We start from the raw sequence: 288358 nt of genomic DNA, 5'->3' as shown, positions 1-288358 counted from the left end.
ACGCTTCTTCTTATTGACTGCCATCATGATCTGACCTTCTTTCGTCTTCAGAACCACACTTCTTCTAATTGACTGCCGCTTTGATCTGCGCCATCTTTCTTCTTCAGAAATACGCTTCTTCGTATTGACTGCCATCATGATCGGCGCCATCTTTGGTCTTCAGAACCACGCTCTTATTATTGACTGCCACCATGATCTGTCCCATCTTTATTCTTCAGAACCACGCTACTTCTTATTGACTGCCACCATGATCTGCACCATCTTTCTTCTTCAGAACCACGGTTCTTCTTTTTGACTCCACCTTTAACTGCACCATCCTTCTTCAGAATCACAGTTCTTCTTATTTATTGCCACATGATCTGTGCCATCTTTCTTCTCCAGAACCACCCTTCTTCTAATTGACTGCCACTATGATCTGCGCCATCTTTATTCTTCAGAAACACCCTTCTTCTTATTGACTGCCACCATGATCTGCACCTTCTTTCTTCTTCAGAACCACACTTCTTCTAATTGACTGCCACTATGATTTGTTCCATCTTTCTTCTTCAGAACCACACTTCGTCTTTTTGACTGTCACATGATCTGCGCCATCTTTCTTCTTCAGAACCACCTTTCTTCTTATTGACTGCCACCATGCTCTGCGCCATCTTTCTTCTTCAGAACCACCCTTCTTCTTATTGACTGCCACCATAATCTGCACCTTCTTTCTTCTTCACAACCACACTTCTTCTAATTGACTGCCACTTTGATCTGCGCCATCTTTCTTCTTCAGAACCACGCTTCTTCATATTGACTGCCATCATGATCTGCGCCATCTTTGGTCTTCAGAACCACGCTCTTATTTTTGACTGCCACCATGACCTGCGCCATCTTTCTTCTTCAGAACCACGCTACTTCTTATTGACTGCCACCATGATCTGCACCGTCCTTCTTCTTCAGAACCATGGTTCTTATTTTTGACTGCCACCATGAACTGCACCATCCTTTTTCAGAATCGCGGTTCTTCTTATTGACTGCCACATGATCTGCGCCATCTTTCTTCTACAGAACCACACTTCTTCTAATTGACTGCCACCATGATCTGCACCATCTTTCTTCTTCAGAACCACCCATCTTCTTATTGACTGCCACCATGATCTGTGCCATCTTTCTTCTTCAGAACCACGCTTCTTCTTATTGACTGCCAACATGATCTGCACCATCTTTCTTCTTTAGAACCACGCTTCTTCTTATTGACTGCCATCATGATCTGGCCTTCTTTCGTCTTCCGAACCACACTTCTTCTAATTGACTGCCACTATGATCTGCACCATCTTTCTTTTTCAGAACCACACTTCTTCTTATTGACTGCCACTATGATCTTCACCATCTCTCTTCTTCAGAACCACGCTTCTTATTGACTGCCATCATGATCTGCGCCATCTTTCTTCTTCAGAACCACGCTTCTTCTTATTGACTGGCACCATGATCTGCGCCATCTCTATTCTTCAGAACCACACTTCGTCTTATTGACTGCCACCATGATCTACACCATCTTTCTTCTTCAGAACCACCCATCTTCTTATTGACTCCCACCATGATCTGTGCCATCTTTCTTCTTCAGAACCACGCTTCTTCTTATTGACTGCCAACATGATCTGCACCATCTTTCTTCTTTAGAACCACGCTTCTTCTTATTGACTGCCATCATGATCTGGCCTTCTTTCGTCTTCAGAACCACACTTCTTCTAATTGACTGCCGCTTTGATCTGCGCCATCTTTCTTCTTCAGAACTACGCTTCTTCGTATTGACTGCCATCATGATCGGCGCCATCTTTGGTCTTCAGAACCACGCTCTTATTATTGACTGCCACCAGGATCTGTCCCATCTTTATTCTTCAGAACCACGCTACTTCTTATTGACTGCCACCATGATCTGCACCATCTTTCTTCTTCAGAACCACGGTTCTTCTTTTTGACTGCCACCTTTAACTGCACCATCCTTCTTCAGAATCACGGCTCTTCTTATTTATTGCCACATGATCTGTGCCATCTTTCTTCTCCAGAACCACCCTTCTTCTAATTGACTGCCACTATGATCTGCGCCATCATTATTCTTCAGAAACACCCTTCTTCTTATTGACTGCCACCATGATCTGCACCTTCTTTCTTCTTCAGAACCACACTTCTTCTAATTGACTGCCACTCTGATTTGTTCCATCTTTCTTCTTCAGAACCACACTTCGTCTTATTGACTGTCACATGGTCTGCGCCATCTTTCTTCTTCAGAACCACCTTTCTTCTTATTGACTGCCACCATGCTCTGCGCCATCTTTCTTCTTCAGAACCACCCTTCTTCTTATTGACTGCCACCATAATCTGCACCTTCTTTCTTCTTCACAACCACACTTCTAATTGACTGCCACTTTGATCTGCGCCATCTTTCTTCTTCAGAACCACGCTTCTTCATATTGACTGCCATCATGATCTGCGCCATCTTTGGTCTTCAGAACCACGCTCTTATTATTGACTGCCACCATGACCTGCGCCATCTTTCTTCTTCAGAACCACGCTACTTCTTATTGACTGCCACCATGATCTGCACCGTCCTTCTTCTTCAGAACCATGGTTCTTATTTTTGACTGCCACCATGAACTGCACCATCCTTTTTCAGAATCGCGGTTCTTCTTATTGACTGCCACATGATCTGCGCCATCTTTCTTCTACAGAACCACACTTCTAATTGACTGCAACTATGATCTGCGCCATCTCTATTCTTCAGAACCACACTTCGTCTTATTGACTGCCACCATGATCTGCACCATCTTTCTTCTTCAGAACCACGCTCTTATTATTGACTGCCACCATGACCTGCGCCATCTTTCTTCTTCAGAACCACGCTACTTCTTATTGACTGCCACCATGATCTGCACCGTCCTTCTTCTTCAGAACCATGGTTCTTATTTTTGACTGCCACCATGAACTGCACCATCCTTTTTCAGAATCGCGGTTCTTCTTATTGACTGCCACATGATCTGCGCCATCTTTTTTCTACAGAACCACACTTCTTCTAATTGACTACCACTATGATATGCACCATCTTCTTCAGAACCACCCTTCTTCTTATTGACTGCCACCATCATCTGCGCCATCTTTCTTCTACAGAACCACAATTCTTCTAATTGACTGCCACTATGATCTGCGCCATCTCTATTCTTCAGAACCACACTTCGTCTTATTGACTGACACCATGATCTGCACCATCTTTCTTCTTCAGAACCACCCATCTTCTTATTGACTGCCACCATGATCTGTGCCATCTTTCTTCTTCAGAACCACGCTTCTTCTTATTGACTGCCAACATGATCTGCACCATCTTTCTTCTTTAGAACCACGCTTCTTCTTATTGACTGCCATCATGATCTGACCTTCTTTCGTCTTCAGAACCACACTTCTTCTAATTGACTGCCGCTTTGATCTGCGCCATCTTTCTTCTTCAGAAATACGCTTCTTCGTATTGACTGCCATCATGATCGGCGCCATCTTTGGTCTTCAGAAATACGCTCTTATTATTGACTGCCACCATGATCTGTCCCATCTTTATTCTTCAGAACCACGCTACTTCTTATTGACTGCCACCATGATCTGCACCATCTTTCTTCTTCAGAACCACGGTTCTTCTTTTTGACTGCCACCTTTAACTGCACCATCCTTCTTCAGAATCACAGTTCTTCTTATTTATTGCCACATGATCTGTGCCATCTTTCTTCTCCAGAACCACCCTTCTTCTAATTGACTGCCACTATGATCTGCGCCATCTTTATTCTTCAGAAACACCCTTCTTCTTATTGACTGCCACCATGATCTGCACCTTCTTTCTTCTTCAGAACCACACTTCTTCTAATTGACTGCCACTATGATTTGTTCCATCTTTCTTCTTCAGAACCACACTTCGTCTTTTTGACTGTCACATGATCTGCGCCATCTTTCTTCTTCAGAACCACCTTTCTTCTTATTGACTGCCACCATGCTCTGCGCCATCTTTCTTCTTCAGAACCACCCTTCTTCTTATTGACTGCCACCATAATCTGCACCTTCTTTCTTCTTCACAACCACACTTCTTCTAATTGACTGCCACTTTGATCTGCGCCATCTTTCTTCTTCAGAACCACGCTTCTTCATATTGACTGCCATCATGATCTGCGCCATCTTTGGTCTTCAGAACCACGCTCTTATTTTTGACTGCCACCATGACCTGCGCCATCTTTCTTCTTCAGAACCACGCTACTTCTTATTGACTGCCACCATGATCTGCACCGTCCTTCTTCTTCAGAACCATGGTTCTTATTTTTGACTGCCACCATGAACTGCACCATCCTTTTTCAGAATCGCGGTTCTTCTTATTGACTGCCACATGATCTGCGCCATCTTTCTTCTACAGAACCACACTTCTTCTAATTGACTGCCACCATGATCTGCACCATCTTTCTTCTTCAGAACCACCCATCTTCTTATTGACTGCCACCATGATCTGTGCCATCTTTCTTCTTCAGAACCACGCTTCTTCTTATTGACTGCCAACATGATCTGCACCATCTTTCTTCTTTAGAACCACGCTTCTTCTTATTGACTGCCATCATGATCTGGCCTTCTTTCGTCTTCCGAACCACACTTCTTCTAATTGACTGCCACTATGATCTGCACCATCTTTCTTTTTCAGAACCACACTTCTTCTTATTGACTGCCGCTATGATCTTCACCATCTCTCTTCTTCAGAACCACGCTTCTTATTGACTGCCATCATGATCTGCGCCATCTTTCTTCTTCAGAACCACGCTTCTTCTTATTGACTGGCACCATGATCTGCGCCATCTCTATTCTTCAGAACCGCACTTCGTCTTATTGACTGCCACCATGATCTACACCATCTTTCTTCTTCAGAACCACCCATCTTCTTATTGACTGCCATCATGATCTGGCCTTCTTTCGTCTTCAGAACCACACTTCTTCTAATTGACTGCCGCTTTGATCTGCGCCATCTTTCTTCTTCAGAACTACGCTTCTTCGTATTGACTGCCATCATGATCGGAGCCATCTTTGGTCTTCAGAACCACGCTCTTATTATTGACTGCCACCAGGATCTGTCCCATCTTTATTCTTCAGAACCACGCTACTTCTTATTGACTGCCACCATGATCTGCACCATCTTTCTTCTTCAGAACCACGGTTCTTCTTTTTGACTGCCACCTTTAACTGCACCATCCTTCTTCAGAATCACGGCTCTTCTTATTTATTGCCACATGATCTGTGCCATCTTTCTTCTCCAGAACCACCCTTCTTCTAATTGACTGCCACTATGATCTGCGCCATCATTATTCTTCAGAAACACCCTTCTTCTTATTGACTGCCACCATGATCTGCACCTTCTTTCTTCTTCAGAACCACACTTCTTCTAATTGACTGCCACTCTGATTTGTTCCATCTTTCTTCTTCAGAACCACACTTCGTCTTATTGACTGTCACATGATCTGCGCCATATTTCTTCTTCAGAACCACCTTTCTTCTTATTGACTGCCACCATGCTCTGCGCCATCTTTCTTCTTCAGAACCACCCTTCTTCTTATTGACTGCCACCATAATCTGCACCTTCTTTCTTCTTCACAACCACACTTCTTCTAATTGACTGCCACTTTGATCTGCGCCATCTTTCTTCTTCAGAACCACGCTTCTTCATATTGACTGCCATCATGATCTGCGCCATCTTTGGTCTTCAGAACCACGCTCTTATTATTGACTGCCACCATGACCTGCGCCATCTTTCTTCTTCAGAACCACGCTACTTCTTATTGACTGCCACCATGATCTGCACCGTCCTTCTTCTTCAGAACCATGGTTCTTATTTTTGACTGCCACCATGAACTGCACCATCCTTTTTCAGAATCGCGGTTCTTCTTATTGACTGCCACATGATCTGCGCCATCTTTCTTCTACAGAACCACACTTCTTCTAATTGACTGCAACTATGATCTGCGCCATCTCTATTCTTCAGAACCACACTTCGTCTTATTGACTGCCACCATGATCTGCACCATCTTTCTTCTTCAGAACCACGCTCTTATTATTGACTGCCACCATGACCTGCGCCATCTTTCTTCTTCAGAACCACGCTACTTCTTATTGACTGCCACCATGATCTGCACCGTCCTTCTTCTTCAGAACCATGGTTCTTATTTTTGACTGCCACCATGAACTGCACCATCCTTTTTCAGAATCGCGGTTCTTCTTATTGACTGCCACATGATCTGCGCCATCTTTTTTCTACAGAACCACACTTCTTCTAATTGACTACCACTATGATATGCACCATCTTCTTCAGAACCACCCTTCTTCTTATTGACTGCCACCATCATCTGCGCCATCTTTCTTCTACAGAACCACAATTCTTCTAATTGACTGCCACTATGATCTGCGCCATCTCTATTCTTCAGAACCACACTTCGTCTTATTGACTGCCACCAGGATCTGCACCATCTTTCTTCTTCAGAACCACCCATCTTCTTATTGACTGCCACCATGATCTGTGCCATCTTTCTTCTTCAGAACCACGCTTCTTCTTATTGACTGCCAACATGATCTGCACCATCTTTCTTCTTTAGAACCACGCTTCTTCTTATTGACTGCCATCATGATCTGACCTTCTTTCGTCTTCAGAACCACACTTCTTCTAATTGACTGCCGCTTTGATCTGCGCCATCTTTCTTCTTCAGAAATACGCTTCTTCGTATTGACTGCCATCATGATCGGCGCCATCTTTGGTCTTCAGAACCACGCTCTTATTATTGACTGCCACCATGATCTGTCCCATCTTTATTCTTCAGAACCACGCTACTTCTTATTGACTGCCACCATGATCTGCACCATCTTTCTTCTTCAGAACCACGGTTCTTCTTTTTGACTGCCACCTTTAACTGCACCATCCTTCTTCAGAATCACAGTTCTTCTTATTTATTGCCACATGATCTGTGCCATCTTTCTTCTCCAGAACCACCCTTCTTCTAATTGACTGCCACTATGATCTGCGCCATCTTTATTCTTCAGAAACACCCTTCTTCTTATTGACTGCCACCATGATCTGCACCTTCTTTCTTCTTCAGAACCACACTTCTTCTAATTGACTGCCACTATGATTTGTTCCATCTTTCTTCTTCAGAACCACACTTCGTCTTTTTGACTGTCACATGATCTGCGCCATCTTTCTTCTTCAGAACCACCTTTCTTCTTATTGACTGCCACCATGCTCTGCGCCATCTTTCTTCTTCAGAACCACCCTTCTTCTTATTGACTGCCACCATAATCTGCAACTTCTTTCTTCTTCACAACCACACTTCTTCTAATTGACTGCCACTTTGATCTGCGCCATCTTTCTTCTTCAGAACCACGCTTCTTCATATTGACTGCCATCATGATCTGCGCCATCTTTGGTCTTCAGAACCACGCTCTTATTTTTGACTGCCACCATGACCTGCGCCATCTTTCTTCTTCAGAACCACGCTACTTCTTATTGACTGCCACCATGATCTGCACCGTCCTTCTTCTTCAGAACCATGGTTCTTATTTTTGACTGCCACCATGAACTGCACCATCCTTTTTCAGAATCGCGGTTCTTCTTATTGACTGCCACATGATCTGCGCCATCTTTCTTCTACAGAACCACACTTCTTCTAATTGACTGCCACCATGATCTGCACCATCTTTCTTCTTCAGAACCACCCATCTTCTTATTGACTGCCACCATGATCTGTGCCATCTTTCTTCTTCAGAACCACGCTTCTTCTTATTGACTGCCAACATGATCTGCACCATCTTTCTTCTTTAGAACCACGCTTCTTCTTATTGACTGCCATCATGATCTGGCCTTCTTTCGTCTTCCGAGCCACACTTCTTCTAATTGACTGCCACTATGATCTGCACCATCTTTCTTTTTCAGAACCACACTTCTTCTTATTGACTGCCACTATGATCTTCACCATCTCTCTTCTTCAGAACCACGCTTCTTATTGACTGCCATCATGATCTGCGCCATCTTTCTTCTTCAGAACCACGCTTCTTCTTATTGACTGGCACCATGATCTGCGCCATCTCTATTCTTCAGAACCACACTTCGTCTTATTGACTGCCACCATGATCTACACCATCTTTCTTCTTCAGAACCACCCATCTTCTTATTGACTCCCACCATGATCTGTGCCATCTTTCTTCTTCAGAACCACGGTTCTTCTTATTGACTGCCAACATGATCTGCACCATCTTTCTTCTTTAGAACCACGCTTCTTCTTATTGACTGCCATCATGATCTGGCCTTCTTTCGTCTTCAGAACCACACTTCTTCTAATTGACTGCCGCTTTGATCTGCGCCATCTTTCTTCTTCAGAACTACGCTTCTTCGTATTGACTGCCATCATGATCGGCGCCATCTTTGGTCTTCAGAACCACGCTCTTATTATTGACTGCCACCAGGATCTGTCCCATCTTTATTCTTCAGAACCACGCTACTTCTTATTGACTGCCACCATGATCTGCACCATCTTTCTTCTTCAGAACCACGGTTCTTCTTTTTGACTGCCACCTTTAACTGCACCATCCTTCTTCAGAATCACGGCTCTTCTTATTTATTGCCACATGATCTGTGCCATCTTTCTTCTCCAGAACCACCCTTCTTCTAATTGACTGCCACTATGATCTGCGCCATCATTATTCTTCAGAAACACCCTTCTTCTTATTGACTGCCACCATGATCTGCACCTTCTTTCTTCTTCAGAACCACACTTCTTCTAATTGACTGCCACTCTGATTTGTTCCATCTTTCTTCTTCAGAACCACACTTCGTCTTATTGACTGTCACATGATCTGCGCCATCTTTCTTCTTCAGAACCACCTTTCTTCTTATTGACTGCCACCATGCTCTGCGCCATCTTTCTTCTTCAGAACCACCCTTCTTCTTATTGACTGCCACCATAATCTGCACCTTCTTTCTTCTTCACAACCACACTTCTTCTAATTGACTGCCACTTTGATCTGCGCCATCTTTCTTCTTCAGAACCACGCTTCTTCATATTGACTGCCATCATGATCTGCGCCATCTTTGGTCTTCAGAACCACGCTCTTATTATTGACTGCCACCATGACCTGCGCCATCTTTCTTCTTCAGAACCACGCTACTTCTTATTGACTGCCACCATGATCTGCACCGTCCTTCTTCTTCAGAACCATGGTTCTTATTTTTGACTGCCACCATGAACTGCACCATCCTTTTTCAGAATCGCGGTTCTTCTTATTGACTGCCACATGATCTGCGCCATCTTTCTTCTACAGAACCACACTTCTTCTAATTGACTGCAACTATGATCTGCGCCATCTCTATTCTTCAGAACCACACTTCGTCTTATTGACTGCCACCATGATCTGCACCATCTTTCTTCTTCAGAACCACGCTCTTATTATTGACTGCCACCATGACCTGCGCCATCTTTCTTCTTCAGAACCACGCTACTTCTTATTGACTGCCACCATGATCTGCACCGTCCTTCTTCTTCAGAACCATGGTTCTTATTTTTGACTGCCACCATGAACTGCACCATCCTTTTTCAGAATCGCGGTTCTTCTTATTGACTGCCACATGATCTGCGCCATCTTTCTTCTACAGAACCACACTTCTTCTAATTGACTGCCACCATGATCTGCACCATCTTTCTTCTTCAGAACCACCCATCTTCTTATTGACTGCCACCATGATCTGTGCCATCTTTCTTCTTCAGAACCACGCTTCTTCTTATTGACTGCCAACATGATCTGCACCATCTTTCTTCTTTAGAACCACGCTTCTTCTTATTGACTGCCATCATGATCTGGCCTTCTTTCGTCTTCCGAACCACACTTCTTCTAATTGACTGCCACTATGATCTGCACCATCTTTCTTTTTCAGAACCACACTTCTTCTTATTGACTGCCACTATGATCTTCACCATCTCTCTTCTTCAGAACCACGCTTCTTATTGACTGCCATCATGATCTGCGCCATCTTTCTTCTTCAGAACCACGCTTCTTCTTATTGACTGGCACCATGATCTGCGCCATCTCTATTCTTCAGAACCACACTTTGTCTTATTGACTGCCACCATGATCTGCACCATCTTTCTTCTTCAGAACCACCCATCTTCTTATTGACTCCCACCATGATCTGTGCCATCTATCTTCTTCAGAACCACGCTTCTTCTTATTGACTGCCAACATGATCTGCACCATCTTTCTTCTTTAGAACCACGCTTCTTCTTATTGACTGCCATCATGATCTGGCCTTCTTTCGTCTTCAGAACCACACTTCTTCTAATTGACTGCCACTTTGATCTGCGCCATCTTTCTTCTTCAGAACTACGCTTCTTCGTATTGACTGCCATCATGATCGGCGCCATCTTTGGTCTTCAGAACCACGCTCTTATTATTGACTGCCACCAGGATCTGTCCCATCTTTATTCTTCAGAACCACGCTACTTCTTATTGACTGCCACCATGATCTGCACCATCCTTCTTCAGAATCACGGCTCTTCTTATTTATTGCCACATGATCTGTGCCATCTTTCTTCTCCAGAACCACCCTTCTTCTAATTGCCTGCCACTATGATCTGCGCCATCTTTTTTCTTCAGAAACACCCTTCTTCTTATTGACTGCCACCATGATCTGCACCTTCTTTCTTCTTCAGAACCACACTTCTTCTAATTGACTGCCACTATGATTTGTTCCATCTTTCTTCTTCAGAACCACACTTCGTCTTATTGACTGTCACATGATCTGCGCCATCTTAATTCTTCAGAACCACCTTTCTTCTTATTGACTGCCACCATGCTCTGCGCCATCTTTCTTCTTCAGAACCACCCTTCTTCTTATTGACTGCCACCATAATCTGCACCTTCTTTCTTCTTCACAACCACACTTCTTCTAATTGAGTGCCACTTTGATCTGCGCCATCTTTCTTCTTCAGAACCACGCTTCTTCATATTGACTGCCATCATGATCTGCGCCATCTTTCTTCTTCAGAACCACGCTACTTCTTATTGACTGCCACCATGATCTGCACCGTCCTTCTTCTTCAGAACCATGGTTCTTATTTTTGACTGCCACCATGAACTGCACCATCTTTCTTCTTCAGAACCACACTTCTTCTAATTGACTGCAACTATGATCTGCGCCATCTTTCTTCTTCAGAACCACCCTTCTTCTTATTGACTGCCACTATGATCTGTGCTATCGTTCTTATTCAGAACCACCCTTCTTCTTATTGACTGCCACCATAATCTGCACCTTCTTTCTTCTTCACAACCACACTTCTTCTAATTGACTGCCACTTTGATCTGCACCATCTCTCTTCTTCATAACCACGCTTCTTATTGACTGCATCATGATCTGCGCCTTCTTTCTTCTTCAGAACCACGCTTCTTCTTATTGACTGCCACCATGATCTGTGCCATCTTCCTTCTTTATAACCACCCTTCTTCTTATTGACTGCCACCATGCTCTGTGCCATCTTTCTTCTTCAGAACCACCCTTCTTCTTATTGACTGCCACCATAATCTGCACCTTCTTTCTTCTTCACAACCACACTTCTTCTAATTGACTGCCACTATGATATGTGCCATCTTTCTTCTACAGAACCACCCTTCTTCTTATTGACTGCCACCATCATCTGTGCCATCTTTCTTCAACAGAATCACACTTCTAATTGACTGCAACTATGATATGCGCCATCGTTCTTCTTCAGAAACACACTTCTTCTTATTGACTGCCACTATGATCTGCGCCATCTTTCTTCTTCAGAACCACACTTCTTCATATTGACTGCCACCATGATCTGCACCAACTCTCTTCTTCAGAACCACGCTTCTTATTGAGTGCCATCATTATCTGCGCCATCTTTCTTCTTCAGAACCACGCTTCTTCTTATTGACCTCCACCATGATCTGTGCCATCTTTCTTCTTCAGAACGACCCTTCTTCTTATTGACTGCCACCATCATCTGCGCCATCTTTCTTCTACAGAACCACACTTCTTCTAATTGACTGCCACTATGATATGTGCCATCTTTCTTCTTCAGAACCACCCTTCTTCTTATTGACTGCCACCATTATCTGTGCCATCTTTCTTCAACAGAACCACACTTTTTCTAATTGACTGCCACTACGATATGCGCCATCGTTCTTCTTCAGAACCACACTTCTTATTGACTGCACCATGATCTGCGCCATCTTTCTTCTTCAGAACCACGCTTCTTCTTATTGACTGCCATCCTGATCTGCGCCATCTTTCTTCTTCAGAAAAACACTTCTTATTGACTGCCACCATGAACTGCGCTATCTCTCTTCTTCATAACCACTCTTCTTATTGACTGCATCATGATCTGCGCCTTCTTTCTTCTTCAGAACCACGCTTCTTCTTATTGACTGCCACCATGATCTGTGCCATCTTTCTGCTTTATAACCACCCTTCTTCTTATTGACTACTACCATGCTCTGTGCCATCTTTCTTCTTCAGAAACACCCTTCTTCTTATTGACAACCACCATAATCTGTACCTTCTTTCTTCTTCACAACCACACTTCTTCTAATTGACAGCCACTTTGATCTGCGCCATCTTTCTTCTTCAGAACCACGCTTCTTCGTATTGACTGCCATCATGATCTGCGCCATCTTTGGTCTTCAGAACCACGCTCTTATTATTGACTGCCACCATGACCTGCGCCATCTTTCTTCTTCAGAACCACGCTACTTCTTATTGACTGCCACCATGATCTGCACCGTCCTTCTTCTTCAGAACCAAGGTTCTTCTTTTTGACTGCCACCATGAACTGCACCATCCTTCTTCAGAATCACGGTTCTTCTTATTGACTGCCACATGATCTGTGCCATCTTTCTTCTCCAGAACCACCCTTCTTCTAATTGACTGCCACTATGATCTGCGCCATCTTTCTTCTTCAGAACCACCCTTCTTCTTATTGACTGCCACCATGATCTGCGCCTTCTTTCTTCTTCAGAACCACACTTCTTCTAATTGACTGCCACTATGATCTGCGGCATCTTTCTTCTTCAGAACCACTCTTCTTCTTATTGACTGTCACATGATCTGCGACATCTTTCTTCTTCAGAACCACATTTCTTCTTATTGATTGCCACCATGCTCTGCACCATCTTTCTTCTTCACAACCACCCTTCTTCTTATTGACTGCCACCATAATCTGCGCCTTCTTTCTTCTTCAGAACCACACTTCTAATTGACTGCCAATATGATCTGTGCTATTTTTCTTATTCAGAACCACACTTCTTCTAATTGACTGCCACTATGATCTGCACCATCTTTCTTCTTCAGAACCACACTTCTTCTTATTGACTGCCACTATGATCTGTGCCATCTTTCTTCTTCAGAACCACACTTCTTCTTATTGACTGCCACCATGATCTGCGCTATCTTTCTTCTTCAGAACCATACTTCTAATTGAGTGCCATCATGATCTGCGCCATCTTTCTTCTTCAGAACCATGCTTCTTCTTATTGACTGCCATCATGATCTGCGCCATCTTTCTTCTTCAGAACCACGCTTCTTCTTATTGACTGCCACTATGATCTGCGCCATCTTTCTTCTTCAGAACCACACTTCTTATTGACTGCCACCATGATCTGCGCCATCTCTCTTCTTCATAACCACGCTTCTCATTGACTGCATCATGATCTGCGCCATCTTTCTTCTTCAGAACCACGCTTCTTCTTATTCACTGCCACCATGATCTGTGCCATTTTTCTTCTTTATAACCACACTTCTTCTTATAGACTGCTACCATGCTCTGTGCCATCTTTCTTCTTCAGAACCACACTTCTTCTTATTGACTGCCACCATAATCTGCACCTTCTTTCTTCTTCACAACCACACTTCTTCTAATTGGCTGCCACTTTGATCTGCGCCATCTTTCTTCTTCAGAACCACGCTTCTTCGTATTGACTGCCATCATGATCTGCGCCATCTTTGGTCTTCAGAGCCACGCTCTTATTATTGACTGCCACCATGACCTACGCCATCTTTCTTCTTCAGAACCACGCTTCTTCTTATTGACTGCCACCATGATCTGTGCCATCTTTCTGCTTTATAACCACCCTTCTTCTTATTGACTACTACCATGCTCTGTGCCATCTTTCTTCTTCAGAAACACCCTTCTTCTTATTGACAACCACCATAATCTGTACCTTCTTTCTTCTTCACAACCACACTTCTTCTAATTGACAGCCACTTTGATCTGCGCCATCTTTCTTCTTCAGAACCACGCTTCTTCGTATTGACTGCCATCATGATCTGCGCCATCTTTGGTCTTCAGAACCACGCTCTTATTATTGACTGCCACCATGACCTGCGCCATCTTTCTTCTTCAGAACCACGCTACTTCTTATTGACTGCCACCATGATCTGCACCGTCCTTCTTCTTCAGAACCAAGGTTCTTCTTTTTGACTGCCACCATGAACTGCACCATCCTTCTTCAGAATCACGGTTCTTCTTATTGACTGCCACATGATCTGTGCCATCTTTCTTCTCCAGAACCACCCTTCTTCTAATTGACTGCCACTATGATCTGCGCCATCTTTCTTCTTCAGAACCACCCTTCTTCTTATTGACTGCCACCATGATCTGCGCCTTCTTTCTTCTTCAGAACCACACTTCTTCTAATTGACTGCCACTATGATCTGCGGCATCTTTCTTCTTCAGAACCACTCTTCTTCTTATTGACTGTCACATGATCTGCGACATCTTTCTTCTTCAGAACCACATTTCTTCTTATTGATTGCCACCATGCTCTGCACCATCTTTCTTCTTCACAACCACCCTTCTTCTTATTGACTGCCACCATAATCTGCGCCTTCTTTCTTCTTCAGAACCACACTTCTAATTGACTGCCAATATGATCTGTGCTATTTTTCTTATTCAGAACCACACTTCTTCTAATTGACTGCCACTATGATCTGCACCATCTTTCTTCTTCAGAACCACACTTCTTCTTATTGACTGCCACTATGATCTGTGCCATCTTTCTTCTTCAGAACCACACTTCTTCTTATTGACTGCCACCATGATCTGCGCTATCTTTCTTCTTCAGAACCATACTTCTAATTGAGTGCCATCATGATCTGCGCCATCTTTCTTCTTCAGAACCATGCTTCTTCTTATTGACTGCCATCATGATCTGCGCCATCTTTCTTCTTCAGAACCACGCTTCTTCTTATTGACTGCCACTATGATCTGCGCCATCTTTCTTCTTCAGAACCACACTTCTTATTGACTGCCACCATGATCTGCGCCATCTCTCTTCTTCATAACCACGCTTCTCATTGACTGCATCATGATCTGCGCCATCTTTCTTCTTCAGAACCACGCTTCTTCTTATTCACTGCCACCATGATCTGTGCCATTTTTCTTCTTTATAACCACACTTCTTCTTATAGACTGCTACCATGCTCTGTGCCATCTTTCTTCTTCAGAACCACACTTCTTCTTATTGACTGCCACCATAATCTGCACCTTCTTTCTTCTTCACAACCACACTTCTTCTAATTGGCTGCCACTTTGATCTGCGCCATCTTTCTTCTTCAGAACCACGCTTCTTCGTATTGACTGCCATCATGATCTGCGCCATCTTTGGTCTTCAGAGCCACGCTCTTATTATTGACTGCCACCATGACCTACGCCATCTTTCTTCTTCAGAACCACGCTACTTCTTATTGACTGCCACCATGATCTGCACCGTCCTTCTTCTTCAGAACCACGGTTCTTCTTTTTGACTGCCACTATGAACTGCACCATCCTTCTTCAGAATCACGGTTCTTCTGATTGACTGCCACCATGATCTGCGCCATCTTTCTTCTTCAGAACCACATTTCTTCTTATTGACTGCCACCATGCTCTGTGCCATCTTTCCTCTTCAGAACCACCCTTCTTCTTATTGACTGCCACCATAATCTGCACCTTCTTTCTTCTTCACAACCACACTTCTTCTAATTGACTGCCACTTTGATCTGCGCCATCTTTCTTCTTCAGAACCACGCTTCTTCGTATTGACTGCCATCATGATCTGCGCCATCTTTGGTCTTCAGGACCACGCTCTTATTATTGACTGCCACCATGACCTGCAGCATCTTTCATCTTCAGAACCACGCTACTTCTTATTAACTGCTACCATGATCTGCACCATCCTTCTTCTTCAGAACCACGGTTCTTCTTTTTGACTGCCACCATGAACTGCACCATCCTTCTTCAGAATCCTGGTTCTTCTTATTGACTGCCACATGATCTGTGCCATCTTTCCTCTCCAGAACCATCCTTCTAATTGACTGCCACTATGATCTGCGCCATCTTTCTTCTTCAGAACCACCCATCTTCTTATTGACTGCCACAATGATCTGCGCCATCTTTCTTCTTCACAACCACACTTCTTCTTATTGACTGTCACATCATCTGCGCCATCTTTCTTCTTCAGAACCACGTTTTTTCTTCTTGACTGCCACCATAATCTGTGCCTCCTTTCTTCTTCAGAACCACACTTCTTCTAATTGACTGCCACTATGATCTGTGCTATCTTTCTTATTCAGAACCACACTTCTTCTAATTGAATGCCACTATGATCTGCACCATCTTTCTTCTTCAGAACCACACTTCTTCTTATTGACTGCCACTATGATCTGCACCATCTTTCTTCTTCAGAACCACACTTCTTATTGACTGCCACCATGATCTGCACCAACTCTCTTCTTCAGAACCACGCTTCTTATTGAGTGCCATCACTATCTGCGCCATCTTTCTTCTTCAGAACCACGCTTCTTCTTATTGACTGCCACCATGATCTGTGCCATCTTTCTTCTTCAGAACCACCCTTCTTGTTATTGACTGCCACCATCATCTGCGCCATCTTTCTTCTACAGAACCACACTTCTTCTAATTGACTGCCACTATGATATGTGCATTTTTCTTCTTCAGAACCACCCTTCTTCTTATTGACTGCCACCATCATCTGTGCCATCTTTCTTCAACAGAACCACACTTCTTCTAATTGACTGCCACTATGATATGCGCCATCGTTCTTCTTCAGAACCACACTTCTTCTTATTGACTGCCACCATGATCTGCGCCATCTTTCTTCTTCAGAACCGCGTTTCTTATTGACTGCCATCATGATCTGCGCCATCTTTCTTCTTCAGAACCACGCTTCTTATTGACTGCCACTATGATCTGCGCCATCTTTCTTTTTCAGAACCACACTTCTTATTGACTGCTACCATGATCTGCACCATCCTTCTTCTTCAGAACCACGGTTCTTCTTTTTGACTGCCACCATGAACTGCACCATCCTTCTTCAGAATCACGGTTCTTCTTATTGACTGCCACCATCATCTGCGCCATCTTTCTTCTACAGAACCACACTTCTTCTAATTGACTGCCACTATATGTGCCATGTTTCTTCTTCAGAAACACACTTCTTCTTATTGACTGCCACTATGATCTGCACCATCTTTCTTCTTCAGAACCACACTTCTTCATATTGACTGCCACCATGATCTGCACCAACTCTCTTCTTCAGAACCACGCTTCTTATTGAGTGCCATCATTATCTGCGCCATCTTTCTTCTTCAGAACCACGCTTCTTCTTATTGACTGCCACCATGATCTGTGCCATCTTTCTTCTTCAGAACGACCCTTCTTCTTATTGACTGCCACCATCATCTGCGCCATCTTTCTTCTACAGAACCACACTTCTTCTAATTGACTGCCACTATGATATGTGCCATCTTTCTTCTTCAGAACCACCCTTCTTCTTATTGACTGCCACCATCATCTGTGCCATCTTTCTTCAACAGAACCACATTTCTTCTAATTGACTGCCACTACGATATGCGCCATCGTTCTTCTTCAGAACCACACTTCTTCTTATTGACTGCCACCATGATCTGCTCCATCTTTCTTCTTCAGAACCACGCTTCTTCTTATTGACTGCCATCCTGATCTGCGCCATCTTTCTTCTTCAGAAAAACACTTCTTATTGACTGCCACCATGAACTGCGCCATCTCTCTTCTTCATAACCACTCTTCTTATTGACTGCATCATGATCTGCGCCTTCTTTCTTCTTCAGAACCACGCTTCTTCTTATTGACTACTACCATGCTCTGTGCCATCTTTCTTCTTCAGAAACACCCTTCTTCTTATTGACAGCCACCATAATCTGTACCTTCTTTCTTCTTCACAACCACACTTCTTCTAATTGACAGCCACTTTGATCTGCGCCATCTTTCTTCTTCTGAACCACGCTTCTTCGTATTGACTGCCATCATGATCTGCGCCATCTTTGGTCTTCAGAACCACGCTCTTATTATTGACTGCCACCATGACCTGCGCCATCTTTCTTCTTCAGAACCACGCTACTTCTTATTGACTGCCACCATGATCTGCACCGTCCTTCTTCTTCAGAACCACGGTTCTTCTTTTTGACTGCCACCATGAACTGCACCATCCTTCTTCAGAATCACGGTTCTTGTTATTGACTGCCACATGATCTGTGCCATCTTTCTTCTCCAGAACCACCCTCTTCTAATTGACTGCCAATATGATCTGCGCCATCTTTCTTCTTCAGAACCACCCTTCTACTTATTGACTGCCACCATGATCTGTGCCTTCTTTCTTCTTCAGAACCACACTTCTTCTAATTGACTGCTACTATGATCTGCGGCATCTTTCTTCTTCAGAACCACTCTTCTTCTTATTGACTGTCACATGATCTGCGACATCTTTCTTCTTCAGAACCACGTTTCTTCTTATTGATTGCCACCATGCTCTGCACCATCTTTCTTCTTCAGAACCACCCTTCTTCTTATTGACTGCCACCATAATCTGCGCCTTCTTTCTTCTTCAGAACCACACTTCTAATTGACTGCCAATATGATCTGTGCTATTTTTCTTATTCAGAACCACACTTCTTCTAATTGACTGCCACTATGATCTGCACCATCTTTCTTCTTCAGAACCACACTTCTTCTTATTGACTGCCACTATGATATGTGCCATCTTTCTTCTTTAGAACCACACTTCTTCTTATTGACTGCCACCATGATCTGCGCTATCTTTCTTCTTCAGAACCATACTTCTTATTGAGTGCCATCATGATCTGCGCCATCTTTCTTCTTCAGAACCACGCTTCTTCTTATTGACTGCCATCATGATCTGCGCCATCTTTCTTCTTCAGAACCACGCTTCTTCTTATTGACTGCCACTATGATCTGCGCCATCTTTCTTCTTCAGAACCACACTTCTTATTGACTGCCACCATGATCTGCGCCATCTCTCTTCTTCATAACCATGCTTCTTATTGACTGCATCATGATCTGCGCCATCTTTCTTCTTCAGAACCACGCTTCTTCTTATTCACTGCCACCATAATCTGCACCTTCTTTCATCTTCACAACCACACTTCTTCTAATTGGCTGCCACTTTGATCTGCGCCATCTTTCTTCTTCAGAACCACGCTTCTTCGTATTGACTGCCATCATGATCTGCGCCATCTTTGGTCTTCAGAGCCACGCTCTTATTATTGACTGCCACCATGACCTACACCATCTTTCTTCTTCAGAACCACGCTACTTCTTATTGACTGCCACCATGATTTGCACCGTCCTTCTTCTTCAGAACCACGGTTCTTCTTTTTGACTGCCTCTATGAACTGCACCATCCTTCTTCAGAATCACGGTTCTTCTGATTGACTGCCACCATGATCTGCGCCATCTTTCTTCTTCAGAACCACATTTCTTCTTATTGACTGCCACCATGCTCTGTGCCATCTTTCCTCTTCAGAACCACCCGTCTTCTTATTGACTGCCACCATAATCTGCACCTTCTTTCTTCTTCACAACCACACTTCTTCTAATTGACTGCCACTTTGATCTGCGCCATCTTTCTTCTTCAGAACCACGCTTCTTCGTATTGACTGCCATCATGATCTGCGCCATCTTTGGTCTTCAGAACCACGCTCTTATTATTGACTGCCACCATGACCTGCGCCATCTTTCATCTTCAGAACCACGCTACTTCTTATTAACTGCTACCATGATCTGCACCATCCTTCTTCTTCAGAACCACGGTTCTTCTTTTTGACTGCCACCATGAACTGCACCATCCTTCTTCAAAATCACGGTTCTTCTTATTGACTGCCACATGATCTGTGCCATCTTTCCTCTCCAGAACCATCCTTCTAATTGACTGCCACTATGATCTGCGCCATCTTTCTTCTTCAGAACCACCCGTCTTCTTATTGACTGCCACCATGATCTGCGCCTTCTTTCTTCTTCAGAACCACACTTCTTCTAATTGACTGCCACAATGATCTGCGCCATCTTTCTTCTTCAAAACCACACTTCTTCTTATTGACTGTCACATCATCTGCGCCATCTTTCTTCTTCAGAACCACGTTTTTTCTTCTTGACTGCCACCATAATCTGTGCCATCTTTCTTCTCCAGAACGACCCTTCTTCTTATTGACTGCCACCATCATCTGCGCCATCTTTCTTCTACAGAACGACCCTTCTTCTTATTGACTGCCACCATCATCTGCGCCATCTTTCTTCTACAGAACCACACTTCTTCTAATTGACTGCCACTATGATATGTGCCATCTTTCTTCTTCAGAACCACCCTTCTTCTTATTGACTGCCACCATCATCTGTGCCATCTTTCTTCAACAGAACCACATTTCTTCTAATTGACTGCCACTACGATATGCGCCATCTTTCTTCTTCAGAAACACACTTCTTCTTATTGACTGCCACTATGATCTGCACCATCTTTCTTCTTCAGAACCACACTTCTTCATATTGACTGCCACCATGATCTGCACCAACTCTCTTCTTCAGAACCACGCTTCTTATTGAGTGCCACCATTATCTGCGCCATCTTTCTTCTTCAGAACCACGCTTCTTCTTATTGACTGCCACCATGATCTGTGCCATCTTTCTTCTTCAGAACGACCCTTCTTCTTATTGACTGCCACCATCATCTGCGCCATCTTTCTTCTACAGAACCACACTTCTTCTAATTGACTGCCACTATGATATGTGCCATCTTTCTTCTTCAGAACCACCCTTCTTCTTATTGACTGCCACCATCATCTGTGCCATCTTTCTTCAACAGAACCACATTTCTTCTAATTGACTGCCACTACGATATGCGCCATCGTTCTTCTTCAGAACCACACTTCTTCTTATTGACTGCCACCATGATCTGCTCCATCTTTCTTCTTCAGAACCACGCTTCTTCTTATTGACTGCCATCCTGATCTGCGCCATCTTTCTTCTTCAGAAAAACACTTCTTATTGACTGCCACCATGAACTGCGCCATCTCTCTTCTTCATAACCACTCTTCTTATTGACTGCATCATGATCTGCGCCTTCTTTCTTCTTCAGAACCACGCTTCTTCTTATTGACTACTACCATGCTCTGTGCCATCTTTCTTCTTCAGAAACACCCTTCTTCTTATTGACAGCCACCATAATCTGTACCTTCTTTCTTCTTCACAACCACACTTCTTCTAATTGACAGCCACTTTGATCTGCGCCATCTTTCTTCTTCTGAACCACGCTTCTTCGTATTGACTGCCATCATGATCTGCGCCATCTTTGGTCTTCAGAACCACGCTCTTATTATTGACTGCCACCATGACCTGCGCCATCTTTCTTCTTCAGAACCACGCTACTTCTTATTGACTGCCACCATGATCTGCACCGTCCTTCTTCTTCAGAACCACGGTTCTTCTTTTTGACTGCCACCATGAACTGCACCATCCTTCTTCAGAATCACGGTTCTTGTTATTGACTGCCACATGATCTGTGCCATCTTTCTTCTCCATAACCACCCTCTTCTAATTGACTGCCACTATGATCTGCGCCATCTTTCTTCTTCAGAACCACCCTTCTTCTTATTGACTGCCACCATGATCTGTGCCTTCTTTCTTCTTCAGAACCACACTTCTTCTAATTGACTGCTACTATGATCTGCGGCATCTTTCTTCTTCAGAACCACTCTTCTTCTTATTGACTGTCACATGATCTGCGACATCTTTCTTCTTCAGAACCACGTTTCTTCTTATTGATTGCCACCATGCTCTGCACCATCTTTCTTCTTCAGAACCACCCTTCTTCTTATTGACTGCCACCATAATCTGCGCCTTCTTTCTTCTTCAGAACCACACTTCTAATTGACTGCCAATATGATCTGTGCTATTTTTCTTATTCAGAACCACACTTCTTCTAATTGACTGCCACTATGATCTGCACCATCTTTCTTCTTCAGAACCACACTTCTTCTTATTGACTGCCACTATGATATGTGCCATCTTTCTTCTTTAGAACCACACTTCTTCTTATTGACTGCCACCATGATCTGCGCTATCTTTCTTCTTCAGAACCATACTTCTTATTGAGTGCCATCATGATCTGCGCCATCTTTCTTCTTCAGAACCACGCTTCTTCTTATTGACTGCCATCATGATCTGCGCCATCTTTCTTCTTCAAAACCACGCTTCTTCTTATTGACTGCCACTATGATCTGCGCCATCTTTCTTCTTCAGAACCACACTTCTTATTGACTGCCACCATGATCTGCGCCATCTCTCTTCTTCATAACCATGCTTCTTATTGACTGCATCATGATCTGCGCCATCTTTCTTCTTCAGAACCACGCTTCTTCTTATTCACTGCCACCATAATCTGCACCTTCTTTCATCTTCACAACCACACTTCTTCTAATTGGCTGCCACTTTGATCTGCGCCATCTTTCTTCTTCAGAACCACGCTTCTTCGTATTGACTGCCATCATGATCTGCGCCATCTTTGGTCTTCAGAGCCACGCTCTTATTATTGACTGCCACCATGACCTACACCATCTTTCTTCTTCAGAACCACGCTACTTCTTATTGACTGCCACCATGATTTGCACCGTCCTTCTTCTTCAGAACCACGGTTCTTCTTTTTGACTGCCTCTATGAACTGCACCATCCTTCTTCAGAATCACGGTTCTTCTGATTGACTGCCACCATGATCTGCGCCATCTTTCTTCTTCAGAACCACATTTCTTCTTATTGACTGCCACCATGCTCTGTGCCATCTTTCCTCTTCAGAACCACCCGTCTTCTTATTGACTGCCACCATAATCTGCACCTTCTTTCTTCTTCACAACCACACTTCTTCTAATTGACTGCCACTTTGATCTGTGCCATCTTTCTTCTTCAGAACCACGCTTCTTCGTATTGACTGCCATCATGATCTGCGCCATCTTTGGTCTTCAGAACCACGCTCTTATTATTGACTGCCACCATGACCTGCGCCATCTTTCATCTTCAGAACCACGCTACTTCTTATTAACTGCTACCATGATCTGCACCATCCTTCTTCTTCAGAACCACGGTTCTTCTTTTTGACTGCCACCATGAACTGCACCATCCTTCTTCAAAATCACGGTTCTTCTTATTGACTGCCACATGATCTGTGCCATCTTTCCTCTCCAGAACCATCCTTCTAATTGACTGCCACTATGATCTGCGCCATCTTTCTTCTTCAGAACCACCCGTCTTCTTATTGACTGCCACCATGATCTGCGCCTTCTTTCTTCTTCAGAACCACACTTCTTCTTATTGACTGCCACAATGATCTGCGCCATCTTTCTTCTTCAAAACCACACTTCTTCTTATTGACTGTCACATCATCTGCGCCATCTTTCTTCTTCAGAACCACGTTTTTTCTTCTTGACTGCCACCATAATCTGTGCCTCCTTTCTTCTTCAGGACCACATTTCTTCTAATTGACTGCCACTATGATCTGTGCTATCTTTCTTATTCAGAACCACACTTCTTCTAATTGAATGCCACTATGATCTGCACCATCTTCTTCAGAACCACACTTCTTCTTATTGACTGCCACTATGATCTGCACCATCTTTCTTCTTCAGAACCACACTTCTTATTGACTGCCACCATGATCTGCACCAACTCTCTTCTTCAGAACCACGCTTCTTATTGAGTGCCATCACTATCTGCGCCATCTTTCTTCTTCAGAACCACGCTTCTTCTTATTGACTGCCACCATGATCTGTGCCATCTTTCTTCTTCAGAACCACCCTTCTTGTTATTGACTGCCACCATCATCTGCGCCATCTTTCTTCTACAGAACCACACTTCTTCTAATTGACTGCCACTATGATATGTGCATTTTTCTTCTTCAGAACCACCCTTCTTCTTATTGACTGCCACCATCATCTGTGCCATCTTTCTTCAACAGAACCACACTTCTTCTAATTGACTGCCACTATGATATGCGCCATCGTTCTTCTTCAGAACCACACTTCTTCTTATTGACTGCCACCATGATCTGCGCCATCTTTCTTCTTCAGAACCACGCTTCTTATTGACTGCCATCATGATCTGCGCCATCTTTCTTCTTCAGAACCACGCTTCTTATTGACTGCCACTATGATCTGCGCCATCTTTCTTCTTCAGAACCACACTTCTTATTGACTGCTACCATGATCTGCACCATCCTTCTTCTTCAGAACCACGGTTCTTCTTTTTGACTGCCACCATGAACTGCACCATCCTTCTTCAGAATCACGGATCTTCTTATTGACTGCCACCATCATCTGCGCCATCTGTCTTCTACAGAACCACACTTCTTCTAATTGACTGCCACTATGATATGTGCCATCTTTCTTCTACAGAACCACCCTTTTTCTTATTGACTGCCACCATCATCTGTGCCATCTTTCTTCAACAGAATCAAACTTCTTCTAATTGACTGCAACTATGATATGCGCCATCGTTCTTCTTCAGAACCACACTTCTTCTTATTGACTGCCACCATGATCTGCGCCATCTTTCTTCTTCAAAACCACGCTTCTTCTTATTGACTGCCACTATGATCTGCGCCATCTTTCTTCTTCAGAACCACACTTCTTATTGACTGCCACCATGATCTGCGCCATCTCTCTTCTTCATAACCATGCTTCTTATTGACTGCATCATGATCTGCGCCATCTTTCTTCTTCAGAACCACGCTTCTTCTTATTCACTGCCACCATAATCTGCACCTTCTTTCATCTTCACAACCACACTTCTTCTAATTGGCTGCCACTTTGATCTGCGCCATCTTTCTTCTTCAGAACCACGCTTCTTCGTATTGACTGCCATCATGATCTGCGCCATCTTTGGTCTTCAGAGCCACGCTCTTATTATTGACTGCCACCATGACCTACACCATCTTTCTTCTTCAGAACCACGCTACTTCTTATTGACTGCCACCATGATTTGCACCGTCCTTCTTCTTCAGAACCACGGTTCTTCTTTTTGACTGCCTCTATGAACTGCACCATCCTTCTTCAGAATCACGGTTCTTCTGATTGACTGCCACCATGATCTGCGCCATCTTTCTTCTTCAGAACCACATTTCTTCTTATTGACTGCCACCATGCTCTGTGCCATCTTTCCTCTTCAGAACCACCCGTCTTCTTATTGACTGCCACCATAATCTGCACCTTCTTTCTTCTTCACAACCACACTTCTTCTAATTGACTGCCACTTTGATCTGTGCCATCTTTCTTCTTCAGAACCACGCTTCTTCGTATTGACTGCCATCATGATCTGCGCCATCTTTGGTCTTCAGAACCACGCTCTTATTATTGACTGCCACCATGACCTGCGCCATCTTTCATCTTCAGAACCACGCTACTTCTTATTAACTGCTACCATGATCTGCACCATCCTTCTTCTTCAGAACCACGGTTCTTCTTTTTGACTGCCACCATGAACTGCACCATCCTTCTTCAAAATCACGGTTCTTCTTATTGACTGCCACATGATCTGTGCCATCTTTCCTCTCCAGAACCATCCTTCTAATTGACTGCCACTATGATCTGCGCCATCTTTCTTCTTCAGAACCACCCGTCTTCTTATTGACTGCCACCATGATCTGCGCCTTCTTTCTTCTTCAGAACCACACTTCTTCTTATTGACTGCCACAATGATCTGCGCCATCTTTCTTCTTCAAAACCACACTTCTTCTTATTGACTGTCACATCATCTGCGCCATCTTTCTTCTTCAGAACCACGTTTTTTCTTCTTGACTGCCACCATAATCTGTGCCTCCTTTCTTCTTCAGGACCACATTTCTTCTAATTGACTGCCACTATGATCTGTGCTATCTTTCTTATTCAGAACCACACTTCTTCTAATTGAATGCCACTATGATCTGCACCATCTTCTTCAGAACCACACTTCTTCTTATTGACTGCCACTATGATCTGCACCATCTTTCTTCTTCAGAACCACACTTCTTATTGACTGCCACCATGATCTGCACCAACTCTCTTCTTCAGAACCACGCTTCTTATTGAGTGCCATCACTATCTGCGCCATCTTTCTTCTTCAGAACCACGCTTCTTCTTATTGACTGCCACCATGATCTGTGCCATCTTTCTTCTTCAGAACCACCCTTCTTGTTATTGACTGCCACCATCATCTGCGCCATTTTTCTTCTACAGAACCACACTTCTTCTAATTGACTGCCACTATGATATGTGCATTTTTCTTCTTCAGAACCACCCTTCTTCTTATTGACTGCCACCATCATCTGTGCCATCTTTCTTCAACAGAACCACACTTCTTCTAATTGACTGCCACTATGATATGCGCCATCGTTCTTCTTCAGAACCACACTTCTTCTTATTGACTGCCACCATGATCTGCGCCATCTTTCTTCTTCAGAACCACGCTTCTTATTGACTGCCATCATGATCTGCGCCATCTTTCTTCTTCAGAACCACGCTTCTTATTGACTGCCACTATGATCTGCGCCATCTTTCTTCTTCAGAACCACACTTCTTATTGACTGCTACCATGATCTGCACCATCCTTCTTCTTCAGAACCACGGTTCTTCTTTTTGACTGCCACCATGAACTGCACCATCCTTCTTCAGAATCACGGATCTTCTTATTGACTGCCACCATCATCTGCGCCATCTGTCTTCTACAGAACCACACTTCTTCTAATTGACTGCCACTATGATATGTGCCATCTTTCTTCTACAGAACCACCCTTTTTCTTATTGACTGCCACCATCATCTGTGCCATCTTTCTTCAACAGAATCAAACTTCTTCTAATTGACTGCAACTATGATATGCGCCATCGTTCTTCTTCAGAACCACACTTCTTCTTATTGACTGCCACCATGATCTGCGCCATCTTTCTTCTTCAGAACCACACTTCTTCTTATTGACTGCCACCATGATCTGCGCCATCTTTCTTCTTCAGAACCACGCTTCTTCTTATTGACTGCCATCATGATCTGCGCCATCTTTCTTCTTCAGAACCACGCTTCTTATTGACTGCCACTATGATATGCGCCATCTTTCTTCTTCAAAACCACACTTCTTATTGACTGCCACCATGATCTGCGCCATCTCTCTTCTTCATAACCACGCTTCTTATTGACTGCATCATGATCTGTGCCATCTTTCTTTTTCAGAACCACACTTCTTCTTATTGACTGCCACCATGATCTGTGCCATCTTTCTTCTTTATAAGCACCCTTCATCTTATTGACTACTACCATGCTCTGTGCCATCTTTCTTCTTCAGAACCACCCTTCTTCTTATTGACTGCCACCATAATCTGCACCTTCTTTCTTCTTCACAACCACACTTCTTCTAATTGACTGCCACTTTGATCTGCTCCATCTTTCTTCTTCAGAACCACGCTTCTTCTTATTGACTGCCACCATGATCTGCGCCTTCTTTCTTCTTCAGAACCACACTTCTTCTAATTGACTGCCACTATGATCTGCACCATCTTTCTTCTTCAGAACCACCCTTCTTCTTATTGACTGCCACCATGATCTGCGCCTTCTTTCTTCTTCAGAACCACACTTCTTCTAATTGACTACCACTATGATCTGCAGCATCTTTCTTCTTCAGAACCACACTTCTTCTTATTAACTGTCATATGATCTGCGACATTTTTCTTCTTCAGAACCACGTTTCTTCTTATTGACTGCCACCATGCTCTGAACCATCTTTCTTCTTCAGAACCACCCTTCTTCTTATTGACTGCCACCATAATCTGCACCTTCTTTCTTCTTCAGAACCACACTTCTAATTGACTGCCAATATGATCTGTGCTATTTTTCTTATTCAGAACCACACTTCTTCTAATTGACTGCCACTATGATCTGAACCATCTTTCTTCTTCAGAACCACACTTCTTCTTATTGACTGCCACCATGATCTGCGCCATCTCTCTTCTTCAGAACCATGCTTCTTATTGAGTGCCATCATGATCTGCGCCATCTTTCTTCTTCAGAACCACGCTTCTTCTTATTGACTGCCATCATGACCTGCGCCATCTTTCTTCTTCAGAACCACGCTTCTTCTTATTGACTTCCACTATGATCGGCGCCATCTTTCTTCTTCAGAACCACACTTCTTATTGACTGCCACCATGATCTGCGCCATCTCTCTTCTTCATAACCACGCTTCTTATTGACTGCATCATGATCTGCGCCATCTTTCTTCTTCAGAACCACGCTTCTTCTTATTGACTGCCACCATGATCTGTGCCATCTTTCTTCTTTATAACCACACTTCTTCTTATTGACTGCTACCATGCTCTGTGCCATCTTTCTTCTTCAGAACCACCCTTCTTCTTATTGACTGCCACCATAATCTGCACCTTCTTTCTTCTTCACAACCACACTTCTTCTAATTGACTGCCACTTTGATCTGCACCATCTCTCTTCTTCATAACCACGCTTCTTATTGACTGCATCATGATCTGCGCCTTCTTTCTTCTTCAGAACCACGCTTCTTCTTATTGACTGCCACCATGATCTGTGCCATCTTCCTTCTTTATAACCACCCTTCTTCTTATTGACTGCCACCATGCTCTGTGCCATCTTTCTTCTTCAGAACCACCCTTCTTCTTATTGACTGCCACCATAATCTGCACCTTCTTTCTTCTTCACAACCACACTTCTTCTAATTGACTGCCACTATGATATGTGCCATCTTTCTTCTACAGAACCACCCTTCTTCTTATTGACTGCCACCATCATCTGTGCCATCTTTCTTCAACAGAATCACACTTCTAATTGACTGCAACTATGATATGCGCCATCGTTCTTCTTCAGAAACACACTTCTTCTTATTGACTGCCACCATGATCTGCGCCATCTTTCTTCTTCAGAACCACACTTCTTATTGACTGCCACTATGATCTGCGCCATCTTTCTTCTTCAGAACCACACTTCTTCTTATTGACTGCCACCATGATCTGCACCAACTCTCTTCTTCAGAACCACGCTTCTTATTGAGTGCCATCATGATCTGCGCCATCTTTCTTCTTCAGAACCACACTTCTTCTAATTGACTGCCACTATGATATGTGCCATCTTTCTTCTTCAGAACCACCCTTCTTCTTATTGACTGCCACCATCATCTGTGCCATCTTTCTTCAACAGAACCACACTTCTTCTAATTGACTGCCACTATGATATGCGCCATCGTTCTTCTTCAGAACCACACTTCTTCTTATTGACTGCCACCATGATCTGCGCCATCTTTCTTCTTCAGAACCACGCTTCTTCTTATTAACTGCCATCATGATCTGCGCCATCTTTCGTCTTCAGAACCACGCTTCTTCTTATTGACTGCCACTATGATCTGCGCCATCTTTCTTCTTCAGAACCACACTTCTTATTGACTGCCACCATGATCTGCGCCATCTCTCTTCTTCATAACCACGCTTCTTATTGACTGCATCATGATCTGCGCCATCTTTCTTCTTCAGAACCACACTTCTAATTGACTGCCACTTTGATCTTCTTCAGAACTACGCTTCTTCGTATTGACTGCCATCATGATCGGCGCCATCTTTGGTCTTCAGAATCACGCTCTTATTGTTGACTGCCACCATGATCTGTGCCATCTTTCTTCTTCAGAACCCCGCTGCTTCTTATTGACTGCCATCATGATCTGCACCATCCTTCTTCTTCAGAACAACGGTTCTTCTTTTTGACTGCCACCATGAACTGCACCATCCTTCTTCAGAATCACGGTTCTTCTTATTGACTGCCACATGATCTGTGCCATCTTTCTTCTCCAGAACCAACCTTCTTCTAATTGACTGCCGCTATGATCTGTGCCATCTTTATTCTTCAGAACCACCCTTCTTCTTATTGACTGCCACCATGATCTGCGCCTTCTTTCTTCTTCAGAACCACACTTCTGCTAATTGACTGCTACTATGATTTGCGCCATCTTTCTTCTTCGGAACCACACTTCTTCTTATTGACTGTCACATGATCTGCACCATCTTTCTTTTTCAGAACCACGTTTCTTCTTATTGACTGGCACCATGCTCTGCGCCATCTTTCTTCTTCAGAACCACCCTTCTTCTGATTGACTGCCACCATAATCTGCACCTTCTTTCTTCTTCAGAACCACACTTCTGCTAATTGACTGCCACTATGATATGCGCCATCTTTCTTCTACAGAACCACACTTATTCTTATTGACTGTCACATGATCTGCACCATCTTTCTTTTTCAGAACCACGTTTCTTCTTATTGACTGGCACCATGCTCTGCGCCATCTTTCTTCTTCAGAACCACGCTACTTCTTATTGACTGCCACCTTGATCAGCACCGTCCTTCTTCTTCAGAACCATGGTTCTTCCTTTTGACTGCCACCATGAACTGCACCATCCTTCTTCAGAATCACAGTTCTTCTTGATTGCCACATGATCTGTGTCATCTTTCTTCTCCAGAACCACCCTTCTTCTTATTGACTGCCACCATGATCTGCACCTTCTTTCTTCTTCAGAACCACACTTCTTCTAATTCACTGCCACTATGATATGCGCCATCTTTCTTCTTCAGAACCACACTTCTTCTTATTGACTGTCACATGATCTGCGCCATCTTTCTTCTTCAAAACCACGTTTCTTCTTATTGACTGCCACCATTCTCTGCGCCATCTTTCTTCTTCAGAACCACCCTTCTTTTTATTGACTGCCACATTAATCTGCGCCTTCTTTCTTCTTCAGAACCACACTTCTTCTAATCGACTGCCACTATGATCTGTGCTATCTTTCTTATTCAGAACCACACTTCTTCTAATTGACTGCCACTATGATCTGCACCATCTTTCTTCTTCAGAACCGCACTTCTTCATATTGACTGCCACCATGATCTGCACCAACTCTCTTCTTCAGAACCATGCTTCTTATTGAGTGCCATCATGATCTGCGCCATCTTTCTTCTTCAGAACCACATTTCTTCTTATTGACTGCCACCATGCTCTGTGCCATCTTTCCTCTTCAGAACCACCCTTCTTCTTATTGACTGCCACCATAATCTGCACCTTCTTTTTTCTTCACAACCACACTTCTTCTAATTGACTGCCACTTTGATCTGCGCCATCTTTCTTCTTCAGAGCCACGCTTCTTCGTATTGACTGCCATCATGATCTGCGCCATCTTTGGTCTTCAGAACCACGCTCTTATTATTGACTGCCACCATGACCTGCGCCATCTTTCATCTTCAGAACCACGCTACTTCTTATTGACTGCTACCATGATCTGCACCATCCTTCTTCTTCAGAACCACGGTTCTTCTTTTTGACTGCCACCATGAACTGCACCATCCTTCTTCAGAATCACAGTTCTTCTTATTGACTGCCACATGATCTGTGCCATCTTTCCTCTCCAGAACCATCCTTCTAATTGACTGCCACTATGATCTGCGCCATCTTTCTTCTTCAGAACCACGCTTCTTCTTATTGACTGCCATCATGATCTGCGCCATCTTTCGTCTTCAGAACCACGCTTCTTCTTATTGACTGCCACTATGATCTGCGCCATCTTTCTTCTTCAGAACCACACTTCTTATTGACTGCCACCATGATCTGCGCCATCTCTCTTCTTCATAACCACGCTTCTTATTGACTGCATCATGATCTGCGCCATCTTTCTTCTTCAGAACCACACTTCAAATTGACTGCCACTTTGATCTTCTTCAGAACTACGCTTCTTCATATTGACTGCCATCATGATCGGCGCCATCTTTGGTCTTCAGAATCACGCTCTTATTGTTGACTGCCACCATGATCTGTGCCATCTTTCTTCTTCAGAACCCCGCTACTTCTTATTGACTGCCATCATGATCTGTACCATCCTTCTTCTTCAGAACAACGGTTCTTCTTTTTGACTGCCACCATGAACTGCACCATCCTTCTTCAGAATCACGGTTCTTCTTATTGACTGCCACATGATCTGTGCCATCTTTCTTCTCCAGAACCAACCTTCTTCTAATTGACTGCCGCTATGATCTGTGCCATCTTTATTCTTCAGAACCACCATTCTTCTTATTGACTGCCACCATGATCTGCGCCTTCTTTCTTCTTCAGAACCACACTTCTGCTAATTGACTGCTACTATGATTTGCGCCATCTTTCTTCTTCGGAACCACACTTCTTCTTATTGACTGTCACATGATCTGCACCATCTTTCTTTTTCAGAACCACGTTTCTTCTTATTGACTGGCACCATGCTCTGCGCCATCTTTCTTCTTCAGAACCACCCTTCTTCTGATTGACTGCCACCATAATCTGCACCTTCTTTCTTCTTCAGAACCACACTTCTGCTAATTGACTGCCACTATGATATGCGCCATCTTTCTTCTACAGAACCACACTTATTCTTATTGACTGTCACATGATCTGCACCATCTTTCTTTTTCAGAACCACGTTTCTTCGTATTGACTGGCACCATGCTCTGCACCATCTTTCTTCTTCAGAACCACGCTACTTCTTATTGACTGCCACCTTGATCAGCACCGTCCTTCTTCTTCAGAACCATGGTTCTTCCTTTTGACTGCCACCATGAACTGCACCATCCTTCTTCAGAATCACAGTTCTTCTTGATTGCCACATGATCTGTGTCATCTTTCTTCTCCAGAACCACCCTTCTTCTTATTGACTGCCACCATGATCTGCGCCTTCTTTCTTCTTCAGAACCACACTTCTTCTAATTCACTGCCACTATGATATGCGCCATCTTTCTTCTTCAGAACCACACTTCTTCTTATTGACTGTCACATGATCTGCGCCATCTTTCTTCTTCAAAACCACGTTTCTTCTTATTGACTGCCACCATTCTCTGCGCCATCTTTCTTCTTCATAACCACCCTTCTTTTTATTGACTGCCACATTAATCTGCGCCTTCTTTCTTCTTCAGAACCACACTTCTTCTAATCGACTGCCACTATGATCTGTGCTATCTTTCTTATTCAGAACCACACTTCTTCTAATTGACTGCCACTATGATCTGCACCATCTTTCTTCTTCAGAACTGCACTTCTTCATATTGACTGCCACCATGATCTGCACCAACTCTCTTCTTCAGAACCATGCTTCTTATTGAGTGCCATCATGATCTGCGCCATCTTTCTTCTTCAGAACCACATTTCTTCTTATTGACTGCCACCATGCTCTGTGCCATCTTTCCTCTTCAGAACCACCCTTCTTCTTATTGACTGCCACCATAATCTGCACCTTCTTTTTTCTTCACAACCACACTTCTTCTAATTGACTGCCACTTTGATCTGCGCCATCTTTCTTCTTCAGAGCCACGCTTCTTCGTATTGACTGCCATCATGATCTGCGCCATCTTTGGTCTTCAGAACCACGCTCTTATTATTGACTGCCACCATGACCTGCGCCATCTTTCATCTTCAGAACCACGCTACTTCTTATTGACTGCTACCATGATCTGCACCATCCTTCTTCTTCAGAACCACGGTTCTTCTTTTTGACTGCCACCATGAACTGCACCATCCTTCTTCAGAATCACAGTTCTTCTTATTGACTGCCACATGATCTGTGCCATCTTTCCTCTCCAGAACCATCCTTCTAATTGACTGCCACTATGATCTGCACCATCTTTCTTCTTCAGAACCACCCGTCTTCTTATTGACTGCCACCATGATCTGCGCCTTCTTTCTTCTTCAGAACCACACTTCTTCTAATTGACTGCCACTATGATCTGGGCCATCTTTCTTCTTCAGAACCACACTTCTTCTTATTGACTGTCACATCATCTGCGCCATCTTTCTTCTTCAGAACCACGTTTCTTCTTCTTGACTGCCACCATGCTCTGCGCCATCTTTCTGGTTCAGAACCACCCTTCTTCTTAGTGACTGCCACCATAATCTGCGCCTTCTTTCTTCTTCAGAACCACACTTCTTCTAATTGACTGCCACTATGATCTGTGCTATCTTTCTTATTCAGAACCACACTTCTAATTGAATGCCACTATGATCTGCACCATCTTTCTTCTTCAGAACCACACTTCTTATTGACTGCCACTATGATCTGCGCCATCTTTCTTCTTTAGAACCACACTTCTTCTTATTGACTGCCACCATGATCTGCACCAACTCTCTTCTTCAGAACCACGCTTCTTCTTATTGACTGCCACCATGATCTGTGCCATCTTTCTTCTTCAGAACCACCCTTCTTCTTATTGACTGCCACCATCATCTGCGCCATCTTTCTTCTACAGAACCACACTTCTTCTTATTGACTGCCACCATCATCTGTGCCATCTTTCTTCAACAGAACCACACTTCTTCTAATTGACTGCCACTATGATATGCGCCATCGTTCTTCTTCAGAACCACACTTCTTCTTATTGACTGCCACCATGATCTGCGACATCTTTCTTCTTCAGAACCACGCTTCTTCTTATTGACTGCCATCATGATCTGTGCCATCTTTCTTCTTCAGAACCACGCTTCTTCTTATTGACTGCCACTATGATCTGCGCCATCTTTCTTCTTCAGAACCACACTTCTTATTGACTGCCACCATGATCTGCGCCATCTCGCTTCTTCATAACCACGCTTCTTATTGACTGCATCATGATCTGCGCCATCTTTCTTCTTCAGAACTACGCTTCTTCTTATTGACTGCCACCATGATCTGTGCCATCTTTCTTCTTTATAACCACCCTTCTTCTTATTGACTACTACCATGCTCTTTGCCATCTTTCTTCTTCAGAACCACCCTTCTTCTTATTGACTGCCACCATAATCTGCACCTTCTTTCTTCTTCACAACCACACTTCTTCTAATTGACTGCCACTATGATATGCACCATCTTTCTTCTTCAGAACCACACTTCTTCTTATTGACTGCCACTATGATCTGCGCCATCTTTCTTCTTCAGAACCACACTTCTTCATATTGACTGCCACCATGATCTGCACCAACTCTCTTCTTCAGAACCACGCTTCTTCGTATTGACTGCCATCATGATCTGCGCCATCTTTGGTCTTCAGAACCACGCTCTTATTATTGACTGCCACCATGACCTGTGCCATCTTTCTTCTTCAGAACCACGCTACTCCTCATTGACTGCCACCATGATCTGCACCGTCCTTCTTCTTCAGAACCACGTTTCTTCTTATTGACTGCCACCATACTCTGCGCCATCTTTCTTCTTCAGAACCACCCTTCTTCTTATTGACTGCCACCATAATCTGTGCCTTCTTTCTTCTTCAGAACCACACTTCTAATTGACTGCCAATATGATCTGTGCTATTTTTCTTATTCAGAACCACACTTCTTCTAATTGACTGCCACTATGATATGCGACATCTTTCTTCTTCAGAACCACGCTTCTTCTTATTGACTGCCATCATGATCTGCGCCATCTTTCTTCTTCAGAACCACACTTCTTATTGACTGCCACCATGATCTGCGCCATATCTCTTCTTCAGAACCACGCTTCTTCTTATTGACTGCCATCATGATCTGCGCCATCTTTCTTCTTCAGAACCACGCTTCTTATTGACTGCCACTATGATATGCGCCATCTTTCTTCTTCAGAACCACACTTCTTATTGACTGCCACCATGATCTGCGCCATCTCTCTTCTTCATAACCACGCTTCTTATTGACTGCATCATGATCTGTGCCATCTTTCTTTTTCAGAACCACGCTTCTTCTTATTGACTGCCACCATGATCTGTGCCATCTTTCTTCTTTATAAGCACCCTTCATCTTATTGACTACTACCATGCTCTGTGCCATCTTTCTTCTTCAGAACCACCCTTCTTCTTATTGACTGCCACCATAATCTGCACCTTCTTTCTTCTTCACAACCACACTTCTTCTAATTGACTGCCACTTTGATCTGCTCCATCTTTCTTCTTCAGAACCACGCTTCTTCATATTGACTGCCATCATGATGTGCGCCATCTTTGGTCTTCATAACTACGCTCTTATTATTGACTGCCACCATGACCTGTGCCATCTTTCTTCTTCAAAACCACGCTACTTCTTATTGACTGCCACCATGATCTGCACCGTCCTTCTTCTTCAGAACCACGGTTCTTCTTTTTGACTGCCACCATGAACTGCACCATCCTTCTTCAGAATCACGGTTCTTCGTATTGTCTGCCACATGATCTGTGCCATCTTTCTTCTCCAGAACCACCCTTCTTCTAATTGACTGCCACTATGATCTGCACCATCTTTCTTCTTCAGAACCACCCTTCTTCTTATTGACTGTCACCATGACCTGCGCCATCTTTCTTCTTCAGAACCACGCTTCTTCTTATTGACTTCCACTATGATCGGCGCCATCTTTCTTCTTCAGAACCACACTTCTTATTGACTGCCACCATGATCTGCGCCATCTCTCTTCTTCATAACCACGCTTCTTATTGACTGCATCATGATCTGCGCCATCTTTCTTCTTCAGAACCACGCTTCTTCTTATTGACTGCCACCATGATCTGTGCCATCTTTCTTCTTTATAACCACACTTCTTCTTATTGACTGCTACCATGCTCTGTGCCATCTTTCTTCTTCAGAACCACCCTTTTTCTTATTGACTGCCACCATAATCTGCACCTTCTTTCTTCTTCACAACCACACTTCTTCTAATTGACTGCCACTTTGATCTGCACCATCTCTCTTCTTCATAACCACGCTTCTTATTGACTGCATCATGATCTGCGCCTTCTTTCTTCTTCAGAACCACGCTTCTTCTTATTGACTGCCACCATGATCTGTGCCATCTTCCTTCTTTATAACCACCCTTCTTCTTATTGACTGCCACCATGCTCTGTGCCATCTTTCTTCTTCAGAACCACCCTTCTTCTTATTGACTGCCACCATAATCTGCACCTTCTTTCTTCTTCACAACCACACTTCTTCTAATTGACTGCCACTATGATATGTGCCATCTTTCTTCTACAGAACCACCCTTCTTCTTATTGACTGCCACCATCATCTGTGCCATCTTTCTTCAACAGAATCACACTTCTAATTGACTGCAACTATGATATGCGCCATCGTTCTTCTTCAGAAACACACTTCTTCTTATTGACTGCCACCATGATCTGCGCCATCTTTCTTCTTCAGAACCACACTTCTTATTGACTGCCACTATGATCTGCGCCATCTTTCTTCTTCAGAACCACACTTCTTCTTATTGACTGCCACCATGATCTGCACCAACTCTCTTCTTCAGAACCACGCTTCTTATTGAGTGCCATCATGATCTGCGCCATCTTTCTTCTTCAGAACCACACTTCTTCTAATTGACTGCCACTATGCTATGTGCCATCTTTCTTCTTCAGAACCACCCTTCTTCTTATTGACTGCCACCATCATCTGTGCCATCTTTCTTCAACAGAACCACACTTCTTCTAATTGACTGCCACTATGATATGCGCCATCGTTCTTCTTCAGAACCACACTTCTTCTTATTGACTGCCACCATGATCTGCGCCATCTTTCTTCTTCAGAACCACGCTTCTTCTTATTAACTGCCATCATGATCTGCGCCATCTTTCGTCTTCAGAACCACGCTTCTTCTTATTGACTGCCACTATGATCTGCGCCATCTTTCTTCTTCAGAACCACACTTCTTATTGACTGCCACCATGATCTGCGCCATCTCTCTTCTTCATAACCACGCTTCTTATTGACTGCATCATGATCTGCGCCATCTTTCTTCTTCAGAACCACACTTCTAATTGACTGCCACTTTGATCTTCTTCAGAACTACGCTTCTTCGTATTGACTGCCATCATGATCGGCGCCATCTTTGGTCTTCAGAATCACGCTCTTATTGTTGACTGCCACCATGATCTGTGCCATCTTTCTTCTTCAGAACCCCGCTGCTTCTTATCGACTGCCATCATGATCTGCACCATCCTTCTTCTTCAGAACAACGGTTCTTCTTTTTGACTGCCACCATGAACTGCACCATCCTTCTTCAGAATCACGGTTCTTCTTATTGACTGCCACATGATCTGTGCCATCTTTCTTCTCCAGAACCAACCTTCTTCTAATTGACTGCCGCTATGATCTGTGCCATCTTTATTCTTCAGAACCACCCTTCTTCTTATTGACTGCCACCATGATCTGCGCCTTCTTTCTTCTTCAGAACCACACTTCTGCTAATTGACTGCTACTATGATTTGCGCCATCTTTCTTCTTCGGAACCACACTTCTTCTTATTGACTGTCACATGATCTGCACCATCTTTCTTTTTCAGAACCACGTTTCTTCTTATTGACTGGCACCATGCTCTGCGCCATCTTTCTTCTTCAGAACCACCCTTCTTCTGATTGACTGCCACCATAATCTGCACCTTCTTTCTTCTTCAGAACCACACTTCTGCTAATTGACTGCCACTATGATATGCGCCATCTTTCTTCTACAGAACCACACTTATTCTTATTGACTGTCACATGATCTGCACCATCTTTCTTTTTCAGAACCACGTTTCTTCTTATTGACTGGCACCATGCTCTGCGCCATCTTTCTTCTTCAGAACCACGCTACTTCTTATTGACTGCCACCTTGATCAGCACCGTCCTTCTTCTTCAGAACCATGGTTCTTCCTTTTGACTGCCACCATGAACTGCACCATCCTTCTTCAGAATCACAGTTCTTCTTGATTGCCACATGATCTGTGTCATCTTTCTTCTCCAGAACCACCCTTCTTCTTATTGACTGCCACCATGATCTGCACCTTCTTTCTTCTTCAGAACCACACTTCTTCTAATTCACTGCCACTATGATATGCGCCATCTTTCTTCTTCAGAACCACACTTCTTCTTATTGACTGTCACATGATCTGCGCCATCTTTCTTCTTCAAAACCACGTTTCTTCTTATTGACTGCCACCATTCTCTGCGCCATCTTTCTTCTTCAGAACCACCCTTCTTTTTATTGACTGCCACATTAATCTGCGCCTTCTTTCTTCTTCAGAACCACACTTCTTCTAATCGACTGCCACTATGATCTGTGCTATCTTTCTTATTCAGAACCACACTTCTTCTAATTGACTGCCACTATGATCTGCACCATCTTTCTTCTTCAGAACCGCACTTCTTCATATTGACTGCCACCATGATCTGCACCAACTCTCTTCTTCAGAACCATGCTTCTTATTGAGTGCCATCATGATCTGCGCCATCTTTCTTCTTCAGAACCACATTTCTTCTTATTGACTGCCACCATGCTCTGTGCCATCTTTCCTCTTCAGAACCACCCTTCTTCTTATTGACTGCCACCATAATCTGCACCTTCTTTTTTCTTCACAACTACACTTCTTCTAATTGACTGCCACTTTGATCTGCGCCATCTTTCTTCTTCAGAGCCACGCTTCTTCGTATTGACTGCCATCATGATCTGCGCCATCTTTGGTCTTCAGAACCACGCTCTTATTATTGACTGCCACCATGACCTGCGCCATCTTTCATCTTCAGAACCACGCTACTTCTTATTGACTGCTACCATGATCTGCACCATCCTTCTTCTTCAGAACCACGGTTCTTCTTTTTGACTGCCACCATGAACTGCACCATCCTTCTTCAGAATCACAGTTCTTCTTATTGACTGCCACATGATCTGCGCCATCTCTCTTCTTCAGAACCATGCTTCTTATTGAGTGCCATCATGATCTGCGCCATCTTTCTTCTTCAGAACCACGCTTCTTCTTATTGACTGCCATCATGACCTGCGCCATCTTTCTTCTTCAGAACCACGCTTCTTCTTATTGACTTCCACTATGATCGGCGCCATCTTTCTTCTTCAGAACCACACTTCTTATTGACTGCCACCATGATCTGCGCCATCTCTCTTCTTCATAACCACGCTTCTTATTGACTGCATCATGATCTGCGCCATCTTTCTTCTTCAGAACCACGCTTCTTCTTATTGACTGCCACCATGATCTGTGCCATCTTTCTTCTTTATAACCACACTTCTTCTTATTGACTGCTACCATGCTCTGTGCCATCTTTCTTCTTCAGAACCACCCTTCTTCTTATTGACTGCCACCATAATCTGCACCTTCTTTCTTCTTCACAACCACACTTCTTCTAATTGACTGCCACTTTGATCTGCACCATCTCTCTTCTTCATAACCACGCTTCTTATTGACTGCATCATGATCTGCGCCTTCTTTCTTCTTCAGAACCACGCTTCTTCTTATTGACTGCCACCATGATCTGTGCCATCTTCCTTCTTTATAACCACCCTTCTTCTTATTGACTGCCACCATGCTCTGTGCCATCTTTCTTCTTCAGAACCACCCTTCTTCTTATTGACTGCCACCATAATCTGCACCTTCTTTCTTCTTCACAACCACACTTCTTCTAATTGACTGCCACTATGATATGTGCCATCTTTCTTCTACAGAACCACCCTTCTTCTTATTGACTGCCACCATCATCTGTGCCATCTTTCTTCAACAGAATCACACTTCTAATTGACTGCAACTATGATATGCGCCATCGTTCTTCTTCAGAAACACACTTCTTCTTATTGACTGCCACCATGATCTGCGCCATCTTTCTTCTTCAGAACCACACTTCTTATTGACTGCCACTATGATCTGCACCATCTTTCTTCTTCAGAACCACACTTCTTCTTATTGACTGCCACCATGATCTGCACCAACTCTCTTCTTCAGAACCACGCTTCTTATTGAGTGCCATCATGATCTGCGCCATCTTTCTTCTTCAGAACCACACTTCTTCTAATTGACTGCCACTATGATATGTGCCATCTTTCTTCTTCAGAACCACCCTTCTTCTTATTGACTGCCACCATGCTCTGTGCCATCTTTCCTCTTCAGAACCACACTTCTTCTAATTGACTGCCACCATAATCTGCACCTTCTTTTTTCTTCACAACCACACTTCTTCTAATTGACTGCCACTTTGATCTGCGCCATCTTTCTTCTTCAGAACCACGCTTCTTCTTATTAACTGCCATCATGATCTGCGCCATCTTTCGTCTTCAGAACCACGCTTCTTCTTATTGACTGCCACTATGATCTGCGCCATCTTTCTTCTTCAGAACCACACTTCTTATTGACTGCCACCATGATCTGCGCCATCTCTCTTCTTCATAACCACGCTTCTTATTGACTGCATCATGATCTGCGCCATCTTTCTTCTTCAGAACCACACTTCTAATTGACTGCCACTTTGATCTTCTTCAGAACTACGCTTCTTCGTATTGACTGCCATCATGATCGGCGCCATCTTTGGTCTTCAGAATCACGCTCTTATTGTTGACTGCCACCATGATCTGTGCCATCTTTCTTCTTCAGAACCCCGCTACTTCTTATTGACTGCCATCATGATCTGTACCATCCTTCTTCTTCAGAACAACGGTTCTTCTTTTTGACTGCCACCATGAACTGCACCATCCTTCTTCAGAATCACAGTTCTTCTTGATTGCCACATGATCTGTGTCATCTTTCTTCTCCAGAACCACCCTTCTTCTTATTGACTGCCACCATGATCTGCGCCTTCTTTATTCTTCAGAACCACCATTCTTCTTATTGACTGCCACTATGATATGCGCCATCTTTCTTCTTCAGAACCACACTTCTTCTTATTGACTGTCACATGATCTGCGCCATCTTTCTTCTTCAAAACCACGTTTCTTCTTATTGACTGCCACCATTCTCTGCGCCATCTTTCTTCTTCAGAACCACCCTTCTTTTTATTGACTGCCACATTAATCTGCGCCTTCTTTCTTCTTCAGAACCACACTTCTTCTAATCGACTGCCACTATGATCTGTGCTATCTTTCTTATTCAGAACCACACTTCTTCTAATTGACTGCCACTATGATCTGCACCATCTTTCTTCTTCAGAACCGCACTTCTTCATATTGACTGCCACCATGATCTGCACCAACTCTCTTCTTCAGAACCATGCTTCTTATTGAGTGCCATCATGATCTGCGCCATCTTTCTTCTTCAGAACCACATTTCTTCTTATTGACTGCCACCATGCTCTGTGCCATCTTTCCTCTTCAGAACCACCCTTCTTCTTATTGACTGCCACCATAATCTGCACCTTCTTTTTTCTTCACAACCACACTTCTTCTAATTGACTGCCACTTTGATCTGCGCCATCTTTCTTCTTCAGAGCCACGCTTCTTCGTATTGACTGCCATCATGATCTGCGCCATCTTTCGTCTTCAGAACCACGCTCTTATTATTGACTGCCACTATGACCTGCGCCATCTTTCATCTTCAGAACCACGCTACTTCTTATTGACTGCTACCATGATCTGCACCATCCTTCTTCAGAATCACAGTTCTTCTTATTGACTGCCACATGATCTGTGCCATCTTTCCTCTCCAGAACCATCCTTCTAATTGACTGCCACTATGATCTGCACCATCTTTCTTCTTCAGAACCACCCGTCTTCTTATTGACTGCCACCATGATCTGCGCCTTCTTTCTTCTTCAGAACCACACTTCTTCTAATTGACTGCCACTATGATCTGGGCCATCTTTCTTCTTCAGAACCACACTTCTTCTTATTGACTGTCACATCATCTGCGCCATCTTTCTTCTTCAGAACCAAGTTTCTTCTTCTTGACTGCCACCATGCTCTGCGCCATCTTTCTGGTTCAGAACCACCCTTCTTCTTAGTGACTGCCACCATAATCTGCGCCTTCTTTCTTCTTCAGAACCACACTTCTTCTAATTGACTGCCACTATGATCTGTGCTATCTTTCTTATTCAGAACCACACTTCTAATTGAATGCCACTATGATCTGCACCATCTTTCTTCTTCAGAACCACACTTCTTATTGACTGCCACTATGATCTGCGCCATCTTTCTTCTTTAGAACCACACTTCTTCTTATTGACTGCCACCATGATCTGCACCAACTCTCTTCTTCAGAACCACGCTTCTTCTTATTGACTGCCACCATGATCTGTGCCATCTTTCTTCTTCAGAACCACCCTTCTTCTTATTGACTAACACCATCATCTGCGCCATCTTTCTTCTACAGAACCACACTTCTTCTTATTGACTGCCACCATCATCTGTGCCATCTTTCTTCAACAGAACCACACTTCTTCTAATTGACTGCCACTATGATATGCACCATCGTTCTTCTTCAGAACCACACTTCTTCTTATTGACTGCCACCATGATCTGCGACATCTTTCTTCTTCAGAACCACGCTTCTTCTTATTGACTGCCATCATGATCTGTGCCATCTTTCTTCTTCAGAACCACGCTTCTTCTTATTGACTGCCACTATGATCTGCGCCATCTTTCTTCTTCAGAACCACACTTCTTATTGACTGCCACCATGATCTGCGCCATCTCGCTTCTTCATAACCACGCTTCTTATTGACTGCATCATGATCTGCGCCATCTTTCTTCTTCAGAACTACGCTTCTTCTTATTGACTGCCACCATGATCTGTGCCATCTTTCTTCTTTATAACCACCCTTCTTCTTATTTACTACTACCATGCTCTTTGCCATCTTTCTTCTTCAGAACCACCCTTCTTCTTATTGACTGCCACCATAATCTGCACCTTCTTTCTTCTTCACAACCACACTTCTTCTAATTGACTGCCACTATGATATGCACCATCTTTCTTCTTCAGAACCACACTTCTTCTTATTGACTGCCACTATGATCTGCGCCATCTTTCTTCTTCAGAACCACACTTCTTCATATTGACTGCCACCATGATCTGCACCAACTCTCTTCTTCAGAACCACGCTTCTTCGTATTGACTGCCATCATGATCTGCGCCATCTTTGGTCTTCAGAACCACGCTCTTATTATTGACTGCCACCATGACCTGTGCCATCTTTCTTCTTCAGAACCACGCTACTCCTCATTGACTGCCACCATGATCTGCACCGTCCTTCTTCTTCAGAACCACGTTTCTTCTTATTGACTGCCACCATACTCTGCGCCATCTTTCTTCTTCAGAACCACCCTTCTTCTTATTGACTGCCACCATAATCTGTGCCTTCTTTCTTCTTCAGAACCACACTTCTAATTGACTGCCAATATGATCTGTGCTATTTTTCTTATTCAGAACCACACTTCTTCTAATTGACTGCCACTATGATATGCGCCATCGTTCTTCTTCAGAACCACACTTCTTCTTATTGACTGCCACCATGATCTGCGACATCTTTCTTCTTCAGAACCACGCTTCTTCTTATTGACTGCCATCATGATCTGCGCCATCTTTCTTCTTCAGAACCACACTTCTTATTGACTGCCACCATGATCTGCGCCATATCTCTTCTTCAGAACCACGCTTCTTCTTATTGACTGCCATCATGATCTGCGCCATCTTTCTTCTTCAGAACCACGCTTCTTATTGACTGCCACTATGATATGCGCCATCTTTCTTCTTCAGAACCACACTTCTTATTGACTGCCACCATGATCTGCGCCATCTCTCTTCTTCATAACCACGCTTCTTATTGACTGCATCATGATCTGTGCCATCTTTCTTTTTCAGAACCACGCTTCTTCTTATTGACTGCCACCATGATCTGTGCCATCTTTCTTCTTTATAAGCACCCTTCATCTTATTGACTACTACCATGCTCTGTGCCATCTTTCTTCTTCAGAACCACCCTTCTTCTTATTGACTGCCACCATAATCTGCACCTTCTTTCTTCTTCACAACCACACTTCTTCTAATTGACTGCCACTTTGATCTGCTCCATCTTTCTTCTTCAGAACCACGCTTCTTCATATTGACTGCCATCATGATGTGCGCCATCTTTGGTCTTCATAACTACGCTCTTATTATTGACTGCCACCATGACCTGTGCCATCTTTCTTCTTCAAAACCACGCTACTTCTTATTGACTGCCACCATGATCTGCACCGTCCTTCTTCTTCAGAACCACGGTTCTTCTTTTTGACTGCCACCATGAACTGCACCATCCTTCTTCAGAATCACGGTTCTTCGTATTGTCTGCCACATGATCTGTGCCATCTTTCTTCTCCAGAACCACCCTTCTTCTAATTGACTGCCACTATGATCTGCACCATCTTTCTTCTTCAGAACCACCCTTCTTCTTATTGACTGTCACCATGATCTGCGCCTTCTTTCTTCTTCAGAACCACACTTCTTCTAATTGACTACCACTATGATCTGCAGCATCTTTCTTCTTCAGAACCACACTTCTTCTTATTGACTGTCACATGATCTGCGACATCTTTCTTCTTCAGAACCACGTTTCTTCTTATTGACTGCCACCATGCTCTGCACCATCTTTCTTCTTCAGAACCACCCTTCTTCTTATTGACTGCCACCATAATCTGCACCTTCTTTCTTCTTCAGAACCACACTTCTAATTGACTGCCAATATGATCTGTGCTATTTTTCTTATTCAGAACCACACTTCTTCTAATTGACTGCCACTATGATCTGCACCATCTTTCTTCTTCAGAACCACACTTCTTCTTATTGACTGTCACTATGATCTGCGCCATCTTTCTTCTTCAGAACCACACTTCTTCTTATTGACTGCCACCATGATCTGCGCCATCTCTCTTCTTCAGAACCATGCTTCTTATTGAGTGCCATCATGATCTGCCCCATCTTTCTTCTTCAGAACCACGCTTCTTCTTATTGACTGCCATCATGACCTGCACCATCTTTCTTCTTCAGAACCACGCTTCTTCTTATTGACTGCCACTATGATCGGCGCCATCTTTCTTCTTCAGAACCACACTTCTTCTTATTGACTGCCATCATGATCTGCGCCATCTTTCTTCTTCAGAACCACACTTCTTATTGACTGCCACCATGATCTGCGCCATCTCTCTTCTTCATAACCACGCTTCTTATTGACTGCATCATGATCTGTGCCATCTTTCTTTTTCAGAACCACGCTTCTTCTTATTGACTGCCACCATGATCTGTGCCATCTTTCTTCTTTATAAGCACCCTTCATCTTATTGACTACTACCATGCTCTGTGCCATCTTTCTTCTTCATAACCACACTTCTTCTTATTGACTGCCACCATAATCTGCACCTTCTTTCTTCTTCACAACCACACTTCTTCTAATTGACTGCCACTTTGATCTGCTCCATCTTTCTTCTTCAGAACCACGCTTCTTCATATTGACTGCCATCATGATGTGCGCCATCTTTGGTCTTCATAACTACGCTCTTATTATTGACTGCCACCATGACCTGCGCCATCTTTCTTCTTCAGAACCACGCTACTTCTTATTGACTGCCACCATGATCTGCACCGTCCTTCTTCTTCAGAACCACGGTTCTTCTTTTTGACTGCCACCATGAACTGCACCATCCTTCTTCAGAATCACGGTTCTTCGTATTGACTGCCACATGATCTGTGCCATCTTTCTTCTCCAGAACCACCCTTCTTCTAATTGACTGCCACTATGATCTGCATCATCTTTCTTCTTCAGAACCACCCTTCTTCTTATTGACTGCCACCATGATCTGCGCCTTCTTTCTTCTTCAGAACCACACTTCTTCTAATTGACTACCACTATGATCTGCAGCATCTTTCTTCTTCAGAACCACACTTCTTCTTATTGACTGCCACATGATCTGTGCCATCTTTCTTCTCCAGAACCACCCTTCTTCTAATTGACTGCCACTATGATCTGCATCATCTTTCTTCTTCAGAACCACCCTTCTTCTTATTGACTGCCACCATGATCTGCGCCTTCTTTCTTCTTCAGAACCACACTTCTTCTAATTGACTACCACTATGATCTGCAGCATCTTTCTTCTTCAGAACCACACTTCTTCTTATTGACTGTCACATGATCTGCGACATCTTTCTTCTTCAGAACCACGTTTCTTCTTATTGACTGCCACCATGCTCTGCACCATCTTTCTTCTTCAGAACCACCCTTCTTCTTATTGACTGCCACCATAATCTGCACCTTCTTTCTTCTTCAGAACCACACTTCTAATTGACTGCCAATATGATCTGTGCTATTTTTCTTATTCAGAACCACACTTCTTCTAATTGACTGCCACTATGATCTGCACCATCTTTCTTCTTCAGAACCACACTTCTTCTTATTGACTGTCACTATGATCTGCGCCATCTTTCTTCTTCAGAACCACACTTCTTCTTATTGACTGCCACCATGATCTGCGCCATCTCTCTTCTTCAGAACCATGCTTCTTATTGAGTGCCATCATGATCTGCGCCATCTTTCTTCTTCAGAGCCACGCTTCTTCTTATTGACTGCCATCATGACCTGCGCCATCTTTCTTCTTCAGAACCAAGCTTCTTCTTATTGACTGTCACATGATCTGCGACATCTTTCTTCTTCAGAACCACGTTTCTTCTTATTGACTGCCACCATGCTCTGCACCATCTTTCTTCTTCAGAACCACCCTTCTTCTTATTGACTGCCACCATAATCTGCACCTTCTTTCTTCTTCAGAACCACACTTCTAATTGACTGCCAATATGATCTGTGCTATTTTTCTTATTCAGAACCACACTTCTTCTAATTGACTGCCACTATGATCTGCACCATCTTTCTTCTTCAGAACCACACTTCTTCTTATTGACTGTCACTATGATCTGCGCCATCTTTCTTCTTCAGAACCACACTTCTTCTTATTGACTGCCACCATGATCTGCGCCATCTCTCTTCTTCAGAACCATGCTTCTTATTGAGTGCCATCATGATCTGCCCCATCTTTCTTCTTCAGAACCACGCTTCTTCTTATTGACTGCCATCATGACCTGCGCCATCTTTCTTCTTCAGAACCACGCTTCTTCTTATTGACTGCCACTATGATCGGCACCATCTTTCTTCTTCAGAACCACACTTCTTCTTATTGACTGCCATCATGATCTGCGCCATCTTTCTTCTTCAGAACCACACTTCTTATTGACTGCCACCATGATCTGCGCCATCTCTCTTCTTCATAACCACGCTTCTTATTGACTGCATCATGATCTGTGCCATCTTTCTTTTTCAGAACCACGCTTCTTCTTATTGACTGCCACCATGATCTGTGCCATCTTTCTTCTTTATAAGCACCCTTCATCTTATTGACTACTACCATGCTCTGTGCCATCTTTCTTCTTCAGAACCACCCTTCTTCTTATTGACTGCCACCATAATCTGCACCTTCTTTCTTCTTCACAACCACACTTCTTCTAATTGACTGCCACTTTGATCTGCTCCATCTTTCTTCTTCAGAACCACGCTTCTTCATATTGACTGCCATCATGATGTGCGCCATCTTTGGTCTTCATAACTACGCTCTTATTATTAACTGCCACCATGACCTGCGCCATCTTTCTTCTTCAGAACCACGCTACTTCTTATTGACTGCCACTATGATCTGCACCGTCCTTCTTCTTCAGAACCACGGTTCTTCTTTTTGACTGCCACCATGAACTGCACCATCCTTCTTCAGAATCACGGTTCTTCGTATTGACTGCCACATGATCTGTGCCATCTTTCTTCTCCAGAACCACCCTTCTTCTAATTGACTGCCACTATGATCTGCACCATCTTTCTTCTTCAGAACCACCCTTCTTCTTATTGACTGCCACCATGATCTGCGCCTTCTTTCTTCTTCAGAACCACACTTCTTCTAATTGACTACCACTATGATCTGCAGCATCTTTCTTCTTCAGAACCACACTTCTTCTTATTGACTGTCACATGATCTGCGACATCTTTCTTCTTCAGAACCACGTTTCTTCTTATTGACTGCCACCATGCTCTGCACCATCTTTCTTCTTCAGAACCACCCTTCTTCTTATTGACTGCCACCATAATCTGCACCTTCTTTCTTCTTCAGAACCACACTTCTAATTGACTGCCAATATGATCTGTGCTATTTTTCTTATTCAGAACCACACTTCTTCTAATTGACTGCCACTATGATCTGCACCATCTTTCTTCTTCAGAACCACACTTCTTCTTATTGACTGTCACTATGATCTGCGCCATCTTTCTTCTTCAGAACCACACTTCTTCTTATTGACTGCCACCATGATCTGCGCCATCTCTCTTCTTCAGAACCATGCTTCTTATTGAGTGCCATCATGATCTGCGCCATCTTTCTTCTTCAGAACCACGCTTCTTCTTATTGAGTGCCACCATGATCTGTGCCATCTTTCTTCTTTATAACCACACTTCTTCTTATTGACTGCTACCATGCTCTGTGCCATCTTTCTTCTTCAGAACCACCCTTCTTCTTATTGACTGCCACCATAATCTGCACCTTCTTTCTTCTTCACAACCACACTTCTTTTAATTGACTGCCACTTTGATCTGCGCCATCTTTCTTCTTCAGAACCACGCTTCTTCGTATTGACTGCCATCATGATCTGCGCCATCTTTGGTCTTCAGAACCACAGTCTTATTATTGACTGCCACCATGACCTGCGCCATCTTTCTTCTTCAGAACCACGCTGCTTCTTATTGACTGCCACCATGATCTGCACCGTCCTTCTTCTTCAGAACCACGGTTCTTCTTTTTGACTGCCACCATGAACTGCACCATCCTTCTTCAGAATCACGGTTCTTCTTATTGACTGCCACATGATCTGTGCCATCTTTCTTATCCAGAACCACCCTTCTTCTAATTGACTGCCACTATGATCTGCGCCATCTTTCTTCTTCAGAACCACCCTTCTTCTTATTGACTGCCAGCATGATTTGCGCCTTCTTTCTTCTTCAGAACCACCCTTCTAATTGACTGCCACTATGATCTGCGGCATCTTTCTTCTTCAGAACCACACTTCTTCTTATTGACTGTCACATGATCTGTGCCATCTTTCTTCTTCAGAACCACGTTTCTTCTTATTGACTGCCACCATGATCTGTGCCATCTTTCTTCTTCAGAACCACGTTTCTTCTTATTGACTGCCACCATAATCTGCGCCTTCTTTCTTCTTCAGAACCACAATTCTAATTAACTGCCAATATGATCGGTGCTATTTTTCTTATTCAGAACCACACTTCTTCTTATTGACTGCCACTATGATCTGCACCATCTTTCTTCTTCAGAACCACACTTCTTAATATTGACTGTCACTATGATCTGCGCCATCTTTCTTCTTCAGAACCACACTTCTTCTTATTGACTGCCACCATGATCTGCGCCATCTCTCTTCTTCAGAACTATGCTTCTTATTGAGTGCCATCATGATCTGCGCCATCTTTCTTCTTCAGAACCACGCTTCTTCTTATTGACTGCCATCATGACCTGCGCCATCTTTCTTCTTCAGAACCACGCTTCTTCTTATTGACTGCCACTATGATCGGCGCCATCTTTCTTCTTCAGAACCACACTTCTTATTGACTGCCACCATGATCTGCGCCATCTCTCTTCTTCATAACCACGCTTCTTATTGACTGCATCATGATCTGCGCCATCTTTCTTCTTCAGAACCACGCTTCTTCTTATTGACTGCCACCATGATCTGTGCCATCTTTCTTCTTTATAACCACACTTCTTCTTATTGACTGCTACCATGCTCTGTGCCATCTTTCTTCTTCAGAACCACCCTTCTTCTTATTGACTGCCACCATAATCTGCACCTTCTTTCTTCTTCACAACCACACTTCTTTTAATTGACTGCCACCATGACCTGTGCCATCTTTCTTCTTCAAAACCACGCTACTTCTTATTGACTGCCACCATGATCTGCACCGTCCTTCTTCTTCAGAACCACGGTTCTTCTTTTTGACTGCCACCATGAACTGCACCATCCTTCTTCAGAATCACGGTTCTTCGTATTGTCTGCCACATGATCTGTGCCATCTTTCTTCTCCAGAACCACCCTTCTTCTAATTGACTGCCACTATGATCTGCACCATCTTTCTTCTTCAGAACCACCCTTCTTCTTATTGACTGTCACCATGATCTGCGCCTTCTTTCTTCTTCAGAACCACACTTCTTCTAATTGACTACCACTATGATCTGCAGCATCTTTCTTCTTCAGAACCACACTTCTTCTTATTGACTGTCACATGATCTGCGACATCTTTCTTCTTCAGAACCACGTTTCTTCTTATTGACTGCCACCATGCTCTGCACCATCTTTCTTCTTCAGAACCACCCTTCTTCTTATTGACTGCCACCATAATCTGCACCTTCTTTCTTCTTCAGAACCACACTTCTAATTGACTGCCAATATGATCTGTGCTATTTTTCTTATTCAGAACCACACTTCTTCTAATTGACTGCCACTATGATCTGCACCATCTTTCTTCTTCAGAACCACACTTCTTCTTATTGACTGTCACTATGATCTGCGCCATCTTTCTTCTTCAGAACCACACTTCTTCTTATTGACTGCCACCATGATCTGCGCCATCTCTCTTCTTCAGAACCATGCTTCTTATTGAGTGCCATCATGATCTGCCCCATCTTTCTTCTTCAGAACCACGCTTCTTCTTATTGACTGCCATCATGACCTGCACCATCTTTCTTCTTCAGAACCACGCTTCTTCTTATTGACTGCCACTATGATCGGCGCCATCTTTCTTCTTCAGAACCACACTTCTTCTTATTGACTGCCATCATGATCTGCGCCATCTTTCTTCTTCAGAACCACACTTCTTATTGACTGCCACCATGATCTGCGCCATCTCTCTTCTTCATAACCACGCTTCTTATTGACTGCATCATGATCTGTGCCATCTTTCTTTTTCAGAACCACGCTTCTTCTTATTGACTGCCACCATGATCTGTGCCATCTTTCTTCTTTATAAGCACCCTTCATCTTATTGACTACTACCATGCTCTGTGCCATCTTTCTTCTTCAGAACCACCCTTCTTCTTATTGACTGCCACCATAATCTGCACCTTCTTTCTTCTTCACAACCACACTTCTTCTAATTGACTGCCACTTTGATCTGCTCCATCTTTCTTCTTCAGAACCACGCTTCTTCATATTGACTGCCATCATGATGTGCGCCATCTTTGGTCTTCATAACTACGCTCTTATTATTGACTGCCACCATGACCTGCGCCATCTTTCTTCTTCAGAACCACGCTACTTCTTATTGACTGCCACCATGATCTGCACCGTCCTTCTTCTTCAGAACCACGGTTCTTCTTTTTGACTGCCACCATGAACTGCACCATCCTTCTTCAGAATCACGGTTCTTCGTATTGACTGCCACATGATCTGTGCCATCTTTCTTCTCCAGAACCACCCTTCTTTTAATTGACTGCCACTATGATCTGCATCATCTTTCTTCTTCAGAACCACCCTTCTTCTTATTGACTGCCACCATGATCTGCGCCTTCTTTCTTCTTCAGAACCACACTTCTTCTAATTGACTACCACTATGATCTGCAGCATCTTTCTTCTTCAGAACCACACTTCTTCTTATTGACTGCCACATGATCTGTGCCATCTTTCTTCTCCAGAACCACCCTTCTTCTAATTGACTGCCACTATGATCTGCATCATCTTTCTTCTTCAGAACCACCCTTCTTCTTATTGACTGCCACCATGATCTGCGCCTTCTTTCTTCTTCAGAACCACACTTCTTCTAATTGACTACCACTATGATCTGCAGCATCTTTCTTCTTCAGAACCACACTTCTTCTTATTGACTGTCACATGATCTGCGACATCTTTCTTCTTCAGAACCACGTTTCTTCTTATTGACTGCCACCATGCTCTGCACCATCTTTCTTCTTCAGAACCACCCTTCTTCTTATTGACTGCCACCATAATCTGCACCTTCTTTCTTCTTCAGAACCACACTTCTAATTGACTGCCAATATGATCTGTGCTATTTTTCTTATTCAGAACCACACTTCTTCTAATTGACTGCCACTATGATCTGCACCATCTTTCTTCTTCAGAACCACACTTCTTCTTATTGACTGTCACTATGATCTGCGCCATCTTTCTTCTTCAGAACCACACTTCTTCTTATTGACTGCCACCATGATCTGCGCCATCTCTCTTCTTCAGAACCATGCTTCTTATTGAGTGCCATCATGATCTGCGCCATCTTTCTTCTTCAGAACCACGCTTCTTCTTATTGACTGCCATCATGACCTGCGCCATCTTTCTTCTTCAGAACCACGCTTCTTCTTATTGACTGTCACATGATCTGCGACATCTTTCTTCTTCAGAACCACGTTTCTTCTTATTGACTGCCACCATGCTCTGCACCATCTTTCTTCTTCAGAACCACCCTTCTTCTTATTGACTGCCACCATAATCTGCACCTTCTTTCTTCTTCAGAACCACACTTCTAATTGACTGCCAATATGATCTGTGCTATTTTTCTTATTCAGAACCACACTTCTTCTAATTGACTGCCACTATGATCTGCACCATCTTTCTTCTTCAGAACCACACTTCTTCTTATTGACTGTCACTATGATCTGCGCCATCTTTCTTCTTCAGAACCACACTTCTTCTTATTGACTGCCACCATGATCTGCGCCATCTCTCTTCTTCAGAACCATGCTTCTTATTGAGTGCCATCATGATCTGCCCCATCTTTCTTCTTCAGAACCACGCTTCTTCTTATTGACTGCCACTATGATCGGCACCATCTTTCTTCTTCAGAACCACACTTCTTCTTATTGACTGCCATCATGATCTGCGCCATCTTTCTTCTTCAGAACCACACTTCTTATTGACTGCCACCATGATCTGCGCCATCTCTCTTCTTCATAACCACGCTTCTTATTGACTGCATCATGATCTGTGCCATCTTTCTTTTTCAGAACCACGCTTCTTCTTATTGACTGCCACCATGATCTGTGCCATCTTTCTTCTTTATAAGCACCCTTCATCTTATTGACTACTACCATGCTCTGTGCCATCTTTCTTCTTCAGAACCACCCTTCTTCTTATTGACTGCCACCATAATCTGCACCTTCTTTCTTCTTCACAACCACACTTCTTCTAATTGACTGCCACTTTGATCTGCTCCATCTTTCTTCTTCAGAACCACGCTTCTTCATATTGACTGCCATCATGATGTGCGCCATCTTTGGTCTTCATAACTACGCTCTTATTATTAACTGCCACCATGACCTGCGCCATCTTTCTTCTTCAGAACCACGCTACTTCTTATTGACTGCCACCATGATCTGCACCGTCCTTCTTCAGAATCACGGTTCTTCTTATTGACTGCCACCATGATCTGCACCATCTTCGTTCTTCAGAACCGCACTTCTTCTTTTCAATGAGACATGTGCAATCTGCTTTTCTACATTCAGCATTTAGTGACATCCTCACCCAGATGACCATCCCCCACTTGCCTTTTCTAGCTGATTTGCAGTCATTCTAAATCCTTTTACACAGACATCTTGTGGTGTCCCACTTTCTTGAAGGCAGATGATATCCATACAGTGCACACAGTCCTCCCAGTCAGTGTCCAATAGATGCTGATCCACACCAGCAATTTTTCCATGTTAGGACCTTCAATATTCCCCCTCTTCTTTCCACTAGCAGGTCTCATTCTGGGGGACGGGGCATGTCATTTACCTTGCATGCTATCTCATGCACTCTAGGAATCTTCAGTGCTCTCAGTTCATTCATTCATGATGTGTACTGTGGGAGCATTCCCGGGCATTTGCGGGTTCATTTGTTGCACTCTTTGTCCACCGCCTGGATTATGGAAGGTAACGTTTTCCATTGCATTGTGGAACCATTTAGGGGGAGTGAGCTCTGTTCAGTTCGTAGCTTCCCCAGGTTGAGGTCTGACTGGTCTCAATCGGAAGCATTCCCTGTATTCATCAGATGAAACGTTATGTGTAGCCTCAATGATGCTGTCCCTAATAGTGGTGCAACATCCTTTGATCTTTTCTGCTCTGTCAGTGCCATGAACTCTGCATAGTCTTCACTAGATGCAAATAAATGTGTCCTTGTATTTCTGCTTATATTTTAATTATGTATTAATTTCTATTCTTTTCTCTTTCCTTTTGGCCTCAACATGATTAAGGAGCCTGCGGCCCATCCATAACAATGCAGGATGGTAAGTTGCCTTTTCTGTTCTTTCCCCACATCTAGGCTTTCTGGTTTTCAGCTCAATCCGATAAATCCTGGAAAAAAATAACTGGGACAAAAAGTACCTACTCGGTTTAAACCAGAAAACACTTTTGTTTTCTCTCCCAGTGGTGCCTTACTTAGTGTGAGCAAGGATGGGAGGAAGTTTGAGGGTGAAAAGGTGGCTAAAAATGGGGCTTGGCATACAATATCCGAGTGGTCCTACTTCCCACCCTCCCAGTGTGCCTGTCTGCTTCCTCCCATGGCTTCCTCTCCTGTCCTCTGACCTCATTCTAAAGCTCTGCACATTCTAGGTTACATTGTTTTCTTCGTGAACAAATAATGACTCTGGTCAGGGACTACTTTGAGGAATTGAAGACAAACGTAAGGCTGCTGATTCATGTCTCAAAATTTAAAGAAATCACTCAAAATAGTCGTTGATCACTGACAAATATTTGTATTTACAATAAATTGTTTGACATGGTTTTTTCAGTGTCTCCATTGATGCCTCAGAGACCCTCTTTGTTCCCCCTCCCTTGAATGTAGTGTTTGAATGAGGCATGCAGAGACATCAAAACATTTATGTTACGTCATTTTGTTGTAAAATAATGCATGTGTCAATGGGAAGGGGCTACTTTGAGGAATTGTATCCAATTGTAAGTCCTTGTTATGTGACTATGAATTCACGGAACCCAAAAAATCAAATGATCTCAAAATTTGCCACAATTCCTCAAAATATCCCCAGACTAATTAACATATTTGTTTAACTAAACAAAGATGTAACGTAGGTTTTGCAGCATACATGCGCATTAGTGGACAAGGATTGTTTGGAGGAATTGTAGCCAAAGTTTAGCCACTTTTGTAACCATGCATTGACTTGGCTCCAAAAAGAAATGGCACCACAATTTGTTGCACTTCCTCTAAACTGCCCCCGACCACTGATAAATCCTTTAATCATTTACACATAAAAATAATGTAACATTGTGTTAGCAGTATCTACATTCAATCTCGCAGGCTCTTTGCTTCTGTTCCTGCACAAATGTTGAGATAAGGCAAGCAACAGTTAAGAGGGGGGTGTCTAAGGATCTGACAATAAGGTACATTGTTGCAAAGTATTGTTACACTTTTAAGACCTTTCTGACTTCAGAGCATTGAGACCCTGATGACCCTCCCTTGTCTATACTTGAATGCCTGTTTAAAACTATGACTAAACCAAGAGACATCATCAACCTATTTTATTGCTCCTGTAGGATATTTTGCCTTATTGGGGTAAATTTGGGGTTTGGTAGTATTTTCTTACCGGCAAAATATGAGCGGTAGTTTGGTGGTAAATTAGCCTTGCATTTCAATTGAGTTTGGCCTCATATTATTTTAGTGACCATACTTTGTTATCTTATATTGGGAATCTAGTAATATATTGTTTGCATTATTTAGTGGTGAGCATAGTTTTCTTCCCTATATTATAACCCCATCATAAAAAAAACCTTCCTTTCTATTAGAGTACCTCCCATTGGTCTATAGAGAGCCTTGGACCTATGCACGTGATAGAAACCCAACAATTTTATATAGAGCGCCACCTATAGGTTGTGGCCAATATCACTGGCTTATTTACATCCAGTGATCTGTATCATAAAGTATTACTGGCTCATGGACGTCCAGTAATCTATATATCATCTCAGATTACCTCCCATCATCATGCAATGAAGACACACACACACACGCACTAAACTGCTTTATCACTGAATATTATTAGCTTCTTTTCGACTCTTGTTTCATCTGCAGTGGTAAACTGACAAATGCACTACTGAACAAAATTAATCTCCCCTGTATATTTATACATAAATTCACAGATGCAAAAACGACACTAAACCATTTGTTTTTATATATTCTCATTATATAATATACAGGTACAACTCACAATCATTAGTTCTTACCATGAATACATTGCATCATCATCTGAAATACAAAAGAAGGAGAAACAGAACAAACAAGCCTTTTAAAACATGGGTTAATTTACCCACATTCTGAACATGACAAAATAAAGATGCAGGGATTTCCTATCCTGTCTACCCTGTACTACAGCTCAGTCATCCATGCGACATTACACAGTGACCTCACTTGTACATATCTCCTTACCAAAAGTGTTTGTTTGAAGTCCCCCACACAAACTTGTTTCACTCGCCTCACAAAGACAGGCCCAGTCAGCACGAACGGCTCCTGTAATCTTGTTTGGGGAGCACAGCGAGATAATTTTCTCAAGCCAGCGCTCAATGAACCCTCGGTAACTCCGTCTGTCTTCAAAGCCCAGTCTCAACTAACTTCCCTCCTCTGTTTTTGCCATTAGCAAAACTCGGATCATTTCCATTTTGACGTGGCCTATCTTCAGACACTTTCCTCCAATCAGGTTAAAATCATGTTTTCAGCACCACCCTTCAGATTTATAACAATGAGCTCCTTGCTCTCTAAGCAACTGTTTCAACTTATTTCCTGCCGCCTCTTCCCCTCTGCTTTCTGCAAACTACACAGAAAGAGAGAAAAAAATGCCAGTGTACATTTAAAAACAAATTATCGCAGTGCTACCAAAATATGTATTTTCACCTAATTTTGCACATAGACTACATTATAATGATAGGGAGTTAGAATTAGTGTTTAGTAAATGTTAATTAAATTAGTCAGTTATGTATATTCTAGTATAGTTTTCATGCATGAGGTATCCAACAAAAAGAAATTGTGCACTTCATTGTTTGACCTGTCAGCACTAAGTTTCTATGTGTATATTTCATCATCTGCAGTTTCAAGCTGGGCTTGGCTGTGTTATAAATTCTGTACCTTGCATTCTACCAACAACATATTCACATGTTATACTGGCAACACAAAAATATATATATATGTGTGTGTCATATTACTGCTGGCAACAACAACAAAAAATGCCACTGCATTTGCAATAAAACAAAATGCCACTGCATTTGCAATAAAACGCCATCATATTTAGTAAAATGCTGTGTATACTCTTACATATTCCCTCCTTTTCCAACAATTATGGCTACCCAAATCCATAATTGGAGGAAACCCAAATTGTGCTTCTCTTTTTTTTTAGAATTTATGTGTATTGGGATATCTTTCATTCCCTATTGTTGCCAATATCATAAGCAACATCTTCATCTTTACGGACAAAATGATTAACCATCCTCCCATCACTAACACCACTACGGCTAAACCCACCACAGTGCCTTCCACCGAGGTTCCCCAGTTAAAGACTTCCATTTCCATTACTCCCAGACTACAAACTGTAATGTTGTTCTTTCTCAGATTCATCTTAATAGTATGCTTTTCTTTATGATTCAACAAACATTCTACATCCGTGTCTATCGGAAATGTATCCCTTTGAAAGAATTCAATATTTTCCACTTGACTTTCCCAAATATCATTTGTAATATGGAATAACGTTAAACCCCCAATCGAAACAACTGTATCCTTTGGAACCTGCAAGTAAAATACATTATATTTCAATTGCTTGACAACAAATTTTCCATGATTTAGATGCGTAATTGTCATATTTTTTATAAAGGTGCTGACCAACCATTTATTTGTGACCATTTTGGCTCGTGCTAACTCCTCACCACCCAAATAGTTAATGACCACTTCACATCCTCCTGATACACCTGCATCAGGTTCCAAACCACAAACATCATCTGTAGCATCAGGAACAAATGCTTTACCTGGACACATGTCATTTTGTTCCTAAAACTTTATACATGATTCCAGTTTCGGGATCAAGTAAACCTCAGGCTCCCATGACTGAAATGCCACCACCTCTGAAGTTTTAATTTTTATATATTTTCCTTCTTGCCAAAATCCCACGTTATGTACCCACTTAGTTTGATAAATAAGTTCAGGAGCTATATATGGGATGCACAACAAAAATCCAATTTCCATTCTTTCCAAATTCACATATTGGGGCATTGCACTGCCCATTTCAAATGCAACCTTCATCTGTATCATATCAATTTCTCTCTTAGTTAACCATTCCATCATTTGATGAACAATATCTTGTGAAACAAAATATAACGGTATATGTCCTTGAATTAATTGGGAAATTGCAGTTTGGACCTCCCTCGTGTAATTTGTCAACAATCTATGAACAGGATTTATTACATTCATAATCTCATTCAATATTCAGTCATGCTTGATTGTTACCTTTGTGCTATGTTGTATAACTTCAGCCTGTTCATTTAGCACCACCACAGTCTTATAAATGAATTTCACTTGTTCATCCGATCCACCTCTAATTCCATCCAAGGTTTTTTGGATCATTTCTAGGTCATAGTTCAATTGTTGTGCGTTGGCACTCAATGTCCCTACTGAAATGGTATTTGCTGTTGACATCGTAGTACCTATTACAGCTCCAATAATAGACATTACAGAGGAGACCAAAAGATTACTCTCTTTCCCCTCCTTTTCTTCATATCCGCTGAATTCACAAATGTCTTTTATAATTGCATTAACCTATCTCTTATATTCTGCTTGGCGTCCTCTTTTCTTAATTCTAGCCACTCTTTAGTCTGATCGGTTAGGATCCCAGTTTTGGTAAAACGTTTTTCCATCAGACTATCAGGATTCATGGGTATATACATGTTCTGTAAGATCATGATTCTATTACTCATAATGAATCCCGGCGCTTCTTCCACCGCAATGTCAGATGCTGGTCTGGGTTCAATGATAACTTGTGCTTCCATAGCTTTAAGATTCCCTGCAATCATTAAAATTGTTATCCAAGTCGCTGGCACCATCATCAATGACATCTGTCTTATAGACTTGGTCTTTGCCCCCGCCGGGACTTTTTTGGAATTTCCTCCCGCAGACTCCAGGACTCTATCATCTCCCATGTCCTCTGGTCCTGCGACATCCGACCTCACAAAATTAATTAGTCATTCTAAACTAAATAAAAAAGAGATAGATTAAGTACATAGCATAATATCAATTTCACCCTTTCTACCATAAAAAAATAGTCCAAATATTCCGCTCGCTTTTGAAACTAAGCACATGTTAGAGAGAAAACAAATATATACAAAAGACACCATTACACATCAAAGTATTTTTCAACATTGTACCATAATAATTCAATCTGTTTCAGCCCCTTATGTCAATGTTTATTACCTAGGGTATTTTCATTTACATTCATCTCTATAATAAGGACCAGAACTATTTTTATTTCTATGATGTGGGATACTATGCAAACAATCACTGTGTCTTCCCTTCCATGTCTTCAGGGCACTTAGCTGTTTCTACTTGCTCAAGCCTCCTTACTTCATGTTTGGGATGACAGGGCTTAATTTGGTTAACATGAACAAATTGCTCTGTTACCATTTCACCCTCTGCCTTCAATATTTTGTAGACTACTGGAGACACCTTATCTACAATTTGAAAAGGCCCTTGCCAGGCCACCATAAATTTAGAATTTTTATGTTTACCTTTTCCAAAAATGAAATGTATATACCTGATCCCCTACATTATACTCTTTCACGGATGTCTTTCTATCATAATATGATTTTGCACTGTCAGCAGCCCTTTCCAGATTTTGCTGCACAAAAGCAAATGCATGTTGTAAATGCTTCCTCAGTTCTTCAACATATTTGTGAACTGTAGATGCGCTTACAAGTGTCTGCTCATGTGTCCTGTATAATAAATGTTGTGGTAGTACCATCTTCCTACCTGTCAACACCCCATGAGGGCTGATACCTGTTGCTTTGGCAGGAGTCGCCATCAAAACCAGGGTGTCACGACCCTCGCCCAAAACCCCCTCTGGCAAACCCATTGGCCAGGTGGAGTCAGGACTCGGGCCTCTAGAGCCTGGCATCCTCTTCAAAAGCCTTCATGGGGCCAGTGCTGGTGCCTATGGCGCCAGGCTCATACACCATGAAAAACAATGTGCTTGGGAACTACTTTATTGTATTGTCAGCCAACATGGAGGCATCCACATAGCTTGGTTCCTAAGTACCAAGCTATGTGGTCTAGTGTTTTGGGTGTGGTAGCCTAGGGACTACTTTACCTGGACTATTTTGTTGGGGCTATTTAAACCACACCCGAGCAAGACAACACACTTTGCGTTACTTTGCAGCTTGCAACGTGACGCTCACCGTGTCCAGCTATTCCCTCGAACCTCGGAGAAGCAGAACCTGCAAGGAGACAAAAGGAACATCATTAGCAGCAGTATTTTACCTGCAGTTTTCTTCTTTAAAAACTTGCAGCTACTGAGAACAGCTTCTTCGAATCTGCACGCCTCCCGGAGAGAACGACCTGAAACAGGAAGATAGAGGCAACATTAATGAAAGCAGTAGAGACATTTACAAATTACGAACTGCTCAAAAGGCTTACCTGGCTGGTCGCCTCTCGGCTGGCACCACTCCGGACATTCCACTCGCGCTTAAGAACACTGCGACCTACAAGGAAGGAAAACACAGGTTAGCAAAGGCAAGACTTTGCAGCGCTGTGCATAGCGCTTACTTACCGCATCATAGCGCTCTTAATGCGCCATCATTTACCAGCGGGGCTCAACCAAGCCAGTTCGCCGCGCTGAAGCTCTGCATACCTAAGGGAGAAAAAAGAGACATTTTAAACAAAGAAAGGCATGCAGGATAGCAACTAAACTAAAGAACAGCAATAAGACCTACCTGAACAATATCAAACGGGCCGGCGTCAGTGAAGTAAAAGGACCGCACTCACCCATGAAAGACAACCTGCCCTTGCAAAGAAGGCAGGACGGAGAGCACGCCTAATTCTACTACAAGATGAGGAGAGGGCGCCAGAGGGACTGAAATCATACGGGGGTGGAGGGAGGATACTTACCCCAGTCGGTCAGTCTTGAACACAGTCATCCTGTATTTTCAGGCAGAAACTTCCCCACAGACCACATCAGGGCAAAGCTGAGAAGCATACCAGCGAGTAACCCGGCTGGGTGGCGTCCCTGTGGAGCAGGTGAGTGTGACAGAACGCGAAGCCTACCATAACAAATCCACCTGGGCGCCATGGAGACATCAGAAATGGACCAATTGGCCCAATTACTAGGAGAGCTTCGTGCTGAGGTTCATTTTGCCCAACAAGAGACTAATGCCCTCTGGAGAGACCTAATAGTGACCAAAGAACGCACTGAAGAGATTAGCAGGCAATACTTGCAATCAGAGGCAGGACAGATGTCTCTACCTGGAAGCAATCCAACGATGCAAAACCCCGCCATACCACCCACTCCGGTACAGATCACCTTACCTGGAACAGTGCCCCTGGCACCACCAGAAAGGTTCTCAGGCGACCCACGGAAGTATGCGGCATTCATCAATCAGTGCCGCCTTCATTTTTTTTGTAGGCCTGGAGCATTTCCAAACGACCAAGCTCGGGTAGCTTTTGTCTTATCATACCTGAGTGGTAGTGCAGCAGATTGGCCGGTGCCATTGGTAACCCATGACGATCCTCTAATACATGACTTTGGGGTGTTCCAGAGAGAAATGGAAAAACTTTTTGCTCGCCATACCCAGGAACAAGCAGTAGACAATGAACTCTTGTCCCCCCGACAGAGGAATTAGAACTTGTTAACGCACATTGCTACCTTCAACAGACTGGTTGCCGAAGCTAGGTGACCAGAAAACAAAAGAACCACGTTATTCCATCGAGGCTTACGAGGCGAATTAAAGGACGTCTTAGCTCAGGTGGTTGATCCACGCAGAGACTTTGCAGAATTCATAAATCTGGTCCTGCAGCTAGACCACCGGTTGCAGGACCGAAAGGCAGACCGGTCTAAGACGGACCCTCGGACCTTGTATGTTCGACCAAGGGAAAACACACCCTGTGTACCTGAAAATGCTGTAGAACCCATGCAGATTCGAGGGATATGGCCTCCATTAACAAAACAAGAGCGGGACAAAAGAAGACAGCAACAGCTTTGTTTGCATTGTGGGAAACCAAGACATTTCCTGAAGGACTGTCCACTAAAACCCCCAAGAAGAACAGTCGGGGACACAGAGAAGGATGAAGCTAAGGAATCGGAAAACTACCAAGCTCGACAAATGTAGAGGTCAGTTTGTCGAGTGAGAAGAAAGAGTTGCTGACCTTGCACTTTGCAATACCAGTGATCTTAATTAACCACCAACAGTCGTCAAGAATGCATGCCGTTGAAGCATACATCGATAGCGGAGCAGTTGGAAATTATATTGATCAAGAACTGGCAGCAGAGATGGGGCTTCCTTTGTGTTCTAAGCCAACTATGGACAAGGTAACCACCGTGGATGGGACAGAAATCGCTTCCGGACCAGTAACCCAGTGCACAGCCAGGGTAACCTTGCTGTGCCAGGATGGACATCGGGAGTCTATTTAATTCGATCTCATCAAGGCACCTCAGTTCAGGCTAATACTAGGGATGCCATGGTTGGTTGCTCACAACCCTTTGATAGACTGGCGAGCACGAAAATTAACCTTCCCCGGTGACTGCTCCCCTGCCTGCTATTACCAAGAGGAGAAACCCGACGTCTGTATCCCCATGACTCCCGGAGCGACAGTATCAACCCTGGGAGCAACTAATACCTTGCCAAGTGAATACCATGATTTCCAGGATGTTTTTTTCCGAAAGGACCAAGCCAATACATGCCGCCGCACAGGCCTGGTGCACAAATCCCTTGCGGCAGGATCTACGCTCTCACAGAACCAGGAAACCTTCATTTGAAATCCTATTTAGCCCAGTACCTTGCAAACAGGTTTATCCATCCTTCGAAGTCCCCCGCTGCCAGTCCTTTGTTCTTCGTACCGAAAAAGGAAGGAGACTTGAGAACCTGTATAGACTACCGCACATTGAACCAGATCACCGTGAAGAACCGCTACCCCTTGCCACTTATCCCTGAGATGCTAGACCAAGTTAAAGATGCCCAGATTTATACCAAATTGGACCTTCGAGGAGCATACCACCTGGTCCGAGTCAGAAAAGGAGATGAATGGAAAACCGCCTTCCGCACTTAGTACGGCTTGTTTGAATATCAAGTCATGCCCTTCGGGTTATGCAACGCTCCTGCGGCATTCCAATATTTCATGAATGACTTCTTAAGGGAGTTAATTGATGTGTGTGCCTTAGTGTACATAGATGACATCTTAGTATACTCAGCCTTGGAACAAGATCATGTCAGGCACGTTTGTTCGTTCAGTCCTCACCAAGCTCCGTCAACATCGCTTATTTGCAAAGCTTGAAAAATGCTTTTTTCACTTCACCGAAGTAGGATTTCTTGGTTTTATCCTTACTCCAAGAGGCATCAGTAGGGACGTGTACAAGGTAGATGCAATTCTGAAATGGCCTTCACTGACGTCTCTGAAAGGGGTACAAAGCATGCTGGGCTTTGCGAACTTCTACCACTGGTTCATCCCAGACTTCTCTCAGGTTGTGCACCCAATCACAGTACTATTACGGAAAAACAATAAAAAGTTTGCTTGGACCGAAGAAGCAGAAGAAGCCTTTCAGGAACTTAAACAAAGGTTTACCTCCTCTCCAATCCTGTGACATCCTCGTCCAGACCTCCCTTATGTCATTGAAACTGATGCGTCCAGTCTCGCAATGGGGGCTGTCCTTTCACAGAGAGACCCGGAAACCGGCCAGCTACATCATGTGGCCTTCTGGTAGAAAAAGTTCTCACCTCCAGAGATTAATTATGCCATCACGGACAAGGAACTCCTGGCTATCAAATCCGCCTTTAAAGCCTGGAGGCACTACCTTCTGGGGCCAGACACACCATTACAGTCATCATAGACCACCGAAACCTGCAATATCTCAAAACAGCCAAGGCCCAGTCCTCGTGCCAATTACGGTGGGCCTGTTTCTTCGCCAAATATGATTATGTAATCACATTTCGACCAGGAGTCAGAAACGGAAAGGCGGATGCCTTATCTCGCATGGGCATAGATGAAATATTATATACAACTCCAGACCCAGTACCTATTATACCTGAAGACAAACTCTTGGGTATCACGACAGTCTTAACACAAGCAGAACTATGAAAAGAAATCCAATGGACAATGAATCCTGATGCCTACCTCGCATGGCAAACTCAAGGAGAACAATATACCATCAAGTACCATCTACCCTTTTTAGAGATCGCCTATATGTACCCAAGAAGGAATTACAACAGCATATTATTTCAAACTATCATGATTCACTGATCGAACGGCATCCTGGGATCACCAAAACCCTAGCTAAGGTGAAAGAGAACTTTTGGTGGCCTACCGGCGTAAGGACATCATTCAGTATATTCAGTCCTGCGGTGTCTGTGCACAAAATAAATCACAGAAACAAAAACCATCTGGTCTCCTACAACCATTGGACATTCCTCCAGTTCCATGGCACACTCTTTCCCTTGACTTCATCACTGATCTACCTCCAAGCCAAGGGTTTAACACCATCCTTGTGGTTGTGGACTTATTCTCGAAGATGGCCCATTTTATTCCTCTCAAAGGCCTCCCAGACGCAGCCACTTTAGCAAAAGTGTTCCTGGAGGGCGTGGTTAAGTTACATGGGTTCCCTTCGGATCTGGTCTCTGATCGAGGCAGCCAGTTTGTTCCAAACTTCTGGAAAAAATGTTGTGCAATGGTGCAGATGGACGTTCAGCTATCTACCAGTCACCATCCCCAAACGGACGGCCAAACCGAGAGAACCAATCAGACACTCGATATTTATGGTGCATGCTGCACCACGAACAAAGGAATTGGAAAGACCTACTATGGATAGCTGAATATGCATATAACAATTCTTTGCATTCAAGCACGGGACAAATGCCCTTCTATGCCCTTTATGGCAGACATCCACGTACCTCTGAACTAGACCTACCAGCCAGCTTGGAAATGCCAGTGGTAAAGATTCTACACACAACCATTACTCAGGCTTTCAAAAGGGCAAAGGAACACCTTATTCATGCCAAAGAAAAACAAAAGAGATTCGCCGACCAACACCAGAAAAAGGCCCCTGATTATGAAGTAGGAGAAAAAGTTTGGTTAGCCGCTAAATTCGTACCCATCAAGGGAACCCGGACCTTTCATCCCAGATTCTTAGGACCCTATACCATTAAGGCAATCATCAACCCAGCAGCCGTGAAACTGGATTTACCACCTAATCTACACATCCACCCGGCATTCCATGTGTCCCTCCTGAAACCAATGCAACCCGGCACACCACCTAAGCCCATACTTGTTGACGGAGAACCAGAATTCAAAGTCAAAGATATCTTGGACTCTGAGTACTCTAGGACCAAGCTCTATTATCTCATCGATTGGAAAGGATTTGGACCACAAGATAGATCCTGGGAGCCCAGTGAGAATATCCACGCACCACGTCTAATCAGGAAATTCCATCAGAACTTCCCAACCAAACCTGGGCCAGACAGAAGGAACACCATGGGAGGGGCCTTAGGGGGGAGTGCTGTCATGACCCTCGCCCAAAACCCCCTCTGGCAAACCCATTGGCCAGGTGGAGTCAGGACTCGGGCCTCTAGAGCCTGGCATCCTCTTCAAAAGCCCTCATGGGGCCAGTCCTGGTGCCTATGGCACCAGGCTCATACACCATGAAAAACAATGTGCTTGGGAACTACTTTATTGTATTGTCAGCCAACATGGAGGCATCCACATAGCTTGGTTCACAAGAACCAAGCTATGCGGTCTAGTGTTTTGGGTGTGGTAGCCTAGGGACTACTCTACCTGGACTATTTTGTTGGGGCTATTTAAACCACACCCGAGCAAGACACCACACTTCGTGTTACTTTGCAGCTTTCAAAGTGACGCTCACCGTGTCCAGCTATTCCCTCGAACCTCGGAGAAGCAGAACCTGCAAGGAGACAAAAGGAACATCATTAGCAGCAGCATCTTACCTGCAGTCTTCATCTTTAAACACTCGCAGCTACTGAGAACAGCTTCCTCGAATCTGCACGCCGCCCGGAGAGAACGACCTGAAAGAGGAAGATAGAGGCAACATTAAAGAAAGCAGTAGAGACATTTACAAATTATGAACTGCTCAAAAGGCTTACCTGGCTGGTCGCTTCTCGGCTGGCACCACTCCGGACATTCCACTCGCGCTGAAGAACACAGCGACCTACAAGGAAGGAAAACACAGGTTAGCAAAGGCAAGACTCTGCAGCGCTGCTCATAGCGCTTACTTACCGCATCATAGCGCTCTTAATGCGCCATCATTTACCAGCGGGGCTCAACCAAGCCAGTTCGCCACGCTGAAGCTCTGCATACCTAAGGGAGAAAAAAGAGACATTTTAAACAAAAAAAGGCATGCAGCATAGCAACAAAACTAAAAAACAGCAATAAGACCTACCTGAACAATATCAAACGGGCCGGCGTTAGCGAAGTAACTGGACCACACTCGCCCATGAAAGACAATGCGCCCCTGCAAAGAAGGCAGGACGGAGAGCATGCCTAATTCTACCACAAGGTGAGGAGAGGGCGCCAGAGGGACTGAAATCATACGGGGTGGAGGGAGGATACTTACCCCAGTCGGTCAGTCTTGAACACAGTCCTCCTGTATTTTCAGGCAGAACCTTCCCTGCAGACCACATCAGGGCAAAGCTGAGAAGCATACCAGTGAGTAACCCGGCTGGGTGGCGTCCCTGTGGATATCAGGTGAGTGTAACACAGGGGTAATCGTAAATCCCAGCTGGAACCTGCCTCTGCTACAAATTTCTTTAATATCTCCACAACAGACCTGTTGCAACGTTCATTATTTCCAGAAGAGACGGGTCGGTATGCAATATGAGTTGTTTTTTCACCCCCAGTATCTGCCACACTTTACTCATTAAAGCGCTTGTGAAATGACTTCCTCTGTCTGATTCTATTCTTTGTGGTAACCCAAATCTTGAAAATATATGAGTTACCAGTAATGTAGCTGCGGTTTGTGCACTACAATCTGGTTCAGGAATACACTCTATCCATTTTGACATCAAACAAACCACGCTCAAAATATAACGGTTCCCTCTACTCAACCTTTTTACAGGCCCTACATAGACAATTTGTAAATCTGATCATGGAAGGGTTAAGCCTCTTTTCATCAGTGGAGCTCTATGCATTGGTGAGGTGGGTTTAAATTGGGCACATACTAGGCACCCCCTAGTATATAATTCCACATCTTGGGACATATGTGGCCAATATGCATAATCTTTCAGTATCTCTAAAGTTTTTTGTGAACCTTTGTGTCCTGCAGTTATTGCATCATGTGCATGGTGTAGCATTAGCCCTCTGAATGAAAGGGGTACCACCCACTGTATTTGTCCTGTTATGGATTGCCTGATCATGAGCCCATCCTGTAGTGTAATTTGTTTTTTATTCTTTAACAATACCCTCAACTCTTCTTTTCCTGTATAGTCATTCTCAGTTAAAGGATTTTATTCGGTGTCCAAAATCAGATCATCTTTTTGTGCCTTAATCAGATCTTGATCTGGTGTATCATAACTCCATTGCACTACTGGATGTTATACCTCTTTTGGAGTCTTAGAGTGTGTAACTGCATCAATATGTATTTCACCAATTAAGTGTTCAATAGGTAGCAACTCTCCCATCAAGCCCCAATTTTGGCTAAATGATCTGCTTTATCATTTCCCTACTTATCTTCTCCTGGAGTTTTTAAATGTCCATGAATTTTCCTCCAGTATATTGTTAAATCATTCTCTGGCACTTATTTGTCTATGGCCTGTATCATTTTTCCATGTTTGAGTGGCTTTTTATTATATGCAAGCATGCCTTTTGTTACACCGTGGCGACACTGGTCTCTTTGGCAGCACCGCCGTGTGTACGGAGCGATACGATCCAATACGTCCAAGATGGCTGCGGATGTCCGTGCCATTGTTACAGACAACGCTATAGACGTTGCACACTCCCCAGAGACACGGATGGCTGTTCACGTGATCACATATAGTGAAGGAAGTACTGCTACACGCCGCGTCGCTACTGCGGATTTCAGCGCTCCGTAAGTTCGCTGCTAGGAAATTCCTCGCTTACCTTGTGAATTTCTTGCTCTCCCTAACTGCTACCTATTGACTCTCTTCCATTTAGACTCTCCTCTCCTTTCTCATCTCGGCCCCATTCCGGGTCTGGTTTTTCACCGGCAAGTTATCACTCCCAACATCCATTCTGGCTGTCTTCACTTTCTGCTTTCCCATCCAAAGTAAGTTAGCGTGTTTTCCCAAACATCCGTTCCCCGCGTTATTTGTTCCCATTGGCTGAAGTTTAACCTCTTTTTCTATAAGGGAGGGCTTATGTTACTGTTCTCGGACTACAATATTGGAAACTGGTATCCCCGGTCACCTTACTGTTCTTAGTAACCTCAGCATAATCCTACAGTAAGTTCCAGCCTGTTACCTCTTGTGAGTCTTTCAGCCTGTCCTTCACTATTGAATACTTATCTGTCTGTTCTGCTCCTGTAGAGAGTTAATCTCCATTACGAGTTGTCAGCTACACCGAAGACCTCTACTACCTCAAGACCTCTTCACCTGTGAGCGACATCGTCCAGGGTTTTCTTCCCCAGAGGGTTTCCTTGAGGGTTTTGCTCCTTCCCACACTGGTTCTGTATTGTTCCCGGTGTGGGGGGAGTAGAGCTGTCTGGGGGTACTTTCATTTCAGCATTTGTATCCTCCAAGGGAAGTCGCTGTTAAATCAGGTTAGTGATAATTTCAAGATTGAATGTTGTCAAAGAAGTTACCATCTAACAGATAGCGACGCCATAGAATTAGGAACTATACTTGAGCTTTCAGCCTTCCCATGGAGCAACAAATGCAGCAGTTTATGGCTGCGATGCAAGCCATGTCCCTCGAGGTACAGTCTCTTAAACAGGATAATGCCCAACTTAAGCAGCAGGTAGCTAGAGCTTTCTCTGAGTCACCTCCAGTCACTTTACAAATGGGCAAATTTGATGGGGATCCTCACAAGTTGAAGGAATTTTTGGATAGCTGTACCGTCCAATTTACCTTCAAGTCTCGGTTTTTTCCCACTGATAAGGACAAGGTGGGGTTCTTAATATCCCATTTGGCCTGGCCTGCTTTAGCCTGGGCTACCCCGTTGGTCACTTCCGGTAATGCCATTCTTGATTCTTATCTAGCCTTTACTAATAGTCTAAAGTCCATGTTTAGCCGACAAGAGGTCGCTGTTACCACTCAGGAAAAACTACTTGATTTGAGACAGGGCTCTAAAGACCTTATGTCCTACATCACTCAGTTTAAACAATTATCCGCCGAGACGGGTTGGCCTGATGATGGTCTCCTCACACTTTTCCGACGAGGACTGTCTGAAGATCTTAAAGATGAGAGTGCCAAAGTTCCTCGCCCAGCCAACCTGGCAGATATGATTACTCTCACAATGCAGATAGACTACCGTCTGCACGAACGCTCCCATGAGAAAAGGAAGGGAAAGAGTGTTCGGTCAATACAAGAATACCATCCTCCCGCTAACAAGCCCTCATCAGGGGATGAACCGATGCAAATCGGATCGGTTCGAGCCCCCCTCTTTAGTATTGAGAGAGAAAGGTGAAAGACCCTTGGCCTATGAATGTATTGTGGATCGTCTTCACACATTTTACGCGATTGTCCCATAGTCCCACCTCGCCGGGCACCAATCTCGGTGCCGGGAAATGCCAGGGTCCTGCCATAGGGGGGAAAATGGCAGGATTACAGACACAGAGTTCCCCACACAGATTCGGATTATCTTTAGAACCACCTTCCGATAACCAGACAATGGTAGTTCTTTCCCTAACCATAGTGTTACCAGACGCAACATTAAGGGGCATACCGGCATTAGTTGATTGCGGGGCAGCAGGGAACTTTTTGGATGATCGATGGGCTGCAGATAGAGGGATCGCTAGAGAGACCAAATCTTTGGCCACATCTATTCAAGGGGTAGATGGTAATCCCTTAAGCTCTGGACCCATACGAGAACAGACTAGACCAGTAACCTGCATGATCGCTTCCCTGTCATGATGCCTACCTCTAAGGAGCCAGGCCGGGCCCAGCAACCCCAGAGGCAGACATCATTTTCCCCAGGGAAGTCTCAGCGGGCCCAAGTCGGGGCCCTTTGGACTCAGTCCTGGCGCCTTAGGCGCCTGGCTCATAGCGGACCCCAGTCCTGGCGCCTTAGGCGCCAGCCTCATAGAAGAGGATATATGTTTAAGTGCTTGGGTGCACACTTACCTGATGCAGACCTTGCTGCTTCATCCAGGCCCTCTTGAGGCCTGAATGGGACTACTTAACCTGTAGGACTACTTCACCACCCGGGTGTGGTCGGGGAAGGATACATACCTGATTGGTGGAAGGATACATACCAGGAACTTCTTCCAAGGCTATTTAAACCCCACCCGAACAGCCACACATGCTTCGCGTTGTTCTGCACCTAGCAGCTGGACGCTCACCGTGTCAGCTCCTGCATCCTGACTTCAGCCACGCCTGCCAGCACCCTGGAACACCTGCAAGGGGAGAAAGGAAGAGAATAGGATGAAGAAAAGCCCTTACTTGCTAAATCTGCATCCCGGAGTCATTTCTCCAACGGCCCTGAAAAGGAAGACATCATTTTAAAGGCATTTCGTTTCGATCGCTGCAGCGCTGCATTTTACTCACCTTTGCAAGGCGCTTCCATCTTCAGCAGCGATCTTCCGGATTCAGCTACGCCCCGGCGCCTAGAGGAAAAAAGACAAGAACAAAGGTGAGAGGGAGAAAAGGAATAAGGAAAGCTCAGTTTCCTTTTAAGTCTTACCTGTTGGATTATTCCCACTGCATTTCGGGTCCTGCCGCTTCCTGGCATCTCCGGACCCCGGCCCCTATGGGGAAAAAAGACAAAGACATTGAATGAGCGAATGCAAAGACATTACCTGAGCGCTCATCCAGAACTGTTTCACTTCGGGTCGGCGCCATATCTCCGGCACTCCGAACCCCGGCCCCTAAGGGGAAAAAGACATAAGCATTAGCGCTTGCTGCAATTAGACAACGAACATTATTATTAAGCTTGAACTTTTGAACAGAACTTTTACAGCGCCTTACCTGAACAGTCAAGCTTACCTGAACTCCCATCAATCCTCAATCCAGTGAAGTAACTGGGTTTCAACGCGCCCCTGCATCAGAAGCAGGATGGAGAGCTCATCCTTCCAAACCCTAAGGTGAGGCTTCACGGGGAATCGTGGAGGAGGTATCGTGGAGGGTTGGAAGGGAGTGGGAGGCTTGAGCATTGTTCCACAGTTGGTAATACTCCCTTTTCACGCACAGGAGGGTATCCAACGAGCCAGGGAAGCCAGAATAGAGGGGCCCTTCCTGTCCATCTTCAGAGTTCTGCGCCTTCGACGCCGCGCCTCCGTGGGAACCAGGTGAGCGTTACATTCCCACAGAGAATCTATGGTGTTCGATCTGATCAAGACCGCCCATTTCCCGGTCATATTAGGTCTTCCTTGGCTGCGGGTCCATAACCCATACATTAATTGGACAGCTGGTACATTATTTTTAGGCTCGGAACATTGTGTGAATAATTGCCTTTCTCATGATACTGTTGGAGTTCAGGTCCCTTTGGAGATAGTTAGTCCTCTCTCGGCACCGCTGGTCAGTCAGCTCGGATTTATCCCAGAATTCCATCAATCTTACCACACAGTGTTTGCAGCACCTGTATATCCAACGCTACCACCCCATCGGAGAGACGACTGCCATATAGACCTATTACCTGACACTCCTCTCCCTTTCGGACGCATGTATGTACTATCTCAGCGAGAAAAGAAGGCCCTCAAAGAATATCTACATGCAAACATTCAGAATGGACTCATAACAGAATCCAAATCCCCGGCAGGAGCCTCATTATTTTTTATTCCAAAGAAGGAATCTGAAGAACTCAGGCCCTGCATCGATTATCGGGGCCTCAATAAGATCACTGTGCCCGATAAATATCCGATGCCGTTGATAACTGATATACTAGAAGCAGTTCAGGGGGCTTCTGTCTACACAAAACTGGATCTCAGAGGTGCGTACCATTTGATACGGATAGCTCCGGGAGACGAGTGGAAAACGGCTTTTCGGACACCGTTTGGCCATTATGAATATCGAGTGATGCCATTCGGTCTAGTCAACGCTCCCGCTGTTTTCCAGCGATTCATGGATCATTTGTTTGCTGACATCCTCCTCCATTTTGTTGTCATATATCTGGACGATATTCTGGTCTTTTCATCAAATAAGGAAGAACATATTCGACATGTCAACATAGTCTTAGAACGCTTACAATCCAACCTCTTATATTAGGCCGAGAAGTGTGCCTTCCACCAAGATAGCGTTACCTATTTGGGATTTGTACTGTCAGCACAAGGAATCTCCATGGATCCTAAGAAGGTCTCTGCGGTATTGGAGTGGCCTTATCCGACGAGTATAAAGGACATACAACGTTTTCTTGGTTTCGCAAACTTCTATCGGAAATTTATTCCCAATTTCTCAGAGATCATTCTTCCCATCACCAGATTACTTAAGAAGGGAGTTGTTTTTACGTGGGACAGGCAAGCCCAAGAAGCCTTTGAAACCCTGAAAGGATTATTCACATCGGCTCCCGTATTGTCAACTCCAGATCTGTCTCGGCAATTCATAGTAGAAACTGACGCCTCTCATCAGGCATTAGGGGCCGTTCTGTTACAAAGTTCAGAAGAAAGGGAGGAAAGACCAGTGGCCTACTTATCCAAGACATTTAATCCTTCGGAAATAAACTACTCAGTTCTGGAGAAGGAGCTTTTAGCTATAAAGAGAGCTTTTGAAGAATGGAGACACCTTCTCCAAGGCTCTCCCTTTCCAGTCCAGGTACGCACTGATCATCATAACCTCAAAGTTCTTCAGCAAGTCCAGACTACCAATAGCAGACAAGCAAGGTGGGCCCATTTCTTCCTACCATTCCGGATTGAATTCACGTTCTTACCGGGATGTCAATATCTACGAGCAGACGCCTTGTCTCGAAAGGACACACCCATTCACAACTTTCGTTCGGAAAGGCTATTTCCAAAAGCTCAATTCATCGCGGTACTTACAGAATTTCTTCAAAAGCTACATCAAGACACAACTCAACACAGGCAGTTATGTGAGAGTCTGGAAGCAGCTCACCATCTCACAAAGGATCGAGGGTATTTCTTCTATGGGGAACAGGTCCTGGTTCCTACACCTTCCCTGCAAAAGGAAGTCCTACAGATGTGCCACGACTCCCGGGCAGCCGGGCATCGCGGCTATCAAACTACTCTTAATTTGATTAAGCGACATTTCTGGTGGCCCACCTTATGCTCTGATGTCAGGGACTACGTAGCAGCATGCACCGTATGTATACAATCCAAAACTCCTTGATCTCCAGCATTCGGTTTACTCGCTCGCATGCCCATCCCGGAGAAACCCTGGCAGGTGATTTCCACAGATTTTATTGTGGATCTCCCCTTTTCCTCTAAATACACTACCATTATGGTCACTATTGACTATGTTTCCAAACTGGCACATTTTACACCGTTAATCAAGATCCCAGGTGCTTCTCACATGGCCAAGCTGTTTATTACAGATGGTATTTTCTCGACATGGTCTACCAGACACCATAGTATTGGATCGAGGCCCTCAATATACCTTTCGTTTTTGGAAAGAAGTCTGTCACGCATTGGGAATCAAGAGGGCTCTTAGCTCGGGATACCACCCCCAGACCAACGGACAGACTGAACGCCTCAACCAAACCTTAGAGTGTTACTTGCGATGTTTTGTTTCAGCGGCTCAGGACAATTGGGTCGATCTACTTCCATTAGCGGAATTCGCTTACAACAACTCTATCCATTCTGCGTTGAAGACTAGCCCTTTCCACTGTTCATATGGATATCACCCTTCCTTTGTTCCTACGGTATCCCCTTCCTCTACCAGTTGCCCAAGGTCGATGATCTTATATCAAACATACAGAAGGGCCATCAGATCGCTCGTTTATCCCTCCAAGCTGCACAAGACAGAGCCAAACGGTTTGCTGATCGTCATCGCCGTGTGATGCCGGAACTAAAGGTGGGAGATTCAGTTTGGCTAGCCTCACGGTTCCTCCCAAGGCACTTAACTCTATCTAAACTATCTCTGAAATTCTTTGGTCCTTTCAAGGTTAGAGAATTAATAGGAAATACAGCGGTTCGTCTGACTTTGCCCCTATCATGTTTTCGTATACATCCAGTCGTTCATGTCTCTCAAATCAAGATGTCTGTAAAGGATCATTTTCTACGTTCTAATAAGGCACATCCTCCCCCGGTTATGACAAACACCGGCCCAGAATATGAGGTGGCCAGTATCGTTGATTCCCGTTATTATAGGGGCCGCCTTCAATTTCTGATAGACTGGAAAGGCTACTCTCCTGCTGAGAGAACATGGGAACCTGCTTCGGGGGTTCACGCCCCTAGACTCATACAGCGATTTTTCTGGTTCCATCCTGGGAAACCGGGTTCACCCCCTTTGAGGAGGGGGCATACTGTTACACCGTGGCGACACTGGTCTCTTTGGCAGCGCCGCCGTGTGTACGGAGCGATACGATCCAATACGTCCAAGATGGCCGCGGATGTCTGTGCTGTTGTTACAGACAACGCTATAGACGTTGCACGCTCCCCAGAGACACGGATGGCTGTTCACGTGATCACATATAGTGAAGGAAGTACTGCTACCCGCCGCGTCGCTACTGCTGATTTCGGCGCTCCGTAAGTTTGCTGCTAGGAAATTCCTCGCTTACCTTGTGAATTTCTTGCTCTCCCTAACTGCTACCTATTGACTCTCTTTCATTTAGACTCTCCTCTCCTTTCTCATCTCGGCCCCATTCCAGGTCTGGTTTTTCACCGGCAAGTTATCGCTCCCAACATCCATTCAGGCTGTCTTCACTCTCTGCTTTCCCATCCAAAGTAAGTTAGCGTGTTTTCCCAAACATCCGTTCCCCGCGTTATTTGTTCCCATTGGCTGAAGTTTAACCTCTTTTTCTCTAAGGGAGGGCTTATGTTACTGTTCTCGGACTACAATATTGGAAACTGGTATCCCCGGTCACCTTACTGTTCTTAGTAACCTCAGCATAATCCTACAGTAAGTTCCAGCCTGTTACCTCTCCTGAGTCTTTCAGCCTGTCCTTCACTATTGAATACTTATCTGTCTGTTCTGCTCCTGTAGAGAGTTCATCTCCATTACGAGTTGTCAGCTACACCGAAGACCTCTACTACCTCAAGACCTCTTCACCTGTGAGCGACATCATCCAGGGTTTTCTTCCCCAGAGGGTTTCCCTGAGGGTTTTGCTCCTTCCCACACGGGTTCTGTATTGTTCCCGGTGTGGGGGGAGTAGAGCTGTCTGGGGGTACTTTCATTTCAGCATTTGTATCCTCCAAGGGAAGTCGCTGTTAAATCAGGTTAGTGATAATTTCAAGATTGAATGTTGTCAAAGAAGTTACCATCTAACACCTTTTGTTTTCCAGCCAGCAAATACTGTACAAAACTATTTTGTGCACAATCAGAATCAGTCACCAGGATAATTTCATTGAATTTATTATCAACTGCAGTAGTAATTGCTTCATAAATGGCTGCCAATTCCACTACCTGACTACTCCTAGCCCCAATTCTCATCCCTATACTAGGAATGCCTTCACATTTCAACCAGACATTTCCTATTCCTGATACCAACTGTTTACTACTATCATTTTCAATGTGAAAAGCACATCCTTCAACATAATACAGTTGGTACATTTTTGCATGTGTTTTCATCAAAAGCTTTGTGTGGTGATTGTTCAAACTCCTGCAAGCTAGATTCCACCTCTACTTCGCCTGATGCACATTCAGCTGCACAGTCATGTACATCTGCTAATCCTTGAGCAACTGGGCTCTTTTTATTTTGGCCATACCTCACTTCCACAGGAAAGCCTTGTAATGCTAATGTCCATAAAGTAATTCTGGACTGTGCTAGGTTGCCTGACCTAATCCCTTTACTCTGTAAAAACTGCAATGGTTGATGATTTGTCTCAATGATTACCTTTCTCCTTGGACAATAGGGTGGAAATGCTGCAACACCCACACAGTGGTCAAAAGGGCCTTTTTAAATTCACTGAATGTAATTTCAACTTGTGAAAATGCCTTACTTGCATAAGCAATGGTTTTGTTATTCAAATCATGTTTTTGACATACATTGTTCAGTGAAACCTATTTCTATAAAGAAATCCCTGTTTTTTATGGGGTATGCTAAACATGGTGCCTTTATGAGGCATTCCTTTAATTTAGTAACTGCCTCAGATTGCTCCTTCTCCCATTTCCAGAGTGTATTCAGCTTCAATAGTTTAGTCAATGGTTGAGTAATTTCAGCATAATTTTCAATACATTTCCTGTTATATCCTGTCATTCCTAATACACTTTTTAAACCTTTCACATTTCTAGGAACTCTCAATTTCTGTATGGCCTCCACCTTTTTCTTTTGTGGATTTAGTCCATGTTCAGTTACATCATGGCCTAGGAAATTCACCTTTTTCTTGCACCATTGTGCTTTCTGTAAATATACTTTGGCACCTGCCTTTTGCAATTGCCCAAGTACATGTCTAATTTCATCAAAATGGCTTTTTAAGTTTTCATTTTTTATCAGGACATCATTCACATAAACTATAATTCCTCTTTCTGCTGCATCAGGCATAGCCTTTCTCAAAAATATGTCAAATTCCCTCCCACTATTGACGTACCTGAATGGTGTTCTAGCCCATGCGTATTGCGTTTTATCAAATGAAAATGAGACTAAATTCTGAATATCCTCTGCCAGTGGCACACACCAATATCCAGATGTGATATCTAAGGTAGTAAATACCTTTGAGCCATGCACCTGAGCAAGACCTTGATCAATGAATGGCAGTGGCCATCTGGACACTGGCACTCTTTTATTTAACTCTCTCAAGTCTGCACACAGACACCATTGACCATTTGGCTTTAACACACCCAAAATAGGAGTGTTGGATGTGCTATGAATGGGCCTGATAATTCCATGAGACTCCAAGTTTTTAATTATCTCTGCCAATGACTCTAAAAATGCCAGTGGTAATCGATATTGGTGCACAAATACAGGATTTCTACCACACCCTCCCGGTAATGTAGCCACATGTAAATTAGTTAGGCCGCAATCATATGCATCTTTTGCAAACACTTCTTTAAATTCCATAAATATTTTCCTCAATTCATTTTTATCCTCTTTGCCATCACATGCATCTGCTAACAAAATCTGCTCCTCTACCATTTTTGAAAACTCTGGGAAATCCTCCAGTGGAGGAATCTCTGTGCTTTCCTCCAACTGTGTGGCTGTGTCTCTCTGTAAAGCTGCCACTCTTAAATATCCTGGCATATCAGCTTGCACTTCAATGTGCTGACTTTCTGTTTCATTTTCATTTAAGTCAAACATTATGTAATTCTCTTGGTGACAGCACAACGTCTCATTGGAATCATAAGGGTGCACAGATTGAATTTTAAGAATCCCTTTGGGTTGAGAATCTAGATATTCTGGCAACACACTCTGTGCAGCTACATATCTCTCAGGAGTATTTCCAACCACCATGTTATTGAAATCTGCAGTATAATGTGATTTTTGTATGGCCATTCCTAATAAAGAATTCTCTTTCTCTAAATGAATATCCTGACATCCTTTATTATTCACCATAATTTTGACAGACCCGTCCCCAACATCTATCAATGGGGTATATTCATAATCCAGGCCTTGCTGTTTCATGGATTCATTAAAGCACACACATGCATCAGAATCTTTCATCTGCTGTCCATTCTTGCACTTTAGTGCTATAGCAACCTGCTTGGTGAATGCAGGAATAGTAATATCCTTCTTCACCTGTAATTCAATTGCATATGGGACCAGTTGTGTGCAATGATAAGCCTTTCTCTTGTCTTCAAACTCAGGTGCAGGCCCACCTAGCCGGGACCATATTTTATGATTAAGGAAATCTAACACCATACACATTCTGTGCATTATATCATTGCCCATGTAAAAATCATTTTGTGTTCCACTCACTATCCACTATCCACAAATTGTGGTAGATGATTTTCTGTCCAATATTAATCTTTAGCATGCATCTTCCTACAATTCGTTTTTCAAAGTCTGGATTGTCCAAACCAGAGACATATTGGTTTTTAATTCTACATTTTGGGATCTCCTCCCTCTCCATTATTTTTTGCAGTAATTTCTCATTAATAAAGCTCATTTCCTGTTCAAGTGCCAAAGTGGCTTTTATCATTTCAGAATGGTCATTTATACCAATGTGAATCCATGGCTGCTCATCTTCCATGTGTATTTCAGCAACGGTGGTAATGTGTTTTTCTGTGTCTGTTTTAGGAATAGTATTCTGTTTTAATTTCTTCTCGTTAAATAGAAGCGCAATGTGTGTTCATATATTTCAGTTTGCCATTTCTTCCTGGGATCCAAATAAATCTGCACAGATTGTTTTTCTTTTTCATTTAGCATTTTATCCTGACACATCAAAATGACAGTGACACTAGGTACACAGAAATTCTGAAGGTATACCTCCACTGCATCATTTGTTTTGGCAACGGTGTGGCATTCACTTATACTGCTGTTTTGTGATTTTATTTTCTTAGGTCTCAATGGTTTTTTGGTTAAGGACCACAGGACCCCATTTAACCCATCTATGAGAGGAGACAATCTTTTCAGGCAGTCTCTTCCCATTAAGAATGGAATTTCACCAATAGATGTGATTACCACTTCCTGTTTCATTCTGTGTTTTCCTATGTTTATGTCAACCTCAGTGACACCCACGATAGGCACCTCCTCACCGTTAAAGTTATGCACTGGGCCTTCACTCTGCCTCACTGTGATCTGGTTCTCTAGAGATCTCCCTTCATTGATACTTTTGACCAATTCTTTGGACATAATTGTGGCCTGTGTGCCTGTGTCAATCATTGCACATGTATTGCATTTCTCTTCCACTGTAATGGGAGCATAAGACCTGTCTTCAACGTCTTCTAACACACACAAAAAGTGTGAATTCTTACTAATTTCAGGATTCACTTTTCTCAGACCTTTTTCACTTTTGGCTAAGCACATTGGTAAATGGAAAGACATTTTTCCCTCCTTTTTGTCCATTTTCGTTTGAGAAACCTCACTCATCTCCTCAAATTCAGAGGTCCTTTGGATTGTGGCCACTGTTCGCCCTTCCATCCGGGGATCATCAGAGTTCACACTACAATTCTCCAACTGAATATGTGTAGCAACATTGCTTCATAATTTATAATTTTCTAATCCTGGGCATTTGTGGGTATTTGGCATGGTATCAATCTCTTTGACTTCCTCAAGTATCTGTGGTTCAAATAACTCTTCAGGTGATTGATCTGTACCCTCCTTTTGAGTACTTATTCTTTCTGCCTGTATTTTATTAGCGTCTTGATTGTCTAGGGAGAGTGTTTTAACATCCCCACTTACTCCCTGTTCAATTGCATTACCCATGAATGAGTTGTCTTTCTTAAATCTGTCCCTTTGTTCTTTTAGAATTTCATGTTTTCCTTTTTCATTTGTACAAATCTCCAACGTTTGATTTAACTCCAGGTTAAACCAAACTTCTTATTTAGATGTATTTGCAATTTCTGTCACATGCTCATTTGCAGATATTTTTGTTTTTAAATCATTAAGCATCACAGAGTCATTATGCAAAACCAGATCAGGGCAATCTGTCTTTTTAGCACTATAGGTATCATTCTTTAGTCACTTATCATCGGAAACCACCCGGTCATTGCTATGGCCTTCTGCCCTCTCCTTTGATGACTGTTTTTGTGCCGTACAAAGCTTTCCTATTTGTTCAGCCAACATTTTCACTTGGGCCTCGAGGCACCGGAATCTTTCCATCTCTCTAGAATCTTCTCTCTGTGGCCTCAGTCGATATTGGTTGTTTACCCCCTGATTGAATCTATTCTGATATCTCTCAGGAAAATGATTTCTATTGGGGTTGTTTCTGAACTCTTGATTCATATGTGGAGGGGAGCGGGGTGCACCCATCCTTTGGTTGTAGTCCCCTGGTGGTGGTGATTCATTGTATTGAGGTGGGGCATAATTCATATTCTGCCTCATGTCCTGTCTCTCATTTTGTGAGTATTGTCCCCTAATCTGATTCCCATTTTCAGTAAATCAATCCACATATCGGGGTCTATCGTGATTACCATATAGCATGGTGTTAGGGTCAAATCTGCTCTGTGTTCCCAATGTCTAGTAGAGACCATTATTTCTTTGATCCTGACTTTGTCTCTGATTATTATTCATACCTGACATGTCAGGCCGATATCCTGTCTGGGGCCTGTCTCCTAAGTACCCAGGGATAATGTAGCTCTCCCTACTACTAGGATAATGTGATTGAAACATTGGTGCAGGGAGCGACAACCTCTGTTGATTACCCCTTTGTTCAGGTGTCACATTATTTTTACCTGGACTTTGAGCAGCCTCAAGGGACATTTTAGCTGACCTGAAATCCATCACTGTTGCCGAGGGTTCTTTAGATTTTTGTCTAGTGTCTTTCATTTTATCACTCTCTCTACCCTGACAATAGAGTACTTCATATAATTTTGTACTTTGGTGTACAATCCATTCAAGGGACTTGTCACAATCAAATTCACAGACTAACTGTGATATGATGTCTTTCTGTAGCCCATAGAAGTAGGCAGTTTTAAACTCATTGGAATTGGGGTCAAAAGATACATCAAAGCGAGAAGAAGCTCTTTTTAATTCTTGAAGAAATTGGCGAGGTGACGTATTAGGCCCAGCCGTAATTGTGTAAACAACTTTCTTCATCTCCTGTAATGATTGGAATGGAGAAAAATGACGTCTTATCTCTTTTTCAAACTCTGCCCATGTCCTGTTCTGCTGTTCATTTAATCCCCTAATGATACTGGCTGTGGGAGCATCCAGAATTAAGTGAAAGTATTGTCTGTATTGTTCCTTAGGTATCTGGAGGGCTTTAAATATGTCATGCACCGCTTCTAGGTGGTCCTCAATACAGCACTCCCCTCCTTTTTAAATGGTTTGATCAGAGCCTTGATTGATTTCATTATCTTAATAGGGCTACTTGTGGCAATGCATGGAATTGCACTACTTTGTGATTCAACCCTTATTTCAGGCGTATGGGATTGGTGGCGGCCCCCCATGGGTGTGTCAAATCCCCCAATGGCGCTGCAACCAAATTCAGTTACTGGTCCAGCCACTGGGGCACTAGTACTCTGTGTAGAAATAGGATTCACCTCAACTCCATTGAATGCGGTGCCCTGTCGTTTGTCCTGGGACCTGGAAATGCATATTTGCTGTTCCAAATCCTTGCACTTTTTAAAGAGCCTATCTGCCTCCTTACGCAAATAATTGTTTTCATCACTCATCTTATTGATCACACTTTGCATATCGCTCATTTGCATTTGGCATTCATTAAATTCTTTGTCTCTTTTGTCACATTCTTGAAACATTTTAACTATCTCTTGTTCAGCATTTTGAAGATCACTTTCTTTCTCAAAATGTTCTTTTTGTAAAATCTGCATCTCTAAAATAACATAATCCTTATCTTGTCTAATATGATCTACCAACGCTTTCAAGTGTTTTAATTCTTGCTCGCTATCCTCAAACTGTTTCTTTCTTTGAGACAATTGCGTGTCGAGGTCTTTACATTTTGACTGCATGTCCTTTTGACATACCTCCAGTTCAGCTCTTAACTCTGGGAATGTGGCCTCCATTTGAGACATTCTGAAAGTCACTTCTAGTGTCACACTGCTTTCATGAAATGGGTTCCCTCTAATACACCTATGTTAGTGTGAGACACACTTGACACGCCCAGTAGGTGCTCTAAAGCCACTTTCCCGGCCAACGCACCATTATCTGTAGGATATTTTGTCTTATTGGAGTGAATGTGGGGTTTGGCGGCATTTTCTTACCGTCAAAATATGAGTGGTAGTTTGGTGGTAAATTAGCCTTGTATTTAGATAGGGTTTGGCCTCATATTATTTTAGTGACGATACTTTGTTATCTTATATTGGGAATCTGGTGATATATTGTTTGCGGTATTTAGTGGTGAGCAGAGTTTTCTTCCCTATATTATAACCGCATCATAAAACAAAAACCTTCCTTTCTATTAGAGTACCTCCCAGTGGTCTATAAAGCGCCTTGGACCTATGCACGTGATAGAAGCCCAACAATTTTATATAGAGCACCACCTATAGGTTGTGGCCAATATCACTGGCTTATTTACATCCAGTGATCTATATCATAAAGTATCACTGGCTCATGGACGTCCATTAATCTATATATCATCTCAGATTACCTCCCATCATCATGCAATGAAGACACACACACACACTCTAAACTGCTTTATCACTGAATATTATTAGCTTCTTTTGGATTGTTATTTTATCTGCAGTGGTAAATTACTGAACAAAATGAATCTCCCCTGTATATTTATACATAAATTCACAGATGCAAAAATTACACTAAACCATTTGTTTTTATATATTCTCATTATATTATATACAAGTACAATTTACAATCATTAGTTCTTACCATGAATACATTCCATCTTCATCTGGAATACAAAAGAAAGAGAAACAGAACAAACAAGCCTTTTAAAACATGGGTTCATTTACCCACATTCTGAACATGACGAAATAAAGATGCAGGGATGTCCTATCCTGTCTACCCTGTACTACAGCTCAGTCATCCATGCGACATTACACAGTGACCTCACTTGTACATATTTCCTCACCAAAAGTGTTTCTTTGAAGTCCCCCACACAACCTTGTTTCACTCGCCTCACAAAGACAGGCCCAGTCAGCACGAACGGCTCCTGTGATCTTGTTTGGGGAGCACAGCGAGATAATTTTCTCAAGCCAGCGCTCGATGAACCCTCGGAACTCCGTTTGTCTTCACAGCCCACTCTCAACTAACTTCCCTCCTCCGTTTTTGCCATTAGCAAAACTCGGATCATTTCCATTTTGATGTGGTCTATCTTCAGGCACTTTCCTCCAATCAGGTTAAAAGCATGTTTTCAGCACCACCCTTCATTTTTATAACAATGAGCTCCTTGCTCTCTAACCTACTGTTTCAATTTATTTCTGCCGCCTCTTCCCTTCTGCTTTCTGCAAACTACACAGAAAGAGAGAGAAAACAAAATGCCAGTGTACATTTAAAAACAAATTATAGCAGTGCTACCAAAATATGTATTTTCACCTCATTTTGCACATGAGACTACATTATAATGTTAGGGAGTTGGAATTAGTGTTTAGTAAATGTTAATTAAGTTAGTTAGTTATGTATATTCTAATGTAGTTTTCATGCATGAGGTATCCAACAAAAAACAAATGATGCACTTCATTGTTTGACCTGTCAGCACTAAGTTTATATGTATATATTTCATCCTCTGCCGTTTCAAGCTGGGCTTGGCTGTGTTATAAATTATGTACCTTGCATGCTACCAACAACATATTCACATGTTATACTGGCAACACAAAAAAAATATATATATATGTGTGTGTCACAACAACAACAAAAAATGCCACTGCATTTGCAATAAAACACCATAAAATGCCATCATATTTAGTAAAATGCTATATATACTCTTACACTCCCAAGTCTTGATAGTACATTTACAAACTCAAAAGTCATTATTTAGTCTCATGCTGCTTTGCGTTCTGATTTATTCAGTCTCCTGTTCAAGATGGGAAAAGAAAGCTACAATTATCCTCTTTTTGCTCCACATATTTCTGCAAGGATATATATGTTTGTCGCAGTGGGTTATTATGATATATTTAGGGAGTATTCTTGAAAGACAAAAACACATATGTCTACCAACTGGAGCCTGGAAGATATATGTGGTCAAACTCCTTCAGGATGGGCTCAAATCCCTGCATCACCACTTAACTGAAGTGGGTGATGTTAGACAAATCATTTTTGGGTCGATTCATGGAGCAAACGTGCGCCAAAAATCCCAGCGCAAGCAGGCGCAAGGTGGCGCAAGCGTGAGAAACCCAGCGCACGCGCACGCGTGCGATTCAAGGAAGACGCTGCGTGTGTTTCCCGCTGTCCGTGCACCAAATCCTGCCATGGCGCACGCGGGCACACACGGCGTGCGCTACGCGCACAGCAAAAGCGCACATAGCGCGCCTCACACAACCAAAGTGGGCGGAACAGTGGGCGTAACACGCGGAATGGGGAATAACGTGTGAAAAAGAAGGCGTAACTGGGGAAGTACTGCAGGGAACTACACGGAACACCCACACGCACGCGAACAACCCGTATTCATGGATTCTAATATGGGAAACCCGCGCATGGCAAAAGACGCACACAGGCGTCAACGCGTCCGCCACACAAAGGCAGGCGGAAGCGTCCCCGCGCACAGTATAAAAGTGCGCGCAAACACCAAACACGTATATACAGCTACGATGAATGCCCCATTTGTCGCAGCACTGATCGTGGGACACCGCAGGAGGAGGAGAATAGCCAGGGCACGCATTTTCGCACCACGGACAAGCCTTTTTGGGATGCCTGACGACCAGGTCTACGGCAGGTATAGGTTTCCACCCCATATCATCCTAGACCTGGTCAGGGAGTGGGAAGATGACCTTACATCCCCCACCCTTTGCTCCCAAGCATTGAGCCCCTTGGAGAAGGTGCTCAATGTCCTGCATTTCTTGGCCACTGGGTCATTTCAGCGGACTACTGCCATAGTAGGGGGGTCTCACAGGCCACACAGTAAAGCTGCCTACACCAGGTACTGGCAATCATGACAGCGCGCCCCTCAGTCCGCAGGCACATATACATGCCCAGAACACCCGCAGAAAGGCAGGCCATTGTGCTGGATTTTTTCAGGGTGGCACACTTCCCCAAAGTGCTCGGTGCCATAGATTGCACCCATGTGCCCTACGTCCACCTAGGGCCACTGAGCACATCTACCGAAACCGCAAGCACTGGCATTCCATCAATGTACAGGTGGTATGCGATGCAAAGGGAATCATCACCTCTGTCTATGCAAACTACCCTGGCTCCACCCATGACAGTTTCATATACAGAATGTCCGCCCTGAGCCGGGCCCTGGAAGCTGGGCAGCATGGCGACACCTGGCTCCTAGGTGTCGTCATTGCACATGCATGCATGTCACATACACACACACACAAATACACAAACCCCAATAATCACAACCATTTACACCTCCCAAGGGACAGTGCCTACCCTCTGAGCAACCACATGATGACGCCAATCCGGAACCCCACCCCACCACCCCAGGTAAGATATAACGCCGCCCATATTGCAACCAGGGCCATAGTGGAGCGCACATTCGGAGTGCTCAAGTCACGTTTCTGCTCCCTTGACCGCTCTGGCGGGCAGCTACTCTATGCACCCCCAGTAGTGTGCAGGATCATTGTGGCAGCATGTGTCCTGCACAATGTTGCAACACGGCAGGGAGTACCGGTGGACATGGTGGTGCCCCCACATCCTCAACCACAGGCACAGGTGCTGCCCATGGGAGGGGACAGGGCATGTGGCGAGGAAGCCCGGACCCAGCTTGTGGCCACATTTTTCACCTAAACTCCCACCCCTGCGGAGTGCACACAGGCCTGGCACATACCAGGTGACAATCGATGATGACAAAGAGACAGTCAACTGTCACAACCTTACCACCCTGAGATAGTTGCCATGGAAGTGCCACATTGTCTGCATCCCTAGCTACTTAAACACAAGCTATCCTGTGTGACCAAAAGGCACACATATGACATATGACATGACATGATATGGCATTTGTAACGTGCCTATACACAAGTGTTTCAAGGTGCGACGAGGCAGGGAGGGGGGAACAAGGGAAGACAGACAACGATACTACTAGGCAAGGTGTCATTTAGATTGCGCAAGTGCTGGGGTAGGGGGAAGGGAAAAGTGCAAGGGGAAGGGGAGGGGGAGAGTGCAGCACAGGGTAAGTAGAATAAAAAACAAATAAATAGGCCAGCTGGTGGAAACTGCAAAGGTAAGTGCAGACAAGTGCTAGGAAGGGGGGGCTGTAGGGATAGAGAGACAGTCCTGCAGTGGAGGGGTTGCCAGGGAGGCAGTGCAAGTGGAGAGTGGCTGGGCCAGGGACCGAGGTCGGTGAGAGTGGCCCAGTTGCAGATCCAGTGCAGTTCCAGTGAAGAATTTAGCAAGGGAGAGGGAGAGAGAAAGCAGAAGCAAAGAGGAAGGTCTTGAGGTGCTTCCGGAACCGGAGATGGTTCTCCTCAAGTTCCAGTGAGGCAGGAAGGCTATTCCAGAGGGAGGCCCCTGCCGTGGAGAGAGATCTACCTCCAGCTAGTTGCTTTGAGAAGCGGATGACCCTGACATGCAAGGTGTGAATCACACACACCTGCAAAACAGGCCATGACCATCACTGTTATGTCACTCAAACCCTCCCAAACCACAACATGACATGGCAAGCAATAGCCATACACCAACACAGTACCAATAAGGTACACATTGCCATGTCAAAAATGTACAGTGGCATCAGACAATGATGCCTGACATGGAATCAGATGAAATGACTGACCAACAACCTCCCACCAAAAATAAGTAATTCCCAAATGCATTACAAAAGTTGTAGACGTAACATAACAATGAATGCCTGTCTACAAGCACTTTGTGCATTGCAAAATCAACACTGCAGCTTCTGTGTGCTGTGTCCAACTCCTGCAACACACTGCTCAGCGCACAGCACAGTGAACAGCTATTGTGTGTGATGCACACCCTGAGCATCACATCTAAGCGACAAACCACATCAAAAAGCAACTTAGGCATGTACAGGATCCATCATTGGTCACAGAACATGTGCTGCAGGGACACAGTGGGCACCAGAAGGCAAACAGAGTGTACTCGTGGATATCCAAGGGTGGTTGTACATGTAGTGCATCATAGTGCAAGTGTGTGGGTCAGTAAGGACATGCACTCAACATATGCATGTGCAATCAAGTGACCATCAGTGTCCTCTACAGATCACATGTGAACATTCACCATGTGTACACCCCAGCATGTCAAACCACAACTATCCCCTCACACCTGAAAGGTAAACACAACACATGAACAGGCATTGATCAGCAGAACACAACATGTACATAGGATACCACAATTACAATGTCAGGGTTCCCATCACACTGCAGGACAAGGCAACTATCAACAACAAAACACCCCCCCCTCCCTCACAAATGACCATGACCCACTGAACAACTGCACCTGGGTCATGGAGCCTTCAACCCTCAATTTCACCTGGCCACAGGATCACCCTTCCCCTTCGTCACCATCTCCCACCTCGTGTGTAAAAAGGTGCATGCACCCTCAGAGTCCACCCTCATTTGCAAAATCACAAAATCCAAGCCAGAAAAAGGAACCAGAACACCCTCCAGTAGATGACTTGACGTAGCAGTACCTCACAAAGTCCAAGTACTACCACAATGATGTAACAACCAAGGAAGCACAGTAAAACAATGTCACAACAGGATGTGAACCATGTGTGGTACATAACATAGAATGATGCACCATGAACGGATGTGTACTGTCACAGGTCCCGTGTACAGGCGCAGGAGTGGCACGAAACAACCACCCCCACCGTGGCCCGGGTGCCTGCAAGGTCAAACTCACACAGGCCTCTGAGACCCTGGTGGGGAAGGAGGGTCAGGGATATGCAGTCGGGACAGGTGTTGGCACACTGGATAACTGGAATGAGTGGCAGGAGAGGGGAGTAGGAATGACACATGAAAGTAGGGAATGCACGAAAATGTACTACCTGCATGAACACATACACAATCCGAACAAACTTGGACATCATTGTCATGACCTTCTGTAGTCCAGGCTTAGGAGTGGCACGAACCAACCACCCCCTCTAGGGTTTTGGCACCTGCAAGTTTGGGGCTTACACAGGCATCCGCAACCCCAGCGGGGAAAGAGGGTTAGGGAACGTTGCTTGGATAGGTACGGGAAGCAGGAACACCGGGTAGAGGGTACAGGGTTTAAAATTGGATAGGACTCCGGGTGATTAGGGGAAAACAAACATACCAAATTGAATTACACATTCATCCATGCATTAGTGCACCCCCAGCAAGCCTATGCAGAGCAGTTTGAAAGAAAAACAACAAGACACTTAGCTCTGATTTTGAGTGCTGGCCTCGTGCCTGCGCACTCTCAGGTCCGGTTACAGGAGCACTTCAATGCTGCAAAGAGAGCCACAGTTAATAATCTGTCCATGCCCATAACACAAAAACACACCACCAAATATGCCCCATAGCAACAAACTACTCTACAAACAGACAATCTGGTGTAGATGCTTCGTACCCATATATAACATTACCCCTGTGATGGGTCATACACAGTCAATGCAGTAAGTCAGCCGCCGGTGGGTGCGTGGCAAATGGAACACCAATGTGTCACAATTCACACAACATGCAATGTTCCCTGGGTAAGCAGACAGACCCATATAGCAAGGCATGACTTCAGAACAAGTCGTGTTCCACCATGACCAAAACAAAGTAGGCAGTGCATGTTTCAAAATGTACATGGAAATGAAATGCACTGCACCCGAGTATGTCCCTTGCTGTATGTCCCTGTGAGCTGTCCCTTTCCATGTCTCGGAAGGCTACATGGTTGATACAAGTGCCTCAATGGACCTTGGTGTACCGGAGGGTATGTGCCACTGCCCCTGCAGGTGCCCCAGACAACCTTACAATCAACAGCCATCAGTCCACCAACACATCTGAGCTGTATTGTGTGCTTCAACACCAATATTCGTCCAAGCTCACCCTCAGTGCTGTTACTAAGCCTGCATGTGCAACTCGCCTGGTGCAAGCTTTGCTGTGTTGTGGCCCCCCTGTGCTGCTCACCTTGCCTGGAGTTCCTTGGAACACGTCAGCAGTTCTAGGATGTAGGTCTGCAATCCCTGTGCCTCTGCTTGTGCACACATGTGCATGTGGGCACCAACAAACGTGTCCAGAATTCAGACATCCAATGGGCCATGACTGCTGGCAAAGGTGGTCTGGAGGCTCATCCCCCTGCAGAAAGGGCATGAAACACATGATTAATGCTTTAAAGTCATCTGTGTGTGTCTCTTCAGGCATCTCATTACTGGACCATGTCAGAGACTTACATCAGAAATCACACCATCAGTCCGTCTTTCACATCCAAAGTGTGGAACACACTATCTGAGCCAAAAAAAAAACTTCCATGGGCTCAACGCCTGCACAGCCAGACCTATGTGGGAGATAGATGGTCGTCCGAGTCTGGTTCATCCTGGAAAGGAGGACGTGGCACAGGAGCCTGGCCACGCCTAGCCGCAGCTTGCCCCTCATCGGCAGCAAGTCTGCCGGACGGTTGAGCCTGGTTCTGTGTGGCGATGTGACGTAGGTCTGCATGCAGAACCTCACGTGATACACGTGCTTTTTCTTGCAAGGTAGCACGTGTAACACGGAGTTCCTCCTACAAGGCCTGGCTGGACAACCGCTGCACGTCCCGGCAAGCCTGTAGCTCAGCCGAGATGGTACGCTCAAGCTGTGCAAACCTCTCCTCTGCCCGCTGCCTCTGGGACATCACAAGGACACCCAGAGTGGATTAGAGGGAAGCATACTCCTCCCTCAGGGCATCCATGTGCGCCTCTGCGTGAGCAGCAATTGCTTGACGCAGAGACGACATTTCAGCCTGGCGTGCCCTGTCTGAGGCCGCCATGCCCAGCCTGAGCGAGCGGGCCGTGGACCGTGCTGCCTGCTGCTGGAGAAGCACCTGCCTAGCAGGGGGGAGCACAGATCGGGCCACACGCTCCATGCTCTCAGCGATGTTCTCCATTGCTGCCCCCTGCCGTTCTGAATTGGCAGTCATGTCTTGCTCCCACTCAGTATACTGCAGTTGCACGCGGCGACTGTGTTGCTGGGCTTGACCCCTGCGGGACCCAAGGACCGGGTGTCCTTGCTGTGTTGGCACCGCCCGCGGCTGCACGACTACATGCCCCCATCGACGTGATGTCCCAGGCACATCAGTGACTGGTGTGGAGGGTGACCCTGCGTCCCGATCCACCACGGGCGGAGGAACCAAGACTGTCTGATCCCTCAGTGCAGGTGTCGCGGACAGAGGAGTGTCCACATCAGAATCACTCACCCCTGACACATGGACTTGATGCTCATCCAACTCGACATGGACGTCAGAGTTGTCATCAAGGCTGGACTCATAGGCAGCCAGAGACAAGATGGACTGTAGCACTTGGGGGTTTTCGTGGCCTACCACCCCACGACCCCCACTTGTGCCGGGTTTATGTAGTGGTAACAACCCTGTGTCTGGCATGACAACACCATCCTCCGCCTCCATTGCGTCATCACCTGAAAAATAGAGAGAAAAAAGGTCACTACACATGTCAGAAGCACACAACACACACACACACCGACAGCAAACGCATCAGGCAGACATGTGACACACAACATATAACCTGGCATGCATGCTGAGTCAACTTTGAATTGCTTCTGTGATCAGACCTATTGAAAGGTGGCAGTTTCCATGGAAGTGGGTCTATGCAGTGCAGAAAATGTGTACGCCACTCACTACCTACATGTACAAGGACTCCATGGTGTGTGTCAGGAAATGTGAAGGCAGTGCAAGGTCAAATTCAGGCATCACGTGCATTGTGCATTCTATGTGTACCATATCTAGAAGCCAAGCACCCCTCCACCCAAGTACAAAAGCAGGGATGCCTAGCATGGTATCAAAAGGCTGAACATAGACCTGTGTATTGACAGGCAGTGTTGACTGGCATCAACAGCTTAATGTGATTCAAGTGACAACACTGCAAATGATGATGGGACAGTAAGCAGGACACATGATGAAAACTCTGGAGGCCGCCCACGTGTGAAGAAGACACTACAACAGTTGGACAGAGTCATTGGCCATTAAACAGGCTGAGGCCTGTGAGCCACACAGATTGTCAGACCCTAAACATGGGTGCAACGCAGTACTGACCCACAGTTGACATGGGAAGGCTGATGAGATGCCATGCAATGTATGTCACCCAGGACTGGTATTACAGTGATCATCCAGTCAAGGACACATAGGGGCATGCGTGCAATGCACATGGAGCATGAATGGGCACTCATGTCCCTGCGGGACATCTGACCTATGCACAGTACAAGTGAGATACCCTGCATCAAGTACTAAGGCTGTACCACACAGCATATGTCTGGCAGATTCTACGCTGGAAGTGAGCATCTACACAGGACGCATGAACAAGAAAGTACACACTGGCAAGATTGAAGAACACCAGTGCAAAGGTGGAACTGGGGTGCAGAGTGGCGGAGGAGGGGCAAGGGAGCATGCCTACATGGAGTCCCCGCATGCAGGCAGAGGAGACATGCACGTCAGTCATGCAATGACATTGTGCCTGGGCTGAGAGGAAGGTCACCCCACGCCACATGCAGAAGGGCCAGTGAGCTGGAACATGGACCAGAGGGGCATACTTGTAACCAGCATGTCAGTAGGGTGCAATAGTGGTGATGCGGACAGTCCCCGTCTGCTCCACATGTCCACCATCCAGCAGAGCAGACATGCATCACAGAAGCATTGCATTACTTACACATCAGAACCATGTGAACGTCACATGTAGTGGCAATCATGCACAACACATCCCACAAGTGAAACACACACGTCCTCAACAAACACACATCAACACTCACTGGACTGGGCATCAAAGTCCAGCATCTCTCCCACTCCTTCGACCAATTCTGGTGGTATGAACTCCGCAACAAGTGCCTCATGCGGATTGAGCTCTTCCTCCTCTGGTGCAGGCCCACCCCCAGTCACCAGAGTCAAGTTGTAATTAGAGGCACGCTTAGCCTTAGTGCTGCGTTTGATGTCATTCCAACGCTTTTTGCACTCTTGCGCCGTGCGCACCTCATGGCCGAATGAACTGACATGTTCCGCAACATGCTTCCAGTGGGTGTCACGTTGGGCAGCCGTAGTCTGACTATTGGCACCCACTAGCATGTCACGGCTGTGGCCCCGCACGTAGCCCACGAGGATGTCCAGTTCCTGCTCACAGAAAGGCTTCTTTCTCGATGTGCAGGAGGTCGTGGCTGTGTGTGGGGTCCCAGCCTGTGCTGCAGGTGCAACCTTCCTCCTCTTGGACTGTGGGGCAGACCCTGGCTGGCTAATGCCGCCCTGACCAGTATGGCCAGTGGGTTCGGTGGATTGAGCCAAGGGACTGGCAGGTGGAGGGACGACCAAAGGCCTGACTTGTGTCAGTGGCATCTGGGTGCCCTCTAATGGACCCTGCGCAGCAACATCAGCTGTGGCAGGGTCATTGACCGCAACTGTCCTGGTTGGCAGACTCACAACTGGGGTGTTGTTGGCTGCCCCTGCACTTGCCAACACCCGGCTGTTCGGGGCAGCAGATGACATTACTGCCCCAGGGACACGTGTCTTGGTCAGGGCAGCCCTGCGTGCCCCTACGGTTTCCCTCCGGGCCTGTTGGAAATCTTCCAAGGGCTCTTCAATTGTCAACGCAGCCTGCGCTGGCAGACCCTGAGCCTGGGTGGTGGTGTCCACAGCTGCACCTGCAGCTAACACTACCCTTGGGCCCGTGGCAGTCGATGGAACGGACTGCCGGGTCACATGGCCGCCAGTGCCAGATGCAGAAGCTGCATCCCCCGGAACCACAGGGGGTGGTGGCATGACTGCACCGACACATGGCACAACATTGTGCTCAAGTGGTGCACCCCTGCCTCTTCCCCCTCTGTGGCCGCCCTGGACACCCTGGAGTCCCCCTACTCCCTGGTCACCATGGCCACGTCCCCGACCACGCCCGCCACGAGGAGTACGCCCAGCTGAGGCGCCCCTCACCTTTGGTGTCCTCCCAACCATGGCACAGATGTAGTAGTGCCGGCACAGATGGAGTAGTGCCAATGGGAGGTGTACACCACAATTGATCTGGGCAATTGGGGTGAAGGGGGTGGGAAGCAAGATGTTAACAGCCCCCCTGCACCTGCAAGGCTGTATGTGACCCCGGTGATGTAGTGACGGGTCACGCAACGCTCAGGCACCACAAAACTGCAGTAAAACCGTGCACGCAACCCTGCAGCCTACGTGCGTGGAATCAACCTCCCGCACTACGCGGTGGCACCCAGTAACACGAATAACGCGTACGCGTGGGACACGCAGGCTACTATGACCTCGAAAATGGGTGCGATACACAGGGGCACCCGCAGTGGGAAAAATAGCGTGTGCGACTCACCGTCTGACTAGCGCAATGCAGAAAAACACACGTAGCCAATACCCCCGACAAAAGAAGAGATACGTGATTGATAGCTGTGAAGTTGTGATGGCGCGCGAAACAACAGGAAGCTGCAGCACACGTCGGTCTCCATGAAAGGCACGTACAGCAAACTGCTGCCCCCACTCACCTTTAACCCGTGCTGAGGGAAACGCCCGCGCGCATCACGTCACTTACGCGCATGGGCCCTTTCCTCAGATTACACGCATTCCCACGCGGACGTGCAGTTTTTCACACGTGCTGAAATGCCCATGCACGCCTGTGCACGTCATGTCACAGAGGCGCTTGCGCTTGAAGGGCCTTCTGTCCAATGAAATCGTGTATGCGTGCAGACGCGCTTACGCGCTAAGGGCCTTTCCTCGAATTACACGCTGACGTGCAGAATGTTCACGTGCCAAATCACTCCGTATCAAGCTGGCCACGCGTAAGCACACGGAAGACCACGCTCCTGCCCAAAAGGCCAAATTACTGCCCCCCAGAGCCCCGAGCAGCCCCCCACGAGCCATCTGCTGCTGCCTGCATGCCTGTCTGCCTGCTGCCACCGTGCCCTGCCATTTGGTGCCTGCACATCAGCCATCTGCAGGGGTCCAGTTGCTGTGTCCACCCCTGCTGGAACAGAAGACTCCCGACTGGGATACCATCGCTCCACAGCCCAGCCCCAGGACCCAGTTGCCCACCCACGCCTGCCTCGGGGGTCGCCATGTCAGGGCAAACACCATCCAAGACCACTGGTGACCCCCAGCCGGAGGGGCAGAGGGCCACCAGCTTCAGTCAGAAGGAAGTTGGTGTCCTGGTGGAGCATGTCCGGGGGCATTATGATGCCCTCCTCGGATCATCACGCGCCGACAAGGATGGACAGGACAGGATCTGGACGGACATCGAGACTGCCATCAACGCGGAGGGGGTGGCAGTCCGACTATTACATCATGTCAAGAAGCGCTGGGAGGACTTCAGGTCCAGGACCCTCAACAAGGCCCGGCACCTCTTGAAGGCAGCGGATGCTAAGGGGCGCCGGGGCCACTTGTCGGAAGATCAGATGAGGGACCTGGAACGCATATCCCCAGCGCTCCACGTCCAGGTCCTTGAGAGGCAGACCCGTCTGGAGTCGAGCGGTAAGTGGCCAGGCATTGCTGTGTGAGACAGGGCATGTTGCAGTGTGCTGGTTGTCTGATACTTGCCTGTATGTGTGACATAGGCCATGTACGAGTATGTGTGTGCAGGGACATCATGGTCATGCATGTGAGACCAGTAATGTGTGAAGTACACGGTTGGTGTATGTGTTTAAATGCTACATGGGGAGCCCTATGCAGAATGGACATATGAGAGCATGCCAGTCTCTGTTCCTGGACATGGGTGGGGGTGAGGGATGGGTGATGATGCCATGTACATGTATGGTTTCCATGTCTGTGTGTCTAACCTGCGTGTCTGTGACTTGTGAATGCCATGGATGCATGACACATGTCTGTGTCAATGTTCAGATCCACTGATGCAGCCTAGCTATCCTTGCATCCACTGTGTCTGGGGTGTACAAGTCCAGGTGGATCAAAGTACGGTGAAGTGTGTGAATGTGATAGGCATGACCCATGATGCATGAGAGTTCAAAAACAACATTGTATGTTTCAAGAGTCCCTTGGACATGTTTTCTTATGTCCATAGCATGCGCCATGCCTGTTACTGCATGTGTTTTGCCTGCACTGACCCATGTGTTGTGGAGGGACTTGATGGAAGTGATCTTTGACAGTGCCACTCATCTGCTATTGCTTCCTGTTTAGGGGACCATTGTACAGTACCCTGATGCTTGTGTTCTATGTCTCCCTCTACACAGCGCAAAGTGAAGAAGAGGGCGGAGACGGCGGTGTGGAGCAAAGCGGCGGGGATGCCCCCACGGCTGCAGCGGAAGGGGTGGGTGAGCCCCCACAGGGGCTTGCAACGGCGGAAGACGGTGTGGAGCCATCCAGGTTGGTGGTTTCCACAGAGGAGGAGGAGGCCGCTACTGAGCCGCACATGGGGCCTGGTGGGGGCATCCCTGCTGGTGCAAGTGGTGCAGTCCAGGGGCAGGGGCAGGAGGCAGCACAGGTCGCCGTGGAGGTGCCTGTGCATGTCACTGTCCCTGACACTGTGACTGCACCACCATGCACCAGCAGGGATGCCCCATCCCAGGCCCGTCCGCAGGTAGGGGGGATGTCCATGTCATCTGACTCCCCTCCACCTGCGGACGAGGGGACCCCTGGCCGTATGGAGAAGGTCCTGATTGGTGTCGCGTTGCGCACGGGTGTCATTCGTGATGAGGTGCGTGCTTCCCGGGGGGAGAACGCACGTCATCACGAAGAGCACCAAGCCAACGTGGCCCAGTTGGGAGCGGTCGTGGTCGGGGGTCTCGTACATGTGTCAGGCACTTTGGCGACCCTCTCCTCCTCTGTGGAGGCTATTTATTCTCCATGCCGTCTTCCGGCCCAGATGCCACCAGGGCCCCCTGTGGACCTGCCCCGACCAATGCAGCCAACTCAGTGGGGATCCCATCCCTGCCACAGTCGGGAGTCGGAGGTCCAGCAGGGGTGGACACACCAGCAACTGGACCCCAGCAGATGGAGGATGTGATGGCATCATCGGGCAGGGCACGTGCACGACGGCGTCGGTGGATTCCATCAGCCTGGATGCCGTCGTGCTGGCACAGGCAGTTGCGTCGGAGGCAGCGGCAGGCTCGACGTGGGAGGCATCATGGCTCGGGGCCATCAACATCAGGGGTGCAGGCATCGGCCGGAGGGCAGGAGAACCCTGGAATGGGAGTGGCTTCCGTGTGGGAGCGGTTGGGCCAGCAGATAGGTGCGGAGCGGCAACGGGCAGAGGAGGAACGGCTCACAATGGTCAGGGCGGAGAACTCCATGCGGAGGGCGCTGAGGCGGGCTGAGTGCCTCGAGGGTCTTCGCAGGGAGTTGGAGCTGGACACTGCTTTATCCCTGCGAGACCTCGGGGCCAGGGAACATGCCCGCCTCCAAGCCATTGAACAGGAGTTCGATGATGCCCTGGCCCATGACAACATCCAGTGAGCCGTTGGACTAGCCCGCTGCCCTTGTAAATAGTTATGTAGTTAGTGTTAGGTTTCCTTTGCTTTTTTCTTGATTTTGGACCTTTTGGACAATGGCCAACATTTTTGTATATAGTTTTTTTATTACGTAGTATTTTTAGATAGGTTTCATTTCTTCAGTTGGGATCATGGACCCTGGATTGTTTATCTGTATATAGTTGACTGTTGGATTATGTTTTTTTTTGGGGATTTACCCATGGAGCAATGGTTTTTGGTTTTGTTTTTCCCTTGGATGTACTTTTTTGAACTGTGACTTTGGACACCTTTCCTTTGGATTATGATTTGTAGTTTTTCATTATTTTACGGACCTGCTGCTTTTTTGTTTTTAATTCCCATTGTCGTTTGTTTATTTTTAATCCCATTTATGTTGCTTTTAATACATTTTTTTCATCAAACTTCAATGTGTAGTATCATATCATTAGTTTCATGCATGTCATGATATGGGTTTTGACATTCACTTGCACCCATTGTGTGTATGTGAGGGACATGTGTTCATTTACATACTTGCCATTGGGGTTGTATCATGTAATTGGCAATTCTGAGTGGGTGGATGCAATACTTGGGTGGGTGTTTGGCATGTGGAGGCTGCCCATAAGGGCCAGGGATCTAGATTGTGATGATGTGTTGGCTGGGGGACATGTGTCAGGGCCTGCTGGCAGGTGCCTCGCAATGCTGGGGGGTGGGAGTGCAGGGGGACATGAGTGGGACATGAGTGGGGGCCTGCTGGCAGGTGCCTCGCAATGCTGGGGGGTGGGGGTACAGGGGGACATGAGTGGGACATGAGTGGGGGCCTGCTGGCAGGTGCCTCGCAATGCTGGGGGGTTGGGGTGCAGGGGGACATGAGTGGGACATGAGTGGGGGCCTGCTGGCAGGTGCCTCACAATGCTGGGGGGTGGAGGTGCAGGGGGACATGAGTGGGACATGAGTGGGGGCCTGTTGGCAGGTGCCTCGCAATGCTAGGGGGTGGGGGTGCAGGGGGACATGAGTGGGGGCCTGGTGGAGGGTGCCCTGCACTGCTGGGGGGTGGGGGTGCTGGGAGACATGTGTGGGGGCCTGGTGGAGGGTTCCCTGCACTGCTGGGGGGTGGGGGTGCTGGGAGACATGTGTGGGGGCCTGGTGGAGGGTGCCTTGCACTGCTGGGGGTTGGGGGTGCTGGGAGACATGTGTGGGGACCTGGTGGAGGGTGCCCCTGACTGGTGGGGGGTGGGGGTGCAGGGAGACAGGAGTGGGGGCCTGGTGAAGGGTGCCCTGCACTGCTGGGGGTTGGGGGTGCTGGGAGACATGTGTGGGGGCCTGGTGGAGGGTGCCCCTGACTGGTGGGGGGTGGGGGTGCTGGGAGACATGAGTGGGAGCCTGGTGAGGGTGCCCCTGACTGCTGGGGGGTGGGGGTGCAGGGAGACAGGAGTGGGGGCCTGGTGGAGGGTGCCCTGCACTGCTGGGGGGTGGAGGTGCTGGGAGACATGTGTGGGGGCCTGGTGGAGGGTGCTCCTGACTGGTGGGGGGTTGGGGTGCTGGGAGACATGTGTGGGGGCCTGGTGGAGGGTGCCCCTGACTGGTGGGGGGTGGGGGTGCAGGGAGACAGGAGTGGGGGCCTGGTGGAGGGTGTCCTGCACTGCTGGGGGGTGGGGGTGCTGGGAGACATGAGTGTGGGCCTGGTGGAGGGTGCCCCTGGACGCTGGGGGGTGGGGGTGCTGGGAGACATGTGTGGGGGCCTGGTGGAGGGTGCCCATGACTGCTGGGGGGTGGGCGTGCAGGGGGACATGAGTGGAACATGAGTGGGGGCCTGCTGGCAGGTGCCCCACAGTGCTGGGGGGTTGGGGTGCAGGGGGACAGGAGTTGGACATGAGTGGGGGCCTGGTGGAGGGTGCCCCTGGATTCTGGGGGGTGGGGGTGCTGGGAGACATGTGTGGGGGCATGGTGGAGGGTGCCCTGCACTGCTGGGGGGTGGGGGTGCTGGGAGACATGCGTTGTTGATCAGTAGTGCAAGGTGACATGTGGCTTGGCTGGGGGGCATGCCCATGGGGGATGGGCTGCCTGCGGGACATGAGCAGGGGTGTAGGGTAGTCCCCCGTGGTGTGGGCTGCCTGCAGGGGCCGTGGAGGTTGTAGAGCGAACACCTGGGAGGACCCACACGGCCAATTCACGTGTAGTACTCCCCGGAACCCCTGAAATACACGTACCCTGATGAAATCGCGTGTGAGACTTCCCGCGCACCCGAAATACACGTACCCAGGACATTCGCTTGTGAAACTTCCCGCACACCCCAGAAATACACGTACCCAGGACATTCGCGTGTGGAACTTCCCGCACACCCCTGAAATACACGTACCCTGCTGAATTTGCGTGTGAAACTTCCCGCGCACCCCAAAATACACGTACACAGGACATTCGGGTGTGGAACTTCCCGCGCACCCCTGAAATACACGTACCCTGCTGAATTCACGTGTGAAACTTCCCGCGCACCCTGAAATACACGTACACAGGACATTCGCGTGTGAAACTTCCCGCACACCCCAGGAATACACGTACCCAGGACAATCGCGTGTGGAACTTCCCGCGCACCCCTGAAATACACGTACCCTGCTGAATTCGCATGTGAAACTTCCCGCGCACCCCGAAATACACGTACACAGGACATTCGCGTGTGGAACTTCCCGCGCACCCCTGAAATACACGTACCCTGATGGAATTGCGTGTGAAACTTCCCGCACACCCCTGAAATACACGTACCCTGCTGAATTTGCGTGTGAAACTTCCCACGCACCCCTGAAATACACGTACCATGCTGAATTTGCGTGTGAAACTTCCCGCGCACCCCTGAAATACACGTACCCAGCTGAAATCGCGTGTGAAACTTCCCGCGCACCCCAGTAATACACGTACCCCGCTCGCACAGGGCTAATCGCGTGTGGAACTTCCCGCGCACCCCAGTAATACACGTACCCCGCTCGCACAGGGCCAATTGCATGTGAAACTTCCCGCGCACCCCAGTAATACACGTACCCAGCTGAAATTGCGTGTGAAACTTCCCGCGCACCCCTGAAATACACGTACCCTGATGGAATCGCGTGTGAAACTTCCCGCGCACCCCTGAAATACACGTACCCTGCTGAATTTGCGTGTGAAACTTCCCGCGCACCCCTGAAATACACGTACCCTGATGGAATCGCGTGTGAAACTTCCCGCGCACCCCTGAAATACACGTACCCTGCTGAATTCGCATGTGAACTTCCCGCGCACCCCTGAAATACACGTACCCTGCTGAATTTGCGTGTGAAACTTCCCGCGCACCCCTGAAATACACGTACCCAGCTGAAATCGCATGTGAAACTTCCCGCGCACCCCAGTAATACACGTACCCCACTCGCACAGGGCCAATCGCTTGTGGAACTTCCCGCGCACCCCAGTAATACACGTACCCCGCTCGCACAGGGCCAATCGCGTGTGGAACTTCCCGCGCACCCCAGTAATACACGTACCCTGCTCGCACAGGGCCAATCGCGTGTGAAACTTCCCGCGCACCCCAGTAATACACGTACCCCGCTCGCACAGGGCCAATCGCGTGTGAAACTTCCCGCGCACCCCAGTAATACACGTACCCAGCTGAAATCACGTGAGAAACTTCCCGCGCACCCCAGTGATACACGTACCCCGCTTGCCGTGCTGGTACAGGGATAGCATAGCCCTTTGCGCTGGATTGGGGATTTTGATGGCTTTTCCCTGCGCAAGGGGCGTTCTTGGGGGCGTAACTGGCGCTGCTGAAGGGTCGCTGCGCCACTGTGCGCCACGGCTGGTTTTGGTGGCTGGAATCCATGAATACGCTGTGCGCGGAAATGTATTTTAGCGCACGTGGCTGGTGCAGGAGTTCGCTCACGCACACTGCGCCAGCCGCGTGCGCCACTTGTGCGCTGAATTCTATGAATTACCCCCTTAATCTCACTTTGACTCATCTGTGGAAAGTAGAAGTCCTTAGAGCTGATTCTGGCGATATTGTACTCTAAAGACCAAATGTCCCCCTCATTCTATTGCTCCATAAATAACAACAGTGGCCATTCATAAAGCACCTGGAGACCGTAACAAATGGCAGTGGTGTGCAGTATAAATCAACATAGCATAACATAACATATATTGCACATCACAAATTGTGTTTACTTTTTGGTTTACTCTTGATGATTTTTCGTAATGTTGCTTTCCATGATACCATCAAGTATCAAAACTTCATGTTATATCCTGTAACTTAATTTTTTCTGATGACACAATGATGTCAATACATATGCAAATTAGGGCCCCATGGGAGTCCTCTGTCACACCGGCCCTCAGACATCATAGGACCTCCCATGGATATTGATAAAGGGCATCATTCAATACACAAAATTGCCAACATTGCTTTCAGGGGCATCGTCTCTCTGACATTTGTTGTCAGCTTTCTCAGCAGAAGAGTGAACATTATATCCAAGGATATTTCTACTCCAAAAACTATACATGTTAGTAAACACATGTTTTTCAGATACACTGGAAAAACACAGTTCTGCTCCATTTTTCTCTGCAGACAATTTGTAAACACTGATATAGACAGATTTTTACATTTGTGAAATCACTGGAAAAACACCACAGAAATTGTCAAAAGATAAAAACTGAAAACTGAAAACCAGAAACCCAATTCATGTCTAATTCGAAATGATATAAAAACAATCATTTATTTGCTTACTATGAAATTCCTGTGTGTGTGTCATGGACAGAGTCAGGTGACATAATATTGGTTTCATCGTTACTGCTGATTGGGTGAGGGGGTCCAGACTCATCACTGTTGATCCATGCCACATTAGTGTCAGTCCATGTGATGCATAATCATTGGCTTCCCAGCTGTGATGCAAGACCAATCTCGCTTCTTGGCGATCTCTGGTGTACGGTCCATTGCGATCTGCCCCACATGCGTTTTCCCCTTAGCCGTCTGTACGCCATTTGGCCTGATTTATGTTCATTCCAGTTTAACCACAGGATCCAACTTCTGAAATCTGGTAAGGCTCAGGGAAAACCTAAACTGAATAGTTTACAACCGTCTGGCAAAGGAAAGTGGCCTTATCTTTTCATCATTGCAGTCATTTCATTACATGATCCAAGTTAAAGCCTGAACCAGGGTTGCTTTTTATGCCACTATGTTCTGAACAAACATTTCAACATGGAAGTATTCTTTTATTTTACCACTGCAGTCTTCTGGAGGGACTCCATAAAGTCTTACTGCATAGGCTGGCAGGAAAAGGTCCATATGGAATAAGATGGATTACTTTTTCCTAGCAGCGGAGCGGGAATCAACCCATTCACAGGGGCTTTCATTTAGTCTTGGATGATAAGTCTGATAAGTCCCTGGCCGCCCAGCAGTGAAGTGAGGACCTGTTTTTCTAGTGAGGTCCCTACATGTATAGTGAATATTGATTTGCTTCTTCATTGTATTTCTGATGACCTACCTGACAAACATACTAGCAAGGACTCATGGTTGGTCCTCACTAAGATGGAAGAGCACAGGGCATGTGATTGGCTTTGTTGCCGTCTAAATGACTATTTCCTGGGCTACGCTACGTGGTTTCTAGAGATGTACATGAACATGCAGTGCACCTATAGACAAATTCCCAAAATGTACAGGATGCAAGGCGGCATTTTCCATGATGATAGTACCATTCATTCAAGACCTCAACCTCTACACATTGTTTCCCAGCATGTGTCAAATCAGTCAACCTCTTTTTTCAGTCACTAGTGGACTCAACGTCCAGAGACACCTCCTTTTCCAGCATCTATGCATTTTAAGGACCAGGAGATCTGCGTTCCAGGTCACATGATGACTGCCAAAAAAAACAGAAGCAGGAACTTCCTTGCACAGTCCCTCCATCACAGGCATGCCCTCAAAGGCTTTAAAGTCTCCCCATCTCAAGTCAGTAAGACCCTCACACCCATGATAGCTACTGTTAATGCCTCAACCTCCATCACACCAACCAAGTTTCAGGCCCAGAGGCAGTGGTACAGTCCTGTGCATCTCCCTTATTGGTGACCTCGGCCTGCCTGTGCTCTTAGACTGTCCTGCGGTGCATTAGCATTAGGTTTTAGATGGTGCATTAGCATTAGAATTGACATGGTGTGTTGGCATTAGAATTTAGACGGCGGATTAGCCTTGCGATTTAGATGGCGCATTAGTGTTCGAATTTATATGGTGCATTAGCCTTAGGATCTAGATGGTGAATTAGATTTAGGCTCTAGATGCTTACTTAGCCTTAGGATTTAGCTGCTCCGTTAGCCTTAGAATCTAGATGGTGTATTAGCTTTGGGATTTAGATGACGCGTTAACATTAGGATGTGTATGATGCGTTAGGCTTAGGATCTAGATGGTGTGTTCGAGTTTGGATTTATATGGTGCATTAGATTTAGGATTTAGATGGTCTCTTAGCCTTAGGATTTAGATGCTCTGTTAGTCTTAGGATCCAGGTGGTGTTTTGCCTTAGGATTTAGATGGCACGTTAGTGTTAAGATTTAGATGGAGTGCTACGCTACTCTTAGGATCTAGATGGTGCATTCGTTTTAGGATTTATATGGCGTGTTAGCCTTAGGATTTAGATGGCGTGTTAACATTAGGATGTAAATGATGCGTTAGGCTTAGGATCTAGATGGTGTGTTAGAGTTTGGATTTATATGGTACATTAGACTTAGGATTTAGATGTTCTCTGTTAGCCTTAGGATTTAGATTCACTGTTAGACTTAGGATCTAATTGGTGTTTTAGCCTTCTGATTTAGAGGGCACGTTAGTGTTAAGATTTGGATGGCGCGCCAGCCTTATGATTTAGGTGGGACGCCACTCTTAGGATCTAGATGGTGCATTCGTGGTGCATTTGTTTTAGAATTTATTTGCCGTGTTAGCCTTAGGATTTAGATGGCGCGTTAGCCTTAGGACCTAGATGGTGTGTTGGCCTTAGGATTTTGATGGCATGTTAGGGTTAAGATTTGGATGGCACGCCAGTCTTAGGATTTAGGAGGTGCACTGGTCTTAAGAACTAGGTGGTGCATTACCCTTAGGATTTAGATGGCGGCATTTGTATTATGATTTAGTAGGCATATTAGACTTAAGATTTAGATGGTGCATTAACATTAGGATCTAGATGGTAGAATAGACTCAGGATTTAGATGGCGCGTTAGCATTAGCATTTAGGTGGCGTGTTAGGGTTAGGATTTAGATGCTGTGTTAGCCTTAGGATTTAGATGACACATTAGCATTAGGATATAGATGACACGTTAGCCTAAGGATTTAGTTGGCCCATTAGCCTTAGGATTTAGATGGAACATTAGCATTCCTATTCAGATGGCATGCTAGCCTTAGGATTCAGGTGGCACTTTAGCCTTAGGATTTAGACGGCACTTTAGCATTAGGTTTTAAATGGAACACTGGCCTTAGAATTTAGATGGCGCATTAGCCTTAGGATTTAGACAGCACATTAGCCTTAGGATTAAGATGGCACATTTGCCTTCGGATTTAGATGGCACTTTAGTATTAGGATTCAGATTGCGTGCTAGCCTTAGGATTCAGGTGGCACTCTAGATTTTGGATTTATTTGGCGCCTACTCAATGGAAGGCCTGGTTCGGTTCTGAACTCTGTCTAATCTGTGCAACATGGTGCACCCCGTGGTGTCCGGTCAAATAGTCGAAAATAAAAGATCGAATGACCATTTGATCGAAAGTCAAATGGTTGAAAAAGAAATTGTCGAATTTTTTTATTTATTTATTTATATATTTTTTTAATTTTGTTTGGTAAAAAAAAAATGAATATAGAAAAAGAGGGGTTACGGGGGAACCCCCCCCCTATAAAAATTTTTTTTAAAAATCGACCATTTGACTCTCGATCAAATGGCATTCGATCATTTGGTTTTCGACCAAATGACCTACACCCGCACCCCGTCTCATAAAAACAATTTCGATCTCATCCTTGAAGGCAATTGGAGTTCACCCGCTACTCCTGAGACTTTGAAGAATCTTCTCATTTCCCTGCATCACATATGAGGCTGTACCGGAAAATCCCTGGCATAGCCGGCAGGGAACCTCTCAATCTGGTGGGGAACCTATCAATCTCATTGGAACCTGGAATAATTTTAGGAACCAATCTACAGTGAGATTGTAACCACAAATGCTGCAAAAGAGAAAAGGGACATAGCTGTGTACGGTGGCATTTCAAGGCAGGGGAACAAAATAATTTTACAAGGGTTTGTTCTGAAAAGGACCCGACTAAACGTCACAGAAATAACTTTTCCCAAAAGGATCATTTTAATACTTCAAAGAGGCATCAAAGTGGGCCCTCTTCCTTCACCTTCCTATGAGGCAAAAAAACTTGGTGTCATCTTCGACTCTACTCTCTCTTTCTCTCCTCATATCTCGGATGTCGGCAAGAAGTCCCATTACCAGATGCACCCCCTCAGAGGTATTCTTCCTTTCCTCTCCTTCCCCCAGAAGCTCACTGTCTCCAGAGCCCTGGTTCTCTCTAGGCTGGACTACTGCAACAGCCTCTTTCTCAATCTGCCTTCCTCTACTCTCTGCCCTCTGCAACTAATCCAGAACAGGACTGCAAGACTTATTCTTGGCCTCAAGTCCAGGGATCGTATCTCTCCAGCCCTGAAATCTCTCCACTGGCTCCCGGTGGCTGCAAGGATCAAGTTCAAGACCCTCTGCATTGTCCACAAGGCTTGCTGGGGCCGTGGCACTGCACTACATCCAATGCTCTCGTCCGAAATACCTTCCTTCTCGAGCCCTTCACTCAACTACCTCCATCTCTCTAATGGTTATATGCTTTTCCAGGCAGAGAGTAGGGGGTAGATCTCTCTCCTCTGCAGGCGCCTCCCTCTGGAATAGCCTTGCTGCCCCTCTCAAACTTGAGCCGGACCACCTGAAGTTCCGGAAGCAGCTCAAAACTTTCCTCTTCTCCTCTGCTTTCTCTCTCTCCCTCCCCTGCTGGCCTACCTGTCTGCTGTACCGACTGGTTGCTTGGCTACCAGAGTCTCACTGAGTCCAGACTCTTTCTTGATCAGTCACCCTTGCACTGCCTCTGGGCCTACCATGCACTTAGGGGCTGTAACTGTAACCCTACAGTCCCTTGTTCTGCTTGCACTACCCAGAGCCACGCTGCCCTGACTGCACTTACTGAGAACATTGTTGCACTGGTTTCCCTTCCCCTCTCCCTTACACTTCCTCCTCTCCCTTCCCCTTGCACTTCTCGTTATCACACTTGCACGATCTGAATGACTCAAGGCCTAGTAAAATCGTTTGTCTTGTCCTGCCCCTACCTTGTCTTGTTGCGCCTAGAAACATGTGTGTGCAGGCGCGTTATAAATGACTTAACATATCATTACCTCAGAAGGAACACCTCTAGCTCTTCCAAAACACCTCTGCCTTTAATATTAAAGTGAATTGGTTTTCTTTGAAAAACCTTACCTTTAAAGATATATATATATATATATATATATATTTGTTTAAAAGTGATTCTGCTGTTTACTCATCCTGAATCATAGTCTGTGCTAATAGATTGGGAATATGTTGGGTGTATGTTGGGAATATGTTGGGAATATGTTGAATACATTGACACATTCTGCCATCAAAGTGACAAATGTTTTCATCTCTCTTGTAGATGTGCCAGAAATGTGCGTCGCAGGTAATGTTTAAGCTTTAATCTTGCCAGCTCTGTATAACACCTTGTATTTCACCCGATAATGCTAATGTCCACTCTGAAGCACACAGCATGCACGGTGTGGCAGGAGCTCTGAAGCACACAGCATGCACTGTGTGGCAGGAGCTCTGAAGCACACAGCATGCACGGTGTGGCAGGAGCTCTGAAGCACACAGCATGCACTGTGTGGCAGGAGCTCTGAAGCACACAGCATGCACGGTGTGGCAGGAGCTCTGAAGCACACAGCATGCACTTCGGTGTGGCAGGAGCTCTGAAGCACACAGCATGCACTGTGTGGCAGGAGCTCTGAAGCACACAGCATGCACGGTGTGGCAGGAGCTCTGAAGCACACAGCATGCACTGTGTGGCAGGAGCCCTGAAGCACACAGCATGCACGGTGTGGCAGGAGCTCTGAAGCACACAGCATGCACTGTGTGGCAGGAGCTCTGAAGCACACAGCATGCACGTGTGGCAGGAGCTCTGAAGCACACAGCATGCACTGTGTGGCAGGAGCTCTGAAGCGCATGCACGGTGTGGCAGGAGCTCTGAAGCACACAGCATGCACTGTGTGGCAGGAGCTCTGAAGCACACAGCATGCACGGTGTGGCAGGAGCTCTGAAGCACACAGCATGCACTGTGTGGCAGGAGCTCTGAAGCACACAGCATGCACGGTGTGGCAGGAGCTCTGAAGCACACAGCATGCACTTCGGTGTGGCAGGAGCTCTGAAGCACACAGCATGCACTGTGTGGCAGGAGCTCTGAAGCACACAGCATGCACGGTGTGGCAGGAGCTCTGAAGCACACAGCATGCACTGTGTGGCAGGAGCCCTGAAGCACACAGCATGCACGGTGTGGCAGGAGCTCTGAAGCACACAGCATGCACTGTGTGGCAGGAGCTCTGAAGCACACAGCATGCACGTGTGGCAGGAGCTCTGAAGCACACAGCATGCACTGTGTGGCAGGAGCTCTGAAGCACACCGCATGCACTGTGTGGCAGGACGGGCTATGCAGAGTAACGCATGTTGTCATCACGCTTCGCTTGTAAATTGCCAGATTTGGAATCCAAGCATTTCTTTGGGGGTGTTTGTGGGAAGGAGCAGCTTCCTAACTTACCTTCTGTGATGGTGGAACATCAGGGGTGCATTCTAACAACAGACCTGCTGGGCATTTATATATCCACAGCATATCTGGCCTACACTAAAGAATAGGAAATGTCTATGGGAGGGGAGCTTCACACATGCACATTATCAGAATGTGCGTGATGACCTCTCGTGTGTCATAGCGTCATAATTCATCAAGGCGACTGGCCACAATTACGTCATCATGCCGTATGTCCCACCATCGCATCTTAGCATAGCACTCATTTCGAGAGCAAGCCAGGTCATATGTTTTGATTATTGAATGTATGTTCTTTTGTAAGATTCACTGCACCTGCCAACACTAAATTGGCACGATTTTAGAGTGTATCTTTCATGGAAAACCTCAACTCCATTTAGTTTAGTTTATTATTTGTTATGCGCTCCAGACCCGAGGGTATTCAGGCGCAAGGCATAAGGATATTCAAAGCTTGGTTACAACATGTAAAATACATTTGTGTGCAGGTGCCGATTGGTTACATATGGGCACAAGAAGGTTACGATACATACAGGCAGGTACATTGAAGGCATGCAAAGTTTTACAAAGTAGTTGGTGCGGTTGGTGCATGCAGTGTAGAGAGAGGTGCCGGGGTAAGTTAGCAAGGTATATGCCTAGATGTCGGCATCTTTGAGCCAACTAGTGATACTCTGGCGGAACTTGTGATAGGTTTGATCGATTCTTAGAGGGGATGGTAGTGAGTTCCATAGGAGGGCTGCCTTGACCTGGAAGCTGCTGCCTCCGATTTTGGCACGTTTGTATCTGGGGACCCAGAGGTAGTTGGTGTTGGCGAGTCTGGTGATTCTTGTGGTAGGCTTCAAAGTGAATCTGTCGGATAGGTAACGGGGTGCTGCATTGTTCAAGCATTTGTGGGTGAGGGAGGCAGTTTTTAGTTTTATTTTATCATGAGTGGAAAGCCAGTTGTTGGCTCTTCTGGTATTAGAGATGTGTTCTCTCTTGGGGATTCGTAGGGCTGCTCTCAGCGCATTATTTTGTAGGAGTTGGATTTTTTTGATGGTTTGTTTATTGGCTCCTATGTAAAGAGCGTTGCAGTAGTCCAGCCTGGATAAGATGAGGGCTCTGGCTAGGGTGATGCAACTGTCCTGTGACAGGAAGGCCTTGCCAGCTCTAATCAACTTGCATGTATATGCTGTGGCCGAGGCCAAGGCATTGACCTGCTTGCTGAAGGAGAGAGTGGAGTCCAGATAGAAACCCAGGGTTTTAACCTCCTTGGCGACAGTAATAATATTATTGTCTATGTTGAATGCTGAGTATTCGGGGCTGAGTTTTTTGAGGGTTGAAGTAGTGCCCAGGATGATGATCTCTGTTTTGTCATCATTCAGGCATAGACCGTGGGTGGCCATCCATGCCTGGATGATGAGATATATCCTGTTTACCAAGGCCAAATCCTTGTCGTAATCACTGGTATGCGGTAGGAGAATCTGTGTGTCATCTGCATAGTTAGTGTAGGTGACACCCAGAAGGTACAGATCATCGAAAAGGGGCTTGGTAAAGATATTATAGAGGGTGGGTGAGACGCAAGATCCCTGGGGCACTCCGCAGGTTATGGGGATGGGGGTGGCTGCTGCCATAGGAGAGAAGACTCTCATAGTTCTGTTGGTTAGGAAAGATTGTATCTATGCTATGGCTTCTTTGTTGAAGTGAGCTGCCGAGTCCAGGTGGCTGCATAGGGCTGTGTGGTCGACCAGGTCGAAGGCAGCTGATAAGTCCAGGAGTAGAAGGAGGGCCGATTTCCCTTCATCCCGGAGTTCATCTATCTGTGACTTGAGGTCTAGGAGGGCTGTTTCTGTCCCATGTTGGGGCCGGAAGCCTGATTGCCTAGTTCCTAGTGAGAGTTGGTTTCCAAGTATTTTTGTATCTGGGAGTATGCCATTTTATCTAAGATCTTTAAGAGAAAGGGCACTGTAGTAATCGGGCGGTAATTGGTGGGTACTAGTGGGTCAGGGGACTGCTTTTTCAGTAGAGGAAGCACCCATGATTCTTTGAGGTTGGATGGGATGGTATTGGTGGAGAAGGATGAGTTGATAAGTTTTGTGATAAAGGGGGCCAGATCTCTGGCTGCATCCTTTAGAAGTTGAGCGGGGCATAGGTCACCTTGACAGTTGGTGGGTTTGAGAGATAGTATGGTATTTTCTGTTTCTTTTATGGTGACTTTGGAAAACTTAAATCTGGGGTGATTGGTAGAGTTACTTGGTTGCTCTAGGTTGACGCTAATGGGTTTGTTGCCGGCGAGTGTGGCTTTTTTCTTGGCAATTTTAGTTTGAAGGGTAGTGACTTTGTTGGCTAGAGCTTGCTGTATGTTGGAACACCAGAGTTGGTCTTTGATGCAGTTGTCTGGCACCGGGATGGGTTCTTCTAGCTCTTTGAGGATGACAAAGAGTTATTTCGTGCTAGAGTTGGTTTGGGCAATTCTAGCGTTGTAAGTTTCACATTTAGCTAGGTTGATTTCTTTTTTGTATAGGGCTGTGATGGAGCTGAGGTTGGCTTTGTTTTTGTCAGAAGGTTGTGCTCGCCAGGATGTTTCACAATGCCTTTTTTGTTTGCGCAATGATTTTAGGTATGGGTGTACCATGAATTGAGATGGGCTTTGGGTTTGCTTTGTCTGAGTTTGAGTGGTGCAATAGAGTCTAGAGATGTGGTCATGATGTGGTTAAATTCCTTAACCATGGCTTCGGGGTCCAGGTTTTCCGGGATGGCGTTGAGTGTAGGGAGGATGAGGGGTAGCAGTTTGTCACAGGTGATGTATTTTTTGTTCCGGGTAGGAATGGATGGCGCTAGAGGTGTGGGTGCCAAGGTGGGTTTGGCGGTATTTAGGGTAAAGGTTATGAGGTGGTGATCTGTCCAGATCTGGGGGGATATGGAGGCTATCGTGGCATTGCAGTTGTAGTCTGCTACCCAGTCCAAGGTTCTGCCTTTGTTGTGTGAGGGGGTGAGCACTCTTTGGGTAAATCCTTGTTCTGCTAGGATACTAGCCACATTGGATGCATGTGTGTCTTTGGGGTCATTATAACCTAAATTCAAGTCGCCTAGTAGTAGGACTTGGGAGGAATTTTTTAGATTATTCGAGATGATATTTGATATATCGTCTTCAAAGGTCCCAATGGGGCCTGGAGGTCTATAGACCAGGTATATTGTGAAAGTCTGGGTGTTATTTATGTTTAGTTTGGCTGTCATGAGCTCACATGAGTTGATGACTGAGGATGGATCTAGTCTGCAAGGTAGATTGTTTCTCGTTATGAGTGCAATGCCTCCACCCCGAGTATCGGTTCTGTCTGATCGCAATATGGTATATCCATTTGGTATGGCCAATGAGAGGGCGGGTCCTGCTGCGGCGTGAAGCCAAGATTCGGTGACTGCTAGGAGGTCTAGCTGTTCAGAGTGGATGATGTCTGCTATCTCTGTAGCGTGTGCAACTAGCGATCTAGAGTTTATTTGGCCGCCCTTGAGGCAGGGCGTGTTTATCTTAGGTAAGGTGGGACTAGTTGTAGTTTGGGTCTTGGAGGGGGGTTGTTGGTGGTGGTTGGATTGGGCCAGTGTTTAGTTGTTCGTTTGTTGTAGGAAGTCAGGGTTCTAGCTAGTGGTTCATAGAGTTTTGCAAGTCTTGAGCGGAGTCTGCCGTTCCTTTCGAGGGTATTGCAAGGTAGAGTGTTTTGTGTCTGGCGTTGCAGGTGGCAGTCAGTTGGCCAGGGTTTGTTACCGTGGTTGAGAGGTAGGTACATGGTGTTGTAGTGAGTGGTGTGGTATTGGTACGTTGCTAGTACTAGGAGCAGGATGTGTATGATACTTGTTGTATAGGAGGTGGGGAGCAGGATGCACAGGTGTGTGCATTGTTGGTGTGGGTGCTGTAGGCGTGGGAGCCTGTATCCAATTCTGTGTTGGTGCACTGACAAGATCTGGTCTGAATTGTGTGGCTGAGTGCAGAGTTCAGAATGCAAATACGGGAGTAGTCTAGATGCAGTATTTGTAAAGGGCGCAACATTGACTAAGTAAAGAATTCAAAAATGCAAATACAGATACTGCTACAGTAATTCAGATATGCGGACAATGGATCCACCTAGATTCAATTTTGCAGTGGGAGCCAGTCTAAAGGGTGCAATTAACACAATAAAATGCAGTATTTCTGGTGGAGTTCAAGGCAGAAGCAGTCGAAATGCAGCTTTGCAAATAAGGGTGCAATCAACACAATAAAATGCAGTATTTCTGGTGGAGTTCAGGCAGAAGCAGTCTAAATGCACCTTTGCAAATAAGGGTGCAATCAACACAATAAAATGCAGTATTTCTGGTGGAGTTCAAGGCAGAAGCAGTCGAAATGCAGCTTTGCAAATAAGGGTGCAATCAACACAATAAAATGCAGTATTTCTGTTGGAGTTCAGGCAGAAGCAGTCGAAATGCAGCTTTGCAAATAAGGGTGCAATCAACACAATAAAATGCAGTATTTCTGGTGGAGTTCAAGGCAGAAGCAGTCGAAATGCAGCTTTGCAATTAAGGGTACAATCAACACAATAAAATGCAGTATTTCTGGTGGAGTTCAAGGCAGAAGCAGTCGAAATGCAGCTTTGCAATTAAGGGTGCAATCAACACAATAAAATTCAGTATTTCTGGTGGAGTTCAAGGCAGAAGCAGTCGAAATGCAGCTTTGCAAATAAGGGTGCAATCAACACAATAAAATGCAGTATTTCTGGTGGAGTTCAAGGTATAGCAGGTTCTCAGACAGATTGAGTACAATTTTACTTATAGGGTGTAGAGTGTTGTGCATTAACAGGGCGAAGTCGTGGCAGTAGAGGAGGCATATGTCACACGGACGTACTCACTAGCAAAACATGCATTAAACCGTTTTGGACACAATAGTTTGTGTATGTTACCTTGTGTGGAGGTAGGGTGTAACAGCCAGGGTGGTCTTGCAGATGGCAGACACAGCACTAAACAGGCAGCAAACAGGTGCCAGTCTTGATTCTGTGGGCCTTGGGTGAGGTGGGCCGGCTTTGCCGGCCGGCGCCCAATCAAGGTGTAGAAGGCAGAGGCAGCCAATCAGATGGTTGCAGTGGGTCTTAGGGGCCTGGTTAGGCTCTAATGGCAGACAACAAAGGGCGGTCGGCCATCTTGGAGCATACTGGTACCTCATGTACCACAATGGAGAAACGAATGGAATTAGTGCACAAAATGGCACAAGCAGCTATATTTAGGCTAGGCAACCTATTCTTCGTACATACCTCGGCGCTGCTTTAATTGTAGAAGCTCCGGTGCTCGCGGAGGCGATTTTGCACAAGAGCGTGCTGCGAGCATAGCATTTGCAGAAAAATCGGCTCGAGTCAGCTGGGCTTGGTGTGAGGTGCCCACTGCTCCTGCAGGGGCTGGTCCTGGACGAGGAGCTCCTGCTCCAAGGCTGGGAGGGATGGCACTGGGCCACAGGCAGCAAACAGGTGCCAGCCTTGATTCTGTGGGCCTTGGGTGAGGTGGGCCGGCTTTGCCTGCCGGCGCCCAATCAAGGTGTAGAAGGCAGAGGCAGCCAATCAGATGGTTGCAGTGGCTGTAAGGGGCCTGGTTAGGCTCTAATGGCAGACAACATAGGGCGGTCGGCCATCTTGGAGCATACTGGTACCTCATGTACCACAATGGAGAAACGAATGGAATTAGTGCACAAAATGGCACAAGCAGCTATATTTAGGCTAGGCAACCTATTCTTCGTCCATACCTCGGTGCTGCTTTAATTGTAGAAGCTCCGGTGCTCATGGAGGCGATTTTGCACAAGAGCGTGCTGCGAGCATAGCATTTGCAGAAAAATCGGCTCGAGTCAGCTGGGCTTGGTGTCAGGTGCCCACTGCTCCTGCAGGGGCTGGTCCTGGACGAGGAGCTCCTGCTCCAAGGCTGGGAATGCATTGTTTTCCAAATTAGTTTTGCTGTTTGTTTCCGTGACTATAAATGACTGAGAATGGACAGATCTTTCATGCTCAGTGAACGGAGGATAGCACAGGGGCAACGCGCGGTTCTTGGAAGCAAGACCACGCAGAGCAACAGAGGTTGTTATTTACATATTTTAAGTAACTTAAGTTACTAGGGGAATCCAGACGTAGACCCCTTGCTCACTATTCTTAGAGAGGCACAACTCCTCCCTACTGATGAGGTCCAACCAGACTGAAACACGTGTCAGGGGTTGCTGTTGGTACTCTTGTTCAGAGGAGAATTTCCTAGCATTTCGGTGCTGGACTGCCCCTGGGCAGGACAAAGACTGATATGTTTGGGATATTTCTTCTCTGTGAAAGATAGTGAGCTAAAGACTCTGGGTAAGGCTCTTGTAACTAGGACTCATGTCTGGGAGAGAGTCTCCCAGGACCCCCCCTTGTTATTTACCTGTGAGTACCTGTCGGAGATTGTATGTCTATGAGTATCCATCTATGTGGATACCTGTGACTACCTGTCTGCGAGTGGCTACCTGTGAGTACCTGTCTGTGGTTGTATGGCTATGAGTATCCATCTATGTGGCTACCTGTGAGTACCTGTCTGTGAGTGGTTGTTCTGTCTGTGAGTGTCTGTATGTAAGTGGCTGCATATGAGTTTTCATCTATGTGGCTTCCTGTGAGTACCTGTCTGTGAGTGGCTGTCTGTGAGTACTTGTCTGTGATTGTATGTCTATGAGTATCCATCTATGTGTCTACCTGTGAGTACATGTCTGGGATTGTATGTCTATGAGTATCCATCTATATGGCTACCTGTGAGTACCTGTCTGTGAGTGTATGGCTATGAGTATCCATATATGTGGCTACCTGTGAGTACTTGTCTGTGAATGTATGTCTAGTAGTATCCATCTATGTGGCTACCTTTGAGTACATGTCTGGGATTGTATGTCTATGAGTATCCATATATGTGGCTGCCTGTGAGTACTTGTCTGTGAATGTATGTCTAGTAGTATCCATCTATGTGGCTACCTTTGAGTACCTAAGAAGAAAAAAAAAAGAGGAACCTAATTTGGGACCCTCCCGTCCCCTGCACACTGATAATGGATGCCAAAAAAGGCGTTCAAACATTTAGGTATAGCAACAATCTGTGAGATAAGAATCACAATTTATTATTAAATACATCAATGTATTATTAAATACACTTTCCGATTCAAAAAGAATGATTAATCACATTCAACAAATTCAAATGCGGAAGAACGCAACAAGTGATGCATATTGCGATGTCCAATTGTATGGTGGCCAACGCGTTTCGAGGAGTCCCTCTTCTTCTAAAGGGTCTAATTGGACTCTTTTTAACAATTTCGGGAGACAGAAAAAAAGGGGAGAACAATCAAATATAATTCGATGTCATAGAAATTGTATTGCAATTTTATATATGTGGGATGCTAAGAAAATGGTAAACAGTGAACAAATAGAGCCTGGGTGTCAGAAAAAAACTGGAGAGACCCATGAAGGGAAACTAACGGTCCACCATATAGTGCTGAAATTCACCAGGCACCATAGTTGCTGTTGGTTGTAAGTCAGAACAAAGTCATAGATAACACAACTTATCCACATGAGCCTAGGTAGTTTAGAAATAGGTCTCCGTGATTTTGGAAAGATATACAAGGTACTGTGGCGTAAGGCTACAGTGGTGTATTAGTGTTAAAGTATAGCGAAGGTTAATGGGGTAATGGAAAAAAAGCGGTAAGAAATGTATTGGAGGTTAGAAATCAACTCACTTAGATACAAGAGATAGATCCACGCCTGATCGGTATGGAAGAACGTCCATGTGGAAGTCCACTCAAAAAGAAGTGGCATCCATGGGCAGCGGATACTGTAGGAAAATAGAATCAAAGTACACTCAGGGTCTCAGCAAAGTGAATGACCCTCAAGTGACAAGACGGTTTAGATCATGAAAAAGTACTACATGTCTATACGCCACTTAGTTGTGTGATAGAGGCTATTCGATGCACACTATAGAGAACAGTTTATAAATATAAACAAACAATAGTGAAACGCTGGTAAACATCTCAATGTGCACTCAGAGTATATTTTGTAATGCTATGAAAGGCTATGGGAAATCTAAAGCTGAATGGGTCCATGGATAAGTCAAAAAAGTATCAAAGTCTCAGAAAAAACAAACGTAGTTTAACACTCAACAATACAGTGCCTACCCACCACATAGGAAAATCAGCTAATATACAAATCTTAGAGAAGACGGCAATGGAAAGTAAAGAAGATAAGCCCAATACCTTTGTGGACGGGATTTCTAATGTTCAGGGAACAATGCGTTCTGTGGTAACCTAGGTTACCACACATTGCAGAAGCCGTGTTGAAATAACGGCGGTGTGTAATCAACGGAGGCTGGTAGGCACCTAGTGTGAGGGAAAGCCAGGGGAGTAATCACTGTGAGGTTCATTTGTTGCAGGAAGGTTTCATATATCACGATCGGGGAGATACGATCGCTTACCTTTAAGTGTTATGAGTACATCTACACGAAGGCTGGGAACATTGATACGAGCGGGAGCGCAGGCGTCCCCTAGGCAACGTTGCACGCCAAAGTGCGATGGCCGTGTAAACCCCGAGAAAGTGGGCATAGATATATAGAAAGGCGCTCAGGCCAGTTAGTAAAAGCGGATCTGCCATTTTAGAGTGGTCCAAGCAGAAACCTCACAAACAAGTGATATGAGGAGGGGCGCTGGGGGCGATGGTTCGCACTCGAATGGAAAAGTATATAAATAGTTCAATAAATAGAACTTAATATGTTAAAGCCTGAAAATATTGATGTAGCACCTATTCATTTAGCGAAATCCAGATGTACGTTTATGTACTAAAAAATAAAAGGCATACATACACATATATACAGAGACGAAGCTCTATGTGGTTTACCAGAGGCTCAAAGTTTAACTGTTTACCATCTCATACAGACATCCCACTATATGTCATCAAGGCCAATGTATCAGTATATTTACAGTATTTGGTCTAGAGATAATTGTACACATGGATCCTATGCATGGTCACTATAGATGTACAATATATCATATATTGCTAATCAACATCGTATACATTTTCGTATAAACTTCAAGCAGAATGTCATACATGTAATTTGTTAGTAGTGAATTGCAGTGGAATTAATTAGACATTCAGAGTGATAATGTAAACATGCTTAGAATTATATAGTACAAATATAGTAAGGAATGAGAAACTCACTGCAGGTGGATATGCAAATATTGCAATTTACAAGAACATTAGTACATCGAGATTGTAGGTAATCTAGCAGACCTCATCAAGGATACTAGAAGATGCAAGTGGACACTAAGATCCACACAGAAATCATTATGAAAGTTGTTTCAAAAAACATAAAGAAATGATATTGCAGAGAGGGAGAGGAACGGGGGGGATTGGGACACACTCATGAGGCTCCAATGCCTATATTCAAGCTAAAGTGATAAAATTCAAACTGATATCATGGAATAGACTATAGAGAACAACTCAGAGAGAATTCCTCATTCAAACCCTTAGTTTGAAGGGTGTCTAGTGTGTGAATCCAGTATTTTTCTCATTGTGATGAGAGATTGGTAATTGCCACCCCTAGGTGGTCGTTTGACAACTTCTACCACCTGAAATTTGATTTGGGGAATCGTGTGTTGGTGTTCAATGAAGTGTCTTGCCACTGGGGACTTCAGGTTCTTGCACCTGATGGTGGATTTATGTTCAGACCATCTTTCTTTTACGGGCCTCGTTGTTTGCCCTATATATAGTTTGCCGCAAGGACATTTTAACAAGTAGATAACACCTGTGCAGAAGCAAGTGGCAAAGTCTCTAATTTTGAATTTCTTGCCCGTTTGAGGGTGAGATATTGTTTCACCTTTAATTACATTATTGCAGTTTGTGCAATTTAGGCAGGGAAAAGTGCCCTTCTTTCTAGTGCTCAGCACGAGGTGTTTATCCTTTGGGGGTCTTTCCGCTCTCACTAATTTGTCTTTTAGATTGTGGTCCCGTTTGAAGTCCATCATAGGTGCTTTGGGGTATAGTTTCAGTAGATTGGGGTCATTGTGTAGGATAGGCCAATGTTTATGCAATGTTTTACTGATTTGGAAGCTCTGGCGTGAGTACTTAGAGAAATAAAATAGTGGTGTTGATTTCTCTTTGTGTTTTGGAATACAAAGTTGTTCCTTCGTGAGGGTAGCCGATCTGTTGTAAGCTTCTGTTGTAACTGTATCTGGGTAACCCCTGGATTCAAACCTCTCAATCAAGAGTGAACATTCTGCATCCAGACCTGCTGGGTCTGAAATTATTCTCTTAAGTCTTAACATTTGACTATAAGGGAGGCTTTTTAGCATAGGTTTCGGATGAAAACTACTAAAATGTAAAAGATTGTTGACGTCTGTAGGTTTGTGGTAAACCGTGGTGTCGATGTTGCCCTCCTTGATTTGCATTTTCACATCCAGAAAATGTAGTGATGGCTCTCCTATTTCCATCGTGAATTTGATCGTGTTGTTTATAGAATTCAAATATTCCAAAAATAGATCAAGTTCCACTCATGTACCACACCAGATTCCAAATATGTCGTCTATGAAACGTTTCCATAGTAGGATCTTTAATGACCAAGCAGGATGATCCAGTACATTTTCCTTTTCAAATCTGTACATCTATGTGTTGGCATACACAGGGGCCATAGCCGACCCAATGGAAGTATCTGAAGATTGAATACAATACTTGTCTTGAAAACGAAAGTAACTGTTGTAGAAGATTATTTCTAATAGTTCAACGACAAATTCTTTGTTGCCATTGGAGCCTCATGAGTGTGTCCCAATCCCCGCCGTTCCTCTCCCTCTCTGCAATATCATCTCTTTATGTTTAAAAAAAAACTTTCATAATGATTCCTGTGTGGATCTTAGTGTCCACTTGCATCTTCTAGTATCCTTGATGAGGTCTGCTACATTACCTACAATCTCGATGTACTAATGTTCTTGTAAATTGCAATATTTGCATATCCATCTGCAGTGAGTTTGTCATTCCTTACTATATTTGTACTATATAATTCTAAGCATGTTTACATTATCACTCGGAATGTATAATTCCACTGCAATTCACTACTAACAAATTACATGTATGACATTCTGCTTGAAGTTTATACGAAAATGTATACGATGTTGATTAGCAATATATGATACATTGTACATCTATAGCGACCATGCGTAGGATCCATGTGTACAATTATCTCTAGACCAAATACTGTAAATATACTGATACATTGGCCTTGATGACATATAGTGGGATGTCTGTATGAGATGGTAAACAGTTAAACTTTGAGCCTCTGGTAAACCACATGGAGCTTCGTCTCCGTATATATGTGTATGTATGCCTTTTATTTTTTAGTACATAAACGTACATCTGGATTTCGCTAAATGAATAGGTGCTACATCAATATTTTCAGGCTTTAACTTATTAAGTTCTATTTATTGAACTATTTATATACTTTTCCATTCGAGTGCGAACCATCGCCCCCAGCGCCCCTCCTCATATCACTTGTTTGTGAGGTTTCTGCTTGGACCACTCTAAGATGGCGGATCCGCTTTTACTAACTGGCCTGAGCGCCTTTCTATATATCTATGCCCACTTTCTCTGGGTTTACACGGCCATCTCACTTTGGTGTGCAACGTTGCCTAGGGGACGCCTGCGCTCCCGCTCGTATTAATGTTCCCAGCCTTCGTGTAGATGTACTCATTGTTGGGGGCTGTCCCGGTCCACCGGGCAGCCCCATACTCGTGTCGGGTAGCACCCGACACAACACGCTGGAGTGCGGCGATCACGCTGCACGATGAAGGGTGGGGGTTCATCCCACCCGCTCCGGGACACCGGAGCGCCACACATGGCCGGCTGGCCACCGGCTTACCGCGGCCCCGGCTCTGGGGGCACCCAGGCCGGGGTCGCCACCCTGGCCCGACTCACAGGGCCAGGGATACACAAAGGGACGGCGTTGCCCAGCAGGGGCACCGTCCGGACGGCGTTGCCCGGCAGGGGCACCGTCCTGGAGCTGGGCCCCTTCCTTGGGCCCAGCACACGTGGTGGGGCACCGCCATGGCAGCAACCCAAATAACACACGCACACCACGGAGTCTGGATGGTCTCGACTGACGAGCCGGAAGCAGCTCGTCCCTTTTATTAACGTGGTCACATGGGAAGCCATGTGACCACAACACACACTGGAGGATACCATGTCCTCCGGGCAGGGGTGACATGCAACACTCCTCCTTTTTCATATCGACAAAACAAAAACCCCAAAATCCCCATCTCGCCACAACTACTACTATTTGAGCCACTCTACTACTTTGCACACCCTTTATTAACCTGGGTGAGTGGCTCTCATATCACTAAACGGCACCAGTGAGGGCTACTGGCACCACATAAAGCACTCAGAGCCTACAGGTGCGCACCACACGACATTGCCCACTAACTGGACCATTTTAAGCAAGTCCATGTCTGCCGGCTCACAGTCTTCCGGGGGAATGTCACTCATGATGTCCATCTTCCGTATGGAGTCGCCGGAAGCCAGCTCGCACCCTCACCAGAGTTCATTTAGGACAGTCACAACACCGTCACACAACACCGGCAAAGCCGCACCTGGGTAGGCCCAGGGGCCACATCGGCCAAGTCCAAAGTCTTCGGAGGAGGCCCCCTCCGCACGCCTCCTTTCCTCTCCTTCATGCCTGCCGTTTATTTGCCGTTGGGGGAAAGCCGGTAGCCCCCCTTCGTTGTTGCAGCTGCAGCCGCCACCACTCCTCTTTTCCTTGCTCCTCGGAGTGGGCGCACACACACACCCTCGCGGGCCGTCCCCCTTCAGATGGGAATGGGGACAGCAGAGGGGCAGCTGACTTCCCCACTGCGGCGGATGCCGCTCCATTGCCAGTAGGGGCAGGGCGGGCAACTCCTCTGCCCGCTCCTCAGAGCGAGCACTCCCCTATTTTTTTTCATTGCGGGCCCAGCTGATAATGGGCCCGCCTCTTTTTTTTTTTTCTTTTCCGGCGGCGATGTTTGCCGCGGCCTGCGGGGGGGGGGGGCAGGCAGCTCTCCGCCCGCTCCTCGGGGCGAGCACACTATTGTGCTTGCGAGCCCAGCTGGTGCTGGGCCCGCCTCCTTCGTTCCTTTTGCAGGCCCTGTTGGATTCGGGCCTGCAACACACATTCTTTTTTTTTTTTTTTTTTTTTTTTTTTTTTTTTTTTTTCCACGCGGGCCCAGCTGGTTTTGGGCCCGCCTCATGTCTCGCCGATGGGGCAGCCGCGCGGTGGTGGGCGGCCAGCTGGCATGCTGGGGGAGGGGCCGCTCACCTCTCCATCCGGCGACACCGCGTGTGCTCGTCCTCCACTGCACCGCTCGCGGGCGCCCTCTCCCTTCCTGTTGGTGGTGGGGGCCGATCACCTCCCTCATGCGGGCAGGCAGCACCTTTGCGGGCCCAGTTGGAGATGGGCCCGCATCACTTCTTTTCTAGCGGCCGACGCCGCAGATCACACCTCCCCCAGATGGGAGGGGGGGCAGCCCGCGCGGCCACCGCCGCACCCATCTGCATTGTGGGCCCAGTTGATGATGGGCCCACCCGTGCACTCGATCCTCGGGGCACGCAGGGCCGACCTCGTCGCCATTGTTGGGGGCCGATCCCGATCCACCGGGCAGCCCCATACTCGTGTCGGGTAGCACCCGACACAACACGCTGGAGTGCGGCGATCACGCTGCACGATGAAGGGTGGGGGTTCATCCCACCCGCTCCGGGACACCGGAGCGCCACACATGGCCGGCTGGCCACCGGCTTACCGCGGCCCCGGCTCTGGGGGCACCCAGGCCGGGGTCGCCACCCTGGCCCGACTCACAGGGCCAGGGATACACAAAGGGACGGCGTTGCCCGGCAGGGGCACCGTCCGGACGGCGTTGCCGGGCAGGGGCACCGTCCTGGAGCTGGGCCCCTTCCTTGGGCCCAGCACACGTGGTGGGGCACCGCCATGGCGGCAACCCAAATAACACACGCACACCACGGAGTCTGGATGGTCTCGACTGACGAGCCGGAAGCAGCTCGTCCCTTTTATTAACGTGGTCACATGGGAAGCCATGTGACCACAACACACACTGGAGGATACCATGTCCTCCGGGCAGGGGTGACATGCAACACTCATAACACTTAAAGGTAAGCGATCGTATCTCCCCGATCGTGATATATGAAACCTTCCTGCAACAAATGAACCTCACAGTGATTACTCCCCTGGCTTTCACACTAGGTGCATACCAGCCTCCGTTGATTACACACCGCCGTTATTTCAACACGGCTTCTGCAATGTGTGGTAACCTAGGTTACCACAGAACGCATCGTTCCCTGAACATTAGAAATCCCGTCCACGAAGGTATTGGGCTTATCTTCTTTACTTTCCATTGCCGTCTTCTCTAAGATTTGTATATTAGCTGATTTTCCTATGTGGAGGGTAGGCACTGTATTGTTGAGTGTTAAACTACGTTTGTTTTTTCTGAGACTTTGATACTTTTTTGACTTATCCATGGACCCATTCAGCTTTAGATTTCCCATAGCCTTTCATAGCATTACAAAATATACTCTGAGTGCACATTGAGATGTTTACCAGCGTTTCACTATTGTTTGTTTATATTTATAAACTGTTCTCTATAGTGTGCATCGAATAGCCTCTATCACACAACTAAGTGGCGTATAGACATGTAGTACTTTTTCATGATCTAAACCGTCTTGTCACTTGAGGGTCATTCACTTTCCTGAGACCCTGAGTGTACTTTGATTCTATTTTCCTACAGTATCCGCTGCCCATGGATGCCACTTCTTTTTGAGTGGACTTCCACATGGACGTTCTTCCATACCGATCAGGCGTGGATCTATCTCTTGTATCTAAGTGAGTTGATTTCTAACCTCCAATACATTTCTTACCACACTTTTTCCATTACCCCATTAACCTTCGCTATACTTTAACACTAATACACCACTGTAGCCTTACGCCACAGTACCTTGTATATCTTTCCAACATCACGGAGACCTATTTCTAAACTACCTAGGCTCATGTGGATAAGTTGTGTTATCTATGACTTTGTTCTGACTTACAACCAACAGCAACTATGGTGCCTGGTGAATTTGAGCACTATATGGTGGACCGTTAGTTTCCCTTTATGGGTCTCTCCAGTTTTTCTCTGACACCCAGGCTCTATTTGTTCACTGTTTACCATTTTCTTAGCATCCCACATATATAAAATTGCAATACAATTTCTATGACATCGAATTATATTTGATTGTTCTCCCCTTTTCTTCTGTCTCCCGAAATTGCTAAAAAGAGTCCAATTAGGCCCTTTGGAAGAAGAGGGACTCCTAGAAATGCGTCGGCCACCATACAATTGGACATCGCAATATGCATCACTTGTTGCGTTCTTCCGCATTTTAATTTATTGAATGTGATTAAGCATTCTTTTTTAATTGGAAAGTGCCCTTGGGCATATATTTGATGTATTTAATAATAAATTGTGATTCTTATCTCACAGATTGTTGCTATACCTGAATGTTTGAATGCCTTTTTTGGCATCCATTATCAGTGTGCAGGGGACGGGAGGGTCCCATATTAGGGTCCTCTTGTTTTCTTCTTTGTTGATTTAGGCTTTGTGCCAGGGCCTTTTTTCCTCCCCCGCACCTTAAAACCTTTGAATCAGCCAGTGCTGTTATCTATCTTGTCAAATTCATACCGATTACTATTAGGTGTGCACCACTTATTCTTGGTTACCTTTGAGTACCTGTCTGTGAGTGGTTGTTCTGTCTGTGAGTGCCTTTATATAAGTGGCTATCTATGCGTATCCATCTATGTGGCCACCTATGAGTCCCTGTCTGTGAGTGGTTATCTGTTTGTGCTTGTCTGTGCATGCCTCACCTGCCTGTGAGTTGTTGTCTGTGAGTGCTTATCTGTTTGTGTCCTTCTATGAGTATACACATCTGTGGTTGTGTTTGAGTGTCTGTCATGTCAGTAAATGGCTTCCTGATCCCATCTCTCATTGTCGTTGTCTGTATTTAAGTGTCTGTGAGCACCCACCTATGGGGCTACTTAGGAGTACTTGTCTGCGAGTACCTGTATGTGCGGGGCTGCCTGTGAGTATCCATGTACTTGAGTCTCTGTCAGTAAATTGATGCATGTTCCCATGTCTGTGAGTATTCATCTATGAGGCTACCTGTGAGTACCTGTCTGTGAGTGGCTATCTGGGAGTACCTGTATGTGAGTTGCTGTCTGTGAGTATCCATGTACTTGAGTCTCTGTCAGTAAATAGCTGCATGTTCCCATGTCTGTGAGCATCCATCTATGAGGCTACCTGAAAGTACCTGTCTGTGAGTGGCTATCTGGGAGTACCTGTATGTGAGTACCTGCCTGTGAGTGTATGTCTATGAGTATGCATCTTTGTGGCTACCTGTGAGTACCTGTCTGTGAGTGGCTATCTGTGAGTACCTCTGTGTGGGTGCATGTCTATGAATATCCATGTATGGGGCTACCTGTGAGTACCAGTCTGTGAGTGGCTATCTGGGAGTACCTGTATGTAAGTGGCTGTTTGTGAGTGTCCATGTACTTGAGTCTCTGTCAGTAAATGTTTGCATGTTCCCATGTCCGTGAGTATCCATCTATGAGGCTACCCGTGAGTACCTGTATGTGAGTGGCTATCTGGGAGTACCTGTATGTGACTACCTGTTATTGAGTGTATGGCTATGAGTATCCATCTATGTGGCTACCTGTGAGTACCTGTCTGTGATTGTATGTCTATGAGTATCCATCTATGTGGCTACCTATCTGTGAGTGGCTATCTGTGAGTACCTCTGTGCGGGTGCATGTCTATGAATATCCATATATGGGGCTACCTGTGAGTACTTGTCTGTAAGTGGCTGTAGGGGAGTACCTGTATGTGAGTGGTTGTCTGTTTGTGCTTGTCTGTGCATGCCTCACCTGCCTGTGAGTTGTTGTCTGTGAGTGCTTATCTGTTTGTGTCCTTCTATGAGTATACACATCTGTGGTTGTGTTTGAGTGTCTGTCATGTCAGTAAATGGCTTCCTGATCCCATCTCTCATTGTCGTTGTCTGTATTTAAGTGTCTGTGAGCACCCACCTATGGGGCTACTTAGGAGTACTTGTCTGCGAGTACCTGTATGTGCGGGGCTGCCTGTGAGTATCCATGTACTTGAGTCTCTGTCAGTAAATTGATGCATGTTCCCATGTCTGTGAGTATTCATCTATGAGGCTACCTGTGAGTACCTGTCTGTGAGTGGCTATCTGGGAGTACCTGTATGTGAGTTGCTGTCTGTGAGTATCCATGTACTTGAGTCTCTGTCAGTAAATAGCTGCATGTTCCCATGTCTGTGAGCATCCATCTATGAGGCTACCTGAAAGTACCTGTCTGTGAGTGGCTATCTGGGAGTACCTGTATGTGAGTACCTGCCTGTGAGTGTATGTCTATGAGTATGCATCTTTGTGGCTACCTGTGAGTACCTGTCTGTGAGTGGCTATCTGTGAGTACCTCTGTGTGGGTGCATGTCTATGAATATCCATGTATGGGGCTACCTGTGAGTACCAGTCTGTGAGTGGCTATCTGGGAGTACCTGTATGTAAGTGGCTGTTTGTGAGTGTCCATGTACTTGAGTCTCTGTCAGTAAATGTTTGCATGTTCCCATGTCCGTGAGTATCCATCTATGAGGCTACCCGTGAGTACCTGTATGTGAGTGGCTATCTGGGAGTACCTGTATGTGACTACCTGTTATTGAGTGTATGGCTATGAGTATCCATCTATGTGGCTACCTGTGAGTACCTGTCTGTGATTGTATGTCTATGAGTATCCATCTATGTGGCTACCTATCTGTGAGTGGCTATCTGTGAGTACCTCTGTGCGGGTGCATGTCTATGAATATCCATATATGGGGCTACCTGTGAGTACTTGTCTGTAAGTGGCTGTAGGGGAGTACCTGTATGTGAGTGGTTGTCTGTGAGTATCCATGTACTTGAGTCTCTTTCAGTACATGGCTGCATGTTCCCATGTCCGTGAGTATCCATCGATGAGGCTACCTGTGAGTACCTGTCTGTGAGTGGCTATCTGGGAGTACCTGTATGTGAGTACCAGTCTGTGAGGGTATGGCTATGAGTATCCATCTATGTGGCTACCTGTGACTACCTGTCTATGAGTGGCTATCTGTGAGTACCTCTGTGTGGGTGCATGTCTATGAATATCCATCTATGGGGCTACCTGTGAGTACTTGTCTGTGAGTACCTGTCTATGAGTTGCTGTTCTGTCTGTAAGTGGCTGTCTGTGAGCATTCCTATATGTGCTTACATCTGAGCACCTCTCTGTGAGCTGTGACGGCACCATGAATCAAGGCACAGACAACAGACTTAAGTTCAAACAAACAGCATTTATTAACCTAAATGTCAGGATGGTAGACGACTTAACTTGCCCTATACTAAGGTCGAATTTCCGTACCTGAACAAAACTAAAGAAGGTCTAAGTCAAAGAGTCAAACGTAAAAGTCTATCTGTGTCCAAAACCTATGCTTTCCCTCACAGCTAAAGCTAAACAGTGTGTAGGGATGTCAATAATCAAAGAAATGGTGATCAACACAAAGTTCTAAGCTTCTTCCAGCTCCAAGCTTGTCTTCAGCTTCCTTCCCCAAGTTCAATAATGTTCCACAAAAAGGTCTTTAAAATGTACCTTGTTTAAGTTCAAATAGTTATGAACTCCTTAGGGCTCCCTTCCCGGAGTTCAAAATAATACAGTTCAAACAAACGGAGTCTTGAGGCCCTGTCCTCAAGACGGTAGCTCTAGTTCATCAAGCCTCAGGGTTCCCTTCCCAAGACTTCAACGTTGCAACCAATGGATGATGCACTCTTTAAAAGTTCAACTTAACTCTTAGTCAACCTGACCCTCCTTCTGGTTTGCGTCACCAGCTCACTCACAGCCCTCCTCTTGGTAGATGTTGCCGTGTTTTTATCTTTTACAATGTAGCGCTCACTGGTCTAGGCGTAGTTGTCAGCCCACACGTTCCACCCATCACAGGTTGCGCAACCAGGGCCCCTTGGCTCTTCAGTCCTCACAGGTTACTCTGCACTCGACACTGTGTGAAAAAGGCATGCTTCCTTAGGTTCTCCTTGTTGGCCTCTTGGCTCTGCCACACACCTCTTGCCAGTCTTAGGCCTTGCTGCACTGCATTTATTCACAAAGTTTGCTTGGTGGTGATTCTGTTCATGCCCACTTTTGGCTGCACTCCTTCACACTTGTTCCTTTCCCCATCAATTGCTTTCATATCGAAATTTTCCTTTGAGCCTTCATTGATTCTTGGTTTTGCTTATAAAGTTCATTCATATTCAATATGAGTTTAACTTTTGTATTTTCAGCCAATTCGCTATTCAACCTGCTTGATTTATCACTGTTGTAAACTTTCAGTTCAGCGTTCACTATGCGGGGTGTAACGCTTTATAAAAACGTCCATTTATTTCCGTATTCAATATATGTAGCTTTAATGCTAGTTCTAACTCCCATAAAATGTGATATTCAAAATGGGCAGTTTAGCGCTATTTGAAAACTTCCATTCAGTTTGGGATTCAATATATATAGTTACAAAGGAGTATGGGAGCCCGTCTACCGAGAAGGAACATGGGTAAAATACCCTGTTTTATGGACTTTCTTCCACTCAGGAGGGTCCACCCCCCCTTTTTAGCTCACTGCACCCATCACCGAGGAGAAACATCCCTTTGCATATCAGACTTTCTCCCACCCACAAGGGCAGTCCAGCACCGAAATGGTATCACCTTATCAGTGAGGTGAAGCTGAGCCTCTCTAAGACACAGTGAGCAAGGGGCCCACGTCTGGATTACCCAGGGTTACTCAGGGTGAAGCCTCAGGTTTGCACAAAGTTACAAAGGAGTGTGGTGTAACGCTGTATAAAAACTTCCATTTAGTTCAGTATTCAATATATATAGGTTAGCGCTATTGAAAAACTTCCATTCAGTCGCTATGAAATATGTATCTCATTTCGTTTTGAGGCTTTCATTCACACAGAGCTTCATTCATTGTAAGTAGCCTGCCATGAGCTCCCCAGTTTCTGAGTGTGTTTTCCCCAGCACTCGCTAGTCTGCGGCGTCTTACCCCAGCGGCTCTTGCTGCTTCTTTCAACTTCCCAGACTGGCGTACAGACCTCGACGAGCCCTGCTCGCATGTCGCTTTCACTTCTGAAGATACCAGCAACTTTGATGCCTCTGGGTGGACGCGGACAGCGTCCTCTCTCCCTGATGCTCGTTAGCAGCTCCCAGCTGCTCCAACTCCACCATGGAGGCTCCCACACCTCGGAAATATCTGCAGGCATCCTGGTCACCCTTCAGATCCCACCACGAGTGCCTCCACATGGAAAGGGTCCCCTGGTCTCTCCTACACAGGCCTCCCTATTGCTGCTCCTCTCTCTTCACTGATCTGCTTCATACACCTGCTGCAACCCATTGACAGGCTTCAGGTTGGATGTCTAATTAGACCTGCCTGACCCTCACCATACTTTGCAGGCATCTTCCACGTCTCAGTACCAAAGTGGTAAAATGAAGTTGAAGTGTTCATGACTCTTAGGCTCCTCTTCCTCATCCCAGTACTTTCAAATGTTAGATGTGAGGAAATGAGGGGAGAGGTCCTACAATAGCCCATAAAGGTTGGGGGAGGTTTAGGTTGGTCACAATTAGGGAAAGAGGGATACCATGACTCACCTAAGGGCACCCCACTCCCAATCTCCAAGGACCCTCCACCGAGGTGATCCTCCCTCACTTCTCCACCTCCAGGGTCGGGATCCAAAAGCGATGGCTTTTCTCTGACCACCTGAGAATCCAGAGGGTTTAGGAGTGAGAATATCCTTGGGTTGTCTGTCTGAGTCTTCATCAATGGGGGCTACCTGTGAGTATCTATGTGTGACTGCCTCTCTGTGAGTCTATGTCTGTGAGCATCCATCTACGGGGCTACCTGGGAGTACCTGTCTGTGAGCACCTCTCAGTGAGTCATATAACATTAACAATAACCTGTCTGTGAGTGGCTGTCTGTGAGTATCTATCTATGTGCCTGCCTGTGACTACCTGTCTGTGAGTGGCTGTCTGTGAGGAACTATGTGCGAGTGGCTGTCTGTGAGTATCTATGTGCCTACCTGTGAGTACCTGTCTGTGAGTGGCTATCTGTGAGTACCTCTGTGTGTGTGTATGTCTATGAGTATGCATCTATTGGTCTGTCTGTGAGTACCTGTCTGTGAGTGGCTATCTGTGAGTACCTCTCTGTGAGTCTATGTCTGTGAGCATCCATCTACGGGGCTACCTGGGAGTACCTGTCTGTGAGTGGCTGTTTGTGAGTATCCATCTACATGGCTACCTGGGAGTACCTGTCTGTGAGTGGCTTTCTGTGAGTACCTCTCTGTGTGTGTATGTCTATGAGTATGCATCTATTGGTCTGTCTGTGAGGACCTGTCTGTGAGTGGCTATCTGTGAGTACCTCTCTGTGAGTGTATGTCTATGAGTATGCATCTATTGGTCTGTCTGTGAGGACCTGTCTGTGAGTGGCTGTCTGTGAGTATCAATGTATTTGAGTCTTTGCCAGTAAAAGACTGCATGTTCCCATGTCTGTGAGTATCAATCTATGTGGCTACCTGTGAGTACCTGTCTGTGAGCACCTCTCAGTGAGTGTATGTCTATGAGTATCCAACTATGGGGCTACCTGCGAGTACCTAGCTAAGTGCCAGTCTAGCTCAAGTATTGGATTAAGCATTCTTTTTCCGTTCGCTCACATCAGTCCAACTTTACTAATAATATTGAACCTCCTAGATACAAGCTGGAGCGCTATGGTGGCATTAGCTTTGACTCCATTGCCTTATGGAATTTCCTTCCCACTTCTCTCCATCTCTATGCTGAACTATCCTCTTTTAAAAGGTCTCTTAAAATGTTTCTCTTCAACTTGCATGACTAGTCCCATTTTCTCCTTCTGATGTCTTCCTGGTTCTGATTCATTTTCTTCGCTTTGCGACTTGCTGCACACTGAGGCCTTTGTGTGAGTTGCGCCCTATAAAAGTCATATAACATTAACAATAACCTGTCTGTGAGTGGCTGTCTGTGAGTATCTATCTATGTGCCTACCTGTGACTACCTGTCTGTGAGTGGCTGTCTGTGAGGAACTATGTGCGAGTGGCTGTCTGTGAGTATCTATGTGCCTACCTGTGAGTACCTGTCTGTGAGTGGCTATCTGTGAGTACCTCTCTGTGTGTGTATGTCTATGAGTATGCATCTATTGGTCTGTCTGTGAGGACCTGTCTGTGAGTGGCTATCTGTGAGTACCTCTCTGTGAGTGTATGTCTTTGAGTATCCATCTATATGGCTACCTGTGAGTACCTGTCAGTGAGTGGCTGTCTGTGAGTACCTCTCTGTGAGTGGCTCTCTGTGAGCATCCATCTACGGGGCAACCTGGGAGTACCTGTCTGTGAGTACTTGACTGCATGTGGCTATGTGTGAGTATCAATGCACTTCAGTCTCTGTCAGAAAATGGCTGTATGTTACCATGTCTGTGAGTATCCATCTATGTGGCTACTTGTGAGTATGTGTCATTGAGTGGCTGTCTGTGAGGGGCTGTCTGTGAGTACCTCTCTAAGTGGCTGGCTGTGAGTACCCCTCTGAGTGTATATTTCTGGAAGGTAAAAGAGATAATAAACATTAAGATCTTGAGACCTTGGCTTAACACCCCCAGACTAATGGTCTGGTAGAATGCTTTATTCAGATTCTAAAGCAAATCTTGCTCAAGCTGTAGGAAACGGTTGGACGTAATTGGGACCATCAGGAAGCGGATGGACGTAATTGGGACCTACAGGAAGCGGATGGACGTAATTGGGACCTACAGGAAATGGATGGACATAATTGGGACCTACAGGAAGCGGATGGACGTAATTGGGACCATCAGGAAGCGGATGGACGTAATTGGGACCTACAGGAAGCGGATGGACGTAATTGGGACCTCAGGAAATGGATGGAAGTAATTGGGATCTTCAGGAAGTGGATGGATGTAATTGGGACCTTCAGGAAGCAGACGGATGTAATTGGGACCGTCAGTAAATGGATGGACGTAATTGGGACCTTCAGGAAGCGGATGGACGTAATTGGGACCTTCAGGAAGCAGATGGACGTAAATGGGACCTTCAGGAAGCGGATGGACGTAATTGGGACCTTGAGTAAATGGATGGACGTAATTGGGACCTTCAGGAAGCGGATGGACGTAATTGTGACCTTCAGTAAATGGATGGACGTAATTGTGACCTTCAGGAAGCGGATGGACGTAATTGGGAACTTCAGGGAGCGGATGGACATAATTGGGACCTTCAGGAAGCGGATGGACGTAATTGGGACCTTCTGTCACCAGGACCTGTGATGTCTTCGTCAGAAAACATTGACTCGAATTTCCACCCTCCCCTGACTCCTCACCTTCGTCTTCTTTCCAAGAACCCTTCTTTTCTTTTCTTCTTGATCGCTCCTTTTTTTTATGGAGATAAGGACGACCCCTGAAGGAAGCCACCATGCCACCCAAAAGGGTGACGAAGGGCTCCCCACCGGGACCGTCAAGGAGGGGAAAAAGCCCTCAGGCACAAAAAACCCCTGAGCAATCACAGAGCTCCTCGGGAGGAGGGAATCCCAGGGTACACTTGGGGAGTAGTAGGCTGGACGTGAGGATCCAAAGGAGAATGCGGTGGAATCCCCTGAAGGGGGAAGCTGTCCAGACAAAAGGTGGCACAACACCAGGCTGGAGCGCAGAACAGCAGAGGCGAAGACAGTCTGGAGTGAGGTAGGTGCACGGGAGTCTAATACAGCAGAAGTATCCAAGCGGTAAGGAGCAGGCAGTCCAGTAAACAAGCCGGGGTCTGGCACACGGGAAGATAACACAGCAGAAGTATCCAAACGGTAAGGAACAGGCAATCCAGAACAAGCCGGGATCTGGCACATGGGAAGGCAGGTAAGGAGGGGCGAAGGGTAAAGAAGGAAAACAGGAAGAAGGGAGTAGAAAATAACAGAGAGGAAGAGAAAACCAGACTCAAGGAAGATGGGACGGAGGGAGGGTAAGCACAGACTGGAAGGAGGACAAAGGTGGCGGGGAACAGGGCTGAAAATGCAGGATGCAAGGAAAGATCAAGAAGGAAGCAGCGACGAAGAGGGGGTAAATAGGAGATTCTGGACTGGGCACAAGGACCCCGAGCGAAGGAAGGAACGAGCCACGAAGAGGGAGCAAGAAGGTAACACAGCAATGCAGAGCTCGCGGAAAGTAAACCGGAAGCGTTGCAACGCATCGCGACCTGGAAGAAGCAGGTTAAAACTCTGGGTCGCGGAACGCACAACCAATAAGACGGATCAGAAGAAAAGGGGCGTGACTGGGCATGCAGCCGGGCGAGACGGGAATTAGAGTCTGCGTCGCCAGCGGTTCCACAAACGCCATGAGCTCGGCGGTATGACACCTTCAGTAAATGGATGGACGTAATTGTGACCTTCAGGAAGCGGATGGACGTAATTGGGACCTGATGATACCCTGGTTCCTATTTGCCGTCCTCGCTGGAATAATCTCCTTTGGAACTCCTACATGGAAGAGAACCCAGAGAGGTATTGGATATGTTGAGAGAGACCTGGGAAGAGCAGGACGAGGTAGTACTACCACTATACTGCACCACTCATAAATTAAAAACCCACATGAAGGCAGCGAGAGAAATCACAAACCAACATCTCTTGAAGGCCCAGAAACATCAGGAAAATCTTCATGGCTGGCGGTAGCAAGATCTTTCTCAGTAGGAGATTCAGTCTTGGTCCTCTTGCCCACGGAGAATTCGATAGTGTCTAAATGGTATGGCCCGTATAAGGTTCTTGAAAAGAAATGTCCCTTTAATTAGCTAGTTTCCCAACCTGAGAGGCGGCAGAAAACACAGCTATATCATAAAAACCTTCCCAAGGCTTGGGAAGCAGATCCAGTGGAACAAAATACGGTCACAATGGCAACCATTTTAGTTGAAACAGAATGGAGGGCCTCATTATGAGTCCGGCGGTAATCCTGGCGGTGCTTCTGCCGGACTTGTAACATTTTATCGGCACCTATCTTCCCAGTGCCACTGGGACATTACAAGTCCCGGCAGACTGTGAAGCTAGGTGCCAGAAAATGTAAGTCCCCATTCCTGTGGAGTCCGATATGACTCCACAGGAATGGGTTCACAGAAGCACCGGCACCGTTGCTAACGGTGCCGGTGCTTCAGTGACGGCTCCGCCTATCGGGGCTGCTGTGTTGGTCACAGTGGGTCCGGCAGGCAGACTCGGCGTGTGGCAGTCCGGAAACATGGATCCTGGTAAGCTTACCGGCACCCTTGTTTCTGGACCACAAAACTCTTAATGAGGCCCTCTAGTCTCGGCTTGATTCCGGAGAATCTCACTGCTATCTAAAAACAAGACCTCTGCGACCTATTAAATTAATTTCCCACAGTATTTTCCGACAAACCAGTGAGGGCAGAAAACTTCTTGCACTACATCACACGTGGGGAACGCTGTGCACCTAAAACCTTAGAATATGAAGGCCTCACAAGAAGAAGAAGGTATCAATATGTTGACCCTGGCGCTGATAGAACTCTCAGACTTCTTCCCCTTAAACTTTATTTTGGAAACACAATTCCATAAATTCCATAAACGTTATACAACACACTGCATAATATCAGAACAAATACACTAGAAAGGGATTAAAATCCCAAACAAGAATCGATATTAAAACAAGGTAACGCTCAATAAAAAGTGATATGCCAAAACCACCCAAGAGAACTTACATAATGATGGGACAACACATCTTTCAATGCAGCGCGAAACCTCAAATTACACCCCCAGCCCCCGCCCCACGACCAGATACATTCATACCATAACAAGATCGGCTTCAAAACAATCAGGTCGAGAATACATAAAAGACACAATTCCATTTGTACAGGAATTGGGGGAGCCACCTGGAAGCCATAATCCCCTTTTCAGGAAACTACTTTCTGTTACAGCAAGAGCACTAGCCTTTGCGCTATATATAGAACCTCCATTGGTGAAGGCCAACATGCCATTACATTTTCCCGCCATACTCATAACCATTGACACATCCTGTTTCCATTGCCCATCATTGGAAAACCAGCACCCAAGTGGTCAGAGTTGCTTCCGTCTTCAATCTGCATCCCATTGATGTTAAGTACAATATGGGAGCAGAGACCCTGACGACTGCCACATCTCATAAAATTCGCTTCAGGGCTGTTCAGTTGGCAGACTTTACAAAGTGGGTAGCCCGACCTGACTCTGGCTGAAGAGTCGGCATACAGCTCCGTGGTCCAACTGAACCCGTTTAACGAGCAGGGCCTCCCACAGAGCTCACCTTGGAATGCTGTCGAAGGCAACCTCTAACAAGTATGCTCGTCCTAGTTGCATAGAGTTGCAAAACAGCCCAGTTGTTAAGGGGTTAAATCGCCAAATAGAAGGTAAATGCTATATTTATTTAACTTCACATATTTGTCGAAGATTAAACTCAATCTTAAAATGTGGTTAACAGTACTCGATCCATTTATAAAGCCTAATTGTAGGTGGCTCAACGATTCCTGTTCCACAACCCATCCCTTAAGCTTTACTTGAAGACTTTTTCCATACATTTTAGTGCTAGCATTCAAAAAAGAAATGGACCTATAGTTACCAGGGTCTCCACGCCCCCCGTTCTAAATATAGGCACCATTTCTGCATGATTCCAAGAGGGAGGTTTGGTAATGGTGCGCAGGATGGCATTGAAGAACCAATGCAAGTAGGGCACCCAGATTTCGGATTTGCTTTGATAGAGGTCAGCCAGCAGAGCTTTCCCTGAGACCTGGCCTCCCACAGCCTCAGCCACTCCATTTAGGCTCATCTCAAGCGGTGCTATAGACACACACCTGAGACCAACAGAATAACAAACTTCTGCCTATTAACCTGGTGGAGTACCGGGAGATGGTCGTACCAGACACCTTCTGGGATTGCTGCTGGCACAGGATTTTGCGGCAGACTACCACCCAATGTCGCCATTCTCCAGAATTCTTTTGCTTCTCTATTTAACAGGGAATTTGTTAGAGAATCACAGAGACTGAAGAAGTACCGTTTTTTGCTTAGCTAAGATTATCTTCTAATCCTTTGTATATTTTTGTATTTCTCTTCCAGCCCCAGGGTGTCTATTTTTTAATGATCCCATTGGCTTTCTTTTAGCCACCGCGCATTCATGATCATAGCGCCGCTCTCTTCATGATGGAAGTTCTTTTATTTCCTTCGCCGGGTTTGTGAGCCATTTGCTAGGGATAGATGATATTTTGAAAGCCGACTCACATCTGAGAGTGTCTTTCTCAGGCAGCTTCACATTCTGCCATTGCCCATTGCTCTGCCTCCACCAGGCTGTTTACTAGTGCTGGCTCATCCCACCTTAATCCACGTCTATTGTTAGATGGGCAACTTCTCTGCGCAACAGTGGCTTCTGTCCTGGCTGATAAGTTGACAGGTAAGGTCAATCCTAACAGGTTGTGATCACTATCCCTTCTCCTGTGCACCTCAGAAGATGTAACCGTACTCCATGAGTCCAGATTTACCAAGATGTAGAAGGGGGCCTATCCGACTGGTTGGCCATTGCACGCCTGTAGAGCTACTTACAAATGAGCTTATCTGTTTGAAGGGCATATGTATACATTGGCTTCTTTAACGAGGCAGTACATTCTAGATTTCCCCAAATAGCGCCCTCTTCTTCCATAAATTCCAATATTTCCTCTCTGGGTTCAAATTCCAGGCGTATGTCACCCACTTCTCTCCATTTGCTCCTGTGCTTCCCTTCTTCTTCTATCATTAAACCCTCCAAATTATCCAAAGTATCCATACCCTTGTTACCATAAAGCCCATTGTAGATGTTGAAAATAAGAATGTTTAGCTAGGGATTAAAGTCAACAATTAAACACTGCAAATCTCGGGAGTGCGTCTCCACAGTGGTGGCACAGGCATGTAATGCAGTGTCAATCGATGCACTCAGCCCCCAACTTGGTCTCCCTACCCCCTCCTGGACGTAAATACAGAGAAACCTTCCAGTATCTCATGGAAGTATAGTACATCCTATTCTCTAATGTAATTTACCCAATCAGGGTCCTCCAGGTGCCTCGAGAGGCCTGCAATGCTCCATGATGCCACGTTCACCTCCTTGGGCGGACACCAATTTGTTAATGTATTGATTTTAAAAAGCTAAATTCCATCTCAGTCTTTGACAATTTTCTAACACCAAGGATTTACGAGCTAACTGAAATACTGTGGAAGTATATTTCTACTTTAGAACTCACCAAGGGTTCCTGGAAGGTCCCTCTCAATCCATCTGACAGAGAAAAGGCGGTGTTCTCTAGTCCTCAAGGAGTATTCCAATTCACCTTTCTTCCTTTTGGTCTTCATGGCCCCCACGCCACCTTTCAAAAAGTAATGGATAAGGTACTTAGACCCTACTATGCCTTTGCAAGCGCCTATATTGATGATATTGTGATATATAGGAACAGCTGGAAGGAACATCTATATCATCTATATAACGTTACCAGGGCCGCACGGAAGGTGGGACCCCGAGCTGCTAACTCAAAGAAAAGCCACCTCGCACAAAATACCATCAGATATCCAGGAAGAGTTACTGGCAATGATCTCATCCAACCTCAGACTGGTAAAGGTAAAATCTGCGGCCTTGACACCTCCCCTAACACCAAACTCCAGGGCTGATAAACCAAGAGTCCCGCAGAGGGTTGAGAATCACAATAGTTTGCCATGAGGGATAGACTCAGGAGATCTGGGCTGGACCAAGAAAATGAATCTGGTACGAAATATAGAAGTACACTGGAGGGTTAATCAAGAGAAACCACGGAACGTAGAATGTGTGGTGTGTGGCACACTAGTGACTGAATTACAAGTAACTGAACTACAAGCGACTGAACTACAAGTGACTGAACTACAAGTAACTGAACTACGAGAACATGTTTCCCAACAATAGGTAGAACTTTAAGTGTAAAATAGTACCTTGAAAAGGGGGCCAGGTTACCACTTCTGCAGAGAGCAACTCAGAACTTGTTTTTGAACTATACCTGCAGGCTGAGGCCTGAACCACAAGGAAAGAACTGGAAATACATTTAGGTTGGTGGTCACACGCCAGCCAGTCCAAGCCAAGAGGGGAGTAGGATTCTTCCATGGGCTAATTTAATTCTCTGTGTTATAAGTGGTAGACCCGGGGAATAGAATAGCATAGCTATGGGGCAGAGGAATAATGTTACTTTGCAAGACATCCTGACAAGCAACCATGTATTTTATTTGGACTATAGGGCGCCATCCTCACAAAGGTAGGGCTAGGACAGAAATGTCTTTACTTTAAGAAAGATGATTAAGACCATGTCTATGTGCCCACCTCCTATGTTTGACTTCCCACACTATCTTCAGCTTTTTCATCTGTTATCTGGGAGCACAACAAAGCAGATGAGCCACCATCCCCATTGAATCTCAGGAATCTAAGCTGTCCTCTCAATCTCTCAGTGGAATGGTTCAGTCTACTTGGTGCCTCACTGCTGCCTCTTCTAGCCAGAGAGCACATGCTGCGCAGAATCTCTGGCAGGCCTTCCCCTTCCATGCCGCTAATGCATGTATGAAAGCCACACACACATCCAGGTGAAAAGAGCCCTCTGTCAGGAACTGGGAATGTTGATTATCTCGTTTATTTATTTTTTATTCTTTAACGCGCTACATGCTCATGGGTCCCAGAGCATATAACAAGGATAGAAAGAAGAAAAAGGGGGAGGTCAAGAGTAGTAAGCCGGGCAGAGAGTAGAAGGTAGAATCCTAATCAGCTTTGGAAGGCCTTCTTAAAAACCGGAAGTGAGGATGATAATTTGCAAGCAGAGGGGAGTGCATTCCACACCTGAGGAGCGCAAACTACGAAGCAGGTGCCACACCTTTTTTAGGCGAAAGTGAGGTTGCTACAGTGACTGGGTGCTATTAGAGCGCAAGGCTCTGCTGGGCTGAGCATGAGAAATTCTTCTTTTGCGGTAAAGAGGAGCGGCAGCGCTCTGGCATTTCTGGACCTCATTACAAGTGTGGCAGTAGTCATGCCAGTAAAACCGGCACGGCTGCCGCCGGACTTGTGAAGTTTTCTGGCGAATGGATTCACGGAAACAGAGGGTCATTACAGCCGCGGCAGTCCGTGAAGTCAGGTGCGAGAAAATATTTATCCCCATAGGACTCAATGGGAATGGGAAACGCAGAAGCGCCGGCACCGTTAATAACAGTGCCGCTGCTTCCGTGTACGGCTGCTTTCCGTGACCGCTTTGCAAAATAAATTGCATCTGGGCGCAGGTAACATAATGATACGGGAAAAAGCCAGCAGAGACAAAGTCAACTGTTATTAAGTATTAAGTACATAGCTGAGTTTGCAGTTTTTTCTAAACTCCAACAGGGACTCAATGTTCCGGACTTCCTGGGGTAGAGCGTTCCATGCTCTTGGCCCTGCATGGGGAAAACGTCTATCACCCCATGTCACTGAGTTAGAATGTGGAACCACCAGAAGCTGTTGATTTGATGAACGCAGACAGCGTTCTGGGTAATAAGTTATGATTTTTGATCCAAGATATCTCGGAGCAGTTACGTGAATGCACTTAAATACCAAGCAGAGGGTCTTAAACCACACCCTCTGCTGTACGGGCAGCCAATGGAGTTCCCTTCAGGTTTGCGAAATATGTGAGCGACGTGGTAGTGAACAAATCATCCTAACGGCTGAGTTTTGCGCCACCTGCAATCACTGAATTTGCTTCTTTAGTGCTCAAATAAGCAGAACATTACAGTAGTCGAGCCTTGAATTAACTAAAGCCCCGACCACCAACGAGCGGTCTTTCGGTGCAATCAGTGGTAGTAACGGTTTTACCAGTCTAAGTGGGTAATAGACAGATTTTACTCTCTCATTAATCTGCAAATTGCAGCTAAGATCTGCCTGCCAGAGACAGCCAAGATGTTTTACTTTTGAGGCAAATGTCGTAGAAGCCTCGAATAACTCAGGGCAGGGAGGATGTGATAGAGATGTGCCAGTTTATTCTTGGGATCAAACAGACTGACCTCCGTTTTATTCAGATTCAACTGGAGCTTATTTGCAACCATCCAGCTTTTAATTTTACGAGCACATGAGGGTACTCTCTATATAAGTTCCACGGGTTCATTTAAACGCACATAAATCTGCCTATCACCGGCATAAGAGTGCATAATAAGCCGAATTCCGCAAAGATTTCTAACTGTGGGCGAATATAAATATTAAAAAGCAGTGGCGATATTGAGGAGCCCTGAGGGACTCCAAATTTAACTGCCAGAAAATCTGAAATGAAAGGCCTCAGTTTGACCTGTTGGAAACGATCATTTAGAAAGGAAGTGAACTAGTCGACACCTGAGCTGTGGCACAGAGTCTTGATATGAGTATGTCAAAGTCGACTGTATCAAAGGCGGTTCCTTTTGTTTTCTTCATGTAATTATTAGACAAGGTTCTTGTTCCAGTTTTTTTCAGAATCAGTAGTTTACTCAGTATGGTTTTGCAAGTTTTCTTTGTTTAAGAATAGCTTTTCAGATATCACCAAACGTTAACATTGCATTGCCATTAATAAAACCAATAGTTCAGTAAAAAGAAAAAAAGGCCTGCAAGCAAAGAACTAGGAGACAAGTCTTCTCATTCGACGCTCCCACCCACGGGCACTCTCTGCCTTCCATCTCTATTTCCAGGAAAGAAATCAAAACCCTTATCTTTGCCCTGAACTCGTTTCTGCTAATTCAGCCCCCCGCAACCCCCACCCCCTGACTAAGAATGTATGTACCCTGATGAGTTCCCCTTTCGGCCCATGCCAACATGCTGGCATGCATCTGTAACCCCGCACATCCGATGTGTAAATCTCTCTCCAATGTCTTGTGAAGCTGCCCACTGCCCCCCATGAAACTCCAATAAGACTGGCATCGATGCAGGGGGTTGAAAAATAAATATAATTGGTTGCGCGGAAATAAGATTATAATTGGTCTGTCTGCATAGCAAATCAAAGGGGTAGAGAGGCGTGAGCAAGAGCAACCCTTTGAATACATCTCTCCTAGATGGTCTCAAACACCCTACCGGGAAGGACGACGTTAAGGAGAGCGGTATTGGCTTAGCACTAATAAAAGCAAGCGAGGACCTGGAGGTTGAAGCCAGAGCCAGAGGGCTGGCAAGTTCGGAAAGTAGAGGGTAGAGCGAGTTCTTTTTCAATGCGAAAACATAGTAACTGCATACAGCCTGTTCTCATCAGTGATGTACCCATGCAGTGCCCTCTTTTGCAGCCCCAACTGAGTGTTCATGTGAGTGTTGTATGGCTGCACCCGACAGCATGTTCTCATCAGCGATGTACCCATGCAATGCCCTCTTTTGCTGCCCCCCCTGAATGTTCCTGTGAGTGCTGTATTGCTGCATACAGCATGTTCTCATCAGTGATGTACCCATGCAGTGCCCTCTTTTGCAGCCCCAACTGAGTGTTCATGTGAGTGCTGTATGGCTGCACCCGACAGCATGTTCTCATCAGCGATGTACCCATGCAATGCCCTCTTTTGCTGCCCCCCCTGAATGTTCCTGTGAGTGCTGTATTGCTGAATGCCACAGTGTTCTCATCAGCGATGTACCCATGCAATGCTCTCTTTTGCAGCCCCACCTGAGTGTTCCTGTGAGTGCCGTATGGCTGCATGCGACAGCCTGTTCTCATCAGTGATGTATCCATTCAGTGCCATCTTTTGCACCCCCCTGAATGTTCCTGTGAGTGCTGTATTGCTGCACACGACAGTGTTCTCATCAGTGATGTACCCATGCAGTGCCCTCTTTTGCACCCCCCTGAATGTTCCTGTGATTGCTGTATGGCTGCACGCGACAGTGTTCTCATCAGTGATGTACCCATGCAGTGACATCTTTTGCACCCCCCTGAATGTTCCTGTGAGTGCTGTATTGCTGCACACGACAGTGTTCTCATCAGTGATGTACCCATGCAGTGCCCTCTTTTGCACCCCCTCAATGTTCCTGTGAGTGCTGTATTGCTGCACGCGACAGTGTTCTCATCAGTGATGTACCCATGCAATGTCCTCTTTTGCAGCTCCAGCTGAGTGTTCCTGTGAGTGCTGTGTGGCTGCACACGATCTGATGGCTCTTTCTGTTGAAGAGTTGAGCAGTGAGGCCGGCCAGGCAGCCCTGATGAAGTTGGAGATGCTGCTGCAAGGTAAGGCATTGGATATAGACATCCACACTATTATTCAAAACTGCACAGTATGTTTTAATTGTCCAGCCATTGAAGGGATGCTACAGCTACAATGCAAAACATCAACACCCCAGAAATGTGCCAGTTGTAGTAACTAAAGCAAGCACAACTGAGCCACTCTTGAAAATAATCTTTACAGTCTGGTTTCACCCGCCTTCGGTTTTACGGTTAATCTTTACAGTCTGGGTTCACCCGCCTGGGGTCTTACTGTTAATCTTGACAGTCTGGGTTCACCCGCCTGGGGTGTTACTGTTTTTCGTTACAGTCTGATTTCAGCCGCCTGGGGTCTTACTGTTAATCTTTACAGTCTGTGTTCACTAGCTTGGGTTCTTACTGTTAATCTTTACAGTCTGGGTTCACCCGCCTTGGGTCGTACTGTTAATCTGTACAGTCTGGGTTCACCAGCCTGGGGTCTTGCTGTTAATCTTTACAGTCTGGGTTCACCTGCCTGGGGTCTTACTGTTAATCTTTACAGTCTGGGATCACCCGCCTGGGGTGTAACTGTTTTTCGTTACAGTCTGATTTCAGCCGCCTGGGGTCTTACTGTTAATCTTTAGAGTCTGTGTTCACTAGCTTGGGGTCTTACTGTTAATCTTTACAGTCTGGGTTCACCCGCCTTGGGTCGTACTGTTAATCTGTACAGTCTGGGTTCACCAGCCTGGGGTCTTGCTGTTAATCTTTACAGTCTGGGTTCACCTGCCTGGGGTCTTACTGTTAATCTTTACAGTCTGGGATCACCCGCCTGGGGTGTTACATTTTTCTTTACAGTCTGGGTTCACCACCCTGGGGTCTTACTGTTAATCTTTACAGTCTGGGTTCCCCCGCCTGGGGTGTTACTGTTAATCTTTACAGTCTGAGTTCACCAGCCTGGGGTCTTACTGTTAATCTTTACAGTCTGGGTTCACCCGCCTTGGGTCTTAATGTTAATCTTTACAGTCTGGGTTCCCCCGCCTGGGGTGTTACTGTTAATTTTTACAGTCTGAGTTCATCAGCCTGGGGTCTTACTGTTAATCTTTACAGTCTGGGTTCACCCGCCTTGGGTCTTAATGTTAATCTTTACAGTCTGGGTTCACCCGCCTTGGGTCTTACTGTTAATCTTTATAGTCTGGGTTCACCAGCCTGGGGTCTTACTGTTAATCTTTATAAGTCTGGGTTTACCCGCCTGGGGTCTTACTGTGAATCTTTAAATGCCTTGGGTCTTACTGTTAATCTTTACAGTCTGGGTTCACCTGCCTTGGGTCTTACTGTTAATCTTTACAGTCTGGGTTCACCAGCCTGGGCTCTTACTGTTAATCTTTACAGTCTGGATTCACCCGCCTTGGGTCTTACTGTTAATCTTTATAGCCTGGGTTCACCAGCCTGGGGTCTTACTGTTAATCTTTAAAGGCTGGGTTCACACGCCTCGGGTCTTACTGTTAATCTTTAAATGCCTTGGGTCTTACTGTTAATCTTTACAGTCTGGGTTCACCTGCCTTGGGTCTTACTGTTAATATTTACAGTCTGGGTTCACCCGCCTAGGGTCTTGCTGTTAATCTTTACAGTCTGGATTCACTAGCCTGGGGTCTTACTGTTAATCTTTACAGTCTGGGTTCACCCACTTTGGGTCTTACTGTTAATCTTTACAGTCTGGGATCACCCGCCTGGGGTGTTACATTTTTCTTTACAGTCTGGGTTCACCTGCCTTGGGTCTTACTGTTAATATTTACAGTCTGGGTTCACCCGCCTGGGGTCTTACTGTTAATCTTTACAGTCTGGGTTCACCCGCCTTGGGTCTTGCTGTTAATCTTTACAGTCTGGATTCACTAGCCTGGGGTCTTACTGTTAATCTTTACAGTCTGGATTCAGCCACTTTGGGTCTTACGGTTAATCTTTACAGTCTGGGTTCACCTGGCTGGGGTCTTACTGTTAATCTTTACAGTCTGGATTCACCCGCCTGGGGTGTTACATTTTTCTTTACAGTCTGGGTTCACCACCCTGGGGTCTTACTGTTAATCTTTACAGTCTGGGTTCCCCCGCCTGGGGTGTTACTGTTAATCTTTACAGTCTGAGTTCACCAGCCTGGGGTCTTACTGTTAATCTTTACAGTCTGGGTTCACCCGCCTTGGGTCTTAATGTTAATCTTTACAGTCTGGGTTCACCAGCCTGGGGTCTTACTGTTAATCTTTACAGTCTGGGTTCACCCGCCTTGGGTCTTAATGTTAATCTTTACAGTCTGGGATCACCCGCCTGGGGTGTTACATTTTTCTTTACAGTCTGGGTTCACCAGCCTGGGGTCTTACTGTTAATCTTTACAGTCTGGGTTCACCCGCCTTGGGTCTTAATGTTAATCTTTACAGTCTGGGATCACCCGCCTGGGGTGTTACATTTTTCTTTACAGTCTGGGTTCACCAGCCTGGGGTCTTACTGTTAATCTTTACAGTCTGGGTTCACCCGCCTTGGGTCTTAATGTTAATCTTTACAGTCTGGGTTCACCAGCCTGGGGTCTTACTGTTAATCTTTACAGTCTGGGTTCACCCGCCTTGGGTCTTAATGTTAATCTTTACAGTCTGGGATCACCCGCCTGGGGTGTTACATTTTTCTTTACAGTCTGGGTTCACCAGCCTGGGGTCTTACTGTTAATCTTTACAGTCTGGGTTCACCCGCCTTGGGTCTTAATGTTAATCTTTACAGTCTGGGATCACCCGCCTGGGGTGTTACATTTTTCTTTACAGTCTGGGTTCACCAGCCTGGGGTCTTACTGTTAATCTTTACAGTCTGGGTTCACCCGCCTTGGGTCTTAATATTAATCTTTACAGTCTGGGTTCACCAGCCTGGGGTGTTACTGTTAATCTTTACAGTCTGAGTTCACCAGCCTGGGGTCTTACTGTTAATCTTTACAGTCTGGGTTCACCCGCCTTGGGTCTTAATATTAATCTTTACAGTCTGGGTTCACCAGCCTGGGGTCTTACTGTTAATCTTTACAGTCTCGGTTCACCAGCCTGGGGTCTTACTGTTAATCTTTACAGTCTGGGTTCACCCGCCTTGGGTCTTAATATTAATCTTTACAGTCTGGGTTCACCAGCCTGGGGTGTTACTGTTAATCTTTACAGTCTGAGTTCACCAGCCTGGGGTCTTACTGTTAATCTTTACAGTCTGGGTTCACCCGCCTTGGGTCTTAATATTAATCTTTACAGTCTGGGTTCACCAGCCTGGGGTCTTACTGTTAATCTTTACAGTCTGGGTTCACCAGCCTGGGGTGTTACTGTTAATCTTTACAGTCTGAGTTCACCAGCCTGGGGTCTTACTGTTAATCTTTACAGTCTGGGTTCACCCGCCTTGGGTCTTAATGTTAATCTTTACAGTCTGGGATCACCCGCCTGGGGTGTTACATTTTTCTTTACAGTCTGGGTTCACCAGCCTGGGGTCTTACTGTTAATCTTTACAGTCTGGGTTCACCCGCCTTGGGTCTTAATGTTAATCTTTACAGTCTGGGATCACCCGCCTGGGGTGTTACATTTTTCTTTACAGTCTGGGTTCACCAGCCTGGGGTCTTACTGTTAATCTTTACAGTCTGGGTTCACCCGCCTTGGGTCTTAATATTAATCTTTACAGTCTGGGTTCACCAGCCTGGGGTCTTACTGTTAATCTTTACAGTCTGGGTTCACCAGCCTGGGGTCTTACTGTTAATCTTTACAGTCTCGGTTCACCGGCCTGGGGTCTTACTGTTTTTCTTTCTTGACTCTTTGTGTGTCTCGTTTGCTATAGGAACAGTGGGAAGCTGTATGACGTGTGTTGTCATGAGCAGTGCATGTTGGCGGCTTAGTTATGGTTTCTCAGTACCTGGCTTACTTTATGGTATAAGCAGCTCTGCTGTTTTTGGCTGTAGATTTCTATCTAAATGCTGGTATTGAGGTCACACATGTCGACACATGTAGACACATGTCGACACACATGCACATTTCTCCATCGACCTTGAACAGCATGAGCACACGATGGGCCAACCAGTCTGAAGAGTCAAAAACCTCACTTGCACACAACTTGTTGAGATCCTTACTCAGTGCCTCCTTTACACCTATAATTATATGTCAAACGTTGCACATCTTGGGGTTGGGTCATTCGCTCTCTTCGTAGCGTACAGTACTTGGACCAAGGACCAGATTTAAGCAAGAGAAACAAGACAAAGGGGTATCCAGTCATTTAACCGAAAATAAATCAGAGTGGTAAGTTTCACCGAAAGCCAAAATACCGAAAATGATAATGAAATGTATATATGTGGTAGTGGGGTAAGGAGTTAAATGGGTGGGGATGGGGTTGGGGTGGGGTTAAAAGGATAGAAAAATGGGAGTGGGAGTTGAGGGGGAACCCCCAATAAAAGAAATGACTAAATCTGTATTTTTTCGGTATTTTGACCACTCTGGAATTGACCACACTGTTTTTACCTTCGGTAAAGTCAGATATAACTGACTTTAGCTCTACATTGAGGAGGTATATCACCAGGATTGCACAGGAGCAGAAGGTAAAAGCATCCTGCACTCCAGCTTCTTGAGTAGCGCCTGCTTCCTGGGTCTCATGGGATGAGCTCAGATGTTGTACTGCTGCTACCTGGTAGCAGAGTCCAAGAGGACCAACAGAAGGCCCTGGGGACCCCTGCAACAGCCAAGAAAGAAGTGCTGATGACACTGTAAAAACCCAGATACTGAAAGCGACTGTTTGCCTCACCCAAGAATATGACCTTGAACTAAGGGAGAGAGGGAAGTACTGCACAGTCCAAATAAAAGTTTAGGCTCTTTTTGGAGACCAAGTAGGGTGTTTTAGAGTTTCTAACCCCATCAATGCTGGTCCAGACAAAGAAATCGCTTTTGAACCAAGAGTAACTGTGAATACAAAGTTTCACATTACTGTTCCACCAGCTGTTATGCTGTGGCCATTGCAAGTCCCTGACTCCCAAAGAGCCATGCTCCTCAACTCATTTTCAAGGAGGGTCTGTCCTGTTGTAAAGAACCATGCACTAAAAATGTTCACATCATCAAAATTACTGATAGAGCAATATTTATAATCATCTTTCTACCCAGATGAGACCATTCAAATGCCCTGAAGGGATCTGAGATCCAACTCATAATAAGAGAACCATCCATGAAGAGAAGTGTGATGCCAACTGGACAGACTTGCCAGTGGGCTACACAGAATGAATGACCGTCCTAATGATTATGGTGATTCCAGTTCTTTTAGATCATGTTCTCCCCTCCTCTCAAAGTGGCCAGGATATTCTGCAGTGTCAAGCATGCCCAGAATTCTTTGTGAAAAGACAGCTGTCTTTTTGAGACTTTTGGAAGGGGCAGGGGGCTGTTTGCTCAAGTTCTCTGCCAATAAATAGTGCTTCACCACCACCACAACTTATTCCATAGATGCTTCCCTTATTAGATGACATATGAACATACAGGGCATGAGGATGGAAGGTTTGTAGTTATGAAGGTGGGAGAGCAAGAACTGAGAGATCTGGAGTCACTGAGAAGGTAATGCTTCCTTTCTCTGTTGTTCTACTCTCCCTACTTCCAGGAACTAGTGACCAGATCAGGGAGATTCCTAGCCCTGTGGTCTGGTGTTGACAGCCATTTGTAAAGGTAAAGTCCCCCAAGGCAATCCAAAAATAACACCAAAGTAATCCAAAAATAAGGTAAACAAATTGCATGAAAGAATAGCTTTTATTTGCAAATACGGCCGGGAGAATCATACAGTTCTGTGGAACTGAAGTGTGGAACATCTCAACACGGCCACTCTGGGCCACAATACCTAAAGCAAGAAACCACAAAATTAACATGTTCTACAAATGCAAAATTAATTCGAATCCTTTGGCTATTCGTCATGAAACCCCTAAAAAAGACTATACATTAAACAATATAATTAGAGGTTTCCTTTCTCATGACCATCCAAATCCCACCCCTCGAACATGACACAATTTCAGAGTCAGCACAAAATACAGCATTTTGATTGGTTGTCACTATTCATGGTGCAATTGTTAAAAAAGCTCTACCCTAATTGGTCCGTCACACTTGAGACAACTCGGGCTGTACCCCTTCACCGAGCCCGACCAATCATGTTGTGAGTGGAAATCAGCGAGGTCAAAACTTGGTTGCAACCCATGGAAGACCACAATCCCTTCCAGTATCTGGACCTCTTGGCTTTCCACCCCTCGCACCTGACGACCCTGCAACTCCCATCTTGATACGTGTTGCCAACTCTGCATGCAACCTTCCAGTTATCTTTTCACAATGGGCCTCATTATAATGCCTCATTGCATTTAATTACTTATGAAGAGTAGAGAAAGGAAAGAGATGAGTTATACACACACATGGGGTAGAAATATAAGCCTCATTGCATTTCATTACTTGAATAGAAAACAGAGAAATGAAAGTCTTCACCAAAACCAGGCTTCTTGCAGGAACAGTTCTATGGCTCCAAATATAAATTGGGGTTGGAACTGGTTGACAGACGGACAGCAAACTCCAAGATCACATTTTGGCACCCATACAGCATTTTCTGCCACTAACCCTTAACAACAACCTTTTAGCGGTTCTAACATCTTGTGGGACTGAGGAAGAGATACGAAGCTGTCCAACTGTTTGGAATTGTGCGCAGTCCTTTTCTTTTTTCAATGTTTCTTTTTAAAAGCCACTCACGCAAGAATACTGACATCCTACATTGAATGAGGACAGCTTATGTGTAGGGAACCAGGTGCTTCTACTACTGCTAGTTGACTGTCTCTTGACCAGGCAGGGTTTTTGAGAGCACTCTTTTAACAGATACAAAATAACAATTATCATAGACAGGTGCAATAAACAAATACAAACAAAACATGATTAAATCTTAAACATTTGTTGTACCGTCCTCTGAGTACAACAGGCTCTTTCTTTGGTTGTCAAAAACGCCCCGCCAGCAAGGACATCTCAGTGAGATATAAATTAAGACTAGGGGCCTCATTACAAGTGTGGTGGTCCAGAACTAACGTGCCAGTAATTCCGATTGACAGCACTCTTTCTGGACCGCACCACTACGAGAAGGAATGCCGGTAACAATGGTGCTGGTAACGGCATCCACTGTGCACCAGCACCACAGTAACAAGGTGGCATCATGACATTGGTTTTCCCTGAAACACTGGCACAAAAATGCTGGTGCCCCAGGAAAACTGTACTGGAAACACAGGCACTGCGGAGCAGGCAGTAACCAGGCCCAGGTGTGGGGGAACAGGCCACAGGTACACCCAATGCACCCAGCTGAACACAATGAGCTCTAGGACTGCTGAAAAGGACCACACCACACACACGGGCGGACACAGCCATGCTGCTCCGCGTAGCAGTCATGGACATGAAAGTGCTGCATGCAGCGTTATGAGCAGGAGCTGCTTCAGTGGCACAAGACTACAAGGTGTGGAGGAGGATGAGACAGAGAATGCATATGAACAATGGCATGCAAGTGGTACCACGGGAGTATGCGCCAATACCCCCACAACAGGGCCACACCCTGGGCCCTGACTGACAGGCAGATCCATGCACTATACCGCCTGAACAAGAAGACCATCCTGGAAGTTGTGGAGCTCATGCAGGACAACATCCCAAGCATCATAGGCATCCAGACTGCCATACCACCCGTATTGAAGGTGGCGTCAGTGCTGCACGCTATTGCCACAGGCACATTCCAACACTCGGTCGATGAGCTGCACGGCATCTTGCAGCCTATATTTTCAGCTTTGCTGGTTCAGGTCCTGATGCCCTCCTGCACCATGTGTCCCAGCACATCGCCCTACCAACCACAGAGGCACAGGTCAACACTACCAAGGTCCGCTTCCATGCACTTGCGGGCGTGCCTAATGTATTGGGAGCAGTGGACTGCACACATATAGAGCTTGTGGCTGCCCATGCCACAGAGGAGGTGTATAGAAACCGTAAACTGTACCACTCATTGAATGTGCAGGTTGTCTGTGATGCGGACCTGACAATCACCCACTGCTGCGCATGCTTCCCGGTATCATCCCATGACTCCATGCTCCTGCGGAACAGCACCCTGCCTGCGCAAATGGTGCATTATGGGGGACAGCGGACCTGGCTATTGGGTGAGTGAAAGCATCAACCCACACACATAGTCGCTTGGGAACCAGGGCATGGGGAGGACGTTCACTAGCAGCAGCACATGACCCACATCCACCATGCCAATGCAAGGAGACAATCAGCACACAAAAGTGGGTGACCATGACTGGTATCTGCCACACGTGTCAATTGATGGACACACCATCACAATCTGAGCACAGACAGACAGGCACATGCAGTACACTACAGGTACTAGAATGCATCATTGACAGGTCACAATACCCATCATATCCCCACTAAGCCCCCAACCTTGGGAGACAGACCCTACACATGATCTGACACAGGGTGCATCAAGGTGAATGACGGCCCAGATGCATGTGTCACTCACGCACATTCCTTAATGTATGCACTGCCCTTTCACTTGAATCTAACGGCCCACCCTGTGTCCCATTCCAGGCAGGTGATTCCGGCTATCCTTACCATGGCTGATGGCCCCTGTGAGAGATCCCCAGACTCAGCAGGAAATAGCATACAATCGCGCTCACATACGAACACGGACAACAATCGAGCAGTCCTTTGGACTGTTGAAGGCAGGCTTTTGGTGCCTTCACCGCTGAGGTGGGGCACTAATGTACAGGCCAGTGAAGGTGGGGAAGATAGTCCTGGCCTGTGCCACGTTGCACAATAAGTACATCAGGCAGAATAAATTATCACAAAACGTGTGACCCACCACCCCCTCCCCAACTGACCCTCCCCGCCACCTCCTCCCTAAGTAACCCACCGCAAAACACCCTCCCAAATACACCCTACCCACAACACCCCCTAGGATGCAGTCTTATCACATTAACAGCTGTGCACGGTCACTTCCGTGGCCTCTTGTTATCGGATGCGCCCTTTTTTGGTGACCCTGACAGATGCAGGAAGCGGCACCTTGAGCTGCTCTGTTGGGAGCTGGCAGGCGTGGTGATGGTAGAGGGAGGATCAGTACCAGCCATATCCCTGTGCCGAAGGCTGCCTGCAGGGAACGGGTGAGGGACTCAGCCAGTTCAGAGATTGCCTCGTTCCCCTCCCGGACTCACAGTGCCAGCAGGACCATTGCGCACGTGGAGCTGCCAGGTCATGGGCATAGTGCCGGCCAGCGACTTGCACACCTTCACGTACCATGCATGTCTTCTCAAGCTGCTGCCGCACTAGTCCAGCCATGTCCCTGGGCCTTGCTTCGATCCTTCAGATGTGCAGATCCATTTCCCAGATACTGGGGATCGGTGGTGTGGAGGTGGGCTGTGGAGGTCTGTTGGGCTGAAGGTGGGACAATGTTAGGGGGTGTGGTCCGGCAAACCATTGGTGCTGTCCCCGCCATCCTGCATGTCATTGTTGTCTGTGAAAATGGCCCTGTATCTTGGATGCTAGTGGGGGGGGCAGTGGCCATCTTGGTGGGTCACACAGATGTGTGTTTGGAGCAGCCGGCTGTGTGTCTGTGGGTGCAGGTGCTGCTGCAGGGTCCGTAGTTTGTGTTGATGGGCTGGTGTGTCATGGCAGTGGTGGCACGGGTGTGAACCTCCTCCTCTGTGTTGGTGGCTGAGATGGTCAAGGTCCACCATGCTTGCTGTCAGATGAGGTGCCTGTGGGGGTGAGAACGGGCATGCCATTATTCACCTCTGTGAAATCCTATGGCCTTGTAACATGCAGTTGCAATATTGTGTGACATGATGCCTGTGCATGGAGTCATGACGTCAGGATGGCTTTGATGGGTGCATACATGTGAGTGTGGTACAGGGATACATTGCTTGTGGTGCATGCACGCTACGTTGGTCTGGTGTGTGCCGCGTGTATGTGTTGCTTCTCGTGTCATCACTTTGTGCACATGATCAGTACTCATGTGGGGATGTGTGTTTGGATGTTTGGGGGCACTTCAATCTTTTTATGATTGGAATTGGTGTATATTTATTGTGTGTGCTGAAGGCAAATATGTCGAATAAAGCAATGTACAACGACAACAAAAATAACCCTACATTCTGCCTAAAATGTCTGAACGTGCAGGCCTGGCTTTTTAGTAAACGCCACAGTTGCTGAAGTGTGGGTATTCGCATATGCATGGAGAGGTTCTTGGGGAGGGCTGGCTGTTCAGGTCATCGGCGTATGATAGTAGAGGAGTCCTTTCATCTCTCCTGCCATGTTTGCTTCCTTTGCAGAAAGTGAGAGAAATGGCACCCCCATGCATTCCCTACATTCTGGGGAGGAAGGTCCAGAGGGTCCCTGCCTGATGGCAATGAGTGCAAGAAGCTTTGTTCCCTCTTGTAAGTCATCCATGTTTCCTTCAAATGTAATGTGTGTGCATGTTCTGAGATACTGCAGTCAACAAAGCCATATAAAGGCTGTGGTATAATTGCGATACAATGAATTGGGACAATTCCACGCATATGAACTGGGGTTTGCTCTGCAGGTGATGAGAGAGAGAGTCCCAGGCTCTATCATGATGAACAGGGATTTGTGAGTTAGGAGCCCCCTCCCCCGCACCCGCACCTTCACTAAAAGGCTGCTCGACTTGAGAGCGACGTTAAGGCATTTCACTCTTTTTTATTTATTGGCATATATCACCACTGTTTTGGCCTCAGAATATCCCCTAGGGGCGGATACTGTAGCCCCCTGGACACGTTCTCTCAAGTCTTGGCTAGACTAGAGCATCGCCTGAGATCTGGGCACCCCCAGGAACTGGGGGCAATTCTGCCCACTGGTGCCACGTTGTTAAACCTCCCCGTGTGAGCTCCTCCGCCCTCCTCAGCAGCAACCATCGCTCCGATTGCATCCAGCCTGAAAGCAGTGAATGCATTGGAGGGTTGGTTTCTGCAGCAACTCATCTATTTACCAAGACACAAGTAAAGAGCAGCATTACAGGTAAGCGCTATCAGCGTTATAAGCTAAAAACGCTTTATTATGAGCGAGTATACTCCCTATACAGGGGTTACCTAGGGCCCTAAAACCTGATGTGCAGATATGGGGGGTGGGTGCGGGGCGGCGAGGGGCAACCTTGTGCAGTGAGGCAAATGTGAGTAGCCACTGCTGACTTGACCATCCCCCACACTAAAGGCAGGGAGCCAACCAGGGGAGGAATTGTGTGGACCAAGACGGAGCTCTTGCCGGAGTGGCATTCCAGGCAGACACAAGGCCCAACACCCCCCCAAGTTGAGAAAAAAATAAACTCTCTGCCCCTGACTGCCATGAGTCTCCAGAACCCTGTGTCCAAGACACCGCATTCAGAAAACTACCACAAGTATCGCTGTGTTGCAGTGACAGAGTGGCTCCTCATCTTGTACATGGTGGGTGCGGGGGGGGGAGAGGATTTGTTGCATGTCCCCGCTTAGTTGCAAGCATAGAAACACAGTGACAGTCACAGCGCTTCTATGCATGCAGGCGAACCCTGTTATAGCAAGGACTTGGCAGACAGCACCTGAAGTCATCCTTTGCTCAACAGCCCCAGCTCCAACAATGACACTGTCCAATGCTCTGCCTACATATGTCTTATGCTTTGCACAGGGTTTATTGTCAGGGTGACTATTCTGACAGAGGATACGAGCACTATACCAAGTGTGCATTGCATGTTCAGAGAGAAGGAACCTTTGAAATACTAGCACAGACATGTTTCATAAATTGGTAGTCATCTTTATGTTCCCAAAATGCACTTTGTTTTTATGCAAAGCAGCCAGCATCCTATATTCAGGGCACACAAATTATTTGAAACTTAGCAACACCCCCCTGTCCCACCAATACAGCCACTATGTTGTCTCCAAAACCTCACTGAGGTCTGGCTTCTTGCAGCAACTCAGAGGCTCTCCTGGAATAACTAAGGCGCTCAAGCTTTCTTTTCAGATGGAGGAAACCTCCCACCACAACAAAGTGGCAAAAGTGGGGGCGAAGAGCTCTGCCAGCCTGACCTTTGTCTTATTTTTGGGACTTCTTTCCCCAGCTTAGTAATGCTCTAAGTGTATTACGGGAATATGACTGTAAGGTGTACGTCTTAGGTGGAGGGCGGTCATGTCTGTGCCATCCAGTTAGTGCCATGTGGGCACTCCTTCTGTGCGAGAGGCAGGGCGGGAGGGGAGTTCTAATGACCATAAGAATACAATTCAATACAGTACACTAATGCCACACTGGCATTATGACTAAAGAAACATGTTTTGCCGAAGTGCTGTGTGCAATTAGCGGGTCGATAGTATATGGGACGGGTGTAGGCGAGTAACCCTCTTGCCCCACCTCTTCCCTGTCTCATGTGCCCTGCGTCCCACGTAGGGGGCAGCATTGACAGCAGGCGGGGCGGCACTGTGCAGTGGCCCAGCTAGCGGTCCAAGGTGAGTATGGGGCCCACACCCGAGCCAGACAGGGTACGCACAATCAGTCGTGAGTGAACTGGGACTGACCGACTGACCCAGGTGCACCGCCAGAGAAGGAGTGGGCCTCACCCAAGGATGGACACTCCAGCTGACCACAGTGTGGTCTTCCAACCAGGGTGGGCAGTAAGCCTTGGTGGGGATGTGCAAAGAATTGACACCAGGCTTTATGGAGAGCGCAAAGATCTGTCCAAGACTATGAGAGAGGGCACCTCCCTTCATCAGCAACAAGGCTCTCAAGGTAGGAGCTCCCATGAAGACTTTCACAATGAAAGGCCTCAGGTGGTCTGCAGAGACCGAGATTCTCCTCATCGGCGTTCCCACCCCCTCCTTTTCTGTCACTCTTTGGCCGGCCTCTCTTGGCCCTCTTCCTGCTCCCACCTGTGAGGCTAAAAATCTCGGGGTCATCTTCAACTCCACACTCTCCTTCTCTCCTCACATCTCTGACGTCTCTAAGAAGTCACACTACCAGCTGCACCTGCTCAGAGGTATTCTTCCTTTCCTCTCCTTCCTCCAGAAGCTCACTGTCTCCAGAGCTCTGGTTCTCTCTAGGCTAGACTATTGCAACAGCTTCTTTCTAAATCTGCCTGCATCTACTCTCCGCCCTCTACAACTTATCCAGAACAGGACTGCAAGACTTGTCCTTGGCCTCAAGCCCAGGGATTGCATCTCTCCAGGACTGACATCTCTGCACTGGCTCCCAGTGGCTGCGAGGATTAAGTTCAAAACCCTCTGCATTGCCACAAGGCCTACTGGGCCCTGGGGCCTCAATACCTTCAACTCTCTCATCCTAAATATCTTCCTTCTCGAGCTCTTCACTCATCTGCCTCCAACTTCCTCAGGGTCAGTCACCTCTCCAAGCAATGAGTTGGTGGTAGATCTCTTTCTTCGACTGGGGCCTCTCACTGGAACAGCCTCCCTGAAACTTGAGGAGAACCACCTCCGGTTCCGGAAGCACCTCAAAACCTTCCTCTTTGCTTCTGCTTTCTCTCCTCCTCTCCCCTGCTGAATTCCGGGCTGAAATTTTACTGGTTACTTGGCCACCCTCTGATCTCGGGCCCAGGTCCCCGGCCCCCGCCAGTTACACACCTGTACTGCCTCCATGGCAACCCCCGCACTTGGGGACTGTTTTTCTGTACCCCTACAGTCCACCTCCAGCACTTGACATCCGATGACTACACTTACACTTGCACTTGCCACCAGCTGGCCTACTTCGCCTATTGTTTATTTATTCTATTACCCCCTGTACTGCACTGTCCCCACCCTCCTCCCACTATGCACTTTTCCTCTTCCCCCTTCCCCTGCACTTGCGCGATCTGAATGACACCTGGCCTAGTGGGATCGCTGTCTCTGTCGTCCCTCTGTTCCCCCTCTATTGCTGCATCACGCCTTGAAACACTTGTGTATAGGCGCATTATAAATGCCATATCATATCATATCAGATGACTAGAGGAGAAGCTTGTTAATTAACATTCAAGATACAGTTACCAGGGCTTTGTGTATTTCACTGTTGGTAGGGTGTTCGAGGATTGAAGGGGGAATGTTCCTGGTCTCTGCTGCTGGCAGGCAGCCAAGCGCCCCAGAACATCTTCCCAGGGTTACCCAGTTTCTGCTTCCTCGTTACGCCTCAATAATGATGCTGCTGTTGAGTAAACAGGTCTAGGAGAGGGGGAGGGCAAGAGAGGGAGGGAGAGAAGGGGGCAAGAGAGAGAGAAGGCGGGAGAGAGAGAGAGAGAGAGAGACAGACAGAGAGAGAGAGGGGGCAAGAGAGAGAGAGGGCGGGAGAGAGAGAGAGGGCGAGAGAGAGACAGACAGAGAGAGAGAGGAGGCAAGAGAGTGAGAGGGCGAGAGAGAGAGAGACAGATAGAGAGAGAGGGGGCAAGAGAGTGAGAGGGCGAGAGAGAGAGACAGATAGAGAGAGAGGGGGCAAGAGAGAGAGAGGGTGAGAGAGAGAGAGAGAGAGAGAGACAGACAGAGAGAGAGAGGGGGCAAGAGAGAGAGAGGGCGGGAGAGAGAGAGAGGGCGAGAGAGAGACAGACAGAGAGAGAGAGGAGGCAAGAGAGTGAGAGGGCGAGAGAGAGAGAGACAGATAGAGAGAGAGGGGGCAAGAGAGAGAGAGGGTGAGAGAGAGAGAGAGAGAGAGAGAGAGACAGACAGAGAGAGAGAGGGGGCAAGAGAGAGAGAGGGCGGGAGAGAGAGAGAGGGCGAGAGAGAGACAGACAGAGAGAGAGAGGAGGCAAGAGAGTGAGAGGGCGAGAGAGAGAGAGAGAGACAGATAGAGAGAGAGGGGGCAAGAGAGTGAGAGGGCGAGAGAGAGAGAGGCAGATAGAGAGAGAGGGGCAAGAGAGAGAGAGGGTGAGAGAGAGAGAGAGAGAGAGAGAGAAGAGAGAAGTGTAGATGCACATCATCAGTCAGCCAGAGCCTGCTGGGAGCCCATTCCTGCAGGCCCGATGACTGCTGGCCAGCTGCCCCGGATGGTTGGAGAAGGGCCAGGCTGGGCTAGGCCACAAAGCAAAGGCCAAGTCGTCATCTGGTGCTCCTTCTGACAATGCCTTCCTCAGTTTCTGAGCTCGAGCAAAAAGCCCAGCCGCAGCACTCATAGAGAGGTCTCTGGCTGATCAGGGGCGTGAAGGGCAGGCCACTGGCCACTGGCGCATGCGAGTTGCGTATGTGCCTTTCATATCTTGGGTTCTTTCCCTCTTTTGGCTTTCAGTGTACCTCAGAACAGGCTCGGACTGGCCTATAGGGCAATAGGCCAATGGCCGAACCAAAAACACTAAATGCTGGTGTGGGCCGGTTTGATGAGTTTCTTCACTATGTGGCTAGTAGTTTTGACCAGTGTTGCTAAATAAGAATTCTTCAAAATGCACAATTTGCATCACATTTTATCAAAAAGCTCCCCCTTGGCTACTATTCAAACAAAAGGAATGAATTGCCATTTGCAACTGTGTGCCACTTTTTCATTGGTGCCCTAGTCAGTTTTATGGCTCAGTCCGACCCTGGCGGTTACTCAACCAGGAATTGGGCATTCGTTTTCTATGTTGAGCATTTTCTGATGTATGTTGCTCTTGAGCTTCTCGGTGGACAGACTCTTTTTCAGTATTTTGATCAAGTTTGGTTGGATGTATGGTTGTGTCATGACTTGCCTTAGAGTGATTTGACCATCTTTGAAGAGTGTTGTGGATCTCTTTATTTCTAGCACCAGTGAGCTTCTGCCCAGTATCTTTGCTATCACTGGTTGCATTATGGCGGGATCTTAATTTGGGGGTGCCCCCCCCTCCTTCACTTCCATATCGAGTAGTGCTGGCCAGAGTGTTACAGGTGGCTCTACATGAGTTCAGTGCCTGGCAGTGTGTAAAGCTGCCTGATGAACTGAAAATTATGCCTGCTGGGATGTAAGGCAGGGTATGGTCTAGGGTCCCACCTTTAAGATAATGGTGCTCCTGCGTGTGGCTCTTTCAGTCTGTTTTTATTATTATTATTACATTCTTTTAAAGCGCCTCACGTCCATAGGCCTCAGTGCGCTAACAGACGAGCAAACATAGAACAGAAAAAAGCAGTGTCAAAATAAGGAGGACCAGGAAGAATCGGGCAAAAAGACTACAGGATGGAATTTTTCCTAATCCTTACAATTAAATTAAAGGTTTTTATCGCCTTTTTAAATGCTAATAACGTTGGAATGTCTTTGATGTCACTGGGAAGTGAGTTTGATAAGACAGGGGCCCGGATATCAAAGCATGTTCCACCAAACTTATTCAGCTTAAACCCGGGGCACAATTAGATTATTTTTCCCATTGGAGCGCAATGAGCGCAAGGCAGGAGCTCTTTGAAGTCATTGAGCTAAGTAAAGAGGTGCTTGATCTGAAAGACATTTGTATGTAGGAGACACAACCTTATGGGATATCAGGTGACAGACTGGAAGCCAGTGCAAGCATCTTCTTGCCGGTGTCGTGTGTTCTGTCCTTGCCATTCCAGGTGCAGCTTTAATGGCTCCATTTGGGGTCCGTTTGTAGAGTTTTGATATTACTTGTTGTTGTACCTACGAACAGACGTTTACAATAGTCAAATCTGGAGTTTAGAAGAGCACGTGGGATCTTGCTTGGTTTAGCCTCACGGACCCTCCGCTTCAGTACTGGGAGAAGATGTCCAGTCTTTGGGTAATCGTAAGACCAGATCTTCAGCATAGAGGAGGTCATTGGTCTCTGTCCAGAGGACCAGTGAAGACCTTTCTTTTCATTACCTTGTGTCTCTTAGTGATTTGTCAAAATGTGACAGGAATGACATGTTTGCTGTTTATATGCATTACAGTAGTTTCCCAATCCCTGCTAAGGTCAAAGACAGAGATTCAGGAAGGTACTGTTCAGAACAGCCGTACTGGTGCAGGCTCACATGTTTATCACACCCCATCTGATTCAATGAATACTAGCTTCTTTCCCTGCCGTTAAATAACCTTGGAAAGGACCTGTGACCAAATTGTTTTCTCCTCTTCACACAAAAAGATGAAGAAACAACACCATTGTTCCTGGTCGTCTTTGTCAGACTCCTCTCCTGACAAACGGGTTAAAGTTCACAGCAAGCCGATGTCTTCAGATGAGAGAAATGTTGTCTCCAGTTGCTGGGCGTGTTCCAGAAGGCGGCTCCAATTCCCCCTTCCATGCAGCCCAAGAAGGTTTCACATCCCACTGTGGCTCATAAAACCAGCAGGTATCTTCTGAGACTTCTACTAGGGCACAGAAGAGACAGGGCAGTAAGTCTCCTCTACATTTGTTCAAGAAGTCTTTGACTCTACATAAGTCAAAGCCAAAATCATCCTCCTTGACTCATGTAAAAGAGCAGGCACATCTAATCCAGTGTTGCCGTCGAAACCATTGAAGCTGTCGATACCCTCAGCGCTTTTGACACCCATGAAGCCTTCGATTGATTAATCGAAGACTTTTATGCCCTTACCTAACCCCTTACATAAGGCTGATTTTAGAGCCATGGGGTTGATTTATGAGGAAAAGGAAGATGAGGAGGAAGACAGAGATGTGCTTTTTGGTTCAGAGTTTTGCACTCCTAATGTGCCTAATGAGTGGATCTCAGAAGAACTGTGAAAAATCTACTTCCGGGGCACCAGTGGTCCAGGGATGAATATCGGTTTCTAAACCATCAATCAGCTGCACACCTCTAGTAAACCAGATGGGATCCGAACAGATTGGAAAAACAAGTGAATTATAAACCTCCTTATCCAATTTTGGTAACATGGACCATGGTTGGACTGGGCTATCGGTCATTCGGCCTGTGGCCATATGACTTTGTGGACATGGGGGCCGGTTTTATGAAGAAGCCACCCTGGGCCGGTTTTCTGAGGCGCACTGTTGTGTTTTGTAATTTACGTTAAAGTAAAGTAAGTTACTTTCCTGCTACTTGCGGACCGCTCAGGCAGTTCTGCTTGCTACTGTCCTGTCTCAGTTCAGCCTAGCTGGCATCTGCCGGTGACGGCATTGCTGGCGCCAGTTCCCTGTGAATTGTAACACCTCGTGCACACTGCATACACATAGTCACTGTCAATTTGCAAGTTGCTTTCAACTTTACAAGTGTTGTTGCACTTGGAAAGTTGAAAGCAACTTTGTTGTCTTAGTGCCTGGGCTGGGGCCGGGGGAATTGGCAGGCAGAAGCAAGCCAATTAGGACTCCACCTGCTGCAAGAGTCAGGAGACTGAGGACAGAGAGAGAGGTCAGGTCAAATCATGACGTCTCGACTCGAGGAGTCAGTGTGGGGGGGTGGAGGTGGGTCACTGATTGCTGGGCCTCCTGCTCTTGCAATTTTAATTTGGGCACACATGGAGGAGGGAGGCAGCAGTCACTGTGCGGTGAAGTCTCACTAGTTGCCCGGCCCTCCGCCGCCATCAGCAGAAGCTCTACCAGAGAGGAGCCGCCAACTCGCCAGCCATGACCACTTGATTTACTTTGGCTTGCCTTGGGGTCAGGTATGGGGCCTGGCACTGGTGGCTGCGCTGCTCTACTCACTGGCCCACTGGGCAGTGAAAGAAAGGTAAGAAAGGGGGTGTCCCCCACTTGCCAAGCCGCGGGTAATTGTGTCCTCACCAGAGATTGATGGCTGATTAAGGAAGAGCGGGGGATGGGGTCGGGGCTGAGAGTTGTGAGAGTGTGGGACGGGGTGTGGTGGGTTACTTAAAATTGTTCAATGTGGCATAAGTGTGCATGTGTGTCCCGCCGGCCAAAGAAATCCAAGGGTTTGAGCAGGCCTGCTGTGAAGTTAAAATGTCGATGTTCCCCCATGAGAGTTGCAAAACACATTGATCGTTTGGGGTGGGGCGGTGGGGGGGCAGGCACGGCATGGGATGAGAATCACTCCTAAATGGTTGGTTGTCATTTGCTTTTCGTTTTTTAGGCTGCATGGTTAAATCGCCTACATGTACCTAGAATGAGTAACAGTCATTGATTTGTGCAAGGATCTCGTGTGCAAGAGAGAGCTTGTGGCGCCGAGTGGTGAGTCACGTGCATTCTGATTGAACTTAGCCCGTTGCGAGCAGGTGCCAGGATTCCTACACTGTGTCCAAAATTATGGCATGGGGTCGACAGAGGCCCCATGAGAAAGTGAGGGCGAAGACAGTGAGGGGCAGAATAAGATAGGCAAGAATGTGGTATGGTGAGTGGAGTAGGAGCAGATGAGAATGGAGGGGCAGGCACCGAAGAAACAGAGACAGGGCTTTCGTTAGCCCAGTATGGGACCAAAAACCAAATCTAAAGGCCAGGCCGGTAGCATCCGGAAACAGGTTAAAGAGGCCAGTAGCGCGACCAAGAACAGCCTACTATTGCTTGGCAGAATAAACTATGAACACGTGTGCCAGCAGTGTAGTTTCTGTCTGTGTTTGGACTGACATTGCTTATACCCATTAACACCCATTTCTAAACACAGATCAAGTAAGAGGTTTGCAACGTTTAATCTGTTCCACTGTCACACGTGTGCAGGATTCAAACCCCCTAGCTGGTCACTGCCTTTCCTCCACACCAGGGCTTTCTCCATCAGGCCAGTCCTGTCTGTAGACGGCCGGCAGATCTGGGGCCATTTTATTTCATTTCCAAGGGTATCTGTGTGCTTCTCTGGGAGATTGACTGGTTGTTCCCCCTCCTCCAATCGGGGCCACTAAACTTGAGTTCAGGGACACTTGGGCTGCCAGGTATTTAAAAATGAATACGCTTGGGGTGTTTAATTTGATTCACAGAGGTTCAATGGCATTGCTACATCACGTCCTGACTATATCATGTTGGGTGTGTGGGGGGAGGGTGTGTGTGTGCTTCAGGTGAGGCAGGGGCCACTGGCGGGGAGTGCATAGGCGTCCAGGCGTTCTAACCTGGGTAGCCCGGGGACGGGGCCCGAGCCTTCTCATTGTCCGTAACCTGACACTCTACAGGGCCACAGCCTCGCAATGCTGACTCCTGGGGAGATTCCTCGCTTATAGCAGACTGTATGCAGGACGATACATTTAAAAGTCCTGTTTTACATTGCTGCCACGTCACTTTACCCCCACGCATGCTCCCACCACCTGCCTGTAGTCCCCATTGTGGAAGGATTTGGGCAGGTGGTGCAGCTGTGGAATGACTGTTATTTAAAACCCTAAACATTCTTTAGGGTTTCCCAGTTTAGATTTGGATGGAGTATCTGCCCTGCGCCACTTTTACGATTTTCACGCACTTGGTGCTACTGCAGTTTGGAGTCTTGAATACCCGCGCCATGCTGGAGATCTGTGTGCTACTGCAGTTTGGAGTCTTGAATACCCGTGCCATGCTGGAGATCTGTGAGCTGGTGCAGTTTGGAGTCTTGAATACCCGCACCATGCTGGAGATCTGTGTGCTACTGCAGTTTGGAGTCTTGAATACCCGCGCCATGCTGGAGATCTGTGAGCTGGTGCAGTTTGGAGTCTTGAATACCCGCGCCATGCTGGAGATCTGTGTGCTGGTGCAGTTTGGAGTCTTGAATATCCGTGCAATGCTGGAGATCTGTGTGCTGGTGCAGTTTAGAGTCTTGAATACCCGCGCCATGCTGGTGTTCTGTGTGCTGGTGCAGTTTGGAGTCTTGAATACCCGCGCCAGGCTGGAGATCTGTGTGCTGGTGCAGTTTGGAGTCTTGAATACCCGCGCCAGGCTGGAGATCTGTGTGCTGGTGCAGTTTAGAGTCTTGAATACCCGCGCCATGCTGGAGATCTGTGTAATACTGCAGTTTGGAGTCTTGAATACCCGTGCCATGCTGGAGATCTGTGTGCTGGTGCAGTTTGGAGTCTTGAATACCCGCGCCAGGCTGGAGATCTGTGTGCTGGTGCAGTTTGGAGTCTTGAATAGCCGCGCCATGCTGGAGATCTGTGTGCTGGTGCTGTTTGGAGTCTTGAATACCCACGCCATGCTGGAGATCTGTGTGCTGGTGCAGTTTGGAGTCTTGAATACCCGCGCCATGCTGGAGATCTGTGTGCTGGTGCAGTTTGGAGTCTTGAATACCCGCGCCATGCTGGAGATCTGTTTCCTGGTGCAGTTTGGAGTCTTGAATACCCACGCCATGCTGGAGATCTGTGTGCTGGTGCAGTTTGGAGTCTTGAATACCCGCGCCATGCTGGAGATCTGTGTGCTGGTGCAGTTTGGAGTCTTGAATACCCGCGCCATGCTGGAGATCTGTGTGCTACTGCAGTTTGGAGTCTTGAATACCCGTGCCATGCTGGAGATCTGTGAGCTGGTGCAGTTTGGAGTCTTGAATACCCGCACCATGCTGGAGATCTGTGTGCTACTGCAGTTTGGAGTCTTGAATACCCGCGCCATGCTGGAGATATGTGAGCTGGTGCAGTTTGGAGTCTTGAATACCCGCGCCATGCTGGAGATCTGTGTGCTGGTGCAGTTTGGAGTCTTGAATACCCGCGCCAGGCTGGAGATCTGTGTGCTGGTGCAGTTTAGAGTCTTGAATACCCGCGCCATGCTGGAGATCTGTGTGATACTGCAGTTTGGAGTCTTGAATACCCGTGCCATGCTGGAGATCTGTGTGCTGGTGCAGTTTGGAGTCTTGAATACCCGCGCCAGGCTGGAGATCTGTGTGCTGGTGCAGTTTGGAGTCTTGAATAGCCGCGCCATGCTGGAGATCTGTGTGCTGGTGCTGTTTGGAGTCTTGAATACCCGCGCCATGCTGGAGATCTGTGTGCTGGTGCAGTTTGGAGTCTTGAATACCCGCGCCATGCTGGAGATCTGTGTGCTGGTGCAGTTTGGAGTCTTGAATACCCGCGCCATGCTGGAGATCTGTGTGCTGGTGCAGTTTGGAGTCTTGAATACCCGCGCCATGCTGGAGATCTGTGTGCTGGTGCAGTTTGGAGTCTTGAATACCCGCGCCATGCTGGAGATCTGTGTGCTGGTGCAGTGTGTAGTGCTGTATAGCGGTACACTGTTGCAGTTGTGTTGCAGATCCATGTACTGTTGGTTAGTTGCAACACAGCTAAAATACAATTATTACCAAATGATAAAAGGAACTGTCCAGTCAAGGTTGTATAAAAATATCAACTTTATTATTATTACAACAGACAGTTCTACCACACTACATAATACAACCAACCCTGCAACGGAACACAGAGGACAGACAGTTTCACGTAGGAAAGGGATGCACTCTGGATACTGACAGGAGGGTAGTCGGTAAAGCAATCAGTCTTAACTGTTCAAGGTTATTTGGTTTCAGCACCAAGGGAACAAGGGGTCGTAAATGTCGCAAGAGGCCTTCGGGACAGAACCACAATGTACCTGGTGCTTGGGGTGATCTTGATGCTCAACAGCGTCGAGTCAGTTCCAGGATGGCCTGCAGCTCCTGCGACAGATTTCAAGATGAAGACAGCTGCAGGTATCAGGCAGATGCATTCTCCGAGGTTGGTATCTCCCTCTGTTCCTTGTGAGGTGTTTAGGGGAGGGATCTTGCTTCCCTCTTAAAAATCCTGACCTTCTCTTGCTGGTGGAAGCTGTAAGGCAGACTGTACCTTCAGCAGTACCAAATGAGTCATTTTTCTTACTATTTTCAAAGTTACCGGATGATCTGCCAAAATAGGGGCTCAACCCTCTTTTAAAGTCAAATGGGCCCAGTGAATGGTGCAGGCTAAGCCTACCTTAATGAAAGATTGCTGGGTTCCCACCAAGTGCTTTGCAACAGGAAACATAAGGGGTGACAACATGTACTACTAAGTCCTGTCCATCTTCCTGTCTGTTGTGGATCAAAGTGTCTCACTGGTTAATTGAGTTCTCTGTGGCTCCTGGTCAAAGTGCAGGTCTCCCTTCAAGTGTGTGGTGAGAACACACTTTCTGTCTCCATCACATCTGTTAGGGAGAATTCTCTGTTTAGGCTGAATTTCCTAACCTAGTGAGTCCCCCAGCAGCTTTGCTGGATTTCTGGAGTTTGTTTTTTCCATCCTGCCAAGAGTGAGACTCTTTTCTCCCACTCTTGGACATGTATGTGTGGGTAATTCCTTTGAAATGTCAATGTGTTCGATGGGCTATGGGGTCTTTTACTCCATAGGGTCTCATATGATTTTCTATGTGTGTTACACCGCACCCTACGTGCCGTAACACTGGGGCGTCCTAGCGGACCCCCACCATAGACTCCATACCCGGGGACTGACTACTGTCTCCCCGGGCATGTAAAGTCACCATTGGCTTTACTAGACCTAAATTTACTAACAGGACTAGTACAAACCATCTTATTGTGGACGTACTAGTAGGGGTAATTCGATTACTCCTAGACCTGTTACTCAAGGGGGCACTGTCCCGTCCCCCCTCGTCGAGTTTTGGCTGGTGGCAGTGAAAACTACTTGTTATGTTCGACCCCGAGCATAACCCTATGGGATTCGTCCCATTGCTGGAGATTGATACTTTTTCTCGTTGATCTCTAACGTACCACCGATCTACTTATCGTAAATAAGTTTACCGGAACTCGGTTTGTAAAATGGCGTCTGTGTTCGTCTCTGTGACTCCTAAACCAAAGGTTGAGCCCGTTGTTCCACTTTTGGCGGGCCTCTGTACAGAGACCCTCCAAAGTGGTGCCATTCTGTCTGGGGTACCTCAGGGGTGTAGGAGGGGGTTTAGGCACCCTGGACCGAGTTGCCTTGCCAAGTCAGGTCGCACTCTGGAGTGATTGGCCCAAGTGGTGAGCGTTCCCGCTCACCACTTAGCATGTGTTGATTGACAGCTAGGCTGAATGAATGGGGGTTTTCTGCATAAAAGCAGGGCTTTTGGGACTGGATCTTCAGAAGTCGCCACAGGACCTAAGAATCCGACGAGGGTAACGCTGAGCCGACCTGCACGACAACACCTCCGGTGGAGCCCTGCGGAACCGACTCACCACTTCCCGACGACAGAGGAGATCTCCCTGCCGGAGAGTCTCTTTCCCTGGCTGGTGGGAACAACCAGTCCCCTTTGCTTTTTATTTGCCGCAGGACGCAGTGGTCGAATTACCCGTGCAGAGCACCCCGGCAACCGGATAGCCACTACCCCTGAACCGCGACCAAAAGGTGGTGCCTTGTGACGGAGCACTCCGCGGCTGGCTCTTCCCTGGTGGTGCACCGGACTTCCTTTTCTTCGACGACGAGATCATCTCTACTCTTGGCAAAGACCCGCTGTGCATCCACCAGCAGGAACAACTGCCCCCGCCGGAGCTGCCCTCCACAACAAGGTACCGTGTCGGCCTGGCTTCCCTTTCGATCGGTTCGAGTGAGGTGTCTTAATCCTCTCTGTTCCGTTGGGTCGCCTCCAAGCGTTTCTCATCCTTTGTTCTGAACTGGTTCAACCTGCCGATAACAATTTGCTATACAGACTTGAATGCATCTCCACTAGAGACTTTTTGGGACATCGCGCCTTGCCTCTCCCCGAGTGGGCCTGGCCTTTGAACTTTACGATCTATTGTGATTCTTGCCTTCTTGCCTTGCATTTTATCCGCGTAGGATTGAACTGTGTTGATTTCATGACCTGCCTATCTTTTTCTCTCACGTCCTAACTGATATTCGAGTGTCATCTGGGTTGAGGTATACACCTCTGTCTGAAAATAAGTGATACCGGTAGAACCTAGAGTTGTCGAGATATTGCTAGGGGGATTGATCGTTTTCGACTCCGTAGAGTAATTGTGTTTGATTTGTTTGCCGTGATTTGCCATAGTGTTTTTCATAGATGTTCTGTTATAAATAAATGCCTTAATATCTTTACACTAAGCCTTGTTGCGTGTTTGCTTGTCTTGCTGTGAAGAATTGCCCTATTTTGTATACTCCACATATTGCTCAACTTTTCTTGAGAGAGGTCTGACTGCTCAGCCACAGCTACCACGTGAATCTGTGTGGTGCAGACTGCTACCAAGTGGGTTCACCGCCAACGCCTGTAGTCCTAAATCTTTTGCAGTGGTCCCAGAGGGAACTGCACAGGTTTCCGCCTAACAACATCACATACTGCTTCCCTCTGAAAGGGGACCCCCTCGCAGGGGTTGCCTACTGTAAACTGTTGTCCCAGACATGACATTCACTGTGCTTCATACAGAGGGGTGATAGCTAGCTTCAAGCTGACACATTGCATATCAAAGAGGTGTTGGGGTTTCCGGCGCTTTGTTAGTTCTCTGACCAGGCCTCTTTGCAGGCCTGCTTCAATTAACTCTCATCAGTATGTGCTGCCACCACACAGAACTGCAATGGGCAGGGCAGATCCATGGAGCCTTTGATATTTAATTAGGCTGGCCATGGCAGGATGAAGGTGTTGCTCTCCTCCATTTGATGCTTTTCATGTACTCCGGAATGCGCCTGTAGGCTGTTTCCGTGCAGAGTACACCTGATTATGTGTTTGTCGGCCGAGCATAGAATAATGTGTGCATATTAGCCCCACACATTTTCTGAGGTTGATCTCCCATCATTCCATTTCTTACAAAATTTCCAAAAAACCCAGCCAAGAGCACACTCCCATGTGGATGGTTGAATTCCTCACATGTCCCCAAGCCTCAACATGTGAACCACCACCCTACTGAGGGTCTGGTACATCATCAAGGTGAAAGTACCGGCTGAGGCCATCTGCATTTCCATGCTGGGAGCCTGGCTTGTGCTGGATGTCCATACCTAAACCCCGTAGGGATATGGCCCAATGCAAAGCTTAGAGTTCGCCCCTTGCATGGCCATTAACCATCGAAGAGGCCGGTGGTCCGTCTGGATCGTAAAGTGAGACCCAAACATGTAGGGTTTCAGCTTCTTTACGGTCCTCACGTCTGTGTACACCACTTTTTCTTTGACAGCCCAGTTCCTTTTCCTTTTTTGTCAACCACCTGCTAATGTAGGTGACAGGTTGCTCTACCCCTTCAGAGTTCAGCTGTGCTAACACTACTCCAATCCGAAAATCACAGGTGTCTGTCTGGATAATGAACTACTGACCATACTATGGCACTTTAAACACTGGGGCCCTGGCCAATCCATCCTTAAAATCCTGAAAGGAGGTTTGACAGGCGGGGTTCCAAGTTACCTTCTTCTGCATTTTCTTGGAGGTTACATCATTCAGGGGCATGGCAATGGTCCCAGACCATCAAGGCAGACCTAGAAAGGCTGTCACCTGCGTCTGTGTAGTGGGGATGTCCCAATCCTTCACAGCCTGTAACTTCACTTCAAGAGGTAGGTTCTTACCTCCACCGACTATGTGGCCTAGGTAAGTCACGGTACCCTGTGCTATCTGGCACTTCATGTCCTTGATAGGCAGGCCTGCATTCTGTAGCACCAGAAGCACTTGTGTCAGGTGGGAAAGTGCTCCTCCCAGGTGTGGCTGAGGACAGCAATGTCGTTACATAGGCGACACTGAAGTCTTCCAGACCAAACAAAAGCTGGTTAACCATCCGCTGAAAAGTGGCAGGGGCATTCTTCAATTGGAAGGCAGGCCATTGAACTGATAATGTCTTTCTGGGGTTAAGAATGCTGACCTCTCTCTCGCTCCATCTGTCAAGCTGGCCTGCCAATACACCACTATGAGGTCAAAGGTACTCATGTACTTGACATCACTGAGCTTATCAATGATATCATCTGCCAAAGGAATGGGGTGAGCATCTGTCTTCATGACAGAATTGAGCCCCCTGTAGTCCATGCAAAAGCGAACTTCAGTATTTCCACCACTGGTCTTTTTAAGGACCACGGGCTAGCCCAGGGGCTAAATGATGGCTCTATCACTCCTAGGGACAGTATCTTGGAAACGTCCTCCTTGATGGTGTCCCTGACCTTATCGGACATCCGGTGAATCCTACTGTTCACCGGTTTACTGTCTCCAGTGTCCACATCATAGGTGTACTAATCGGTGCGACATGGAGTCAGCGAAAACAGACAGGCAAACTGTCCCAGTAAATGGCAACAGTCTGTCAGTTGCTGTTCTGATAGGTCAGTTGCAAGGCTGACACCTTCAACTGACCCATCTGTGGCTTCAGTGTGCAGGAGGTTGGGGGGGCATCAGTCTCCTCCTCAGTCTCTCCTTCAGTCACTAACACCATAACCAAGTCATCCCGGGCTGTAATGGGGTTTTAGCCGGTTGACGTGAAAGACCCTGCACAACTCTTTAGGACCTTTCACGTCAATGAGAAAATTCACCTCACTGACCTTTCCAAGCACACAGTAAGGACCAGTCCACTTGTCCTGAAGGGCACTGGGTTTAACAGGCTCCATAATCCACACCCACTGGCCTGGAGAATAGACTGTCACTGTGGCCTTCTGGTCATGCCAGTGCTTCATCAGCTCCTGACTGGCCTTTCGGTTCTTTGTCGACTGTTCCATGTACTTTGCCCTTCTAGACCGAAGGCCGAGTACATAGTCCACCACATCGATTGTAGGGGATGAGGGTTTGTTTGCCAATCCCTCTTTCAATAGACTGAGGGGACCTCGTACAGGGTGTCCAAACTGAAGCTCAAAGGGACTAAAGCCTACTCAATTCTGTGGCACCTCCCTATAGGCGAACAGAAGGCATGGCAGGAGAATATCCCATTTCCTCCTCAGATACTCTTCCAAGCCACTTATCATGCCTTTCAGGTTCTTATTTAACTGTTCAAAAAGCCCACTAGTTTGTGGATGAAAGGAGGTTGAGAACCGGTAGGTGACTCCATACTCTTCATACACAGCCTTCATATACGCTGATATGAAGTTTGATTCCCTGTAAGAAATGACTTCCTTGGGGAATCCAACATGGGAGAATATCCCAATCAGAGCCTTTGTAACCACAGGGGCTTTGATGCTCATCAGAGGGACAGCCTCAGGGTACCTTGTGGCATGGTCCACCACCACCAAGATGTATCTATTCACTGAGCTGGTTTGAGGATGCAAAGGACCCACAATATCCATGCCTATTCTCCCGATAGGCCGCCCAACCACGAGTAGTGGAATTAAGGGAACTTTGTGGCACCACCTAACTTGCCAGAAACTTTACAAGTCGGGCAGGACCAGACAAATTTGTTAACCTTTATGCCGAACTGCGGCTGGCAAATGTGTGCAGACAACCGCTCTGATGTCTTAGTCACTCCCAAGTGACTTGCTAAAGGAATTTGGTGAGGCAAATCCAAATGAAAACTTCCGTGGCATTGGGGAATCACCAACCTCCTGGTGCCCTCACCCTCAGAGACTTTTGGCTCACTGTTCAGGAGTCCATCCCCCCAGTACACTTTGAACAGGCCAGGGGTCTTGCCCTTAGCTTGCTCCTCTGCCTGCTTCTGCAGACCCGCCAGAGTGGGACACTCTTTATGGGATTTAAAGAAGACAGTCTGACCTTGGCCCCGAGCTGATGCAAACTCATCCAGCTTGGGCAGGCACTTCAGATCTGCAACCACCTGGTCCTTCACCTCAGGTTCCTGCACTGCACCAGGCAACTCTGAAGTCACTGAGTTCCCTGCTACAAAAGTAGGGTCCTCAGTGGCTACTGGCCCCATTCCTGCAATAGTAGGCAGCTCAGCCGTCTGTGGGACCGGACTAGGGGCTACCGGCCATGCTGATCCTTCCAACAAGACCCCTGTAAGCACATCCGGCCCTAAGGCTCTCAGAGTGTTCAATCTGGTGATCTCTTTGGCCCTCGATTGGGTAGCCAATGTGACTATCTCGGGATCAGGAAGATCATTACCCAACAGACATGGGACAGGGATGGAGTATTTCACCGCTACACAGCGCTGGGTCATTTCTCCTTGCGAGCTGAACTCAACTATTGCCAAGGGGCACTTGCTCTTTCCATCAAACTCACTTATGCTACAATCAGGCCCATCAATATACTGGCCTGGCTGTACCCACTGCCAGGTGACAGCAGTGACGCTAGCTGCTGTGTCTCGGAACACAGGAGTTTTGTGTCCCTTGATATACACATGTCCTAGATAGAGTTCAGTATTATTGGGAACTAGAATCTCTTCTGGAGACCCGGTACATTTCCCACTCAGTGTAACCAATCCATATTCTGCCACTCCCTGGCCTAGTGGGCAATCCTCCTCTAAGAGGCCCACACTAATGATGGCCTCTTCCAGGAGTTCAACATTCACTACGGCTTCCTTGGGTAAGCCCTTGCAAGCAAGATCCCCTTTCATATGGCCCAGCTCCTTACACACAAAACAACCTTTAGGTGGTGAGAACGCAGGTGTCCCAGTGTTAGGGGTGCCTGTGCTCTTCTTTTTGGTGTTTATGGCTAAACTCGAGTTTTGGGATTTCCCTTTGATCTTTTGGGGACCTGACTTTGAATAGGATTGGGTTTGACCTTTGTCCTTCTTCCCGTTCTTGTTTACTTTTTTGTCCACCGATTTCGCTTCCGGTTTGGGTGTGCTTGTCTGAGCCTTTTTCTGGACTTGAGTATTCACAATCCTGTTGACAGCCTGTGCAAGCTCTGTAGAGTCTGTGATAGTCTGTCCACAAGATGCTGTTATAGGACATCCTCACCATTTTTAAATACATGCTCACATGCAATAAATGTGTACATCCCTTTAAATGTGTCAACTTTGTTACCAGTCACCTACCCACTCAGATATTTCAATGACAAATGTGTGAACGTTTCAAATGTCAGCCCACTTTTCTTTCTGAGCTCTCAGAATCTCCTAAGATACTGTTCTTGGGTTTTACAGAACTTTCTGAGGAGGGCCACCTTCATGCTCTCATAAACAGGCCTTTCCTCAGGAGTTATGATATGATATGATAGTATAGGTTATTTATAACGCCCTTAATACCCAGAGATTTGCAAGCGAAGACCCTGGGATCGAACCTGTGGTGCTCTGTGTCGTCTTGCTTCCAAGGCGAGCACGTTGCCCCTAAGCAATCCTCCTGTGACTAGGAGTTAACTGAAGAATTGTGTCAGTCCCTGGTGTCGGTAAGCGATTCATCAGGGCTGCACCCCACCATACCTCATCCTTCTCCTAAAGCCAGCTCGAGCGCTTCAAACCAGTCAAAAATATCCTTCCCCACTTAACAAGCCTGCACTAAGTCTTTGGGGATGTGCATCCGGGGCTTATCCCGGGAACTCTGGTTTGAGCCACCACTGCTGCTTTTCCTAGAGGTGGATCTGTTGGCCTCCTTCTTCTCTTCAAGCACCACTTTGTGAATCTCTATGGTGACCTTGCCCCTCTGTTTCTGTTCCTCTAGTGCTAGTCTCTTCTCCACCAGCAGGACCTTTCTAGCTGCTACCTCATTAACAGCCAGAACAATTACTGGGCCACTTAGAGACTGTGCTGAGTCCTGGGACCTGCGGGATGCCACACTAGCCACTGTCCTCACTGACACACTTGAGTGTTGAGAAACCACACTTGTCCCCCCCACCCGGCGGGATGACTGGCGAGAAACACTGCTCATGCGGTCGTCCTCGTCATATTCACCCCTCCGGAAGGTCTTGTGCGTTGGGATACACGGGGCATAGCCCGCCCCGTGGGGTCTTCTCCCCAACCACCCTTGCTTCTACCCAAGCTTGGAGGCTGGTCAGCAACTCAGGTTTAATAACCTTAGTGCTGTGGGGAAGTCCCCTCTCCTGACATCCTTGGTCATGCCTTTTACAGTCTCCATGACTATTACTAATACCTAGCAGTCACTGACCATTACCTGCAATAGTACTCTTATTGTTGGGTGACTGAGCTGTGCGCAAGGCCCCAACTGATACGACTGCTTGGCACCAATGTGACAAATTAACTTCTGGGGCACCAGTGGTCAAGGGGTGAATATCGGTTTCTAAACCATCAATCATCCCACACCTCTAGTAAACCTGAAGGGATCCGAACAGATTGGAAACACAAGTAAATTATAAACCTCCTTGTCCAATTTTGGTATCGTGGATGGAACGGCAGGCTTATCTCTGCAAGGTAGTGGATTGTTGGTTAGTTGCAACACAGTTAAGATACAATTAATACCCAGTTATAAAAGAAACTGCCTCATTATAAGTATGGCGGTACAGTAACAACGGCGCCGGAAGTGCTACCGGCGCCGTTGCTGCTGTACCGCCATACTACGAGTTGTGCTCGCGGGTCTGGGTCTGCCCGCCAGGTCGGACCTGGTGGGCAGTGCGGCACCTGCAAACACAACGCATGCATGCACCGGCACCGTGATGATGCCGGTGCATCCGAGCTCCACATTCCCATTCAGCCTATGAAGCCGAATGGGGATGGGGAGTCCCTTATTACTGGCACCCACAATTGGGCAATTACTGGGTCCGCCAGACTCGGCATGACCTGGTAATTGCCCATTCATGGGAGCCAGTTTTCTTCGCAAGTTTGGAGGTAGCTTGCCTGTATTACAGGCAGGCTACCTCCAAACTTGTAATGAGGCCCACTGTCCAGTCAAGGTTGTGTACAAATATCTACTTTATTATTATTACAACAGACAGTTCTAGCACAAGACAAAATACAACTCACCCTGTAAAGGAACAGAGAGGACAGACAGTTTCACGTAGGAAAGGGATGCACTCTGGATACTGACAGGGGGGTAGTCGGTAAAGCAATCAGTCTTAACTCTTCAATGTTATATGGTTTCAGCACCAAGGGAGCATGGGGTCGTAAATGTCACTAGGGGCCTTTGGAGAAAGACCACGGGGACAGAACCACAATGTACCTGGTACTTGAGATGATCTTGATGCTTAATAGCGTCGAGTCGGTTCCAGGACGCTTTGCTGCTCCTGCGACAGAGTTCAAGATGGGAGACAGCTGCGGGTATCAGGTGGCAGGCAGTTCAGCAAGCAAAGCTGGACAAACCGCTGCATGCTGGCCTACACAGCGGCTCGGGGTCAAGAATCGTTGTCTGTGTCAATGTCCTTTTTTTATATATTCCGATTTAAACTATAAGATAATTTTATATTGTTTTGTTAAAGTTTCAAGATAAGACATTTAATTGAATGCCCTGATAAATGTTTGTTTGTCCGTAAAGTAAAAATGATTGTTTTTGGACTATATTTAGAATAGCCATTTGTATATTATAAGTTATGATGGCAGGTCTGTTTGAACAAGTGATGTTATTTTTGTGTTTTATGATTTATCAAAATGAGATCTTTTAATTTCTTTCATAACTATGTGAATTGTAACACACACAGAGGTCACTGATTTTGTTAGACACTTGCTTCTGAAAACGTTCATGGAAATATAGTTATTTATTTTATCTACCGTGGGAACTAGCCCAACTCCAATATTCACTTTCTAAGGGATTGAAACAATTAAAAGCATACAGGTTTAATTGGTTCACTCTATTTGTGTCTATTGCTAGGTAGAAACATGTTTACAAGAGTCATCTTTAGGGAGGAATTTGTCTGAACCTCTGCTGACTTCCCCCTCTGTCCTGGGTCAAGTGGCAAATTACTGGACAACAAGTAATCCGATTCCCATGCTCAACCCTGGTAACAGGATATTCCAGGGATCAGGATATCTCATGTTCTGTCCCCTTCTGGCTCCCAGGATAGATTCTACTTTTCTCTGATGTGCCCAAGGCTCCTGTCTGCAAATTGCTGTGAATTTGCTCTATCTAATGGTCTGGGTTGCCAACTTGCAATAATACAATGATCTGTAATTTTTCCCACAGATCTGGGACTTTTATATTTAGCTCAACCCTCCCACCTCAGAGTGGTCTGATGCAGTAATATCCTATTCAGTGTATTCTGTGATTGGCCGGTGCCGTCAATGAATGTCGCAGAGTCCACCGCCCCAGTCCCATTGGCTGTGTCTGAGATTTGGTCATTCTACTCGGAGTGTCTAGCTCCTATTCACCCCACTTTTGAGAGTGACCTTTCATTTCGGTTCAAATTATTAATACTTATTTAACATAATTTGTGTTTATGTGAGATTGTACTAAATAACATGCAAATGAAGACCATATGCTTCTTGCTCCCCTCCAGACGTGGTGTGTTTGTCTTCTATTCAGGTCCCTTGCCCTTCTGTTGCAGGTCCCTTGCCCTTCTGTTGCTCCCCTCCAGACGTGGTGTGTTTGTCTTCTATTCAGGTCCCTTGCCCTTCTGTTGCTCCCCTCCAGATGTGGTGTGTTTGTCTTCTATTCAGGTCCCTTGCCCTTCTGTTGCAGGTCCCTTGCCCTTCTGTTGCTCACCTCCAGATGCGGTATGTTTGTCTTCTATTCAGGTCCCTTGCCCTTCTGTTGCAGGTCCCTTGCCCTTCTGTTGCTCACCTCCAGATGTGGTATGTTTGTCTTCTATTCAGGTCCCTTGCCCTTTTGTTGCTCACCTCGAGATGTGGTATGTTTGTCTTCTATTCAGGTCCCTTGCCCTTCTGTTGCTGACCTCCAGGTGTGGTATGTTTGTCTTCTATTCAGGTCCCTTGCCCTTCTGTTGCTCCCCTCCAGACGTGGTGTGTTTGTCTTCTATTCAGGTCCCTTGCCCTTCTGTTGCAGGTCCCTTGCCCTTCTGTTGCTCACCTCCAGATGTGGTATGTTTGTCTTCTATTCAGGTCCCTTGCCCTTTTGTTGCTCATCTCGAGATGTGGTATGTTTGTCTTCTATTCAGGTCCCTTGCCCTTCTGTTGCTGACCTCCAGGTGTGGTATGTTTGTCTTCTATTCAGGTCCCTTGCCCTTCTGTTGCTCACCTCCAGATGCGGTATGTTTGTCTTCTATTCAGGTCCCTTGCCCTTCTGTTGCTCCCCTCCAGATGCGGTATGTTTGTCTTCTATTCAGGTCCCTTGCCCTTCTGTTGCTCCCCTCCAGATGTGGTATGTTTGTCTTCTATTCAGGTCCCTTGCCCTTTTGTTGCTCACCTCGAGATGTGGTATGTTTGTCTTCTATTCAGGTCCCTTGCCCTTCTGTTGCTGACCTCCAGGTGTGGTATGTTTGTCTTCTATTCAGGTCCCTTGCCCTTCTGTTGCAGGTCCCTTGCCCTTCTGTTGCTCACCTCCAGATGTGGTATGTGTGTCTTCTATTCAGGTCCCTTGCCCTTCTGTTGCTCCCCTCCAGACGTGGTGTGTTTGTCTTCTATTCAGGTCCCTTGCCCTTCTGTTGCAGGTCCCTTGCCCTTCTGTTGCTCACCTCCAGATGTGGTATGTTTGTCTTCTATTCAGGTCCCTTGCCCTTTTGTTGCTCACCTCGAGATGTGGTATGTTTGTCTTCTATTCAGGTCCCTTGCCCTTCTGTTGCTGACCTCCAGGTGTGGTATGTTTGTCTTCTATTCAGGTCCCTTGCCCTTCTGTTGCTCACCCCCAGATGCAGTATGTTTGTCTTCTATTCAGGTCCCTTGCCCTTCTGTTGCTCCCCTCCAGATGCGGTATGTTTGTCTTCTATTCAGGTCCCTTGCCCTTCTGTTGCTCCCCTCCAGATGTGGTATGTTTGTCTTCTATTCAGGTCCCTTGCCCTTTTGTTGCTCACCTCGAGATGTGGTATGTTTGTCTTCTATTCAGGTCCCTTGCCCTTCTGTTGCTGACCTCCAGGTGTGGTATGTTTGTCTTCTATTCAGGTCCCTTGCCCTTCTGTTGCAGGTCCCTTGCCCTTCTGTTGCTCACCTCCAGATGTGGTATGTGTGTCTTCTATTCAGGTCCCTTGCCCTTCTGTTGCTCCCCTCCAGATGCGGAATGTTTGTCTTCTATTCAGGTCCCTTGCCCTTCTGTTGCAGGTCCCTTGCCCTTCTGTTGCTCACCTCCAGATGTGGTATGTTTGTCTTCTATTCAGGTCCCTTGCCCTTTTGTTGCTCACCTCGAGATGTGGTATGTTTGTCTTCTATTCAGGTCCCTTGCCCTTCTGTTGCTGACCTCCAGGTGTGGTATGTTTGTCTTCTATTCAGGTCCCTTGCCCTTCTGTTGCTCACCTCCAGATGCGGTATGTTTGTCTTCTATTCAGGTCCCTTGCCCTTCTGTTGCTCCCCTCCAGATGCGGTATGTTTGTCTTCTATTCAGGTCCCTTGCCCTTCTGTTGCAGGTCCCTTGCCCTTCTGTTGCTCACCTCCAGATGTGGTATGTTTGTCTTCTATTCAGGTCCCTTGCCCTTTTGTTGCTCACCTCGAGATGTGGTATGTTTGTCTTCTATTCAGGTCCCTTGCCCTTCTGTTGCTGACCTCCAGGTGTGGTATGTTTGTCTTCTATTCAGGTCCCTTGCCCTTCTGTTGCTCACCTCCAGATGCGGTATGTTTGTCTTCTATTCAGGTCCCTTGCCCTTCTGTTGCTCCCCTCCAGATGCGGTATGTTTGTCTTCTATTCAGGTCCCTTGCCCTTCTGTTGCTCCCCTCCAGATGCGGTATGTTTGTCTTCTATTCAGGTCCCTTGCCCTTCTGTTGCTCCCCTCCAGATGCGGTATGTTTGTCTTCTATTCAGGTCCCTTGCCCTTCTGTTGCTCACCTCCAGATGCGGTATGTTTGTCTTCTATTCAGGACCCTTGCCCTTCTGTTGCTCACCTACAGATGCGGTATTTGTGTCTTTCATTCAGGAACCTTGCCCTTCTGTTGCTCACCTCCAGATGCGGTATGTTTGTCTTCTATTCAGGACCCTTGCCCTTCTGTTGCTCACCTCCAGATGCGGTATGTTTGTCTTCTATTCAGGTCCCTTGCCCTTCTGTTGCTCACCTCCAGATGTGGTATGTGTGTCTTCTATTCAGGACCCTTGCCCTTGTGTTGCTCACCTCCAGATGCGGTATGTGTGTCTTCTATTCAGGAACCTTGCCCTTCTGTTGCTCACCTCCAGATGCGGTATGTTTGTCTTCTATTCAGGTCCCTTGCCCTTCTGTAGCTCACCTCCAGATGCGGTATGTGTGTCTTCTATTCAGGACCCTTGCCCTTCTGATGCGGTATGTGTGTCTTCTATTCAGGACCCTTGCCCTTCTGTTGCTCACCTCCAGATGCGGTATGTTTCCCTTGCCCTTCTGTTGCTCACCTCCAGATCTGGTATTCAGGTCCCCTCCAGATGTGTTAATGTGGTATGTTTGTTTTCTATTCAGGTCCCTTGCCCTTCTGTTGCTCCCCTCCAGATGCGGTATGTGTGTATTCTATTCCAGGACCCTTGCCCTTCTGTTGCTCACCTCCAGATGCGGTATGTGTGTCTTCTATTCAGGACCCTTGCCCTTCTGTTGCTCACCTCCAGATGCGGTATGTGTGTTTTCAATTCAGGTCCCTTGTCCTTCTGTTGTTCCACTCCAGATGCGGTATGTTTGTCTTCTATTCAGGTCCCTGGCCCTCCTGTTGCTCCCCTCCAGATGTGGTATGTTTGTCTTCTATTCAGGTCCTTGCCCTTCTGTTGCTCACCTCCAGATGCGGTATGTTTGTCTTCTATTCAGGTCCCTTGCCCTTCTGTTGTTCACCTCCAGATGCGGTATGTGTGTCTTCTATTCAGGACCCTTGCCCTTCTGTTACTCACCTCCAGATGCGGTATGTTTGTCTTCTATTCAGGTCCCTTGCCCTTCTGTTGCTCCCCTCCAGATGCGGTATGTTTGTCTTCTATTCAGGTCCCTTGCCCTTCTGTTGCTCCCCTCCAGATGTGGTATATTAGTCTTCTATTCAGGACCCTTGCCCTTTTGTTGCTCACCTCCAGATGTGGTATGTTGTCTTCTATTCAGGTCCCTTGCCGTTCTGTTGCTCACCTCCAGATGCGGTATGTGTGTCTTCTATTCAGGACCCTTGCCCTTCTGTTGCTCACCCCAAGGTGCGGTATGTGTGTCTTCTATTCAGGATCCTTGCCCTTCTGTTGCTCACCTCCAGATGCGGGATGTTTGTCTTCTATTCAGGTCCCTTGCCCTTCTGTTGCTCACCTCCAGATGTGGTATGTGTGTCTTCTATTCAGGACCCTTGCCCTTCTGATTCGGTATGTGTGTCTTCTACTCAGGACCCTTGCCCTTCTGTTGCTCACCTCCAGATGCGGTATTCAGGTCCCCTCCAGATGTGTTAATGTGGTATGTTTGTTTTCTGTTCAGGTCCCTTGCCCTTCTGTTGCTCCCCACCAGATGCGGTATGTGTGTCTTCTATTCAGGACCCTTGCCCTTCTGTTGCTCACCTCCAGATGCGGTATGTGTGCCTTCTATTCAGGACCTTTGCCCTTCTGTTGCTCACCTCCAGATGCGGTATGTGTTTTTTCTATTCAGGTCCCTTGCCCTTCTGTTGCTCCCCTCCAGATGTGGTATGTTTGTCTTCTATTTAGGTCCTTGCCCTTCTTTTGCTCCTCTCCAGATGTGGTATGTTTGTCTTCTATTCAGGTCTCTTGCCCTTGTGTTGCTCTCCTCCAGATGTGGTATGTTTGTCTTCTATTCAGGACCCTTGCCCTTTTGTTGCTCACCTCGAGATGTGGTATGTTTGTCTTCTATTCAGGTCCCTTGCCGTTCTGTTGCTCACCTCTAGATGCGGTATGTGTGTCTTCTATTCAGGACCCTTGCCGTTCTGTTGTTCCCCTACAGATGCGGTATGTGTGTCTTCTATTCAGGTCCCTTGCCCTTCTGTTGCTCCCCTCCAGATGCGGTATGTTTGTCTTCTATTCAGGTCCCTTGCCTTTCTGTTGCTCCCCTCCAGATGCGGTATGTGTGTCTTCTATTCAGATCCCATGCCCTTCTGTTGCTCCCCTCCAGATGCGGTATGTGTGTCTTCTATTCAGGTCCCTTGCCCTTCTGTTGCTCCCCTCCAGATGCAGTATGTGTGTCTTCTATTCAGGTCTCTTGCCCTTCTGTTGCTCCCCTCCAGATGCGGTATGTTTGTCTTCTATTCAGGACCCTTGCCCTTTTGTTGCTCCCCTCCAGATGCAGTATGTGTGTCTTCTTTTCAGGTCCCTTGCCCTTCTGTTGCTCACCTCCAGATGCGGTATTTTTGTCTTCTATTGAGGTCCCTTGCCCTTCTGTTGCTCCCCTCCAGATGCGGTATGTTTGTCTTCTATTCAGGTCCCTTGCCCTTCTGTTGCTCCCCTCCAGATGTGGTATGTTTGTCTTCTATTCAGGACCCTTGCCCTTTTGTTGCTCACCTCCAGATGTGGTATGTTTGTCTTCTATTCAGGTCCCTTGCCGTTCTGTTGCTCACCTCCAGATGCGGTATGTGTGTCTTCTATTCAGGACCCTTGCCGTTCTGTTGTTCCCCTCCAGATGTGGTATGTGTGTCTTCTATTCAGGTCCCTTGCCCTTCTGTTGCTCCCCTCCCATGCGGTATGTTTGTCTTCTATTCAGGTCCCTTGCCCTTCTGTTGCTCCCCTCCAGATGCGGTATGTGTGTCTTCTATTCAGGTCCCTTGCCCTTCTGTTGCTCACCTCCAGATGTGGTATGTTTGTCTTCTATTCAGGTCCCTTGCCCTTCTGTTGCTCCCCTCCAGATGTGGTATGTTTGTCTTCTATTCAGGTCCCTTGCCCTTCTGTTGCTCCCCTCCAGATGCGATATGTTTGTCTTCTATTCAGGACCCTTGCCCTTTTGTTGCTCACCTCCAGATGTGGTATGTTTGTCTTCTATTCAGGTCCCTTGCCGTTCTGTTGCTCACCTCTAGATGCGGTATGTGTGTCTTCTATTCAGGACCCTTGCCTTTCTGTTTTTCACCCTCCAGATGCGGTATGTGTGTCTTCTATTCAGGTCCCTTGCCCTTCTGTTGCTCCCCTCCAGATGCGGTATGTTTGTCTTCTATTCAGGTCCCGTGCCCTTCTGTTGCTCCCCTCCAGATGCGGTATGTGTGTCTTCTATTCCGGTCCCTTGCCCTTATGTTGCTCCCCTCCAAATGCGGTATGTGTGTCTTCTATTCAGGTCCCTTGCCCTTCTTCTGCTCCCCTCCAGATGTGGTATGTGTGTCTTCTATTCAGGTCCCTTGCCCTTTTGTTGCTCCCCTCCAGATGCGGTATGTGTGTCTTCTATTCAGGTCCCTTGCCCTTCTGTTGCTCACCTCCAGATGCGGTATGTTTGTCTTCTATTCAGGTCCCTTGCCCTTCTGTTGCTCCCCTCCAGATGCGGTATGTTTGTCTTCTATTCAGGACCCTTGCCCTTTTGTTGCTCACCTCCAGATGTGGTATGTTGTCTTCTATTCAGGTCCCTTGCCGTTCTGTTGCTCACCTCCAGATGCGGTATGTGTGTCTTCTATTCAGGACCCTTGCTGTTCTGTTGTTCCCCTCCAGATGCGGTATGTGTGTCTTCTATTCAGGTCCCTTGCCCTTCTGTTGCTCCCCTCCAGATGCGGTATGTTTGTCTTCTATACAGATCCCTTGCCCTTCTGTTTCTCCCCTTCAGATGTGGTATGTTTGTCTTCTATTCAGGTCCCTTGCCCTTCTGTTGCTCCCCTCCAGATGCGGTATGTGTGTCTTCTATTCAGGTCCCTTGCCCTTCTGTTGCTCCCCTCCAGATGCAGTATGTTTGTCTTCTATTCAGGAACCTTGCACTTTTGTTGCTCACCTCCAGATGCGGTATGTTTGTCTTCTATTCAGGTCCCTTGCTCTTCTGTTGCTCCCCTCCAGATGCGATATGTTTGTCTTCTATTCAGGTCCCTTGCCCTTCTGTTTCTCCCCTCCAGATATGGTATGTGTGTCTTCTATTCAGGTCCCTTGCCCTTCTGTAGCTCACCTCCAGATGCGGAATGTGTGTCTTCTATTCAGGACCCTTGCCCTTCTGATGCGGTATGTGTGTCTTCTATTCAGGACCCTTGCCCTTCTGTTGCTCACCTCCAGATGCGGTATGTTTCCCTTGCCCTTACATTGCTCACCTCCAGATCTGGTATTCAGGTCCCCTCCAGATGTGTTAATGTGGTATGTTTGTTTTCTATTCAGGTCCTTTGCCCTTCTGTTGCTCCCCTCCAGATGCGGTATGTGTGTCTTCTATTCCAGGACCCTTGCCCTTCTGTTGCTCACCTCCAGATGCGGTATGTGTGTCTTCTATTCAGGACCCTTGCCCTTCTGTTGCTCACCTCCAGATGCGAATTGTGTGTTTTCAATTCAGGTCCCTTGCCCTTCTGTTGCTCCCCTCCAGATGAGGTATGTTTGTCTTCTATTCAGGTCCCTGGCCCTTCTGTTTCTCCCCTCCAGATGTGGTATGTTTGTCTTCTATTCAGGTCCTTGCCCTTCTGTTGCTCACCTCCAGATGCGGTATGTTTGTCTTCTATTCAGGTCCCTTGCCCTTCTGTTGCTCACCTCCAGATGCGGTATGTGTGTCTTCTATTCAGGACCCTTGCCCTTCTGTTGCTCACCTCCAGATGTGGTATGTTTGTCTTCTATTCAGGTCCCTTGCCCTTCTGTTGCTCCCCTCCAGATGCGGTATGTTAGTCTTCTATTCAGGTCCCTTGCCCTTCTGTTGCTCCCCTCCAGATGCGGTATGTTTGTCTTCTATTCAGGTCCCTTGCCCTTCTGTTGCTCCCCTCCAGATGCGGTATGTTAGTCTTCTATTCAGGACCCTTGCCCTTCTGTTGCTCACCTCCAGATGTGGTATGTTGTCTTCTATTCAGGTCCCTTGCAGTTCTGTTGCTCACCTCCAGATGCGGTATGTGTGTCTTCTATTCAGGTCCCTTGCCCTTCTGTTGCTCACCTCCAGATGCGGTATGTGTGTCTTCTATTCAGGACCCTTGCCCTTCTCATGCGGTATGTGTGTCTTCTATTCAGGACCCTTGCCCTTCTGTTGCTCACCTCCAGATGCGGTATGTTTCCCTTGCCCTTCTGTTGCTCACCTCCAGATGCGGTATTCAGGTCCCCTCCAGATGTGTTAATGAGGTATGTTTGTTTTCTATTCAGGTCCCTTGCCCTTCTTCTGCTCCCCACCAGATGCGGTATGTGTGTCTTCTATTCAGGACCCTTGCCCTTCTGTTGCTCACCTCTAGATGCGGTATGTGTGTCTTCTATTCAGGACCCTTGCCCTTCTGTTGCTCACCTCCAGATGCGAATTGTGTGTTTTCAATTCAGGTCCCTTGCCCTTCTGTTGCTCCCCTCCAGATGAGGTATGTTTGTCTTCTATTCAGGTCCCTGGCCCTTCTGTTGCTCCCCTCCAGATGTGGTATGTTTGTCTTCTATTCAGGTCCTTGCCCTTCTGTTGCTCACCTCCAGATGCGGTATGTTTGTCTTCTATTCAGGTCCCTTGCCCTTCTGTTGCTCACCTCCAGATGCGGTATGTGTGTCTTCTATTCAGGACCCTTGCCCTTCTGTTGCTCACCTCCAGATGCGGTATGTTTGTCTTCTATTCAGGTCCCTTGCCCTTCTGTTGCTCCCCTCCAGATGCGGTATGTTAGTCTTCTATTCAGGTCCCTTGCCCTTCTGTTGCTCCCCTCCAGATGCGGTATGTTTGTCTTCTATTCAGGTCCCTTGCCCTTCTGTTGCTCCCCTCCAGATGCGGTATGTTAGTCTTCTATTCAGGACCCTTGCCCTTCTGTTGCTCACCTCCAGATGTGGTATGTTGTCTTCTATTCAGGTCCCTTGCCGTTCTGTTGCTCACCTCCAGATGCGGTATGTGTGTCTTCTATTCAGGTCCCTTGCCCTTCTGTTGCTCACCTCCAGATGCGGTATGTGTGTCTTCTATTCAGGACCCTTGCCCTTCTCATGCGGTATGTGTGTCTTCTATTCAGGACCCTTGCCCTTCTGTTGCTCACCTCCAGATGCGGTATGTTTCCCTTGCCCTTCTGTTGCTCACCTCCAGATGCGGTATTCAGGTCCCCTCCAGATGTGTTAATGAGGTATGTTTGTTTTCTATTCAGGTCCCTTGCCCTTCTGTTGCTCCCCACCAGATGCGGTATGTGTGTCTTCTATTCAGGACCCTTGCCCTTCTGTTGCTCACCTCTAGATGCGGTATGTGTGTCTTCTATTCAGGACCTTTGCCCTTCTGTTGCTCCCCTCCAGATGCGGTATGTTTGTCTTCTATTCAGGTCCCTTGCCCTTCTGTTGCTCCCCTCCAGATGTGGTATGTTTGTCTTCTATTTAGGTCCTTGCCCTTCTGTTGCTCCCCTCCAGATTTGGTATGTTTGTCTTCTTTTCAGGTCCTTTGCCCTTCTGTTGCTCCCCTCCAGATGCGGTATGTTTTTCTTCTATTCAGGGCCCTTGCCCTTTTGTTGCTCACCTCCAGATGTGGTATGTTTGTCTTCTATTCAGGACCCTTGCCGTTCTGTTGTTCCCCTACAGATGCGGTATGTGTGTCTTCTATTCAGGTCCCTTGCCCTTCTGTTGCTCCCCTCCAGATGCGGTATGTTTGTCTTCTATTCAGGTCCCTTGCCTTTCTGTTGCTCCCCTCCAGATGCGGTATGTGTGTCTTCTATTCAGATCCCATGCCCTTCTGTTGCTCCCCTCCAGATGCGGTATGTGTGTCTTCTATTCAGGTCCCTTGCCCTTCTGTTGCTCCCCTCCAGATGCAGTATGTGTGTCTTCTATTCAGGTCCCTTGCCCTTCTGTTGCTCCCCTCCAGATGCGGTATGTTTGTCTTCTATTCAGGACCCTTGCCCTTTTGTTGCTCCCCTCCAGATGCAGTATGTGTGTCTTCTTTTCAGGTCCCTTGCCCTTTTGTTGCTCACCTCCAGATGTGGTATGTTTGTCTTCTATTCAGGTCCCTTGCCGTTCTGTTGCTCACCTCCAGATGCGGTATGTGTGTCTTCTATTCAGGACCCTTGCCGTTCTGTTGTTCCCCTCCAGATGTGGTATGTGTGTCTTCTATTCAGGTCCCTTGCCCTTCTGTTGCTCCCCTCCCATGCGGTATGTTTGTCTTCTATTCAGGTCCCTTGCCCTTCTGTTGCTCCCCTCCAGATGCGGTATGTGTGTCTTCTATTCAGGTCCCTTGCCCTTCTGTTGCTCACCTCCAGATGTGGTATGTTTGTCTTCTATTCAGGTCCCTTGCCCTTCTGTTGCTCCCCTCCAGATGTGGTATGTTTGTCTTCTATTCAGGTCCCTTGCCCTTCTGTTGCTCCCCTCCAGATGCGATATGTTTGTCTTCTATTCAGGACCCTTGCCCTTTTGTTGCTCACCTCCAGATGTGGTATGTTTGTCTTCTATTCAGGTCCCTTGCCGTTCTGTTGCTCACCTCTAGATGCGGTATGTGTGTCTTCTATTCAGGACCCTTGCCGTTCTGTTTTTCACCCTCCAGATGCGGTATGTGTGTCTTCTATTCAGGTCCCTTGCCCTTCTGTTGCTCCCCTCCAGATGCGGTATGTTTGTCTTCTATTCAGGTCCCGTGCCCTTCTGTTGCTCCCCTCCAGATGCGGTATGTGTGTCTTCTATTCCGGTCCCTTGCCCTTATGTTGCTCCCCTCCAAATGCGGTATGTGTGTCTTCTATTCAGGTCCCTTGCCCTTCTTCTGCTCCCCTCCAGATGTGGTATGTGTGTCTTCTATTCAGGTCCCTTGCCCTTTTGTTGCTCCCCTCCAGATGCGGTATGTGTGTCTTCTATTCAGGTCCCTTGCCCTTCTGTTGCTCACCTCCAGATGCGGTATGTTTGTCTTCTATTCAGGTCCCTTGCCCTTCTGTTGCTCCCCTCCAGATGCGGTATGTTTGTCTTCTATTCAGGACCCTTGCCCTTTTGTTGCTCACCTCCAGATGTGGTATGTTGTCTTCTATTCAGGTCCCTTGCCGTTCTGTTGCTCACCTCCAGATGCGGTATGTGTGTCTTCTATTCAGGACCCTTGCTGTTCTGTTGTTCCCCTCCAGATGCGGTATGTGTGTCTTCTATTCAGGTCCCTTGCCCTTCTGTTGCTCCCCTCCAGATGCGGTATGTTTGTCTTCTATACAGATCCCTTGCCCTTCTGTTTCTCCCCTTCAGATGTGGTATGTTTGTCTTCTATTCAGGTCCCTTGCCCTTCTGTTGCTCCCCTCCAGATGCGGTATGTGTGTCTTCTATTCAGGTCCCTTGCCCTTCTGTTGCTCCCCTCCAGATGCAGTATGTTTGTCTTCTATTCAGGAACCTTGCACTTTTGTTGCTCACCTCCAGATGCGGTATGTTTGTCTTCTATTCAGGTCCCTTGCTCTTCTGTTGCTCCCCTCCAGATGCGATATGTTTGTCTTCTATTCAGGTCCCTTGCCCTTCTGTTTCTCCCCTCCAGATATGGTATGTGTGTCTTCTATTCAGGTCCCTTGCCCTTCTGTAGCTCACCTCCAGATGCGGAATGTGTGTCTTCTATTCAGGACCCTTGCCCTTCTGATGCGGTATGTGTGTCTTCTATTCAGGACCCTTGCCCTTCTGTTGCTCACCTCCAGATGCGGTATGTTTCCCTTGCCCTTACATTGCTCACCTCCAGATCTGGTATTCAGGTCCCCTCCAGATGTGTTAATGTGGTATGTTTGTTTTCTATTCAGGTCCTTTGCCCTTCTGTTGCTCCCCTCCAGATGCGGTATGTGTGTCTTCTATTCCAGGACCCTTGCCCTTCTGTTGCTCACCTCCAGATGCGGTATGTGTGTCTTCTATTCAGGACCCTTGCCCTTCTGTTGCTCACCTCCAGATGCGAATTGTGTGTTTTCAATTCAGGTCCCTTGCCCTTCTGTTGCTCCCCTCCAGATGAGGTATGTTTGTCTTCTATTCAGGTCCCTGGCCCTTCTGTTTCTCCCCTCCAGATGTGGTATGTTTGTCTTCTATTCAGGTCCTTGCCCTTCTGTTGCTCACCTCCAGATGCGGTATGTTTGTCTTCTATTCAGGTCCCTTGCCCTTCTGTTGCTCACCTCCAGATGCGGTATGTGTGTCTTCTATTCAGGACCCTTGCCCTTCTGTTGCTCACCTCCAGATGTGGTATGTTTGTCTTCTATTCAGGTCCCTTGCCCTTCTGTTGCTCCCCTCCAGATGCGGTATGTTAGTCTTCTATTCAGGTCCCTTGCCCTTCTGTTGCTCCCCTCCAGATGCGGTATGTTTGTCTTCTATTCAGGTCCCTTGCCCTTCTGTTGCTCCCCTCCAGATGCGGTATGTTAGTCTTCTATTCAGGACCCTTGCCCTTCTGTTGCTCACCTCCAGATGTGGTATGTTGTCTTCTATTCAGGTCCCTTGCAGTTCTGTTGCTCACCTCCAGATGCGGTATGTGTGTCTTCTATTCAGGTCCCTTGCCCTTCTGTTGCTCACCTCCAGATGCGGTATGTGTGTCTTCTATTCAGGACCCTTGCCCTTCTCATGCGGTATGTGTGTCTTCTATTCAGGACCCTTGCCCTTCTGTTGCTCACCTCCAGATGCGGTATGTTTCCCTTGCCCTTCTGTTGCTCACCTCCAGATGCGGTATTCAGGTCCCCTCCAGATGTGTTAATGAGGTATGTTTGTTTTCTATTCAGGTCCCTTGCCCTTCTTCTGCTCCCCACCAGATGCGGTATGTGTGTCTTCTATTCAGGACCCTTGCCCTTCTGTTGCTCACCTCTAGATGCGGTATGTGTGTCTTCTATTCAGGACCCTTGCCCTTCTGTTGCTCACCTCCAGATGCGAATTGTGTGTTTTCAATTCAGGTCCCTTGCCCTTCTGTTGCTCCCCTCCAGATGTGGTATGTTTGTCTTCTATTTAGGTCCTTGCCCTTCTGTTGCTCCCCTCCAGATTTGGTATGTTTGTCTTCTTTTCAGGTCCTTTGCCCTTCTGTTGCTCCCCTCCAGATGCGGTATGTTTTTCTTCTATTCAGGGCCCTTGCCCTTTTGTTGCTCACCTCCAGATGTGGTATGTTTGTCTTCTATTCAGGTCCCTTGCCGTTCTGTTGCTCACCTCTAGATGCGGTATGTGTGTCTTCTATTCAGGACCCTTGCCGTTCTGTTGTTCCCCTCCAGATGCGGTAAGTGTGTCTTCTATTCAGGTCCCTTGCCCTTCTGTTGCTCCCCTCCAGATGCGGTATGTTTGTCTTCTATTCAGGTCCCTTGCCGTTCTGTTGCTCACCTCTAGATGCGGTATGTGTGTCTTCTATTCAGGACCCTTGCCCTTCTGATGCGGTATGTGTGTCTTCTATTCAGATCCCTTGCCCTTCTGTTGCTCCCCTCCAGATATGGTATGTGTGTCTTCTATTCAGGTCCCTTGCCCTGCTGTTGCTCCCCTCCAGATGCGGTATGTTTGTCTTCTATTCAGGACCCTTGCCCTTTTGTTGCTCCCCTCCAGATGCGGTATGTGTGTCTTCTATTCAGGTCCCTTGCCCTTCTGTTGCTCACCTCCAGATGAGGTATGTTTGTCTTCTATTCAGGTCCCTTGCCCTTCTGTTGCTCCCCTCCAGATGCGGAATGTTTGTCTTCTATTCAGGTCCCTTGCCCTTCTGTTGCTCCCCTCCAGATGCGGTATGTTTGTCTTCTATTCAGGACCCTTGCCCTATTGTTGCTCACCTCCAGATCTGGTAGGTTTGTCTTCTATTCAGGTCCCTTGCCGTTCTGTTGCTCACCTCCAGATGCGGTATGTGTGTCTTCTATTCAGGTCCCTTGCCCTTCTGTTGCTCCCCTCTGATGCGGTATGTTTGTCTTCTATTCAAGTCCCTTGCCCTTCTGTTGCTCCCCTCCAGATGTGGTATGTTTGTCTTCTATTCAGGACCCTTGCCCTTTTGTTGCTCCCATCCAGATTCGGTATGTGTGTCTTCTATTCAGGTCCCTTGCCCTTCTGTTGCTCACCTCCAGATGCGCTATGTTTGTCTTCTATTCAGGTCCCTTGCCCTTCTGTTGCTCCCCTCCAGATGTGGTATGTTTGTCTTCTATTCAGGTCCCTTGCCCTTCTGTTGCTCCCCTCCAGATGTGGTATGTTTGTCTTCTATTCAGGACCCTTGCCCTTTTGTTGCTCACCTCCAGATGTGGTATGTTTGTCTTCTATTCAGGTCCCTTGCCCTTCTGTTGCTCCCCTCCAGATGCAGTATGTTTGTCTTCTATTCAGGTCCCTTGCCCTTCTGTTGCTCCCCTCCAGATGCGGTATGTTTGTCTTCTATTCAGGACCCTTGCCCTTTTGTTGCTCACCTCCAGATGTGGTATGTTTGTCTTCTATTCAGGTCCCTTGCCGTTCTGTTGCTCACCTCTAGATGCAGTATGTGTGTCTTCTATTCAGGACCCTTGCCGTTCTGTTTTTCCCCTCCATATCGGTATGTGTGTCTTCTATTCAGGTCCCTTGCCCTTCTGTTGCTCCCCTCCAGATGTGGTATGTTTGTCTTCTATTCCGGTCCATTGCCCTTCTGTTGCTCCCCTCCAGATGCGGTATGTTTGTCTTCTATTCAGGAACCTTGCCCTTTTGTTGCTCACCTCCAGATGTGGTATGTGTGTTTTCTATTCCGGTCCCTTGCCCTTCTGTTGTTCCCCTCCAGATGCGGTATGTGTGTCTTCTATTCCGGTCCCTTGCCCTTCTGTTGCTCCCCTCCAGATGCGGTATGTGTGTCTTCTATCCAGGTCCCTTGCCCTTCTGTTGCTCCCCTCCAGATGCGGTATGTGTGTCTTCTATCCAGGTCCCTTGCCCTTCTGTTGCTCACCTCCAGATGCGGTATGTTTGTCTTCTATTCAGGTCCCTTGCCGTTCTCTTGCTCACCTCTAGATGCGGTATGTGTGTCTTCTATTCAGGACCCTTGCCGTTCTGTTTTTCCCCTCCATATCGGTATGTGTGTCTTCTATTCAGGTCCCTTGCCCTTCTGTTGCTCCCCTCCAGATGCGGTATGTGTGTCTTCTATTCAGGGCCCTTGCCCTTCTGTTGCTCCCCTCCAGATGCGGTATGTGTGTCTTCTATTCCGGTCCCTTGCCCTTCTGTTGCTCCCCTCCAGATGCGGTATGTTTGTCTTCTATTCAGGGCCCTTGCCCTTCTGTTGCTCCCCTCCAGATGCGGTATGTGTGTCTTCTATTCAGGTCCCTTGCCCTTCTGTTGCTCCCCTCCAGATGCGGTATGTATGTCTTCTATTCCGGTCCCTTGCCCTTCTGTTGCTCCCCTCCAGATGCGGTATGTTTGTCTTCTATTCCGGTCCCTTGCCCTTCTGTTGCTCACCTCCAGATGCGGTATGTTTGTCTTCTATTCAGGTCCCTTGCCGTTCTGTTGCTCACCTCTAGATGCGGTATGTGTGTCTTCTATTCAGGAACCTTGCCGTTCTGTTTTTCCCCTCCATATCGGTATGTGTGTCTTCTATTCAGGTCCCTTGCCCTTCTGTTGCTCCCCTCCAGATGCGGTATGTGTGTCTTCTATTCAGGTCCCTTGCCCTTCTGTTGCTCCCCTCCAGATGCGGTATGTGTGTCTTCTATTCCGGTCCCTTGCCCTTCTGTTGCTCCCCTCCAGATGCGGTATGTTTGTCTTCTATTCAGGTCCCTTGCCCTTCTGTTGCTCACCTCCACATGCGGTATGTTTGTCTCCAGATGTGGTATTTTTGTCTTCTATTCAGGTCCCCTCCAGTTCTGATATAGTTGTCTTCTTTATTAAGGCCCTTTTCCTGCGCCCCTTGTGTTGTTCACGACTAATTCGGATGAGGCTAGCTTCTATTAAGGCCCCGTATTCCATGTTCTTCATGCAGTTCATCTGCAAGTATAGTATTGTTGTCCTTCATTCAGGTTCCCTGATATGTGTCCCAGGTGTGAGTGACCTCCAGTTATGTATGTTTGTCTTCATCTAATTCTTGTATGGTTGTTCACCTACAGTTCTGTTGTGGTTGTCCTCTCTTTAGGTATCATGTTCCAGGTCCATTCTGTTTTTCACAGTTTATGGACATTGCATCAAATTCCTTGCATCTAAATGCATTTGCATCAAATTTTTTCCATCTAAAAAATGTGCCCCCCAAACCCCTGTTTTTTACCCTTTAAAATCCTCCTGAACAAAAATTAACTGTTTACCCCTAAAAAAAAAAGCATTTGATGCACATTTTTAGATGGAAAGAAATTGATGGAATGGCATTAGTTGCAATGACCAGATACCGTTCTTCACCTGTAGACCTTGTATGGTTGCTCTCTATTCAGCTCCCTTATCCTGCCTGTGGCCATTGTTCTATTCACCTTCAGTTCTGCTGTGGTTGTCCTCTCTTTGGGTATCATGTTCCAGGTCCTTCTGTTGTTCACCTGTAGACCTGGTATGGTTGCCCTCTATTCAGGTCCCTTATCCTGTGGCCAGATTCATTGTCCTGTTGACCTTGTCCATTTCTGGCATGGTCCTCCTATATTCAAGTTCCTTGCCCATTGTCATTTGTGTTCTGCTATTGTCACACTCTTGTCTTGTGCCCCATGTGTTTTTCACATCTACTGATGGGATTGTTGTTCCATTTGAGGCCACTTGTCTCACGTACCTTGTGTTGGTCATCTCCACTTCTGGCATGGTTGGCCCCTAGTCCAGTCTCTTATCCTGTGTCACTGTGTACCTAAGGGTTTGGCGTGCATTGCCAAATAAATAAACAAACAAACAAACGGTGGTGGTCATCCCCATGTGTGTTATGGTTGTTTAGTTCTGGTTATGCTATGGCTGTCCTCTACCCAGGTCCCTTGTGCCCTCTCTTGTTCCCCTTCCATTCTGGTATGGCTATGCACCTTCATTTCTGGGGTTGTTGTCCCCTACCCTGGTCCCTTGTGCCCTCTCTTGTTCCACTTCCATTCTGGTATGGATATGCACCTTCATTTCTGGTGTTGTTGTCCCCTATGCAGGTCCCTTGTGCCCTCTCGTGTTCCTCCCCAGTGCTGATATGGATATGCACCTTCATTTCTGGTGTGGTTGTCCCCTATCCAAGTCCCTTGTGCCCTCTCTTGTTCCCCTCCCATTCTGGTATGGATATGCACCTTCATTTCTGGTGTTGTTGTCCCCTATGCAGGTCCCTTGTGCCCTCTCTTGTTCCCCTTCCATTCTGGTATGGATATGCACCTTCATTTCTGGTGTGGTTGTCCCCTACCCTGGTCCCTTGTGCCCTCTCTTGTTCCACTTCCATTCTGGTATGGATATGCACCTTCATTTCTGGTGTGGTTGTCCCCTATCCAAGTCCCTTGTGCCCTCTCTTGTTCCCCTCCCATTCTGGTATGGATATGCACCTTCATTTCTGGTGTTGTTGTCCCCTATGCAGGTCCCTTGTGCCCTCTCTTGTTCCCCTTCCATTCTGGTATGGATATGCACCTTCATTTCTGGTGTGGTTGTCCCCTATGCAGGTCCCTTGTGCCCTCTCTTGTTCCCCTTCCATTCTGGTATGGATATGCACCTTCATTTCTGGTGTGGTTGTCCCCTATGCAGGTCCCTTGTGCCCTCTCGTGTTCCTCCCCAGTGCTGATATGGCTATGCACCTTCATTTCTGGTGTGGTTGTCCCCTATGCAGGTCCCTTGTGCCCTCTCTTGTTCCCCTCCCATTCTGGTATGGATATGCACCTTCATTTCTGGTGTTGTTGTCCCCTATGCAGGTCCCTTGTGCCCTCTCTTGTTCCCCTCCCATTCTGGTATGGATATGCACCTTCATTTCTGGTGTGGTTGTCCCCTATGCAGGTCCCTTGTGCCCTCTCGTGTTCCTCCCCAGTGCTGATATGGATATGCACCTTAATTTCTGGTGTGGTTGTCCCCTATGCAGGTCCCTTGTGCCCTCTCTTGTTCCCCTCCCATTCTGGTATGAATATGCACCTTCATTTATGGTGTTGTTGTCCCCTTTGCAGGTCCCTTGTGCCCTCTCTTGTTCCCCTCCCATTCTGGTATGGATATGCACCTTCATTTCTGGTGTGGTTGTCCCCTATGCAGGTCCCTTGTGCCCTCTCGTGTTCCTCCCCAGTGCTGATATGGAAATGCAGCTACAGTTTTGTTTTCGGTTGTCCCTTACTGGCATTGCTGTTGATTCAGGTCTCTTGGCTTGCGTCCTGTAGGGTATTTTGTGGAGATTTGGGGCCTGACGGTATTTTATTACCGCCGAAAAATAACTTAGCAATAATCACTCTTTGTATTCAGATTTGGCCATGTGCAACAATAATACAATGGACATGCATTATTTCAGCACCCAGACCTGCATATTTGGTATACGTGGTTGGTGGTATTTTGGTGAGCATAATTCCCTTGTTTTATTTGTGGCCCCAATGTCCAGAATCCCTTATCTTTGCTTAGATTTTTTGTGTGATCACTAGAGAGACCTCAGACCTGCATTCTAGGAATACCACATTTCCAGTGATAGTGTTGGTGTGCCACCATGGGCGAACTCACTGACTTATTTACGACAGAGAGCTATATGTGGTAGTCTTGTGGTAATTTCCACTACCTTATATACGGTAGGGAGCTATGTTCAGAGAGTCTCTCTTCCCGTTGGCTCATGTACCTCCAACAAGCTATGCTACAGTCACTCACAATTATTCATACTGATTCTGACATGCACACATCTGTCTTAAAATGACCATTGCACTGTTTAAAAATCTCCCCACATCATCGGCATTGTAATGGTAAATAGAAAATAAAACACCCGTCTGTTTTCAAATATTTTCTGTATTATAAAAGCTGCATTTAGACACAATCTCATTCTTTACAGAAATAAATAAAATGGTACAGTCAAAGCATTGTCTATGACACACTGCAAAGAGCGTGGCGGAGATCAGAACTCAAATTGCAACATTGGTATTTGATGAAGACACGCACAGGAATCCTACACTGACTGCATATTACCGTACACACTCAGCTCCCACACTTCTCATTACCTTATCTTTTTAGTTGTTCTCTTTGTGAATGTGGCTCTCTTGGATTAACTCCAGCAAAAAGGAACGCTTGCCTTCTCAAGCCGGGGTCATTGCCTGGAATTCTCAGCTTTTTCAGATAGGAATGCCTCAGCCAGTGGAAAGGTTTTTCTTTCAGCTATCCTCAATCTCGACTGCAGCAGCACACAGGAATCTGCATTCAGTCAGGACCCCACAGCCAGGTCTTCTCCCCAGTAGTGCAGAAAGATGTCTCCCTGGAATTTTCCCCGTTACTGCCCACTAAAACTTTCCTCTCAGCCCTCTGTATGACGTGTCCCAATGAAATCCATCATCTCTCATCCTCCTACTCTTCAACAATAGCTTCGCTTATACATTTGCAATTGTTGCAAATCTGACTTCCTTCTTCCTGCAGTTACTGTGCACAAAAACACGGAGAATCAGGCAGAGAAGAGAAGAGAAAAAAAATCTGCACACACATTTAAATGGTTTTCAGAGTATGCCTAATTCTGCAGTGGAGAACACATTTTATTAGTGGGTTATGTTAAATAAGGTTTTATTAGTCAGGTTAATGGTTAATAGGTTAGCTGTTAATTTTCAAATGTGTCTCTCGCACCATAGGCATTTCAGGTGAAAAATAGTGTGCATTTTTAAATGAACACGTGTGCTTTTAACTGTAAAAATAGATTTGCATCTTATATGTTAAAATCGTTTTTGACTGAATAGCCTGTCTTTCCTTGTTAATCTGCTAACCCATATAGCAATGCACCGCACCCTTGTGGTGGTGGTGCTGCAAAAAAAATTTTGCTACTTGTGCAGTAGCGCTGTACTCTGTGCTGTTTGCTAAATATCCTTACATATACCCTCCTTTTGTTTTTAGAACTTGGCTATAATCCAAGCCAATTCCTAAAAACAACTTGTTCTATTTTTTTTTACAATATAGCAATCCAACAAAATGAATATTCATGTGCATCAATGAAAATTTGCAATCAACATTTCATCTGAGTCCATCAGTTCATAAAATGTTCCACATTTGCCTTCTCAGTGGAAGTGGCATTACTTTAAGTTTAAATTTTCCAAGTCAATTAAAAACAATGAAATAAAACAACTAACTAAAACAAATAAGTAATATAACAAGTTAAAATAAATAATTAAAATAATAAATACGTGGAACTTCATATGCCGGAACTTTTGTTTTGTCTCTTTTGGTATGTCCCGACCAGCGATGTTATTCGGTTCATTCGAGTACTCTTTCATCTTGGCAATCTTGAATCCACAGTAGTCATCTCTTTTGGCATTCCGGTTATTTTGTCTTCACCTCCACCTGGAGGCAGGCATCTTTTGGTCTTCATCCAGGGGACTCCAGGACTCCATCGTCTCCCGTGGCCTCTGATCCCGGAACCTCCGACCAAATAATGTTAATTGTCTAAATCAAAATAGAAAATAAACAGATTAAGTACATAGCACAATACTAACTTCATCCTTTTGCCAAAAATAAAACATGCTTGGTAAAAATATTTCATTTTTTTTTTTTCTGAAATTAAACACAAGTTAAAAGAAAACAAACACATATAAAACAGCATTCAATATTTAATACACTTTCTCTCTGCACACCAACCATGAGCTTCCATTATATGTGCATTTATTTATTTATTTATTTATTTATATTTATTTTATATTATATTTTACATATACTACAGTGTTTATGTGCCATCATAACAATCAACTTTTTAACTTCTTTGTCACTGCCTCCTGATTGTATCCATTTATTTTCTCTTTTTGTGTTTAATTGATTTTATCTGTTTCTACATGCTCAAGCCGCCTGATCTCATGTCTGGGATGGCATGGTTTGATTTGATTTACATGGACAAACTGCTCTATTGCTGTTTCACCTTCATTTTTCAAAATTTTATACACTACAGGAGAAACCTTATCTATAATTCGAAATGGCCCCTGCCAGGCTGCTAGAAATTTAGAATTTTTCTGTTTACTTTTTCCAAAATGAAACTTGTACACCTGATCCCCTACATTGTATTCCTTTACTGATGTCTTTTTGTCATAATATGACTTAGCACTGTCAGCAGCCCTTTCCAGATTTCTCTGCACAAAAGCAAATGCATGTTGCAAATGCCTCCTCAGTTCATCAATATATTCATGAACTGTGGATGCACTCACTAGAGTTTGCTCATGTGTTCTGTATAGTAGGTGTTGTGGTAACACCATTTTCCTACCTGTTAAGACCTCATGGGGGCTAACACCTGTTGCTTTGGCAGGAGTCGACCTGATTGCCATCAAAACCAATGGTAAACGCAAATCCCAGCTGGAACCTGCTTCTGCCACAAATTTCTTTAAAATATCCACAACAGACCTATTGCTTCTTTCAACTGTACCTGAAGACGCCGCCCGATATGCGATATGTAGTTTCCTTTTCACACCTAGTATTTGCCATACCTTGCTCATTAGAGTACTTGTGAAATGACTTCCTCTGTCTGACTCAATTCTTTGCGGCAACCCAAACCTTGAGAACACATGGTTCACCAGCAATGTGGCTGCTGTTTGCGCACTACAATCTGGTGCAGGAATGCACTCAATCCACTTTGACATCAAACATACCACACTCAAAATATAACGGTGTCCCCTGCTCGACCTTTTTAAAGGACCTACATAGTCTATTTGCAAATCTGACCATGGGAGAGTTAGGCCTCTTTTCATCAATGGTGCTCTATGCATTGGTGAAGCAGGTTTAAATTGGGCGCATACTAGACATCCTCTAGTATATAATTCCACATCTTGGGACATATGAGGCCAGTAAGCATAATCTTTTAGTATTTCTAATGTTTTTTGTGAACCTCTATGGCCTGCAGTTATGGCATCATGTGCATGGTGTAGCATTAGTCCTCTGAATGAAAGGGGTACTACCCACTGTATTTGTCCTGTTATGGACTCTCTAATCATGAGTCCATCCTGTAATCTGATTCGTGTTTTGTTCTTTAATAACACCCTCAACTCTTCTTTTCCCATGCAATCTTTTTCTGTTAAAGGATTTTGTTCAGGATCTATCAAATGATTATAATAGATTCCCAAAATTTGATCATTCTTTTGTGCCTCAATCAAATCTTGGTCTGGCGTGTCATGACTCCACTGCACCACCGGTTGATCTACCTCCTTTGGTGCTTTAGAACGTGTGACTGCATCAATTTGTATTTCACCCATTAAATAATCAATAGGTAGCAATTCTCCCATCACAGCCCCAATCTTAGCCAGATGGTCTGCCTTATCATTTCCCTCCTTATCCTCTCCTGGTGTTTTTAAATGCCCACAAATTTTTCTCCAGTATATTGTTAAATTATTTTCTGACACCAATTTGTCTATGGCTTGTATCATTTTTCCATGTTTAAGTGGTTTTTTGTTGTATGTAACCATGCCTCTTGCTTTCCAACCAGGCAAATACTCCACAAAGCTATTCCGTGCATAGTCAGAATCAGTCACCAGGACAATTTCACTGAACTTTTTATCAACTGCAGTAGCAATTGCTTTATAGATGGCTGCCAATTCCGCCACCTGACTGCTCCTATCTCCAATCCTCATCCCTATACTAGGAACGCCTTCACATTTCAACCAGACATTTCCTATTCCTGCCACTAATTGTTTATTACTGTCATTTTCAATGTGAAAAGCACAACCATCCACATAAACAGTTGGCAAATCCTTGCATGTTTTTTCATCAAAAGCTTTGTGTGGTGATTGTTCAAATTCCTGTAAACTAGCTTCCACTTCCATTTCATTTGGTATTTGTTCAGCTGCACAGTCATGTAAGTCAGCTAACCCTTGAGCAATTGGGCTCTTTTTATTTTGTCCATATCTTACTTCTACGGGAAAACCTTGTAATGCCAGCGTCCATGAAGTGATTCTGGATTGCGCTAGATTGCCTGATCTAATTCTTTTACTCTCTAAAAATTGCAACGGTTGATGATTTGTTTCAATGATCACCTTTTCTCCCTGAACAATGGGGCGGAAATGTTGTAGCGCCCACACAGTGGTTAATAGGGCCTTCTCACATTCATTAAATTTCATTTCAACTTGGGAAAATGCCTTACTTGCATATGCAATGGTTTTGTGATTCAAATCGTGTTTTTGTGATAACACTGCTGACATACAATGTTCAGAAAAGCCTATTTCTATAAAGAAATCCCTGTCCTTTATGGGGTATGCTAAACATGGTGCCTTTACAAGATATTCCTTCAATCTAGCCACTGCATCAGACTGCTCTCTTTCCCATCTCCAGGGAGTATTTAGTTTAAGCAGTTTAGTCAATGGTTGAGTGATTTCTGCATAATTCTCAATGAACTTTCTGTTATAGCCTGTCATCCCTAATAAACTTTTTACTCCTTTCACATTTTTAGGATCTTTTAATCTTTGTATGGCCTCTATTTTCTTCCTTTGTGGATTTAGCCCATGTTCAGTCACTTCATGCCCTAGAAAGTTCACTTTTTTCTTGCACCATTGTGCTTTTTGTAAAGATACTTTGGCGCCTGCTTTCTGCAATTGGCCAAGCACATGTCTTATTTCATCAAAATGGCTTTTAAGGTTTTCATTTTTTATCAGGACATCATCCACATAAACTATTGTTCCTCTTTCCGCTGCATCCGGCATGGCCTTTCTCAAAAATATGCCAAATTCACTCCCACTATTGATGTACCCGAACGGAGCTCTAAGCCAGGCATATTGAGTCCTGTCAAATGTAAAGGAAAATAGGTGTTGTATCTCCTCTGCCAATGGCACACACCAATATCCAGATGTGAGATCTAATATGGTAAATACATTTGAACCATGTATCTGAGCTAGGCCCTGATCAATGAATGGTAGTGGCCACCTAGATACTGGTACTCTTTTATTTAACTCTCTTAAGTCTGCACACAGCCGCCATTGACCATTTGGCTTTAACACACCTAAAATAGGCGTATTGGATGTGCTATGAATGGGCCTAATTATTCCCCGTGATTCCAAATTTTTAATAATCTCTGCCAATGATTCTAAACATGCCAGCGGTAGTCTATACTGGCGTACAAACACTGGATTTCTGCTACAACCTTCTGGTAGTGTGGCCACATGTAAATCAGTTAAACCACAATCATAAGCATCTTTTGCAAATACATCCTTAAACTCCATAAATATTTCCCTCAGGTCGTTTCGATCCCCATCGCTGTCACATGCATCCGCTAAGGAGATCTGCTCTTCTACCATTCTGGAAAATTCTGGAAACTCTTCAGGTAAAGGAATCTCAGCGCTTTCCTCTAACTGTGTGGCTGTGTCTTTTTGTAGAGCTGCCACTTTTAAATATTTTGGCATATCAGCTTCCACTTCAATGGGCTGATTTCCTGTTTCATTTTCATTTAAATTAAATATTATGCAATCCTCTTGATGGCAGCACACTGTCTCATTTGAACCATAAGGATACACAGAATGAATTTTAAATATTCCTTTGGGCTGAGAGTCCAGGTGTTCTGGCAACTCGCCCTTGGCATCTACATATTTTTCAGGAATATTCCCAATCACCATGTTATTTAAATCTGCCGTATAATGTGATTTTTGTATGGCCATTCCTAATGGGGAGTTTTCCTCTAAATGAATATCCTGACAACCTTTATTATTTACCATGATTTTTACAGATCCCTCACCAATGTCTACCAATGGAATGTATTCATAATCCAGGCCTTGCTGTTTTATGGATTCATTCAGGCATACAAATAAATCAGAGTCTTTCATCTGCTGCCCATTTTTGCATTTCAGTGTTATTGCAAACTGTTTTGTAAATGCAGGAATAATAGTATCTTTCCTTATTTGTAATTCGATGGCATAAGGAACCAGTTGTGCACAATGATAAGCCCTTCTTTTGTCTTCAAATTCAGGTGCCGGCCCACCTAGGCGTGACCATATTTTTTGATTAAGGAAATCTAACACCATACACATTCTGTGCATGATGTCATTGCCCATGTAAAATTCATTTTGTGCTCCACTCACTATCCATACATTATGGTAAATTGTTTTCTGCCCAATGCTAATTTTAAGCATGCATCTGCCTGCAATTCGGTTTTCAAAGTCTCGATTGTCCAACCCAGAAACATATTGGTTTTTAATCCTAAATTTCGGGATTTCTTCCCTCTCCATAATTTTTTGCAACAATTTCTCATTAATGAAACTCCTTTCATGTTCAAGCGCTAAAGTGGCTTTTATTGTTTTAAGATAATCATTTATACCAACGTGAACCCATGGTTGCTCATCTTCCATGTGTATTTCTGCCAGAGTGGTAATGTGTTTTTCTGAATCTGTTTTAGGAACAATATTCTGTTTGCATGTTTTCTCTTTTAAATAGAAACGTAATGTGTGTTCATCTATGGCAGTCTGCCAATCTTTCCTTGGGTCCAAGTATATTTGTACAGGTAGTTTTTCATTGTCGCTCTGATCTTTGTCTTGACACATTAATATAACAGTGACACTAGGTATGCAGCTATTCTGGAGATATACCTCCACAGCATCATTTGTTTTGGCAACGGTGTGACATTCTTTTATATTGCTGTTTTGTGATTTTAGTTTCTTAGGCCTCAATGGTTTTTTGGTTAAGGACCACAGCACTCCATTCACCCCATCTATGAGAGGAGACAATCTTTTCAGGCAATCTGTCCCCATCAGAAATGGAATTTCACAAATAGATGTGATCAATACCTCTTGTTTCATTCTGTGCTTTCCTATTTTTATGTCAACCTCAGTTACACCTATGATGGGCACCTCCTCCCCATTAAAGTTATGCACTGGGCCTTGATTTTCCTTCACTGTGATCTGACTCTGTGGAGGCCTCCCTTCATTGATACTCTTTACCAGCTCCTTGGACATAATTGTGGCCTGTGCGCCAGTGTCAATCATAGCGAAGGTGTGGCATTTTTCTTCTACAGTGATGGGTGCATAATATCTGTCCTCAACTTCCTCTAATACACATAAGAAATGTGAATTCTTACTGATTTCAGGGCTCACCTTTCTCAGGTCTTTTTCACTTTTGGCTAAGCACATTGGTAAATGAAAAGACATTTTTCCCTCCTTTTTACCCATTTCTGTGCGAGATATTTTATTCATTTCTCCATGATCAGAAGTTTTTTGGAGTGTGGCCACTCTTCGCCCATCCATCTGGGTAACATCAGAGACCACATTACAACCTTCCAACTGAACATGTGTAACAACATCATTCAGCAATTTGTCATTTTTTAATTCTTTGCATTTGTGATCATTTAGTGTAATACCAGCCCTTTCAGCCTCTTCAAAAATATGTGGCTCAAAGAATTTTTCAGGTGATTGACTTGTACCCTCCTTGTGAGTATTTCCTTTTTCTGTCCGTGTTTGGTCATTGTTTTGCTTGTCCAGGGAAGGAGCTATGGCATCCCCACTTACTCCCTGTTCACTGGTATTCCCCATGCATGAGTCATTTTTCTTAAATCTGTTCCTTTGTTCTTTTGGAATTCCTAATGTTTCTTTTTCATTTGTGCAAATCTTTACTGTTTTATTTAGCTCTAAGTTAAACCGTACCTCTTTTTTAGAAGTATTTGCACTTTCTGTCACAATTTCATTTACTGGTACTTTCATTTTTAATCCATTAGGCATCTCAGAGTCGTTATGCAAAATTATATCAGAGCAATCTGTCATTTTGGCACTGCAGTTATCATGAGTACTTAGTCACTTTTCGGAAGCCCCCCGGTCATTGCTATGGCCATCAGCCCCCTCTTTGGAAGGTTGTTTTTGCGCTGTATAGAGTTTTCCTATTTGCTCAGCTAACATTTTCACTTGGGCCTCAAGGCACTGGAACCTTTCCATCTCTCTAGGATCCTCTTTCTGTGGCCTAGGTCGATATTGGTTGTTTTCCCCCTGATTGGATCTATTCTGATACCTCTCAGGTGATTGATACCGGTTGGGATGGTTTCTGAACTCTTGATTCATTTGTGGAGGGGAGCGGGTTGCACCCATCCTTTGATTATAGTCCCTTGGTGGGGAATCATTGTACTGGCGTGGACTGTAGTTCACGTTTTGCCTCATGTCCTGTCTCTCAGATTGTGGGTACTGGCCCCTATGTTGATTTCCATTATCAGTAAATCGATCCACATATCGGGGCCTATCCTGATTACCATATATCATGGTGTTGGGATCAAACCTACTCTGTGTCCCCAATGACTGGTAGGGACCATCATTTCTTTGATCTTGATTTTGTCTCTGGTTATTGTTCATACCTGCCATATCAGACCGGTATCTTACCCGGGGTCTATCCCCTAAGTACCTAGGGCTGATGTAGCTCTCTCTATTACTAGGATCATGTGTTTGGAACATTGGTACAGGAAATGGCGATCTTTGTTGATTACCCCTTTGTTCAGGTGTCACATTATTTTTACCTTGGCTTTGAGCAGACTCAAGGGACATTTTGGCTGACCTGATTTCCATTACTGTGGCTGAGGGTTCCTTAGATTTAGGCCTAGTATCTTTCATTTTATCACTTTCTCTACCCTGACAATAGAGTACCTCATATAGCTTGGTGCTTTGATGTACAATCCATTCAAGGGACTTGTCACGGTCAAATTCACGGACCAATTGGGATATGATGTCTTTCTGTAGCCCATAGAAGTATGCGGTTTTAAACTCATTGGAATTTGAGTCAAAAGATACATCAAAGCGAGAGAATGCTCTTTTTAAGTCTTGTAAAAGTTGGCGAGGGGATGTATTAGGTCCAGCAGTAATAGTGTACGCGACTTTCTTTGCCTCCTGCAATGACTGAAAAGGAGAAAAATGACGCCTAATTTCTTTTTCAAACTCCAGCCATGTCATATTCTGCTGTTCATTTAATCCCCTTATGATGCTGGCCGTCGGGGCATCTAAAGTTAAATGAAAATATTGTCTGTACTGTTCCCTAGGTATCTGGAGTGCTTTAAAAATGTCATGCACCGCTTCTAAGTGATCCTCAATGCAGCATTCACCTCCCTTTTTAAATGGTTTGATCAGGGCTTTAATGGATTTCATTATTTTTATGGGGCTACTTGTTGCAATGCATGGAATTGCACTATTTTGTGATTCAATCCTGTTTTCAGGTGTATGAGATTGGTGGCTGCCCCCAATGGGAGTATCAAATCCCCCAAGGGCGCTGCAACCAAGTTGAGTCACCGGCCCAGTCACTGGGGCACTAGCTCTTTGGGCAGAGCTAGAATTCACCTCCACTCCATTGAATGTGGTACCCTGCCGCCTCTCTTGGGACCTGGGAATGCACATTTGCTGTTCTAAGTCCTTACACTTTTTAAGGAGTCTATTGGCTTCATCATGCAAATAATTATTTTCATCACTCATTTTATTAATCACCTCCTGCATTTCGCACATTTGCATTTGGCATTCATTGAACTCTTTATTTCTCTTGTCTCTTTCTTGAATCATTTTAACCATTTCTTGTTCTGCACTCTGGAGATCACCTTCTTTTTCACAATGTTCTTTTTGTAAAATCTGCATTTCTGAAACAACCTCATCTTTATCCTGCCTAATGTGATCCACTAAGGCTTTTAAGTGTGTCAATTCTTGCTCACTATCTTCAAATTGTTTCTTGCTTTTGGATAACTGAGTATCAAAGTCTCTGCATTTTAATTGCATGTCTTTTTGGCATACATCCAATTCTGCTCTCAACATTTCCTGATTTTTACTTGCCCCATCTAATTCAGTCTTTAACCTGTTAATTAGCTGAGTATCATTCTCTTGCATTCGCAGGGACTTGTTTAAAATAAACCATATTTTGCCGCATAGCCGTATTAAACAGTCTTTCTCTGCACTTTTATCGGCTGCATTCAATAATCTTGTAAGGCAGACCTGAATTATGCTGCCTTCTGCAAAAATATTGTCTAGTTTTTCTTTCTGCACCTCACCCTGAATGCGGTTACTCCATTCTAACGTGCTATTCGAAGACCAATTCCCATGTGCAAATAACTTTGCCTCTAAATATTGCACTAGATCTGAAAATGTGGTTTCCCTTTGTGACATTCTGAAATTCGTTTTTAGTGGCACACTGCTATTATAAAATGGGTTCCCTTTAATGTGCAAATGGCAGTGTGAGACACGCTTGCCACGCCCAGTAGGTACTCTATGATCACTTTCCCGGCCTGCAACGCACCATAAATATGTAGGGTATTTTGTGGAGATTTGGGGCCTGACGTTATTTTATTACCGCCGAAAAATAACTTAGCAATAATCACTCTTTGTATTCAGATTTGGCCATGTGCAACAATAATACAATGGACATGCATTATTTCAGCACCCAGACCTGCATATTTGGTATACGTGGTTGGTGGTATTTTGGTGAGCATAATTCCCTTGTTTTATTTGTGGCCCCAATGTCCAGAATCCCTTATCTTTGCTTAGATTTTTCGTGTGATCACTAGAGAGACCTCAGACCTGCATTCTAGGAATACCACATTTCCAGTGATAGTGTTGGTGTGCCACCATGGGCGAACTCACTGACTTATTTACGACAGAGAGCTATATGTGGTAGTCTTGTGGTAATTTCCACTACCTTATATACGGTAGGGAGCTATGTTCAGAGAGTCTCTCTTCCCGTTGGCTCATGTACCTCCAACAAGCTATGCTACAGTCACTCACAATTATTCATACTGATTCTGACATGCACACATCTGTCTTAAAATGACCATTGCACTGTTTAAAAATCTCCCCACATCATCGGCATTGTAATGGTAAATAGAAAATAAAACACCCGTCTGTTTTCAAATATTTTCTGTATTATAAAAGCTGCATTTAGACACGATCTCATTCTTTACAGAAATAAATAAAATGGTACAGTCAAAGCATTGTCTATGACACACTGCAAAGAGCGTGGCGGAGATCAGAACTCAAATTGCAACATTGGTATTTGATTAAGACACGCACAGGAATCCTACACTGACTGCATATTACCGTACACACTCAGCTCCCACACTTCTCATTACCTTATCTTTTTAGTTGTTCTCTTTGTGAATGTGGCTCTCTTGGATTAACTCCAGCAAAAAGGAACGCTTGCCTTCTCAAGCCGGGGTCATTGCCTGGAATTCTCAGCTTTTTCAGATAGGAATGCCTCAGCCAGTGGAAAGGTTTTTCTTTCAGCTCTCCCCAATCTCGACTGCAGCAGGACACAGGAATCTGCATTCAGTCAGGACCCCACAGCCAGGTCTTCTCCCCAGTAGTGCAGAAAGATGTCTCCCTGGAATTTTCCCCGTTACTGCCCACTAAAACTTTCCTCTCAGCCCTCTGTATGACGTGTCCCAATGAAATCCATCATCTCTCATCCTCCTACTCTTCAACAATAGCTTCGCTTATACATTTGCAATTGTTGCAAATCTGACTTCCTTCTTCCTGCAGTTACTGTGCACAAAAACACGGAGAATCAGGCAGAGAAGAGAAGAGAAAAAAAATCTGCACACACATTTAAATGGTTTTCAGAGTATGCCTAATTCTGCAGTGGAGAACACATTTATTAGTGGGTTATGTTAAATAAGGTTTTATTAGTCAGGTTAATGGTTAATAGGTTAGCTGTTAATTTTCAAATGTGTCTCTCGCACCATAGGCATTTCAGGTGAAAAATAGTGTGCATTTTTAAATGAACACGTGTGCTTTTAACTGTAAAAATAGATTTGCATCTTATATGTTAAAATCGTTTTTGACTGAATAGCCTGTCTTTCCTTGTTAATCTGCTAACCCATATAGCAATGCACCGCACCCTTGTGGTGGTGGTGCTGCAAAAAAAATGTTGCTACTTGTGCAGTAGCGCTGTACTCTGTGCTGTTTGCTAAATATCCTTACATATACCCTCCTTTTGTTTTTAGAACTTGGCTATAATCCAAGCCAATTCCTAAAAACAACTTGTTCTATTTTTTTTTACAATATAGCAATCCAACAAAATGAATATTCATGTTCATCAATGAAAATTTGCAATCAACATTTCATCTGAGTCCATCAGTTCATAAAATGTTCCACATTTGCCTTCTCAGTGGAAGTGGCATTACTTTAAGTTTAAATTTTCCAAGTCAATTAAAAACAATGAAATAAAACAACTAACTAAAACAAATAAGTAATATAACAAGTTAAAATAAATAATTAAAATAATAAATACGTGGAACTTCATATGCCGGAACTTTTGTTTTGTCTCTTTTGGTATGTCCCGACCAGCGATGTTATTCGGTTCATTCGAGTACTCTTTCATCTTGGCAATCTTGAATCCACAGTAGTCATCTCTTTTGGCATTCCGGTTATTTTGTCTTCACCTCCACCTGGAGGCAGGCATCTTTTGGTCTTCATCCAGGGGACTCCAGGACTCCATCGTCTCCCGTGGCCTCTGATCCCGGAACCTCCGACCAAATAATGTTAATTGTCTAAATCAAAATAGAAAATAAACAGATTAAGTACATAGCACAATACTAACTTCATCCTTTTGCCAAAAATAAAACATGCTTGGTAAAAATATTTCATTTTTTTTTTTTCTGAAATTAAACACAAGTTAAAAGAAAACAAACACATATAAAACAGCATTCAATATTTAATACACTTTCTCTCTGCACACCAACCATGAGCTTCCATTATATGTGCATTTATTTATTTATTTATTTATTTATATTTATTTTATATTATATTTTACATATATTACAGTGTTTATGTGCCATCATAACAATCAACTTTTTAACTTCTTTGTAACTGCCTCCTGATTGTATCCATTTATTTTCTCTTTTTGTGTTCAAGTGATTTTATCTGTTTCTACATGCTCAAGCCGCCTGATCTCATGTCTGGGATGGCATGGTTTGATTTGATTTACATGGACAAACTGCTCTATTGCTGTTTCACCTTCATTTTTCAAAATTTTATACACTACAGGAGAAACCTTATCTATAATTCGAAATGGCCCCTGCCAGGCTGATAGAAATTTAGAATTTTTCTGTTTACTTTTTCCAAAATGAAACTTGTACACCTGATCCCCTACATTGTATTCCTTTGCTGATGTCTTTTTATCATAATATGACTTTGCACTGTCAGCAGCTCTTTCCAGATTTCTCTGCACAAAAGCAAATGCATGTTGCAAATGCCTCCTCAGTTCATCAATATATTCATGAACTGTGGATGCACTCACTAGAGTTTGCTCATGTGTTCTGTATAGTAGGTGTTGTGGTAACACCATTTTCCTACCTGTTAAGACCTCATGGGGGCTAACACCTGTTGCTTTGGCAGGAGTCGACCTGATTGCCATCAAAACCAATGGTAAACGCAAATCCCAGCTGGAACCTGCTTCTGCCACAAATTTCTTTAAAATATCCACAACAGACCTATTGCTTCTTTCAACTGTACCTGAAGACGCCGCCCGATATGCGATATGTAGTTTCCTTTTCACACCTAGTATTTGCCATACCTTGCTCATTAGAGTACTTGTGAAATGACTTCCTCTGTCTGACTCAATTCTTTGCGGCAACCCAAACCTTGAGAACACATGGTTCACCAGCAATGTGGCTGCTGTTTGCGCACTACAATCTGGTGCAGGAATGCACTCAATCCACTTTGACATCAAACATACCACACTCAAAATATAACGGTGTCCCCTGCTCGACCTTTTTAAAGGACCTACATAGTCTATTTGCAAATCTGACCATGGGAGAGTTAGGCCTCTTTTCATCAATGGTGCTCTATGCATTGGTGAAGCAGGTTTAAATTGGGCGCATACTAGACATCCTCTAGTATATAATTCCACATCTTGGGACATATGAGGCCAGTAAGCATAATCTTTTAGTATTTCTAATGTTTTTTGTGAACCTCTATGGCCTGCAGTTATGGCATCATGTGCATGGTGTAGCATTAGTCCTCTGAATGAAAGGGGTACTACCCACTGTATTTGTCCTGTTATGGACTCTCTAATCATGAGTCCGTCCTGTAATCTGATTCGTGTTTTGTTCTTTAATAACACCCTCAACTCTTCTTTTCCCATGCAATCTTTTTCTGTTAAAGGATTTTGTTCAGGATCTATCAAATGATTATAATAGATTCCCAAAATTTGATCATTCTTTTGTGCCTCAATCAAATCTTGGTCTGGCGTGTCATGACTCCACTTCACCACCGGTTGATCTACCTCCTTTGGTGCTTTAGAACGTGTGACTGCATCAATTTGTATTTCACCCATTAAATAATCAATAGGTAGCAATTCTCCCATCACAGCCCCAATCTTAGCCAGATGGTCTGCCTTATCATTTCCCTCCTTATCCTCTCCTGGTGTTTTTAAATGCCCACGAATTTTTCTCCAGTATATTGTTAAATTATTTTCTGACACCAATTTGTCTATGGCTTGTATCATTTTTCCATGTTTAAGTGGTTTTTTGTTGTATGTAACCATGCCTCTTGCTTTCCAACCAGGCAAATACTCCACAAAGCTATTCCGTGCATAGTCAGAATCAGTCACCAGGACAATTTCACTGAACTTTTTATCAACTGCAGTAGCAATTGCTTTATAGATGGCTGCCAATTCCGCCACCTGACTGCTCCTATCTCCAATCCTCATCCCTATACTAGGAACGCCTTCACATTTCAACCAGACATTTCCTATTCCTGCCACTAATTGTTTATTACTGTCATTTTCAATGTGAAAAGCACAACCATCCACATATACAGTTGGCAAATCCTTGCATGTTTTTTCATCAAAAGCTTTGTGTGGTGATTGTTCAAATTCCTGTAAACTAGCTTCCACTTCCATTTCATTTGGTATTTGTTCAGCTGCACAGTCATGTAAATCAGCTAACCCTTGAGCAATTGGGCTCTTTTTATTTTGTCCATATCTTACTTCTACGGGAAAACCTTGTAATGCCAGCGTCCATGAAGTGATTCTGGATTGCGCTAGATTGCCTGATCTAATTCTTTTACTCTCTAAAAATTGCAACGGTTGATGATTTGTTTCAATGATCACCTTTTCTCCCTGAACAATGGGGCAGAAATGTTGTAGCGCCCACACAGTGGTTAATAGGGCCTTCTCACATTCATTAAATTTCATTTCAACTTGGGAAAATGCCTTACTTGCATATGCAATGGTTTTGTGATTCAAATCGTGTTTTTGTGATAACACTGCTGACATACAATGTTCAGAAAAGCCTATTTCTATAAAGAAATCCCTGTCCTTTATGGGGTATGCTAAACATGGTGCCTTTACAAGATATTCCTTCAATCTAGCCACTGCATCAGACTGCTCTCTTTCCCATCTCCAGGGAGTATTTAGTTTAAGCAGTTTAGTCAATGGTTGAGTGATTTCTGCATAATTCTCAATGATCTTTCTGTTATAGCCTGTCATCCCTAATAAAATTTTTACTCCTTTCACATTTTTAGGATCTTTTAATCTTTGTATGGCCTCTATTTTCTTCCTTTGTGGATTTAGCCCATGTTCAGTCACTTCATGCCCTAGAAAGTTCACTTTTTTCTTGCACCATTGTGCTTTTTGTAAAGATACTTTGGCGCCTGCTTTCTGCAATTGGCCAAGCACATGTCTTATTTCATCAAAATGGCTTTTAAGGTTTTCATTTTTTATCAGGACATCATCCACATAAACTATTGTTCCTCTTTCCGCTGCATCCGGCATGGCCTTTCTCAAAAATATGCCAAATTCACTCCCACTATTGATGTACCCGAACGGAGCTCTAAGCCAGGCATATTGAGTCCTGTCAAATGTAAAGGAAAATAGGTGTTGTATCTCCTCTGCCAATGGCACACACCAATATCCAGATGTGAGATCTAATATGGTAAATACATTTGAACCATGTATCTGAGCTAGGCCCTGATCAATGAATGGTAGTGGCCACCTAGATACTGGTACTCTTTTATTTAACTCTCTTAAGTCTGCACACAGCCGCCATTGACCATTTGGCTTTAACACACCTAAAATAGGCGTATTGGATGTGCTATGAATGGGCCTAATTATTCCCCGTGATTCCAAATTTTTAATAATCTCTGCCAATGATTCTAAACATGCCAGCGGTAGTCTATACTGGCGTACAAACACTGGATTTCTGCTACAACCTTCTGGTAGTGTGGCCACATGTAAATCAGTTAAACCACAATCATAAGCATCTTTTGCAAATACATCCTTAAACTCCATAAATATTTCCCTCAGGTCGTCTCTATCCTTATCGCTGTCACATGCATCCGCTAAGGAGATCTGCTCTTCTACCATTCTGGAAAATTCTGGAAACTCTTCTGGTAAAGGAATCTCAGCGCTTTCCTCTAACTGTGTGGCTGTGTCTTTTTGTAGAGCTGCCACTTTTAAATATTTTGGCATATCAGCTTCCACTTCAATGGGCTGATTTCCTGTTTCATTTTCATTTAAATTAAATATTATGCAATCCTCTTGATGGCAGCACACTGTCTCATTTGAACCATAAGGATACACAGAATGAATTTTAAATATTCCTTTGGGCTGAGAGTCCAGGTGTTCTGGCAACTCGCCCTTGGCATCTACATATTTTTCAGGAATATTCCCAATCACCATGTTATTTAAATCTGCCGTATAATGTGATTTTTGTATGGCCATTCCTAATGGGGAGTTTTCCTCTAAATGAATATCCTGACAACCTTTATTATTTACCATGATTTTTACAGATCCCTCACCAATGTCTACCAATGGAATGTATTCATAATCCAGGCCTTGCTGTTTTATGGATTCATTCAGGCATACAAATAAATCAGAGTCTTTCATCTGCTGCCCATTTTTGCATTTCAGTGTTATTGCAAACTGTTTTGTAAATGCAGGAATAATAGTATCTTTCCTTATTTGTAATTCGATGGCATAAGGAACCAGTTGTGCACAATGATAAGCCCTTCTTTTGTCTTCAAATTCAGGTGCCGGCCCACCTAGGCGTGACCATATTTTTTGATTAAGGAAATCTAACACCATACACATTCTGTGCATGATGTCATTGCCCATGTAAAATTCATTTTGTGCTCCACTCACTATCCATACATTATGGTAAATTGTTTTCTGCCCAATGCTAATTTTAAGCATGCATCTGCCTGCAATTCGGTTTTCAAAGTCTCGATTGTCCAACCCAGAAACATATTGGTTTTTAATCCTAAATTTCGGGATTTCTTCCCTCTCCATAATTTTTTGCAACAATTTCTCATTAATGAAACTCCTTTCATGTTCAAGCGCTAAAGTGGCTTTTATTGTTTTAAGATAATCATTTATACCAACGTGAACCCATGGTTGCTCATCTTCCATGTGTATTTCTGCCAGAGTGGTAATGTGTTTTTCTGAATCTGTTTTAGGAACAATATTCTGTTTGCATGTTTTCTCTTTTAAATAGAAACGTAATGTGTGTTCGTCTATGGCAGTCTGCCAATCTTTCCTTGGGTCCAAGTATATTTGTACAGGTAGTTTTTCATTGTCGCTCTGATCTTTGTCTTGACACATTAATATAACAGTGACACTAGGTATGCAGCTATTCTGGAGATATACCTCCACAGCATCATTTGTTTTGGCAACGGTGTGACATTCTTTTATATTGCTGTTTTGTGATTTTAGTTTCTTAGGCCTCAATGGTTTTTTGGTTAAGGACCACAGCACTCCATTCACCCCATCTATGAGAGGAGACAATCTTTTCAGGCAATCTGTCCCCATCAGAAATGGAATTTCACAAATAGATGTGATCAATACCTCTTGTTTCATTCTGTGCTTTCCTATTTTTATGTCAACCTCAGTTACACCTATGATGGGCACCTCCTCCCAATTAAAGTTATGCACTGGGCCTTGATTTTCCTTCACTGTGATCTGACTCTGTGGAGGCCTCCCTTCATTGATACTCTTTACCAGCTCCTTGGACATAATTGTGGCCTGTGCGCCAGTGTCAATCATAGCGAAGGTGTGGCATTTTTCTTCTACAGTGATGGGTGCATAATATCTGTCCTCAACTTCCTCTAATACACATAAGAAATGTGAATTCTTACTGATTTCAGGGCTCACCTTTCTCAGGTCTTTTTCACTTTTGGCTAAGCACATTGGTAAATGAAAAGACATTTTTCCCTCCTTTTTACCCATTTCTGTGCGAGATATTTTATTCATTTCTCCATGATCAGAAGTTTTTTGGAGTGTGGCCACTGTTCGCCCATCCATCTGGGTAACATCAGAGACCACATTACAACCTTCCAACTGAACATGTGTAACAACATCATTCAGCAATTTGTCATTTTTTAATTCTTTGCATTTGTGATCATTTAGTGTAATACCAGCCCTTTCAGCCTCTTCAAAAATATGTGGCTCAAAGAATTTTTCAGGTGATTGACTTGTACCCTCCTTGTGAGTATTTCCTTTTTCTGTCCGTGTTTGGTCATTGTTTTGCTTGCCCAGGGAAGGAGCTATGGCATCCCCACTTACTCCCTGTTCACTGGTATTCCCCATGCATGAGTCATTTTTCTTAAATCTGTTCCTTTGTTCTTTTGGAATTCCTAATGTTTCTTTTTCATTTGTGCAAATCTTTACTGTTTTATTTAGCTCTAAGTTAAACCGTACCTCTTTTTTAGAAGTATTTGCACTTTCTGTCACAATTTCATTTACTGGTACTTTCATTTTTAATCCATTAGGCATCTCAGAGTCGTTATGCAAAATTATATCAGAGCAATCTGTCATTTTGGCACTGCAGTTATCATGAGTACTTAGTCACTTTTCGGAAGCCCCCCGGTCATTGCTATGGCCATCAGCCCCCTCTTTGGAAGGTTGTTTTTGCGCTGTATAGAGTTTTCCTATTTGCTCAGCTAACATTTTCACTTGGGCCTCAAGGCACTGGAACCTTTCCATCTCTCTAGGATCCTCTTTCTGTGGCCTAGGTCGATATTGGTTGTTTTCCCCCTGATTGGATCTATTCTGATACCTCTCAGGTGATTGATACCGGTTGGGATGGTTTCTGAACTCTTGATTCATTTGTGGAGGGGAGCGGGTTGCACCCATCCTTTGATTATAGTCCCTTGGTGGGGAATCATTGTACTGGCGTGGACTGTAGTTCACGTTTTGCCTCATGTCCTGTCTCTCAGATTGTGGGTACTGGCCCCTATGTTGATTTCCATTATCAGTAAATCGATCCACATATCGGGGCCTATCCTGATTACCATATATCATGGTGTTGGGATCAAACTTACTCTGTGTCCCCAATGACTGGTAGGGACCATCATTTCTTTGATCTTGATTTTGTCTCTGGTTATTGTTCATACCTGCCATATCAGACCGGTATCTTACCCGGGGTCTATCCCCTAAGTACCTAGGGCTGATGTAGCTCTCTCTATTACTAGGATCATGTGTTTGGAACATTGGTACAGGAAATGGCGATCTTTGTTGATTACCCCTTTGTTCAGGTGTCACATTATTTTTACCTTGGCTTTGAGCAGACTCAAGGGACATTTTGGCTGACCTGATTTCCATTACTGTGGCTGAGGGTTCCTTAGATTTAGGCCTAGTATCTTTCATTTTATCACTTTCTCTACCCTGACAATAGAGTACCTCATATAGCTTGGTGCTTTGATGTACAATCCATTCAAGGGACTTGTCACGGTCAAATTCACGGACCAATTGGGATATGATGTCTTTCTGTAGCCCATAGAAGTATGCGGTTTTAAACTCATTGGAATTTGAGTCAAAAGATACATCAAAGCGAGAGAATGCTCTTTTTAAGTCTTGTAAAAGTTGGCGAGGGGATGTATTAGGTCCAGCAGTAATAGTGTACGCGACTTTCTTTGCCTCCTGCAATGACTGAAAAGGAGAAAAATGACGCCTAATTTCTTTTTCAAACTCCAGCCATGTCATATTCTGCTGTTCATTTAATCCCCTTATGATGCTGGCCGTCGGGGCATCTAAAGTTAAATGAAAATATTGTCTGTACTGTTCCCTAGGTATCTGGAGTGCTTTAAAAATGTCATGCACCGCTTCTAAGTGATCCTCAATGCAGCATTCACCTCCCTTTTTAAATGGTTTGATCAGGGCTTTAATGGATTTCATTATTTTTATGGGGCTACTTGTTGCAATGCATGGAATTGCACTATTTTGTGATTCAATCCTGTTTTCAGGTGTATGAGATTGGTGGCTGCCCCCAATGGGAGTATCAAATCCCCCAAGGGCGCTGCAACCAAGTTCAGTCACCGGCCCAGTCACTGGGGCACTAGCTCTTTGGGCAGAGCTAGAATTCACCTCCACTCCATTGAATGTGGTACCCTGCCGCCTCTCTTGGGACCTGGGAATGCACATTTGCTGTTCTAAGTCCTTACACTTTTTAAGGAGTCTATTGGCTTCATCATGCAAATAATTATTTTCATCACTCATTTTATTAATCACCTCCTGCATTTCGCACATTTGCATTTGGCATTCATTGAACTCTTTATTTCTCTTGTCTCTTTCTTGAATCATTTTAACCATTTCTTGTTCTGCACTCTGGAGATCACCTTCTTTTTCACAATGTTCTTTTTGTAAAATCTGCATTTCTGAAACAACCTCATCTTTATCCTGCCTAATGTGATCCACTAAGGCTTTTAAGTGTGTCAATTCTTGCTCACTATCTTCAAATTGTTTCTTGCTTTTGGATAACTGAGTATCAAAGTCTCTGCATTTTAATTGCATGTCTTTTTGGCATACATCCAATTCTGCTCTCAACATTTCCTGATTTTTACTTGCCCCATCTAATTCAGTCTTTAACCTGTTAATTAGCTGAGTATCATTCTCTTGCATTCGCAGGGACTTGTTTAAAATAAACCATATTTTGCCGCATAGCCGTATTAAACAGTCTTTCTCTGCACTTTTATCGGCTGCATTCAATAATCTTGTAAGGCAGACCTGAATTATGCTGCCTTCTGCAAAAATATTGTCTAGTTTTTCTTTCTGCACCTCACCCTGAATGCGGTTACTCCATTCTAACGTGCTATTCGAAGACCAATTCCCATGTGCAAATAACTTTGCCTCTAAATATTGCACTAGATCTGAAAATGTGGTTTCCCTTTGTGACATTCTGAAATTCGTTTTTAGTGGCACACTGCTATTATAAAATGGGTTCCCTTTAATGTGCAAATGGCAGTGTGAGACACGCTTGCCACGCCCAGTAGGTACTCTATGATCACTTTCCCGGCCTGCAACGCACCATAAATATGTAGGGTATTTTGTGGAGATTTGGGGCCTGACGGTATTTTATTACCGCCGAAAAATAACTTAGCAATAATCACTCTTTGTATTCAGATTTGGCCATGTGCAACAATAATACAATGGACATGCATTATTTCAGCACCCAGACCTGCATATTTGGTATACGTGGTTGGTGGTATTTTGGTGAGCATAATTCCCTTGTTTTATTTGTGGCCCCAATGTCCAGAATCCCTTATCTTTGCTTAGATTTTTCGTGTGATCACTAGAGAGACCTCAGACCTGCATTCTAGGAATACCACATTTCCAGTGATAGTGTTGGTGTGCCACCATGGGCGAACTCACTGACTTATTTACGACAGAGAGCTATATGTGGTAGTCTTGTGGTAATTTCCACTACCTTATATACGGTAGGGAGCTATGTTCAGAGAGTCTCTCTTCCCGTTGGCTCATGTACCTCCAACAAGCTATGCTACAGTCACTCACAATTATTCATACTGATTCTGACATGCACACATCTGTCTTAAAATGACCATTGCACTGTTTAAAAATCTCCCCACATCATCGGCATTGTAATGGTAAATAGAAAATAAAACACCCGTCTGTTTTCAAATATTTTCTGTATTATAAAAGCTGCATTTAGACACGATCTCATTCTTTACAGAAATAAATAAAATGGTACAGTCAAAGCATTGTCTATGACACACTGCAAAGAGCGTGGCGGAGATCAGAACTCAAATTGCAACATTGGTATTTGATTAAGACACGCACAGGAATCCTACACTGACTGCATATTACCGTACACACTCAGCTCCCACACTTCTCATTACCTTATCTTTTTAGTTGTTCTCTTTGTGAATGTGGCTTTCTTGGATTAACTCCAGCAAAAAGGAACGCTTGCCTTCTCAAGCCGGGGTCATTGCCTGGAATTCTCAGCTTTTTCAGATAGGAATGCCTCAGCCAGTGGAAAGGTTTTTCTTTCAGCTCTCCCCAATCTCGACTGCAGCAGGACACAGGAATCTGCATTCAGTCAGGACCCCACAGCCAGGTCTTCTCCCCAGTAGTGCAGAAAGATGTCTCCCTGGAATTTTCCCCGTTACTGCCCACTAAAACTTTCCTCTCAGCCCTCTGTATGACGTGTCCCAATGAAATCCATCATCTCTCATCCTCCTACTCTTCAACAATAGCTTCGCTTATACATTTGCAATTGTTGCAAATCTGACTTCCTTCTTCCTGCAGTTACTGTGCACAAAAACACGGAGAATCAGGCAGAGAAGAGAAGAGAAAAAAAATCTGCACACACATTTAAATGGTTTTCAGAGTATGCCTAATTCTGCAGTGGAGAACACATTTATTAGTGGGTTATGTTAAATAAGGTTTTATTAGTCAGGTTAATGGTTAATAGGTTAGCTGTTAATTTTCAAATGTGTCTCTCGCACCATAGGCATTTCAGGTGAAAAATAGTGTGCATTTTTAAATGAACACGTGTGCTTTTAACTGTAAAAATAGATTTGCATCTTATATGTTAAAATCGTTTTTGACTGAATAGCCTGTCTTTCCTTGTTAATCTGCTAACCCATATAGCAATGCACCGCACCCTTGTGGTGGTGGTGCTGCAAAAAAAATGTTGCTACTTGTGCAGTAGCGCTGTACTCTGTGCTGTTTGCTAAATATCCTTACAGTCCTTTGTGTTGTTACGCTCCCATTCTGGTGCGGTTGTTCACCTTCAGTTCTGGCCCCCATCCCCCTTGTGTTTTTCTCCTCCAGTTCTCATATGCTGAACTGTACTCAGGCTACCTGGCTTGGTTTCTTTTCCCCTTTGTATTCTTTGATGTCTGCTGCCCTTACGGCAGTTTCTCTCTGGACCGCCACATCACTTCCTAATGCCACCCCTTCCCGCAGGTGTACAGACTTCTTTTTGTCCCTTTGGTTATCTGGCTCTCTTGCATGATTTCCCAATGGTCCATGAGTTACTTGAAAAGTGTGTAATTAAGTATGACAGTCCTAGGGGTCCACAAGAAAAAACTCCTGAATTGGGGCGTGCTTTGGTGTTTTTGCTGTAGGGAAATCTATAGTCCGCATGTGAAGAGGTCATATTATGGTTCGTTTTCCCTTTGATGTGGTATTATGTATATATATATATGCACGTGTCTTTCATCCATCTTTCCTGTGTTTTTTAATCTTTTTCAACAGTCATTTCCTCAGCGTGTGAGAAGGCAAAGATGTTCGCCAAACTCATGAAGTGCCTTATTGACTGGCAATGGGGGACTACCCATAACTTCCTGTATAAGTGCAGCCCCGAAGGTACAGTATTGCAATCTTTGTGAAACTCTTCAATTATTTTACATTGATTACAAACCAGAGAGCTTTGGACCATGTGAACCTGTGTAACTGAGAGTGCATGGTTTGTGTCACCCTGGGATCTACCTTTCTGGACCACAAAGTTCATTTTGAACCCAGTCTCTTGTTCCTTTCTATACTGTCCCTTTCATATATGTGACCTGGCCGGCGGAAGGGCGGATGTTTGCTGCTGTTGGCTGTACCTAACCCACCTGATAGCCTGATGGAGACCCGCCCTCTGCATAAAACGCAACCTGGAGCGGCCGAAGCCCGGCCGGCGGAAGGGCGGATGTTTGCTGCTGTTGGCTGTTCGCAGCAGTTGCCTGGAGCGACTGTTTCTCACTTGCCTTCTGTTGGCCGTGTGCGCTGAGGTGGTCTGGTGTGTCTCTTTATGGGACTGGTAGGGGGGTAGGGGAGTGAGGTGAGAGCAAGATCGATCAGGTCTCTGAGAGCTGGGCCTTGTAGGCATTGCCCCAACGTGTGACAGAGAGAGAGAGATAGAGAGAGAGTAGGCAACAAGTAGGGGAAACAGTAGGACGTCTACCTGTTTATAATTAATCAGCGTGCAGCCTCCCCACTCTCAGTTGCACTCCCCCTCTCTCCCCTTCCCCTAAAAATAAGCGGGCCAAAAATGTAAGGTAATTGGGAACAGGATCAGGACTGAGACTGAGATCTGAGATTGACACGGAGACTGTGACAAGTTTTAATTTTGCATTTTATTCTTAATTCTGTCAAGGTTTTAAGGTTTTATGATTTTTCGGATTTAACTTCAGCATAAGACTACGCATGAGCCTGCAAACTGTGGCAAACTGTGGCAAACTGTGGCAAACTGTGGTAAACTCTGGGAAAACTGTGGCAAACTGTTGGCAAACTGTGACAAATTGTACTAATAAGGACTAGTACTGTTCCGTAGCCAGGCCTTCCATTTTTTTTTACAATTCTTCATCGTTAATTCTCAAATCATCTGCAAGAGGAAAGCAACCACTGAAATATCACCGGGGGCAGGAGGCCCGAAGCGAATTTTTTAAATGTTGAAGCCAGTTCAGGACGTGAACATTTTGATCACAGATATAGACGTCCTCCTACACTGTTCGGGAGGATAGCTCAGGGGCAACGTGCTCGCCTTGTAAGCAAGACGACAAGGTGCCACACAGGTTCGATCCCCTCTGGGTATTAAGCGTGTTATAAATAACATGATATTGAGGGGGACCTGCGTTTGTACCTAGGATGATTAGCTCAAACTGGTCAGTGATTGAGCAGGATAACATCATCTCGGAGAGTGCCCTAACCAGCGCCCCATTGGAAAGGGACACTCTAGCGCCAGCACAAGGGGATGCCGTTATGGGAAAAGTACCACCATTAAGGGGAGATCCACTGGATGAGTTCGTGTTTAAAAGAGCTGGCCAGCAGGAGGGCAAATCCTAACAATTAAAGGCAGGGAAGCTACCTGTTAATTGGAGGCCTGCCCCGTTTGTGTTGGAGACAGTAGCAGAACCAAAGTACAGAGCACCAATTAAACCCAGTGATGCTGGAGATGGGGTTGTTGACACTGATGAAGCTGGAGAGATGGAACGCGTGGATTTGGTGCATGTGGAGGAGGGTGCTGTTCATGAAGAGGGGGAGGTGGTTGAGATGTATTCATCTGTACCCACTGCAAACAGGGTTGCCCCTTTAGCTTCCCAGAGAGTGAAACCACTACGTTGACGAGGGAGTTGTGGAAGCATTGCTGATGGCAAGGGGAAGGATCGATCTTCCCCCATGAGAGTGGAGGCCCGGCACAAGCAAAACGTGCAAAGATTACGGTCAGAAGGCTTGTAACCCTTGGAAGGTCCAGTGGAGCACAAGGAAGGTGAAAGGCCGCAAAGGACTGGCCATGGAACAAAATAGGGGTAGGGGGGCAATTGAAGATCTCAAACAGAGGTTGGAAATGTTGAGAGAAATTATGGAAAAGGCGTTGACTGGTGCCTAACACTACCCAGAAGGGTTCCCAATCTGGGAACTGGGCACTATTCTCACCCAAGTGAAAATCGAATTCAAAATAAAGACCTCCCCCAATGGATGCAGTGGAGGTGCCCACAGGGCTATGCCTGGGGGGGGAGGGATGGGCGAAAGCATTGTTGGAGGTCATTGAAGAACAAGTTGCCAAAGGGGATTTGTCAAGCAGGGATGGAAATGCTGGTATTAATCCCCCTGCACCCCCCATGCCATGGAATGGCCGTAGAATCCCCCAGAGAATCCCCACAGTCCCGAACCCCATGGTCACCAATAGTCATCTATCCATGCAGGTCCCATCCAGAGGCCTGACTGACTGGAAGGACTGCCCGACCCAGCATAAGCATTTGGTGGCAATGGTTAATGTCCTGAAATTGTGGGAGGGTAGTTATGAGAATCAAGACATGCTGCTGAATAAAGACATCCAGGAGAGGGTGCACCTCCGTGATACGAGAAGATATAGTTCACTGTAAGTGAGGCAGCCATCAGGGGGAGGAAGGGATTATACCCAGGCTTACTTGAGGGATGATCGGCTAGCATAGGGATTGCTTGGCATTGAAATTAGATCATACCCTCCGGAGGGCTGCAGAATTTCATTGAAGGCTGTTCCACCCTCTGAATTGAGAAAGTGAGGGCAGGGCCCAAGTGAAGCTGCAGCATGGGGAGCCCAGGGACTTAGGTAACCAATTGGCCCCCCATCTCAGGGCCCCAAGGGTAGAGTATGGAGGCGTGCTCAGACCCAGAGACGGTAGATTGACTACCAAGGGCCGCATATCTTCACAGTGACCCATGGCCGACTTAAATACAGTTATTGTCCTGGAACATATCAGGTCTCTCTAAACACCTTATCAACAACGAATGGGTGGGGTCATTGGATCAGTACGACATCATAATGTTGCAGAAGACATGTGCATGGAGGAAATAAGGGCACAGGGGCATGAGCATTTTGAAATCAAACCGAAGCCGGGCCCTAGAGGGAGACCGGCAGGGGGACTTCTTGTAGGGGTGAAGGCATCAGGACATTGGGTAGTTGAACAGATAAATATAGGGTCCTTAGATCTGCTGTCCTTGGAGGTCATCATTTCCACTTGTTCTAGACTCTTTTTGTCCAAAGTTTATAATAGACCTAATATTAAGGCCCAGACTAACGCAGTCTGAGCACTCTGTGATCATTTAGAAAAGCGAGTGCCAGACGATGGTGGCAAGAATTGTGTTATTGCAATAGGGGATTTTAACACCCAGTTAGAACCACCTAAACTGCTGCCAGGTCTTTGGGATGACCAGGATGAGGCTTGGGGAATCCCAGAGATCATAGCTGATACACCGGTAAGATTACACCCAGCCTCCTCAGAGGCAGCTCGACGATTGTACGACACGGGACTGAGACCCTGCAACGGCTGGATTTCTACTGATTAACCAGCAGGATGTCTATCTATCTATACATTTCTTATATAGTGTCGTTTGTCCTGGGCCTCAAGGCACTATACTTTTAGCAGCCCGAAAGGCCGCTCTAGAATAGATGATGATCTTGTGTCAGGATCAGACTGGCAGATAATAGAAGGGTTTGAGGTTTTAGGGCAACTAAAGAGTAATCATAGGCCAATACATTTCCAATTAAAAGACCTTTCACCCGAGCCAGACCTGGCAGTGGATAGGGCAGTGCCCGTGACGGTTCATGGTAATACCAGGCGCACTGTGAAATGTGCGCGCATGAACCTGGGTGATCTTGCTCTGCTTTTGTACAGAAAAATGATAGTGCAGCTGGAGTGCATTTGTGAAACAAGTACCTCTCTTGAAAGTAAATGTGTGAACTTTCTCACTTTAACTGAGTCACTAGGAGAATCCCTGACTCTGCCAGTAAGGTGATCAAGACAGGAGGGTAAACTTGTGGTGTGACGAGGCATGTAGTGAAGCAAAGTGGGCCCTGGTGTCATGCCTGATGGGCACTGGCCAGGTAGACAGAGCTCATGTACAGCAGCTATCAAGGCTACATAAGGAGATCACAGCCAGGAAAAAGTCTCAATACGTACATGGTAGGTGGGCTACCGTGACCGAATATGCACAGAGTGGGGATCAAGTTGGGTTCTTGTGGCTTATTATGGATACGGACAGAAATGGCGATGCAACCAACCCCGAAAGTATAAGCCCAACGAGATGGCACAGCCACTTTGCATTTCTGTGCTCATTTCAATCTGAGGGGGAGAAAGCATGTATGAAACCCATGCTGAATGGGGCATTGGACCCAAGTATGGTGGTCTTGGCAACCTAACATTCACAGTGGTAGAAGTGGAGAGGGCTATAAGAGCACAGAAGGCTGGGAAAGCGCTGGGACCCGATGGGGTGCCGGCGGGGCTCTATAATATCCCCAGTGAACTTTTGTGAGCAATCGAGCTTTTCTATAATGATAATACGGCAACTGTCCGCTGTGGTAGGAGAGGTAAAGTCATGGAATCCGTGATCAGTGTGGATCCGACAGGGAGGCGTCCTTGCCCCAGTATCATTTTGTTTGTATATTAATTCTATTACTGAGAGACGGATCCCCAAGGTTAGGGATAACCGCATCCCAGTCTTGTTTTTCATGGATGACGCAGTCCTACTGTTCACTAGTACCCCCATGGGACTGCGTCTTGCCCCATCCACTCTTGCAGACGAATTTGGTAAATTGGGGCTCGAGATAAATGTCTCAAACACTAACACTATGGTTTTTACTTTAAAATCATCAGGAATTAAACCACTTATACTGGAGGTGGGGGTAAAATTCAAGAAGAGGTGGGCTGGTACAATTATTTGGGGATTCGGTTCTCAAGTGGGGGTCGTTGGGTCTGTCAGGTTGCCAAAGCCAACATTCAATTGCAAAAAAATAGTGGGGCCCTGAAAGCCTACCACGCTAGGCATGGAAGGGGTGCAATAGGCCCGGCCCTCAAGCTTTATGAAACACAGGCTAAGGTGGCAACACTATCTGGTGCTAAAGTCTGCGGCTACACTGATGCCACCCTCCTAAAAATTACAGACAACACATTTCTGAAAGCGACTTTCTTGCTTCCCCAAAGCATGGAATGTGGTCTCTCTCCTATTGACGAAGAAATAAATATTAGACTCGTTTATTACTGGCTCTGGGTTTGGGGAAACCAGAAGCTAGTGAAATACACTGAAAGCATTAGAGCATGTACAGTCATTGGGGGGATGGCACAGTATTCAATAGTTGGGCCACGTAAAAATAAAATGGCTCGCCCTCTTGGGTTTATCTCCATATTGGAAACACCCACAGAGTTTAGGGGATGACGCAAAATGAAGAGTCAAGGAGGCGTTCCATAGATATAAACTAACAAGGGCACAGACGATCACATTAGCTTTGCAAACTGGCCCGAGCTACTTAGAGCTTAAGGTTTCGCAGAGTATGGAGCTATACCTGAATACAGTGGAGCCAGCGTATGCCCGCGCCTTATACATGAGGCTACGCCGAGGATGCTTGCCCCTGCGGGGAAACACAAGCAAGTGGGACGGGAAGGGTAACCCTGAGTGCCCAATGAGTGGTAGAGGTCTAGAAACAATGGGTCACTTAATACTAACCTGCAAAGCCTTAAAGGACAGTAGGATCTTAAACCCTTGTTTCTGTTATATCACATTGCCACCACTAGGGACGCTCTGAGGTTTTGTAAAACGTCTACTGACTTGCATGCGGTTTACTTTGTCACCAAGTACATCCATAGTGCTTGGCAGAGGCGGGAGAATTATTGTGTAGCATTGTTCTGACTCCCATTGACAGGAGTCGGTTAAGTGTTGTGTGATAGTCCTGGCTTGGAATTTTAAGTATCATATACCATAGTCTAGTGTTCTAGTTTTAGACTTGTTCATCTTGTATTACATGTTTTGTATTGTGTGATGTACCTAAATGTCATTCTGCCTAATAAAGGGTGTACTGTGGTGTGACCCTGTGATTAACCCTGGTGGGTGGAGAGAAGGTGCGTATTGTGGCTCAAGCTTTCCTGACGTTCTTCATGGAAGTCTTGCAGGCTACACTCTGAATGAATAGGTTTATCTGAGGGATCTTGATCTGGCTAGCATCTCTTGAGCCTAGGTCACTCTATCCTGACCTGGGGAGTTGGATTTCGCCCTTTGTGTTCGAAACTGGCTACCAAGCAGAGTGTTCTGCCAAACGGATGCTGGGCCAGGCGAGGCGGAGCAGGGAACCTCCTCTCCTACTCAGTCTCGGGGCAAGGCGCTACATTTGCCATCCTCTGTTGGTGATTGTGCACGCACAGGAGGGTCCTGGCAGAGAAGAGGGGGCTACCCTGGGGTCCCCGACCCGACCCATAGACCTTCTCCTTTAGATACACAAAGGAATCGTGTGAAAATGTCTCCTGCCACAAGTGTCCAGAGTGTTGTAGTGCATGGTGTTAAACCAATGTTAACTAGCCCCATATCACTGTGTGCATGTCAAACTAACCCATATCATAGATAGGAAGTAAGCTTGAAATGAGTGTTTTATTGCACGCTCACTTTCATTGTCTTGAAGAAAGGCACAGTTTTGATGGGTAACGCGCCACGGGCAAACTTAATGGCAGCTGTGTGCGGGCTTTCAGTTCTAAATGCCCCATCACAGTTCCAATCACCATAAAAAAACTGCAGGAAATTATTTAATCTCATCCCTGCCTAGAGTGGCCAACTTTACACAATGTTTTTGCCACCCTTTTTGCTGCAACAATAATGTAAAAGGCATTGTAAACCATACTCATGAGTACACATAAGAACACTGCAGGACTGCTCTGCGTGCAGGCCTTTGACCTGAGAGAGTGCTCACAGGGGCCTGTCCTGAGATTTCCAAGGTCCTGCGCTGCAAAGGACATTCAGTCCCCCTCATTTGCATATGATTTGACATCATGAGATGCGGCATCACAGACATACCTCACAAGAAATGGCCTCATTGCTAGTAGACATTCAGAGAAGGTTCCGGAAGACGATTACCTGTGTGATGTGCGAGATATCAATGTCCACTGTTATTTATATGTACACATCTATAGTTTACAAACTGGATGACTTCGAGGGACTCCCAATGTTGGAAGATGAGGCGCAGTCAGATTCAACGTTTGCCCGGGATCGCTCACTTTGCTTAAGTGGTGACACCAAGATTTGGTCCCAGGCTACGACATGTCTTCCCAGTGATAGTTGATAGAAGTACTTGTTCATGTTTGACTTTCAAGAGATTAAATAATAGTTAAGGACATGATTATGGTTTATTTTTCCGACCCTTTCAGGAAGATCACAGTGCAAGATATAGAAGTCTGTGAGCCTAAAGAAAGAAAATGCAGAGTAGCATGACGTCATCTGCTCCAGTCGTTTCACACCGCGCGCAGCATAGTATGATGTCATCTGCTCCAGTCGTTATTTCACACAGTGTGCAGCATATTATAACGTCATCTGCTCCAGTCATTATTTCATCCACCGCGCAACGTAGTATGACGTCATCTGCTTCCATCATTATTTCACACCGTGCACAGAGTAGTATGATGTCACCTGCTTCAGTCATTATTTCACACAGCGCGCAGCATAGTATGACGTCATCTACTCCAGTCATTATTTCACACAGTGTGCAGCATATTATAACGTCATCTGCTGCAGTCATTATTTCATCCACCGCGCAACGTAGTATGATGTCATCTGCTTCCATCATTATTTCACACCGCTCGCAGAGTAGAATGATATCATCTGCTTCAGTCATTATTTCACACAGCGCACAGAATAGTGTGCTGTCACCTGCTTCAGGCATTATTTTACACAGCGTGCAGTGTAGTATGATGTCATCTGCTTCAGTCATTATTTCACACAGCGGGCAGAGTAGTGTGATGTCATCTGCTTCTGTCATTATTTCACACAGCGGGCAGAGTAGTATGATGTCATCTGCTTCAGTCATTTCACACCACGCGCAGCGTAGTATGATGTCATCTGCTTCAGTCATTTCACACCGCGCACAGCGTAGTATGATGTCATCTGCTTCAGTCATTATTTCACACTGCGCGCAGCATAGTATGACGTCATCTGCTCCAGTCATTATTTCACACAGTGTGCAGCATATTATAACGTCATCTGCTGCAGTCATTATTTCATCCACCGCGCAACGTAGTATGACGTCATCTGCTTCCATCATTATTTCACACCGCTCGCAGAGTAGAATGATGTCATCTGCTTCAGTCATTTCACACCGCGCGCAGCGTAGTATGATGTCATCTGCTTCAGTCATTTCACACCGCGCACAGCGTAGTATGATGTCATCTGCTTCAGTCATTATTTCACACCACGCGCAGTGCTGCGCGATCCTCCCATTGCATATATCCTCTGTTCTGCCCTTTATTGAATTGACATAGGTCTCCCTAATACTGTGCACGCTGCTTGACATCCAAGTCTGCCTAATCCTTCTCCATCATATCTGTAGTGGGCGCTTTGTGTTCACCTCTAGGCAGCCCAGGAAAGGCGTGTTGCCCCTATTGTGTTTCACTTCCAGGTAACCCTAAGAAGCCCACTAACAATCTCCTATTCAACCACCCTCACCACATGGTGATCAGCCACGCCAACAGAAATCACAAGAGAAAACCCTTTCCCTAAACACTATACAACTCCACCATTTTGAGCTATGTGTAACGTAGGACGTGTTTAATCATGTTTCTTACTCCACTCCTCATTTACAAGTATTTGTGTGGTGGAGAGGAGGGGCAGAATGTAACTTAAGTTTCTGCCGCTTCCTTCATCTCCACCCTACAAATACTACCGCATTTGTGGCGGTATTAATCTTCATCCTGGCACAAATGCTGAGGATTCCTATGGAGCCTCTGGCCTCTTGCACCAGCGGGCAGACTCCATAGCAATCCGTTATAAACGCTGCCTGCCATGCGGACATGGCAGGCAGCATTTAATCAATTTGCACGGTGGAGTGCAAAAGGGCAAAGCAAAAGGCGGAGTGCAAGCATGTACTCCTCCTTTCCCTTTCCTCTTTTGCACTCTGCCGTGCAAATGATGAAAATGTCGCTGTGCGGACCCATCTAGAATGAAGTCTAAATGTAACTGGTTCCCACCATCAAATAAAAGGGATCTCGAAAAGTAGCCCCTACATGTCTCGAATCAAAGTGCTGACCTCATCAACTGACTTAAACACCCTGACAAGTCCAACACTGGAGGCCTCCCATCTGGAAACAATCCAGCTCTAGACAAACACACCTGCTGAGCTGCCGGCTGCTCCTGGTTCGACACACACCGCCAGGTAAGTACAAAGCCTGGTCTTTTCCCTCTCCCCCCTCCACCCAATCCAGCTCCACTGTCCCTTTCAGATCCAGGAGAGTGCCTGGCAGCACAAGATTCCACATACCATAACACTCCCATAGCCCTTTAAGACACATTACACGTGTGTCCTGATCACCTCCCTAAGGTTGGTGCCCTGTAAATGGGGGAGGGCTGCCCTGAGCTGTATCTCCCAGTGCACAAGCAATGCACCTCTCTCTCTACACTATTTAGTTCCCGAAGATGAAGGTGTGTGCCCATCTTTGGCACTGGGACAGGCAGCTGGCACCCCCCCTGAGCCATTGGTCGTTGTGTCTCAGGGGGGTAAGCTCCCCTGCATTCTGATGGATTTCCCGTTCTTTCTCATTCCCTCTGGTAGCGAGATAACCCAATAGTGTGAGATCATTTGCCATTCATACTGGGTGTTTGAAAAGATCTCCATCACACTTATTGAGTGTTAGAGGATTTTATGGAGATAACCATTTATCCCACCGGCTCTACCAGCAGCACTGCTATAACTGATGCTATCACGGATATCTACAAAGCATATTCCCTTAGCAGCCCATGGTCTATATTCTACACTGCACGCAAGAATAGTGGAGGTATGAACAGAGAAGATAGAATGCTACAGTGTTGCTTTTTGCTGTTGGGTGTTTGGTACGAGAAGATGTTGCCTGTCCATGCATTTCTCGTGACTCGCACCCTCCTAGGAGGACGGCTCGTCTTGTGTCGGAAGCTGTGGATATGAGAATGTGTTTTGTGCCAAAATGGGGCACAGCAATAATGACTGTTGCTCGCAATTATTTGGGTGAACAATGTTCAGTCCAGTCAAGCTATATTCAGTAGTGGCCATCTAAGCAAAGCAGTATAACAGTCATCACAATGTCGTAAACCTACATTCATCACAGTTTTGATATAACATTCAGATAAAAAGATGGCTGATTACACAAGTAGCAATTTCCCCTAAAATAATGTACGCAATGCAATCGGAGCAACCAATAAAAGTGTTCATTGACACGCTATCAAACTTGGCAAATGTATAATTCATCCCAATAAAATGGATAAAACACACCTAAGAAACAGCACATTAAACTTCATAAGAATGTCAAATAGGAAGAAATACATAAAGCAGGACTTTGCATCATTCACGCGCTAAAGGATGGCTCCCTAAGCCACCAGCCCTAACCTTAACCCAAACCCTAACTCTAACCCTAACCCAAACCCTAACCCTAACCCTAACCCTAACCCTAACCCCAACCCAAACCCTAACCCTAACCCTAACCCTAACCCTAACCCTAAGCCACCAGCCCTAACCTTAACCCAAACCATAACTCTAACCCTAACCCAAACCCTAACCCTAACCCTAACCCCAACCCAAACCCAAACCCTAACCCTAACCCAAACCATAACTCTAACCCTAACCCAAACCCTAACCTTAACCCTAACCCCAACCCCAACCCCAACCCCAACCCCAACCCTAACCCTAACCCTAACCCCAACCCAAACCCTACCCTGCCAGCCGTAAGTTCATTCTACAATATCTTAGGTTATTTCCAGGGCTTTTCAGGGACCGATGAGGGCTAAACTTAACGAGCTGAAGCATGAGATGTGCCCTTCATGCTGCACAAAGATAACACTGAGTCCCCACGTAAGAGCAGGGAGGGGGTCAAAGAGCATAGCCTCAGGAGTCCAGAAGTCAGCCTAGTAGTACAGAGATCTCCTGACACATGGTGGACTGACCATTTGGCAAAGAGCAACTGGCAGGGACCAATAACATGAGGATAAGCAGTGACAGAGGTCTCAGTACCCTGACACCCTCCTATTCTGGCCACCATGCTGAGTCTCAACCCCACAGTGATGACCCCCATCCAGGCTGCAGCACTGGTCATCTGCATTGGCAAGGAACATGTCGTGGAGTAGGAGGTACGTCTCTAAGGCTGGGGGTAAAACAAGCCCAGAAAGGGAAGTGTGGGTCTAGAGCACATGTGGGCTCCATGGAGTGCGGTCTCTGGACCGTGGATGGGATCTCAAGTCTGAGGTGGGCATCACAGCTGACCTTGTCACACATGCTAGGATATGGTGCAGTAATGCAAGGGCCCCTGCACCTATCATCTTGGAAACTCTGCTACTCTTTTCCCTGAGGGCCTCACCCAGCACTACCAAGGCCAGGAGCTGGAAATCTCCAGCAGCACCAGAACTATGGTCCTCTGGAGACGGCACGACCCTGGCTTCAGACATGCAGCCTTTGGCGATTCGGTAGGTTTCACATTACACAAGGTACCCAGAAGTGTTATGTATAATGCGTTTCAATGGGCCAAATCGCCACCATCAATAATCTCATAGCTCCTGACCTGTCGGTGGATTGGAGTGTTGTGCCCTCACTAGAGGTCTCCAGATGTGTACCTGAGGATGGAAACCTTACCATGGGTGAGATAAGATGGGAAAGAGGGAAATAGGTTTTGCAGACACAAGGCAGGATGGGATACGGCTGGGGAATTATGTTTTGCGATAGCATGGGTGTGTGTGGGTCTTAGGTGGACCACAGTTCTACAGTTTTGAAAGAAGAATGTGTCCTCCAGCGTATTTGATAATTGGATTGTTTCGAGGCAGGTTTGGAAAATAGGTCATTTTTACTGCATGTAGTTTGGATGCTGGAGAGGCTTGAGAATGTGTTTGAGGAATCCTAGAAGTGCTTTGGCATACATGCACAGGCAGACCTTTAAGTTTAACAATGGGAAAGATTCTCAAAAATGAGCACAAATAAAAAAAGCACAGAGGATGCACTTTGTTCATTTGCACTCTTTGCAGAAATGTGCAGGGCATCTTATTCTCAAAGTTGACGCCGCATCTTTCAGGATGTGCTGGACAATGGCGCAAAGGTGCGTTGTCCAGCCTCCTTAATTACATTTGACATGAATGTATTGCAGGCTCCTAGGGGACACAAGGAGCACATTTCACCATCAAAGGCCGCTCAAAATAAGAATGCATTTCTATTCTTGAGCTCTATATAGATTATGCAGTCTCTTTGTGGTGGTGGGTATCTTCCTGTGAAGCCCGCGTGGTGTAAAGGGCGCTGCTGTTTTCTGCTGTGCGGCTGGGAGACACAGGGAACTGAACCTGTACCTGAACTGTACCTGACCTCAGCTTACCTCATCTTGGAAGGTGTTTGTCCCGCTCCAACTCACGTCAGACTGACGGCTGGAGCCATCAGCAGTTGAAGCGAGCAGGGCTTTCCAGGCTCGTCACGTGACGAGCATCACGTGACCCATCCAAGCCACGCCTCCAGGAACCTCCTTAAAAGCAGAACAGCGCGACCCTTGCTGCGTGAAGCCCGCGTGGTGTAAAGGGCGCTGCTGTTTTCTGCTGTGCGGCTGGAAGACACAGTGAACTGAACCTGTACCTGAACTGTACCTGACCTCAGCTTACCTCAACTCGGAAGGTGTTTGTCCCGCTCCAACTCACGCCAGACTGACGGCTAGAGCCGTCAGCGGTTGAAGCGAGCGGGGCTTTCCAGGCTCGTCACGTGATGAGCGTCACGTGACCCATCCAAGCCACGCCTCCAGGTACCTCCTTAAAAGCAGAACAGCGTGACCCTTGTGGCGGGAAACCCGCATGGTGTAAAGGGCGCTTCTGTTTTCTGCTGTGCGGCTGGGAGACACAGTGAACTCAACCTGTACCTGAACTGTACCTGACCTCAGCTTACCTCATCTCGTAAGGTGTTTGTCCCGCTCCAATTCGCTCCAGACTGACGGCTGCAGCCGTCAGCGGTTGAAGCGAGCGGGGCTTTCCAGGCTCGTCACGTGACGAGGGTCACGTGACCTATCCAAGCCACGCCTCCAGGAACCTTCTTAAAAGCAGAACAGCGCCACCCTTGCGGCGTGAAGCCCGCGTGGTGTAAAGGGCGCTGCTGTTTTCTGCTGTGCGGCTGGGAGACACAGTGAACTGAACCTGTACCTGAACTGTACCTGACCTCAGTTTACCTCATCTCGGAAGATGTTTGTCCCGCTCCAACTCGCATCAGACTGATGGCTGGAGCAGTCAGTGGTTGAAGCGAGCGGGGCTTTCCAGGCTTGTTATGTGACGAGCATCACGTGACCCATCCAAGCCACGCCTTTAGGAACCTCCTTAAAAGCAGAACAGCGCGACCCTTGCGGCGTGAAGCCCGCGTGGTGTAAAGGGCGCTGCTGTTTTCTGCTGTGCAGCTGGGAGACACAGTGAACTGGACCTATACCTGAACTGTACCTGACCTCAGTTTACGCCATCTCGGAATATGTTTGTCCTGCTCCAACTCGTTTCAGACTAACGGCTGGAGTCATCAGCGGTTGAAGCGAGCGGGGCTTTCCAGGCTCGTCACGTGATGAGCATCACATGACCCATCCAAGCCACGCCTCCAGGAACCTCCTTAAAAGCAGAACAGTGCGACCCTTGCGGCGTGAAGCCCGCATGGTGTAAAGGGTGCTGCTGTTTTCTGCTTTGCGGCTGGGAGACACAGTGAACTGAACCTGTATCTGAACTGTACCTGACCTCAGCTTACCTCATCTCGGAAGGTGTTTGTCCCGCTCCAACTCGCGTCAGACTGACGGCTGGAGCAGTCAGCGGTTGAAGCAAGCGGGGCTTTTCAGGCTCGTCACGTGATGAGCGTCACATGACCCATCCAAGCCACGCCTCCAGGAACCTCCTTAAAAGCAGAACAGCGCGACCCTTGTGGCTTGAAGCCCACGTGGTGTAAAGGGCGGTGCTGTTTTATGCTGTGCGGCTGAGAGACACAGTGAACTGAACCTGTACCTGAACTGTACCTGACCTCAGTTTACCTCATCTCGGAAGGTGTTTGTCCCGCTCCAACTCGCGTCAGACTGACAGCTGGAGCCGTGAGCGGTTGAAGTGAGCGGGGCTTTCCAGGCTCGTCCCGTGACGAGCATCCTGTGACCCATCCAAGCCACGCCTCCAGGAACCTCCTTAAAAGCAGAACAGCGCGACCCTTGCTGCGTGAAGCCCGTATGGTGTAAAGGGCGCTGCTATTTTCTGCTGTGCGGCTGGAAGACACAGTGAACTGAACCTGTACCTGAACTGTACCTGACCTCAGCTTACCTCATCTCGGAAGGTGTTTGTCCCGCTCCAACTCACATCAGACTGAGGGCTGGAGCCGTCAGCGGTTGAAGCGAGCGGGGCTTTCCAGACTTGTCAGGTGACGAGCGTCACGAGACCCATCCAGGCCACGCCTCCAGGAACCTCCTTAAAAGCAGAACAGCGTGACCCTTGCGGCGTGAAACCCGTGTGGTGTAAAGGGCGCTTCTGTTTTCTGCTGTGCGGCTGGGAGACACAGTGAACTGAACCTGTACCTGACCTCAGCTTACCTCATCTCGTAAGGTGTTTGTCCCGCTCCAATTCGCTCTAGACTGACGGCTGCAGCCGTCAGTGGTTGAAGTGAGCGGGGCTTTCCAGGCTCGTCACGTGACGAGCGTCACGAGACCCAACCAGGCCACGCCTCCAGGAACCTTCTTAAAAGCAGAACAGTGCCACCCTTGTGGCGTGAAGCCAGCATTGTGTAAAGGGCGCTGCTGTTTTCTGCTGTGCGGCTGGGAGACACAGTGAACTGAACCTGTACCTGAACTGTACCTGACCTCAGCTTACCTCAACTCGGAAGGTGTTTGTCCTGCTCGAACTCACACCAGACTGGCGGCTGGAGCCGTCAGCGGTTGAAGCGAGCGGGGCTTTCCAGGCTCGTCACATGATGAGCGTCACGTGACCCATCCAAGCCACGCCTCCAGGAACCTCCTTAAAAACAGAACAGCGTGACCATTGTGGCGGGAAACCCGCATGGTGTAAAGGGCTCTTCTGTTTTCTGCTGTGCGGCTTGGAGACACAGTGAACTCAACCTGTACCTGAACTGTACCTGACCTCAGTTTACCTCATCTCGTAAGGTGTTTGTCCCGCTCCAATTCGCTCCAGACTGACGGATGCAGCTGTCAGCGGTTGAAGCGAGCGGGGCTTTCCAGGCTCGTCACGTGACGAGCGTCACGTGACCCATCCAAGCCACGCCTCCAGGAACCTTCTTAAAAGCAGAACAGCGCCACCCTTGCGGCGTGAAGCCCGCGTGGTGTAAAGGGCGCTGCTGTTTTCTGCTGTGCGGCTGGGAGACACAGTGAACTGAACCTGTACCTGAACTGTACCTAACCTCAGTTTACCTCATCTCGGAAGGTGTTTGTCCCGCTCCAACTCGCATCAGACTGACGGCTGGAGCAGTCAGCGGTTGAAGCGAGCGGGGCTTTCCAGGCTTGTTACGTGATGAGCATCACGTGACCCATCCAAGCCACGCCTCCAGGAACCTCCTTAAAAGCAGAACAGCGCGACCCTTGCGGCGTGGAGCCCGCGTGGTGTAAAGGGCGCTACTGTTTTCTGCTGTGCGGCTGGGAGACACAGTGAACTGGACCTATACCTGAACTGTACCTGACCTCAGTTTACGCCATCTCGGACGTTGTTTGTCCCGCTCCAACTCGCGTCAGACTGACAGCTGGAGCCGTCAGCGGTTGAAGTGAGCGGGGCTTTCCAGGCTCGTCACGTGACGAGCATCACGTGACCCATCCAAGCCACGCCTCCAGGAACCTCCTTAAAAGCAGAACAGCGCGACCCTTGCTGCGTGAAGCCCGCGTGGTGTAATGTGCGCTGCTGTTTTCTGCTGTGCGGCTGGAAGACACAGTGAACTGAACCTGTACCTGAACTGTACCTGACCTCAGCTTACCTCATCTCGGAAGGTGTTTGTCCCGCTCCAACTCACATCAGACTGATGGCTGGAGCCGTCAGCGGTTGAAGCGAGCGGGGCTTTCCAGACTTGTCAGGTGACGAGCGTCACGTGACCCATCCAAGCACGCCTCCAGGAACCTCCTTAAAAGCAGAACAGCGTGACCCTTGCGGCGTGAAACCCGTGTGGTGTAAAGGGCGCTGCTGTTTTCTGCTGTGCGGCTGGGAGACACAGTGACTGGATGCGGCCAACACATCACTTAGGTATTTTTAAACAGCCGCTTTGAGCAGCCACCGGTATGTGACGGACAATGGAAGAGGAGGGTAGGCACCTGAGGAGCCAGCGCCTACGAGCTGATTCAAATAACGGCCTGGAGCATAGAAGCACCCTGAAACCAGCTCCACTCTTCTTAGCCGGAGGTAAGAAAGCAACCGTTAAAACTATAAACACTTCCTGCACGAACATTCTGCTGCAGAACATATCCTCGCACTCACTGATTGAATCTTCAGATCCCCCCAGTCTCGTGTCTGTGTGTCCCCCCTTACCACCGCTTGTTGGTGAAACGTGGGATCTGAGCATGGGGGAGTGTCTAGGGAATAAACTGGAGCACAGGCAATGTAACTCCCTGCCCTGTGCCTGTACTATCAGCGAAAGCGCAGGATTCAGCGAGCGAGAGGGAGAGGGTGGGTCGGTGGCAGGGGATCGAGATGTGGGTGAGTCCCACGGAAGATTCCCACTCCCCCAGACATCTTCACCTGCGTGGTCACTGGCCACGCCAGTGGGGCCCCCAGCATGCTTCCCCCCTGCCCAGGCTGAATCTAAAACAACCCAACCTGTGGACATCCTATCGGACCCCCCCCGCCATCTGTGGGAAGAGCAGCAGTAGTGGCGTGTGTTGAGCAACTACCAGCAAGTCCGCACAAAGCTTCGGGTGTTACAGTCCCAGGGGTGTGTGCTCAGTCACCGCCTTTGCCCTTGGACTCACAAAGTACTAACAAACTACATGTGACAATCGACATTCACCCTATACCGAAAGCGAAGGACACTGGGAGTCCATCATCAAGCCTAATAGAACCACTTTGCATTGTGTTGACCTCACCAGCAACCCAGGTTCCCTTAAAGAGACATTTAACTCTTCAAATAACGTCTTTGAACACACTGAACTTTTGGACGCAATCACAGAGCCTGAAAAATGTTTAAATTCAACAGACATGGAAACCCTTCAAACTAAACAAAAAATAACACCGCCAACAAAAAACAAGCATCTTTGTCTCTAAGAAAAACTTACCTAACACAAAAGAAGACTCTTAAACCAACGAAAAAAAATGGAAAACGCATGGATCCCTGCTAGTAATCCTAAAAAAAAGGAACCTCACCACAGACCAACGGAGAGCGAAGACAAATAATTAAGAACCAATAAAAAAATCAACTTTAAACCAAAGACCATACTGGAAGACTTGGCACTCCTGCACTTCTTTTTTAAAAAGAAACATGACGAGCACCACGCTCCTGGTGAACTGTCGGTTGTGGGAATACTACAAGGAGCGGAATTAACTCCAACATGGAATCAGGCAGTCCCGCAGGTCTTTTCATGGGTTGGCACAGACTTAGAAAAGAATAACCAGCAAGATGTTTCTAACAAACATCTGTGCCTCCCACCAACAGATCGGAGTCTTGGCTGGAGAACAACATTGTGAAAACATACCCGGACGCTCCGTTGGATATGGGACTTAAAGTCCCGGAGATCGCCTTAGAACCAACCGCTGAAAAGACGGCCCTACAAAAACTACCTTCTCCTTTTGCTCTACCAATTGACAAAACTACTAGTCCATCATCAAACCAAATTATTAAAGAGACACTCTTGGCCAACAAGAGCAGCATGCAGGAGCCACTAATTTCCCTAGTAGACACGGAAAAAATTTAGGTGACAGTGCCTCCATTAGATTCAACAAAGGAAGGTCCATTGCAGGTACCAGTCCACTCGAACCCCCCAGTCCTCAAAGATGTACTGAGGCTCTCTGTAAGTGAGCCAAACGACCTCTCGCCAAGAACTAGCAGTAGTTTGGATTCTGTGAACACACCGTCACACATATCCTCAAGAAGGCGACCACCATCACGCCTGTCGGACCTGACAGAGAAGGACCCATCCTCAAAAAAAACGGACCTGATGGCCTTAATGTCAACTATTACTATTGCACTGGCGCTGTTTACAAAACTTTATGATGGGATAAACGACACTCTTAAGGACCATTCCACACTTATTGCAATGACACATATGAAAATGACCTATATGGATGGCTAAATCAGGGATTGTGAAACCCACAAAGAACTTGTGAGTAATAACACGACACACACCAGAGAGACCAGCAAAATTCAAACAAAGGACCAAAGTACAGAAACAGAAACCCTGATCCGACTATCAACAATGACTCAAATATCATCGACGAAGGACCTGAAACCTATTGAAGTACCGACAAGGAAGGACAATTGCATTGAAGAACTGGTTTCCCCCAGCAAATGTAGTGTGAAAACAACTAAGAAAAGTACACTTCAAACCCTGATTAAACGTCACATCAGGGAAAAAAGGAAGACGGATGCTAACCATTTGAAGCACAACTAAAAAAAAACAAGGTCGAATGGATGCATTGTACTGGAGTTGAAGGGGGACCCAAAAACGCATGGAATCAAAGAAGTGCTCCCCCCTCCATCGCGGAACCAGAACACTCTCAAAGACGTCATATGCACAGTATTTTTGCCGCTAACAAACGCCAAAGGTCCTGTAGCAAGGAGTGTAACCTTTGTGGCGAAGTTGCCGCCTGCCACTCCAGCAGTCGACCAGACCGACGAAAGTGAAGACGAAAGGGCGCTCTGAGTTCTAGCACGATCTAGAGTCCAAAAATAAACGACTGCACCCCCTACGTTAAAAGCACCCCGTGCTGATTCTAGCCAGACCCACAAACCAGCTTGTCAAGTGATCGAATACTTAGGTAACGACTCTGTCGACCTTATGGACTTATCGGTACACTCACAAGAAGATTTGGTACCTGACCTATACTGTCAAGGGGAAGCGAACAAACATCTACAAGAGCCACCCGAAGAGCACAAAAAGTAAAAACCGAGTCCTTATTCCCCACCATTCATGTCTATGGCCGAAAGGAGGGAAAGGCGGACTTATTACATCAAGGGAGGTTGACTCACACACCCCACAAGAGGAATGGGTCTTTTAAGGACTCAGGGAACCGTGATGTCCTCATCTCTCAATCTACCGACCATCACAAAGACCCTGAGTGGGTAAAAAAGCACAGGTCATCACCCCATAGGGTTGGAAGGAAAAGGTTGGACGCAAAAACCCAAAAGGAACATGAAAAAAAGAGAAGTCAGAAAGACCGTAGAAGGTCAAGTTCAAGAGAAAGAGCAAACAAGGGGGAAAGGCTCACCTACAAGGAAAAAATAAAAAGCGAAAGAAGCTTCCTCTTAAAAGCAATCGCAAAATCAGATACAGTGATTCTAAACAGAAGGAACATCATTGCTCTGTTCCAGTCTATTCCCTCACTAAGAGTAATTAGAACAGAGGACATAAAAATTGTAGAGATCGGAACCAAAGGCAAACTAAACAACGTCTACTTACATGTACCCTCCTTGGTGGTGCATCTTTTAATACTGCAAGCGGTAGAAAGCCTCAATATTTTAGGCTACGACTTAACTGATTATCGCACAAACGTAAGGTCATCAGACCCAAAATGGACCCACAAACACAAGACAGACACCTTGCAGCATCCGCTTAGTGAACATAAAACAAAGCCCCGCCCCTGCACAAGAACTGACCCCAAAGAAGATGTCAGGGATTACTAACTACGAGAAACTTACCAACTAAGAGAAACTAGGATGGGGATACTGTAATAATTATGGATGGGGAACCTTTTCCTTCTGACAAGTCCTTAACAGGAGCCCGAAAATGTTCAGAGACTGATAATACCAAACCATACTTGGACCCTCTGAATGTGGGACGAATACCTAAAGGCCCTTTGAAGAAATTGACAATAACATTCGCACCAGAAGATCGGAGCGTGGGAGTAACTGACAAGCAAAACAGAAAGGAAGAACTAGGTGCAATAAAGGAAGGGAGGCAATGGACCGGGATCTCAAGAGCTCTCGAGTCGGGCAACCAAAGTTAGCCACTCCAGGAAGGACAAGCTTCGAAGGACCCACTTGTGCCCCCTCACACAAACAGTACCCTCCTGAAATTCGGCTCCTGGAATACAAGAGGTTTTGACCACTTATTGAGACCCTCTGATGTCTGCTCTGGAGACTATGACATTCTATACCTCCAAGAGATATGGCTAAGGGATCGACCATACATGGACATATTTGAAACCTATCTGGCACCAGCAACAAAGGGACTTTTTAAACGTCCGTCCTCCGGCCTCTTGACCTTAGTAAGATCTTACACCGAGCTACAAGTAATTAAGGTGATTGAATCGTCTTTATTCTTTCAAGTCCTCCAATTAAAATGGGAAGGGAGCCATCTCCACCAGGCTCGTTCTAGCACAGAGGAGATCATAATAATCAACTCCTATTGGAACCCTATGGCCCAAAGTGACGAACAATTTTTACATAAAGCAGATCTTATCCTCCAGAAAATCTCTTCGGAACATGATCTGGGTCAGTTGATAATATGTGGCGACCTAAATTTATCATACCCGGACGCTACAGAAGGAACTACAACATGCTGTTTGAACATCTCGGCAAGTAAGAGAGGAATCAAGTGGGCAAAAATAATGAAGGTCTACGGCATGTTAAACTTCTAAGAGGAAGTAGGGAAAGCTTCGTACCAACTTCGGGAAAAGGTGACTCAAGAGCGACAGACCATATTTTTGTCACCCGGGAATTTCTTGCACATATCATCAATTTTCATGTTGTACCCACTAAAAACAGTGATCACAACCTGCTGGAATTTACGTGGACTTCCAGTCAGGAGATAAGAAGGTGGATGCACTCTGAAATTGAAGAGTCCGGTGGAAGAATAAAGCTTAAAGTCAACACCGGTGACGTGGGTAACCTGACTGAAAAATACACTGAGGTCGACATAAACAAAACACAAATATCCCCGGACTTCGAGCAACATTTAAATATGTACAAGCACACAGTCAAGACCTCAAAGTCTAATTTGTCGGGCTTTAGCCACACATACGACAAAGTTTTGGTCGAAGATAGGAAAACTCTCTGTTTGGCAAAGAAAACAAAGTTCAAAAAGCGGTAATGTACCAAGCAGATGCCGAAGCTCTTTTTCGGCTGTTAAACGGCTGCCACTCAAGGGACTTTTGGCAAATAATAAACACATCAACAACCGGTCCGGCAAACAGACTACATAACTGCGTTAGTGAACAGAACAGGATGTCCCACTTCAAAGAACTCTTTAAAAATCCTAACTTAGAGTATCAAAATCCTCAGCCTACATCCGAAGTGGAGTGGAAGATATCTATTGACCTAACATCTATTGAAATGAAAGTTCAAAAATTAAAAAACTCAAGAGCTCCAGGGACGGATGACCTAACAAATGCACACCTAAAACAAGCTCCGGCACAATGGGCCACATTTGTCAGAGCCGTCTTTGACAGAATAATAAGAACAAAATCAGTACCCTTATCCTGGAATAAAGCAACCATAGTGCCAATCTATAAGGCCGGTCCAAGAGATAACCCTAAGAATTACAGACCTATAGCCCTGCTCGATGTTATTGGCAAGCTCTACGGATCCACTCTATTGGACCTCTTTCAACTCTGGGCAGTAGACGCAAATGTCACTGACCCATTCCAATCAGGTTTTGTTAAAAATCTCAGAACCCTGGTCAATATCCTCCTAATTAATACCTTAAAGGAGAAAACAAAAGATGGAGGGCCACCAATCTACGTGGCCTTTGTTGACCTGGTCCAGGCATTTGACCAGTTCAACAGGGAGCTTCTCTGGAAAAAGCTAAAAAGTAACAAATGTCCAGATTTCATCTTGGAACAAATTCAGGCACTCCATACAGAAACATCAATATCTGTAAAACTGGACCAACAAGGAACCATCTCCAAGCCTATCCCTACGTTGAGAGGCGTTAAGCAGGGCTGTCACTTGGCGCTGACCCTGTTTAGCGCGTACCTATGGGACTACAAAGACACGGAGCCACAGGTTAGGTCATTTCCGCCGAAGCTGTGTGGGACCAAGGTTTCACATCTTTTATACGCGGATGACTTGATCACCTTGGATCAAACTCCAATTGGCCTACAGAGGCAGTTAGACAACCTAAGTGCCTACATACGAAATAATAACTTGGAAATCAACATGTCGAAAACACAGACAATAATATTCCAAAAATCATCTAAAGTAAAGGCCAGCTTTACTTGGCTTCCTGAGGGAGTAAAAATTCAGACGGTGGAGGAAACCAAGTATCTGGGTGTTACGTTAAGCAACAATCCCACAGACAAGAACTTGCAACAAAATTGTGGGACAAGATGAAACATCTGACAACCCAGGCAATGAAAATCGAAAGAAAATTCTGTATATTTTCTTTACAACTGATCATTCAATTTTACAGAACAAAAGTCGTCTCTGCAATTTTATATGGAACAGAGGCCTTATTAACGCTTCCAGACCACCTATGGCAGAAACTTGAAAGCCTCTTCTGGAGAAGCCTGCTGAACCTTCCACCATGAACGCCAATGGTCCTGATCAGAAGGGAGCTATGTATTTCATCACTAAGTGCCATCCTACACAGAAACCGTTTAAGTCTGTTCAGAAAACTGATTATTCCTAAACACCCAAAATTTGTTGACATCATTCATAATGAACTGTACGACCAGAACTCCAGTGCTTTGAAACCATGGGCATAAAAGGTTAACAACATCTTCACCAATATAGGATCCTTGGAAGCAGAGCTTATAAATAACCCAACAAAAGTGATCACTAAACTAGAAATATGGGACTGGATAAAAACCCAAGACTCTGCTTCAGCTTACAAATCAGTATCGCACATTCTACTGGTAAGCAGGAAACTGAATGGCACGAGACCTTATTTGAAGAAATTTCCAAATTGCCAGTGCAGGCAAACCTTTATGAGAGCTCATTTGAACATCATCGCAACAAACGAAGTCAGAGCCATCAGAGGAATTTCGACCTCATACCTATGTCGGTTGTGTGAGATGACAGAACAAAAAGAAACTATTAGACATCTCTGTTTGGACTGTAAAGGCCTGGAGAAAGAGAGGGCGATCCATATGATTCTTCTGTTCAAGGACATATCTTATTACAACGAGGAGTTCTGGTGGAATCATTTAATGGAGGGAGAGAGAATGTACGAGACCATCGCAGTGACTCAATTCCTACAGAACATTGACCTTATGAGAGATTAGAAACAGCTCATTTCGACCTCTATTGCTATCTTTCTCTCACTCTCGCCCTTTTTAGGAACCTTTAGAACCGTATGTCTTTTTTCCTTTTCATGAAGGATGCAAGAATTGTTGTTAAAAAATGTGCAAACATTTTAAATAAAATTTTTAAAAAATTAAAAAATAGCTCTGTGGTAGCACCACAACGCATTGCATAGTGAACACTCAATGCCTGTGTGGTGATGGGTATTGTTCTGTGCAATAGCTTGGTGGCAGCACCACAGCACTTTCCATAGTGGACACACAATGCCTGTGTGCTGGTGGGTATCTTTCTGTGCAATAGCTGTGTGGCAGCACCACAGAGCATTGCATAGTGAACACTCAGTGCCTGTGTGCTGGTGGGCTTCTTTCTGTGCAATAGCTGTGTGGCAGCACCACAGCAAAATTGCATAGTTAACACTTAATGACTGTGTGCTGGTGGGTATCTTTCTGGGCAATAGCTGTGTGGCAGCACCACAGCGCATTGCACAGTGAACACTCAATGCCTGTGTGCTGGTGGGTATCTTTCTGTGTGATAGCTGTGTGGCAGCACCACAGTGCATTGCATAGTAAACATGCAATGCCTGTGTGCTGGTGGCAATCTTCCTTTGCAATAGCTGTGTGGCAGCACCACAGCACATTGCATAGTGAATACTCAATGCCTGTATGCTGGTGGGTATCTTTCTGCACAATATCTCTGTGGCAGCACCACAGCGCATTGCATGGTGAACACTCAATGCTTGAGTACTGGTGGGTATTTTTCTGGGCAATAACTGTGTGGCAGCACCACAGCGCATTGCATAGTGAACAATCAATGCCTGTGCGCTGGTGCGTATCTTTCTGGGCAATAGCTGTGTGGCAGCACCACAGCGCATTGCATAGTGAACATGCAATGCCTGTGTGCTGGTGGGTATCGTCCTTCGCAATAGCTGTGTGGCAGCACCACAGCGCATTGCATAGTGAATACTCAATGCCTGTGTGCTTGTAGGTATCTTTCTGCGCAATAGCTGTGTGGCAGCACCACAGCACATTGCACAGTGAATACTCAATGCCTGTGTGCTGGTGGGTATCTTTCTGCGCAATAACTGTGTGGCAGCACCACAGCGCATTGCATAGTGAACATGCAATGCCTGTGTGCTGGTGGGTATCGTCCTTCGCAATAGCTGTGTGGCAGCACCACAGCGCATTGCATAGTGAATACTCAATGCCTGTCTGCTGGTGTGTATCTTTCTGCGCAATAACTGTTTGACAGCACCACAGCGCATTGAATAGTGAACACGCAATGCTTGTGCGCTGGTGGGTATCTTCCTTCACAATAGCTGTGTGGCAGCATCACAGTGCATTACATAGTGAATACTCGATGCCTGTCGGCTGGTGGGTATCTTTCCATGCAATAGCTGTGTGGCAGCACCGTAGTTCATTGCACAGTGAATACTCAATGCCTGTGTGCTGGTGGGTATCCTTCTGTGCAATAACTGTGTGGCAGCACCACAGCGGATTGCACATTGAATACTCAATGCCTCTGTGCTGGTGGGTGTCTTTCTGTGCAGTACCTGTGTGGCAGCACGACAGCTCATTGCATAGTGAATATCCAATGCCTGTGTGCAGGTGGGTATCTTTCTGTGCAGTAGCTGTGTGGCAGCACCACATCACATTGTGTAGTGAATACCCATTGCCTGTGTGCTGGTGGGTATCTTTCTGTGCAGTAGCTGTGTGGCAGCACCACATCACATTGTGTAGTGAATACCCATTGCCTGTGTGCTGGTGGGTATCTTTCTGTGCAGTAGCTGTGTGGCAGCACCACAGTGCATTGCATAGTGAATACTCAATGCCTGTGTGCTGGTGGGTATCTTTCTGCGCAATAACTGTGTGGCAGCACCACAGCGCATTGCATAGTGAACACTCAGTGCCTGTGTGCTGGTGGGCTTCTTTCTGTGCAATAGCTGTGTGGCAGCACCACAGCAAAATTGCATAGTTAACACTTAATGACTGTGTGCTGGTGGGTATCTTTCTGGGCAATAGCTGTGTGGCAGCACCACAGCGCATTGCACAGTGAACACTCAATGCCTGTGTGCTGGTGGGTATCTTTCTGTGTGATAGCTGTGGGGCAGCACCACAGTGCATTGCATAGTAAACATGCAATGCCTGTGTGCTGGTGGCAATCTTCCTTTGCAATAGCTGTGTGGCAGCACCACAACACATTGCATAGTGAATACTCAATGCCTGTATGCTGGTGGGTATCTTTCTGCACAATATCTCTGTGGCAGCACCACAGCGCATTGCATGGTGAACACTCAATGCTTGAGTACTGGTGGGTATTTTTCTGGGCAATAACTGTGTGGCAGCACCACAGCGCATTGCATAGTGAACAATCAATGCCTGTGCGCTGGTGCGTATCTTTCTGGGCAATAGCTGTGTGGCAGCACCACAGCGCATTGCATAGTGAACATGCAATGCCTGTGTGCTGGTGGGTATCGTCCTTCGCAATAGCTGTGTGGCAGCACCACAGCGCATTGCATAGTGAATACTCAATGCCTGTGTGCTTGTAGGTATCTTTCTGCGCAATAGCTTTGTGGCAGCACCACAGCGCATTGCACAGTGAATACTCAATGCCTGTCTGCTGGTGTGTATCTTTCTGCGCAATAGCTGTGTGGCAGCACCACGGCACATTGCACAGTGAATACTCAATGCCTGTGTGCTGGTGGGTATCTTTCTGCGCAATAACTGTGTGACAGCACCACAGCGCATTGAATAGTGAACACGCAATGCTTGTGCGCTGGTGGGTATCTTCCTTCACAATAGCTGTGTGGCAGCACCACAGCGCATTGCATAGTGAATACTCGATGCCTGTCGGCTGGTGGGTATCTTTCCATGCAATAGCTGTGTGGCAGCACCGCAGTTCATTGCACAGTGAATACTCAATGCCTGTGTGCTGGTGGGTGTCTTTCTGTGCAATAACTGTGTGGCAGCACCACAGCGCATTGCACATTGAATACTCAATGCCTCTGTGCTGGTGGGTGTCTTTCTGTGCAGTACCTGTGTGGCAGCACGACAGCTCATTGCATAGTGAATATCCAATGCCTGTGTGCAGGTGGGTATCTTTCTGTGCAGTAGCTGTGTGGCAGCACCACATCACATTGTGTAGTGAATACCCATTGCCTGTGTGCTGGTGGGTATCTTTCTGTGCAGTAGCTGTGTGGCAGCACCACATCACATTGTGTAGTGAATACCCATTGCCTGTGTGCTGGTGGGTATCTTTCTGTGCAGTAGCTGTGTGGCAACACCACAGTGCATTGCATAGTGAATACTCAATGCCTGTGTGCTGGTGGGTATCTTTCTGCGCAATAACTGTGTGGCAGCACCACAGCGCATTGCACATTGAATACTCAATGCCTGTGTGCTGGTGGGTATCTTTCTGCGCAATAACTGTGTGACAGCACCACAGCGCATTGCACATTGAATACCCAATGCCTGTGTGCTGGTGGGTATCTTTCTGTGCAGTAGCTGTGTGGCAGCACCACATCGCATTGCGTAGTGAAAACCCAATGCCTGTGTGCTGGTGGGTATCTTTCTGTGCAGTAGCTGTGTGGCAGCGCCACATCGCATTGCATAGTGAATACTTAATGATTGTGTGCTGGTAGGCTACTCTTGTAATATAGGGTTAGGATGAGGCTGAAGACAATCAGACCCATGTAACATCTTTTTTTTTAAACTCAAAGTAGGTTCCTAGGGCAGGGAAGCCTCGAAAGCCCCGCTGGTCCATCCATCCAGGATAAACGCAGAGAGGCTACGGACACTACCAGAACAAGCTCACAAGGCCAGCACCCTGGGCACAATTCTTCATCCAAGCTGTGACATCACACACACTGACACTCAGGCACGCACATGTATTCAAGTTAGCACACATACCTTGTTGCACACCTGTGTTCTGAGCAGACTAGGTAATGGCTGTGTGGTGGCCGAATAACTTGTTTCACCCCTCTGTTTTACAGTGAATGCATAATTCCTGTGTGGTGGTACAATTCCTCATAGCATCCCTGTATTCTATAGGGAATATATAGTGCCCTTGTGGTGCAGCCAGGGAATGCATAATCCCTATGTGGTGGTACCATTCCTCATAGCACCCCTGTATTCTATAGGGAATACGTGGTGTCTGTGTGGTGCAGCCAGGGAATGCATAATTCCTATCTGGTTGTACTATTCCTCATAGCATCCCTGTATTCTATAGGCAATATGTGGTGCCTGTGTGATGCAGGAAGGGAATGCATAATGCCTATGGGGTGGTACTATTCCTCATAGAATCCTGTATTCTATAGGGAATATGTAGTGTCTGTGTGGTGCAGCCAGGGAATGCATAATGCCTATGGGGTGGTACTATTCATCATAGCATCCCTGTATTCTATAGGGAATATGTAGTGTCTGAGTGGTGCAGCCAGGGAATGCATAATGCCTATGGGGTGGTACTATTCCTCATTGCATCCCTGTATTCTATAGGGAATATGTAGTGTCTGTGTGGTGCAGCCAGGAAATGCATAATGCCTATGGGGTGGTACTATTCCTCATTGCATCCCTGTATTCTATAGGGAATATGTAGTGTCTGTATGGTGCAGCCAGGGAATGCATAAAACCTATGGGGTGGTACAATTCCTCATACCATGCCTGTATTCTATAGGGAATATGTAGTGTCTGTGTGGTGCAGCCAGGGAATGCATAATGCCTATGGGATGGAACTATTCCTCATAGTATGTCTGTATTCTATAGGGAATATGTAGTGTCTGTGTGGTGCAGCCAGGGAATGCATAATGCCTATGGGGTGGTACTATTCATCATAGCATCCCTGTATGCTATAGGGATTATGTAGTGTTTGTGTGGTGCAGCCAGGGAATGCATAATGCCTATGGGGTGGTACTATTCCTCATTGCATCCCTGTATTCTATAGGGAATATGTAGTGTCTGTGTGGTGCAGCCAGGGAATGCATAATGCCTATGGGATGGTACTATTTCTCATTGCATCCCTTTATTCTATAGGGAATATGTAGTGTCTGTGTGGTGCAGCCAGGGAATGCATAGTGCCTATGGGGTGGTACTATTCATCATAGCATCCCTGTATTCTATAGGGAATATGTAGTGTCTATATGGTGCAGCCAGGGAATGCATAATGCCTATTGGGTGGTACTATTCCTCATTGCATCCCTTTATTCTATAGGGAATATGTAGTGTCTGTGTGGTGCAGCCAGGGAATGCATAATGCCTATGGGGTGGTACTATTCCTCATTGCATCTATGTATTCTATAGGGAATATGTAGTGTCTGTGTGGTGCAGCCAGGGAATGCATAATGCCTATGGGATGGTACTATTCCTCACAGTATGTCTGTATTCTATAGGGAATATGTAGTGTTTGTGTGGTGCAGCCAGGGAATGCATAATGCCTATGGGGTGGTACTATTCATCATAACATCCCTATATTATATAGGGAATATGTAGTGTCTGTGTGGTGCAGCCAGGGAATGCATAATGCCTATGTGGTGGTACCATTCCTCATAGCATCCCTGTATGCTATCGGGAATATGTAGTGTCTGTGTGGTCCAGCCAGGGAATGCATAATGCCTATGGGGTGGTACTAGTCATCATAGCATCCCTGTATTCTATAGGGAATATGTATTGTCTGTGTGGTGCAGCCATGGAATGCATAATGCCTATGGGGTGGTACTATTCCTCACAGTATGTCTGTATTCTATAGGGAATATGTAGTGTCTGTGTGGTGCAGCCTGGGAATGCATAATGCCTATGTGGTGGTACCATTCCTCATAGCATCCCTGTATGCTATAGGGAATATGTAGTGTCTGTGTGGTGCAGTCAGGGAATGCATAATGCCTATGGGGTGGTACTATTCCTCACAGTATGTCTGTTTTCTATAGGGAATATGTAGTGTCTGTGTGGTGCAGTCAGGGAATGCATAATGCCTATGGGGTGGTACTATTCCTCATAGCATCCCTGTATTCTATAGGGAATATGTAGTGTCTGTGTGGTGCACCCCGGGAATGCATAATGCCTATGGGGTGGTACTATTCCTCATAGTATGTCTGTATTCTATAGGGAATATGTAGTGTCTGTGTGGTGCAGTCAGGGAATGCATAAGGCCTATGGGGTGGTACTATTCCTCATAGCATCCCTGTATTCTATAGGGTATATGTAGTGTCTATGTGGTGCAGCCAGGGAATGCATAATGCCTATGGGGTGGGACTATTCCTCATTGCATCCCTTTATTCTATAGGGAATATGTAGTGTCTGTGTGGTGCAGTCAGGGAATGCATAATGCCTATGGGGTGGTACTATTCCTCATAGCATCCCGGTATACTATAGGGTATATGTAGTGTCTATGTGGTGCAGCCAGGGAATGCATAATGCCTATTGGGTGGTACTATTCCTCATTGCATCCCTTTATTCTATAGGGAATATGTAGTGTCTGTGTGGTACAGCCAGGGAATGCATAATGCCTATGGGGTGTTACAATTCCTCATTGCATCTATGTATTCTATAGGGAATATGTAGTGTCTATGTGGTGCAGCCAGGGAATGCATAATGCCTATTGGGTGGTACTATTCCTCATTGCATCCCTTTATTCTATAGGGAATATGTAGTGTCTGTGTGGTGCAGCCAGGGAATGCATAATGCCTATTGGGTGGTACTATTCCTCATTGCATCCCTTTATTCTATAGGGTATATGTAGTGTCTGTGTGGTGCAGCCAGGGAATGCATAATGCCTATGGGGTGGTACTATTCCTCACAGTATGTCTGTATTCTATAGGGAATATGTAGTGTCTGTGTGGTGCAGCCAGGGAATGCATAATGCCTGTGTGGTGTACCATTCCTCATAGCATCCCTGTATGCTATAGGGAATATGTAGTGTTTGTGTGGTGCAGCCAGGGAATGCATAATGCCTATGGGGTGGTACTATTCATCATAACATCCGTGTATTATATAGGGAATATGTAGTGTCTGTGTGGTGCAGCCAGGGAATGCATAATGCCTATGTGGTGGTACCATTCCTCATAGCATCCCTGTATTCTATAGGGAATATGTAGTGTCTGTGTGGTGCAGTCAGGGAATGCATAATGCCTATGGGGTGGTACTATTCCTCACAGTATGTCTGTATTCTATAGGGAATATGTAGTGTCTGTGTGGTGCAGTCAGGGAATGCATAATGCCTATGGGGTTGTACTATTCCTCACAGTATGTCTGTATTCTATAGGGAATATGTAGTGTCTGTGTGGTGCAGCCAGGGAATGCATAATGCCTAATGGGTGGTACTATTCATCATAGCATCCCTGTATTCTATAGTGAATGTGTAGTGTCTGTGTGGTGCAGCCAGGGAATGCATAATGCCTATGGGGTGGTACTATTCCTCATAGCATCCCTGTATTCTATAGGGAATATGTAGTGTCTGTGTGGTGCACCCAAGGAATGCATAATGCCTATGTGGTGGTACTATTCCTCATTGCATCCCTTTATTCTATAGGGAATATGTAGTGTCTGTGTGGTGCAGCCAGGGAATGCACAGTGCCTATGGGGTGGTACTATTCATCATAGCATCCCTGTATTCTATAGGGAATATGTAGTGTCTATGTGGTGCAGCCAGGGAATGCATAATGCCTATTGGGTGGTACTATTCCTCATTGCATCCCTTTATTCTATAGGGAATATGTAGTGTCTGTGTGGTGCAGCCAGGGAATGCATAATGCCTATGGGGTGGTACTATTCCTCATTGCATCTATGTATTCTATAGGGAATATGTAGTGTCTGTGTGGTGCAGCCAGGGAATGCATAATGCCTATGGGATGGTACTATTCCTCATAGTATGTCTGTATTCTATAGGGAATATGTAGTGTCTGTGTGGTGCAGCCAGGGAATGCATAATGCCTATGGGATGGTACTATTCCTCACAGTATGTCTGTATTCTATAGGGAATATGTAGTGTCTTGTGGTGCAGCCAGGGAATGCATAATGCCTGTGTGGTGTACCATTCCTCATAGCATCCCTGTATGCTATAGGGAATATGTAGTGTTTGTGTGGTGCAGCCAGGGAATGCATAATGCCTATGGGGTGGTACTATTCCTCACAGTATGTCTGTATTCTATAGGGAATATGTAGTGTCTGTGTGGTGCAGCCAGGGAATGCATAATGCCTGTGTGGTGTACCATTCCTCATAGCATCCCTGTATGCTATAGGGAATATGTAATGTCTGTGTGGTGCAGCCAGGGAATGCATAATGCCTATGGGGTGGTACTAGTCATCATAGCATCCCTGTATTCTATAGGGAATATGTAGTGTCTGTGTGGTGCAGCCAGGGAATGCATAATGCCTATGGGGTGGTACTATTCCTCACAGTATGTCTGTATTCTATAGGGAATATGTAGTGTCTGTGTGGTGCAGCCAGGGAATGCATAATGCCTGTGTGGTGTACCATTCCTCATAGCATCCATGTATGCTATAGGGAATATGTAGTGTTTGTGTGGTGCAGCCAGGGAATGCATAATGCCTATGGGGTGGTACTATTCATCATAACATCCCTGTATTATATAGGGAATATGTAATGTCTGTGTGGTGCAGCCAGGGAATGCATAATGCCTATGTGGTGGTACCATTCCTCATAGCATCCCTGTATGCTATCGGGAATATGTAGTGTCTGTGTGGTGCAGCCAGGGAATGCATAATGCCTATGGGGTGGTACTAGTCATCATAGCATCCCTGTATTCTATAGGGAATATGTAGTGTCTGTGTGGTGCAGCCAGGGAATGCATAATGCCTATGGGGTGGTACTATTCATCATAACATCCCTGGATTATATAGGGAATATGTAGTGTCTGTGTGGTGCAGACAGGGAATGCATAATGCCTATGTGGTGGTACCAATCCTCATAGCATCCCTGTATGCTATAGGGAATATAGAGTGTCAGTGTGGTGCAGCCTGGGAATGCATAATGCCTATGTGGTGGTACCATTCCTCATAGCATCCCTGTATGCTATAGGGAATATATAGTGTCTGTGTGGTGCAGCCAGGGAATGCATAATGCCTATGTGGTGGCACCATTCCTCATAGCATCCCTGTATGCTATAGGGAATATGTAGTGTCTGTGTGGTGCAGTCAGGGAATGCATAATGCCTATGGGGTGGTACTATTCCTCACAGTATGTCTGTATTCTATAGGGAATATGTAGTGTCTGTGTGGTGCAGTCAGGGAATGCATAATGCCTATGGGGTGGTACTATTCCTCACAGTATGTCTGTATTCTATAGGGAATATGTAGTGTCTGTGTGGTGCAGTCAGGGAATGCATAATGCCTATGTGGTGGTATTATTCCTCACAGTATGTCTGTATTCTATAGGGAATATGTAGTGTCTGTGTGGTGCAGCCTGGGAATGCATAATACCTAATGGGTGGTACTATTCATCATAGCATCCCTGTATGCTATAGGGAATATGTAGTGTCTGTGTGGTGCAGTCAGGGAATGCATAATGCCTATGGGGTGGTACTATTCCTCACAGTATGTCTGTATTCTATAGGGAATATGTAGTGTCTGTGTGGTGCAGTCAGGGAATGCATAATGCCTATGGGGTGGTACTATTCCTCACAGTATGTCTGTATTCTATAGGGAATATGTAGTGTCTGTGTGGTGCAGCCAGGGAATGCATAATGCCTAATGGGTGGTACTATTCATCATAGCATCCCTGTATTCTATAGGGAATGTGTAGTGTCTGTGTGGTGCAGCCAGGGAATGCATAATGCCTATGGGGTGGTACTATTCCTCATAGCATCCCTGTATTCTATAGGGAATATGTAGTGTCTGTGTGGTGCAGCCAGGGAATGTATAATGCCTATGGGATGGTACTATTCCTCTTAGCATGTCTCTATTCTTTACGGAATATGTAGTGTCTGTGTGGTGCAGCCAGGGAATGTATAATGCCCAATTGGTTTTTCTATTCCTCATAGCATCCCTGTATTCTATAGGGAATATGTAGTGTCTGTGTGGTGCAGCCAGGAAATGCATAATGCCTTTGGGATGGTACTATTCCTCATAGTATGTCTGTATTCTATAGGGAATATGTAGTGTCTGTGTGGTGCAGCCAGGGAATGCATAATGCCTATGGGATGGTACTATTCCTCTTAGCATGTCTGTATTCTTTAGGGAATATGTAATGTCTGTGTGGTGCAGCCAGGGAATGTATAATGCCTAATGGGTGGTACTATTCATCATAGCATCCCTGTATTCTATAGGGAATATGTAGTGTCTGTGTGGTGCAGCCAGGGAATGCATAATGCCTATGGGGTGGTACTAGTCATCATAGCATCCCTGTATGCTATCGGGAATATGTAGTGTCTGTGTGGTGCAGCCAGGGAATGCATAATGCCTATGTGGTGGTACCATTCCTCATAGCATCCCTGTATGCTATAGGGAATATGTAGTGTCTGTGTGGTGCAGCCAGGGAATGCATAATGCCTATGGGGTGGTACTATTCCTCACAGTATGTCTGTATTCTATAGGGAATATGTAGTGTCTGTGTGGTGCAGCCAGGGAATGCATAATGCCTGTGTGGTGTACCATTCCTCATAGCATCCCTGTATGCTATAGGGAATATGTAGTGTTTGTGTGGTGCAGCCAGGGAATGCATAATGCCTATGGGGTGGTACTATTCATCATAACATCCGTGTATTATATAGGGAATATGTAGTGTCTGTGTGGTGCAGCCAGGGAATGCATAATGCCTATGTGGTGGTACCATTCCTCATAGCATCCCTGTATTCTATAGGGAATATGTAGTGTCTGTGTGGTGCAGTCAGGGAATGCATAATGCCTATGGGGTGGTACTATTCCTCACAGTATGTCTGTATTCTATAGGGAATATGTAGTGTCTGTGTGGTGCAGTCAGGGAATGCATAATGCCTATGGGGTTGTACTATTCCTCACAGTATGTCTGTATTCTATAGGGAATATGTAGTGTCTGTGTGGTGCAGCCAGGGAATGCATAATGCCTAATGGGTGGTACTATTCATCATAGCATCCCTGTATTCTATAGTGAATGTGTAGTGTCTGTGTGGTGCAGCCAGGGAATGCATAATGCCTATGGGGTGGTACTATTCCTCATAGCATCCCTGTATTCTATAGGGAATATGTAGTGTCTGTGTGGTGCACCCAAGGAATGCATAATGCCTATGTGGTGGTACTATTCCTCATTGCATCCCTTTATTCTATAGGGAATATGTAGTGTCTGTGTGGTGCAGCCAGGGAATGCACAGTGCCTATGGGGTGGTACTATTCATCATAGCATCCCTGTATTCTATAGGGAATATGTAGTGTCTATGTGGTGCAGCCAGGGAATGCATAATGCCTATTGGGTGGTACTATTCCTCATTGCATCCCTTTATTCTATAGGGAATATGTAGTGTCTGTGTGGTGCAGCCAGGGAATGCATAATGCCTATGGGGTGGTACTATTCCTCATTGCATCTATGTATTCTATAGGGAATATGTAGTGTCTGTGTGGTGCAGCCAGGGAATGCATAATGCCTATGGGATGGTACTATTCCTCATAGTATGTCTGTATTCTATAGGGAATATGTAGTGTCTGTGTGGTGCAGCCAGGGAATGCATAATGCCTATGGGATGGTACTATTCCTCACAGTATGTCTGTATTCTATAGGGAATATGTAGTGTCTTGTGGTGCAGCCAGGGAATGCATAATGCCTGTGTGGTGTACCATTCCTCATAGCATCCCTGTATGCTATAGGGAATATGTAGTGTTTGTGTGGTGCAGCCAGGGAATGCATAATGCCTATGGGGTGGTACTATTCCTCACAGTATGTCTGTATTCTATAGGGAATATGTAGTGTCTGTGTGGTGCAGCCAGGGAATGCATAATGCCTGTGTGGTGTACCATTCCTCATAGCATCCCTGTATGCTATAGGGAATATGTAATGTCTGTGTGGTGCAGCCAGGGAATGCATAATGCCTATGGGGTGGTACTAGTCATCATAGCATCCCTGTATTCTATAGGGAATATGTAGTGTCTGTGTGGTGCAGCCAGGGAATGCATAATGCCTATGGGGTGGTACTATTCCTCACAGTATGTCTGTATTCTATAGGGAATATGTAGTGTCTGTGTGGTGCAGCCAGGGAATGCATAATGCCTGTGTGGTGTACCATTCCTCATAGCATCCATGTATGCTATAGGGAATATGTAGTGTTTGTGTGGTGCAGCCAGGGAATGCATAATGCCTATGGGGTGGTACTATTCATCATAACATCCCTGTATTATATAGGGAATATGTAATGTCTGTGTGGTGCAGCCAGGGAATGCATAATGCCTATGTGGTGGTACCATTCCTCATAGCATCCCTGTATGCTATCGGGAATATGTAGTGTCTGTGTGGTGCAGCCAGGGAATGCATAATGCCTATGGGGTGGTACTAGTCATCATAGCATCCCTGTATTCTATAGGGAATATGTAGTGTCTGTGTGGTGCAGCCAGGGAATGCATAATGCCTATGGGGTGGTACTATTCATCATAACATCCCTGGATTATATAGGGAATATGTAGTGTCTGTGTGGTGCAGACAGGGAATGCATAATGCCTATGTGGTGGTACCAATCCTCATAGCATCCCTGTATGCTATAGGGAATATAGAGTGTCAGTGTGGTGCAGCCTGGGAATGCATAATGCCTATGTGGTGGTACCATTCCTCATAGCATCCCTGTATGCTATAGGGAATATATAGTGTCTGTGTGGTGCAGCCAGGGAATGCATAATGCCTATGTGGTGGCACCATTCCTCATAGCATCCCTGTATGCTATAGGGAATATGTAGTGTCTGTGTGGTGCAGTCAGGGAATGCATAATGCCTATGGGGTGGTACTATTCCTCACAGTATGTCTGTATTCTATAGGGAATATGTAGTGTCTGTGTGGTGCAGTCAGGGAATGCATAATGCCTATGGGGTGGTACTATTCCTCACAGTATGTCTGTATTCTATAGGGAATATGTAGTGTCTGTGTGGTGCAGTCAGGGAATGCATAATGCCTATGTGGTGGTATTATTCCTCACAGTATGTCTGTATTCTATAGGGAATATGTAGTGTCTGTGTGGTGCAGCCTGGGAATGCATAATACCTAATGGGTGGTACTATTCATCATAGCATCCCTGTATGCTATAGGGAATATGTAGTGTCTGTGTGGTGCAGTCAGGGAATGCATAATGCCTATGGGGTGGTACTATTCCTCACAGTATGTCTGTATTCTATAGGGAATATGTAGTGTCTGTGTGGTGCAGTCAGGGAATGCATAATGCCTATGGGGTGGTACTATTCCTCACAGTATGTCTGTATTCTATAGGGAATATGTAGTGTCTGTGTGGTGCAGCCAGGGAATGCATAATGCCTAATGGGTGGTACTATTCATCATAGCATCCCTGTATTCTATAGGGAATGTGTAGTGTCTGTGTGGTGCAGCCAGGGAATGCATAATGCCTATGGGGTGGTACTATTCCTCATAGCATCCCTGTATTCTATAGGGAATATGTAGTGTCTGTGTGGTGCAGCCAGGGAATGTATAATGCCTATGGGATGGTACTATTCCTCTTAGCATGTCTCTATTCTTTACGGAATATGTAGTGTCTGTGTGGTGCAGCCAGGGAATGTATAATGCCCAATTGGTTTTTCTATTCCTCATAGCATCCCTGTATTCTATAGGAAATATGTAGTGTCTGTGTGGTGCAGCCAGGAAATGCATAATGCCTTTGGGATGGTACTATTCCTCATAGTATGTCTGTATTCTATAGGGAATATGTAGTGTCTGTGTGGTGCAGCCAGGGAATGCATAATGCCTATGGGATGGTACTATTCCTCTTAGCATGTCTGTATTCTTTAGGGAATATGTAATGTCTGTGTGGTGCAGCCAGGGAATGTATAATGCCTAATGGGTGGTACTATTCATCATAGCATCCCTGTATTCTATAGGGAATATGTAGTGTCTGTGTGGTGCAGCCAGGGAATGCATAATGCCTATGGGGTGGTACTAGTCATCATAGCATCCCTGTATGCTATCGGGAATATGTAGTGTCTGTGTGGTGCAGCCAGGGAATGCATAATGCCTATGTGGTGGTACCATTCCTCATAGCATCCCTGTATGCTATAGGGAATATGTAGTGTCTGTGTGGTGCAGTCAGGGAATGCATAATGCCTATGGGGTGGTACTATTCCTCACAGTATGTCTGTATTCTATAGGGAATATTTAGTGTCTGTGTGGTGCATTCAGGGAATGCATAATGCCTATGGGGTGGTACTATTCCTCACAGTATGTCTGTATTCTATAGGGAATATGTAGTGTCTGTGTGGTGCAGCCAGGGAATGCATAATGCCTAATGGGTGGTACTATTCATCATAGCATCCCTGTATTCTATAGGGAATGTGTAGTGTCTGTGTGGTGCAGCCAGGGAATGCATAATGCCTAATGGGTACTATTCATCATAGCATCCCTGTATTCTATAGGAAATATGTAGTGTCTGTGTGGTGCAGCCAGGGAATGCATAATGCCTATCGGGTGGTACTATTCCTCATAGCATCCCTGTATTCTATAGGGAATATGTAGTGTCTGTGTGGTGCACCCCCGGGAATGCATAATGCCTATGGGGTGGTACTATTCCTCACAGCATCCCTGTATTCTATAGGGAATATGTAGTGTCTGTGTGGTGCACCCAGGGAATGCATAATGCCTATGGGGTGGTACTATTCCTCATAGCATCCCTGTATTCTATAGGGAATATGTAGTGTCTGTGTGGAGCACCCCGGGAATGCATAATGCCTATGGGGTGGTACTATTCCTCATAGCATCCCTGTATTCTATAGGGAATATGTAGTGTCTGTGTGGTGCACCCCGGGAATGCATAATGCCTATGGGGTGGTACTATTCCTCATAGCATCCCTGTATTCTATAGGGAATATGTAGTGTCTGTGTGGTGCAGCCAGGGAATGCATAATGCCTATTGGGTGGTACTATTCCTCATTGCATCCCTTTATTCTATAGGGAATATGTAGTGTCTGTGTGGTGCAGCCAGGGAATGCATAATGCATATGGGGTGGTACTATTCCTCATAGTATGTCTGTATTCTAGAGGGAATATGTAGTGTCTGTGTGGTGCAGCCAGGGAATGCATAATGCCTATGGGGTGGTACTATTCCTCTTAGCATGTCTCTATTCTTTACGGAATATGTAGTGTCTGTGTGGTGCAGCCAGGGAATGTATAATGCCTAATGGGTGGTACTATTCATCATAGCATCCCTGTATTCTATAGGGAATATGTAGTGTCTGTGTGGTGCAGCCAGGGAATGCATAAAGCCTGTGTGGTGGTACCATTCCTTATAGCATCCCTGTATGCTATAGGGAATATGTAGTGTCTGTGTGGTGCACCCCGGGAATGCATAATGCCTATGTGGTGGTACTATTCCTCATAACATGTGTGTATTCTATGGGGAAAATGTAGTGTCTGTGTGGTGCAGCCAGGGAATGTATAATGCCTATGGGGTGGTACTATTCCTCATTGCATCCCTTTATTCTATATTGAATATGTAGTGTTTGTGTGGTGCAGCCAGGGAATGCATAATGCCTGCGGGGTGGTACTATTCATCATAGCATCCCTGTATTATATAGGGAATATGTAGTGTCTGTGTGGTGCAGCCAGGGAATGCATAATTCATATGGGGTGGTACTATTCCTCATAGTATGCCTGTATTCTATAGGGAATATGTAGTGTCTGTGTGGTGCAGCCAGGGAATGCATAATGCCTATCTGGTGCTCTATTCCTCATAGCATCCCTGTATTCTATAGGGAATATGTAGTGTCTGTGTGGTGCAGCCAGGGAATGCATAATTCATATGGGGTGGTACTATTCCTCATAGTATGTCTGTATTCTATAGGGAATATGTAGTGTCTGTGTGGTGCAGCCAGGGAATGCATAATGCCTATGGGATGGAACTATTCCTCATAGTATGTCTGTATTCTATAGGGAATATGTAGTGTCTGTGTGGTGCAGCCAGGGAATGTATAATGCCTATGGGATGGTACTATTCCTCTTAGCATGTCTCTATTCTTTACGGAATATGTGGTGTCTGTGTGGTGCAGCCAGGGAATGTATAATGCCTAATGGGTGGTACTATTCACCATAGCATCCCTGTATTCTATAGGGAATATGTAGTGTCTGTGTGGTGCAGCCAGGGAATGCATAAAGCCTGTGTGGTGGTACCATTCCTCATAGCATCCCTGTATGCTATAGGGAATATGTAGTGTTTGTTTGGTGCAGCCAGGGAATGCATAATTCATATGGGATGGAACTATTCCTCATAGTATGTCTGTATTCTATAGGGAATATGTAGTGTCTGTGTGGTGCAGCCTGGGATTGTATGATGCCTATGGGATGGTACTATTCCTCTTAGCATGTCTCTATTCTTTACGGAATATGTAGTGTCTGTGTGGTGCAGCCAGGGAATGTAAATGCCTAATGGGTGGTACTATTCATCATAGCATCCCTGTATTCTATAGGGAATATGTAGTGTCTGTGTGGTGCAGCCAGGGAATGCACAAAGCCTGTGTGGTGGTACCATTCCTCATAGCATCCCTGTATGCTATAGGGAATATGTAGTGTCTATGTGGTGAAGCCAGGCAATGCATAATGCCTATTGGGTGGTACTATTCCTCATTGCATCCCTTTATTCTATAGGGAATATGTAGTGTCTGTGTGGTGCAGCCAGGGAATGCATAATGCCTATGGGGTGTTACTATTCCTCATTGCATATATGTATTCTATAGGAAATGTGTAGTGTCTGTGTGGTGCAGCCAGGGAATGCATAATGCCTATCTGGTGCTCTATTCCTCATAGCATCCCTATATTCTATAGGGAATATGTAGTGTTTGTGTGGTGCAGCCAGGGAATGTGTAATGCCTATGTGGTGGTACTATTCCTCATAGCATCCCTGTATTCTATAGGGAATATGTAGTGTCTGTGTGGTGCAGCCAGGGAATGCATAATTCATATGGGGTGGTACTATTCCTCATAGTATGTCTGTATTCTATAGGGAATATGTAGTGTCTGTGTGGTGCAGCCAGGGAATGCATAATTCATATGGGGTGGTACTATTCCTCTTAGCATGTCTCTATTCTTTACGGAATATGTAGTGTCTGTGTGGTGGAGCCAGGGAATGCATAATGCCTATGGGGTGGTACTATTCATCATAGCATCCCTGTATGCTATCGGGAATATGTAGTGTCTGTGTGGTGCAGCCAGGGAATGCATAATGCCTATGGGGTGGTGCTATTCCTCTTAGCATGTCTCTATTCTTTACGGAATATGTAGTGTCTGTGTGGTGCAGCCAGGGAATGTATAATGCCCAATTGGTTGGTTCTATTCCTCATAGCATCCCTGTATTCTATAGGGAATATGTAGTGTCTGTGTGGTGCAGCCAGGGAATGCATAATGCCTATTGGGTGGTACTATTCCTCATTGCATCCCTTTATTCTATAGGGAATATGTAGTGTCTGTGTGGTGCAGCCAGGGAATGCATAATTCATATGGGGTGGTACTATTCCTCATAGTATGTCTGTATTCTAGAGGGAATATGTAGTGTCTGTGTGGTGCAGTCAGGGAATGCATAATGCCTATGGGGTGGTACTATTCCTCTTAGCATGTCTCTATTCTTTACGGAATATGTAGTGTCTGTGTGGTGCAGCCAGGGAATGTATAATGCCTAATGGGTGGTACTATTCATCATAGCATCCCTGTATTCTATAGGGAATATGTAGTGTCTGTGTGGTGCAGCCAGGGAATGCATAATTCATATGGGGTGGTACTATTCCTCATAGTATGTCTGTATTCTAGAGGGAATATGTAGTGTCTGTGTGGTGCAGCCAGGGAATGCATAATGCCTATGGGGTGGTACTATTCCTCTTAGCATGTCTCTATTCTTTACGGAATATGTAGTGTCTGTGTGGTGCAGCCAGGGAATGTATAATGCCTAATGGGTGGTACTATTCATCATAGCATCCCTGTATTCTATAGGGAATATGTAGTGTCTGTGTGGTGCAGCCAGGGAATGCATAAAGCCTGTGTGGTGGTACCATTCCTTATAGCATCCCTGTATGCTATAGGGAATATGTAGTGTCTGTGTGGTGCACCCGGGAATGCATAATGCCTATGTGGTGGTACTATTCCTCATAACATGTGTGTTTTCTATGGGGAAAATGTAGTGTCTGTGTGGTGCAGCCAGGGAATGCATAATGCCTATGGGATGGTACTATTCCTCACAGTATGTCTGTATTCTATAGGGAATATGTAGTGTCTTGTGGTGCAGCCAGGGAATGCATAATGCCTGTGTGGTGTACCATTCCTCATAGCATCCCTGTATGCTATAGGGAATATGTAGTGTTTGTGTGGTGCAGCCAGGGAATGCATAATGCCTATGGGGTGGTACTATTCCTCACAGTATGTCTGTATTCTATAGGGAATATGTAGTGTCTGTGTGGTGCAGCCAGGGAATGCATAATGCCTATGGGGTGGTACTATTCCTCACAGTATGTCTGTATTCTATAGGGAATATGTAGTGTCTGTGTGGTGCAGCCAGGGAATGCATAATGCCTGTGTGGTGTACCATTCCTCATAGCATCCATGTATGCTATAGGGAATATGTAGTGTTTGTGTGGTGCAGCCAGGGAATGCATAATGCCTATGGGGTGGTACTATTCATCATAACATCCCTGTATTATATAGGGAATATGTAATGTCTGTGTGGTGCAGCCAGGGAATGCAAAATGCCTATGTGGTGGTACCATTCCTCATAGCATCCCTGTATGCTATCGGGAATATGTAGTGTCTGTGTGGTGCAGCCAGGGAATGCATAATGCCTATGGGGTGGTACTAGTCATCATAGCATCCCTGTATTCTATAGGGAATATGTAGTGTCTGTGTGGTGCAGCCAGGGAATGCATAATGCCTATGGGGTGGTACTATTCATCATAACATCCCTGGATTATATAGGGAATATGTAGTGTCTGTGTGGTGCAGCCAGGGAATGCATAATGCCTATGTGGTGGTACCATTCCTCATAGCATCCCTGTATGCTATAGGGAATATAGAGTGTCAGTGTGGTGCAGCCTGGGAATGCATAATGCCTATGTGGTGGTACCATTCCTCATAGCATCCCTGTATGCTATAGGGAATATATAGTGTCTGTGTGGTGCAGCCAGGGAATGCATAATGCCTATGTGGTGGGACCATTCCTCATAGCATCCCTGTATGCTATAGGGAATATGTAGTGTCTGTGTGGTGCAGTCAGGGAATGCATAATGCCTATGGGGTGGTACTATTCCTCACAGTATGTCTGTATTCTATAGGGAATATGTAGTGTCTGTGTGGTGCAGTCAGGGAATGCATAATGCCTATGGGGTGGTACTATTCCTCACAGTATGTCTGTATTCTATAGGGAATATGTAGTGTCTGTGTGGTGCAGTCAGGGAATGCATAATGCCTATGTGGTGGTACTATTCCTCACAGTATGTCTGTATTCTATAGGGAATATGTAGTGTCTGTGTGGTGCAGCCTGGGAATGCATAATACCTAATGGGTGGTACTATTCATCATAGCATCCCTGTATGCTATAGGGAATATGTAGTGTCTGTGTGGTGCAGCCAGGGAATGCATAATTCATATGGGGTGGTACTATTCCTCATAGTATGTCTGTATTCTAGAGGGAATATGTAGTGTCTGTGTGGTGCAGCCAGGGAATGCATAATGCCTATGGGGTGGTACTATTCCTCTTAGCATGTCTCTATTCTTTACGGAATATGTAGTGTCTGTGTGGTGCAGCCAGGGAATGTATAATGCCTAATGGGTGGTACTATTCATCATAGCATCCCTGTATTCTATAGGGAATATGTAGTGTCTGTGTGGTGCAGCCAGGGAATGCATAAAGCCTGTGTGGTGGTACCATTCCTTATAGCATCCCTGTATGCTATAGGGAATATGTAGTGTCTGTGTGGTGCACCCGGGAATGCATAATGCCTATGTGGTGGTACTATTCCTCATAACATGTGTGTATTCTATGGGGAAAATGTAGTGTCTGTGTGGTGCAGCCAGGGAATGCATAATGCCTATGGGGTGGTACTATTCCTCATTGCATCCCTTTATTCTATATTGAATATGTAGTGTTTGTGTGGTGCAGCCAGGGAATGCATAATGCTTGCGTGGTGGTACTATTCATCATAGCATCCCTGTATTCTATAGGGAATATGTAGTGTCTGTGTGGTGCAGCCAGGGAATGCATAATTCATATGGGGTGGTACTATTCCTCATAGTATGTCTGTATTCTATAGGGAATATGTAGTGTCTGTGTGGTGCAGCCAGGGAATGCATAATGCCTATCTGGTGCTCTATTCCTCATAGCATCCCTGTATTCTATAGGGAATATGTAGTGTCTGTGTGGTGCAGCCAGGGAATGCATAATTCATATGGGGTGGTACTATTCCTCATAGTATGTCTGTATTCTATAGGGAATATGTAGTGTCTGTGTGGTGCAGCCAGGGAATGCATAATGCCTATGGGATGGAACTATTCCTCATAGTATGTCTGTATTCTATAGGGAATATGTAGTGTCTGTGTGGTGCAGCCAGGGAATGTATAATGCCTATGGGATGGTACTATTCCTCTTAGCATGTCTCTATTCTTTACAGAATATGTAGTGTCTGTGTGGTGCAGCCAGGGAATGTATAATGCCTAATGGGTGGTACTATTCACCATAGCATCCCTGTATTCTATAGGGAATATGTAGTGTCTGTGTGGTGCAGCCAGGGAATGCATAAAGCCTGTGTGGTGGTACCATTCCTCATAGCATCCCTGTATGCTATAGGGAATATGTAGTGTTTGTTTGGTGCAGCCAGGGAATGCATAATTCATATGGGATGGAACTATTCCTCATAGTATGTCTGTATTCTATAGGGAATATGTAGTGTGTGTGTGGTGCAGCCTGGGAATGTATGATGCCTATGGGATGGTACTATTCCTCTTAGCATGTCTCTATTCTTTACGGCATATGTAGTGTCTGTGTGGTGCAGCCAGGGAATGTAAATGCCTAATGGGTGGTACTATTCATCATAGCATCCCTGTATTCTATAGGGAATATGTAGTGTCTGTGTGGTGCAGCCAGGGAATGCACAAAGCCTGTGTGGTGGTACCATTCCTCATAGCATCCCTGTATGCTATAGGGAATATGTAGTGTCTATGTGGTGAAGCCAGGCAATGCATAATGCCTATTGGGTGGTACTATTCCTCATTGCATCCCTTTATTCTATAGGGAATATGTAGTGTCTGTGTGGTGCAGCCAGGGAATGCATAATGCCTATGGGGTGTTACTATTCCTCATTGCATATATATATTCTATAGGAAATGTGTAGTGTCTGTGTGGTGCAGCCAGGGAATGCATAATGCCTATCTGGTGCTCTATTCCTCATAGCATCCCTATATTCTATAGGGAATATGTAGTGTTTGTGTGGTGCAGCCAGGGAATGTGTAATGCCTATGTGGTGGTACTATTCCTCATAGCATCCCTGTATTCTATAGGGAATATGTAGTGTCTGTGTGGTGCAGCCAGGGAATGCATAATTCATATGGGGTGGTACTATTCCTCATAGTATGTCTGTATTCTATAGGGAATATGTAGTGTCTGTGTGGTGCAGCCAGGGAATGCATAATTCATATGGGGTGGTACTATTCCTCTTAGCATGTCTCTATTCTTTACGGAATATGTAGTGTCTGTGTGGTGGAGCCAGGGAATGCATAATGCCTATGGGGTGGTACTATTCATCATAGCATCCCTGTATGCTATCGGGAATATGTAGTGTCTGTGTGGTGCAGCCAGGGAATGCATAATGCCTATGGGGTGGTGCTATTCCTGATAGCATCCCTGTATTCTATAGGAAATATGTAGTGTCTGTGTGGTGCAGCCAAGGAATGCATAATGCCTATGGGGTGGTACTATTCCTCATAGTATCCCTGTATTCTATAGGGAATATGTGGTGCATGTTTGGTGCAGGAAGGAAATGCATAATTCATATGGGATGGAACTATTCCTCATAGTATGTCTGTATTCTATAGGGAATATGTAGTGTCTGTGTGGTGGGGCCAGGGAATGCATAATGGCCGTTTAGTGGTACTATTCCTCATAGCATCTCTGTGTTCTATAGCGAATATATAGTGTCTGTGTGGTGGAGCCAGGGAATGCATAATGCCTATGGGGTGTTACTATTCATCACAGCATCCCTATATTCTATAGGGAATATGTAGTGCTTGTGTGGTGCAGCCAGGGAATGCATAATGCCTATGGAGTGGTACCATTCATCATAGTATCCTTATATTCTATAGGGAACATGTGGTGTCTATTTGGGTGAGCCAGGGAATGCATAATGCCTGTGTGGTGGTACTATTTCTCATAGCATCCCTGTATTCTATATGGAATATGTAGTGTCTGTGTGGTGCAGCCAGGGAATGCATAATGCCTGTGTGGTGGTACTATTTCTCATAGCATCCCTGTATTCTATAGGGAATATGTAGTATCTGTGTGGTGCAGCCAGGGAATGCATAATGCCTATGGAGTGGTACCATTCCTCATAGCATCCCTTTATTCTATAGGGAATATGTATTGCCTGTGTGGTGCAGCCAGGAAATGCATAATGTTAATAGGGTGGTACTATTACTCATTGCATCCCTGTATTCTATAGGGAATATGTAGTGTTTGTCTGGGTGAGCCAGGGAATGCAACATGCCTATGGGGTGGTACTATTCATCATAGCATCCCTGTAATCTAAAGGGAATATGTGGTGTATGTGTGGTGCAGCCAGGCAATGCATAATGCCAAAGGGGTGGTACTATTCCTCATAGCATCCCTGTGTTCTATAGCGAATATGTAGTGTCTGTGTGGTTGAGCCAGGGAATGCATAATGGCTGTTTAGTGGTACTATTCCTCATAGCATCCCTGTGTTCTATAGCGAATATGTAGTGTCTGTGTGGTGGAGCCAAGGAATGCATAATGCCTATGGGGTGGTACTATTCCTCATAGCATCCCTGTTTTCTATAGGGACTATGTAGTGTGTGTGTGATGGAGCCAGGAATGCATAATGCCTATAGGGCGGTACTATTCCTCATATTCCTATATTCTATAGGGAATATGTAGTGTCTATGTGGTGCAGCCAGGGAATGCATAATGCCTATGGGGTGGTACTGTTCATCATAGCATCCCTGTATGCTATCGGGAATATGTAGTGTCTCTGTGGTGCAGCCAGGGAATGCATAATGCCTATGGGGTGGTGCTATTCCTGATAGCATCCCTGTATTCTATAGGAAATATGTAGTGTCTGTGTGGTGCAGCCAAGGAATGCATAATGCCTATGGGGTGGTACTATTCCTCATAGTATCCCTGTATTCTATAGGGAATATGTGGTGCATGTTTGGTGCAGGAAGGAAATGCATAATTCATATGGGATGGAACTATTCCTCATAGTATGTCTGTATTCTATAGGGAATATGTAGTGTCTGTGTGGTGCAGCCTGGGAATGTATAATGCCTATGGGATGGTACTATTCCTCTTAGCATGTCTCTATTCTTTACCGAATATGTAGTGTCTGTGTGGTGCAGCCAGGGAATGTATAATGCCTAATGGGTGGTACTATTCATCATAGCATCCCTGTATTCTATAGGGAATATGTAGTGTCTGTGTGGTGCAGCCAGGGAATGCACAAAGCCTATGTGGTGGTACCATTCCTCATAGCATCCCTGTATGCTATAGGGAATATGTAGTGTCTATGTGGTGAAGCCAGGCAATGCATAATGCCTATTGGGTGGTACTATTCCTCATTGCATCCCTTTATTCTATAGGGAATATGTAGTGTCTGTGTGGTGCAGCCAGGGAATGCATAATGCCTATGGGGTGTTACTATTCCTCATTGCATATATGTATTCTATAGGGAATGTGTAGTGTCTGTGTGGTGCAGCCAGGGAATGCATTATGCCTATCTGGTGCTCTATTCCTCATAGCATCCCTATATTCTATAGGGAATATGTAGTGTTTGTGTGGTGCAGCCAGGGAATGCGTAATGCCTATGTGGTGGTACTATTCCTCCTAGCATCCCTGTATTCTATAGGGAATATATAGTGTCTGTGTGGTGCAGCCAGGGAATGCATAATTCATATGGGGTACTATTCCTCATAGCATCCCTGTATTCTATAGGGAATATGTAGTGTCTGTGTGGTGCAGCCAGGGAATGTATAATTCATATGGGGTGGTACTATTCCTCATAGTATGTCTGTATTCTATAGGGAATATGTAGTGTCTGTGTGGTGCAGCCAAGGAATGCATAATTCATATGGGGTGGTACTATTCCTCTTAGCATGTCTCTATTCTTTACGGAATATGTAGTGTCTGTGTGGTGGAGCCAGGGAATGCATAATGCCTATGGGGTGGTACTATTCATCATAGCATCCCTGTATGCTATCGGGAATATGTAGTGTCTGTGTGGTGCAGCCAGGGAATGCATAATGCCTATGGGGTGGTGCTATTCCTGATAGCATCCCTGTATTCTATAGGAAATATGTAGTGTCTGTGTGGTGCAGCCAAGGAATGCATAATGCCTATGGGGTGGTACTATTCCTCATAGTATCCCTGTATTCTATAGGGAATATGTGGTGCATGTTTGGTGCAGGAAGGAAATGCATAATTCATATGGGATGGAACTATTCCTCATAGTATGTCTGTATTCTATAGGGAATATGTAGTGTCTGTGTGGTGGGGCCAGGGAATGCATAATGGCCGTTTAGTGGTACTATTCCTCATAGCATCTCTGTGTTCTATAGCGAATATATAGTGTCTGTGTGGTGGAGCCAGGGAATGCATAATGCCTATGGGGTGGTACTATTCATCACAGCATCCCTATATTCTATAGGGAATATGTAGTGCTTGTGTGGTGCAGCCAGGGAATGCATAATGCCTAAGGAGTGGTACCATTCATCATAGTATCCTTATATTCTATAGGGAACATGTGGTGTCTATTTGGGTGAGCCAGGGAATGCATAATGCCTGTGTGGTGGTACTATTTCTCATTGCATCCCTGTATTCTATATGGAATATGTAGTGTCTGTGTGGTGCAGCCAGGGAATGCATGATGCCTGTGTGGTGGTACTATTTCTCATAGCATCCCTGTATTCTATAGGGAATATGTAGTGTCTGTGTGGTGCAGCCAGGGAATGCATAATGCCTATGGAGTGGTACCATTCCTCATAGCATCCCTTTATTTTATAGGGAATATGTATTGCCTGTGTGGTGCAGCCAGGAAATGCATAATGTTAATGGGGTGGTACTATTACTCATTGCATCCCTGTATTCTATAGGGAATATGTAGTGTTTGTCTGGGTGAGCCAGGGAATGCAACATGCCTATGGGGTGGTACTATTCATCATAGCATCCCTGTAATCTATAGGGAATATGTGGTGTATGTGTGGTGCAGCCAGGCAATGCATAATGCCTATGGGGTGGTACTATTCCTCATAGCATCCCTGTGTTCTATAGCGAATATGTAGTGTCTGTGTGGTTGAGCCAGGGAATGCATAATGGCTGTTTAGTGGTACTATTCCTCATAGCATCCCTGTGTTCTATAGCGAATATGTAGTGTCTGTGTGGTGGAGCCAAGGAATGCATAATGCCTATGGGGTGGTACTATTCCTCATAGCATCCCTGTTTTCTATAGGGACTATGTAGTGTGTGTGTGATGGAGCCAGGAATGCATAATGCCTATAGGGCGGTACTATTCCTCATATTCCTATATTCTATAGGGAATATGTAGTGTCTATGTGGTGCAGCCAGGGAATGCATAATGCCTATGGGGTGGTACTATTCATCATAGCATCCCTGTATGCTATCGGGAATATGTAGTGTCTCTGTGGTGCAGCCAGGGAATGCACAATGCCTATGGGGTGGTGCTATTCCTGATAGCATCCCTGTATTCTATAGGAAATATGTAGTGTCTGTGTGGTGCAGCCAAGGAATGCATAATGCCTATGGGGTGGTACTATTCCTCATAGTATCCCTGTATTCTATAGGGAATATGTGGTGCATGTTTGGTGCAGGAAGGAAATGCATAATTCATATGGGATGGAACTATTCCTCATAGTATGTCTGTATTCTATAGGGAATATGTAGTGTCTGTGTGGTGCAGCCTGGGAATGTATGATGCCTATGGGATGGTACTATTCCTCTTAGCATGTCTCTATTCTTTACGGAATATGTAGTGTCTGTGTGGTGCAGCCAGGGAATGTAAATGCCTAATGGGTGGTACTATTCATCATAGCATCCCTGTATTCTATAGGGAATATGTAGTGTCTGTGTGGTGCAGCCAGGGAATGCACAAAGCCTGTGTGGTGGTACCATTCCTCATAGCATCCCTGTATGCTATAGGGAATATGTAGTGTCTATGTGGTGAAGCCAGGCAATGCATAATGCCTATTGGGTGGTACTATTCCTCATTGCATCCCTTTATTCTATAGGGAATATGTAGTGTCTGTGTGGTGCAGCCAGGGAATGCATAATGCCTATGGGGTGTTACTATTCCTCATTGCATATATATATTCTATAGGAAATGTGTAGTGTCTGTGTGGTGCAGCCAGGGAATGCATAATGCCTATCTGGTGCTCTATTCCTCATAGCATCCCTATATTCTATAGGGAATATGTAGTGTTTGTGTGGTGCAGCCAGGGAATGTGTAATGCCTATGTGGTGGTACTATTCCTCATAGCATCCCTGTATTCTATAGGGAATATGTAGTGTCTGTGTGGTGCAGCCAGGGAATGCATAATTCATATGGGGTGGTACTATTCCTCATAGTATGTCTGTATTCTATAGGGAATATGTAGTGTCTGTGTGGTGCAGCCAGGGAATGCATAATTCATATGGGGTGGTACTATTCCTCTTAGCATGTCTCTATTCTTTACGGAATATGTAGTGTCTGTGTGGTGGAGCCAGGGAATGCATAATGCCTATGGGGTGGTACTATTCATCATAGCATCCCTGTATGCTATCGGGAATATGTAGTGTCTGTGTGGTGCAGCCAGGGAATGCATAATGCCTATGGGGTGGTGCTATTCCTGATAGCATCCCTGTATTCTATAGGAAATATGTAGTGTCTGTGTGGTGCAGCCAAGGAATGCATAATGCCTATGGGGTGGTACTATTCCTCATAGTATCCCTGTATTCTATAGGGAATATGTGGTGCATGTTTGGTGCAGGAAGGAAATGCATAATTCATATGGGATGGAACTATTCCTCATAGTATGTCTGTATTCTATAGGGAATATGTAGTGTCTGTGTGGTGGGGCCAGGGAATGCATAATGGCCGTTTAGTGGTACTATTCCTCATAGCATCTCTGTGTTCTATAGCGAATATATAGTGTCTGTGTGGTGGAGCCAGGGAATGCATAATGCCTATGGGGTGTTACTATTCATCACAGCATCCCTATATTCTATAGGGAATATGTAGTGCTTGTGTGGTGCAGCCAGGGAATGCATAATGCCTATGGAGTGGTACCATTCATCATAGTATCCTTATATTCTATAGGGAACATGTGGTGTCTATTTGGGTGAGCCAGGGAATGCATAATGCCTGTGTGGTGGTACTATTTCTCATAGCATCCCTGTATTCTATATGGAATATGTAGTGTCTGTGTGGTGCAGCCAGGGAATGCATAATGCCTGTGTGGTGGTACTATTTCTCATAGCATCCCTGTATTCTATAGGGAATATGTAGTGTCTGTGTGGTGCAGCCAGGGAATGCATAATGCCTATGGAGTGGTACCATTCCTCATAGCATCCCTTTATTCTATAGGGAATATGTATTGCCTGTGTGGTGCAGCCAGGAAATGCATAATGTTAATAGGGTGGTACTATTACTCATTGCATCCCTGTATTCTATAGGGAATATGTAGTGTTTGTCTGGGTGAGCCAGGGAATGCAACATGCCTATGGGGTGGTACTATTCATCATAGCATCCCTGTAATCTAAAGGGAATATGTGGTGTATGTGTGGTGCAGCCAGGCAATGCATAATGCCAAAGGGGTGGTACTATTCCTCATAGCATCCCTGTGTTCTATAGCGAATATGTAGTGTCTGTGTGGTTGAGCCAGGGAATGCATAATGGCTGTTTAGTGGTACTATTCCTCATAGCATCCCTGTGTTCTATAGCGAATATGTAGTGTCTGTGTGGTGGAGCTAAGGAATGCATAATGCCTATGGGGTGGTACTATTCCTCATAGCATCCCTGTTTTCTATAGGGACTATGTAGTGTGTGTGTGATGGAGCCAGGAATGCATAATGCCTATAGGGCGGTACTATTCCTCATATTCCTATATTCTATAGGGAATATGTAGTGTCTATGTGGTGCAGCCAGGGAATGCATAATGCCTATGGGGTGGTACTGTTCATCATAGCATCCCTGTATGCTATCGGGAATATGTAGTGTCTCTGTGGTGCAGCCAGGGAATGCATAATGCCTATGGGGTGGTGCTATTCCTGATAGCATCCCTGTATTCTATAGGAAATATGTAGTGTCTGTGTGGTGCAGCCAAGGAATGCATAATGCCTATGGGGTGGTACTATTCCTCATAGTATCCCTGTATTCTATAGGGAATATGTGGTGCATGTTTGGTGCAGGAAGGAAATGCATAATTCATATGGGATGGAACTATTCCTCATAGTATGTCTGTATTCTATAGGGAATATGTAGTGTCTGTGTGGTGCAGCCTGGGAATGTATAATGCCTATGGGATGGTACTATTCCTCTTAGCATGTCTCTATTCTTTACCGAATATGTAGTGTCTGTGTGGTGCAGCCAGGGAATGTATAATGCCTAATGGGTGGTACTATTCATCATAGCATCCCTGTATTCTATAGGGAATATGTAGTGTCTGTGTGGTGCAGCCAGGGAATGCACAAAGCCTATGTGGTGGTACCATTCCTCATAGCATCCCTGTATGCTATAGGGAATATGTAGTGTCTATGTGGTGAAGCCAGGCAATGCATAATGCCTATTGGGTGGTACTATTCCTCATTGCATCCCTTTATTCTATAGGGAATATGTAGTGTCTGTGTGGTGCAGCCAGGGAATGCATAATGCCTATGGGGTGTTACTATTCCTCATTGCATATATGTATTCTATAGGGAATGTGTAGTGTCTGTGTGGTGCAGCCAGGGAATGCATTATGCCTATCTGGTGCTCTATTCCTCATAGCATCCCTATATTCTATAGGGAATATGTAGTGTTTGTGTGGTGCAGCCAGGGAATGCGTAATGCCTATGTGGTGGTACTATTCCTCCTAGCATCCCTGTATTCTATAGGGAATATATAGTGTCTGTGTGGTGCAGCCAGGGAATGCATAATTCATATGGGGTACTATTCCTCATAGCATCCCTGTATTCTATAGGGAATATGTAGTGTCTGTGTGGTGCAGCCAGGGAATGTATAATTCATATGGGGTGGTACTATTCCTCATAGTATGTCTGTATTCTATAGGGAATATGTAGTGTCTGTGTGGTGCAGCCAAGGAATGCATAATTCATATGGGGTGGTACTATTCCTCTTAGCATGTCTCTATTCTTTACGGAATATGTAGTGTCTGTGTGGTGGAGCCAGGGAATGCATAATGCCTATGGGGTGGTACTATTCATCATAGCATCCCTGTATGCTATCGGGAATATGTAGTGTCTGTGTGGTGCAGCCAGGGAATGCATAATGCCTATGGGGTGGTGCTATTCCTGATAGCATCCCTGTATTCTATAGGAAATATGTAGTGTCTGTGTGGTGCAGCCAAGGAATGCATAATGCCTATGGGGTGGTACTATTCCTCATAGTATCCCTGTATTCTATAGGGAATATGTGGTGCATGTTTGGTGCAGGAAGGAAATGCATAATTCATATGGGATGGAACTATTCCTCATAGTATGTCTGTATTCTATAGGGAATATGTAGTGTCTGTGTGGTGGGGCCAGGGAATGCATAATGGCCGTTTAGTGGTACTATTCCTCATAGCATCTCTGTGTTCTATAGCGAATATATAGTGTCTGTGTGGTGGAGCCAGGGAATGCATAATGCCTATGGGGTGGTACTATTCATCACAGCATCCCTATATTCTATAGGGAATATGTAGTGCTTGTGTGGTGCAGCCAGGGAATGCATAATGCCTAAGGAGTGGTACCATTCATCATAGTATCCTTATATTCTATAGGGAACATGTGGTGTCTATTTGGGTGAGCCAGGGAATGCATAATGCCTGTGTGGTGGTACTATTTCTCATTGCATCCCTGTATTCTATATGGAATATGTAGTGTCTGTGTGGTGCAGCCAGGGAATGCATAATGCCTGTGTGGTGGTACTATTTCTCATAGCATCCCTGTATTCTATAGGGAATATGTAGTGTCTGTGTGGTGCAGCCAGGGAATGCATAATGCCTATGGAGTGGTACCATTCCTCATAGCATCCCTTTATTTTATAGGGAATATGTATTGCCTGTGTGGTGCAGCCAGGAAATGCATAATGTTAATGGGGTGGTACTATTACTCATTGCATCCCTGTATTCTATAGGGAATATGTAGTGTTTGTCTGGGTGAGCCAGGGAATGCAACATGCCTATGGGGTGGTACTATTCATCATAGCATCCCTGTAATCTATAGGGAATATGTGGTGTATGTGTGGTGCAGCCAGGCAATGCATAATGCCTATGGGGTGGTACTATTCCTCATAGCATCCCTGTGTTCTATAGCGAATATGTAGTGTCTGTGTGGTTGAGCCAGGGAATGCATAATGGCTGTTTAGTGGTACTATTCCTCATAGCATCCCTGTGTTCTATAGCGAATATGTAGTGTCTGTGTGGTGGAGCCAAGGAATGCATAATGCCTATGGGGTGGTACTATTCCTCATAGCATCCCTGTTTTCTATAGGGACTATGTAGTGTGTGTGTGATGGAGCCAGGAATGCATAATGCCTATAGGGCGGTACTATTCCTCATATTCCTATATTCTATAGGGAATATGTAGTGTCTATGTGGTGCAGCCAGGGAATGCATAATGCCTATGGGGTGGTACTATTCATCATAGCATCCCTGTATGCTATCGGGAATATGTAGTGTCTCTGTGGTGCAGCCAGGGAATGCACAATGCCTATGGGGTGGTGCTATTCCTGATAGCATCCCTGTATTCTATAGGAAATATGTAGTGTCTGTGTGGTGCAGCCAAGGAATGCATAATGCCTATGGGGTGGTACTATTCCTCATAGTATCCCTGTATTCTATAGGGAATATGTGGTGCATGTTTGGTGCAGGAAGGAAATGCATAATTCATATGGGATGGAACTATTCCTCATAGTATGTCTGTATTCTATAGGGAATATGTAGTGTCTGTGTGGTGCAGCCTGGGAATGTATAATGCCTATGGGATGGTACTATTCCTCTTAGCATGTCTCTATTCTTTACCGAATATGTAGTGTCTGTGTGGTGCAGCCAGGGAATGTATAATGCCTAATGGGTGGTACTATTCATCATAGCATCCCTGTATTCTATAGGGAATGTGTAGTGTCTGTGTGGTGCAGCCAGGGAATGCACAAAGCCTATGTGGTGGTACCATTCCTCATAGCATCCCTGTATGCTATAGGGAATATGTAGTGTCTATGTGGTGAAGCCAGGCAATGCATAATGCCTATTGGGTGGTACTATTCCTCATTGCATCCCTTTATTCTATAGGGAATATGTAGTGTCTGTGTGGTGCAGCCAGGGAATGCATAATGCCTATGGGGTGTTATTATTCCTCATTGCATATATGTATTCTATAGGGAATGTGTAGTGTCTGTGTGGTGCAGCCAGGGAATGCATTATGCCTATCTGGTGCTCTATTCCTCATAGCATCCCTATATTCTATAGGGAATATGTAGTGTTTGTGTGGTGCAGCCAGGGAATGCGTAATGCCTATGTGGTGGTACTATTCCTCATAGCATCACTGTATTCTATAGGGAATATGTAGTGTCTGTGTGGTGCAGCCAGGGAATGCATAATTCATATGGGGTGGTACTATTCCTCATAGCATCACTGTATTCTATAGGGAATATGTAGTGTCTATGTGGTGCAGCCAGGAAATGCATAATTCATATGGGGTACTATTCCTCATAGCATCCCTGTATTCTATAGGGAATATGTAGTGTCTGTGTGGTGCAGCCAGGGAATGCATAATTCATATGGGGTGGTACTATTCCTCTTAGCATGTCTCTATTCTTTACGGAATATGTAGTGTCTGTGTGGTGGAACCAGGGAATGCATAATGCCTATGGGGTGGTACTATTCATCATAGCATCCCTGTATGCTATCGGGAATATATAGTGTCTGTGTGGTGCAGCCAGGGAATGCATAATGCCTATGGGGTGGTGCTATTCCTGATAGCATCCCTGTAGTCTATAGGGAATATGTAGTGTCTGTGTGGTGCAGCCAAGGAATGCATAATGCCTATGGGGTGGTACTATTCCTCATAGTATCCCTGTATTCTATAGGGAATATGTGGTGCATGTTTGGTGCAGGAAGGAAATGCATAATGCCAATGGGGTGGTACTATTCCTCATAGCATCCCTGTATTTAATAGGGAATATGTAGTGTCTGTGTGGTGAGGCCAGGGAATGCATAATGGCCGTTTAGTGGTACTATTCCTCATAGCATCTCTGTGTTCTATAGCAAATATATAGTGTCTGTGTGGTGGAGCCAGGGAATGCATAATGCCTATGGGGTGGTACTATTCATCACAGCATCCCTATATTCTATAGGGAATATGTAGTGCTTGTGTGGTGCAGCCAGGGAATGCATAATGCCTATGGAGTGGTACCATTCATCATAGTATCCTTATATTCTATAGGGAACATGTGGTGTCTATTTGGGTGAGCCAGGGAATGCATAATGCATGTGTGGTGGTACTATTTCTCATAGCATCCCTGTATTCTATATGGAATATGTAGTGTCTGTGTGGTGCAGCCAGGGAATGCATAATGCCTGTGTGGTGGTACTATTTCTCATAGCATCCCTGTATTCTATAGGGAATATGTAGTGTCTGTGTGGTGCAGCCAGGGAATGCATAATGCCTATGGGGTGGTACCATTCCTCATAGCATCCCTTTATTCTATAGGGAATATGTATTGCCTGTGTGGTGCAGCCAGGAAATGCATAATGTTAATGGGGTGGTACTATTCCTCATTGCATCCCTGTATTCTATAGGGAATATGTAGTGTTTGTCTGGGTGAGCCAGGGAATGCAACATGCCTATGGGGTGGTACTATTCATCATAGCATCCCTGTAATCTATAGGGGATATGTAGTGTCTGTGTGGTGCAGCAAGAGAATGCATAATGCCTATGGGGTGGTTCCATTTATCATAGCATCCCTGTATTCTATAGGGAATATGTGGTGTATGTGTGGTGCAGCCAGGCAATGCATAATGCCAAAGGGGTGGTACTATTCCTCATAGCATCCCTGTGTTCTATAGCGAATATGTAGTGTCTGTGTGGTGGAGCCAAGGAATGCATAATGCCTATGGGGTGGTCCTATTCCTCATAGCATCCCTGTTTTCTATAGGGACTATGTAGTGTGTGTGTGATGGAGCCAGGAATGCATAATGCCTATAGGGCGGTACTATTCCTCATATTCCTATATTCTATAGGGAATATGTAGTGTCTATGTGGTGCAGCCAGGGAATGCATAATGCCTATGGGGTGGTACTATTATTCCTCATTGCATCTCTGTATTCTATATAGAATATGTAGTGTCTGTGTGGTGCAGCCAGGGAATACACAATGCCTATGCGGTGGTACTATTCCTCATAGCATCCCCGTATTCTATAGGGAATATGTAGTGAATGTGTGGTGCAGCCAGGGAATGCATAATGCCTATGTGATGGTACTATTCCTCATTGCATCCCTGTATTCTATAGGGAATACGTGGTGCCTGTGTATTGCAGCCAGGAAATGAAGGGGCCTCTGAGGGACCCTCGGATGTGGAAACAAGGCACAGTCACCACACTCGAATAGATATGCCAGACACAAGGTTCCGTTCCCAAAATCTAGGGTTTATTTCAATACAAAGAAGTCCCAGTTGGCCAAATGGTCCCACGCCCCATGACGTGTGTCTAACAGACCTCGGGTGACGCAAGAGAAGTGAAACGTACATCAGTTACATATATACAAACCGAGCACCTTACAATCAGCAATGACACAGTATGACACATTTGATGCCGCCCCAAATTCATTTCCCTTTGACTTAGAGGCGCTGATTGACCATCGTGACAAATATGACACCTTAGACCACCATATTTAGTAACGGTTTGCAATCTCCAAATTTACAGACACCATTCTTTATTTGTGAGAACACAGCATTTCTGTTTTTCATGGGCGAGCTGCGCGTAGGAGACTGGCACATACCAGACCTCACTATCTCTTAGTTTCGATTCTCGCTCTAGAAGTCAGCCCGCTCTCCGGGGCCTCACTGGGCTCAGAAAGGGGGGCCATAAAGAAGAGCATAATTCAACTCTTTAAATGCTAGTTTCGTACATTGCTATTCTTTCAGGAGACTCGCTGGCATTTATGTACTGATTAAATGCCTTGCTCCCTGTCTTCAAGGATATGTGAGGGAGGGAATCGAGCATTTCTGTCTGGCTCTCCAGTGTAATGTTTCAACATGTTTCTTAGCCTTGGACCATTGAAGCGAAATAATATCCACAGCAAAGCAGTTTTACATGAGGCAAAGTTGCAACATAAGAGAGAGCAGAGAGAGAAAACAAAATGGTGATTCTGGTCATCTTAAAATGGCCTCACTCTAGTTGAACTATTAACTACGTAAAAACTAATAACTAATGAATATATATTCTTAACACTGTAAATCAGGCGGTTGGTCTTCCGCCAACCAATTATCATTAATTTCCGGACCCTCAAGGGGTGTTTGGTTTTTCTGGACTGACAGGAATGCATAATGCCTACGGGGTGGTACTATTCCTCATAGCATGTCTGTTTTTATAGGAAATATGTAGTGTCTGTGTGGTGCAGCCAGGGAATGCATAATGCCTATGTGGTGGTACTATTCACTATAGCATCCCTGTACTCTATAGGGAATATGTAGTGTCTGTGTGGAGCAGCCAGGGAATGCATAATGCCTGCGGGGTGGTACTATTCACCATAGCATCCCTGTACTCTATAGGGAGTATGTAGTGTCTGTGTGGTGGAGCCAGGGAATGCATAATGCCTATGTGGTAGTACTATTCCTCTTAGCATCCCTGTTTTCTATAGGGAATATATAGTGCCTGTGTGGTGCAGCCAGGGAATGCATAATGCCTATGTGGTGGTACTATTCCTCATAGCATCCCTGTATTCTATAGGGAATATATAGTGTCTGTGTGGTGCAGCCAGGGAATGCAAAATGCCTATGGTGTGGCATTATTCCTCACAGCATCCCTGTATTCTATAGGGAATATTAGGTGTCTGTTTGGGTGAGCCATGGGATGCATAATGGCTGTATAGTGGTACTATAGCTCATTGCATCCTGTTTATGATGGGGTATATTCCAGGGTGGTGTGGCTGTGTTACTTCTCATTGCATCCTTGTTTTGACTAGGGAAATATGTGATGTTTCTGTGGTGCTGGGATACCTCATGGTATCCTGTGTGTTCTACAGGGAACATCCAATGACTGAGTGGCAAAACTAGTACTCATTGCATTCTTGTGTTTTATATGGAGTATGCAATAGTTGTGTGATGGTAGAGTACTATCACTCCTGGAGACGTGGACTATCTCTCAGCTTACCCTCCGCACTGAATCTGTTGGCTCTCTCCACGACCATCAGTCTGGCTTTAGAGCATCCAGAGGCATGGAAACTGCTCTTCTGAACACCCGTGAAGACCTGCTCTCAAACCTTGACTTTAACTCTCCCTCTGTCCTCATTCATCTTGACCTCTCCTCACCTTTCGATATGGTAATCCACAACATCCTGATCTCCCATCTCCATGAGACCCTGGGCATCATTGATAAAGCCCAGGCGTGGCTTGCGTCCTTTCTCTCTGACCGTCCTTCCAAGGAGGAACTTGGGTCCTTCCTCTCCACTATCACTCTCTCTACTTGTGGTGTCCCCCAGGGATCTAATTTATCCCCCTGGTTTTTCAATGTCTACATGGCCCCTTTGGCCCACATGATCTCTGCCTTCACCTCCAACTTTCTGTTTTATGCGAATGACACACAGCTCTCTTTCAGGCTACCCTCTGCATCTTCCTGCTCTTCGCTCATCCCTGACTGTCTGTCCGCAATTCAGTCCTGGTGTGCTGCTCATGATCTCTGCCTTCATGCCAATTCGACAGAGATCATCCTCATAGGGAACCCTGCTCCCGTTTTCCCACTCTTACTCTGGTCATCAACCCTTGGTCCTGCACCCTCACCCACTATAGAGGCAAAGAATCTGGGGGTCATCTTTGACTCGACACTTTCCTTCTCTTCTCACATCTTGGACATGTCCAAAACGTCCCACTACCAGCTGCACCTCCTCTGAGGTAGTCTACCTTTGCTCACCTTCCCCCAGAGGTTTACTGTCTCCAGAGCACTGGTTCTCTCCAGACTGGACTACTCCAACAGTCTCTTTCTCAATCTTACCATCTCTACTCTTCGACCTCTTCAACTCATCCAGAACAGAACCGCAAGAATTATCCTTGGCCTCAAGCCCAGGGACAGCATCTCTCTGGCACTGAAATCTCTCTGTTGTCTCCCTATGGCTGCAAGGATCAAGTTCAAGTCCAGCTGCATGGTCCACATGACTTTCTGGGGACTGGGCCTCCACTTTCTATAACGCTCTCTTCCTAAATACTCTCCTTCCAGAGCCCTACGCTCGGCCTCCTCCAACTCTTTGAGGGTGAGCCGCTTTTCCAAACAGAGATTTGGGGGTAGATCCTTATCCTCTGCAGGTGCCTCCCTCTGGAACAGCCTACCTGCCCCTCCTTCTTGATCCGGACCACCTCAAGTTCCAAAAACCCCTCAAGACATGCCTCTTCTCTTCTCCTTTCTCTCTCCCTCTCCCTTCCTAACCTCCTTCTCTTCTCTCCTGCTTCCCTCCCTCGTTCTCATCCCCATCCTGTTCAGTCAGCTGACTGGTCACCTGGTGCCCCTCCAAAGCCTCACAGGTCCCAGGCTCCCCTGCCAGTCCTGCACTTGCCCCGGACCCTCCGCACATTGCCTGCATTACTGCATTCGGAGTACGTTCCATGAGAGTGGCTCCCACTCTGCACTTAACCCTGGCCCCTGCTGGACCAGGCGCACTGGTCTCCCTCACACTCCCTCTCCCTTGCACTTCTGTCTGCGCATCTGCACAACCTTCAATGTTCTAGGCTTAGCATGATTGTCTGTCCAGTCTTCCTCTATATCCACTCATCAGCTTGCTGTGCCTGCATGCATAGGCACATTGATGACCAAGCTTTTTTTCCTTGTATGTTCCTCCCCCCTCCACTTCTCCCCCCACTCTTTGTCACGCACTTATACTAGTAGAAATTCCCTGGTCTAGTATGCTAGCTATTGCTGTTAGATCATTTGGAATCTGCAAGACCTAAGAATGACGACGATAACCCCTTGTTCCCTTCCCGCCTTGAAGCACTTCAAAGCACTTCACTTGTGTATATGCTCTTTAAAATTAAACAATTACAATATAGGGAACGCTATACTTCATTGCCTCCCGTTGGTCTATAGGGTGGACATAAAGGCTGTATGGTGGTACTTTGCCTACTTCAATATCTTTATCCTATCAGGGATGCTATACATTACTGCCTCCATGTGTTTGATAGGGAATGCATATAGGCTGTATGATGGTGCTAGACCTCCTTTCATGCCTGTATTCTATAGGGAATACATAGAGTCTGTGTTGTGGTACTATACCTCCTTACATGCCTGTATCCTATCAGGGATGCTATACCTTACTGCCTCCATGTGTTCTATAGGGAATACATACAGGCCGCATGGTGGTACTATAGCTCTTCCATGTCTGTATCTCTAGGGAACACTATACTTCACTGCCTCCCTGTGTTCTATAGGGAATACATACAGGCCGCATGGTGGTACTATAGCTCTTCCATGCCTGTATCTCTAGGGAACACTATACTTCACTGCCTCCCTGTGTTCTATAGGGAATACATACAGGCTGCATGGGGGTACTATACCTCTGCCATGCCTGTATTCTATGGGGGATGCTATTCTTCATTACATCAGTGTGTTCTATAGGGAATACATAGAAGATCTGTGGTGGTACTATAACTCCTTCCATGCCAGTATTCTATAGGGAATGCTATACTTCACTGCCTCCCTGTGTTCTATAGGGAATACATGCAGGCTGTGTGATGGCCTAATACCTCCTTCCATGCCTGTATTCTATAGGGAATGCTATACTTCACTGCCTCAATGTGTTCTATAGGGAATACATACAAGCTGTTTGGTGATACCATACCTCCTGCCCTGCCTGTATTCTATAGGGGATGCTATACTTCACTGTCTCACTGTGTTCTATAGGGAAGACACACAGGCTGTGTGGTGGTGCTATCCCTCCATCCATGCCTGTATTCTATAGGGGTGCTATATTTCACTGCCTACCTGTGTTCTATAGGGAATACATACAGGCTGTGTGATGGCCTAATACCTCCTTCCATGCCTGTATTCTATAGGGAATGCTATACGTCACTGCCTCACTGTGTTCTATAGGGAATACATACAGGTGATGTGGTGGTATTATACCTCTGTCCATGCCTGTATTCTATAGGGGATGCTATACTTCACTGCCTCAATGTGTTCTATAGGGGAACATACAGGCTGTGTGGTGGTACTATACCTCGTCCATGCTTGTATTCTATAGGGAATGCTATATTTCACTGCCTCCCTGTGTTCTATAGGAAATACATACAGGCGGTGTGGTGGTATTATACCTCATTCCATGCCTGTGTTCTATAGGGAATGCTATACTTCACTGCCTCAATATGTTCTATAGGGAATACATACAGGTTGTGTGTTGGTACTACACCCCCTTCCATGTCTGTATTCTATAGGGGATTCTATACCTTACGGCCTCCCTGTGTTCTATAGGGAATACTTAGAGACTGCATGGTGGTACTATACCTCCTTCCGTGCCTGTATTCTATAGGGGATGCTATATTTCACTGCCTCTCTGTGTTCTATAGGGAATGCATACAGGCTGTGTGTTGGTACTATACCTCCGTCCATGTCTGTATTCTATAGGGGATGCTATACCTTACGGCCTCCCTGTGTTCTATAAGGAATGCATAGAGACTGCATGGTGGTACTATACCTCCTTCCATGCCTGTATTCTATAGAGGGTGCTATATTTCACTTCCTCCCTCTGTTCTATAGGGAACACATACAGGCTGTGTGTTGGCACTATACCCCCTTCCATGCCTGTATTCTATAGGGGATGCCATACCTTCCTGCCTCCCTGTGTTCTATAGGGAATACATAGAGGCTGTGTGGTGGTACCATACCTCCTTCCATGCCTGGATTCTATAGGGGACGCTATTCTTCATTGCCTCCCTGTGTTCTATGGGCTGCTGTCTGGTGGTACTATACCTGTTTTCTATAGGGCATGGCTATTGGTTGTGCTCGGTTAGGATATCTCATGTGATCTTTGTGCTGCAGGTGCAGTGTCCCTCTAGGCTGTGCATTACTACCCTCTGTGTTTCCTTTCCAGGCACCACTATCCCCAGTGACCTTGCAGAGAAGGAGTTCATTAACCTTATCGACGCTGGACTGGCAATAAACTCGGCATATCCTCTAATTCTTCGTCCCGAGAGGAAGGTGGACCTTGTGCTCTCCTTCGATTACAGCGCTGGAGATCCATTCGAGGTGATCTTTACATTCTGACTTGTTTTGCTTGCTTAAAAACTGTTTTATGCATTTAGCTTGTTTCTACAGTTGAGGCTTCTTCAATCCTGAATGTCAAAGGTCAGCCTTCCTAAGGTCGAGATGCGGTCCCAATCTCTAAAGATCGACTCGTATCAACCGACTAGATAAAGGATGCCTTCGGTTTTCCCTTTTCACCTCTCTCTCCCTGACACAACCCTGCATATTCTTGACCTATTCCCTTCCTTTAAACATGTGTAGAGCTCTCACTATGCAATGTAATTGCTTAGTGGTACTTTTGGCAGTTTGCAGCCGTGTACAAACTGAAAGGGGGAACCCTCTATACATCTTCCTTCACACAACAATTGTGCAAATCCTCACATCAAGCTGCCTCCTTTCACCGCCATGTCCAGTCCCACTTCTGCTTCACCACAACAGGGCAATGCTTCCATGTGCTCAATCCCATTGGCTGTTTTGTTTCATTTGTGATCTTTTAGCCAGTCCCAACAAATCGCAGTGGTCATATGATTTTGTTCAGTTGAATTTTTGATTTTTCACTTCTTTAGTTAATTTCACAATTCACTACAAACTTTAAAAAAGGTGCCACTAACCCTCTAAGTGCAATCCCAAACGCATATACACGGGCAGAATTGGCAATGTATCTGGAAGAAGTTCTCTGTGGGTACAACATAGAGGTCCTGCCACATTTCCCCAGTAGAGCCATTTTCATATGTTTACGCAATACATACACCCGTAAAAAGGAAACGGGGTGCAGAAAATGGCTCACATCACTGTGGGACTGCAGTGAGATGAGAGAGCACAATCCAAACTGCATGTGGAATGGTATAGATGTTTTCTGCCATGAGTGGGCGGGGTGGAGGTGAGATTTCAAAAGCCCTTGCAGGACAAGGCTGCAGTGTTAAGTGTTAGGCAGAATCCTGTGCAGTTCCCTTGGGGAACACTGCAAGAAGATTAAGACTACAGGAGTAAGCAGTAAACCCAATTGGTAGCAGTCCGCACCACCCAGATTTACCTGGTAGCTGTGACTGAGCAGTCAGACTTCACTCAAGAAGAGTAAGGCAGTATATAGATTATACACAATAGGGCCAATAACACAGTGGGACAAGCAAACACTGACCAAAGCTTGGTATCAAAAGTATATAATTATTTATTTAAAACACACTTTAGGAAATACACTAAGCACTATAGATCAAAGCAAGTTTAAACACAATCAGAAAAAGTATACACACCTCCCTTAATAATTATTAGACAAGTCTAGATAAAAACACCACTATTTGTAAAAACCGATGCGAGCTCGTAACTTAGATGGCACCCCAATAATTAAGTTAAAGGGAGAGAAAAAGGCAGTTCATGAAAATAAAACAGTTCTCAACACTTTTCTAAGACCACAGCAAGTTAGTAGAGTTTACTGTAGATCCAAAGTTTTTAGGCCAGGCCCTCTTTAAATGGAGCAAGGCGAAATGTGCCCAAGATCACACAGTTTAAAAAGCACTCAATTCTTAGCAGAAATGTTCAAAAGAGGTTGGTTTGATGCGAAAGATAAAGTTAGAAGGTCTGGGGCCAACCCAGTTGGAAAGCCAAGGATTTAAGGGTCACCTTTAGCAATCCGCAGAAAGGGAAGCCAGGCAGAGTGAGGAAGCTCCAGCAGTGGCAGTTGTTCCTGGCAGCAGGTGCAGTTCATGGTTTCGACCACGGGAAGAGAAGATCTCGTTGAGGAGGAAATTTGGAGTCGTTGCACTGCCCAAGGAAGACACCAGCCGCGGAGTTCGTTCGGTAAAAAGGTGCGTTGCTTTTATTCGCGGTCACAGTGGTGAAGCTTGGCTATCCAGCCGCCGGGGTGCTTGGCACTGGCGATTCAACCAAGGGAAGTCCTGGAAGGCGAATGGCGAACTGGTTGTCCCCACCAGCTCAAAGGGCGAAGACTCTTACAGCAAAAGATCTTCTCTTGTCGTCGGGAAAGTGGTGAGGTCATTTAAGCAGGGCTCCACCGGTGGTGTTGTCGTTGCAGATGGCTCAGCTTCTCCCCTCTTCGGATTTCTTAGGTCCTGTGGCAACTTCTGAAGTTCCAATCCCCAAAGCCCTGCATTTATGCAGAAAAACCCCCATTCAACAGCCTAGCTGTCACTCATACATGCTAAGTGGTGAACCGGGCAGCTCACCACTGGGCCAATCAGAACAGAGTGTGACTTGGGTTGCTAAGGCAATGCAGTCCAGGGTGCCAATTCCCCCACCCACACATCCTGTGGAACCCAGGCAGAGTGGCACCAGTTGGAGGGCTTCTGTGGACAAGCCCGCCAAAAAGTGGAACAGAGGGCCCGACCTTGGTTGGAGTTACAGAGACGGACACAAATGCCATTTTGGAAAAGAGTTCTGGTGAAAAGACCCAACCGGTGATTTTATATTAAATAAATAAACCAGCGGTATCTTTAACATTGCACCAAAAGGTGGTGCGTTTAAAATCAATGGGAAAATCCCATAGGAAATATTCCGGTGGAATATTTTGCGTGGTAACCACTGCCACCAGCCAAAAACTCAACAAGGGTGGATTGGACAGTGCCCCATTGGAAACAGACCCAGGGGCAATCGAATTAACCCCTTCCAGTACTTCCACAATATGATGGTTTGTACTGCTTCTGTTCACAATTTTGGACTAGTAAAGCCAATGGTGACTTTACATGCCCTGGGAGACAGTAGTCAGTCCCAGGGTATGGAGTCTATGTTTGGGGGTCACTATGACACCCCTGTGTTACTGCACTGAGGGTGCTGTGTAACACATACACTAAAACAGATGATACCCTTTGGAGTAAAAGACCCCATAGCCCATGAGCACATAATAAGTCAAAGACATACCTCAAATCATGCCTAAGAGTGGGAGCAAAAAAAGAGTCTCACTCTTAGCAGGAGTAAAAAACAAACCCCAAAAATCCAGCAAATCTGCTGGGGGACTCACTAGGTTTGGGAAATGAGCCTTATAAGAGAATTCTCCCTAACACTCACCCCCCCTAGACTAAGGGACAGAAGGATTGAATCCACTCCTGGATGAATCTCATACCTCTAGTCGGTTAAAAACATCCTAGAGAGACCATCAGCATTTTGGTGGTGATACCCTGAGCTGTGCTCAATGGTGAAATCAAACCCACCCCTGAAGGCAGATTGACCATCTCAATAGTTTTGGGTTCTCCCCTTTCATTTGCATCAACCATCTCAAGGGTTGCTGGTCAGTCTGAATAACAAAAGTAGAACCATACAAGTATGGCCTAAACTTCTTCAGAGCCCACACAATAGCAAAACACTCTCTTTCAATGGTTGCCCACCTTGTCTCAGGTTCCTTCAGTTTTCTACTGATGAAGCAAATGGGGTGCTCCCTACCTTTCCCATCCAGTTGACTAAGGACTGCACCTATACCTGCATTTGAAGCATCTGTCTGTACAATGAAAGTTTGGTGGTAGTCAGGAGCTCTTAGTACTGGAGCTTGACAAAGGGCTTTCTTCGGGTTTTCAAAGGCCTGATTGCACTCCTCATTCCATCTGGCCTTTTTAGGGAATTGAGGAGAGGAGATCACATTCAGTGGAGAAGCTATGGTCCCATAGTTCTCTATGAAATTCCTGTATTACCCAGTGAGACCTAAGAAGGCTCTCACCTGGGTCTGAGTAGTAGGTGTTGTCCAATTTTGCACAGCTTCAATCTTACTGGGTAAAGGCCTTATTTCTGCACCTCCTACCTCATGTCCAAGGTAGACCACTTCACTCTGTCCAATCTGGCATTTACCTGCCTTTATGGTCAGATTGGACTTCTCAAGAGCCTGCAAAACATGTCCTAGGTGGTCAACATTCTCTTCGCAGAAGTGGCTGAACACTGCAATGTCATCCAAGTATGCCACGCAGAAGTCCTCCATCCCAGTCAGATCCTGATTTACCATCCTTTGGAATGTAGCAGGTGCATTCTTCAGTCCAAAAGGCATAACCTTAAATTGGTATAAGGCAACTGGGGTAGAAAATGGAGTTTTCTCCTTGGCATGGTCTGTCAGGGCTATTTGCCAATAGCCTGACGTCAGATCAAATGTGCTGAGGTACTTGGCTGAACCAAGTCTATCCACCAACTCATCTGTTCTTGGCAAAGGATGGGCATCAGTCTTGGTGACTGCATTAAGAGCTCTATAGTCCACACAGAATCTCAATTCTTTGGATCTTGTCTTTGGTACTAACACAACTGGGCTAGACCATGGACTAGTTGAGGGCTCTATTACCCTGGGATCAAGCATCTTGCTGACCTCTCCTTTGATGCGGGTTTTTACATTCTCTGACATTCTGTACCCTCTGCTTTTTACAGGCAGACAATCACCAGTGAGTATGTCATGCTGGCCCCAAGGGGTCAAGCCTGGTCAACGTGAGAACAGGAGGCAAACTGATTTAACATAGATGTGCACTCCTCTTGTTGCTCAGGTGGCAGATTTGAAGAGAGATTAACTCCTTCAATCTTTTCATCCAAAGGTAAGCCTCTGAGGAGATCAGGGAGAGGTTCACTCTCTTCTTCCTCTTCTGCTGAAGCTAGAAGCAAAGCTCCTACTTCAGGCCTAGAGACATAAGCCTTCAGTCTGTTGGTGTGGAAGACTCTGGGAGCCTCCTTGGGATTTCCCAAGTCCACCAGATAGTTCACCTCTCCAGGTTTTCCCACAACCTTGAAGGGTCCCATCCATTTCTCCTGCAAGGACCTCTGCCTTGTTGGTATCATAACAAGAACTAGCTGGTCTTGAGTGAACTCAACCATGTTAGCCTTTTGATCATGCCAATGCTTGGCCAAAGCTTGACCAGCCTTCAGGTTATCACTAGCTCGGGCCATCATCTGTGACATTCTCCTCCGGAGTCCTATCACATAGTCAGTCACTCTGATTGGCTTGGGGGAAGGAGCACTCTCCAACCCCTCCTTAATCAGGGCCAATGGACCTCTGACTGGATGGCCATAAAGAAGCTTAAAGGGACTATAACCTATTCCCTCCTGAGGGACTTCTCCATAAGCAAAGAGAAGGCATGCCAGTAGAAGATCCCACTTTCTCTTAAGGGGTTCCTTTAAAGCACCTATCATGCTCTTCATGGTCCTATTAAACCTTTCAACCAATCCATTTGTCTGAGGGTGGTAGGCGGTCGAGAACTTGTAGGTAACTCCACAGTTTTTCCACATGGCCTTCATGGTACATAGAATTTGACCCCCTGTCAGAGATTACCACCTTAGGAAACCCAACCCTGGTAAAAATAGCAAGGAGGGCCTTAGCCATAGCTTGCGCCGTAACAGTCCTCATAGGAATTGCCTCAGGGTACCTAATAGCATGGTCTACTACAACAAGGATAAACCTGTTGCCTGAGGAGGTTGGAGGATCAAGGGGACCAACAATGTCGATTCCTACCCTCTCAAATGGCACTCCCACTACTGGGAGAGGCACTAAAGGTGCCACATTCTTGGAAACAACCTTACCAGAAGTTTGGCAGGTGTGGCAGCTCTTGCAGAACTTATCTACCTCAGCCCCCATTTTTGGACAATAAAAGTAGAGAGAAAGCCTTTCCTTGGTCTTCTTGAAACTCAAGTGACCAGCCAAAGGAATCACATGGGCTAGTTGCAAGAACTGGAGTCTGTTGTCTTGAGGCACTACAAGTCGCTTGTAGCCTCCAGGTGCAGACTCAGTCGGTTCACTGTAGAAGAGGTCATCTTCCCAGTGCAACCTATACTTCCCAGGCTCTTGCTCATCAGCTTGAGAAGCTGCCTGGTGGCGAAGACCTTCCAGAGTTGGACATTCTCTCTGTCCCTTACTGAAGTCTGCTCTGTTGATTCCACCTTCTGCCAGTAACGACTGCAGCTCAGGATGGTCAACAGGATCCAGATCTCCAATAGGTTATTGGCCTTCTACTAGATCTGTCCCTTCAGAGTCTAGTTCAACCACACAGGGTTGTACCTCCCTCTCAGCCTCAGCTGGATGTGGAATTACAGGTGTAACTTTGGACAACCCAGGGGAAGTCCTAGTTGGAAGCACTGGAGTGCTTGCTGCTGGTTTCCTTCTAGAAGTGTTGGGTTTCCCCTTTGCTTCTTATTGCTCAGATATAGCAGTAAGTAGCTCCAGTGGAGTAGGAGTGATTTTGTTTCCCATCATCTCCTCAGGAGACCCTCTCATGGTTTTCTCCCTTGCAGGTCTGGTTAGCTCCTGTAACCTTTTACTAGGAGGTCTGGGGGTATGTGACACTACTCCAAGAGTTTTCAGGTCATTTCCCAACAGAACCCTTGCTGGTACCTCACATTGTACACTGACAGGTATCTTCACAGTCATATCATTGTACTGGATGAGAACTGGTAACTGGGGAAGCATCTGCAAAGGCCCCCCAGCTAACTTGGTGAGGCATTTGGGTGCCTTAGCAACATCCTCTGCCTTGAAAAATGATTTATCCACCACAGTTATGCTGGCCCCAGTGTCTCTAATGGCAGGAGTCTCCTGACCATTCACCTGGACACTGTCTTTATAATACTCTTTAGTATTATCTCGGATAGAATTATACACATCTACGTTCTGTTGTTCCCACAACCCCAGAGAGACTAAAGAAACACTGGCTGAGACACCAATGGGTTCATCAGCCAGCAGTAGAAAGTTTCCACTTGCCATTGGGACTTCCTCTTCTGGAGCGAAGGCTAAGGAGGCAAGTTGGATCCCTGAAGGTTTACCCTTGCATCTGGGATCTCCTTTCACATGGTCAGTAGAGCCACAAACAAAGCATTTACCGAATGCCTTCTGGAATGGGGGCTTGTTCTGACCTCCTTCTGGTTTGGGACCAGAAGGTACACTAGCCTGATTTGGTTTCCCATGTGGCTTACCCTTATGGTTCTGTTTGGGGCCCTCTTTGGAATTGGAATAATTGGAATTCTCTTTGGGGTCCTTTTAGGCTGTTTCCCCTCATCCTTTTTCTGCGTTGCCCCAGAATCCTTGTGAGTAGCCCTGTTGGCAACCCACAAGTCAGCAACCTTAGCTAGCTTCTTGGAATCTATTTCCTTTGAATCAGCCAAGTGCTGTCTGAGCTCAGGAAAGCAGGCATCATAAATTGACTCCAACATAAGATTTTTCATTCCCTCATAAGTGTTCACTCTGTAACCCTTAATTCATCCCTCTAAGTTCTTCAAACTTTCACTCACCCAGGTAGCCCAAGGGGTACCATCATTCTTTTTGAGGCTCCTAAACCGCTTAAGGTACTGGGAAGGGGTCTTCCCAAATCTAGCTATTAAAGCTAGCTTCACACATTCATAGTCCATCCTATCCACCTCCCCCAACTCCATTACCACATCAGTTGCAACAGGGGGAGCCTAGAGAACAAACAAGGAAGCAACTGATTCCCTGTGATGTCCTGGAGCCCATGATTATACTCAAACAAAGCCAACCAATCCAACACATCCAACTTAGGTTCATACATACCCACAATCTCGTTAGGCATCCAGGGTCTTTTGGGACTGGAACTCCTAGAGGATCCGGGGAGAGAAGCATTTTCCACAGACAATTTCTTCATCTCTAGCTCATGTTTGAGCTCCATTTCTCTGAGCCTTAGTTCTTGGCGCTTTTTTCTAGTTCAATGAATGCAGGACGCAATGTGGGACCTGACAAAGGTCCAGTAGACACAGCTTGAGGTGCTAGAGCAGGCAGAGGGCCAGTGGGGACAGTTACATTGGCCTCACCTTCCTCATCTGGCTCTACAACAATACTATCAAGACTTTGTTTCATATTAACCCCATTACTGTTGTCTACATTTGCTGGGGAGGTAGGCTCCTCTGAACCACTACCCAGACTTTGGTTTTCTAACAATCTTTCAATCAATTCTATTTTCTTGCCTTTTATAGGGAGATTCTTATGTCTACAAAGGGCTCTTAAACAATCAGCTGTATTTGCAGTAAGAGACTCCTGGCTGTAACTTTCCATAGTTGACTTGTTAGAAAATAAACTTTTCTAGTGCTAAGCTTTGTGGTTAGTTGCACCAAAGTATCAGAAGCACTCTATAATGTATACTCAATACAAATCCCACCGCTGTACATCAGTGTTAGGCAGAATCCTGTGCAGTTCCCTTGGGGAACA

This window comes from Ambystoma mexicanum, chromosome 3p, assembly GCF_040938575.1.
Source record: "Ambystoma mexicanum isolate Mex_15411 chromosome 3p, UKY_AmexF1_1, whole genome shotgun sequence".
In the NCBI taxonomy this organism is placed as follows: domain Eukaryota; kingdom Metazoa; phylum Chordata; class Amphibia; order Caudata; family Ambystomatidae; genus Ambystoma; species Ambystoma mexicanum.
This window is presented reverse-complemented; position numbering follows the sequence as displayed.